This window comes from Anarhichas minor, unplaced genomic scaffold (assembly GCF_050575085.1).
Source record: "Anarhichas minor isolate MPS153535 unplaced genomic scaffold, ASM5057508v1 ptg000051l, whole genome shotgun sequence".
Lineage (NCBI taxonomy): Eukaryota > Metazoa > Chordata > Actinopteri > Perciformes > Anarhichadidae > Anarhichas > Anarhichas minor.
The window spans coordinates 1,385,337-1,607,318 of NW_027466497.1; the positions used below are offsets into that span (position 1 = coordinate 1,385,337).

Below are 221,982 nucleotides of genomic sequence, written 5' to 3' on the forward strand. Positions count from 1 at the left end.
GTCAGCATATTCCACAGACCCATCCCCCCTTCTCTGCCTTTCGAACCTTTCTTGTGGATGGAAAGACTAAGAGGAGGGAGGGGGGGAAAAAATGCTGTTCTTGAAATATGTGTCAGTTGGCCAAATAGGGCCCACATGCTTGTCTTCATGACGCAGGATGTGGCATACATAATCTACTCCCTCGTCATCTCGTTTTTTTTGTCTTTTTTTTCTTCCCCATCTCCCTCAGTAACTATCTTTCGCTCTTTTTCTTTATGGATCCCATTCCTTCTCTTTATTGTACTCTATTTTGTGCTTACCCCCGATGTCACGACAGGCAAATTAGACTTTAGTAATGTAATACTCTGTCTCGCTCCCGTCTTAAATCCCGAATGCGCTCGGTGTGTAGCGATGTTGTAACTTAAGTTGCCAGTTTGCTGCAGCTGTGGGAGTCTGACTTCAATAGCTTATTGCAGCAATAACGCAGACCAGCAAACTGAGGAGCTCTACACACTCTCACACACACACACACACACTATTTTATTCATGCTAAGCTGAAGCCTCCGTTACATTATCAGTCAACAAGAGGCAGTGTTAGGTATTAAGCCAATTTACTGGTACACGCCAGTGTACCGGGACTTTTAATGACTATCAAAACAGGGGCCCCTCGCACTAATTCAGTGTCGTGTGCTAGGCTGTATTCTGTGTGACTGCCCATCTATAAGCATGTGTGGCTATCTCTTTCCTCATTGATTGACTGATTTATATCGGCACTCATGCTTGAAATAGAATCCACTCCTCTGTCTGCAGTAAAAATGCAGGGACTGGCAGAGTGTGTCTTATCCTCTGCTGTGTGTGCGTGTGTGTGTGTCAGATTTTTTTATGTGCACGTGTAAAGGTTCACTGGCTGAAACTCTAAGGTGAATGCAAAAAAAAAAGAAGTCTTCTTTCTTTCTTGTTCTCTCTCTTTTTTTCCTCCCCCACCCCAAACAAGCTAAACCTAACCAACACTCACCCATTCCGTCTGTTCCCCTCTTTCAGTGCTCCCTTGCTCCCCCATCCCTCATCCTCTTACTGGAGCACAGGAGCATGCAGTGGAAATAACAGAGCCAATAAAGACACTGCCAGAATCCATCCACTCCCAGTGCCTCACATAGTTGCTGAGGGAGAGAAAGAGTGGTGGGGTTGTCGGAAAGGGGAATGAGGGGGAGGAAAAGAGAGTGGAGTCCACCTCTAACATGTCTACAGCTATGGATGTAGGAGGTGTGGGCTCCGGAGAAGATGAATGAGGGAAGGTGAAGAAGGAGGGCAGGACAGAATGAAGATGAAGAGACTTGGATAGCGGGACGATAATTATTGGAGGGAGCATGTGCGCACACATATGGAGCCCCCTTACCTGATGCCTCTTCCTTACCCAGGGGTACCAGTGCCGGTCCTGGAGTACCCCCTAGAGAGCTTCGCAACAGGTCCGATCCTTTCCAGTCCCACATCACTTGAGACTTTTACGTGCGTTAGCAACGGAAAGCTCAAGAGTCCTCAGCTGTAATCAGACTGGATTGCCTTTCTGCTCATATTTAATTAAAAGATTAAAAGGAAAGCTTAAATTGAGAAGACTTAATTCATGTTGAAAGTGGAACAGGTGAAAAGAAGGGCAGAGCAGAGTTGAACAGAAGGTAAGGCAAAACTTAAAGCGATGACGGACTAAAGCTGGTTAGAACAAGGCCTCGCATCTCGTAAATCATGGAAGATTTTCAGACCACCATACGATGCCTGTTGACTTATTAAGTCATTGATCGTCCTTTTCAGAGTTTGTCCCCCGACGTGAGCTGGAACTCAGCCAAAGCCACCAACCTCGCATAGTATGTGTGATTGTAATGGATTGCACCATCACATACATGCACACATATGTGCAATACACACACACATACGCACCAAGTCTGTAGAACTTGGACCAGTTTATCCAGGCCATATTCAGAAGCCTGGTGTTCCCAGTCAATTTGTTTACAAACAGCGCAGACTCACTTGATATGAGGCCAATTTCGTCTCAACCCAGCGTCTCCCCCAAGGCTCTGAATTTGTACGATAATATCTCAGTCGTCGATCCTCCACGGCAATCTTAGTTTTATTGTTTTTCGTTTCCCCTTTTTTTTTTTTTTTATGATGAAGCATTTATGATCATGTCTCGCAGGGTTGTCATCACATTTTAGTCCCACCAGGAGGATATGAATGGCTCATATGCATGTGAACTGGAGCATTTACATCAATTCTCAATGAAACTGTAGCCGCTGCGTGGCCTGATTTCCTTGTACGCAGAAAGGAGCTGTGAAGAATTGGAAGAGAAGACAAATCTGTTACCCGTATGTGCCCCTCAGGAGGCCTCTGAAACTGCATCCTTTCATGTATAATACAGACCTTCAAAATAATTGCCTCTTTCTTGTCAATCTCTTTTTTTTTCTCCCTCCCACACACGCACGCACAAACACAGTACCTTTTGAAGGAAAGGTCTAGTAATTATTATATGCAATTTTCTTCTACGTTGGCAAGTTTTGAAAAGAGCACTAAAACACAGACAACTCTGGCAGAGAGATTTACCTCTGCTTCTTAATCAATGCCATTTATCGATGCTGGCAAAGTTGATCAGGCGAATACAGCTACAAGTGGATTATGATCAAATAGTGTTTGTAAAGCAGCAAAGACAAAGTGTCCCTGAGACAGTGTTGGTGTGTGAGGGGGGACATCGTGTGCAATATATTTCTCCCACCATATCTCCATGGAGATGCACTCAAAGGGCATTTTCTCTTTTGAAGATGGAAAGATGATGCATCCTATCCTTTCATTCTACAAGATTGGACCTTTAATGTATTTAGACAAAGAAAGACAGTAAAAGTGTGAATCTTTCAAGAATACTGTCAGAAGTCCCCTTCAAGAGACCACATGATCACACCTGAGGCAACGAGGACAGCAGGATCACTCTTGCCTTGACAGAATTTGCCCCCCGCAGGTGCAATCACCCAAACAAGAGGCTATATATATATACTTTATACTTCTTTGATCTGTCTTTGGCCAATGTTTTGTGCTACCTGAATTTTCTTATTTCATTTACTTTTACTATTGAACACAATTTATTTTGAGGTATTTGATTTAATGTTAATACTTTTTTTGTTCTCTCTTTGCAGAGCTTGAACCACACACCAGCAGATTAATAGAGAGGTCCGCGATGAGACGAAAAGAAAACTGGTTCTATTTTTTTTCAACCTTGGACACCTTATTCAAGCTGCTTTAGCCCGGCTGCCTTTGTTGCTTCCTCTGCACGCTGCTTGCAAGCTTCCACCACTTGAAAATGATCAGTGTTCCCACTTCAACTTGCCCTGCAGCTCTTCATGTTGATCCCCTTTCATGATGAGGATCCATTGCAGATCCACTGCATCATGGATTCATTGGATCAGCTCTCTGAAGCAGCGGAAGCCATTTGTGAAGAGAGGGCCGTTTGCACCTGCTCTCGTCTGGCTGGTAGAAATTCAATTACTGCCAGCATTAGTGAATGACCAGTGCCCAAGCTTCTATATTACTTATATAATGTTTTCAAACCTGTTTTTGAACCTCCTTGTGTAGCTTGTCTCTTTCGGAACTGATGAACATTCTGAGCTGGCTGTATTTTAGCCACAGTGAAGTGGTGAGTTTGTCTCGGTCCTTCATCTCAACATTTCATGTGATCCAGTCGAAATGCCCCTCTCGTATGATTGCCTGGTAATGTGTGTGTCTGTTGTTGTTTTCCGACAGTGTTGTTTTCAGCTGCTCGGACTCTAGAGGAACACTAGTTTTAGTCTTGATTACTGGTCTCCCTCAAGTTCACACTGGGCATCGTAGAACAGTGGCAGAAACTCAACAAGAAAGTCGAGCCCATCTGGGGATTTCTTGCTGCTTCCTCTGCAAGCTGCTTGCAGCCAGCCTCCACCCCAGCTCCCCCGTTTCATGTTTTGTCCGACAAATCAATGTAATTTGTGTTGTCGTTGATGCCCGTTCTGTTCTGTATTCTATGGTGTTCATTGCTGCTGCTCTACCTGCCTTAGACTTTCCACATCTGCTCATGGAAGGGCAGTGAGGTCCCATAACCAAGCCATACTGCCAAATATCAGGCAAATGGGGGGAAAACAAATTTTTTCTTCGTATAAAGTGGCCCTGACTAATATCTGATTGTGAGCCACTTAGATACAACTACATTATTTTGGCTACAAACAATATGACTATTCAAATGCAATCAATATGCAATGCATCAGGGCTGGTTTTGAGCATATTTGTTGGAAATCCCTGCTCAGTATATGACAAACGCATTTTAAAAAACTGCCCCATTTATGTTGAAAGCCTCTATCCTCCACCTAGCTATTCCCTGTTAGGTGATAAAGGCTATCCATGCCATGAAAATCCCATTACAATCATAACCCACTTATGGCCAGCCGCTAAAGGATTGCACCCAAGAACCGTTCAACAGACCCCACTCTCAGGCTCGTTCTTTGATTGAGCAGACCTTTGGGGGGATGAAAACAAAGTGTGGCAACCCTGATTAAAGCTCTGGAGGTGGAAACACATTTTTGCTTTGAGGTAATCCTTACTTGTGCCTTCCTGCACAATATATATATATATATATATATATACCTGTATATGCCATTGTAGGAGATGCCATCCAGGAGGACATTTTGCCAGTCCTCGAGAACTACAAGATCATGTGGGCTTCAAGAAGTGTCCATATTTCCATATTTCAGCAACCAGTTCAGCTGCCAATCATGCTGAGAGAACACGATTATGCAGCTCTGCAAACTGTGTACATTTCTTTTATTTTTTAAAGTTGACACCTTTCATTGTGTTTGTGTTTCAGAAATACTTTCTGTGTTTTATTTTATACAAAACAAGTGAAGCAACTATGGTAATAGACAATGGCTTACAAAAACACAGAGCTGAGTCAATTAATGTTGTCAACAATTTTGCCAAATAAGGAGATTAATTTGTCTAGTTGGTCTTGTCTGTTCTCTCCTCTCTGACTGGTCCTCCAGCTACCTTTTGCCTTTGCTTTTGTTGGTCTGTGTATTCCCTAAGAAAATCTAGTGGTTCACCGTGTCTTTTTTTATTGGAAGATCGACTAGATGAGGCTTGACTGGATAAGGCTTGGTGGACTAAGGCAGCTGCAGATGGTGATACCAGGGGTTCTGGTGAAGCTCTAGAAGAGTGATCAGCTGTGGAGGGGGTCAGGTCTGGCTCTGAGGTTTGTTGGTTGTATACTATATTTGTTTCCAATGGCACGGTGCATGGCAGGAAGAATTTCCAGCTTGCAGCTGTTGCTTCTCCACCCTCTGTTCCCATTCCAGTTCATAAAAGAATGAGACTGTGTTGAAAAAAAAGGTAAGAATGAATAATGAGCGAACCCTTTTTCACACCAGCGTCGCTCAGAAACCCCCCCCAATTCACCAAGCATATCGAACAGAATATCGGTTTCCAGCGATCTGTTTTATCCTGTATCTCCTTTTGGGGTTCTCCCATTTCTCTTTGGCTTGCTCCCTCATCTCAGGACCGTTTAGCTTAATTTTATTGAAAAATATTCTGGCAAGAATCCACAGTATTCTACAGAAACGGCTCTTTCATTTTCTTCTGATATGCATAATGAAACATGTGCCACTAAGTCGGTTTAGCATAATCCATCATTACCATACTCGCACAAAGCCCTCAGCTGGGGAATGCCTCACACCTGAGAACAGGTGGTCCTATTGCTCACACAAGTTGATGAATCTTAATGTCTGCTCATATGTCTCTGTAGATATCTTAAAGGCTTTTTTTGTGAGTGAACAAATTATATTCATACATACATATAGGCTACATACATTTAAATACAGAAATGTTTGTAAATACCAGATTAATTGGGTATTATTCTTTTGCCACTTTTGTTAGCATCATTTTGAAATTATCTTTATAGCCTATACAACATATTTCTGTGTCATGATGTGGTTTCATTATAATTCTGGCCCACATGATTCAAGTTGTATTTTAAAACCGTAGTCTTTTTACACATTCTTAATAAATTTTGTTTTTGTGGTCGGCAACGATGTGGGTAATTAAATCAGTGAAGTCTGCATCCCAGTCTGATACCCCTTGTGGTCCTGATGAATTGTAGATTTGGACAGCCCTCCCAGACTTCCCAGGAAGTCCACAAGTGTGGTGGTATTATCCTCTGGGCACCGTGTACAATTTTCTCAGAAAAGGAAAACTATATTCATGTTCCTTAATTAAATTAGTTTTTTAAAAGTAAATTAAGATTAAAATCTGATAGCAATTGGTTTGGAGAAATTCAACAAATTCCAATTTAAACATACTGTCTAATGAGCAATCGATTCTTGCTGAATTTGCACTTAACATGATCTACTGGAAATTTCAAAGAGAAGAAATCAAACTACTAAGATGAAACCATTTCATTGCTATTCAGTTGAATTTAGTATTCAGCAGTGGGTACATGGTGGTGTAAAGTTGCACATAAAGTTATTACGGCCTTTGTTTTGCTTCCATGTTATTGTGCCACCAGCACATATGAAGGCACATGCATGCTCACAAACACACACTTATCCAGATTTCCCACAGGCAGTGACCAAAAAAACTTTGTTTTCACCAATATTAGTTCAAAGGGGTCGTATCCAGATGTCCATGCAGTTCAAGGGTTGCAGGATTGCTAGACAGCTGCTAAAGTCATTCATGGAGCCTGAACGTCTCGTTCCTGCGTCGTCCTTTCTTATTATGCTGTTTGAACTTTCTTTTTTTTTTCTGAGCTAGAGGTTGAAACTAATGAGAAAGTTAAAGATAATGGCTCGGTGGAGGATTTGACCTCTGATCATAGTGCAGAAATAAATATCTCGAAGATGTGAGCACTCCTCAGTACCTATTCAGCCACAACAGAGGGGGAGGCACATATAAATCAAATGCTCGAGTGATATTTATTCACCACCTGAACTATTTACTTACTGACAATAAAGGTGGAATTGATGTGGCTATTAAGACAAGTGTTTCTGAGTGATCAGGGGTTGGAACCGAGACCACTTTATGGATTGGATGCAATAAAGCCCAGCGATAAAACAATATGAAGCCTGTGGACCTGGCCGTCAATCAAAGATAAGTATGATAAACAAGTTCATTAATTTCAATGGAATAAATTCTTCTCAATAATGCACCAGCCATTACCGCAGTTATCCATATTTCTTGTCCTAATACAGTGCTTTAACCCCAGACGGAATGGAGGTTTTCCTCACCCTCCAGTAAGCCATGAATCAAACCGTGAAAGGTGAAGGATAGATGGAGGGGAGGATGAGGAGGTGGGGGTAGAGGGAATGAGCTGGCTAGAGAAATTAGAGAGATGCCCCAGGCTCATTTTCCAGCACTGTGGACAAGGTGATGTCACTACAAGTTTTACTGAGGGATCTCCCACAGAGAGGATGGGAGAGGGGAGGAGGGGGGGGGGGTGCAGGAAGGGATTTCGGGATGTAGAAGAGTTAAGAGACCGAGAGGGAAAAAAAGTAAGGAAGTAGGGAGAAACCAGAACGACACAGAGAAAGCAAAGGGAGAGTAGAGGAGGGAGAGAGGGATTTAGGACTTGGATTGTGCAGCAGTGGGAGAGAGAGAAAGGGGAGGGGGAAAAGTTGGACCCGGACGATCTTGCCCTAACTTTTGTCTTCTTTCCTTTCTCCGTGGAAGAAGCCTCAAGAAAATAAATCAACGGGACGGGAGGACAAGCTGGATTACATTTGAATTGCATTAGCGTCGCCCCACAAGATTTTTTTTCCTGGATACACGCACGCATTTATTTCCGGATTAATGTGGTCGCAAGTTTGTGGATTTATCAATAGTTAAAGGTATGGATTTTGTCCACTTTTTACGGGCGTGTTGGCGATGCTTGAAATGTGCAAAAGCGATGTCAGTTCTAAAGTCACGTCGCGGTTGAGGCAGTGAAGCAAGACTGCAGTTTGTAAAGTAACCGTTTAGTGGAAAACTTTTTGCAGTAGGTTCATATTGCAACAGGCGCTTATAATATTACGGCTAACATCCCACGGCAATATTATAGGCTGCGCATTACATGGCAGATGACAAAAACAACTGTAAAGTCTCAGCTGAGAGCTGTCCCTCTGATGGTGATGCTGAAGAAAAGTGTCATGATTTTAGTGGGGATCATTGAAGTTATATCTGCTGAGTAGGCCAGTACTTGCTCATGGTAGATTTGTTGTATTTCTTAATTGTTTCTTGCGAGAAACTTTTTAAACCACAACTATGGTGTAGCTGCTGGCAAAAGTGATGCTGATTTTCCCTTCATATCCTAAGCCAGGCCTTAATACAACACATTATTGTTACCGTGAATGTTTGTGGCTTGCGTCCAACCCCTGTGGCATGGAAAAGCCTGTGAGCTGAACCGTTTTTTTGGATCTGCGGCATGCATATTATTCAAGCTAAGTAATGTCTTCAGCATAGCACTGCACTGGTTTGAGACCAGTGTCCAAAATCTAATTTGCCTCTACCTGAGGGGGGGAAAAGGAACAGGCAAAGGAGGAAGCTTGAATGCCACAATCACATCTGTTTTCTTCATCACTCAGCCATCCCATGTGTGCTGGCTTTTGCATCCTGCGCACCCATCTTAAATGTTTTCTGAGTCCCCCCCCCCCCCCCCCCATGCAAAATGTGGAACAGCTCAGGGTTGCATGTATCTAATGCATGCCAGACAGCTGCCTCTTGAAACAAAGTAAGATTTATTTCTCTGATCCGAGGTTTCCATCTCTCCACTGTTACCTCTTGACCTTCGGTAAACAACAGATGCATTTTTGTTGAACATCGATTCAACCCTTGTATGCTGCAATATCTCCAGGAAAGCTCGCCCCCAGCAGTAACAGGTTCTATTACTCCTTTAGACCCTGGGGAATATAACCCTGTAAACATTACAAATTGTTGTCCTTGAATCCTACGAGACATTGTGTTGCTCACTTAACCTGCTGCGGGGTGAACAGGCCATGCAGTGTCTCTTTCATTTACTCCTTCCAATTCTAGCCCGCAGCTAATTGTATCGTCCACTTGACTCTTTGCTTATTCAAGTTTGCAGTGATGTGAACATTAAGCAGAAATGGTCAGCTTTCAGCCGGTCATTGGCCTTGCATGCATCAACACTCTTTTTTTCCACAATCTGCAACTGTGCTACAGATATTCAAGTGAAGGCCCTGAACATAACCCTGTATGTAAGGCTAGTAAAAACTTGCCTCAGTCTCCTTTGTGTGTCATCCAGCTTGAGATATTGCCTTTGCTAGTTTGCAAGTCGTTTAACACTTCCTGGTCTGTTGATGTCTGGAGTGTCTTTCAAAGCCTCAGGGCATCTTTCGTTACTTTTATTCACTCCAAGTTCCCCATTGTAACAGGCCTGCAATGCACTCTCAGGTTTGGGCTGCAATTTCAAGAGCCATGAGTGTACGTGTACATGCTGTTGTGTTCATCATGACATATCAGCATTACAGTAAAGGGAAGCTTCATGACATGACAGAATGACCCTAACGAAGGCCACAAGCTGAAACATGCTAGTCTAAACAATAAAGTTGAACAGTGTCGCTGGAGTTTGGGCCTCTTCACCCCATTAAAATACAGAAATGTATCGATTATTTTATCTGTCAAAAAGAATTCTAGGAGTACCTGATAAGATGGCAGGATATTGATTGAACATTCACCTGCCTTTTCTTTTGCCAAACAGCGTGGCTCTTGGGATGGCACTGTCAGTCTATCGAGCCACCACTGTTTGTCAACAGCTATTTGATATATTGCGATCACATTTTGTACAGACATTCGTGGTCCCCAGAGGATGAATCCTAATAACTTTGGTGATCCCGTAACATTTCCTATAGCGCCATCAGCAGGTCAAACTTCTGACTTATCCTGTGAAATATCGCAACAGCTACTAAAAACGACATGCATGGTTTCCAGATAATGAGCCTACTGACTTAAGAGATCCTCTGACTTTTCCTGCAAAACTCATCACATTCCCATCATAATTGGCTGTACTTAGTGTTAAGTTGTAATTGGCAATTAGCATGCTAACATGCTTACATAAAGATGGTGACTATGGTAAATATTCCAGTCAGCTTCTAGTGGACTTTCCTGCACATCCTCTGCTGAGAGATGACCTTCTCTGCAGGAGTCAGTCAGGGTCACAATAAAAAGGTCTGAGCAGGAGGTTATTTTCAATGCACAGCACCAAAACCACTCTTGACTGTGTGCGTTTGTGAGTGATGATATGATAGAGCAGGGAAGATTGGAAACAGATAAGCTGTTAGCGAGCTGTCCATCAATCTTCTTGGTACAGAATGCTGGGAGAGACAGCTGGAAAGACAGCGAACCCACACATTTTACATGACCGACACATTTATGCTGGGTTCTCCCATTAAAACAGATGGAAAGTAGTCTAAACAGTGGGCTACTGGCGCACTGCTATTTAATCATCAGTGTCGTGGTGGCTAATAAGCAATTCTCCTGTCAGGCCACAGAGAGGACATGTTTCATTTAACTCTGTCAGAGTGTGTTCCTCTAAACAGGCTTGTGTTGGGGCTGTTTTTCCATCTTTATGTGGTGGCAATGATGATGAAATGTGTGACAAGAAACATCACTTGGCATTGAGCACAACTGATCTCCTTTGTTATAGGACAATATCAGTACCGCTTTTTTCCGTGTATTGAAACCATAAAATGTACTGGAATCGGTATTTGTACTGGGAATAGTCAATAGGTCGGAACCTCGAACCGAAATGACCCCAAGAAATACTGAGCATGTCTGTTTCTTCAAGGGAGACACATTGTTGCCGTTGGAAAAAAAAGACAATGTCCAAGCTGAGATGATGAGGCGTGTGTTTTGATTGTCGATGTTGGTCACCAACTGACAACTGTCTGCCTGCGCTTTTCTTCAAGCTTTTAATGCTGGAAGACTTTCAAATTGTGTCATTGTTTTCCTTCCTGTATTGGCTTCATATTCAGTGACCCGATCACTCGCAGACCTGCTTTCCGGGCTAATGGCCAAGCCCAGTGGCCTAACCCCACATTGCCTTTATCTGCTGTAGCCAGCTGGGTGGCCCGTGAAGCTGCAGATGGAATGCAGGGAGAGAAGGAGAAAGCGAGACGTCCATAGCAATACATATTAGGAAGCCTATTAAATTATTTTGGATTATGGCCAGATAATAATAGCAATGAGCTGTAACTTTTCCCTCAGCCTATGTTCTCTGGACTGTGATGCATTATGTACTGTGTGAACTTTTTTTATTATTGCAATCATGTGGCATGAAGCCTATAATAATGGCTGCAGCTTTAAAGTGCTCACACTCAGCCATCTAAGGCATTGATTAACTTTCAACCCCAACTGCAGGGGAAGACTTCTTCCTTAGCAGTTTAGCTTGCAGCTACTTTTGCATAGAAAGTGTCCATGTTGTCAACAGTTGTGCACTCTGATAAATCGTGCCCCATTATTATACAGTGTCTTGCTAAGATCTTGCTCTTGTCATGAAATGGTAACCTGGAACCTGGAAAACAAGGGAAGCAACCACAACTCGAGTCAGCAGCCCCCAACATTGAATGCATAATTCACAATGTGGAGCATGTCAAGCTGTCCTTGTTATTTCAGTACATCATTTGAAACTCTGTCCTCCACCACATTGTCTGTTAGCAGCAAGCTGCCGGCAGTCAGGTCAGGCTATAGAGGTGTCCTCTGCCGGGCAGGAACGCCACATTGTGCACCCCCAAGGGAGCATGGGGGTCATTTCTCCCGGCAGATGGGACAGGTGTGTGTACAGACACACAGTCTGCTCGCCCACCTGCCTTGAGGGCCCTGCTGTACCTGTAAACACCGAAGAGTTATGGGGGCCTACACACATGCTGAGGGCAAGTCCAGGTCACCTGGGATGTGTGGAGCGGGCGATGTTGGTGTGTAAATCTGTGTGCATTCTTGAGTGCGTTTATGAAAAGGGCTTGCAGGAAGGAAGAGTGACTGTGGAGACCGAATATAATGATTGTCTAGACGTGGCACATATTTTAATCTGTGCATGAGTGTGTGTGTGTGTGTGTGTGCGTGTGTGTGTGTGTGTGTACGTACTTGTTGTTGGGCCACGTGGAAGCATCTGGTGCACCACAACCATGGCTCCAGTGGAATAGTCTCCAGATGTGTTTGTGTGTTTTGGCCCCACTGTGTGTTTGCCTGGGGACCAAACAGCCTGCATGCAAATATATTTTTTTAATTTCATGCATCCATTTTGCTTTGTTGTCTTGGTATTCGTTTGCAGCAGAATGTGTACATTCTTTTTGACTTTGAATTCTTTCCCAGATATGGTCACCTGTGTGTGTGTGTGTGTGTGTGTGTGTGTGCACTCTGTCAGACAAATTCACATGCGTGTGTGCTTGGCAGCTGCCCAGTCAAAGGCCAACCAGATGGACAGGATAATGACTATGATCATACTTTATAGAGTTACACTCCTTAATGAGGGACATTCTGGTTAATTCATATGCCACTAACAAAGGACACATCATGCCACATAATTAACACATCAACTGTGACTGACTCTTAAATATACATGAACGTCTATTTAGGAGTCAAGTATAATGTGCAGCTGTCAGCGAGTGAGCAGATTGGGTGGCATTCTGACAGAATGTACCAAGGATTTGACTTTTTTTTGACTTTCTCTTTTTCTGTTTGTTCATCCATCAGCTGGTGGCTGAGGTGAGGCGCTGTGAAACCATGTGGCTTCTCTGGTCCTGTCTGACTCTGTTGGCGCTCAGCTTTGGCTCATGTGACATGCTGACATCCGAGCAAGGTGAGTTTCCTCTGCTGGAGCTTTAAAACAATGTAAACTCCAGTAGTGGTTAAGCATGGTCAAAAATGTGAACTTGACGAAAGACTAAATCTTGCTTTAAAATAATGATTAGCTCGACGCACCCTCATTTGCTTTGTTTCAGAGAGATGGATGAGAAGATGGATACCACTCTCATATCTGTCCTTTAATGCCACAGCCAGCTGCCAGTTCACTCATCCTAGAATGAAAAATGCTAGTCTCTGTAACAATACTTGTCTACCAGTACCTTTAACAAGTGCTACATTAGCAATTTAGTGAGTTTAAGAGGCATTGAGACTCGACTGGTTGCCTGGTCAGTCTGGTGAGTCTCTGCTCCAAGAAATAGTCTGCAAAAATAAATCAAGTAAAACCACAACTTGTCATTTTTACACTTTGGTGTTTCTGGGGATTAAACAAATGAAATGTAACATGTTGGGTTGTGAGCTTTAGTGACACTAGGCTGGTTTTGTTACCGTCAAATCGAACCAAGGCTAGCTGTTTATCGCTAATCCAGGCTTTACACTAACCTAAACTAACAAGCTGCTAGCTGTAACCTTATAATTACCGTACACGTATAGCAGTATGAATCTTCTCATCTAACTCACGACAAGAAAACAGATAATGACTAAAAAAAGTCAGCTCATTGACTGCAGTTCGCTTTTGCTGCTGGATGCTGGCTATTTTAACTCATCTTCACTTCCTGCCAGCACGTCAGTTTGATCGAACCGCGTCCATCTGTGTCTCGGAGTGCGTGTGTGTGATGGGGCCGAAAGCTACAATCAAAGCGGACTGTAATTACAGCGCATGTGTGTTTCAAGCTAGTGGCTGTTAGTGGCAGGGTGGTCAGGCTGTGGCGAGGAGGCGTGTGTGTTTACCATGTGCGGTTGTGAGCTATCAATCATTCCAAGTTTCTGTAAGCAGAGGTTTTAAGATGTTGAGTGTCTGTATGTACATATATGGAATTGGGAGAATGTTGAAATGTCAGTATAATTGTCTGTTGGTGTGTTAGAGACTGTGTGCATGTGAAGAAACCAAGAGGTAGAGAGGTGAAGAACAATCTATTTTACTGTTTTGTTGTGTTCATTTATTGCCTTCCCAACTGTCGTACTCCCTCACCACGTTGTCAGTGTGTTGTCAGGGTCCAGCTCTGAGATATCACTTGGTGGGCCGAGCAATCCTCCATAGCTGGTGGAGCTCTGAAGTGTGCTTTGTGAAGGAGGGGGGGTCCCTCTTGGGAGACCCAGAGCTTTTCAGACGAGACCGAGTCAGCTTGCAGCTCCCCAGAGTCATCTCCCCCAGTGGCAGGAAGAAAGTGCTTTCTCAAGTGCAGCTATAACACTTTGTCACAGCCAGCACCACACGCACTCATATACACACATTTCTCTGACATTTCTCTGACTCCAAATCTCTACTTACTGGTAATTTGCTGACATTACAAGCAGGAAAGCAGGTTTGAGTAAAACTAGTGTTGAGGAGTCAAGCTGGATGATTGCTCTGCAGTGTATCAGCCAGAGAGACTAGTCCCCATAGTTAAATTAAATTGCTGAGATTCCCTCCATTTGGGAAAGTGTTGCTGATATGGGGCTTTGTGTGCACCACATACCCTACGCAGTCTGAAGTAATGGATTTGTGTATGGATTTGTTTTCACTCAGTTTCCCTCTGTCTGAGCTAAGTTGTATGTTTTCTGGTGCCAGTGAATTGTGGTATAGTTATAAGCTCATTTGCACAAAATTGGAAGTTAGAGAAGACGAGCAGCAGAAGCAGACGTATATCACAGAGTCTGGTTCCCCTAACCAGACTCTGTGATATATGTCTGCTATGCCTTATTGTTTGGGTTAGGATATAAATAATTAAAGTGAATATTCTAAACGGCGTGCTGTATTTGCTTCTCCACTGACAACTGGTTATATTATGTAGCCTCTTACTATTACTAAATACTGCTGCATCCCTTCATATAGATTCTAATATATATTTAAATGATATGAAAAGTGTGGTGTGAGAAATAATCGTGATGAGAAACTCTCAAATATCTTGAAGAATTTTTTGAACAGACATGGTCAGATGTCTTTGTCCCACGGGTGGTTTGGAGGTCTAACAATGAGTCAAGATTTTAGCAGAGTATATATGCTAAATATGCTTCGAGCTGCACATTATAAGTCTAGTTAAAAGTATATATTTATTCAACACCCTGATGCCATCGGCACATATAAGATAGTCACTGTACCCATACATCCTCACATCCTCTACTCCTGCATGTTTCAGCAGTCTGAGTTAGCAAACATATGTAATGTGAGTGTTGTAGTTGGACTTCAAACAATTCTATAATCCAATGTAAACCAATGAAATGGGGGAGAGAGGCTGTCAGATTTGAGAGGAAGGGCAGACGTGCGTGATTGCTTAAAAAAATGTAAAAGCTTTGTTAGTTGGATTTTTCTGGCCCAGGCTATCACAGGCAGTCCCAGAACTTCACTAAAGAACTTGAGCAAAACACTTAAACGTGTCACTGCTTCATGGATGAACTTGTTGTGTCTCTACTTTCTGCAGAAAAAAAAGTTCTTTGCAATAAAGTAACATTGAGTTACATCTCAAAACCGCAGAGTACATAAAAACGACTAACAGGTGACAAATGTGATCAGTCAAAAACAAGTGTAAAGTGTATGTGTATGTGTCGTATATGTCCTGTTCTCTGACGGTCTTATCAAGCCCCACTTACTCTCTAAATTATTGTTGTGAAAAGCTTGTCAATGTATGTCATGAGTCCAGTCTGTGTCTGTGTGAGCTTGTGAGAGTCTATTGAATGTGGGCCAGAGGCCTTCAAAGGGGAAAACGAGTGAGCTCATCCCTCTGAAGTGCAGCGTTTTAAGTCTTTCCACTCCTCTTGTGCTGTCGATTTATCTCTGGAAAAAACAGGAATGTTCTCTCTTGTCTGTCTCATTTGGCCGGGAAGACGAGTGAGAAACACACTCACCCTTTGTCTCAATCCCTCCTTTATTTATAATCCAGTCAGTTTGTCATTTTACCCACACTTTAAGCCTACATAGGCTGCATTGAATCATTGGGTTGAATCATCAACTACTACACCACCCAGAATGCCCTTCTCCTCCCATATGTTGCATGTGTTTAATAGTTGCGGGACTTGGATGAGTCTGACTTTCTGCTGATCAGCAGCCCAGTCCAATTATCTTGGAATGCCACGTTGTAAAGCACATTCAATAACTACCCATACCCTCTCTTATTGCAAACCACACATCAAACAGTCTGTGAGCAGCCTTTGTGACCTCTTCTCCCTAATGAAAGTGCTCTGCCAAGTGCTCGCTGCTGCGGAAACGGTATTAAAACCCAGGGGCAGTTGGTTTCAGTAGACCCCGGCCACAACAAGGCACTGTTTGATAAGGCCATACATATCTTGCAAGATGCAAAAGAAAAAAAAAAAAAAGGTCACACATCAGTTATTTTAGCTGGGAAATTGCAGTGGGGCAGCTAAAGTTGAGTTGTTCTTTGTCACAATGCATGCCCGAGTGGTAGAACTTCTGCCTGTGGACGAAGTAATGTGTTTATTGATGGATTACCATAATTAATTCATCAATGTTTGCCCTTGTCTGCCACCTTTTCACTTGTACACTCTCTAAATGAAGTGTAAGTCTCTACATCAAAATGCAGGATTTCACTTCCGTAAAGACCCAAAATGTCTTGAATTTGTATCTTTGGCAAGGTGGAAACGTGGGGGAACTCTCACAGCAGTGTACTGCATGACTGCCAGTGTGGTATCATTACCTGCTTTGGCAAGAATCAAACACAACCCATCAAAGAGGAAGTGAACCCAGCCAAGACCTTCCAATCTCTTTAAGGCTACATGCAGCTGCTTGCAGGATCCCGGAGTGGCACTCATACTTATGTACTAATTAGCTTGTCAACAAGCAAACGCTTTCCTTTGATCACAGCTTGAGAGGAAATGGGGTTCAAGTTCTGCAGTGTGTCCTCTGTCAAAACTGCCAAAGCGCCTGAGTACGCAACAGTCCACTAAAATATCATCCATCTGCTGAGTGATGTAGAAATAGCCTGTGTATCCCATGGAAGCGAGCAAAAATCTCTTCCAAGTAAAAAACAACGTTTAACTTGAATCACAGCTTTAAAAGCAGTAACAAATGACAAAGTTAGCAACTAGCTGGACCGAAACGGCTAAAACAAGATCAGATCAGGTGGCCGGAAACACAAAGACCAATCACTGCTAATGTTGGTTTGTGTCTTCTGGATCTGTAAATAGAAACAGTTTTCTAACACTTGGGGTGCACCTTAATTATGTAAAGCATGCTAAAATACAGCTCAGACTTATGAAAGTTGAGCCAGGTCTTACAATGTAGAGCAGTTGACAGACTGAGCCTGAAATGTCCTAAAATGACCACTGGTGAGACAACGCAGTCAAACAGCTAATATGAAATGTTCACCTTCCTTCTTCCTGCTCTCTGTTCGTCCTCCTCTCTCCACCTCTGCCTGTCTGTGTGTGTTGCTTGACTTTTCATTGTGCCTTCCCCCTTGCCTCTAGCCAGGATTACTCCTGACAAAGCCTTCCTCGTGATTTTGTTCGATGGAAATTGGGAATAAAAAAAGAGACTAAGTATAGCGACAAAAGGTAGATCTTACTTGATTGATTAAAAAAAAAAAACCTGTGATGGCAGATATGAAGATAAGCTCTTGATGTATGTGTGATTATGTTTTTTTTAAGGAAGGAGAGTCTTTGTGAGGCTGCAGAGTGTGCACATTTCAGGATGGACCCGTCAAATTATAAATACAGCAGTGTGTGTGTGTGTGAGTGAGAGAGAGCGAGAGAGCGCCAGAGTAAACGAAAAAAGCATGTACTGTCAGACAGTGTATCAGAGTAGACTGCTTGATGTTTCCTGTACTCTTCACTGTATCTGTCCCTTTGTTCAGAAGTCTCATTCAATTCATACAATTTCTTGAGTTTTCATCTCAAGTTTCTCTTAACGTATACTACAACACCACTGTTTGACATCTCTTATCCGCGACATGACTTGTACTTGCAGACAGCAACAAGAGAATGACACACACACACACACACACTGTGCAGGCACGCTGAAATGTGCTGTGCTTCCAAACTGTTTTTGTTTTGAAACCGAGATGAGCAGAAGCTGCAGGGTGTCGACCGCTGAACGTGATAGGAGGTGATGAAGCGCTGCTAGTGATTCAATTCTTTCTTGAGCCGGGCCTGCGTGAAATTAATTTTTTTAAAACTCTTAATTAAAGTCGGTTATGTTATTATTGAGGTAATTATATTAGGCTCCCCTCCTTTTGTTATGATGTGACTTCCAGTCTGGATAAAGTTTAATTGTGGTTGGAAACATAGACTGTGTGTTGCTGTTGCATGCTGCAAGGCAACTCACCATGCAGTGTGCACTCACTGTTTCATCAAAAAGATGTTCTCAACAACTCAAACCATAAATCCAGGAGACACATAATCTTTACTTATGTAGGTGAGCAAGGGAGCAATGAAGACCAATTTAATTGAGTCCCAAGTCAAGACCAGGGGGCAGTTGGGTGCAGATTCAAGACCAAGTCCAGAGAAAATCGAGTGCTGCTGAAGACCGGAATAGGCAATAGTGTGACTGTCTTTCCAATGCTAATCCTCAGCTCATTTTGGTGAATGCAGGCCAAATGCATAGTAAATAACTAGTTGTGACGAAGGTATTGAGCAAATGCATCAAAGTTATAGGTACATTACTGGGCCATAAAACCTAATCGTTTGCATTACTCGTTACTACTCATCCCTGTTGTAGACCTTGAATGAAGCCCAAAAAAAGAGCTGATGAACATGTGTGACATCGGGTGTTTTTAACTTATTTTACAATGGCAGTAGACGTTCTTTACCTTTCCGCCTGGGCCCCCTAGTGGCAAGGAGTCCCTAGACATGTGCCAAGAATGCAAAGATCCTGCTCTGCGTTTGCAGCTTTAAGTTAGAGCAAAATGTTTTCTGTTTAGAAAAGATGCAGCATTGTACCAGGGTAAATTAAAGATGTCTAGCCTTCAGCTTTAGCAGAAGGCACACAGTAATGATTTAGAATATCACTGACAGCAACACAGCTCAAAGAAAATAATTTCTGGTTAATGCAGGGTACCACCTGCTTCCATAATCTCTGCAGTCATAGTAAAAAAAAAACACTTTTTTGAAAAGCTGTGCCCTGTAGAACGTCTTGCTCGGGGCCTTGGTCCTTGGCCCCAAATAGATCAATTAGCTGTGGATCACAGTGATTCACAGGGTCCTTGTCTACCTGTAAAAGTACAGTTTTTCGACACATCTCACGTCTTCCCTCTATACTGAGGCAGGCCGCTCTGACAGGCACCACTTTTCTCTGTAACCTCCCCTGACAGGGTGAGAACATGTCCATCAAACGTAGGCTACTGCGACAGACAAGCTTGGTGCAAGACAACCTGTCAGATCGGGCTGTCTTCCTCTCGCCACAGCTTTGCCCTCATTTCATCGCACTCTTTGTGTTTCTGTACTCCTGACTCTCTTTCAACCCCACCAACTCCTCTCTTTCAGATCAATATTTCTATTTCTCACGTATGTTTGCCGTCGCTTCTTCGCTCTCACACAAAACTCTGTCCATTTCACAGCAGTAAGTGTGAAAGCTCACATTTAAAGTTACCTCTCCAAAGACTGATGTGTTCTTCTTGACATTTCATGAGTGCTTGAATAGTAGTACACGTCAGGGGTTTTCGCTGTTTACACACCTGATTTTTGACTTTTTTCCTACTTAACCCCCTGTGTTATCTATTTGTCTCCACAGATGATCAATGCCCATCCTTGCAAGTGGATGAGTGGAAGTTCCCTCAGGCGGCCAGGCACAATATCACAGGTGAAAAGACTTGCTGAAATATGCCAACAGACATGTTTTTCTCCAAGTTTTCTTCATGTGGGTGCTGATGAACATCATTTGCTGTCAGGTTTTAATCTGGTGAGGCGATTCTCGCTGCTCAAGAGTAAAGATGTCAAGAAGATCCGCAACCCTCGAGGACCGGTCATCCTACGCCTGGGCAAAGCTGCACTCCTACACCCCACTGAGTACGTTCACACTAACCCACTGCCGCCTTTTTCCGGCAACTTCTAGACAAACGCATCTCACACTGGCACATTGTGTAGAGCTTCAGGTGGTAGGATGTGAAATAAAGCACATCTTCTGCTGGATTTTCAGCTTTCTGCAGACCTATGTCAACATGTTCTCTCTTCTCATGCCATGTCTGAACAAAGAAATAAGCTGGAGAGACTGAATACCCTACGGCTTAGTAGCCTCTGAACTCTCACTCAACATGTCAGCGCTGTCCCATGGCTGTTGTGTAAAAAGCAGACAGTTGGCAAGCTATACAGCATGGGTCAATCTCTGATTGCATTTCCAGAAATACCACTTCTGTTCCCTCACCACTGACACTGTCTTGTAAAAGTGAACTCTTAACAGCCTTTTTGGTTTTCCGGTTGCGACCGCATATACTTTATTGTAACTAGTTTTCACAGGGAATGTCTGGCTTATTTGCTTGAGCGCAGACTATAGGAGTGATGCCTTAATTAGTAGGCATGGTGCAGTTGCCAGTAAAGATGGTACAAGGATATGAATTTAACAGCATCATTTTAGAGCCGGAGCTTGTTCTGAGCTTGTTTCTGGGCAAAGAGAGCAGCAGCCATAAAATCCAGCAGAGCACGGCTTCCCTGCACATTATTTCGCAGTATGACATGGTGTAATTATGCTTTCCTGGGTTTTCATTTTGTTATTACACAGTAGTTGGTTGTAGATTTTGTTTGGAGTTGTGTGACAAATGCTTATTAGGTTTATATGCTGGCTCTTTTTTTTACTTTCCAGTTCTTGCAAATACTGGGAAAAAAACCTGCAGGTTTTCCGACGACTGAGCTTCTTTTTACCCACCGATAAAGCAGTTTTTTTTTTCAGAACTTGCCAATTGGGTCAGCCCAGAGTATTTTATCACTCTGTCCAGCACTGTAAGCTCCACTTTCTTAAAAAAGCCCGAGAAATTTGTCTACAAAACTCTTTTTTTTGATATAGAGACATTTTGTGCTAAAAGTGTTACATATATTGTTTTGTCATAGGCTTAGAGAGTACTTGTCCTGAGGAAAAGAGTCGGGGGAACACTACAAAAATATCACTTCTCAGAAAATCATCATCTTTGGAGCCAAATCCAAGAAGTTTTTGTTTTGCCGCTAACCATACAAAGAGAGGGCATCCTCTATCTGGTTTGGATTCTGTGACGATGCAGCATTTGTTGAGCTGCGGATGCCATTGAGAACTCTGCTGTCAGTTTTATCATTGAAGAATGTTACCTGGGTGAGTTCATTTGAACTCGGACAGAGATTAATCAACGTTAGCACATCAGCCTTGCCTGCCAGCTGCCTTTCATTGTGCTTCTCTCTGTACATAGAACTCCATGTCTCCTATACATGTTCCTAAAAATGACTAAACATTAGAATTAGAGGAGATTCTTGATTCCTACCGTTTTGCCTACTTGCCTCACGGAAAGGTAGATGCTGATCATGTGAGTGTGTGCTAGTCTGCTTAAATCTCTGTGTGTACAGTACTTATGCAGTTGCACCATCACACATGAGATCCCCTCCCCCTCCACACACATCACTCTCCCCCCCACACCGCAACCCGCCCCCTTTTATTTGTCCAGTCCGAGAGTATATTGTATCGATTTCTGAAGCCGTATACCACATGGCTCCTATCCACCACAGGCTCCCCGTCACTCAGGCAGCTTTTAAATTCATTGCCGGTTAGGTTGACTGAAGTGCAAGACGTGTGTGTAGTAATTGGAAAGCAGCGTTTTGCTTCGTATCAGAGGCTAATCCATTCAGCTAATCCAAGCTAACACAGTTGAGTGACAGCCAGATGCAGCTACTTGTCTCTCCCCTCTCTCAGTTGTCTGCAGACAGTGAAATGGGCACCAGTCACAGCTGGTCACATGCATTTTAATTTCTGCAAAATATGATTTGATTGCTTTGGGCCCGTTTCTTTTATGCAGCTACAGTGTGGAGGAGAGATGGGAAGCGATTCTGTGATAATATGGCACGAGGCCACAATATTTATGACAGAATTAAAATGCATTTGATGAATTTAACATGTTTTGTCACATAGCAAAAGTGGTCAAATGTTTTATCAACAGAATTAAATGCAACCAAAGATGAGTGAAGAGGTGATGGTACTGGTGCTCTTAAACTATCTCTACAACCATAGAAGGATCAGAAATGAGCAAACATGAGAGAATTTAAAGAAAAGAAAGGAATAGTGATTTTATATTTTTAGAGAGCAAATGGCAGATTGGGAATATGAATCCATAAGGAGAGGCTCATGTACTTTTACAAAAATATTTTAGCTTACATCGGCACATCCACCAAAATCATCAACAAACATCCAATACATCCAAAACTGAGCTGCCCGTCTGCTCTCCCACTCCCGCACCAGAGATCATATCACCCCCGTCCTTCAAATCCTCCACTGGCTCCCCAGGCAGCAAAGAATCCAGTTCAAGATTCTCCTCATTATATAAAAAGCCCTTCACAACCTAGCCCCTTCATGTGCGTCTCCGTCACAAGTGTAGTCTGTTCTTTATTATCACCTCCTGCACCGACACACGCCCACCCGCAACCTCAGATCCGCCGACGCCGACGCCAACCTCCTTACCCCCCCCTACACTGTCCAAGCATCGGACATGGGGGGACAGAGCCAGCTCCATTGCTGCCCCCTCCCTCTGGAACTCCCTCCCCCAAAACCTCAGACATTCCCCGTCACTCGCCACGTTCAAAACTGCTCTTAAAACTCATTTTTTAAAATCTGCTTTTAACCTGTGATGCTAGTTATGTACGTTTTTGTTTTGTTTCTTATTTTTTATCTCTTGTTTATATTGTGATTGCTTTTATTGTTTCTGTTTTTAATATAAAGTGCTTTTGAGTACCTTTTTTAAAGCGCCACACAAAGAATTGACTATGATCATTAATATTATTATCAGTAGAAGAGGGACGATTGCTAGTCTGACTAATGTTGCATTTGTGGTACAGCAAGCCTGTGCAGACTCCATGCAGAAGCCATATAAAATGAGGATGTGATTTTGTACAGTTTACATCAACCTTTATTGAGCTGGGGAATGTTATGACCATAGTTTTCAGCAGCTCAACTGCATCTGTGCAGACGGGAGCACAGGAGCAAAATGTCATGCTATTTGCTTTAGGGATTACAATGACAGTCTGTCGTTCTACGAACCACTTTGGTCCAAACCGAAACATCTCAACAGATACAGTGTATTGGTTGGTTTTGCAGAAACATTTTTTACTGCCATTCATGGTCTGCAGAGGATAAATTCAAATGACTTTTCCTATAGCACTCCCAGCAGGCAGCCTTGTAACAAAATATCTTACAACTATCAAATGCACTAATGTGAATTTGTGTACGGATTAATGCCCAGTGGATTAATTCTAATGACTTGAGTAATCCCCTGTCTTTTTTGTACTTTGTATTTAGCAAATATTGCCATACAACATGCTAAACAAATATGGGGAATATTATAAACATTTATCCTGCCAAACATCAGCATGTTAAGATTGCCATGCTGACAAAGTTAGCTGATATTAGCATTTATGTTGCTTTGAGCAGCCTTACAGAGCTACTAGCATGGCTGTAGACAAATGGCCTTGTCACCTTATCCAGTTATTAATTAGTGAATCAAATTCTGCTTCGAGCCTTTAGAAGGTTTATGCCAGTGATGGTAATTGTGATATAAACCATTGAACTGCACCATCAGCAGTACAGACATTCCCATATCCCAAAATGTTTTTACAATAGCTGTGAAGTATGTGCTGCTGTCTGCACAGTTCTTTTTCTTCCTAAAGTTGTATACATATTTTTTATAATTCAAAAAATTAGAAGATAGCCATAGGGGGGAAAAAATACAACTTAAAACAGAATTTGGCCATTATAGCTTCTTTTACAGCTTCTTTTACAGCGTCGTCTCCAAGCTGTTTGGATTTCCTTTCAGTCAGGTGTGTATAAGACATTCAGAGAGAGAAACCCTTTCCACTGAATGCAGTTGATTCCAGCTCAGTTAGAACCCGGTACAAGGGTGCTTATACACCTCTCCAGGTGATATTCCCATCCAAAGATCTGCTTTTTTTTAACATTAGATTTCCATCTTCCCCTGTGTTTCTCTGGCTTGCACTCACTTTCCTCTACCGCTCTCTTTAAAAAAACAAAACAAAACAAGAGAAGCAGAAGTAACTTTCTTTCAGAGTTGGGAAAGGCAAGATCTGAATATGTCTGGCCCATACTGAGTGATTTATCTCCCCACTGCATGTTTGTGTATACTGTATGTGTGTGTGTGTGTTTGTGTTTTTTTTCCCAGAATTCTGAATGTAAAAGGCTATGGTGGAGTACTTTTAACTTAAAAGTCAATACTTTGTGAGTGGTTTTGTGCCCTGCAGCTCATGTCACTAATCGACAGCAAAACAATCTCTGCTCTCTACATCGTTTTCTTTCTTTCTTTGTCTTTCTGTCTCTCTCTCTCTTTCCATCGCTACCTACATATACTTTTCTGTTGAGAACTACTTTTGCAAAGTTGTGCCATATTGTTCTCGTAAGCCAATCAGAGCAGACTGGGTTTAAAGAAACGGAGCGTTTCAGACAGAGGCTGAATACAGGTAAATTCAGACATACAGTTTGACATAAGGTGACTTTTGATAAATAAAGCATGACATGCCCCCTTTAATATCAAACTCATGAATTTTCATATTTTATCTTCAAAATGTATTTATCCCACACCATATTTTTCTCCCCCTCTATGCCTCTCGTTTTGTTTGCATCTCTCTCTCTCTCTGTCTCTGTCTCTCTCTGTCTCTCTGTCTCTCTGTCTCTCTCTCTGTGTGTGTGTGTGTGAAGGTCTCCAGGTTGAATGTGTTTTTTTCCTACTCATCCTCTCTTTGTTTTGATGTCCTGTAGTTGGCTGTTTTCCCTTGGATCATCCCTTAGTCATAAATCACTGTCACCCCACTTCTAGGAGCGGGAAACCAGCTGTCAGCATCAACAAGTGTGTGTGTGTGTGTGTGCAAAGATAGAGAGAGAGCAAGTGAGGCTATTTCAAAGTCTTCACCATCTCAGTGAGCATGCATTTCACATGACTTGTTTGTGAACCCTTCATCTCTCAATACATCTACACACATCCATGCAGTAAATATTTGTGTGCTTAGATGCCCTTGACCAAGACTGAGGGATGAGGCTTGCTGGACTGCATCTGCTATGAAAATGAATGCTACGGGGGTTACAGTACACACAGCTTTGTATTGTACTGCTGGCTGCATTCACACATTCTATAGGGAGAAATGCAAAAAGAAAGAAAATTGGGAGGGAAAACTGCGTAGAGAAAGCTCACACAGGAAACGGATTACTTTGTCATTTTACTCAGACAGATATTTGACTGAAAAAGTTGTCCTAACCTAATTTGTCAAAATCTTAATTGCATGTTATGTTAGCTCCCTGGCCACCAACTGTGTTTATGTCAAGTGTGACAGATACTTAATCGTTCCAGAGTGAAATTAGTTTTCACAGCTTGCATACTCGCATGTCAAATGAAAAATGTACAAATATACACAATAAATACCTGGACACTGACACATACGCACATAGCCATTCATGCTCCTACACCTTACCCGTACCTCTATACACACACATACAGTACAGACACATTGATTACATTTTAAAGTAACATGCCTAGCATTGTTCATCGATGTTTTATTAAGGGCTGCTATGTCAGAAGCAACAAAGGCAGGCCCCCACAGGTCCTCCTAGCTGTAAGCAGAATAGATTGAAATCAAGAGTGATTTAAGGAGGCTGGTCCGGCGTCATTTGGCTGGTTAATGCCCACTGTGTTAAGACTCTATGCTTTCAGTTTGTAACACAGGCTCGATGTTATAATTTGCAATCTCCAAGCCAAGATAACCCTCATGACATCCTCAGGAGTTCCCCAGAAACCTTCCTGTAATTAGCATCACCGTATGGAGGAGTGACGTGTCCTTGTCCCTTCTGATCTTCTGTCTTCCAGGGAGGTGTTTCCTCATGGCCTTCCTGAGGAGTTCACCCTGATCTTCACTCTGGTGTTGAAGAAGGCCGCCCTGAGAGACACTATCTACCTCTTCCAGATATCTGATGAGCAGGGATACCCCCAGGTGCAGCTCACTCTTGTTTCCTGATTGCCGGTTTTATGCTTTCCTGCATCCTTTTGCCCCGCCTCTTTTCCTCCATCACTGTTCCTCCCCTCCCTTCCTTGATGTCTTACCTTTTCTTCATCACACCTTTTGTCTACTCATTCCTCCTGTCTCTCATCTCTCTTTTGCATAGTCATCCATTTTTCCCTTCGATTTCTTTTCTCTCTTGACACCTTTTCAATTCTCTCCCCCTTTCATTCCCCCCGTCTTTTGTCCTCTCTTTATTTTTCATCTGATCCCCTCCCCGTCTCTCCGTTGCTCTTCCCTCCATCATCATCTTCTGCTCTCCTATCTCATTCACCTTCATTGTTATTCATGGTTGTTCCATGATGAAGCACTGGAGTCCCTCAGAGTCCCCATAATCACCAAGAGTCTGAGGCCAGATTTAAATACTGGATGTGTATGATGGATGAAGGCCAAGTCGCCTCATTAGGAGTGATTGATTGGCTGTACTGCCTGCGTGTGTAATTAATATGTCTTTGCCTTTACCTCATCTCTTCGACTGTGTTCTACAGCTTTGTTAGGTGGTAGCAGCACGTACATATCACTCTTTGTTGAAACCAGTACCAGTCTTTACAGTTTATTTTTCTTGTGCATTATTATACTTAACACATAGTCTGGTGTTTAATTAGCACTTGTGTCGAAACCCAGCTCTCTGTAGACTTCAACGGCCTCGATGGCACCCTGTCCCTTCGCGCCAGGGGCGTAGAGCCCGCAGCTGACCTGGTGAGCTGTATTTTCACCGGGGAGGGGGTGGAGGCCCTGATGGACTTGCGCTGGCACAAGGTGGCCCTCAGCGTGCAACACGAAGCCGCCTCCCTCCAAGTGGATTGCAACTCCATTGAGACCAAACCGCTGGAGCCCCGTGGAGTTTTGCCCACCGACGGACACACTTTGCTGGGCATCCGGGCTTCAGATGCTGGGCCTGTGCAGGTATGGATCTATGAAGAAGTAGGGAAGGAAATACTGAAATGAGAGGAGAATACCTGTGTGCTTTTCATTAAATATGCAGTGCGTGACTGCCCTTGGCTATTGAAGAGCTCTTGATCTAGTTTGAGCTATGTAATGTAAATGTCATCTAAACTTAGTATTTGAAAGTGTGGTGACCTTTAGTCCTTATCTGTGTGAAGGACAAACTGTTACGTTTCTGTTTCAAAAGTGTTTTCAAAGAACCAAAATCCCTTATTCGGACCTGTACCATTGGAAATGGTTGGTAATGATGCTGCATAATATAATTCAATAAACCTTTGGTATTGACAATTTACTATAACAGGCATTTTTCAGAACCCCCCCCCCCCCCCCCCCCCCCCTCGTTTACAACAGGATGGACAAACTTTCTAATGAACAAACTACCCATAAAGGCCCTTTCTCTTCATGCATGTGTGTAGTCACTTTTGTGTGTATGTGTGTGCATTTTAGAACGTAGGCTATGCCCCTGAAGTGTGGTTTTCTTTGAGGCAATCTCATTCAGTACTGATTAAAAAAAAAGCGTGTGGACTACCTGGGAGAATGTGCCTGAAGTGAGCCAGGGACTATTAATGCTGATTAGATCCAGTAATCCAGGCACTTAGTTTGACGATCAATTAACCAGCCTAGTTAGAAAGCAGGCAGGGTAGTTTGCTAGCGCAGGGAGGAAGTCTTCAAACACACACACACACGAACGCACGCATGTAAACCTTCGGGTGAAGTGCTTTCCTAATACTTTATATAAATGATAATTTAATTGGCTCGCAGCCTTGCTCACTACCTAATTTAAACTTTATTTACATTATTAACCAAACAGAACAGAGGACTTATGGAGACCTACTTGTTAATGTATTCATCTCTTTCCCTCCCTCTCCTTCTTAGATGGACATTCAGCAGGTGATGCTGTATTGTGACCCCTCCCTCGCCGTTCAGGAGTCTTGCTGTGATATACCTGGAGCACGGGTGAGAGCGGCAACCGTCATTAACTGATAAACAATGATTCACAATTAGCAATGAATTTTGTGGAGCTGAGACTTTTCACACCTGCTCTACACTGAATTATCTCCTGCATTGTCCTAAATATAAAAAAAAAATGATGAACCTGTAATTTAATGGGTAAGTTAACATTTTTTGGGAAATGTTCTTTGCTTTCTGACAGTTAGATGAGACAATAGATGCCACAATTTTGTCTGAACACTAAATATCAAGCTTGAGCCAGCAGCTGCTTAGCCAAGCAGTTCCCCTTGTTTCCAGTTTTTGCTATGCTAAGCTAAGCAGTTGCTGGCTGTATAGCTTTGTATTTAATTTATATAAGACCAGTTTCCATCTGATGTTTCTCAACAAGTGGCTTGAACCTTTTATGCCATCTGAAAGGGGACTCGTTCTGATTTAGCTATTTTGCTAGAGGGTCACTGTGCAACAGCTTCAAGAATGCTACGTTTCCATTATCAGAATCAAATTAACTATAAACTCTGCTCTGGAGGCGTATTCTTGTTATTCAGCAGCATATCGTCTTCACAATGTTTTATGTTTAACTATTGTTTTTCCAACTGATTATAGGTGGACAGAAAGAAGAACCAAACTTACTATATTGGACTCAATCAATCACTTAGGCTTCCACAGATATAATTAAGCCTGTCTATTAGTAAACACAATATTCTCCAGAAGCTTTTTTTTAACATAGGGTATGTTGTATACAAATTGACTTGGGCTTAGCGTAAATCCATTGTGTGCAATTATGTCAGCTGCGGTTTGCCAATGTTGTTTGTACTCCTAAAGTGTGACTAAAAGGCTAATTGAAAGTATCACTTTCTTTCTCTTGCAGTCTCAGAAATACCATTTTCTAGACTGTATATTTATTTTTCTCTTTCTTTCTCTCGATGTGTAGTTTTGTGCAGTTATTGTTTTCAGGCTTCAGAGAAGTAGAAAACAGATTCATTGGACCTAAATACAACAGCATGTTTCTGTTAGACAGAGAAAAACAGAGCGAGTGATTCTTCACTTCAGGTATGGGGAGAAATAAAGCCCAGAACAGCCAGTTCTGGGCTTTATTTTTTAAGCTGACGGAATTTTTGTGCTCAGCCAACTTTTTTTTGTCAGAATTCTCCAGGGTTGTCTGTGCTTGCGTGTGTGTGCATCTGTGTCTTCTTCATTACCAAATACATTTTAGAGAGAGATACAAATACGGTGAGAAGTTCCCTCAGAAGTTTGAAACTGTAGAGTCTTCTAGAGGGACGACCGACTGCTGTAGAATTGTTGATTAGAGGAAACCTCTTCTGCTTTGCTCAAGGCATTTGTGCTGCAGGGCTCCCTGCAAGCAGCGTTTAAGTTTGAAATGAAAAGTGGAAGAGCACGTGTGCAGCTCTGCACTGAAGGCACTCACCCGCATGCTCACACACCCATGACGCCCTGAGCTTCGTGAAACACAAAGGGAAGACAGAACTGCTTGTTGTCAATAGCTCTGACATTGTGGTCTGACTGCTACAGTGCTTATGACATGATTACATGGTACAGAAATGAGACCTTTTAGCTCAATATCACTGTGTTAAAGATTGCCTGGTTCTGTTCATCAAACCATTAATTAGATGCCATTATTTGGATTGAGCCGCTAGCATGGCCATAGACTCTTAGTCTTGTTTTAGATACAGTCACAATTTGACAGTTTCCATTATTCCCTGAAGAAGAGAAAAATGTATATCTTGCAACATTTCAAATATTGGAATATACAATAAAGCATAAGGCTAAAAGAAAGATTTAACTCTTGTACTTCAGGTCAGATTGTTACATCCGGCCCAGAGTAGAATCACAATGTTCTTTTACCCTGTCTTGAAGTATGTCTGTTGTATATTCGCAGTGCCCACCAGACGTTCCCAAGAGCCGCCGCGCTGCAGAGAATGACCTGTCGGATAACACGTTTAACCAGGTAAATCAACAAATGCACACAGACATTTTACCAATGCAACACACATGTGGTCACACACAAACGCACCATACAAAAGTATACACACAATTACTCCATTATACAGTATCGTACACTGAAAATACTATTCGCATATTATATTTCAGTTGTTGTAAAATCAATGACAAGCACTTAAAACCATTAACAAATAGAGGGAAGATGTTTATGAATCTTCCATCATGAATTATCACAAAGCATGGCTCCCATCAGGCACAGACATAACACATAGAGTCACAGACAAGGACTTGGCCTCAAACAGCTTTGTTCTTGAGACAGTTTGAGTTGTCCTGAATAATAGCCAAATAGCTTAGTTGTTCTTCCTTGAAACTCTGCTGTGGAAAACATGTTTTCTACTCGGCTGCAGTCTTTAGTGCCTCTGAGTTTTATGTAACTTCAGTTCAGTTAAGTCCGCTGGTAGCAATCTTTCACGGTGTCGAATGCATGACGAATAGAGCCTTATGCAACGCATGGGTGGCGTTTCTCAACACATTTCCACGGTGTTCTTTATGGCTGCTTCAATGCTGCGTGATACATGAAGTTTGTCCAGTATAACTTAAAGGCAATTCCTTTTTGTGTTTCCACAGCCGCTTCTTTCATTATTCATATTAATGGGATCTATATCCAATTATCTATTCATTAGAGCCCGTTGTTTGTCTTGTGGAGAGCTGGTGTTAACTTAGAGCTCTGGCAGACTTGGGACGCAGTAATCAATCCCATAGGTGGCTTCAGCCAGACACGGTTACAGTAACTCAGGCATGCCATCGCTCTCTGTTTTTATTTCTCGCTCTCTCACCTGTCATTCTTTCTCTCCTTCTCCTCTGCTATTAGTTGCAGACTGACTGTTTTGATATGTGCATTATGATGTTTAGACTTATAGTCCAATATTCCGCACCTGGTAATGTTTCCAACATCTTCCTTACAGATGTGTAAATGCAGCCCAGACTCATTTCTGTCCTCGTTTTTATATCTGTGCCGTCTACTTTCTCTTTTGCCCTATATCTTACAACATGCTCATACATGCACAGACTATCTTGAGTGGTTTCTAGTTTTATCTATCTAGCAAATGGCCAATGTAACCCAAGATTCCAGTGTGCAGGCCAGATGTTACTGAGTCATAGCACTGCTTTCATTAAACTAAGCCTCACTGAGTGACAGCGTATTCAACTCTGCATACGTGGAATGTCAGGTGTTCTGTATATAGAAAGAGTAATGGACATTATTGGTATGAGCACAGGGTAAGCTGAGGTCAGCTTTTGGAAGAATGTATATGCCTTTGTTAACCAAGTAACATACAGATATATGAAAGTCTGTTTACACGTCTTGAGGACTACTCCTGAATATGTGAAAAAAGTTGTATTAACCCTTTGTCTCATAAATTGCCTCAAGTGATGTCACTGGAATCGGTGTTGGTTCGGTCTGAAGACTACTAAGTTCGAAAATGAAGCCCGCTTCTGATATCTGCTCGTGGTTGCTCAAGGCTACGTTAACTACTACTAGCATAACACACCCGTATCTCTAACCTAATTGCCTTTGGTCCCGTTGCATTGTGGGTAAAGTAGGCGCCGGGTTTTGACAAGGAAGACGAATATGTGGAATAAAACGTATATATCTGTGGTTCTGCTGCATTGGTATTGACTTTTTTGAAGTGTTCATAGTTATTCTGATAATTGTATAGGAGTGCAACGTTAAGTACTCTTTTAAAGCAACAGTTCAATATTTTTTAGAGTTAGATTGCAAGATCGATACCACCTGCAGTGATGTTAAACAACCTGCTTTTGCAATTAACAGTCAAATAAGGTTTGGTGCAGAGGTGTGTGTACCGTTGCCTGTGTCTGGTGTTTGGGTCACAGTAGTTGCTGCCTTCCTGAGGTGTGACAAATCACACTGACACTGTCCATTTCTCATCTTCCAGCACTGTAAATGTCTTTTTTTCTTTTTCTTGCTTTCAACCCAGCTCCCAACTGAAAGGTCATCTGATCCTCAGAGGAGCCACAGGCTTCTTTGTGTTTTATTCCCCCGGTCTCGGCGTGTTTCTACTTGACTTTTATCTTTTAGTCCAAAACCAGCTGTAAAATGTCTTCTCCCTTCTTCCCTTAGCTGAAACTCTTCCTTATGTCCACCCCTTCTAACTTGCCTTCTTGAACAAATTGTTTCCGTTGAGCTTTCCAGTCCTTCCTCCGTGTTTCTTGTCATCAACTTTTTTTTTTTTATCTGATTTGTAACTCTGTGCACAGCGGGGTCCATCTCTTCATTTGCCTCTGTACTCATGGGGTACTGTACTTCTTTTTCTCTCAGCTTATCCTCTTTCATGTCTTTTTTCACTCTGACTGTTAATGACCCGTGTATGAAACCAAGAGGGCCCTTATTTCTCCTTTCTTTGTTGTGTATCTGATGCAATGAATTGTAATGACAACCAGGTTTAAAGGGATGCACTCCACATGCAACAGGAAACAACAGTTTGCCTACACCAAAGATGTCATATGATGTTGATATTATGGAGACTTTCACGTTTCTGTGACTGCTCTTCAAAGCTATTGGATTTCATATTTGTCTGAATATGATTTGAGCGAGTTTTGGCCATGAAACTGTCAGCATTAGTGTCTAAACATAGACAGACACCACTTTTGGACCAATGTAAAGCCAGAAGTTGTAATGAGGTCATGTTCAGATATAATGTGAAAGGAAAAAGGCTTGACGTATTCTTTCTTTTTTTTCCCCCTTTCTTTCGTTCTTTCAATCACTTCTTCCTTTTCTATCTACCAACAGGAGATTTTTGCATCAAAGGATCTGGCAGAGAAAGTAAGCCTCACAACACACACACACAGACTTGATTTTATAGTATTGAATTCCTAATGCAACTTGTTTGACAGCACAGTGGTCCAAATCAAGACATTCGCCTCAAAGCAAGCCTCAAGCTCCTACAGTCCAAACACATGCATGTCCCGTTGAATTGGAGCCTCAAAAAGTATGTAGGGTCCAGGAAGCATATGGGTTGATAAACCTATTTTCTGCTGAAATGTAACTCCTTTATGTTGTTGTGTGTGGGGGAAAAATTGAATCGTATATATCTCTATTTCCTCCTTCCTCCCTCAAATGTATACAGCTTGCTGACTGACCGAGGACTGATTTACACTTCATTATGTGCCGAGCCTCAGTTGGGAGTTGCTGCTGCCTATTCATTTTATCATTCACCTACAATAGACATGTTCTGTTCACAAATAGAATACAAAACTCCAGACACTTCATTATGTTGCTCCTGTGTGTGCTTACTAATGCAGCTGGCCACCTCCCCTGACTTCCTCAATGTAGGTTATTACCTGGGTTGGAGAACTCAGCCTCACTTGCCACTGGGGCAAAGAAACAAGAGTGACTTTTCTTCTGCTCTGTGAATTTAATATGGTCAAATTACACAGTAGAGTTTTTTTCTAGGGTAAAAATAGGCACAGTAAAGGAATCAATTGATAATACAACCTGATAATATGTACTACAACACAAAAGCCCACAAATATAACCTAGCAGGCCCGTGTATTAATGTGATAATGGTAATAAACGGTCTAAATAAGTGGTAGATTTGGCTTCTGCTGCACAATCCTAAAGCTCAGTCAGAAGCCAATTTCCATCTCACTGTTCATGTCTTGCTGCTTCAGCTATTCCTCTATAGCTTGTTCCAGCTACGTAAGTGGCTTCATGGTTATGTGAGTCAAAAGGCTCACCAGGAATCTATTAACTCAAAGGGCTTTTCCAAATATAAAAAGTCATCATTTATTTTCTGTCTTTTGCCATTAGATTACGAGCCAGAGTAAGTAATGCTTTTGAGAAAGCGACCCTGAAACCCGAATAAAATAGTTTGCACATATATTGAAACATACCGTACATCCCAGGCAAGTAGTAATATATGTTTGTGCTGTAATTCGTTTTCTATTAGAGTGCTGGGTGTTGCCCTTGATCTGTCAAGTCCTGGCAGCTAGAGAGACAAATGGGAAGAAAAAATGAGCCCATTGGGATGTTTAATACCAAAAAAAAACAAGACTCAATGACAATGATTTTGGCATGCATGATGTAGAATTACCACCTGTGTATTGGGATGTTGGATGTTAAAAAGTGAGCCTATTTATATGGATGTACTACTTACTACGGGACTACTGACTAGGATATTTGTGCCAAAACGAAACTTTGTACCCGGGTGCCAATTTTAAAGACTGAAACACTTAAGGGTCCACCAGTCAATGTTGATATATTAGCAATGGATAAAATGGCTCTGTGTTGCATGATAAAGGTTGTTTGTGGTGCGTGAGGTGATTCAGTTGCAAAACTTCTGGAAAGAGGCACCAACAGCCAGGGGGGGGGGGGGGGGGGAGGTCAGATGATGACTGATGGTCCTGCACATAGCCTGATTAAAAGAGAGGACAACCCTATGGATATACCAACTTAATGTGCAGTGAGCACGGTGTGTATGATCTTCAGAGATCCACACTTCTGCTCTTTTAATTGAGAGTAGTAAAGACGGAATAATGTGCTTGGCTACAAGGATTATGTTAATGCCATCTCATAATGCACAGCGAAAGTGTTCTGCCCTTTTGCAGCAATCTGACTTTTCCATTTCAAAGCTGAATGTAGATAATAAACAATAAAGGCAAGGCTGCTGAGGCTTTAAGTGGAACTATATCAGGACTTGACTAAGCCCACAGCCAGACAAGAGCTCGGAAAGAGTGACTCGTCATTGCAGCCGGTCGAGCCAGCCATTGATGGATTTGTAGCTCGTAGGAGGGATGGTGGTGGGGGGGGGGGAGGGAAGAGAAAAGGGAGAATTACACATTGTCTCTGTGCTGTTACTATCACCCTGTCGTCATCTCGGCGAGCTCATAGTCACTGCTTCAATATATGCAAACCGTCTGGGGTTTGAAAGCATGACTCCCAGAAACACTGGGCTGGATTCAGCTTTAATTACTCGCTTCTGCCAAAAGAAAAATGCTTTGGTTATTTATAATGGTTATCCTTATTCGGTATGTGTTTGAGTGTGTGTGCGCGCCCTCCTGTGAGGAGCAGCTGGTCTCCTCACTCCTGGGGGATCAGATATTCCTATTGATCTCCGTCTCCCATGGGAGCTGGCTGTGTGTTTTCTGAGTGTATGTCTATGTGTTTGTGAGTGTGCGTGCCCGCTCACCCTAAACTCCCATCCTTTTTCTTTTTTAGCTGTGTACTGTAGCAGCTCAAGGGGTTCAGCACAATTTTGTTTTGTGTAACAGTGTCACCAGCTGGCGACTACACAAACTACAACCCATTTTACTTCCTTCACAAACTTTTACTCAGCCACGCAACACGTTCGGGGAATATCCAACACAGTATAATAATGATCTCTCTCTGTGTCTAGCTGTCTGTAGTGTGCTGGTTGTTTACTCCTGAATAGGGAAGAAAATGTAAGGATCACTGATCTTTACTTTCACGTCTTTCCAATCGAAAGTAGACCACTGCAGAGTGTGTAACTCTGTGTGTGTGTGTGTGTGTGTGTGTGTGTGTGTTGCAGATAGCTGCTGGCTTTAAAGGGGAAAAAGGCAATAGGGTGAGTATGAAAGACAAAATGCATACAGACACACAACTCTGCGTGTGTGTGTGTGTAGTCAGACTAATATCAGCGGAATGTGTGATGTCATCACATGTGCTCAGACATGCCTAGTAATGAGCACTGATTCCTATCCACACACACACACACACACACACACACAGACACACATACACTTTGATGTCCCTGTAGTCTAATATAATGCTGGCTTGGGACCAATCCACCACCGAGCTGATGTGCACTCTCCACTCGCTGATTCTGTTCCCACGAGCAATCGTTCTTCTTTTCTGCCTCCCTCTCCATCTTAGGGTGATGGCTGTTCTGGCTCCCATTCAGGTCCAGTAAGTAACTTTTCCACTGCCTCTCACTATCGCACCGTGCCTCCTTTTGCAGATAAGCATTGTTTTATTTTTTTGGCATGCGGCACAGTATGAACAAAAAGTGATCTGCGATAATACATGCCAACTAAGTGTCTCTGTCCTCAGTGCACAGCGGGACCCAAGGGCCAGAAGGGAGAGATGGGCGAGCTGGTGAGTGCCAATCTTCTGCCACAGGTTACACGCATCCCACTGTCTTCAGACCTCGCCAACCCTTCAGCTGTTTATTCAAAAATTCTGATTATCAAGCATCAGGTCCCAAAATCAATAATGCAGTGGGAATTAGTGTGTGCCGAGACTTTGGGTGTCCATGAATTTGTTCATGCAGGTCTCTGTGAGTGTGTTCATGTATATGTGTCTAAGTATCAGTTTGATGTGTCTGATTCAAGTATATACATCTGTATGTACCTGCATGCCCATGTTTCTCTGGGTGTGTGTGTGTGTGTGTGTGTGTGGGGTCCTGCTGGTAGTCGATACGGGTTGCTGACTGGTCACTGTGTTGATTGCTATGCACCAGTGTGTGAGTGTGTGTGTGTGAGTGATGTGTCTTTAGAGTATGGTCATTGATCTGGGCCTTGTTTCTATTCCTCCTCTCCACAGGCACTGCCTGCCAACTGGGACGAAGCAGCAGGGTACAAGGTGAGAAACCTTCAGTGATGAATAATGAAGATTCGACCTCTCGATGTTCATCTAATTCATATCTAGCCCCTTATTATTTAAAGTTGTCTCTTTTGTATGTTTCTCACCTCTTTCTTTTTTGACTCTGTCTCTGTGTAGGGAGAAAAGGGTCATAAGGGAGATATTGGTGGTCAGGGTCTCCCAGGCACTCCAGGGAAGAATGTAGGTCTTTCATTTTTTTTTTGTATGTATTTTGTCTTTAGTTTCTGATTGATAATTGATAATGACAATCAATGAAGCCATGCTATTTGCTTTGAGGTGAAGTCAAACAGTAATTTGGAAATTATTTTAATTTGCATGAATGCTAAAGAGAGCATGCACTCATAAACACACTAATACAGCTACTCTCACACATACACACACACACATGCACTTACAAGGCCCACTATTATCAGACTAAGAGCGGATATTCAGTAAACTTATATGGTATTACTCTTTAAGCTAAGACTCCCATTGATATCCGCTCTCTCCCCTCCACTCTCCCATGGCGTTAAGTCGGCCTGTTAATGCCTGTTAGATTAGGCTAGAGCAACAAAGCTTGCACAATCAATGCTGCCTCATTGAGTGTGCTGTTCAGGCTGTACCTATTCAGGAAGACTTAAACCTTTTAATCTTCCCTGTTCAGCGCAGTGATCCTGTAGACGCATGAAAAGTTTTGAAGAACAAATTACAACGTGTGTGTGTGTGTGCTCTTGAGATATTCTGCTGGTTTTCGGCATCAGACACACACACACACACATTTAGCTGTTCGCCACGCTAAGTGCTTGTTGTGGACAGGTGGATCTGGTTGAGGATAGATTTTATTAAGCCTGCCAGCCATCTGACATTGTGAATATGAATGTGCTTGTTGATATTGCGTATGCACCGCTGAAGACAATGCATCAAGTCATGAAAACATTATATTTCTGGAGAGCTTGCTTTATTATTCTGGGCTATCACTGATGATGTCACTGACCATAATGACGCTGTCACTTCCCTCTCTGTCTGTCACCCATTTCCCAGGGTCGAGGAGGGTCCATCTGTGTAGTCGGCCCCAAGGGACAGAAGGTCTGCCTGCATTAAGTCCGGGAGCTTATACCATCAATCTATATGTCACATGCATTCAGTTCAGTGGATTTAATTGAGCTGTGTGCATCTTGTTTTTTCCCAGGGCACCCCAGGTTTGGTGGGTCCCGAGGGGTTGGCTGGGGAGCCAGGGAAGACCGGATTTCCAGGCCCACCGGGAGTGGGAAAGCCAGGCCTGCCAGTAAGTGTGTTTTTCGCTGCGACTAGCAGCTCTATAGCTCGGTCGGTCGGTCGGTCGGTCGGTCTACAAGAATATCCCCAGGAGGCAGGAATCTGCCATCGGGGGTCAAGTGGTTGTGTGTGTGTGAACTTATGAACTACACGTTCATAAGTTCATAAGTTCATGCACGTTTGTGGTCGCAGCTATTGCAAATCCACACTTGCTTTTTATTTAAAGAACTTAGAGGAGGAAATAAAGAAACATACAGTATATGCACCTATTGGATGGTGTAACCCATTATCTTATTATCCTTACACTCGTCTTAGTTTGACTTTTATTCGTTTATTATTAGCATTCATTGACCATGACAGAAGTCTAAAAGCTTCTTAAAAACAGCTTTTTTTTACTTTTACTTCCTGTCAGGGCCCTCCTGGTGAATCGGCTCATGCAAAGGGAGACAAGGTAGGTTCACCATTCGGCACATGACAAATGATATTGTAAAAGCCCCCCATAATCCATTTAATTTATTCGCCACTGATCTAGACAAACATATTAACATTTTCACTCCATTTTATTTTTTCACTTTTGGCTTAGACTTAAAATGTATGGATAGTTTTCAGTTTACGTGTAACAATAATCTGTTAACAGGGAGATACAGGACCTCAGGGAGACGACGGATTGCCAGGAGATCCAGTGAGAGTCTCTTTTAAACATTGATTGATATTCAGCAATGTCTGCCTGAGCTTCCAATATACAGTATTCTAACTGAGCTGATACATCAGTGTTTGACTGGGAATCTGCTGTTTTCATAGGGACCAAGAGGACCAACAGGGTTTAAAGGAGACAAGGTATCTTTAAACATTGCCTTTAATCTCTTAATCTACATGCCTGTGTGCTCTCTTATCCACGTATTGTGATTTTGACTCATGTTCATTCATCAGGGTGACTCATGCGAAGTGTGCCCCGTGCTGCCTGCAGACATGGGTAACACAGTGGCTCTGCAAGGGAAGTCAGGCCCTAAAGGAGAGCCTGGACTACCGGGGACAGGAGAGAGAGGACTGCCTGTAAGTACAAAAGTTTGAACGTGTACTGTAATGTCAAACTGTTATGTATTCTGAACTTGCCCTGAGTGTTCAGTTTAGCATTTTTATGATCTTGCTCGGTGTTTTATTAGAGAGTCGTAGACACGGTCTGAGCTGTGGCTGACGATTGAACCTTGAGCACTTTTATTTTATTTTCCTTATCACTCTGAGGGAAGGTATGGCGTTTATTTGTAGCTCGGGGTTATATTTGCCCTTGTAATTCTCCCAGCAGCTCAAGGAAAGAAAGCGTGATATGCTGTCAAAAGTCTATTCTTCCAGGCAAAGGTCATTTTGTTAATGCAATCTAAGCACATCTTTTCCTTTTTTCTTCTTTCCGGTGAGGGTGGACACAACATACTGTGCATTGTGTTTCTCTTTCTGTTCATTCTGCATCTTCCCACTTACCCCAGCAGGTGAAATGGGGAATGATTTGTGTGTGTGGGGGGGTAGTAATATAAATCTAGAGCCTTATGAGATTCTCTGTGCAACGATTTCCAATAATGCCAGCATCCATCTGTCATACCTGGTTAGGGCAGAGAGAGAGAGAGAGAGAGAGAGAGAGAGAGAGAGAGAGAGAGAGAGAGAGAGAGAGAGAGAGAGAGAGAGAGAGAGAGAGAGAGAGAGAGAGAGAGAGAGAGAGAGAGAGAGAGAGAGAGAGAGAGAGAGAGAGAGAGAGAGAGAGAGAGAGAGAGAGAGAGAGAGAGAGAGAGAGAGACTCACTGCATCAAAGTTGAACTTACAATACGTTTGGCTCATCCCTGCTCCTCTTTTTGTCCCTGTTTTTACCAGGGGCTTCTGGGTACGGATGGCAAGGCAGGACAGAAGGTATAGACCTCCCCCCCTCATTCATTTACAGCTAATGGTTCATTCATATTCTGTGGAAGCGTGACCTATACACACACTCATCTGCATGCCTACACATTTAGATATGCTAACATCAGCAGTGCAGACGGCTCCCTCCTAAAGCAGATGCAAGCACACTAGCTGAACTAAACTCCACATAGAGACACCAAAGTTCACTCACAGACATTCAGTGCTGCTGCAAATGGCCACCTTAGTAAGTCTACACCCCAACATGTGCATGGATGCCAACCCGCTCCAATCCACGCACCCACACCTACCCACTCACACATTATTGATATACTCCAACATCTGCTTAATGGCACCACTGTATGCTTCCAATGCCATGTTCGAGACACGGCATCTCAAAGCAAACACATTCATCATAGTGAGCTCTGACTACTTTGCCTTCTTGAATGTCTATTTTTGTATGTTTTGGCAGGGCGAACCAGGATCAGGGGGCTTCAAAGGAGAAAAGGTCAGGTTTTATTCGGCTTGATGTGAAACAATTTCTTCTTTAGATAACTTTATTCAGCTGTCGGCTAGATAAAGTGCCCTAATTAATGAACCTTCACAGTGTATGTCTTGCTAAAGCTGTACATATAATTTTTCATGTAGCATTCGTTGCACCTGTCTTGGACCACCAGAACATTTCTAACCATGTTAATACAGTTTGTTTTTATTTAAATGAGACCTGATGTGGATAATTATACGGAGACAGCCTCTGATCCTCCTCCAATCTGCCCACATGCTTTAGGGAGAGTCGTGTTCTGTGTGCCCAACTCTCGGAGAGTTACCCCCGAACCTCGTCCCCGGTGTCCTGACCCAAACCCTGCAGCAGAAGGGAGAGAGAGGAGAGCCTGGGATTGGACAAAGAGGAGAACAAGTAAGTCAGTTTGAGGTAGAATTAATGTTATTCTAGTAAACTCATAAAAACAACCAAGACACAAAAATTAAAATAATGTGTCTTGTTACTGAAAGGAAACAATGAAATAAACTGTACAACACATGGTAGAAGAAAACTGATTGGGTAATGATTTTTGTGATTTAGTTACTGCCGGTGTGTTTGCTTGCATGTGTGAGCAGTTATAAGCGCCTTCATTAAAGTGATGTATCGTTCAATTTTGTCTGCTCCATAGGGAGAGCCTGGAAATGTAGGATCACCTGGCCTTGGAGGAGAAAAGGTAAGTGATGTAACATGAAAAGAAACAGCACTGAGAGTCGGTGACCTCAATAGTAGACTAGGCTTACATAAGGGGAACTCACTCAGTGGGATGCTGAATGGGGCTCATAATAGACTTCACGAGGAAGATAATCACAGCGGTGTGCTAATTGTAGGGCCTGAAACTGTCAGCCAAAGGGATTTTACTCAGCAGGGAACTTATTAGTGAAAGCTAAAACCCAAAATATTTTGACATAGCTGCCTGTAGGGTGCACCTTCCTACGAAATGTGAATTACCAATTTAAAAGTCCCATCCATTTTTATCAATTGGGGAAATTCAGACACTGTAGTGATTTTCTATTTATTTTTTTCACATGTCTGCAGGGTAGCGCAGGCAGCAAAGGAGCTGATGGTAAGACGGTAAGTTCGGATTCAGTTCTTCGAATCAGAATGTCTTGCATCACATTCTGATTCAGGGATGTTAAATGAATTGTTTTTTCTATGTGACAGGGAAAGCATGGACCAAGAGGACCCGGTGGCAAGGATGGACAGAGAGGCTCAAAGGTAAGAGGGCAGTGACAAGCTTTTACTGTGAAGCAGGGTCTTTGATGGATTTTTAGCTTCAAATGTTGGTAGACTAAAAAGCGTAGAATTGTCATTAGTTTATTTATTCTCGGGGACGATGCACATCACTCAACATCATCGTAGCTGTGCCGGTGTTAGCCAAAAGGCTAAATCTCTACCTTAGCCAGATGTTAAATCAGGCATTTAAACACAAAACATCAATAAATAGAACCAGAAAAAAAGCTTGTATATTAATATATAGTATTTCTGTTTTGTCAATAACTACTTCAGTACTTAATCACCTAATTATATGCCAGATTTCTAGATGCTAAAAGCTAATTATGCACTCTTGAACTGGAAGGAGAGATGGATTATTGAAAATGTTTCCACGTGTCACTTTTGCGACTTGTGCACAAGCCTCTCACAATTACATTTAGAAACCCATTTGTATGTGCACATTTGTCAGTTTATCTCATTCTGTTGCATTTTAATATTATGTTTATCTTTTGACAGGGAGAGTCAGGGCTGCCAGGTCTTGGTCTCCCTGGCCTCAAGGGTGAGAAGGTAAGTGTCGACGTATGTATTGCGTTTTGCACTCTTTAGCTTTATTGTCATGCAAACTAACCCTCCGGACTCCCTGCCCTTTGACAGGGCGAGTGTGGTCAATGCCAGCCGGCCGAGGTGGGTAGTGGACCAGCGGGCATCAAAATGCCTGATGGATCAAGAGTGGGCGAACCAGGCCTTCCAGGTCCACCCGGACCTCCAGGACTCGGAGCTGATGGCAAACAGGTACGACTGCTCTGTAAGAACAATCTGGATAGCACAACACAAAGAGAAACACACAGAATGAAGAGTCGGATGAGAAAAGGCCAGGGCCTCTCAAGACTTTCCTGGTCCCTCCTTCAATAGTCAGTTGAGTGATGCTCTCTCCGCTCCTAAAGCCGAGAACAAAAAAAGGGCACTCTTTATTCCCTGCTGCATATATTATTGTATATATTACTGTATATATTGCTACCATTTGTTTTATTTTGCTTTATGTTATTGCATATTATGTTATTTTGCGTTTTATTGTGTATTATGTTCATGGCTGTGTATTTGCTCTTTTACAAACTGAATGAAACAAAGCAGCTTGACCGAATGAACATAGAACAGTGTTGCAGTGTGGATCTAAAACATTATTTGATAGAATCCTTTAACAGTTAAATTCAGCTGTAGAAGTCTTGCAGACACCACCACAGACAGAATGATCTGTTTTTAATCTGACTTAATGACAGACATTTGGTCATATCAATTCCACAAAACCAGCTTCTTGTTATCCTACCCCCCCCCCCCCCCCCCCCCCCCCCCAGTGCGAATCAACCAAGAACCTTATTGTACAAATAGGATATGCAGGGATTCTCCTCTTACCGCAGAATTGTTATTTAGTGAAATTAATCTCTGTCTGCTTCTCTCATACCTCCCAAATTACATGGCATGTGCCTCTGCGGTTAGCTTTATTTCAACAATTATTTTCATCTGAATGGATAAAGGCTTGCACGCTGCTTTCAGATGACAGCACTTTTGCATGTGTATCATATATCTGCGTGCATTTAAACATCACCTTCATTTTGCTTACGCAGGGCTCAACAGGTCTTGCTGGTGCAAAAGGAGAAAAGGTAAGTTTCTTACATATATAAAAACAAAAGTATGTAATGGTTTACTTGCTAGCACATTACTTCCACAACTCTTGATCAGTGGGATATTATGTGACTTATGTGTAATAAAAAAAAAAAACACAATAAAACAAGGTCCCACTTGTAAAAAACGTTTCTCGATAGCACCACTACTGTAGTGGTCAAAAACTCTACATGGTATCTTTAATGTAATCATTGTGAGAGCTATAGAGTTGACTGTTGGGCCCTCTTATATAATCATATTTCAATATAACTAGGGTGAAGAAGGCGATCGAGGACTTACAGGACTCGACGGAGCTTCTGGAGCCCCAGGACTGCCTGGAGAGCCTGGTCGGGACGGACTAATGGGCTTGATGGGAGCGAAGGTACAGAGTACCTGAACTCTTAAATCAGATCAACTTTGCTACACCTTAGTTGCATCTGGTGACTGATTTTATAACTAACATAGCATCAATTGTAAATGACTTAGAGTATAAAAAGTAGCAGCCATGTTTTCTGCATAGCATACGATGGAGATCCACAGGTATTTGGGTCTGTTTGACTTTGAATGAATTTAGCTTTAGTCTCTCCATCCTTGGAGACATCAAATAACAAGTGATATCTTCGATACCACTTTCACACTTTTGGACCAATGATGTTTTTTAATTGGGGTAAATGAACATTGATTGTCTGAATGGAGGACCTATCCTTTTTCAATTTCAGTTTTATTTTCCCAAAAGGTTCCTGGATCATGATTTGTTGTGTTTTCTCAGGGCGACGCTTGTACCAGCTGTCCTTCTACAGGCACTGCAGTGGGTGATGGTGTAGCTGTGCAAGGCCCCAAAGGAGAGAGAGGAGACCCTGGTCCCACAAGGGAAGGGAAGCCTGGCAGAAATGTTAGGGACTTGTTTATTCATTTATTCATAATATAGATATTATGTATTTTATATATACATATTCTTGTGTGGGTGTACTTCTGGCTTTCTGTGCTAGAACAATTGTTGATTATAATCTTACATGTTTTCTCTTTAGGGAAAACCAGGTTTACCAGGTGTGCAGGGGCCTTCTGGTCCCAAAGGAAGCAAGGTGTGAATGTCTATTTATTGTATTATCATGTTTATAAATACATGCGGAGGATTGTGTCTAATCATGTATCACATTATTCTAATCTGTGTTGTCTTGTGGCCCCTGTAGGGAGAAGTTGGAGTTGCAGGAGTTGGACTTCCAGGACTACAAGTAAGCCTGATGTGTTCACATCTGGAGTTTTATGTCGACAGCTGATGAAGCTCTGTCATACAAAGTACACTCACAGCTCCAAGGTGGATATGGTCCTGCTGTGATCTCAGTAATGGACACCATATCCAAGATAGTGGTGCTTTCTTGTCTCTTAGAACTAAAAATACATTCATGAGGTTGTAAAAACTATCTAAAGATAACCCTAGGCTGTTCTCTCTGAAATCATTTGATTCATTGTGGAATCTTTAATCCTTTTTTGACTTTGGGAAGCTGGTCCTTCCCTACTACTTACATAGTACTACTTTTGTAACTTACTAGTTACATAAGTTAACTTATGACCCTCAGACCACCTGAACCTCCTGCCTTTTTTATGTTTTATCTTTTTGATTTTTGTCATAGGGTGAAGAGGGACCAAGAGGGCTCCCAGGACTTGTAGTAAGCTAATCTCATATTTCTCAAGTCCAACTTTTCTACACTACATTTCATATTTTGGTTTAATATGTGTGTGTTTTGTACAGGGACCTCCTGGAGCCAGAGGATTAACTGGACCCGTTGGCCCTGCAGCGAACAAGGTAGTATAAAATAGAGAGGTGGAAGCCCAACTTATTGTTGCAATATGCAATCAAATACCTCATTTTCTTCGAGACAATGAAACCATGAGATACTGAGTTTTCTCTTTATAGGGCTCCAAAGGAGAAGCTGGGCCTCCAGGACCACGTGGGCCTGAGGGCATTGGAATAACAGGCCCCCCGGTACGACATTAATACACCTTTTGCATATTCATATGGGCATATCATGCTGTTATATTGTCAAACACTGTTTCCTATTTACTTTTTCACCCAGGGTAGAGATGCAATCCCTGGATCTAACGGATTGCCGGGGGCTGACGGCAGACCTGTAAGTTCTCTTATTCCTTTAATGTCCGTTTTTCATTTGCATGTTTTTGTACATATGCATCAACAATTAGAAGAGATGTTTTTATTTATTTGTATCTTAGTAGAAAACCTGAGTTTTTTGCATCAGTGTTGGCGTCTGTTCAGAGTGTTTTTTTTAATTTTCTTTGAGCTTCTTTGGGAATTGTCCTTGATTTAGGCATCATTTGTAACCAAGGATGTCTGCCTCGATCCATAACAGAGGCAATGTCTGCTTCCATCTCATCCTCTGTCCCCTGATCTACACTCAGCTCACAGCCCCGTGAGCCTTCTTCTGGAACAACAAAGCAAGAGTAACTAAGTGCTTGTGTGCGTGTCTGTCTGTGTGTGTGCTGTCCCCTTCTCTTGCAGGGATTTGATGGAGCTACGGGGGACAAGGTAAGTCTACCGTTTTGTTTGGATGAAGGGATCTGGAGGGGTTTGAATATAAGGGGGTAGAACAGATGGTAATCACAAGAGATGGTTCCCCTCATCTCACACAAACACACACACACACACACATACATGCTCTCACACACACGTGCACACACCTGCCTCGAGCCACAGATAGAGTAGCAGCGAAGGTGACGAGTGTACTGTTGCTGGCAGACAAGAGGAGTTTTCGGGGCCTTAAGAGAGAAAGTGTGTGAGACTATTAATTACCGCATTCATCAGAGCCACCAGTCCAGACTGGGAGAGATGAAGAAGCGGTGGAGGCAATGCTTAAGGGTCGGGAGGGTTGTGACATGTGGGACAAAATCGAGAAAAACTAAGAGAAAGAAAAATAGTTACAATTTTGCAGAGGACTCTGAATCTTTATTTAGTGTATTTAGTCTTGGGCTATGCTGGAGAGCTGATGTGCAGTAAAAAACAGACTTGGATGTTAAAGGAAAGTCGTGAGAGCAGATGTGTAATTGGGTCTATCATTGGCTCTTCATTTTGCAGATGTTAGGTGAACTGCACCTTTCTTTGCTTTATAATACCATACATTTATTGTATTCTTACACTACATGAAGGTTTGTAGTGTAATGTAAAGCAAAAGTACGTACATAGCATTTCGCCCCCTGCAGTTTTCAATGTCTTTGTGATGCAAGATTAAGGAAAACTGCACAGAAGAGTCCTGGAAGCTCAAAGGGTTTTGACTTTTTCTTACACTGACTGGAGTTTAATTGTTGAATGAGGACTCTGTTGGGGAGCATGTGCTTAAGAGTTTCACTTTAGCTATTTTATGGGTATTTTTTTCATGTATATTTCAGGGTGAACCAGGAGAGTGCAACTGCATACTACCTGTGCACACAGGCATAGGCGGACCTGTGAGTACACACACCCACACACACACACACACACACACACACACACACTGAAATAAACAAATAGAGATGTACAATTACTTTAATCTAGAGACGTGTTGCCTTTGTTGTGGTTGTTGTTGAGTTTGAATACACATTGATTTTATTATGACTCCATAGTATTGACTTTTCCATATTGAGAAAAACGTACGTTCAAGATCAGTTATTTTCCCTCTGCATCATTCTACACTTTGACATTTGTTGTATTATTCTAAACTTCACACTGTGCACTTTCTGTACATTTTGCAAGCACCAGTGCTGCTGTGATTTTGACTACTTTTTCCTTCCAGGGAGCTCCAGGAACTCCAATAAACACATGGCAGCCCGGGCCTCAGGTCTGATCTGTCAACCAGCAGTCCTGTCTGATAACTTGGGCTTTGTTTGCAAGCTTGTGTTCTTACCTTGCAAAGTTTGTTCACACAATTCTTCATTTGTTGTTGAATATGAATGTGTGTATCATTTGTGGCCATGTCTTTGTGCTCTAGGGCCCACCAGGACCTCCTGGCCCTCCTGGCCAACCTGGGCCTGAAGGTGTTATTGGAACAGAAGGACTACAGGTAAGATAAATGGACAGTAGGATGGTAAGGGCGTCCCTCTCCCCTAAAGTCAGTGCAGTGCTCCATCAGCGTGCAGTAATCTACAAGCTACTTATGATTTCAGCTTGGGCTTCTGGGTTACTTACGAAAGGCAATGCTTTGACATGCTTTGCAACTTGATGGGACAATAAAGTTAATAATATGCATGTAGGAAATGGAGCAACATTAAATACTGAATGTGTGTAATAGCTTGGTTTAAAAAAACGGCTTTGATAATCCAAATTAAAAAAGGATAAATGCACTAACCTGTCCAGTGCTTAAAGCTTTAACCCATGTGGGAAGCAACTGAGCAAGCTTTGGGAATATCCGTCAAGACATGAACAATTATTTGAAGGTCTTAAATATAAATGTAAAAAAAATTTAAAGAACCAGTTTGACTAATTTCTAGAGTTTGTAACTTGAGCAGACCTTCAAATAAGGTGTTACTATAATCTGTCTTGCGACATTTAAAGGTGTAGGAAAGACATAAAAAGTGGTGATGGAAGTGGTCATGTCTTTGACAAGGGTACATTTGTAACAATGGCTGAATGCAAAATAGTGCTACGTTTCGTAAGACATGTTGAAGAAAGGAACAGGTTTGATCATTTTGACCATGACCCCTTTGACTCTGCCTTGACTATTGGTGGAGGTGGGAGTGGCCAGCCTTCGATTGGCAACAAACCAGTTCAACCTCAGTTCCTTCTTTCAGGGTATCCCTGGAAACGACGGGATACAGGGGAAACCGGGTTTGCCTGGATTAATCGTAAGTAAAATTAGAGAAATAGGAGGAGAGGTGGCTCTTATCTACTTATTTAAGATCTGGGGCCTTATGTATAAATTATGCAAATGCCCCCATAAAAATGAATGTGTCAGGAGGTGGTATTTATATATATATTTTTTTTAAAAGGTCCCATTCTTCCATATATTTGATCTGACAACTTTTTTTAAATATACAAATTATTCAGTTGAGGAAACTAAGTAAGTAATACAAGGTTATTATTTGTTACATTTAGGACAACTTTGACTCCATAATGTAAAAATACTGTAGTTCAGGTCATAACAATTATAACTGGGGTATGTGTTTGACACCTTTTATTTTTTACAAGGATTTTATTGTATCATTATTGAAGGGGAATACTGTTAAATCATAAACATTGAGCGTGTGCTGCTGTTGCACTGTTAAAGGATGCTCCATATGCCAGAGTAAGGACAGAGCAAAGATGGGTTGATGTCGCACAACATTACAAAGGGGGTATGTTGATATCTGTTCATGGATAACTATGGGAATGGACATAAGGTTCCTGCATATATCATATTGTCTGAGATTTATTACATGAAACATGCAGGCATTTAGCAAACACTACATACGCATATTCTGAGTTTTAGCCTTTTGTGCATCTGGCCTCAGATCAGTTTGAGACTTCAGAAGGTTTCGCGTGTTCTTGTGGTACACAGCCAGTTTACTTGAAGTAAGTGCAAGGACAACATCAAAGTAGAGAAACGAGGTAAAGTTTTGTGAAGTTATCTGTGGACACGGTGTCAGTTTTGTTTCTTTCAAGTCTGCTGATGGCTTAATTTCACTAAAGAAACATCAATGCTGATCTCACGCCAGCACTCGAGGGGAACTTCGGCCTTCATCACAGGAATTAAAGTAATGTTGTAATGGAGGAAAGGGAGGTGCTTGAAAATCAGTAAACCACTCTGGAAAGTATTTAAGACTGATTGTAGAGAAACTTCGTGTTGTTTGCATTACAAGCAACACCTGTTGAAATGACTACAGACCATATACAAACACTTAGTGTGGCCTTAATCTTGGTAGACAAACCCCTCGATGTCTCTTTCTCGTCTGCTCTGCAGGTATTATGTTACACTAAGTAGCAGCATAATTCTCAGAAAGCCTCAAAAACTGCTTCGTCTCTGAAACATAACAGTATGTTGCTCGGAAAAATCACAAAGTAAGCAATTTGCAGATCCCTTTTCAGTGTGTCAGACGTGAACATTGCACAGTGACATATAATTATAGAGAACCTTCTGTTTGAGCAGGTCTGTTTCTGCACAAAGCCTTGTGCCCCGTAAAAACAACCAATAGCTCGCGGCATAGAATAGCTTTTCTAGCTAATAGCTCCAGTTTGAACAATGTAAAATGGGTTTGTAATGACTTTGAAACCCCGGCCAGGTGGTATTGACAGGCCCTCTCGGTGGAAAAGGTCCCACTGCTATGATAGGGAGCAGACCGCCTTCCACTGCGAATGTGATTGGGCTTGTGGAGTGAGCAGTTCTATTTCAGAACTCACAAATAGGCGGTGTAACTCCATTGTGGCATTTGTCTTTCATGTTCTCTTGCACATTTTCAGCATGTGTGTTTGTACATATGTGTCAGTACAATATGTGTGGCCACAGCCACTGATGTGGGTCCGTCCTGCTTTCTTGGTGCAACGTTCTACTCTTTACATTTAAAACCTTTCTGTTGCAGACTTGAGGTCTCGATAGACTTTAATTACAGCTTCCCAGAACATTAGTTGAAATGGGTACTGATGTTTTATTTTTCTTGTGTATATCTGCTATGGTTTTGTATATCAGTTCATATTTGTCATATATCTGTCTCTTTATAACTATCAAGTACAGCATGTAGTGTAAACACTGCTGAATTCCAAGGTTTCATGGAGGTAACTCCTTTTTTTGGGGCCATCAAATCATACAAAACCTTTTGTTGAAAACTCAGCCCTGTACATAGAGCCATAAACAGAGAGTTTGCATCATGTGTGGTGTAGAAAATGAATTTGTTTTTTTACAGAAAGCATTGTAGGGCAAAAGAGAAGTACGGCAGTTCTGAACTGAATAAGACTCTTGGATGAAGGGTTAAATATTTTCAATTCTGTAATCTCACTTATTTTCCATTGTGCTGAATGAGATGGTCCTACACAGACATGTTGTTTGGAAAGGTTGTGATGCTTTGTACCGTTTTAAAAAAAAAATAAATTTATTTCCACTTTGGTGAAGCATCTTGTGTGTAATTTTGACGGATCTGAATGCCCAAACTTATCGTGGTTAGAATTAGCATGCAGCGTTTAACTGGCACCAAAGGAGTGTTTTTATCATGTTGAGCCATGAACAACTCAAAAACTATCTTTGTGTAAATGACAGAGGGGTATTCAATGAGTTGCATCAAATTGGGAAGAGGCGTCGTTTCATACGTTATTGTAACGCTGTCCTCGAACTGTATTCGGAGAGAAACATTAGTGAACTATCGAATGTGGAAGAAAACAGCTGATTTTGATCATTAGGGTTTCCCCCTAACTATTGTATATGATGACATAAAGTACATTTTAATTATATTTTTGTTTCCCTGCCCCTTCTCTAGAGGCACATTGGACCACACCAGCTGCCTCAAGACTCTGCTGTAGGACAGGGTGATGTAAGTTCATGTGTAACACTGCGTTTTGGAGAATGGGGTTTTATTGTTTCCTTTTCTTTCATATCTTTGCTTTGCCGTTTGTTTTTGCATGAAAACTCTTGATTAGTGTGTTTATATACAGTATATACTGTGTGTGTGTGTGTGTGTGTGTGTGTGTGTGTGTGTGTGTGTGTGTGTGTGTGTGTGTGTGTGTGTGTGTGTGTGTGTGTGTGTGTGTGTGTGTGTGTGTGTGTGTGTGTGTGTGTGTGTGTGTGTGTGTGTGTGTGTGTGTGTGTGTGTGTGTGTGTTTTTTACAACACAGGAGGGCTGTAAAGAAGGGGACTGCTTCAAAGGATTCCCAGGGGTGCAAGGCACAGCTGGTGCCAAGGGAGAAAAAGGAGACCAGGGCAAGCCCGGTGTAACCCCCTTGGACAGCTGTGACAAGGTAAGACTTGGAGGGACCAGGAGTATTTTTGTTGATCCGGAATCATATGAAATGCCACTTAAAGGTTTTCTCTCACTGTTTGTTGTTGTGCTTTGATGCAAAATGGCAATCCCTCATTTTGTATTTGAGTTTTCATGGCTTGATGTGAGTAGCTATCCTACCGGCATATCGTGTCAGCAGTGAGGTATTACTCCAATAACTTGTCTGCTTCCAGTGTTTGGAGAGACTGCAGAGAGAGCAGGCGACACAACCAGCGGTCAGTTGAAATCATTTTTATATTCTAAGGACATGCACAAATCATTTTACACGTACGAAATGCCACAGAGAGACGTGAGACGTAATGTATGTCTTTGTCTCATAGGATGACCGAGCGGGAATGCCTGGAGTTCCAGGAACGCCCGGATCCCCAGGAATAAGAGGAGAGCCAGTGAGTCTGTCATGCACATAGTCTGTCTTCGTCTAGGTGAAAATGACTCTACAGAGTTTTATTTTGTTACCTTTACTACAGGGTATATCAGGAGAAAGAGGCCACGCTGGAACACCAGGAAACATGGTGAGATTCAGCAGCACATCTTTCTCTTATTGAACCATTCCAGACAGCTCAACTCTGACTCCTACGGAGCTCATTCATAGTATAGTTATTTAACACACATCATTGAGACTAGAAAGCTTTACAGGTGGACTCTTATTCTGAAATTAGATGTATCTATATATGCAGACTTTTTAAGTTTCTCAGTACTTTGATGACAACTTTTTCCAACTTACCACTCTGGAAACGTTATTGTCAACTAAAACTGTTTGAAAACTATGATATGTATTCTAATCCCCTCCGTTCAGTACTTCTGTGGAGGAAGAGATTTGATTTTTTAAACTTATTTTATTTTAGTACAGCACCGATGGGTTGTCTCAAAGTTAAAGATTTGAAGTGACTTGAGAGTAGCTTGTGTTTGCCACTTTCCATGATTTCTTACAGCCTGCTACTGGTCTCAGTTAAATGATGTACAATGAGGCCCAACACACCAACCTCTTAAACACTGATTTACACACGAGCTGTCTTGCTGTGTTTCCAGTCATCGTTAATTGTCAGGAACAAGTGCAAACCTGCTTGAAGATGTGTTAAGTATATTTTATTTCCATTGCTAAGTTATTCTTGTCTCAGGTGTTCATTTCAATGTTTTCTGTCCACAGGGACCTCCCGGGTTCCAAGGTCCTCAGGGATCATCTGGTCCACCTGTAAGTTTATTAATGCCCACTTCCAACTTTTTTTTTTTTCCCCTCTGACTCTCTTTTAATCAGTGATGAAAGAAGGACTCGCATCATTTAATTACGTAAATGTATGTAAATCCTACATCCTACATTAGTAGTTCAATGGACTTACAGCATCAAAGGGAAAGTACAAGTTGTACAAAATAAATCCAAACCAAGGATATATGACATTATTTAATTAATACCGATGTTTTAATCATAAAGCAGAAATCCCTCTCTCGTAAGTGCAAAGAACTCCTAAAAGAAGATTGGAAACCACTAGTTTAATGATCAACAATGACTTGTATTTTAGAAGATCTTACATATTATTTTGATTATTTAATTTCTTGTAATGTAGAATCTTAATCTGAAAGGTAAATAGTAACTCTAGCTCCCAAATAAATGTAGTGGAGTAAACATTTCCCCCTGACATGTAGTGAAGTAGAAGTATAATGTAGCATTTGATATCAATAGTAATGTACACCCAAAAAAAGCAACAGCACTTTGAGTAATTGTACTTCGGTACTTTCCACTTGGGATTCTAAGAGATGTTAAATGGATGAGCTGTGCGACCGCTGCGTGGAATCCATTTGCCTACATAGTAGCACTTTTATCTGTTTATAAGTGTGAGGTATAGAAGTATAACCCTGCTGATGAATCTATTACTCATGTTCGGTGGTGAGGAAGTTACTCACAATGATGAGCTACTAATTAGTTTCTCCTCGGTCTAACCAATCACTAATTACTCTCTCTAAATTACAACCCTCAGCAGTCACTCTCATAACTAATACTTCACGGTGACACTCTTACCATTTCTGGCAGTTTTATTCACGTCTTCTAAAGGAGTAACTCGTATTAACACACAGTTGGCTTAACAGCAGACATTCTTTCATTCACTCATCAAAGAAAAAGACTTCTCTCTTTTTCTTCTTTTCTTCCAGCACTCGTGTGTCTTCCGCTTACAGCGGCTGTTGCTAAGCAACAGATCACACTCGCACGTGCATATTAATGTTTATCTCAAAACGACGTTCAATATTCACGTAGAATTGAAGTGTTTTGCGTTACAGAAGTAAAGTCTGTCTGTGGTTTGATCACAATATGTTGTTGGTGTGTAACACATTAACCCCATAATGCTGCAAATGTTCTTTGTTTGTTAGATGAAGGAATACATGACTTGATGAATTCTGCAGCTTTGAATGAATTTGGAAGAACACAGTTAAGGGAGGAAGGGATAAATAGGGGAGGGAAGCAACATTGAGCAGGCAATGTTCAGGCTCCGGATATCACCGTCACAGACCTGCATCACCATCCTGAAGCCTGATGGAGGTGTAGAGCAGAGGACACAATCAAATGTAGTCAGTCCCAATAGGAGAGGCCAGTTAGCCGGTTTGTCTCTTTGATATTGACTTGCCTTGTCACCAGGGGAGCATACGTATCACATCATCTCCTTCGTTTTCTAATTATTCCTCACTCTCATCATTCTCAGGGTCAGAACGGCGAGGCAGGGTCACCTGGCCTCCCAGGAACTAAGGGCGAGCAGGTACGTATCTCTGCCAATCACTTTCCCTACAATCGTAGCAGAGAAATAATTCATTTCTAGGTTTGATTGAGTGCATGATCTTGACCTCAGGGCCCTTCGGGGACGTCCGGCTATCCAGGAGCCATGGGACCGCCTGGACTTCCTGTAAGTTACTCTCACCTTCCTCATTATGAAGGAAGTATGAGAGGTTGACGGCAGCCTGAAGCTTTAGTAGATGGATAAGTGGCTACATTAATTAACTGCCCATTTATATTCGTCAGGGACTGAAGAGCGAACGTGGGAGCCCAGGAAGCAGTGGTCAGAAAGGGGAATCGGTAAGCCATCCCACTATCAATGTGTTATGCTACACAATGCATCTGCAGTTAATATTGCATATTACCAGCTAACATGTCCTCCCCCTCTGCAGGGTGCTCCTGGTAACCCTGGGTACCAAGGACAGGCTGGCTCCCCGGTTAGCGTTTCATCCTACAATTTTTTGCCAGCAATATTTAAAGCCTGGCTTCCTCATTTATCATCACAAACTTTAATAACTGAGAATAATTTCAGCCAATCTGTGTCTGTAGGGCATTAAAGGAGACACGGGACCAGCTGGGCCTGTTGGTGCCAAAGCGGATCAGGTGTGTATAACATATACATAAAAATAATAGAAAATTGTGACCTTTTAGAACCAAAATCCATATTCTTATGTTACTCTTTTTTTATTTCAAGGGTTTCCAAGGACAGCCAGGTTTCCCGGGACCACCAGTATGTGAATGTTTTGACTCCTCAATGGAACATCTTTGCCTTTTGGAGTAGTTGTAGTGACTTTCTTTGTTCCTGTGTGTATTCTTAGGGTGCACCAGGTATTGCCGGGAAAACTGGAAGGGAAGGGGTCTCTGGGCTGAAAGGTGAAAAAGTGAGTACAAATCACACATTGAGCTGATTTCTCTGCATCCACAATGATCATGATGATTGGTGTACTAAATATCGCTGCTTTCAAAGGGCAATGATGGAACTCAAGGATCTCAGGGACCAACCGGGCCCTCAGGCTCACCAGGCTCCCCTGGGCTGATGGTATATATGCATGTTGTATTATTGTATATTATCCACGTTTGACCAATTCCAACATATTCATGAACTGTATAATATTTAGTATTTCATCTTTTACACCCTCTGTCTGTGTTTGCAATGAAAGGGTCCCCCCGGCATTGAGGGGTTGGATGGAAAAGATGGAAAACCAGGGCTGCGGGTAAGTTACACACAAGCAGTATAGTCAGACACACACTGAGGTCATGCTATGGTTGGTATAGTTGAATACATGCAACAGTTGACCTTCTGCACTGACTGTTGTTTTCATTGCCAGGGAGAGGCAGGCCCTCCAGGCCCAGCGGGACCACGAGGAATCCCAGTAAGTATCGCCTCTAACATCTAGATGACCTCTTTTGATTCTCCATCTATCCAGTGCAGTAAGCAACGTGGATTAGGTGTGAGAAGTGTACTGTGTTAAGCACATTACAGAGTAATGATTGTTGTACTTTGTGTTTAGTGCCAGATGTTAGCATGCTAACATCTTAAACTAAGATCTGTTTGCATTTAGCTCAAAGTCTAAACACAACCTCACGGAACCGTTAGCATTACTCTAATTTGTGTTACAACTTAAGCAATTCCGTCGTTATTTTCTCACACACAGCAACTTGTTTTGGTAGAAACAACCTGGGAGAGGCATGCTTTTTATACAATTCATTAGAAGTGCATTGCCATGGCTCACCTTGGCAAACTAGTATGCATATCTAAACCTTCTTCTCATCTAAAGCTCTTAAGAGATGGATTGCCAACGATGGATGAATTTATTCTGCTCTCGAGATTGTGACTTTTAAATGAATGCAACGTTTCAAGACGTGTGTGATCATCCTAATTATTGACTTTTGTATAGTTTCACCAATGGCTCCCCTCATCTCATTAGTATGGATTTTGACTCCTGACTCATGTATGTGCAATCATTACCGAGTCTTGTTATTGTCGAAGATTGTCGCTAGTGATGTGACCGCATTTGAAACTTCTAAGCTTCCCGTCTTATTCTAAGATCTTCTAACATCTTTGAGGGACAAACTTTCCCTCTAACACGCTGTCAGTGAATAAAGGAGTAGCTGCCTATCGACCTCCCTTCGCTTTCTTTTTTATTTCTCACTCACCCTCTGTATCTCAGGTTGTGTTCGACCCAAGAGCAGGTGTTCGGGATTTCAAAGACCCGCCTGCCTGTTCTTTGGCAGCCTTGGCTTTGTGAATTTTGATACTGTACTAATCGCATTCTCTCTGATGTCTCTCCTCAGGGATTCAAAGGGAAAAGTGGCCATACTGGCTTCCCTGGACAGAAGGTTGGTCAACAACCCATTGCTTTATCATCACACTATGTCTATCCGTTTGTCTGATTACCATTGTGACACTCCTGCTGCTTGTGCATTAGGCCTTTAAGTTGTTATCAAACTGATAATAACTTTCATGACACAACTCTGCGTGTTATTATTTTGCTACCTGATTGTTTTTTTAGTCTAGTAGAAGAGAATTCCACTCATGCTTCCTCCGCATTACCTTTGCATTACTTTGTCATTCCTTCAGGGTGAAGCTGGACCTTCAGGTCCAGGTGGACCACCAGGCCGAGTGGGACACGAGGTCAGTATTTTCGCTTTCTTTCTGGATTTTGAGAAAGACGAAAGCGCAAATCAATCATCTGTGCATACAAGCACAATGCAGGAGTAGATAGATCAGAGTCAGTGTAACGCTGGAGATTTATAAAGGTCAATCTGTGATCTTTCCAGGGTGACCCTGGCACCCCAGGAGCTATGGGGCGACCTGGACCCTCCGGCCACGTTGTAAGTTCACCGCCCTTTATGCTGTACATGCATGTTTGGTTGATATTGTAATATGTTAGTGTGTTAATCTTCAATAACGTAGTTTACTATTCTCATTAGGGTTCTACAGGTCCAGCTGGACCACCAGGACCTCCGGGTCCATCAGGAGTGGTATGCAAAATGCTGTGAAACATATGACCTTTTAATTAGGGCGGAAATGTGTTGTTTTATAAGCTATGCTGTATATATTGTTTGTGTGCTAAAGTGCAAACAATAGAAGAGAATCTGAATTCTCCATTTTCCCTTTGTAGGGTGTAAAAGGAGACAAGGGCCAAGCTGGTGAGAGGGGTCTTCCAGGGATGGGAGGAATCCCAGGACCACCTGGGCACCCTGGCTCCATGGTTAATACCTCTCAACTTGTGTCTACGTCCAAATTTGTCGCCCAGAAATGTAATCAAATATCATTGTAGCTGCTCTCATGCCAATATAACTTTCTTAACTCTTTTTTTTCTCTGCTATGACTTTGGCTTTTAGGGAGAACCAGGCAGCGATGGTGCAGCTGGTAAAGATGTGAGTAAGGTTTTGGTGTGGTGTTTGTCCCCATTAAAATGTAATGTGGAGAGATTAATGTGGTGATATGCAGTTTTCATTGCTTTTATGGATCTTTGTCTGTTTTTGAAAGGGAGCGGGCGGCCTACCAGGGGACAACGGGCAGTCAGGTCAAAAGGTAAGAGCTGACTCGGAGTGGTACAGTTCCAGTAAATTATGCGAGTGTGTGTGTATGTGTGTGTGTGTGTGTTCAAACAGAGCAAAAACCATCCATTGCCCCTGTAGACCATCTAAATGCAGAGAGATGGTCCCTTTTTCTTGTTACCTTTAGCTCATGGCAACTTAGGCCAGAGCACTATGGTGCAGAACACGCTCGCTCTCGCCATTTCTACCGACTCAGCACCCGCATTTAACACAGTCATCAGTTCACTAACCCTCCGACCCTCCCACTGACACCTTCCTTCCTGCTTACCTCACTTCACCCCTCTCCAAACCGGCAGCCGGCCGTCTGCGTCTGCTAGCCCTCTCTAGCTGTAGAGTGTGTTGGATCTCTCCTTGGACACAGGCTTACAGTACTGTAGGTGGATGCAGTGATAAAGTTATTCTCTGCCTCTGGGATAATGCTATTAAGCCTGAGGGGAGATGCTGGATGAGGCTATTTGTCAAGCTGACAGGATGCATTGTCATGGTTTTAGCTGCACAGAAGAGAACAGGGGAGAAATCCAAGAACGGACTCCTCTATTCTTCTTCCTCCTCTCTATTTCAAGAGCCGCTTGTCTGTCGGTGATGTGTAAACATTAGACGTCCATTATGGGCTGCTTTGTCCTTGATAAATCACTGTCGCTAATGTAGAAGGGCTGTTTTTTGAGAGCATTTAAACAACCTGAATGGTGGAAAGTGATATAGACATATCCAAAAGCTCTGTCAGACGGCTTGCTTCTTCTCTGTAATAGGGGTTAAAATCATCTTCATATCTTTCTCATATTTAGAAAAGTAAGTTTACTTTTTTATTTTAAAGCTTTTTAACTTTGAAGAAGAACAGGACATTTAAAGAAGAACATAATAGTTGACCATTTGCTTTGTGGCTTCGATTATGATGAGTAGGATGCCATCTTTTTTTTTTAATGTGAACCTAATGCCTGAAGACGGTTAGCTTAGCTTAGTGCAAAAAGTAGCAACAGTGTGAAACAGCTGGATAGCTAGTTAGCTAAAAAAAAGAAATTTGAGAAAGTAAGAAAATGATAGTCGACCATTGACTTTGATTCTTTGCGTTACTTTTTTTGACGTACTACACTATTACTATATTTTGACATACTATGCTATGACTTTTCTGACATACTATATTGTGACTTTAATTTCAACATGCTACACTATGACCTACTTTTTTTTTACTTTTTTCGACGTGCTATTCTATTGCTTATTTTTAAACTTTTTTCGACTGACTATACTATGACTTTTTTCACATTTTTCGACATGCTATACTATGACTTTTATTTTGACATACTATACTATGACTTTTATTTCGACGTACTATATTATGACTTTTATTTCAACATGCTATACTATAAATTTTATTTCATCATACTATACTATGACTTTTCTTACATTGTTTCGGCACACTATAGTATGACTTTTATTTCGACATGCTATACTATGAATTTTATTTTGACATACTACACTATTGCTTATTTTTCAACTTTAATTTCAACATGCTACACTATGACTTTTTTGGACATACTATACTTTTATACTATACTTGTATACTTTTTTTTACTTTTTTCGACATACTATACTATGACTTTTTTTACTTTTTTCGACGTGCTATTCTATTGCTTATTTTTAAACTTTTTTTGGACATACTATACTATGACTTTTTTCACATTTTTTGACATGCTATACTATGACTTATTTCCAACTTTCTTCGACCTACTATACTTTGACTTTTTTTCAATTGTTTCGATATACTATACTATGGCTTATATTTCAACTTTTTTCAACGTACTATGACTTTTTTTCGACATACTATATTATGACTTTTATTTCAACATGCTATACTATGACTTTTTTACATTTTTCGACGTACTATATTATGACTTTTATTTCAACATGCTATACTATAAATTTTATTTCATCATACTATACTATGACTTTTCTTACATTGTTTCGGCACACTATAGTATGACTTTTATTTCGACATGCTATACTATGAATTTTATTTTGACATACTACACTATTGCTTATTTTTCAACTTTAATTTCAACATGCTACACGATGACTTTTTTGGACATACTATACTATGACTTTTTTTACTTTTTTCGACGTGCTATTCTATTGCTTATTTTTTAACTTTTTTTGGACATACTATACTATGACTTTTTTCACATTTTTTGACATGCTATACTATGACTTTTTTTCAATTTTTTCGATATACTATATTTCAACTGTTTTCAACGTACTATGACTTTTTTTCGACATACTATATTATGACTTTTATTTCAACTTGCTATACTATAAATTTTATTTCGACATACTATACTATGACTTTTCTTAAATTTTTTCGGCACACTATAGTATGACTTTTCTTAAATTTTTTCATCACACTATACTATGACTTTTTTGACATACTATACTATGACTTTTATGAGTGGGGAGAAAAACGCCATCGTTTAAAGAAAAAAAAAAAGAAAACACGTTTTGAGTTCGCTTAAAGTTATGTTGTTATTTTACTATGATATTTTTTTCCACTGTATAAGCTACATGACTGACATTGTTGTGTATCTACTAACTACGTGTGTGTGTGTGTGTGTGTGTGTGTCAGGGTGAACCAGGGGCAGCAGGTCAGCGTGGTTCTCCAGGTGAAAGAGGTAGACCGGGGCTCCCCGGCGGTGGAGGTTACCACTCCAAGGATGCACAGCCAATGATTGGCCCAGCCGGACCCAGAGGAGAGAGAGGAAGCCCAGGTTTAGAGGGCTCTCCGGGGGGCCCTGGACCTGCAGGCTCACCAGGAAATGAAGTGAGATACAGTTCAATTACACTTACCTAATTGTAAACTTATTATAAAAAAAAAATTGTAAACGTTAAATCGACTCCAAATCATGCGATCTAGTGGCCAGAGGCGCTCACTAGCTCCATTCGCTCTTGTAAATGATTCATTTTAAATGATCTTCCTTGATTCATGTTTGCCCTTTTGCTTTTCTCTTTATTTCACTATTCTTAAACAGGCGGTTGTAAATTATGATGAAGTCAAGAACTTCATCCGCCAGCAGGTCATCAAGATCTTTGATGGTGAGGGCATGTGCATTCTTGCAATGTTTACAGTGTAAAATATCTCTCTTCCAAAGAGCTATTGCCACTAATCATTGTTTGTTGTTGCATTTTTCCCCCTCCCCAGAGAGAATGGCCTACTACATGTCGCGCATGCAGATGCCAGTAGAGGTAGCATCCCCAGGTCGGCCTGGGGCCCCAGGGAAAGACGGATCTTCGGGTATTCCTGGGAACCCAGGTGCACCTGGACTCCCGGGACAGATTGGCAGACAAGGACGGTCAGGAGGCCAAGGACCCCCTGGTGAGCCATCAGATACCAAAAAAAATCTTTCAAGCATCATGCCAGTGATAGAAGTGTCATTATTAACTAGCAGAAAAACGGTTTATCTGTCATGTGGTCTTCTTTCTGTAGGACCACATGGACCACGTGGAGAAACAGGAGATAAGGGGGTTGGAGAGATGGGAGATGTAGGACCTCCAGGAGCATCAGGTAATTTACCCCACTGGTCCACGGATCAGTGAGTATTAGAATGGCAGCCATACTGTGTTTCGGCCTAACGTAAAGCTGTAGATAATAGTTAACATTTGGCACATTTCACTGTAACTGAAATTACAGTTCAAATGTTAGACGATCTAAACTTAAAAAAGAAGAAAAAAACACCAAAACTGTTGTCAATGCACAGACGATCCCTTCTCCAGTCCCATCTTATTGAGGCGCTTAACAATCTTCCACTAGATATTCAAGCTGACGCTAAACCCCTCTGTCAGAATTTTCTAACGTCACATAAATGATGCTAATTACAAAAGTTTGCGTTTGTTGCTCCACAGTAAATTACCAGCGTAATGAAAGTAATGTTGCATCATTCTTAGACCGTCTTAATTAAAACTACCAGGCTAATTCATACGACCCAAATCAACAACTGAGAATCCTTAATCATCATCTAATAGCTTTGGCTGAATTTGCAAATTTGCATCTGCAGTCACTTAACATGGCACGGTGTATTTATTTTGGGTTGACAAGTGATTTCAGTTTAAAAAAAGCAACCGTGCTCACATCAAATGACCAAAATAGGGTTTTAATGTTTGTGTAATAACTGCCCCATGTTCCCTTAGTACAGACATGGTAGTTAGCGCTTCATCTTTTACAGATTCTTTGGGTTATTTTGTACATATTTTCTTGTTTCTGCATTGTACTGGTACAATGTTAAATGGCAACACACTATTGCAGATGGAATAAAATAAACCTGAATAGTTGGTCATTACAATCTCTCTTCCTCCCCTTCTTTCAGGTGTCCCAGGCCCCCAAGGCTATGGTAAGATGGGACCCCCGGGTCCTGTTGGCCAGCAGGGTGTTCCTGGGATCTCAGGCTCTCCTGGGCAGCCTGGTTCAAAGGGACACGATGGCCGGTGTAATCCGGGAGACTGTATGAGCCGTCAAGTAGAGTACAGCCCCAAGGGCCCGCCTATCAAGGGCCCCTGGTAGAGGTGATAGAGTAGAAGGGCAGAGGGACTGAAGCAAAGAGACTTCGGAGAAGCCAAAGTTATTAAATCTGACGACCAGATGAAATGCAGCTTTGTTGTTGAATTGTACAGATTTTGACTGAAGTAAGCAAAAAAAACCCTAACATCTTTCTAAGAGCCCTGCTGGAAAGAGGCCTGCAAAGAAATGCGAGCAGCACATTTTTTTTGCATCATTGTCTTTTTGCCATATTGCCAATCCATTGCAATATTAGTCTTATTTTGGTCTTGCTTCTTTATTCTCACTGTTTCACTCCTTTTGTACACTTTCAAGCAACCGAGGGGAGGTGACAAGAATCACAATTTGTATTTTTTTTATTTTTTTTTTGTCTTTGTAGGATTCCAGTTATTTTAGCACTTTGCTTGCACCTCTCATCTCTTTGTTCCCTTCTCACACAATCACATTCAGAGTGCATCCCAAACTTTATGTCTTAGTGCTTGTGGTGTGTAAGAGGTTATCCCCAAGAAATGTATTCCAGTTCTGTAGAAACAGATGTCAAGAACTCACGTCCATGCCCTCTTTTTGATGAATTGACTGTTTTGTATATATTTATATTTATATATTGTGGCTTTTTCTACTTTTTTAAACAGATTTGATACAAGACATACGCATGGCTCGCCACCTATTTCTGATGGGTATTAAGCAACAAAAAAGCCAAAGGGATATTTTTTTATCTACGGTCTGTAAGCTTTTAAAATCAAATAATCTGTTCAGTTAAAGACACAAGTATTTATAAAAGAAGTGTTTTCACAAACAAACACAACTGTTTCTCTAATTGTGTTGCTAAAGTTCATTTTTGCCAGACAGCCACTTAAAGCATCTCATTTCTTTCTGTATTCCAAAGTAGCTGTAAGCTTCTGTCTGCTTCAACGGGAACTTAATTAGGAAAATATGAGCAATATTTGAGCCCATTTACCACAGGTACTGTAATGCAACACGCTGAGCACGGCCAGCCACGCAAGGATAAAGAAAATATTCTAAAAAGCATCACTAATGGATTTCGTAGAATTACGTGTTACTGTATTTTTGGGGTTGTTACATTTCTTACGAACTATTTTTTTATATCTGGAAGTCTGTGGACTATATCGCTACCGTCTCAATCAGCATTTTAAACTATGACCATGGTCAGACTTTTGTTTCTCAAACTAACCCATGGGAAATGTTAAAGTTAAAACTGAATTAAATTACTTTTGAAAGATGCATCATGTTGTCATTGTCAACCAGTGTTGTATCAAACACTAATGAAATACTGTCAAGACAATCGGATCCGGAGCATAGACCGGGACCTAAAGTAAAGTTGAAGTTGCAATTATCTTCTTCTCTTGTGTCTCTTTTTGTAGTTGATTTATATCTCCTTGTAGTTCTTTTACATGCCTTTGTATGTTGTTTTGCCTCATTTTAAGTAAACTACAAAATGAAAACAGAGGCTTCAGGGGGCCCTGGGACACATCGACATGCGAGTAGCGGAGCCGGGGATCAAACCGCCAATCCTCTGATCGAAGGACGGCCCTGCTCTCCACTTAGCCAGAGTCGCCCCGCAGCAGTTCTTGTGGAGAGACGTGGACGCATTGCATGGGACTTTATTAACATGCATAAATTAATATTAAAGATTTCAAATAAGACAAGAAAAGGAGCTGAAACTAAAGAGCCTTGTTTTCTATCCCGCACATGATACAGAAGAGCGTTGGATTTGATAAAAAGTGTATCTTTATTGGTTTGGGTTGACCCGAGAGGCCAAAAAAAGAACCCTAACAGATGATTATATTAAGAACAATAAATATCTGACACCCTGTGGAAAATGGACAGTGGCATAGGAAGCACATTTGGGCCGATTCGTCTTGAGGAAACAATAGTTATTTCTGTTGGAATGTTTTATTACTCGCTGAAATCAGTAACACAGGACTTTCGTTGGTGCATATCATAACCCATTCTTTCTCCTCTACATAATAATCAAAACACACATTTACAAAGATTTACAGCACTGCATTGTGGGAGATGGGAGTGCCCATCGGGATATGCTGTTGCCAGGCAACAAGCGGACGAGATCAAGCTAGTCGTTCGTTTCTAAAAATGAGACTTGGGGGAAAGGGGGGAGTGGTGTCGGGGGGGGGGGGGGGGTACATTTACATGTGGTAAATCAAGGATTTCACGACTACGTTTTTACAGTACGGTACAGTACGGAGTGTCACTTTCAATCATTTATTTGGTCATTTTTGTACACTTTTAAGACATCGGGTGTGACGTCTCAAGAGAGGCAGGGGCATTTCAACTTCAACACACATCTCAAACTAAATATTGCATAATGTAAAACCACTTAACGCGACAACGGTGTGATGGACATTTACCTTTTCACCGTGCTCGGTTCTCAGCTCGTCGGCGGTGAGACAACAGGGAGACGCAATATATAAATCTGTTCCTCTTTCACTGCTAGAACAGGGCTGGGGTATTTTGATGGGGACCGACACTGACATCATCCAAAAACACTACAGAATTCAGAAGGATGTGGGTGGGTGAGAGCTGCTGTTGTCATGGTGATGTGGGGGGGATTAAGATCAGAGTATGTCCCACCAGTCAAAACTTCAGGTCGTCACGTTTCAGAAGGGGGGCGCTACATATCCAGTCGCTATTATTGTCCCCTAACCCTTCGTTCTCGGTGGTGTCTCTCTGCTGATGGAGAGGCAGGTCTCTACATATTGGGTCCTTTGATTGATCCCGCCTCCTGTAGTCTTGGGGATGTGTATGCTGACGCAGCTAAACACATTGCCGCCTCGCAGAAGCCGAGGAGACCTGTCGAACCCGCCCTACCGGGATAACCTGCCTCTCCGGCTGATCCCTGAGGTCCTCTCTCGCCGTGCCTGCCGTTCCGAGCCACACCATCAACACCCGCGGGACCTGTAGGAGGTGAGGGTTCAACATTGGATTTTAACATGAATCCCAGGCTTCGAGATGACTAACAGCACTGAAGTTTTATGTTGAGAGCATCTCTCCTGACCCCACTCTCGCATTACACATGTGTTCTGTCTGTATGCATATATTTAAATTGTGTGCACAGGGGAGAGCGAGTGTGTTTTCCACTGTTTGAAGTAGCGTGCATTGTTGCAATCCTATTATATTCTCATTCAAGAGCATCTCTTGTGACTGGAGTTAATGACGCTTTTAAAATGCATCCGAGCAGCCTCCCCTGTGGCAAAAGCTGTAATGCCTTCAATTTCATATTGCACCCTTACTCATCTGAACCTTCAGTATTACATGCTGCTTTACATTCCATGTCTGTATAGGCTTCAGCTCTTACCTTGTATTCCTGGGGGTCCTGGTGCTCCTGGGTGGGGTTTACCAGGACCTCCTCTGTCTCCCTTTGCCCCTCTCTTTCCTGGGGAACACAAAAAAAAAAAGGGTGGTGTCAAATGTAGCCCAAAAAGCTATTCTTTCAACTGTGTAGTCGTCATATATTTCCACCTTTAAGTCCTGTGTTTCCAATCTGTCCGACTCCTCCAATCATGCCGGGAATGCCACGGGCACCAGGTAAGCCATGTGGCCCCTGAGGGCCAGCTGACCCCGAGGGTCCAGGGGGCCCGGGAGGTCCCATTACACCTGCTCCACCAAGCACAGCCCTCTTGGCGCTCACTGCCACAGCAGCTAGCCTCTCTGTATTACGGAAGAGAGACAGCATCATCACTTTTGATTAACTTACCTTTGATAATGGGCAACTGATTGCTCAGGAGATAAAAGTTGCTTCGGGGAATGGGCTAATCTAATCTCCACTATGGACATCAAAAAGGTGAATATTCAGGTCTGGACGCTCACCCTGCAACATCTTCAACACCACTTCAATAATATGCTGGTCAGATGCATCGCGTCCCTGGAGAACAGAAGAGGAGACTGAGCAAAGAGGAGGCAACTAACCAAGCGCATGAGTCAATATCAGTCCGTGCACATTGGACTCACTGATGATCCCTGAATGCCTGGCATGCCAGGTACTCCTCGCTCCCCATTGAGTCCCCTAGGACCGGGCAGTCCTAGTGGTCCCAGGTCTCCGGGTTTACCAGGGTCTCCAGCGGGTCCATTGTGTCCGGAGTCACCCCTGATTCCTTGCTGCGAAGAGAGGAGCATTACGGAGGGGTGAATGAAAATTGATGGTGTTAAAAGGAAAAAGGAAAACAACAAAAAATAAAGTAGGGAAGAACTGAAGAACAGGAGTGATCAGATTTCCACATAGCACAAGCTCACCTGTCCTTTAGGGCCGGGTTCACCAGACAAACCCTGTCACAGCAAACAGAGACTTTGTCAATTTCACATTCATCACTTGCATCTATCATTTCCGCCTCAGAGACACTCATTGAGCAATAATTCAAGGATGAATATTGTAAATAAAAGGCTGCTTCACAGAGCCAACGTGCATCATTGCCTCACTGTCATGTAAATAGCTCATTTGCCATCTTGACTATAACGGGGATTTGTATGCAAATTCAAAAGCAGACTACCTCTCCGTCTTAACTCTATGACTTTTTCTGCTATGTATCACTTTGCTTTGATGCCTTCGGAGCCAAATGTTTAAACCTTCTCGTCTAAAGCCAGCAAGTTTTAGTATTTTGTGTATTCAGAGACTTTTGTGGGTCTTTATAACAAACAGTTTTTAAACTGGTTGTGCGGTAATGTTTTTTTTTTACCTTATCCCCTTTCTCGCCAGCCAATCCCTCAACACCGGGGTCACCCTACAAGCCACGGAGAGAAAAAAGATTAAGAGGGGACAGAGAGCAGGATGAGTGCAGAACATATTTGTCAGCATTGTGGCTGAAATACAACGTTTCTGACAATCGTTTCTGTAAAAAAAACTGCAACTCACATCGTCTCCCTTTGACCCAACTTTTCCTTGGAAGCCCTGGAAAGAAAGATATTTTGAGTACATATAAATGTGTATAATGTCTAGATTGTAATATCCTCCAAAGAAAACAAGAACTAAATGTTGATTCAAGCCAGTGGCACCACAGATCACAAAGAAAGATGTTGTATCCTCTCTGAAACATGGAAGATGAGGATGCTCAGATTATCATTTATATTGCTTATTTATATTGCTTGCCTCATTCAGTGATTTACTCTGGATTGGTATGACTTTAATTCATGGGTAAACACTGCCCCCAATGGACAAGTCAGGGTAACTGAAAACATGTTCATCATTGCCTACATTCAAGCACATTTCATAAGGATTTAAAGTACAATCAATTTGTTGCACACACACACACACACACACACACACACACGCACACATACCTTGTCTCCCGTGGTTCCGCTAAGACCCTGGGCACCTGGAACACCGATTGGTCCTCTCTCTCCTTTGTTTCCCTGTTAAGATACGTTATAATTCATATGAGCTGCAGATGAGCTGCACATGACCTAAAAACAAATTCATAGAAGCAACTCACAGGTTTGCCGACAACTCCCTGTGGCCCAACTGCTCCTCGCTGGCCTCTGTCACCCTGTAACAGTCGGGGAAAGGTCAGAATTCCTTCATAGTTGCAGTTTAAATGCTTTCATGTGCTAATTCTGGATTTGTACCTTGGGTCCAGGAACTCCTTCCATACCAGCCTCACCAGGAAGACCAGGCTCACCCTAGGAGCATGCAGTTAAAGTGCAATTATTCCCCCTACTGCACAATATAATACATCTTTCTAAATGTTTTGTGTGTATATTTATGTGTTACCAGAAATCCGGGAGAACCAGACATGCCAACGTGACCCCTAGGTCCAGGCTCGCCCTAACAAGGAATAAATAATAAGAGAAAGGTATATATATATATATATATATATAAAAAAAAAAATGAAAACCAGGAAAATTCTTTTAAAAAGTAGTAAAAGTCAATTAAACATACGACATGAAATGGCCTACCTTAGATCCAAGTCCACCTTTTGACCCTGGGCTGCCAGGCAATCCCTGCAGACACAATTAACAAGACTGAAAATCGCTTAAAGGAAAAAAACAAGTTACATCTGCAGCTTGTTCTTTGACAGCATGGTGTACGGTTTATTTCATATTTTGAAATACAGACAATGAACCTGAAAATGCAACTAGTAATGCATGTGGATATATAAAGTATGTGCGTGCTGGTAGTGGGTGGTAATAATGCTGATGGCTTATATAATAACTATGAAAATAGGCCGAGCTGCAGTGTCAGCTACTGGCATACACCTTGCAGCAGGTTCCCTTGCAGTGATTCTGTGTGTGTGTGTGTGTGTGTGTGTGATGGTATATCACAGTGTGGCATAAAGAAGGGTAAGTTATGGTGTTTTAAGTTTGCAGCAGGGTTGATGTCGCTGCAATGACCATACAGCAAAGTGTGCATCTCATGCTTCATTACCCCTTAGTCAGAATGACGCACACAAGCGCAACCACACGCGCGCGCGCACGTGTGTGGCAGGCACGCACACGCACACACGCACACACACACACACACTCACACACACACACACACACACACACACACACACACAGTATACCCACTGGTCTGATTGTGATAAATCACTCGCGGTGGGAGGGAGAATGCTATTTCAAGGTGGTTTAAATTCTAAAACAGTGTGGGTCACAGGTTCACTGTTGTTTGGATGAGTGCCCAGAAAACAAAACATACCAAAATTTACTGGCTGCTTCACACTGGTTTTTTTCCCTGTCTGGTTTCTGGCCTTGTTGAATGGCGGAGGGGAACAGATTGACCCCCCCTACGTGTTCTGAGTGACAATAAGCCTTTAGAAACAGACTTATTTGCATGTGCAACACTGACGGACCACTCACCGCTGTTCCCTGAGGACCAGGAGGACCAGGCATCCCAGCCTGGCCAGGGCTGCCCTGATAACAAAAAAAAAAAACAGAACAGAAGAAGAATAAATTGTCAGATTTTACTCGGATTTAAGTTTCTCATCATTACCGCAGCTGGTAACAACTTACCTTGATCCCTGGAATACCAGGTGTGCCATCTTTCCCATCAATACCCGGCAGACCCTGAAAAAGCCGGCAGATGAGTCAGTGGACTTCATGTGGCACACTCTCTGAACACCGCCCGCAACTGTGTATGTAGCGCATAAACAAAAATTGTGTGTTCACTCACATTCTCTCCCTTTTTGCCAACCGCACCCTGTGGGCCCTGGATACCTCGGCTGCCCTGCAGAAGATAACCAAACCAGCGTCAGTGTATTTGCAATGCACATCAGGATCACTGTCACCCCTTTCGAGTTCTGCGGAATGTATCATCTTTTTTTTTTGTCCTGCTTTGACAATAAACTTCAAGGGAAAACACAAGGAGAGTCACCTACTTTGTCTCCCTTGTCTCCTGCCTCTCCGGGTGGTCCCTGAGGCCCCTCCTCACCCTATAAACAACGGAGAGACTTTGAGTAGCTTAGGTGTAGTGTGGGTACCCGTTTCAATATGAGTAGTCACGTCTATTTGTGTGTGCTAGCATGTGTGTGTTCTTACAGGAGGCCCAGGTATTCCTACAGGTCCGTTGATGCCCTTGTAACCACGAGGCCCCTACGGGAAAAAAAAAAAAAAAGTGCCATCAATCACTTCAGATCAGGGAGGATGCTAAGTCATGGTAGTCTACTATTCATTGTGATAAAGGGGTAATTAGTGCTTAACTCACTTCACTAATGGGAGCTACACAGAAAGCCAGCCACTCTTTCTTTGGCACTAAGCCGGGGCGCTAACTTGGCTAACGCGGCTAATGTTAACAGTAAGACGGATGGCTACAGCGGATCATTAACTACAGATGGAGGCACCGTAGACCCAGACAACCTCAACTCATTAGAGGAGGGGAGAGATTTGTGTTAGCATCATTTCCATATGTCCCCATTGCTGGTAACGGATGATGCTTGTATAGTGGGGGCAGGTCTGGCAGTGCCTCCTTGGTGCTCCTCTCAGAATGAGGGCAGCTTTGCACCCAAAGAGAAAGAGGACAAAGAAAGTTGGATGTGACTGTGAAAAAAAAGGAAAAGAAAAAGGTGGAACTCACTGCTTCCGCTTTAGGACCCATCATTCCTGGATAACCTCTCAGACCCATCGGACCCTGAGAAGGAAGCAAAGAAAAACAGGGTGGGACAGAGACCAGATATAGAGCAAATGCTACAGTACTATGTTCTGCAACATAAGCCTGTTGTTCTAACTTTGACTAAAGTGACTAAAGAGTAGAATTGTCCGCATACCGGAGGTCCTGGGATGCCCTGTTCCCCAGAGATGCCCACTTCTCCCTTGGGACCCTGTTGGAGGAAAGGAAAAAGAACAGGCTGATTAGTTATTCTCTGAATTTTTATTTTGACTTCATGTCCACAGAGTTTGACCCAAGGAACTCTGAGCCGGACAGAAAAAAAACTGTTGAAAGTAGTCTATCGTGGCTGCTGGTTGCTTCTGATGTCTAAACTGCTCTTTGATGGTTGTATAATGTTGCTGGTCAAGCTTGTTACAAATCTAGCTCAAGTTAATTAGCCAGATAAAGCTAGCTGGTGAAAAAACTGTCAAACACCCCCCAGAAGCTAGTCAAATAACCATCATCGGGACTATGGGACCAAAACCCGTTCAAACTGGCTTATCTGTGTTATTAATGGAATTGGACATTTGGAGAAAAACACTCATTTGGTTTCTTCCCAAGAGTTAGATGAGAAGATCTGTCATGTCCGTTTCTTTAATTGCCAGAGACTGGTGGGGATTAGCTGAGATTAGCAGAAATAACTGAAAGAAGATAAAAAAAAAAAATACCAACACCTCTAAAGCTTCTTAATTAACTCTAAAAAAGAACAAGGTGTGGTTTTCTGTAACTATTTCTAAGCCAGGCAAACAACGAACTAAGACTCCAGAAAGTCCGTGCAGCCGGCCGCTGTGTTACAGCAACAACTAGTGGTCCTTATATTCCTGTTTGTGTACAAATTCAACAAATTAGTTAATTCAGCCATTTTCCTTTAAAAGTAGATTCAGAGATCCTGAAGAAAGATTGGACTTAAACAGTCTTGTGTGAATCAGTCAGAGACACTTTATCTGTTTCCCCATTTACTGAGCCAGGCCTTAAACAGCTCGCATACTCTGAGGCGATAAATCGCTGAATTTGACAAAACACAAATTGGATTATGATCTTAAGAACAAAAAAAAAACAATGATGATTTTTTGAGCTGATCGTATTGGTCTACCAGCATCAGTGATCTAATTTACTACCCTCACCAGCTTCATGTCATGTCTGTCCAGTAACAAAGCTCGGGTCACGAGCCACTTTTAACTAGTCTAGTTTATTTTTTAACAGTCTAAAAATACATGTGATACTGGTCTTTCTATCATAAAGCATATTTATCATAGATGATATCTGGGTTTTAGCTTAAACAGCTTGTGGGAACGTAGACAGCTCGTGCTTGCTGTCTTGCTAAAAAGAAGAAAAAAAAGAGCAGCACCACAGGTCAACCTTGAGTAAAAAGCAGGTCTTCTAAAATACCGGTCTGACTTGCAGGAGCAGTAACTGGGTGGGTTGAGTGTTTTCGAGCGTCTAAGGCACCTTGTGTGAGAAGATCAGAGGCTATTCCTGGGGCCTGGCTGGCCTCTCCCTCGGAGCCCACTGTGCGCTCATTAGCTGTGCTTAATTCAGCAAGGTGAGAGGGCTGTGCGAGCCCCGACTCTCTCATCTTCCCCTTCATGTACCTGGCTCTTCACCACTCCTTTCATCTAGCGCGCTGCATGCTGACTGTAGGGCCCGGGCCAGGCCTGACTAATTGCAGCCAGATTAGTGCCAGTCCTGTGCCTCTGGGGGGGGGGGGGGGGGCTTCATTAAAGCTAATCCTCACCTCTGCTGGTCCTGAATGGTGGGCGAGTGTGTGACATGTGCATGTATGCGTGTTTGAGTGCACGTGTGAATCCGTTCTACAAGAGATTGTGCAGCTCACCGATTTTCCTATGCTACCCGGCTCTCCGAGAACACCACCACGTCCTTTGTGTCCCTAAAAGGGCAACAATCAGTCAGTAGGGTGTCATACAATGTTGTTATATAACATAATCAAAACTATGCTTATTCCTTCAGGGGGACTGTCAACTTCTCACCTTGATTCCCTGCAGTCCCTGGGGGCCTTTAGGTCCTGCTGGACAGTTAAGTGGACACTGTTGTCGGGAGACGGAAACACATGGATTATGAAAAGTGAAGTTGTGTCAACAAACAGATTTGTAATAACGTGGATGTCTTTAGATCTTACCTGGAAGTCTGCACTTCCCTCTTCTACACCAATGAACTTCCCTGGAGGACCCTAGATGGACAGACAGGTGGACAGAGAGGTAAGATGGATGAAGAAAGTCACCTGGTCACAGTTGAGCTCTTCTCTTTCTCCCTCCATCTTTCCTTCTCTCTGTTTATAGATTGAGTTGGGAAGTATCTGCACAGGGGCTGATGCATTCCTGCTACAATCAGATGAGACACTGATCTAATGGGGGTTTATTTACGCTACGATAGCACTAAAGCCAAACAAATGCACTCCCCTGGGTTTGGCACACAGGGGACTACATACACCACGGGAAAAAAAAGACTTGAAAAGTGTACCGCACGAAACTGTTTGTGGTATTTTATCACTTGCTGTCTGTTGGAACCTGGAACCGAGCAGCAGGGAGCTCTGGCTGTGTTATCATACAGTACATTCTAAAAGCATGTTAATTGCTGCAGAACAGAGCTCACTTCAACATAGGTTTGGCAGAAGTGATCCCATTCAATGATATAAGTAAACTGCAATTAGATTGGTGTAACTATATGCTTGATTGAGCCCATTGAGCCCCTGGTAGCTCATTTGTCTCTCAGCTGTTGTCACCAAATCTCACTGAATGAAAAACTCTTCAGATGTGCCGTGATTTACTGTGACATCTTTTGTGTGGATGAGGTTTGAGTTTATCCAAGCGGCGCAGTTTTATTCACTGTTAATGCATCAGCCAATAAAAGCATATTGCAGACATATTAGCATGTCTGCCAATACAACAAGAAGTTACAGCAAAGATATGCCAAAACATTATGTTTTGAGTAAGTAGTTTGAACACCAGAGGGAAATTACAAGTTTATTTGTAGTACTGAAAGATGAGCACACTAAAACCCAAATTAAGGGATCGTTATCAAATATTTTTGACATTATTTTTGTTTGTGTTATATATTTATGTCAAAAAAAAAAAGAATTTGGGCTATATGGTTTTCAAATCTTATGAAGTCTCAAATATTAATATCAGTGCTGTTATGACTGTTGATGTTACCCAGTTATTTTATACCCGAACAGTGAGCTGGGAGGAAATTATGTGGAGGATGAGCTGAGAAAAGCATGTACAGCATCTTGCAATCTCAGAAGATTGAGCGAGGACACTAATCGGAAGACCGGCTGTTTGATCCCCGGCACCACAAGACTGCACGTCAACGTGTTCTTGGGAAAAATACTGTGGACCACGGCATATCTTTGGTGTAGAGCTTGTGTCAGGGTGGACAAAATAACGGGGATACCTGCACAGTGTAACACGACACAGGGGGTAGTTCTAGTTGTTCTTTAGCTCGTGTTCAATGTACTGCAAAGAGAATGATCCTTCATCCATCCATACTACAACTAGGTACTTAAAAGCTCTCCAACCTCTTGATCGCAGGTTTTCCCAAGGCATGTCACCACTAACATCATCTTTTTTTCCATTAAAAATCAGAGCGATATATACCCTGGACAACCGGTCCTTGGCGGATACTTACTGGCTTGCCAGGAGGTCCAGGAAGTCCTGAAGGTCCAAGTGATCCCACGATACCCTAAATGAAGCAGAGGGAAAGAAGCTGTGATTAAGAAGGTAAGGGTAAAGTAAGACCTGCCTTTGAGATATTTGCAAGTCATGAAGGCGGAATAATAAACTGAAGATGGTGTCCTACCTTTGTACCAGATGGTCCAATTTCACCTGGCAGACCAATTGGCCCTGGAGCGCCCTAGATAGAGAGACACAGAGAGAGCAAGAAATAACAATGCATAGATGTCCCAGCAGCCAACTATGTATTCCCACACCTCAAAGCCATTAAATGATAAGGCATAGCTGTGTTATACGATGCAAGCTACTTACAGCCAGTCCTGGAAGGCCGGGTCCCTGCGTGGACAGAAGGGACGAGGGGTTAAACTACTGTATGACAAGTGAAACCAATCCGTCAAAGCATCAATTAACATTTGTGAAAGCCAATTAATAATGGCAGCAGTAATTCAATAATGCTAGTGTACAGCGTAAACAGTGCTCAAGCAGAGCAAAGACGCAGAACGCAATCAGTTTATGTTTGCTCCGTCTTTGCTTGGAATTAATTATAAAACAAAGTAATTAAATCAGTAAGCCTTCTTGGAGGAAGAACAGCCCACAGGGCAGGATCTCCAGTCTGTGCAGCATGAGGCAGCTGGGTGTACGAGACAGGACGCCCGTTAATGCTAAACAAGGGATTTAACTAATAGTGTTGCATTCAAGCGTGACATTGAATGACTCTGGACTGAATATGAAAGATGCTGTCTGATAGATGGACACTGAGCACCACCTAGTGGTGTTACAGGTGATGTGCTGGTACATCGATTGGCCTTGCATTTGCACGACAGCGGTTGCATTTAGTGATAATGTGTGCTTAAAATGCGAATCCTTGATGGCATCTTTCTTCTTTATTAAGGAATGTGTAGAAAATACGGCTCATGTCATCTGTAGAAGGCGTCACATCTGGGTAAGCTAAATCCAAAAGGGGGGCACAGCTGGTCAGGCATTCAGGCATGGAGAGAAAAGGACTCGGGAGGTTGCCTTATGAGACCAGCTGGGTTACAATATGTTTGTTAGGGAAATGACGAGGCATTAAACAATGTCGAATTATGCCCGTCATAACTCATCTTCATAAGTACCATGACAACCTTGTGCGATAAAAAGTGATCTAATTAGTCATAATGTACCTTTCAGGTATATAAATAGGCAAGTATATTTACCAAATTACTACACTTAGCTCCCTGCTGGTCATTTTATGCCATTACTACTTCTGTACTTTACATTAAAAAGCAACAACATATAAGCTAATATAATGAACCCAAAAAAGGCAAACGTATCAAATATTTTGCAGAAGAGTAACAATTAGAAAAATATCCCAAAAATAAAATACAATTTTGTCCAGCAGAATGATGTAATAAAAACAAAAGTAGAATCTTGTGAGCTAGCCTGACCCCCAAGTTGGGACCTACTGGACCAAACTAAACTGTATGTAAAGTACTTAAAACTAGCCTCACCCCGGCCAGTAAAATGCTACTTCTGCGTGGACACATCGGTAACAATCTAATAATGTAACATAATTACATTAAAAACATAGCACTCAAATAGTACTTTTACTGAGTATTTCTTCCACTACTGTGTGTACAGCATAAGACATTCATTCAAAATGTTGGATTTTTACTCATCGTACTTTATATTAGCAAAACAATGATAGACAAAAAAATAGTTCTTACAGGAGGTCCAGGTTCGCCACTTGGCCCAGGTCCACCCTGCAGGCAACAGAACACAACAATGTAACTGTAGTAGTGACATCTTACACAACTTGATGACCTGATGCTCAGTTACTTATTCTCTTGTAAGCACGCTCAACATCACTATGACAAGATGTTGGGAACATGACCCAGAGACTTCTTTCTTGTAAAAGTGACCCTTGTTAAATATGGAAGCTTAGGGTTTCCACATAACAGCATTATAATGGTGCACTTGTTCTACTAATCTTTTTTCAGGTGGAGGTTTAGATACTTGCCTTAGGCCCAGCGCTCCCCATAGGACCTCGATCACCCTTTGCTCCAATCAAACCCTGGAGACAGACAGAGAGACTTGTTAGCAGGCCGATATGCTAGACATGGCTATGGAGGTCAAAAAAGGAAAAAAAAGAAACACGGAAGAGGTTGAAATGTTAATTATTCAGTTACCACGGGGCTTTCCACAGGTTGTATGGGACTTGAATTCACATTACAATTCAGCTAATCATACATTTGATCGAAGCTGACACTGTTCTTAGGTAATTAGGAAAACAACCAGAGATTGAGATTCCAGGGCGGATTACCGGCTAAATCTCTGAGGAATGCATGTGTGTGTGTGTGTGTGTGTGTGTGTGCTTCTGTTAGCATGTGACCAAAGGCATCGGCACTCAACCAACCAAGAGTGAAGCTGCAACGGAAGCTGCACCACAATTGAAGTAATATGAGGTAAGTCAGTTAGTGCCCCAAAGTTAAAAAATCACTTCAAACTCATCTGATTTTCTTAACCTCCACTTCCTCATTGCTAGAGATTGAATAGTTATTGATTTAGGGATAATGGGTTTCACATAAAGTGCATTAACCTCGTCATCTAGAACGTCTAATAATCTGTCCGCAAAACTATTAATTCAGTCCTCAAAAGCACATTTCTATGACTGAAATGGTAAAATACGCTTTAAAAACGTAATCCCTGTGTGACTTTGTTTAATTATAAACCTTGAAGTGGAAAAAGGGAGCAGTGAGATTAGAAATGCTTTAGATATGCCATTCAATTAAAAACAACAGGATGATGACTTTTGATTTGAAGTTATCACATTTTTAATGCCAACCTTACTGACTTTATAGTGACATAAAGGTACCCTGTGGACTTTTGTATTGTGGACAGTTTGGTTTACAGTGCATATTTGTCATCAAAATCTATTGTGTGCATAAGGTGTAATATTTCAAAAACATTTTCTACTTCATAAAGCATCTGCAAAAGTGGACTTTTGATTGTTTTGACAAACTTTAATGCTTCCGAGTACTAAATGTGCAGTGGTTGAAATCATCAGCTCACAGAGCAACAAAAAAAAACGACTCTCCAGTCAGAACAAATGTTTATCCCCAAACTCATGCTGCATAATAGTATATGCGTCGTCATGCACGTCATGGTGCAACAAGTGAGACAAACAACACAAGGAACAGCTCACCAAAGAATGTCTCGACAGCGCCTGTAGAAGTACTACAGGGTACCTTTAAACGTTGCATCTCATTATCTTTTTGCATTGTTGTGTTTCATAGCTGTTCTTGTCATATTATTCATAATAACCTACGCTGATCCATCACACAACATCCCCTCAATTTGAGAAAAAAAAAGTGTCACTATTTTTTTTTCTTACAGATTCGATTTTTACTATAGCAATAGATCGTGGCTCCAAACGTCCTTAGAGACATTTTAATATTAAAAATGAAGACATTTGGCAATGTTGCTAGATCTTGCTATTCCTGTGGGAATGTTTTCACCTTTGTTTCCTCAAGGTTTTTTTTTATCTTTTCCTTATTAGGCGTTATTAAGCTGATTTAACATTAAGCCTCTCAGAATGTTTCTTTAGGTAAACGGCTTAATATAATTATTTTTGCATTTTCTTGCAGTCTTACTCTCTTCCTTTCTCTCAAACACACAGCAAATACCGACGTCAAGTCAGTTCACTTACGTCAATGCCGTTCTCTCCCGCTGCTCCATCAAGACCGGGCTCTCCTGGCTCTCCCTTTAGTCCCTACAATGAAAAACAAAAAAGCGATATTGTCACGGAGAATATAGATATAAAGATAAATGAAATGCTAAAGGTTTTGTATTACACAATCTAACAGTCCAGTACAAACTTACTGGTGAACCAGGGGGCCCAGGTGGTCCATTGTCTCCCTGCAGAGAAACAGAGTGGAGATGTTGATTTGGTATTTGTTTGTTTAACAGTGGGAGTATGGAATATAGGGTATACTCATTCACAATACTCATTGATTTTGCCCATATCTGGCTCTATCTATCACCACAATGTCCTTCATCACTGATAAATATGACAGTAGACGGGTGAGATACGGGCAGTTTGTGTCCTGCTCCACTGGCCCTGCAGCCTCCATTTCCCACATATTTATACAAGCTGTGTGTAGTTAACCCTGAGAATATCTCAAATGTATCACATTACTGTGACACAGACTCAGGATTGAGGCAAGGGGTCCCTTCTCAAAGGCAACCTCTCTCTGCTGGGAACAGAGCTCTTTTGTGCCAATGTGTTTTCATTCTGTAGTGCTCCCTGCTGGTAAGACTCCAGTACTGCGGAGCGGCACAGTGTTGGTATTTCTCCAGCACAATGATGGTCTTTGTGACAAAATCTGCTGGGCAAACCTGTGTGGATACTCACATCAATGCCGTCTGACCCAGGCATGCCAGAGGGGCCTGGTGGGCCGGCCTGGCCCAGAGGTCCAGGTGGACCCCTCTGAAACACAGGCAGAAAGAACGTTTAAGACCGACAAGACATGACAAACAACAGATACTATCATAGTACTGTGCAATTTATTATACGTCATAATGAGTATTATGGTCACACAATAAAGGTGTAATACCAAAAGGTACAATTACATCAAAACATGCTAAAAATATTACACAAATAAGCGATAAAACACTATTAGCTAACTTGTCATATGAGGCAGGATGGAATTACATCAAATCGGTCAATTCAAGGCTACTGCATGCATTGTGTTGTATGAAAGCATCCCACTAAAAAAAAACACCAAAAAGGAACCAAAACAAGGAAAAAACAAAGGAATGAGGAGGAATGTGGAAGGAGGGGTCATGAGACTGAGACAGTTTACCCCCCACAACCCCCACAACCCAAAATATCATCTCAGAGGATCAGTCAGTCCATCAGATGTTAAAAAAACATTTTAAATCCAACTTTGAATTCTTCAAATGTGGAAGATGAATAATCCCAAAGAGTGAACGACGTCAGACGTCCAGTAGATAACATGTAGGTGTCCGTTTGAAGCGGGGCTTTGATGCTCAGTGGATACAGTTGGTGTGTGTGTGTGTTGTAGGCTGTGTGTGTTTGTTTGTGGCAATTGCTCACTGATTGAAAAAAAGAAGAAGAAGCAATTCAACATTTTCCTCCATTCTTGATTATTTTAAGCCAAAAAAAAAAGAACCCAGGTAACGGCAAACCCTTTTCCTTTAATAGTTCCCCTCTGTTACATCTTCAAGAGGTATAAGAGTCCACACCTGCTAAGGAAAAACAATCCACAGAGGATCCATAGAGTCCAGTACCACTTTGTCTCCACAGCAGAAAACCCATTATAGCTCTTTCTTCTACATGCATGCTATGAAGCCAGGTGATCATCACAAATAGACCTGTGTTGGTTCAACTCTGAGCATTTTGATCACTTCAACTCGCACCAAGACAAAACACAACTTGTAAAATCACCTCCAGACATCCAGCGCTCGCTGGCCCTTTCCAGGGGCCCAAAATACCCCCCTGAACCCCAGAATAAAAAGGAGCTAAGCCTGAGCACAGCAGGTCTTAAACTCCCCGGTCCACTCACCACTTGGGCCAGAGCCAGGCACAAGGTCTGCAGTATTACCCAGGTCTTCAGCAAGGCCGAGAGAGCAGCCATGGTCCCTCTCCCCTGTCTGTCTCTCCTCGGTTCACCAAATCCTCTCTTCTCTCGCCTCTTTCCGCTCCCTTACTCCTCTCCAGGCCGGCACAGAGCGCAACTGGTGGAGCAGAGCTGTCTGAGAGGCAGGGGTGGTGGGGGGGGGTGGTGGGGGCTCAGCCTCCAGAAAAATAAAATCCACTCAGGAGGAAGGAGAGAGCTGAGGGTGGAGAGGGATGAGGACGAGGGAAGAGGACAGAGAAAGAGGTGTAATCCTGCCCCACAGCCGGCCTCTGAAAGCAGAAGAAAAACACTCTATGCACCCATCAACAGTGTGGGACACACACACACACACACACACACACACAACGCACCTATACATAGTTACACACACACACACACAGTATCTCAAAACATCTCAGGTTTTCACATTAGATTTGGGGGATGAGGAAACTGAATATGCGCTCTACGGGCAGCTTCTGCGATTGGTAGATTTATCAATAATTAGCATATTTGGTACCAAGTTCTGAAGCCCAATTGGGCTGAGCAGCCATCAAGCTCCTCCCAAAGCTGTGGGAGTGGACCAACGAATGCAACCTAAAACAGCTAAACACAGGCCTTTGGACAAGCGTCTGCCTTCGCTTCAGTCTCTCTCTCTCTCTCTCTCTCTCTGCGAATGTGTCTCGGCGTTGTTGTTTTTGTTTTTCTCGCCCCGAGGCCATCATTTGCATAGTGGTGTAAATATCTCCAAACATTTCCTATGTGAATGTTGCACTGCACATATGAGAGGAGACGGGGAAGCTACTTGGAGGATACAGCACATGCTGTACATGAAAGGGATTTAATTAGGGGTGAGGAGGAGGGGGCAGTATTCACTTTGTCCACAAATGAGTCGAGTAAGGATAGCAAATAATATACCGAATCAGCAACTCCCTCTCTATGTTTTCAAGTCATTCACTGACATCTAGTGGTGGTTTTACGAAGAGCAGGTTAGTTCCCACTGTAATCCAAAGTGGCCTTCTGAGGGTGAATAAACAAGGAAATTTAAAAAAACGTACAGTGACCCCTATTGTGCAGACATTATATTACACCAAACACAGCAATTCCCTCTGTGTCCACTAGATGGCAGCAGATACACGTTAACAAGCAGAGCAGCTTAGTTGCTATGGAGGCATTCACTGCTACAACTGGGGATAATATACGTTTGTTCTCCTCGGGGATGATGAAGACCATACTGAGGATGCTGAGAAGAGATGCATTTATTAGCAAATTGAGATTTATTGCACACAACAGGGAATCTCCACAGACCCCATTAAATACATTAGGAAACCGGCTCAGTGGTGGCTTATGTATTGTATTTGCTTTGCACAATATCTTCGCACTGCATTTATCACACTAACTCAAAATTGGTTCGCCCCTTTTTTCCATAGTTTGCCTAAAATGATATTTTTGAATGTATGGGGTGGTTTATTAAATACAATAATTCAAATTAAACAAGGAGTATTGTGTATATTTTTGCTCACTCATTTAACAACAACCTCAAAATCAGTTTTCTTAGCCAACAGTCACTGTACACACAAATAAACCGGTTGTTTTTCTCTTGTTTGAGAGTAAAGAAATGCAAAAGTATTTGACAAAATGACAGACATACTGGAAAAAAGATATAATGTAATTCAGGACAACAGCACAACAAAGGATGTCTTGAGAAATTAGGTAAACCAATTTGTCCCTTTAAACAAATAAATACATACAAAGACGGACAACTCTTGTATTGAGATGCTTTATATTCAAAAGTTTTCCAGTTTTTGTCCATTAATTGCGTGTTTCTTCTGTGCATTTATGAAATCAGGTAGACAAGATTATTGTGGGTAGCAGTATCCAAAAAGAATGTGCAGAATCTACATTTTGCAGAACCCAGAAGAAGACACTGGTAATGATCTTCTAATTCGTCGTGCTCTAGTGAACTTTGCCTCAATGCCACTTTTACAAGGACGTTTCAAAAGTGACAATGTCAGCAAAGTTCTGCAAGTCCAAATGAGGCAATAGCATTTTCTTGTAATCCTTATGAGTCACTTTCTTCAAGCAGTTGAAAATTGCAACATCAAGAAAACCCCATTAACCATTTCATGCCCTCTGTAACTGATTTTAAGAAATATTTAAAAAAAAGTGATTGATATATTGGATTGCAAAGCTTTACTGTAACTGTATGACATTATCTAAATGACTCTCAAATGTCAGCTTTTACATTACTATGCTTAGTATGTACTGTGTGTGTGTGTGTGTGTGTGTGTGTGTGTGTGTGTAGTGCCACTCTAATGCCTGAGAGTGGTATCAATCTTTTCACTTCTTGAACTAAGGCTTTTAACAATTCTATCCGATCATCTTCAGTGAGCATGAGCTAGTGAACAGATTGTCTTCCAGGCGACTGTCTGATGCACATCTACATGGGCCCGGCTCACTAATGCTGCTCTGCTGTTGAAAACAACGCGACGGCGAAACGGCGAAATTTGAATTTCAGGAAATTGAGAGATCAAATGCATGGAAATGCGACGCATCTGTATTCAGAAAAACCTGCTGTGCTGATCTTCTCACTGGTGAGAACTGAAAATCTCATCCTCCAGTTGTTCTATTTCTCATTATAGACGATTCCCCGGACTCCTCAAACTACGGAAAACAGACAAGGAAAACATTGGCCTCGCCCGTTTTTCTCAGTCCCTCTCAATCTGTTTCTGCCTCTTTCTCCCTGCTCATTCTCAGGAGGAAATTACTTAACTGTTACTTTTCTAAATGAAAGCAATCACATCTTGATCCACGAGTTGATAGCATACTTATCGCAGCTTATTGAGAGACGCATGAGGCAACACGACACCCCCAAATTCAACCAATAAATGACCATCGCACGTCCTCCTCCTCATATATACACGGCCAAATATTATCTGGCCTCCAGACAAATGCGCAAACCAGAGCAAAGCAAGCACTACACGCACGCGTGCTCATGCATTTAAGTAGCCCCTAATTGAAATATTATGAGTGACCAGGGAGGTTTCTGTTCTGGTATTCAGCTCTTTGCTCCCACTTTTCCTGAGAAAGATCCGTTTCTCACACACTGGCTTGTCTATTCCTTCTCTAATAAGACACCTGAGAGAAGGGGAGAATGGAAGTCATCATTTAAAGTCTGATGCAAAGGAAGGGACACACAAACACGCACACCATACAATGATGACAGACAGGGTAAATATTATTCTTGAGTGCAGGTGTGAGGAGTAGCGGCGAAGTGATAACAGAGGAGGCCATTAACAGTCCGGCAGGGTTTGAGGCCGACCCCGAGGCCCGCTCCGTGTCAAGCCTTCCACGGAGAAGGCATAGTTTACGGTCGGAGCAGAGGGAGGAGAGGTACACACTGACAGACTGATGATATACAGGCAGAGGATATTAGTCCGTCTGGTATGAAACACATTCATTAGGGTGTTTCGTGGTTATTCTCTCGATGTGAAAATCGCTCCAGTCAGCCGGAGGATAAAGCTCCTTTGACATGTAAAACTATTGGGGAATTCGGCAGATGAAGACATTTTCGAGGTGCGATTTGCTTGTCCATCATGAAGCTAACGGCGCAGTTCATTTGAGGGTGTGTGTGTGTGTGTGTGTGTGTGTGACAGGGATAAGTGTTCACACATGCCTTCAGACTTTCTTTCCGCTTTGTTCAATGACTTCAACCCTAAAATACACCAGTTTAAAAAAAAATCCATTGTGCAAAACCACTTTAAAACGCACCAATCTTAAAGTGCATTTTCAAAGTCAGTGAGCGTCAGATCCGGCTTCTCACCACGCCGGCGACAAGGCTTGAACCCGATGTAGTGGCGAGACCCAGCTGTACGGTGAGAACTGGCCCAGAGTCACAAGCTGACAAAGCGATGACTGCTGCGGGGATAGAAAAACGCACCGTTTAGCAGCCACTGACCCCAGTCTAAGCAAGGTGAGGTGTTTCTAAGCAACAAAGCATGGTAACACATCGCACGTCGGACCAAGGCCCACAGCTGTGCTTCACCACCATCAAAGCTAAAGGGATGAGGGGGGGGGGAAGAGGCAGCAGATTGTTACTATTGCTGTAATGTGTTTGCACTGGCAAACACACAAGGATATTTCATACTCTGACATTATTATGGTAGCTAGATACACTATCATAGTTGTTTCCCAGCCTCCCCTAAATTTGATTTAACTTTTCGGGCGATGAAATGCTGTTTTCAGCAAACATTACTGGTGAAATATATTGGCCTGTGGAGGTGGTCTGGCATGGATCTATGTTGTCTTAAAATCCTATTTGAGCGTATAGTGTGAGATTTCCAAAGTTCAAACATCATAAATAACACAGTAAATCCAGGGTATCACAATATGCGTGTTGCAGATGTAAAGTGGAAACAGGCAGATTTACTCCAAGTTGTGTTTTCATGCTTTAAAGGGATTTTGCTGCCACATGTTACACATTTAGAACTGGTGCACTCTTATTTGTCCCTTAAAGGAGTAGTTTGACTTGTTGGGAAATAGGGTGCATGTATTCGCTCTATTAGCAAGAGTCTGGTGAGGAGACCGACACCACTGTCATGCCTGTATGCTAAAGCTAGAGCCGGCAGGCGGTTAGCTTAGCTTAAAGAGGAGATAGCATGCTCATTTTCAGGTTCACATTTGTATTTTGGGTTTCTACAAGAACACGTTAACATGCTTTAATGTTCAAAAACACATTATTTTTCTCATTCTGTCCGTCTGAATTTACCCTCTGTCTGAAATACTCAGCGCTGTTGCCTTCCAAAAAGTGACTGGCTTGTCTTATTTCAGTTTGTGGGTTGGTAGGCACTCTGGATACCCAAATGTATTTGCACTGGCACTCCAAAAAGTCAGGTTTTCATGATATGTCTGAAGCTATCCTGAATTTGATCAAAGGTAACAAATTCCACCTACCGACACCGCTAAAGCTAACTCGTTAACATACTGTGGAGGTGTTGAAAGGTGTTTGGACAGAGCAAAGCTAGCTATTTCCTCCTGCCTCCAGTCATTTTGCTAAGCTAAGCTAAGCTAAGCTAACCAGCTCTAGCTTCATATCATATTAAAAGACAGTTGTATTGATCTTCTCTAGCTTTCGCCACTAATGCTGTATGTTTGTATTCCCACACTGAATTTTTCCAATGAGCTAAATCTAGCCAGAGGGTCGCCAAGTCTGCAACACTAAATCCCTTCAGGTTTCCCATAAAAGCCACTCCCTCAAAATCATTGTTATGAGCGTAAATAACGAACATGGCTATTGTTAGTAGTCAGAGCTGTCAAGGTAGCAGCTTGTGGAAACTCTAGGGACCTGCAATGAATGCAAAATAAATCAAAATAAATCCACAATGGAGTGCTGTCCAATATTATTTCAAAAAGCCCTAAACCCCGCCAAGACAGCTGAACATCGGTCATGAAGAATCCAGCTCTGTGCCCCGTGGATGATCCCAAAATATTACTGAAAAGGGATACACCGGGATTCAGCTGTGTCTGCTCAGTTTCCAGTGTGTGTCTGTGGGACAGAAAGGGGGTAAATTCCATGCTGGAACAAAGACGGTCTGTCTTTCTTTAAAGTTAGGATGACTTTTTATGTGTTATCTTTATTGTCAGTGACATTCTTCAACGCTACTTCAATCCAGTAATTAATTATTTAGTGTTTGTATGATTATGAATGTGATGTTATTGTGGTGAAGCGGTCCCGTGACATAACAGGAGGCAGGACAATTCCATGCAGGTTTCTCTGCAATCAACCCCATTTCCTGCATTTAGGTGTTAAGGAGGTCTTCGTACAGTAACCTGACACGAGTGCACATTACAATTGTTAAGACAGTTCTTTGTCCCTTTCTCAAACACAAAAAATCTCAGACACAGACGTTAGAATTAGAAGGAAAAAAAAAAAAATGATGTAAAGTGAAGGCAAAATATCTTAGCTTTAAAATGATTTCGAAACACTTTTGCATCTAAAATTTTACATGCCAGACTTTTTTTATAAATATTACTTAAAGCTGCACTAATTGTTTTATGTGAACAATGGCTCAAATGACTTAATGTGAAAGGTGTCCATGTACTGACAAATCATCCACATTTTTTTCACTTATGATTCAGTCTCACCGCCCTCATCCACCTCGTTTCCAGCTGTTTTCAGGAAAAAAAGCTTTGACAAACCCACTTTACGCTACCTGCCCGGCACCAAACAGCAGACAGATAGTCACAGTCTGAGCGATAACGGGATTAAAAAAAAGCATATTTGCACATTCTGTGGAATGGAGAGAAAGGAGGAGGAAAAGAAATAAAACAGCTCTATCTGCCGTAGATCTGTGGAAATAAGAAACGCATTTGATTTGAAATGGAAACTCAGCTGAAACTAAGCTCTCTATTTTAATCCATGCATTATTTCTGTCTCACATAACATGCCTTGAAGATCATTTACCAGTAAAATAGATGATAAACGTGAGACTCAATTTCTAAATTAGTTATGCAATTCAAAGTTGTTAAATAGCAACGACGTATCGTAATTACTGTATAACATCTGGATGGCATGCGCAAATGGATTGTTAACAATGACACATTGAAACTGTTAAAGAGAACTGTGATTAAATTGAATGCCTGCTGTGACATTCCAACATCAGCTCTGAACTGGATTAAGCAAAGAATAAAGCAGAGCATGATTTATTTTTCACAAACTCTTATTCACATTCTAGCATTTAATCCTCTCTTTTTGTTATTTACGTTCTTAAGAACGAATTATCCAAGACGGTCCAGGTAAACGCTCAAACGCACCCGTGAACAATTCTACACAACAGAAACGTAAAGCTGCCTGACAGATATTACCCAATATATATAACATTAAAGCTGCACTCCAATATTTTAATATCGACTGTGAATCAAACGACTATGTGTAATGTGACAAATTATTTGTGGCGACAAACCCACATAGAATTTCCTCTCAGCTCCGTGAAGCGTTTTAGCATATTTCAGCTCATTGTTTTGATTTAACTGACGGAGATTTTGATGTTTTGCTTCAGTCCGACTGTCCTCCTATACCTCGTTTACAGACACTTTCAGTGGAAAACACCCACTGTACACTTCCAGTCCAGCACCAAACGGCAGACGGTCAAAGTTAGCAGCTAGTTGGTAAACATAGTGGAACATTAAACTACTTAAAAGACGGATCCTTTTCCTTAGGAGTTGGTGGAATATGAAATTCCCTGTGATCTGTCTGCTGAGAACACACAGTTTGCTGCAGCAGAACTCGAGATTAGCCGTGGACAGACACAGAGGTGCACGCTCACTCACTCGCATGATCCTCAATTACCATTGAGAGTTCAAATAAACCGAAGGTCTACATGTGTGTAGACATGCTAGACGAGCCTGCCAATGGCGGGACAGAAGGTTCTGGTTTAGTCATCTGGACTCGCTACACCTACTCTGGTGCGTTCGGTCCAACTTATAAATGAGAAATAATTGACTTTGCAACGTATGATTTAAAGCACTTCTGACAAATAGGGCACAGTTTGAAACTATCACTCTCAATAATAAAAGATTGTGCATCAAACTTAAAAGCACCTATCTGCACACACTCTTACACACTCTTACACACGGTTAAACACACATAAATTCAACTTCAGACTTTCACCGATTTACAAATTCCATGCTGACATTGTCTGACATTTAACTCCTAAGTAGAACGCATTAAAATAATTTATAAGCAGAAAACATTACAACTGGATAATAACCAACAATCCCAAAATAACACACACACACACACACAAGCACATCCAGGCTACTGAGTAACACCAGATGCTTCACGACCGGCTTTATTTCAGGCAAATTCAAGTTCTGATGCCGGCTTTTCTTGCGCTGCATGGTGATGAGCGCCAGCAATAGGTTATTTCAGGCAAGGCCTAACTACTCACTCCACATGACCACACCATGTTGTACAGTAATAAAAACAACAAGAGCTAGTGTTTCATTTTGAGAACCCTGCATCTCCTGTTGTCCAGGTTTCTATGAAACAAACCAGCTGTAACATTCCCATCATCTCCTCCTCTCTCTGTCCAGACTCCACTGTGGATTCTCCTCACCCCGTCCCTCAGGCCGATCTTGTACGATAAGAAACGCCACACTCCTATAGCTTTGTGTCCTCTCATACCCCAACCAAATTCATCCTTTCTTTGGACCCTGTGAACTCTCCCCCATTTGTACTTGTCTTCATTTGCGTTATCTCTGACCGTTCCCTCTTTTCTGTCCCCCTGTCCAGCGTCATCAATCTCTTTATCTTCCACTCTTTCATTCCTTGCCGTTCCTCCCTCTCTTCCCAATAACAAGCAACCTTCAGCGCTCTCGCAGTGGTGTATTTATCACTGACATTTTGGTGAGAGTTGCCATACCTCTATGTCTCATACTGCATGGTTGATTGAAGCCCTCTGTGGCCAGTGATCCATATCGCTGACAACATTTTGACTTTAACGCCTCCATCGGAGTTGATACTTCCTCCATGAAAAGACCCAGGTGGTCTGGTATACAGGACTCTGAATAGCGGCGGACTGTGGTAAATAACATGATCCTGTAAAAAAAAAAAAGAAAGACAGTATCTAAACGTCACGCTGAGCTGCATGATAGATGTGACATGGTTCACAATCTGTATAACAAAGTAAGGTTCTCTAAACTGAAAGAAGTGTGAAAAGAAGCTGGAACAAAGTCAAACAAACCGAATTGTGTGAGATGTACTTTTCTTTAAACTTCAAACAATTTCATGTGTCGTTGATCTTACAAAAAGGACAATTGGTCATAGAACAAAATAGACTTCTATGATGAATGTCGTTATAAAAGCGTGTTATGCAAATCAATATTCAATCAGCTCTGATAAGCCACAAAAGGTTTAATAACATGTTTGATGGGGGGGACCAGCGACAATGTCGTGATATGTGTGATTATAAGGCGCTTGTATATAATGCACATTTGCGTGTGTGTAATTGTGTTTCTCACCCGGGTAAACGCTTGTACTCGTAGGACATTTTGACCTCACTGCAGTTTCTCTCTCGTCTTGACCTTCCAGCAAATGCAAACCGACTCCTCAACAACACGGGACCTAGAATTGAATTCAGGAGGCAGTGTTTTGAAATTGGTGTTTCAGTTCATACAAGTCTAAACAGGCCACTGTTGTGTTTTAATATTGTTTGGATCCCACCTGATGTCAAGGGCACTTTTCCACAGCTACCTTCTGTGGCAAGGGACCGTGCAATGAGTAAATGAGAACGAGAAAAAAGAAACAAGCACAGAACCACACACAGCCTTTTTCGTTTTTTTTGTTCCTCAGTCAGAGCAGCAGCGAGTGGTTATCAGCATTGGAGAGATCTCAAGCCCTCCCTCATCACCATCAATCTGTCTAAATGACTCCTCTTTCTGCCACGTCTCTCCGCTGCTGCTGTTGCTCTCCCATTTTATACACACATTCTATCTTCTCCAAGTCATACCGACAACTCTCTTCCTAGCTCTCGCCCTCTGTTTAATTCCTTCGTTTACTTATCGGCGTGTGCTTTCTTCACCTTTTCTTTCCACTCTTTCTCTCAACTTGTGTTGCTACAGCTCTCTCGTTGATGTGCGTGTCTCCCTTCCCCCCCTTACCCCCCCTTGATGAAACTGCTTCATGACTAAGCGAGCACCGGTGTGATGGATAGCCCGATGGGAACGGATGAAGCATTAAAATCATAATTCACAGGGACATAATGTTCCGAAGACTCAAGATCCACTCAAAAATGATCCTGTGTGCTTGCTTGTGTCAGATCACCAGTGGTTGTGCACACATCCATGAATGGAGTACACGTGTATTTGTGCAGTTTTTGGTTCAGCGTGCCATTAAAACTTTACAAATCAAGGATCATCATTCTCTGTTAGTTTCCCTGTAAACCACAGGCTGTAAGATGTAGCACTGCCACATAGGCGAGGCAGGATGTCGCGTTACATTAAGATACATATACAAGTAAGTGTGATATACTTACTAGCTCGGGAAATAGCCCCCGATAGTCTCAGATAAAGATGAAATGTGCCCCCCAGTTGTATCTGTGACCAAAGAAAACTTCAAACATCTTCACAATTAATTTTGTTGTTCCACATCATAAAATACTGCAAGGGCAAAATCCAATTATGATGAATGAAAAAAAAAAAAAAAAACTAAAGTTAAAATGTCAAGTTAGGCTAAAAGTTAGGCTAACTTGCTAATAATAAATCAGCATTGAAAAGGGCATATTAATAAAGTATTACAACATTTCTATCTGGTACAGTATGTTGTTTGCCACCCAGTACACGTGTACACACACACACACACACACACACACACACACACACACACACACACACACACACACACACACACACACACACACACACACACACACACACACACACACACACACACACACACACACACCCCCGGGGTGAAAAGTTGCAAAGTAGAAAACTGCACCCAGGTGCTAATGTCAGGAAAAGGAAGTGGACTACTAAGTGTGTGAGGGGTCGGAGGTCACGGTGCACGTGTTTCAAATGAAACCCAACATAAGACATGCAAAGCCATATTCAGTGTCTACTAGGCCGTTAACATGTTTCTCTGGTTCTCTCTCAAACACGCACGGACGTTAATAGCCCCATCATTTTCCAAAAACAGTGACACATGTGCCCACACGGCACGACAACAGCATCACCACACTGTGGCCAGGACGGTCAGTAAAAGCAAACAGATTAAAGCCTGGATACCTGTAAGTCTATATTTTTCATTAGCTCGGAAGGTAGCAGCGGGTTGGTCACCGGGGGGCGGACTTCCTGATCCCCAGCACACAACTAAGGCGATGCAAAAGCAGCTGGGGAAAAGCAGCTGCTTCCAATATGCGTTTCATCCATAAAATTGCATTACCTAATCTCAGTGCACACCAAGAGCGGTGCCTCCTAATCACACACACACCTCACACACACACACACACACACTGCAGTTTGAAAAATCACGTACGAAGCACATCAAAGCCTTTATAGTTCAATCACGTGTGAAGGGACTACAAACTTTCTAACCAGGGGGGGGGGGGGGGGGGGTTGGGGTTGGAAACAGACATGTTGAAGGAGCAAACGTGACATGAACTGGGATTGCACAAAGCAGACGATTTTCCTGACGGCTCACAGTTTAGCCTCTGCTGTGACAAAACCATTTATAGCTCCTCCGTTGCCATCATCACACACTTACCAAGCATCACAACCAATTCTGTTGAAATTCTACACAAGTCACCATTGGGCAGGAAGCAAAAACATGCCACATGACGGTGTTCATCTGCCCATTTCTCGAAATGAACTACGCCCAGGCTTTCGAAGCAGTTCTCGTGGTGTTTTACAAGAGACAGCTTGCTATGAATAATGCTCTCTGTATGTGTGTAGCAGGCCGCTCTCACACAGCAGCAGACTGTATGTGTCAGGGACGGACAGGGTTAAAGCGAGGGAGAGCCGCAGGAGAGAGTGATGTCAGGACGGGTTTTTCGTTGTTTTTTTTCATTCAAGAGAAGTGGATCAAATGGGGAACGGATGAGAAAGGTCGATGGGAGGCAGACGGGGATCTGGACCTGCTTTGCTTAATGTTACCGTTTTTATGAGGGCTGTTAAACTGTCTATGTAGAGCGGTTGGCAGGCCTGAACGTACACCGATTGCTACATTCTCACGACTCTCTACCCGTCTAAACTTTTAACATTCCACTGAATGCCGGAGCATGACTGAGATACCGTTATTTCTTAAAGTACTAATTTTTCAACGCCATTATTTTCTACATACATTCTTTTTTTTAAATTTAAGTAAGGGTGGGTTTTATGTTTTTTTTTTTTCTTGCCAGTGTAGGAATTTCCTCAGCCTGGTAGCTTTCATATGTGGGTCAGGGGAGGGTAGAACTATCCTTTATCGAGAACCAGGAACACCAACCGTTCTATTTGTGTAGTCTCCATGGAAATGAATGCGTCTCATTGTGTACACAATCAAAAGGGTCCACACGGGTGAATCGGTCTCCATGGCATTCGAGTTCAAATCCTCTCAAATGCCATGGAGTCTAGTCTCCAGCTCTCGCTGCCGAGCTTTGTTTATTCTGGACCTGTTAAGTGTGTGATTATGTCATCTTCAAGCGTCTTTGCCCGAGTGATTTGACCCACAAGGAGTTTGATTCAGCTTCACTGCATGTCTTTAACGAACATGGGACTATAGCGGGACTTGTCTCACTCTTTCGGTTTTGTCAGATGCGGTTCATTCAAGTTCATGTTATTGCCAGTTCAAATTATCGGAGCTAAACTTTGTTTTCTCTTCAGAACAGCTCCCCTGGGCTCACTGTTGCCTGGATGCCTTGTTCTCCCAGAACCAGCACGAGGGGAGGCAGTAAAGCTACGCTAGCATCATCATCATTGTTATCATAATCATTATTAACCCACTGGACAGAGGAACAGGCCAGTATGCGCTGGGCATTACTCACATTTACCAGTCTGAAAAGAAGAAAAACCAGATCTTAAACAGATGGTCATTTGTCAGTGACAGGCTGAGCAGATGAGAGTGGATGAGGATGTTAAGTATTTCAGACAGGCCTTGAAAGGAGGAACTTTTAAGGGGAATGTGGGGCAGTTCTGTTCTCTCTCTGGTGTTTCCACCCTGCCCAGGAGGAAGGTTTAGATTGCGGCGCGGAGTGACGGGTCCCAATGCGGGGAGGCTACAGAGGATTTCAGCACAGTGAAAACTTTCAGCAAGTTTAGCATCAAAAGACAAAATAAGATATTGCATCAAACTTGTGTTTTTCCCACTTTTCTTGATCCTATTTGAAAGAAAACCATAGGTCTGGTGGTTTTTTCACACTGTTGTTTCTGTCACTTGCATCGCTCTTTTCTCAGAGGACAGGGTTGGGTGACAAGCGGTGCCGAAAAGGAAGAAACCCAGTCGCTATACCCGGACCAAAGGGAGGGGGCAGGGGCTGAATGTCACCTCCGAATCAAGCAAACGGATTGATTCAGGGCCTTCGGGGAGCAGTGGGAAATACCTCGGCCTGACAGGAGACACTAAAATAAACAACAAGTGTTCCTCTGGGAGAGCGCTCAACTGTGGCGCACTATGAATTATGGGCCCCCGGCAATTTCTTTTTACATCTTACTTTGTTTTATATGGCAGAAAGGGTTTTTATCTTTGAAACATGCAATTCAATAAACAAAGCACTTAACCTTATATACGAGATGTTTCCTTCAAATTTCCTGGGACAAACTGGAAAAAAACGTGCAGATGACTGACGTGAAGATGTTTTTTTTTTTTTTTATTGTAACATTTATCAAATGAAGGATATTTCCGTGTGTCTGGCAATTTATATGTTATACTCTGCTAATCATTAAGTATGTAACAGTCACATCTGTTCGATAATGTTTTTTGTTTTTATTCAGTTCCTTCACCATCAAGACTTGACGACCCTAATAATGTAGTAACAAACAAAACGACAGCAAGGCTAATGGCTCCGTCAGGCTATGTCTACTTTATATATACACATATATAAACATACATATATACAGTATATACACATATATAAACATACATAAATACAGTATATACACTTATATGAATTAATCAAACTGCTCTCTACACTCAGCAATGAGTACTTTTCACTTCCGCTCATATCCAGTAGCATAACTGAAAGCAAACTGTGTTCAGTATTAAATATGTGACCTCATGTTGTGATTTAACACTGGACACAGTCTGTTGATGAAGTGCATTTCCTGACACACAAACAGACCTGAGGCAGTCTGATTGTGGAAGCCATCTCCATGAATAATCATATCGATACTTCGCCCTCCAACGTGACTCGCTTAGATTGCCATTTGGTTTTATTTCCGCTCGGCCCCCGACCTCTGCCAAGAAGATCTAATCCCGTCGTCCCCTTTTGGTTCGTCTTTATACGAAAAACTACGTGCGACACAATGTGAATGTGCTGTTTGTTTTTACTCTGCAGAAAAGGGGGCCACAAGGGGAACAACATTCAGAGTTCTCCCTGTGGGTATTACTGTGTCAGTGATACCCACAGATCATTACTCTGGTGTGTCCCGTTACCCAAAACACCTCAGACAAGTCTCACATGCAAATGTGTTTTACACATTAAAACAGCAGCATGTCTGTGTTCATGCATAAATCATCTCAGCGGGAACATTTTTTGGTTATTACGTTGCGTTGCTCATATCGAAGTTTCCAGATTTTCGCAACAGTTGAGCTGCACTGGACATGAAGTGACATCCGATTATTATCCATGGCCGGAATAGATCCTGAAGGGAATTCAACGTGCTGTGAACAGTAGTTGGAAGTCAGATAATTGAATCAACATCCAAGTCAATTTGATGTCTGACCAATGTCTGCAGAGACACACTGCGCAGAATTAAACAAAGGCTGACATGAAACACTTTGTTTTTTCTTCAAACACCGACAGCTCTGCTTGTGAAATCAGCGCCATAATCTATGCAATGAAATTCATTTCCGAATGACAATCGATCAACCGTGCCGTGTTTTGCTGTATATACAGTGCATGCATGGCTGTGAATTGATGCATATCGCTATAGATCCAAGCCACTGGAGTGATGGGGCCCACACACTGGGCTCTGAAGCTGCCGGGTCATTACGCGTCCACACAGCAGTAGCAGTGAGGAATGCTCATCAGAGAGAAGGGCGAAGACGCTACAGTGCATGAAAGATGAAGACTTTCATACTGTACACTTGTCTACTCATGCAATGGGAAATATGGGAAAACGTACACAAAGTTGTAAAATTTAAAAAAACTGAACAAATGAAAAAAAAAGTCTAACGGTTTCTTTTATTCCTCTTTGGAAGTATTGATCACAGGAAGCAAACAAACGGCCTTCATGTCGGATGTGTGACAGGGCAACTTCCTCTCTTGCCATCCTTTTTTCAAATTTTGCTTGTGTAATTCAGAGGTACTTGATCAATGTAAGAGGAGGGCATTGAAAAGAAGCAGGTAGTGAAAGGGAGTTTGGTAAGATTATACTTAAGTGGACAATCTGTGTTGCAGTGTGGATTGAATCCTTTTATGGCACAGCGGGAGAGAAGGCCGGGAGGGCATTTATGATGCATCAGAAAATAATAGCCATATGAACGAAACCATAGAGGGGTGTAGACGGAGGAAATGGAAAGTGATGGAGAGGCATGTTTGGCTGACAAGAGAACAGATTAAACAGGAAAACAAAACAGTGGACGCTAAACTGTAGGCCAATGTCTACTTTTGATAAGTATCCTAACAAAGGGCAATATAGTTCCATAAACACTTAGAAGGCAATGAACCGACCTCCTACCATTGTAGAGATCATCAAGCTGGATCACCAGCACCTATATAAAGAGAAAAGAAAGTATATCAACAACAGAAACCCAAGCTAAGCGTGCTTTACAATGCTATTAAGCACTGAACGGACCATACCAAGTGACCACTTTAACGAAATATACAAAACGGAGAGCTGGACACAGACAAACCAGAATCAACAACAAGAGGTAGAGACAGAGCAACACAGGGGGCTACACTGCAGCCAACACAACAACATAAAACTCACCTTCAAAATCTGTACCCTTGGTTTTTGTTTTATTTTGTCATCCCTTTCCTTTCACGGTTCTCAACGTTACCATTAAATTGCATTGTTAAACTACGTGCTAGACTACATTTTATAACTTGCATAACTAACTTTCTTTACAACAACCTTTTTCGTTTTTATTGTCTGCATACTATGTAGCCTGGTAATGCAGTTTTATAGTGCAACTTATTCAAGTTTATAATGTTTAGTGTAGAGTATATAGTGCTGTATACGGTTCACAGCGTAGCAGTGAGAATGGAGCTGAATTCTAAATGGTGACACATGGAAAAAAAGTAATAATACATTCTACTACAGATCATTTGAAATCCTTTTTATTTACATTCTGAATTATTGTATTCATTAATTTATTGTACTTTTGTAAAATACATTGTATTGTCTGTCGCAGCACCATACTATCGGTCACCGTGGTCATGCCAATAAAGCAAACTTACATTCCAGAGAGGGAAGACGAGATATTGACGGAGAAAAAAAAAGAAAGAGACAGTTGGAAGGGAGGGAGCAAAAGGTTCCCAGCTCTCGCTCTTGTGGTGAGCAGTGTGCATGTTTGGAGCTTCCTCTTCTAACCTCCGCAAAAACAGGAGTACCGTAAGAGGGAGGGAGAGAGTGAAAGAGGGAAGGGTGGTTGAGTAATTGTGTGCTAAGGAGTTGTGTGTGTGTGTTTGAAGAGGTACGCCCCACTCTCGTTACTAAGAGCTTACCACTTCAGCCAACATCCTGAAGCGGGCCGCTCTCCACTACGACCCCTCCTCTACCCTTTTTCCTCCAGACCAACGCTTTGGACTCGAGCTGCTTGAGAGAAGGCAGTGAGGAAGGACACTTTTCAGGAGAGAGATAAATGGTGAGTGAGACGTCTGCTGTTGGTTTCCTGGACTGCATTGTTGGAGTTACAATAGAAGGCAATCCCCCTTTCCTGTGTGTGTGTGTGTGTGTGTGTGTGTTTTCTGTCCGCCCTAACTGGGACAGAAACAGGAGCACGAGTTGGACTTAGAAGACAGGAGGAGGACAGAGACAGTCTTGAGGGACTTTTTTAACATAAAGACGGAAAAAAGACACAGGAGATACAGAGTACCAAAAGGAGGCAACTCACCTGACTCGCTTCTCTGCTCTGCCAGAGGGAGCGACCTCCGTCTTCCCCTCTCCTCCCTCCCCTTCCCCTCTCCCCTGACATGGGCCCCCTGCTGTCCCTGACCCTTGCCTACCTGGCTCACCTGCTGGCCACCGCGACCGGCTCAGAGCGCCAACAGCACCGAGTGCAGCACGGCCACTGCAGCTACACCTTCATCCTGCCCGAGGTGGAGCACTGCCATCCCTTGAAGGACTTCCAGGTGACCAACACCCTCCAGAGGGACTCCCCGCCCGACGCTGAGCCCGACGCGAGCCAATTGAAGGCCCAAACAGAGAGGCCCTCCTGGCAGGAGAGGAAGCTGGTAAATCTGGAGAGTGCCATGGAGAATAACACCCAGTGGCTGCAGAAGGTAAGGTCTCTGCCCTGTTGACTTTCTCCTCCGTCATCTTCTTACTTCACCTCTGAAGTACACACTCTCTTCTTCTTGTTCTTTTCACATGACACACATTTTAGCAGGCAGACCTTCAAACCAAATGCTGAAAAAAACAAAAAACAAAAAAAAGGACGGGATGTCCACGGAATGCACCGCTTGATAACATCTGTTGACGAGCTTTCGTTTATTGATAAGTTCAATGCTCAGCTGGAAATGTCCTGGATGCTCGCTGTATGCATACCTGGCACCATGTCAACGCCTGGTGCATGAGTGTGTGTGTGTGTGTGTGTGTGTTTGACACCACTGGGAAGCCAGAACTCCCCGTTGCATACGAGAGGAGAAAGACACATGACCCGTGTTTCGGCTCATTTTCAGCACAAGTTAGCTGACAATCTTTGTGTACCAAACTCAGCTGACATATACATGTATATTATAGAAATATGTTCCTCAGTTTATCTGCTGTAGACACATTTCAGCATGGCCGTTGGCCTTTGCGGTTCCATTTGGCTCGGATTATGACCGACTTAAAATGAAATGATGCGATTAAAAGTGGCCTCACAATAGTGTTTTCATTGCTAAGGTCATCCGGGGCACAGAAACAGTGTTGGGCCATTGTCTATGACAGACTGACTGACACGCCATCCCTCCTCTCCACCCGTCTCTCCATTCTCGTCTGCGTCACTCAGAATATTTATGGTATACACTAATCCTCAGGCCGATTATAGGTGTTTGTGTCGAGTGTTTCGATTGGCGGGCTGAGAGCAAACATGTTGACTGTGTTTCAGGATTTGGAAATGAAGTATTAAGAATGTCACAGCTCTCCCTCCCCTCCCCCCCATAAGGTTGACTGCCTTTCCTTTCCCGACTCCTTTTTACGCTCGACACCCCGTTCCTCTCCTTCCGTCTCCTCCACTTCTATCTGGACCGCTCCGGGATGATGAATGTGTCCCATATCACACCTTGACTTGCCGACCACCAGATCAAGCTCTTCCATCTGTCTTGCTCACGCTCTCTCGACACACACACACACACACACACACACACACACACACACGAATCCCACGTGCACACGAATCCCACGTGCACACTCTGTCTTGATGTCTATGAACAGGACAACTAGCTTCCATGGGAAGCATCCCAAGAGGCCAAACGAGTATGTGCATGTGTGCTTTGAGAGGCAGTGTGGAGATAGTGCCAGAGTGCACACACTTTCCCCCCATGTGTACAGTATATTATTCACGCATACAGTCTGCAAAACATCACATATCGCACTGATCTTGGTCGTATTCTTTGCAGCATATTGCCTGCCGTCTCTCACTCCGTCTCCACCAGAGCTGCGATACGAGAGGCCGTGGAGTAGATGCAGTTTTGAATCCCTCCATCCATAGGAAAAGGTCTGCTGACGCATATCGTTGCCAAACTTCCTCGTGGAGTGAACACAAAGATCCAGCCTTTCAACAAGTCACCTCCACCCGGCCACAGTGATGCATAGACGATCGCACTGTAGGTGGGATTTCCTCATAAACACGGCGAGACCCGAGAGAGCCTCTTTCAGAAATGCACGAGGATATACTGACCTCTGACCTCCAGATGGCAAAGCCTTTTCAGCACCTTGTGGAGCTCATTAAGCCTTATCTGCATAGGTTTGGGGAAAAATTTGCGGAAGAGCTTGAAACGTGGCGACTGTGTGTCGGTTTGTTTGTGAAACTTTGTGCGATCTCACTGAAGGCTCCCCTGGGATAATATGACCCTTACTGTGAGCCTTCAACCCAAAAACCCCTCGAAGGAAAACACACCAGCAGGCACAGACTCTAGGAACACACACACACACACACACACACACACACACACACACACACACACACACACACACACACACACACACACACACACACACACACACACACACACACACACACACACACACACACACACACACACACACACACACACACACACACACACACACACACACCATGTTCCGCTGAGGAATCTCCAAGTGGACGAGCAACAGGACTGTATCAACGTTCCAGATTCCTTCTTTGGTGTTTCCAAGAAGAAACTAGTGTTTGTTTTCTATTGTTCTAACCCCCAACACAGCCCCCCCCCCCCTAGTCCCTTTAACATTCTGCTGCCCTGAGGGATTGACAAAAAGGATGTAAGCGTGCTTTTGTTAGTGCTTCTAAGAGGCTGTGTGGATTATACTAATGCAGAAATATTGCATAGAGATCAAGGTGGCTGGGCTACCCTCAGGTGACCCAGTAATGTTTTGTAAAGTAACAGTTTTAATATGAATAAAATCAGCTATATTGCAGCCAGCTGCAACATTAAATAACATTGTACATGTTACTATCCGTCTCTCCCTGTCCACACTTTCAAAATCAGGGGCGACCAACTAGGAGGCTCTAATCCTCTCTCCGTCCCCACCCTCCTCCCTCTGCTTTTTAAAATATACAGCTATAGAGTGCCACGTACATACATGCGCATTAAGCATCACGCGTATGGTGTTTTATTAGTCTCAACCTGCACATAACAGGCGCATGCACGCGATACGACTCGGGAAAGAAACAAAGGGGGAGGGCAGGATGCCCTTTTGCACGGAGAGTAGACTGTTACTGTTGTGATAATGTTGGAATATTTCAGATTTTTCACTGAATTTTAGCAAGTTTTGTTATAATCTTAATGTAATATTGATGCCTCTATCTGTAAAGTAAATGAGACCATCAGCAAGCAGATGGTCTGGTTATTCTTAACGCTTGTTTTCCGTTCCTCCTGGGCGGAGACATCAGCCACTCTGATGACCATCATCATCACCTGAAATGTTTAACTTCACACAAAAAATGATCCAATATGCGACCGGGGCCTTGATTGAAAAAATGACATTTAGACAACAGTTTACAGCCATGTTAAAGCCTGAATGTACTACAGAACACAGTCTACGTCCAGTGTATAACATACAGTATGCTCACATGCTGATGTTTAGCAGTTATACCTTTTACCATGTAGACCATCTTAGTTTCTCGGACTAGCATGCAACATCAGCAAATCTAAATGATGGCGCAAGAGGAAAAGTTTCCTGGGTATAACCAAAGTCATTGTGACGCATCATCTGGGAACCATGACATCCGGAGAAAGTATGATCCCAATGCATCTGTAGCTGTTGAGCTGTTTTACTGGTGGCACAAGATCAAAAACGTCATTAGAGTTCCTGTGGAGATCTTGAATGCCTGCACAGGATTTCATGGCAGCGGAACCGTCCACTTTTTGTTCAGACTAAAGCTGTGGCTAGACCAACATCACCGTCCTTTGATGAAACAAAAAAAAATAATAATCAGGAACATCTGTTTCCAAGAGCAATATCCTGGTTCCTCTGGATAATCTACACAACACCCTGTCAACCATTTTCAAAAGGACAAATTTGTTCAACAGCAACTTTCAATTAAAGTGAGATTTTGTGGGCGTGCCCGTATAGTATCAGGGAGCTGGATTTTGGAAAGAGATTCTTTATCTTTTAAATTTTTGTAAATGTCATTATGAAACGCTGTGGGCACCAAAACCAAAATTAAGTTTCTGTATATTGTATTGGAGTTGAGGCAGACATCCAAATAAAAACCAAAGGCCAAGAACACATTTACCTCTGGTGAAAAGGGGATTTATATATCGATAAAGTCGACATTTTAATGAAACATAATCATTCCTCTTCCTCACAATCATAGCCTACTTATCATCATTTCCTCAAACACCATGCATACTATACGTTCGGCCTCTACTCTGTAATAGTAACTGAGAACTAATGTGTCTATTGGCTCGTGTCACTTGATATTATGGTATCAAGTGACACAACTGCCATGATTTCGTCAGCACTGATCCCGACCTCTTAGACACAATAAGAATAAGAAGTATCTGGCGGCCGAGAGCGGCATGTGACAGAGCTGCAATTAATGCATGTGACTGTAATATGAACCCGTTGGACAGGCGACTGATAGCAGCTTCAATAAATAGGCTGATTATGGTGATCAGGGATCTTTGGTTCTTCCTTTGGAGTTGGCTATAATCCGCTCGCTTTGTAATCTCTTCATAACCTTCGTTACGGGGGGGGGGGGGGGGGGGGGGGGTTCTGCTGTCTCAGTTGTCCTTAAGTAGCAAAATGTGAGAAATGTATTTATAGAGCACGACGGAGGAAGAGGGACAGTTTGAATCAAAGAGGGAGATAGTGAGAGAGATCAAGAGGAAGTAAGAGAGATGCAACAACACCGATACAGATATATATATATATATATATATATATATATATATATATATACACCGGGCCGATACTGACTCAAATAGCTGGATTACAGAGTGGAATTTTGGTTCTTGTTTAAGTTTTTGTTAATTTGTTAAAAAGTTAGAAAAGCAATGTTTTAGTGAAGCCCCAAACTATTTAATTGCAGATTCATCTATTTGCCCACTTAGATCAGTATTTTAAAACTACATAAAATATAGAAAAAGCCCTCTCCTGTGCCAATGCATTATCATAACCCCATTGCTGTCTGAAATACACATTTATATTGAGTCTAATTTGAATTCTCTTTTTTTGCGAATAACCACTCATTAGCCGGATACTTCTGAACGCTTTCTCCTCAGGGACTTCATTTTCCAGTCGTGTGGTTTAAACGAGTAAAGTCTGATCTGTTATCCCCACAAAAGTCAGAATGTTAATATTAATGTTCTCCGGGTCAATATTCTACTTTGCGTTACTGCAATGCACAGGCCATTGCCCGTTAAACGTCAAACTAATTCCCATCGTTCACGGGCATCGAAGGCCGAATTTGTCTCCCAGATTCCGTTTGCTGAAACCGACATTAATAAGAAAATCTATTTATTGGAGCAAGAAGGATTTTTACTCCCTCTGCAACACATGATGGGTTTCACCAAGTGCTTCTTTATCTGACCTTGTGATTTATTAGAGTGTAGGCGACTATCCCTGAAGTCCTGCACGTGAATAGAACGCCAGCCTGTTGGTCAGTGCTGCTCTTTTTGAAATGCCATTTAAACTCCTGCAGAGTGCTAAATTGTATTAATGTGCCGGTTAGTATTTGCCTGAGGTAGACCTGAGGCTAGAAAGATGGTGGCAAGACACTGTCGGTGCCATAGGGGTGCTGTAATCTATGACTCCATCACAGTACCTGAAAAAGACAGATGACTGTAGGGTTGCTACTTTCTCACTGCATCAAGCTGTCAGCGAATGTATTACCTTCTAAAATATGATTATCGCCACGATGAAACCAAGGAATCTGACATGCAGTATAATACACCCTCAGAGTCGGCTTGTTCCCCCCCGTACAGCTGGAGAACTTCATCCAGGAGAATGTGCGCTCTGGGATGGAGGAAATGAAAAGGACTGCGGTGCACACCCAGACAGCTGCCATGCTACAAATGGGAACCAACCTCCTCAGCCAATCAGCGGAGCAGACCCGCAAACTGACAGACGTTGAGACCCAGGTGAGCCCACCGGGAAGCGTTTGAGTGATGCCATGGCCAAATCCAAATGAACAAATGAACAACTTTGTGTGTGTGTGTGTGGGGGGGGGGGTCACACCCATGCAAAAACAAATGATGTTACTTGCGAAACACTCGGCGAATAGCTAAATGAAATGTAAATCAGATGTAACCCACCGAGAAGCCGTGCCCAAAGGTGGCGGCAACCGCTTTTTTAAAGCAGCTGGTATTCGGTTCCACGGGCTCTGATTGACACAATGAATAGAGCTCGGCGTCTGACAACAAGCCAATTAAAACACAAAGCTCAGCAGCACAACACAGATGTGTCTTCAGTCATGCCACAGAGCTGTTATTACAGATTGGGCTGTTTTTGGTCAGCTTGCTTTCTTTTGCTCTTATCAGAGTCGATGTGAAACTGCAACCTGTACAAATATCGGAGCTGCTTTGGTTACTTTTGTTTCATTTGCAACTTCAAAAACATGTCACAGGTGCAAGTGAGGTAATTCTTGCTCAAGTTCTCATTGTAAGATCAGAGAGTGAAGCATTACGGGCATCGTCATGTTCTGCGCGACATTGTTTATCCCCCAGGGTGCTTTACAGCCCCCCCCCCCCCCCAGTCAATCAGCCTGTCATCTCTCTCATCCATGCTTCAACACTGCACATACTGTGATAGAGTTTTTATTCTGTTGTCATCAATCTATAGGTGTTAAACCAGACGAGTCGCCTGGAGATACAGCTGCTCGAGTACTCGCTCTTCACTAACCGGCTGGAGAAACATATCCTCCTGCAGACTCAAGAGATCTCACGCCTCGCCGACAAAAACAGGTGAAAACACACGCTTCAAAAGTCATTCTTTAGGCACTGCAAGACTTCTAGGTTTTTTTTTATTACCGTGTACAGGAACTTCATTTTCAGATCCATTATGGACCCCAAGTGGTAATTTACGAGGCACTTATTTTCTCGATTTGAACATCACAAAGTTATTTTTGCTCTACACTTTCCAGAAAATCCCCCCCATCAGTCAAGATCTGTGCTAACCTCAATGTCAAATAGCTTTTAAATGGATTTTCTGTTATATTAACATAATGTGCATTGTGTAAGTGTGTGTGTGTGTGTGTGTGTTTGCCAGTGAATAGGCTGTGCGTGCTAGGAGGGGTTTCCCATTCTTCTCTCTTGAAACACAATGTGAACTTAGGGCCAGCAGAGGTTAGGGACGGGGTGAAAGGGAGCCGGTGTTTTCTCTCTTTGTATATCCGACTGTTTATCCTTCCATCCATCTGTACAAAGTGCGACTGGTGGAACACAGTGCCCCGGCTCCAAACACCTGTTACACATCTGGCCCTGCTCATGCCCCCTTTTGGCCCTCGTCCTTCAATGCAAATAAATGTACACCTCTTCACAAGTAAACACCGTGAGGCGGCACACCGAATTAGAAAAGGTCAACGCAGATTTGCTGCCAAGCAGCTGTGGAATAAAAAGGGGGGCCCGTAGTAGATTCTGGGGGGCTACTGCCGCTGATCCTTGAGGGGACAGGGGACAGTTTTTTGAACTACTGCCAACTAAAATGAGCTGAAAGACATGTTTGTTTTCACAAGCATTACATGTAAAATACTATTGGCAGGAAGCGCAGCATTTTGCGGATAGAGGGCGAAGAGCGGTCTAATAGCAAATATGTATTTCAATAATAATAAATAGCACAATGTCATAAGCATAACAGTTTAATTGCCCAGGATGCAATGTGATCCGAAAATAACATGTTTGTTTTGTCAAACCCTCTTACTGTATAAACACCGCTGTGCCGGTCTACCGCTGCACTTTGCCTGCTCCTCAGAGTAAAGCACACATAGAGGAGAACAAATTGTGAGCTTGCTTCGCCACTGGAGTCCGTCCCCCCCCCCCCATCCCTACAAGGCAAATACGAAATTGAAGTGAATTGAAACCGATTTGGATTGATCCGGCTTTCATTTGAGGCCACATGCAGAGTTGCTTGCCTAAAGTGAGAGATCGAGGATGCACGTTCAGCGCAGCAGTTGTGCGTGTGCACGGGGCTGAAAAGTAGCTTGTTCAATCTGGGTGGCTGGATTGTTTCAATAAATAACTGCTGCACAGTCGTTAGTCAAAGCCATAAAGATCAGGCTGCAGGGATTTATGATCTTCATTTGGAAGTGGGGGGTGTGGCACTTGCACAGACACACACACACACACACACACAGTCAGATTGTTGCCTGATGGCTGTGATCGAGAGGCTTAGCATGCTGGTCCATCTGCTGCTGCAGTACAGGTGTTTATATGATGTTAGCCCAACGAGCCTGTCGCGCCGACGTCCATTAGTCATCATCATGTAAATGTGCAAGTTTGCGCAACCTCCGCTGAGATAGGTAAATGTCGAACAGCTGCACTTCTGCCACCCATCAGATTCAAGAGGCATCTTACACACTTGATATAGTATTATGTCTTCCGGTTTTCACTTTTGTCTTTTTAGGAAAATACCACACACACACACAGTCACACACACACACACAGGGATTTAATGCTTTTTTTTTTTGGTCTTCGATAGTTTTCTGGAACAGAGGCTCTTAGCGCTGGAGGCCCGGTATGGGAAGGAGCTGCAGGGCTTGCAGAGCGAGAAGCGGCAGCTTCAGCAGCTTGTGGAGAGGCAGAGTCGACTGGTCGGTCAGCTGCAGGGTGAACTGGTCAGCTCCACGCTCAACAGCACCTTGCTACAGAGGCAGCAGGCCGTGCTCACGGACACCGTGCAGCAGCTGCTGGCTACGGTCAACCACTGCAACGGTGAGGCTGAGGCATTTTGCTGCTCGTGCAAAATACACATTCGCATGATGAAAACAGAGATTAAGAAATAATACTCAATATGAAATAGAGCACAGAGCTCTCACTTGCTAGTATTTAGCATACAATTCCTGCAAAAAAAAAAAAAAAAAAAAAAAAAAGACTAAAGCATCAATAAACACCAGAATTTAATTTAGGCAAAAGATGAGATCTACAGCACTTAAATTAATGAGCATGAGATTTATGATTTAGTTAAATACTAAATGAAAAATATCACCTCCAATAGCTTGTATTTCAAATCCCAGACACGCTGCGTGCATGCATGCGCTGCAGATATTGCAGGCTATAAGCCAGGGCCAAGGTTGCCATATCTGTGAATAAATTGTCTGCATCATGTTTTTCGCAGAAATCGTCAAAGCGCCCAAGGAGGAGCCGCTTAGTTTCAGGGACTGTGCGGAGATCCTGCGATCCGGAGCGACGGAGAGTGGAATATACGGCATACGCCTCCCTAACTCTACGCACACCGTCAAGGTAGTGAGGCTCTAAAGGTCGTTGGCCTTTTCTTGCAAATATCACCAAACTGACTGTGACACGGGACTTTTTTTTTTTTTTTTTGTTTAGACATTTTACCCATTTGTCTGTCAGTATTTAACACTGGGATCATTTATTCTCTGCCCAGCCTGCGTAACGTCAAGCTCGTACACGCTACATAATGACATTCTGACGGGCTTGCTAATGCTTTTCGGAAACACTGGAAAGAAAAACTAGTCCGCCGTAATGGTAATGTGTAGAGGGGGGGCTTTGGGTAAAGAGGTGGATGGAAATGCCATGCTGGGTTACAGAGGGCTGAAATAATAAGCAACAGGAGCGTTATGCCCCACGGGCTTCATGGTGAGCGAGGGTGCACTGCTGAATGCAAAGTCAGAAAAGCTTACGAGGAACCTCCGCTGACCTGAAGTAGCTAGCCCTTGCAAACTCAACCGTGGCCCCCACCAGCAGCAGGCTATCCCTTCTTTGAATACAATCTAGCATTCTTGGCTGGTTCCTTCACACTCAGAGTTACCACAGAAAAATATAGACAGCAGTGAAACTGTTTTTTTGTGTGTGTGTGTGTGTGTGTGTGTGTGTGTGTGTGTGTGTGTGTGTGTGTGTTATTCATTACTTTCAGTCTACTTTGCTGGTTTGGCACCATCTCCGACTGCCTGCGTTTTCCCCCTGTTCTTCCTCTTCATTTCCTGTGGGCAAGGCAGCCAGGTGTTGGGCACTGGTGCCATGTGTTTCCTGCCAACTAGGGCCAATGTGCATTTCCACCGATGCAAGTTAGTGCTCCCCCAAATCCTCGCTGCTTTCAATCTCTGCCATCTAATTCCAATGCGGCTGGCAATCTGGGTGGCTGCTCGAAAAAAAAAAGTGGGGCAGATACAAATTGCCCTGTTTTCAAAGCAGAGAGCGGGCTCACTCAGCTGAGCAAGTGACAAAAAGCATACACGTATTTGTGGAACGCGTCCATCTATGTATCTTTTAGTCACCGGGGCTGTGAATAATGATGGTGTTTACAAACCAAATAATGAATAGTTTGGATCGGCCTCTTTTTTAATTTTTTTATTTCATAACTCTGTTGTGCATGCTTTTGAGAGCTAGATTATGCTAAGGGCTCATCACATTAAACATATTAGGGCTCTTCTCTAAGCACACATTGTGATTCAACAACTGTGTCCCCTGAAAGCCGGAGCCACAGCATAATATGAAAGAAAACAAAAAGCTAAATACTGCTTAAATTGTCTGGATTTTTGCATTTTATTCTAATGGGTTTGTCCCTAACTGACTCCTTGGCTAATAATAATTGAATGGAGTATTAAATATGGATCTGGTCTGAATCAGAATAACGACCACATTTGGGAAAAGGCTTAACTTAATCTATTTCAAGATCCTGTTTTTTGTATTCAGTGTGATGCCTTTAAGGCCAGAACATTAGCTTAATGTGCCAGAGAATAAGCGTCTACTCTGCTTCCAGAGGTAAAGGACCCGAGTGCCTTTTGACCCCGATTTAGCTTTCCTATTCTGGGCAAGTGCTGGAAACTTTCATTACATTTCTGGCTGGAAAATAGCCACTTGAGTTGTCGACATAGAGAGACCCCCCTTTGGGATGCCGTCCGCGTAACCAGCATCCGCACCGCCCGACTCTCGAGACGGGTCAGGGTGGTTTGTGTGGTGGACAACATTCAAGCAACCAGCCAAGTGAACCCATTTTGCCTCATCGGTAATTGACCACATTGCAGGTTGTAGAGGTTGTTATTGAGTCAGAAGTGTCACTGACAATAGGCCAAAAGATTCGATCCTGGTACAGGTCATTTCATATCTCCAAAATGATATCGCGATACAGCATGTTTTAAGGTACTTCAATAAATGAGTAGTCTATATGAATCCATATGCTAAGCATATGTATGTATGTATACACTTGCTCAACTAAAAAGGACCCAATGTTACCACCCATGGAAAAAAAAAAAAAAATCACAGTCATGTCATCACGACACAAGAGGAGCTGGAATATGTCCAGTCAAACACCTCACATACGTAAAAACAAGTCCCTAAACAAGTGTACGTTTCCAATTCTGTCACTAGATGAACGAGTGCAACCCAGTCCTTTGTGGTCTCCCAAACATATATATTGTTATACATAATGGCAAAATGTGAAGCCAAGTAAGAAAGAAAACAATGTATGGAGCCAGAAGCAAAGATGTCTCCTCCTCAACCCTCACTTTCCTCCCCAGCTGGGACACATCATTACGAAAGGTGTCATCCTCAGTAATGAAGAGAACTCTGCAGTCCTCCTCCGATTTTCTCTCCTCCCTGCTCACTGTTTTGGTTTTTCACCCCCCCCAAAAAAATGTGTTGGTTCAGTTTCATCAACCTTTGTTTCGTATAGCAGCAGGAAGTTGTTTGCTAGTGAAAAGGCTCTGCTATACCTACTACACAATCAACTGTAAGCTGGTTACCGCAGCGGGGCATTTGGCCGGGTATTTCCCACAGCAGCTGTGGAGATCAAGGGAGGCTGAATATTGGACTCACACTTGCCAACGGGGCTCGAAAAAACACAACTCCGAAATACTGCTGTGTATCTGGTGAAAGCGTAAAATGATTGTGGCGAAAACAGAATGGTGGTTGCTATAAGGTGATGATATGGCAATGCGGTGTCTACTTGTGGCAAAAACAATCAATTATTGCTGCTTTAAAGTTAAGAATAGCTTCCTGGTTTGATCAGCAAATTAAAAATGCAATCATGTTGTTATCCAGCCACAGGAAATAAAAGCGGCTTGTATTTCGCCTTCACTTCCACAGGTGTTCTGCGACATGACGACTAGGGGCGGCGGGTGGACCGTGCTGCAGCATCGGAGAAACGGCTCGGTGAACTTCCACCGTGGGTGGACGGACTACAAATTGGTGAGTTCTGTGGGGTTAAAGTGCACCCTTATCAGCATAGGCGGTGCGGATCGGTGTTGCGGGACTGGACAGGAGGTTCCAATAACCCTCCATGGGTGACTTGGCACTGAGAGGCGTGGGATACCGGCTAGCCTGTGATCCCAGGTGACCTGCGGTTTGTTGTGTTTGGCCGGCCCTCGTGTGCTCCACCAACCCCCATGTTATTGCACCTGCTCTCTTTCCCTCTCCCCGTCATACTCCCACACACCCATACATACTTACACACACACACACACACACACACACACACACACGTCATGCACTTCAATGACACAGAGCACTACGGTTTGTACCCATCCTTAATCCCAATGGCGTGCGTAAGGGAATGCTTGTGCAGCGATGAAAGTAACAACATTTCAAGCTCCGGAAAACTGGATCTAATAAAAATTGTACACGAGAGACTATGAAGTTGTCAAGCATGTTTTAACACCTTTGGCTTTTTTGTTTTCTTTGCATTAAGATGATGCTTTTTTTTTTTTTATGAACCTCATCACAAAGATTTCTCAAATCGAATCAATGTTCCGTTGGCGCGATAGAGGAAAAACAACATATGCTTGCCGGGCCTTTCCGAGCGTGTTAAGTGACACACAGAACAAGTGAGAGAGGCTAGTTTGGGATTGAGCGGAGTAGCAATTTTGTCTCCGACCCACGCCAACAAATCAGTTGCTGCAGCTCCGACTGAAAATAGAATGGAGAGAAGACCGTGACTGCAAACAGAAGGAGAGAGACATAAAAAAAAATAAAATAAATAGCTCAACAAAACTCTTTCAAGAACAATATTTTTACAAGTGGATGATAAATATTTGGTTCCAGTTGGGGGCGTGGGAGCACAGGGGCCCTGTAGATGGCATAATAATAACGTGTGTACTAAAATGCTTCACTGAGCCTCCGCCCACAAACTCCATATCTTCACAAACTGTGGGCAGTGCTGATCAAGTGTTGCACCCGGGCCTTGCTGGATGCACCGAGGCTCTGAGTATTTATTCACTCTCACTGAAGACTGAGGATCCAGAGGTAAACAAGGAGAAGACGTTCTTCTGTTAGACTGGACAACGCATGCGTAATATAGGGCTCAGGGATATGGCAGAACTCTTCTATCCTACAGGTCATTTCATATCACGATAACTTTATATCACAATATAGAATTATATATATAGTGTTCTGTTAATATATAAATGATCTATATCAAATAACCTCATGCTAAACCCTATTTTTTATACTTCTGTGTAAATTCAATACTTGACAGTTTTGAGTATTATCTAATTTTATAAAGAACTTGCCAAATTAACAACTGTTTCAAGTGAAATTATAGAAGAAAATAAAAATAAATACAGGCCGAGCCAATATTTCATTTCCTTCATCCGGTTAACATCTAACATTGACTCGTGGTGCAGAGTCTCTTGTACCCGTTACTTTATATTCCAAACCCATACTGTATAATGTACAAATAGTTCATAAATGAATGTAAAGCTGCCAAAACTCTGAATATAACTCATACAAATCATATTCATTGAATTCTTCTTTGGATGATGGCAGTGGAGAATGCTCAAATCAAACAACACTCAGAATCTCCCACAGGCATAACCGACTGGGGTCCCAATCAATAAACACCGCTGTGAAAACCGTACACCTGTCGGTTGCAGTAAATTAAACAATAAATGAAATTAGACCTATTACAGTGTTCGTATAACTCATTAAATGATTAACTCCCATTAGGTTCGGTATGCAAACAAAGGTACATCTCAAAGCTGACTTTTCTGTACCTTTCCACCCCTTAATATGTCCCCAAAGCCTGTTTATAATTAACTTCAAGTGTCGGTTGCACAGATAGAACATTTGTAGGGTATTACGGTAAAATTAAAGTCTCAGCTGACTGGCCCATTGCTTTAGGAGTGGAGTATTTGTCTAAGTCCATCACAATGATACGACTTCTTAAGTTCAGGGTCCTTTTCATAAGAACCACAGAAACACTTGGCAGGTCCCTGGTAAAGAAAACAACCGCCTTGTTGGAATAGTTTCTTGTTCCATCGTTTCTCCGTCTGTGTGTCTAATCCAGGGCTTTGGAGAGCCGTCTGGGGAACACTGGCTGGGTAATGAAATCATCCACAAGCTGACCAGCTCCCAAGAATACAGTCTGCATGTCCAGCTGAAAGACAGAGAGGGGAACGAAGCGTTCTCACACTACGACCGCTTCTACATCGAGGGAGAGGACAACAGCTACAGGTACCGGCGTCACACATCACGTTCATTCACTACTGCAGGCTTTAATCCTGCATAAGAAACAACGATGTGATCAAAACGGACTATTTTGCTTATTAAATCATCCTATTATCCCAAAGTGTTGGGCATATCTCAATATATGACGGAATGATGAACTAAAACACTTCATGTACACTCGGGTCTCCAATTAAATGATTTCACTTTGTCAGAAATCAGACACGAACGGGAGTATAATGACGAGTGCTTTATTGAAGTGTTTTATGAAGAGGCCTTCTAATGTGAAATGCACAATTGCGATGCAGTAACACCCGTTATATCGCCGCCTTCCCTCTGGGTGTAATGCTCTTTAATATCACGACAGATTAGAAACAGTTGTCGACAGTTCAAGCTCACTTCGATTTCGTCCTTCTCTAAGCACGGAGGTTAAGGATGTCATTCAAAAAATGGTGATGAGCTCGGCGGAAGGCACGCAGCCACTGTTGTCTGGCTCCATTTTTCTTCTCACTGTGGCTACCACTGGCCCTGAAAATCCCCAAGGGGGGGGGGGGGGGGCTACCTCCACTGGAGTATAAACCCCCCCGCCAGGAACTGACAACTCAAACCAAGCTCCTCGGTAACCTTGCAATCACTAATAAGATTATGCGTGGGTGTGCTGAAGCCGTGCTATAAAACAGCAATGAATTAGGTTTGCTAGATTTCATATAAACAGGTATTTACCCGTGTTTTGTGAACGTTTATGCAGATTGACGCTCTGAGAGATGACAAATCATAATCATATGTGGGTGTGTGCTTTTCCAAAGGACCCCTAATAGTGCAGAAAATTGCATTCGCCCGAGTTTGTTCGACATAATTAGCGCGATGAACCTGAATGTTTCACGGTTGTGCCGCAGGCTACACACTGCGCGAGGTGAAGCACCTGAATGAATGTAATCACCTCTGAAGCTTGGCTACCTCTGAGATCATGTTCCGTTGTAACTAGTTCAATATGGACCAGCTTTTACTAGCATGCTGGAGATGCTGGCTTCATCCGCGGGTTGAAATTAAAACTCCCCAGCCAGAGCTGTGGCGCTGCACAGCCTGCCAGCCAAAGCAATCCTCCTCCTCTGCCGCATCCAGTGTGCTCCCTAAAGCCACATGGAGGTCTCACAACATTATTCATACGTTAATAATCAGCATGGAAGACCACTTTCCACTGAGGAGGAAACCAAATGGCATCCCTTTTAATGGAACAGTATACTTGTCATTAAAGGATACAATAACACTATGAAAAGGATTCGTCTGCGGTGTCGATGGACTAGCGGAACTAATACATCTGGAAGTCATGGCTAATGCAAAAGTTGTGCAGAGTAAGAAGAGATGGCTCCAATAGGATATCATGTAGCCTGTGGTTCGCCATCTTGTCTAATTTGATAATTTTTAATTTTCTCCACATTTCTCCAACATAACTATCCCTCATATATTATTCCAGCCCCCCCCCCCCCCCCCCCCTCCCCTCCTCTTGCTGCACTTCTTGATGTGTTGCCCTGCCTTTGTGAACTTACAAATTCAAGAGGAGATTCCTTCATTTAGTCATCACAGACAGCGTTGGCCCCCGGGCTCCGGAGTGGGGTCACATAACTCAGGGGGAGAGTCCGGTACTAACTAGACAGAATGGCAGGGCAGGGGAGAGGCCAGTCAGCAGGGCTGACCTCCTCGTCCACCCCCTTCAGACCCGCACTCACACACAGTCTCTCACACACAGTCTCACACACACACACACACACACACCATTGCTGAGGACGCTGTATATACTGTATTTAATTGAGCGAATCAATTCAACTTGTGCAGAGATCCCGTTCAGACTGTTTGGGTTGTTTTCAAAAAGCGCCGCATGGAGGAAAAATAATGAGCAGTTATTTTATGTTAGTTTTTGTCTTGATGCTTGGCAACAATGGGAACCTTGGGGGGGGGGGGGGGGGGGGGGTTGGTACCTTATGTTAAAAAGTATTGTACACATATTAAACAGGCTATGGTTTCCTACAGTGGTTTACAGGTGGTTATAACTGGTTATTCTCTGATTACTTTTCATTTATCTTTATTATCTGTGATCGTGAAATAATGAATACATTCTTTTTGTAATATTGCACAAGGCTCAGCTCGACAGCAGAGAGCATTGGGTGTTGCCCTACTTTAGATGATTTCAGAAAAAGAAAGGCTTTTCGGGCTGTGACAGCTCACTGCCATGTGAAGCTGCCAACAAGCAGAGTTGCCCAACACGGCGTTAAATAATGAAAGTTGCCCGTGGGCTGAGCTTCCCCCCCCCCCCCCTGCTGAAATCCTTTGCTCTTTCGCCGCTCTCCCAAAACTGCAGCCTTCACGCCGAGGGCTTCAGTGGCACAGCTGGACGGACCAGCAGCCTCTCCCACACCGGCACCCAATTCAGCACCAAGGACAGAGACAACGACCGCTGCACCTGCAAGTGTGCCCAGCTCGCCTCTGGAGGTACGCAGCTTCCAACCCCCCCCCAATCCGTCCGTCCTTGTACCGCATCTTGTTAAACATTTCTATCCACCCCCTCCTTGTAAATGTCCAAAAAAAGTGCATTTAATTTTCCCGCTCTGCACCAATATAAAGTTACTGCTGACTTACAGCTGTGCATTTGGGTGTTACATTTCATGGGCTTGAATTTAATTAATTCTGACTTTTTTCCCTTAAACTCGGGCACACTCCCGCTTCCAGGTTGGTGGTTTGAGGCTTGCGGTCCGTCCAACCTGAACGGCATATATTACCCGAGCTCCTCCAGCGTGGTCCGCTACAACGGCATCAAGTGGTACTACTGGAAGGGTCCGAATCTGATGGGCACCATGACGAGCATGATGGTGCGCCCGGCGAACTTCTGACGGGCACGACGCGTTGGCGGTGCCAGATTATCGAGTCAATGTCGCACTCTGATGAATAAAATGAACAATATCCAGAAAAATGGTAGATTTTGAGGGGAGGAAATTTGTTTTAGCTTCTGGACATCTCGGAGTGGGGCTTTAGCAATGGCCTGGGGACACGTGTGGACCCTCGGAGACTGGTTGAAGGGAATTCCTGAGTGAGAATTTCAACCGACAATATCTATTCGCAGACGGTGTCCAGACTGTATTTCAGGACCGCTCAGCTGACAGAGGAAGAGGGTATGAACGTTGCTACAGAAGACAAAAAAAAAACTGATCACATCAGATTATGTTATGACCAGTTACTCAATTCAAATGCAACTGCTTAATGGATAAACCTTTAGAGGCACTATCTCAATACCTACCTTTTTTATATTAAACTGTGAAAACTTGCTGTGTGTTTGTCTGCTTGCTGTTAATAAATGTGACCAAACTGCAATCATTTTCAGACACAGCCTTGAGAAAACACTAACTGCTTTTTTAACTTGGATCTTGGTATTTAGATTCTCTTATGCAATACCTTGATTGTAACTTTATTCCAGTAGCATTTTCAGACTGTAACATGCCAGGACTTATAGTCCCAGTCCATACACAATATAGGGTAAGATAACCTACAGTGGCTTCAGTGGTTTACCACTGTTAATAAAACACCATAAAGAACAGCAACAATAACAGGCTTTGCCCTTTGCGGCATCTTCCACGGGGCTTTTCAGAATGAAATATCCGCAATTCTTCACGGGCACAGCGCTCGTAAATCTTTATTTGTGAGAGATTCCGTTCATAAAAGCGCATCATACACTTTCACTGGCGTGATTTACTTTCAAAAGTGAAACATTTTGTAATACACCCCGGGAGAAAGTCGTAAATTCACTGTTTATTTTGTTGAAACAATAAATCCGTACAAGTCTTCGGTGCCTATAATCCACGGTGCCAGGTGCTTGTTACCGTCTGAGCTACATAAACTCCAACAAGCCCCACATGCTGGACTCAGGAAGTCAGATGGGAACTGCCGACCATTGATCTGATGAATCATCCAATAGCAGCGGTCCCTGTGGTCCCTATTAGAACGCGGATGGCTTTCACCTTCGACTAACTATGACCTGGATATGGCGGTGTAGGCTGGGGACATGAGCCGTGTGCCAACTGGAAGATAACACGCACGTTGGCCGGCCTAGTCTGCAACATCTGCTAATTGTTGCGCTTCGTTCAATAAAAGGACAGACAGAACACTTACAAGATCTCATCTTCCCCGACTGATGCAACTCCCAGGAGTCACGTCTGACCGCTGCCAATGTAACACAACTGCAGAAATGAAGCTTAATGAAATGTAAGCCAGGTCTGTGTTTTCAAATGTCCTGCTTATTCTAATCAATGCCAGAGATACGCTGAACAAAAAAGGATAATTCTTTCTTTTTTTTTTTCACGAATAAATAGCTGAAATAAATAGCTTTTCTGTGTGAGACTTTTTTAGGAATAACACCACTGTTACCGTGCCTGACCATAGCTTATTAAATATGTGCGCGTGTGTGCGTGTATAAAAAATATGATGCAATCTTGCTAGAATCTGCGAGGAAACAAATATCATCATAAGTGGATCCAGTACGAGCAGCTTTTGCTATGAAACCCACAGGTTGAGACAACTTGAGCCGTGTGCCAAACTGTACAAGCAGTAAAGCCCCCCCCCACACACACACACACACACACTGACATGCTCTGCTTGCATGCGGCAACCCCATTGCTAAACAAGTTTATTACGACCTCCAGGGGCTGGACAGGCGATAGATCACAGCGGGGGAGGCCGGGGGTGAATCCATCAAAGCGACTTTAATAAAGACCACTTGATTTGGCCCGCCGGCTCAACAGATGAAACGGTTGTGTTCAGGCCCAGTGAAGCAGACCAGAGTCTGGGCTACTTGTCCTCGTCCGTGTTTATTAGATGGGTTATTGTTATTATGGGCAGGAAGACAAGGAGAGTAACTTGAGAACCGTGTTATGGTAGTATCGATATTTGTGACAGGCTGTTATTGTATTATGCTCGTTCTCACAGTGGTGAACTTTATACAAATAAGGTAAGACTGAAATCTTCGTTTTTATGTAGCACTTGTGTGAAACAACGGGATTATCCTGGCTGAATAAAGGTTCAATAAAAACACATTTAAAATGACTCTTATATTGGACTTGTATCTTAATTAGCTCCTCACTCACAGTGTTAACAGTTCTACAATCTATGACTTAATTTAAGCTCTTCTAGAACAGGTCTATCAAAACAAATCCATGTCGCCCTGAAAGAATTCTCTTCAGGTTTTTGAAGATGTGAAATAAGGGTGTTTAGATCCATTTTTTTCACCCAGTTTCATATGCAGACGTGTTGTTACCTTTGGTCAAAGCCAAGCTAGCTGGCTCTTACACCCTCTTCTCAGTGTTTATGCTACGCTACAATAGACGAGCGAGGTGTAAACCTTCTCATTAACTGGGTGGAATTTAAATCCAATATTGTGAAAGTGGGGAATTAGGCTTCAGAACATCCAAACTAAAGCCTTTTTTAAAACCAATAATATGTTTTCAGTGATCAACATAAGCCGTTTTGTTGCCCTTTTCCTGCATGCTGTATTAACAGTATTTCCTTCTGTCAATAAAGCAGCTCAATTCCACTGAGAAGATGAAAAGTGTTTGTGGTGTGATGGACTGGCAGAGGCGGGGGGGGGGGGGGGAGGGCATGCATGTATCCTCAGACTTGTTGACCCGCTATGTACAGTCTATTAACGGATGTGAACGCAGTGTAAGCCGGGCGCTTTCTGCTCCGCGGATGCTTTAAAAACTCGCTTGAGGATTTATCACACGACCCAGCTAGACAGAACAAAAATGTACAGTCTACAAGAACTATAGAAAGGAGAAAATGGGGAGGCAGAGCCAAGGGCTCATAAGTCCTCGTCTCTCCAGCGTCTTTGATTCATAAGGGGCATGATGGCCGGGCCAGGGCAGGGGTCAGGTATGGCATTTCTTGGCAGGAGGAGGAAGAGGGAGGGCCTGGGAACTGATTTACAATAGCCGTCCCTGCTTTGTGGTTCACTGTGTCAGCATGCGGGCCCATTTAACAGTGGTCATCGAAAAAGCAACACCATCCCTATATCTGCCCGCAATGCATCAGCTCCTGTGTCTCTGGAGTTTTTCTTTATGGAAGGAGAAAAAGGCAAAGCAGCAGTTGCCCCCCCGTTCATGTTCGAAGAGATCACAGAGAGGAGGCAGAGATGCTACCTCAGGCCACTTGGGGGCACTTGTGGCACAATGAATCTCTTCTACTCTGTTCGAGAGGTGCTGATCCGGCTGCCGCTCGCTCTCCCGTCTCTCCCTCCACCACAGGATTATATAACGACGCATTCATTAACACATCCTCTACCATGTGTGCTCCCATCCCAGCAGATGGTTAACTGAAGGCTACAAAGGACATTTGTGTGTGTGTGTGTGTGTGTGTGTGTGCGTGTGTGTGGGTGTGGGGGGGGGGGGGGGGGGGGGATGACTACTTCAAGAACATCACATTAGAATGTCATAAGGGAAAGCACTTTAAATGCAATCTGTGACGGCTGAAAATACATGTTGGATTAAAGGCGTTTCACTTTGATGCTGCTCTAAAAACAAATTATAATAATAAAAAAGTGCAAAACTTTGCTGTCAAGAAACTACCACACATAATGAGGTATACAGCTGAATAACTTGGGTTGTCTTGTTGAGCTCCTATAGAGAGCGGGATTCCAAATAAAACCGAGTCCAGCGGAACTGTCCGGCATCTCTGTTGTCACATCAGCTTGCAGGCTTCTCCCCTCCCTCTGTGTCTTTTCTCTCTCTTCAACTCTATCCTTCCCCAAAACATGCTCTCACTTCACGCCTCCCCCTTTGTATGCAAACAGCATGCCCTCCCCAACTGAGGGGAGTGTAAATAAGACATAAAGCGGGCAGGCAGAGTTGAGAGGCTCAGTTGCTGTTCAACTAAATGTTGGAAATGGGCAAGATGGGAGATTTAAGTCCCTTTGAATATGAAAACAAAACAGAAAAATAAAAAAGCTTCCTGACAACAGCAGCCATTCTTGGGACAAAAATGCAATCGCAGACGAAAGAGGTCAGCGGAGAGAGTGGCGAGATGTGCTCATGCCAGCTGACAGGCTGCAAATGTAAACAGTGATGTGCACGGGGACGTCTCAGAACGCTCTACTTGCACATGGACACGGCTCTACTCCCCCTCAACTAAGAACTACAAGATAAAGCCACAATGTCCATGTGATCTCCAGTGACTGGAAGTGGGGAAAATAAGAAAAATGTCCCCTTGTTCAGCAAAATCCCGTCACGAAGCACCGACTGAGCATCTGCTGAACCCCACAGTGTGCTCACAGATCGTTGCTGAGCACGTTCAGCCATTTATCACCGCAGCAGTCTCGTCTTTTTCAAATGGATTGGGCACATTATTGCAGCCGGTGGCACAGTAGAATGTGAAATATCAGGAAAAGTGGGATGCTATGAAGTCAGCGTGGGCCCACAATCCCTGTGGAAAGTTCACAGCATCTAGTTGAGCGAGTGCATCGAGGAATTCAACACTGTTTAAAAGACAAAAAAGCATCCAGCAGTCCTCTAGGAAACGTCTACTGATATCATACAGTTTTTAAAATATCAATCAATCTCAAACAAAGACCAAAAGCAACAATAAATGCACTAAAACGTATAACAAGTCTTGTCTGTGTAGCCAAAGCTTGATATATTTGAATCATCTGTGCCATAGAGAGCCAAAATAACTATTTAAACACATCAGTGACTGGGGGGGGGGAGGGGGGCATCCACCCGGACCCCCGTAGAGGGTCCAAGGTCCTAATTTTCTGTGACAGTTGTAGCTCAGCCTAGCGGACCTCACTGGTCCAAAATCTTGGACCCAATCTAAAATGTAACCCCAGAACATGCATTCACATTCAAGGCTGTGATGGATGCAAGCAGTCTCATGTTGATTTATGTTTGTAAAATAGGGTGCAAATCTCAATTTTAGAAGTTTAAGTGACGGTATGGTGCACGTCTTAGCCTAGATGATTGATGATTTTTTTTTTTTGGAGAACGTGTTTAATCTGGTTTTTAGTGACGTCCCGTCGAGGTGGGGGACTGAACGCGGATGTTGTTCAACTGATACTTAATGGAAAGGCTCACTAGTACAATATTTGGTGCTCATGTTTTTCTCAGCATTCAGTCATCCTTCTTATTATTCCTTCTGAAATATCCATAAAAGGTGTCGGTGCGCTCTTGACCCTTGAGTGTGTGTGTGTGATTAGTTAATCAAGGCAGCGAGTTCCTCAGAACAATATGCCTCTGTATTATTTAAATTAATGTGGTTTGTAATAATTCCGTGTAATATGAGTTTTGTTACGGCAGACTCAAATATGATAATTGTTCCTTTTGTTCTTCAGTTGAAGCTGTTCACATCTGACTTTTGATACAGAGCCAGTCCCTCGAACATGAATGACTACATCTCACAAATGGGTCTATTTCTGTCTCTCTCTGTTCAGTACCTGGCCGGGCCAAGCAGAACAAGTTTCTCTCCTCATAAACCCAAATGCCAAGAGCTCTGCAATTACTGCTGTAATTGGCTTAAATTGGCCATTAGTACTCCGCTTGAGTCAGAGTCCAAAACACACATCCACAGACAGATGCGAATTCAATCAAACAACCCCGGTCCCTCACTAACGCACTTTTTCTTTTTACTTTACAGAGATTAAAACGGAGGTTTTCTGTTCTTTTGATTCGTGGAAAAACACCTGTGGGACTAAGTTTCAAAAGTTTGGGAGGTAATGTTACTTCAGTGGTTAGAAAAAGCTTTCAGCAAACGTCTAAATGAATTAATGGGCTTAACAGTGATCACGGAGGTATGTGTGAAGATAATATGGTGACGGGGATGAATGATTGAGACACAATGCACATTAATGAGAGAAACTTTTAAAAATATATTAGCAATTTTGAATTGTTATTCAGCACTGTCGTCTTCAGGATAATTGTTTTCTTTTGTTCTTTTCATGCACGCTGCCAATTCATCACAACATCATTTCGTTGATTGTGGTCGGACATAACAGGCTTCTAAGTTTACAACTGCCAATCAGAATTGAACAGCGGCTAATCATCACTCGCGACAACTAAGGCACGACTTTGGCTCGGATTTCATCGTGTCCAGTTTCCATGATCACAACGTAACGCTGCACTGATGAAACCATGCTCAAGGGTTGTTAAGATGCATCTACGCTCAGCACGCTAAATTGGTTCTTCGGAATCTCATTTTCCCCCCTGCATGTTCCAGGAAATGTCAAGTGGTGCTGACTGAGATGTTGTTCTTGGTTGATCAATCGACCCTCACCGGTGAGAGACTTAGTGAACCAATCCAAACAAACAATGCTTTATTCTGTAGATAATGTCTCTTACCTTAGGCGATATGTCATATCTACCATATCATATCACCCGTGGCTGGCTCCAGACAACCATGCGTATTAATGGGCCGACAGTTTATATACCCGTTTGTGTGTGGGAATTTTGCCCAGATTTCATATGCACGTTTTGGATGTTTACACATTTAGTTGCAGTTCTGGTCCTACAGGTCCAGGCCAATCTGTGCCAGAAAACAGCGTTTACAACTGGAACTGTGGACGTGCTTGTATGAGCACCATCTACAGGAGAGGGAAGTTACTAGCTTTTGCAATCTCGACTTGTGCCACCTGAATTTAATAAGTGCAAAACATTTTTTGCTGTATGTTATATATCTCCATTTTTAAATTCCATGAAACCAGACAGTACAAAGTGAACATTTTCTAGGGACTTATTAGGTCCTTTTGGAAGGCACAGGCTAATGAATACAAGCTTTATCAGCCTGAACCTCATGAAGGTTGTCATTAACTCACATTTTAGCTGCGGTTTCAGTCCTGCACATATAATCACAGCAACTCTAAAAACATACAGAATACATTTTTTTTTATAGGAGTGTTTGCTTGACACCAATTATCAAAGTGAATTCTGTTGTGGAACAAAAAATCCTTTTGGGAAAACAATCTGTCAAAGTAAAATACATTCTTACACATCACATGAACAGTTTTGTGTACCTCCAGAACCCATCCCAGCTGCTCTGGTAAACTTCCTGCCCCAGTACTGATTGGATTGCCCAAGAACGTCTGTCCATTCCACTAACCTACATAATGTAATTGTTCTTGTTAGAAGGGAAAACTCATCCTTAAAAAACATAAACACACATTTCCATAATAATGTGCAGTTCATGTTAATTCTTGAACTTGACAAAAGTCTCTAAGGAAGCTGGGAAGCTGAGAGACAGGACTGCAGTATATGATGTACAAATTCTGTGTAAATGTGCAAATGACTAAAAGCAATCAATGACGTTTTAAGGTGGATTTTCCTGACAATGCAAATTATGTTAAATTCAGTTAGCAGTCGTGGGGGCGGCTGAGGCTCAGAGGTAGAGCGAGTCGTCCTCTAATCGGAAGATCAGAAGTCCGACACCTGGATCCTCCCGTCCGCATGTCGAAGTTTCCTTGGGGCAAGTCACTGAACCCTAAATTGATAAACCGGAGGATGTGTGGGGTGTTTGAAAGTGTGTTAATGTGCATTAGATCAGATCCTGATGGGCAAGTTGTACTTTGCACGGCAGTCTCTGCATGAATCTGTGTTTGAATGGGTGAATGATGACATATAGCGTACAGCTCTTTGAATGCTTGGACGACTGGAAAGGAGCTATATCATGCATTAATATATATCCATTCATCTGTGAAGCCACATGAGCAAGAATATGCCTCACTTCATCTATCTCCCTTTTTTCTCCCCTTGTTTCTCCATCTTCTTGGTTTTTAAATCTCCCTCTATCATGCATGCCCCTTCAGTTCCTACCATTCTCTTTCTCTGCCACACAAACAGAAACGCTCCCATCCGCACGGACATCACGATTCACTCCACACTTGCGACTTTTGGCAGAGCTTTGTAATGGCTTTGATCAATTATTGATCAAGGGAATCTTCGAATAGTTCAAAGAGTGTGAGGAGCGTGTGGAGGCCACCGTTTCCCCACTTCCTCCCAAGATCCAAGCAGAGAGAAGCCACTGCCGGAGCAACGAGACAATAGCCACGGCCGCCGCGGAGGCACCGAAACGCACAAACTGGTTTCACGATGAACACAACATATCTGCATGTCTGACATTACCGGAAGCTCTGCCAAGTCATGTTCATCCAAGCTGAGGTAACGCGTCATCTACTGCGATCCTAAATGTCTTCGGAGCTGAGATCTAAAATGTCAGGGCCTCAGGGTTCAACCGCCTTTTGATAGGCAACTTTTGCTTGAGAAATCTGTCCGGGCTGTGCCACCGCCACTTGACAGCTTTATTTTCTAGCCCCCATGAAAAGGACATGTCAGGTTGTCATGTACAGTCATTGTTTTCTAGTGTGTGCATGGATGCTGATACGATGCCTAAGGCGGATGACAAAAAAAGTGAAAACCTTTTGGTTCTTTACTTTTTTTTTTGTTTACCCTTTCATCTGCCATGTCTCCTCTTAGGTAGGATTTAATCTTTCTTTTAAATATCTGTCGACTCCCTCAAACGACTACAAAAGGTACCACAAAGCGCTACTGTACAAAAGGAACAGATTTGTGGGTATTGGCTGGGTTAGGTTGCGTGCATTTGTGATGCAGTGGTGCCGAGCGTTCGTCTCCTCTGTAGTGCCTTGTGTGTGTGTGTGTGTGTGTGTGTGAGAATTTGTGCAATCCCAGTGTGTATTCGCTCCCGCTTTCCTGTACTTTCTTGCTAACGCTAACCCTGCAGAAAGGATTCCTCTACATTCCTCTGGCTTCTCCCCGAATGCCCAGCCTCAGGGACCCCCGAGAAGGAGGAGAGGATGGAGAAGAAGAAAAGAAAAGAAAAAAAACACCACTGAAAAGTAGAATACCAAGCGATGTCCAGAAGCTGTTTACTCTGTCTGCAGGCTGCATGCTGTGTTTGAGCAAATGTGAATGCGTATTTGTGTGTGTGGAGGATTCTACGGGTACCAGGTGTGCTATCGCAAACTGAGCAAGAGACAATACTTGTCGGCGAGAGGACTAGCGAGAGAGAGAGAAAAAAGGAGAGAGGGGGCGAGAGTTGGCAGAGGGAAGTGAATGAAAAATTCATACGGCTGCAGGTCCCAGAAGCCCTTCTGTCTTTGCCAAGAGTCCTCAGCTTCAAACTCCTGGGCAGGGGGCAGTGGGACCATGCCAAAGACATGGAGACACACACACACACACACACAAGAAACAAAAAGGGAATAACAGAGCCAGCGGAGGTGTTATCTCCGAGTACGCTGAAAGGAGAGTCAGCAGCACAACAGCATCCCTTAACAACAACAACAACAGGGTGCTCGTGACAGCATCCTAATAGTCTGTGTCCTGTTGTGGCGGTAGGACGTTACAACCAAAACAAATAGTCACCCCTGTAAGTGAGGAAGGTGATGCAATGGGTTTGGCTCCTAAAACAAATTGGGTGTGCTGAAATAAAAAGTTGTTTTTCCACGATTTCACCCATAGCCTCTTTAACGCCCACTGAAGCAATGTAGAGAAGAGATTTGATGCAAATTAGGCTAAATGAGAAGCTAACTGCTGAGAAAATCCCAATGCAGGCATGCTAAATAAATCAGAAGATAGGGATCTTTGTTATTATAAAGAAAAAAATCTAGATGCACAGCCGTGACATCACCTTGAGCGGATGAAGAGAGTAAAAAAAGGAGAGAGAAAGAAGAAGAGGAAGAAGAAGCCTCTTCTTCTTTGCTCACTACTGCAGCGTTGCCATAGTCACTGCTGCATCTTTAGAGAGAGTTAGAGGAGGTAGAGCAGAGGAACGTTTACTCTCTAGCTCTACCTCTCTCTGACTGTGTGAAAGTGGATCAACACACACAAGTCATTTTTCCAAACTACTCACTTTGACTTGTCTATGTGCTCGGATCAAGCCCTCGGGGGAGGCGGGGTCTTGAAGAAGTCTGGCTTTTCTCCAAGGGCACATGAAAATGAGCCGAGAGGCAAAGACAAATATGCCGTGTTTGACATGGATTGACTTATCGCCTCAGAGACGATCAACAGTAAATCCAATCAGGCTTGTCAACAATATTTGTGGAGTCTAATTCTGCCGCACTATGCTGTGCGTCCATTTCTGGAAAGAAGTCAATACTTTCGGATCCTCGTTCAATGTCATGAATTTATATTTCCTATTCCTAGTCTTTTATAAAAAGGTGCTGTCCTTTAAATATAACCTTGGTTTCAAAGCTTTTTGGTGTCTACCATTATTTTTGTCAATGAATATGAAACCTTGGCAAATCTATGAAACCATTATACTGCATACCTTGAACCTATAAATACTATAAGCGTATAAATGGCTTCTTGAGCCACATTCATATCACCATTCACATGGCATTGCCCTCATTTTGATGCAGAATGAATACAAACCCCGGTTCTGAAAGAGCTGATACTGAATCTTTAAGAGCCGGGCCTTTTATTGTTTGATTGCTTCCGCGACACAAAAAAAATATTGTTTGCAACAATTGCATTCAGCTTTCTTTACAGTTACTGCAGATCGCGTAGAACAATTGACTTTAGAGGTTTCATTCAGAATATAGTATTTACTTGTGTTCTGTTTTACTATTGATGGCATTTATGTGAATGGTGCAACCAGTGAACATGACGTATACTGTTCTTTAATCAAATGGAATAAGGCTACAATGAAGTGAAGTATTAGGACGTGCTTCTGCATGTAGTTCAGATAGTGGGGCTCACGATAACACAAATTGTTCAGTACATGGCAAGATATTCTAAGATGTGTCTGGTCTCTTTTGGAAAGGACTGTTAATGGCATAAATCTGCTGAAAACAAAGCAGTTTGTTGCTTTATATTGGTTTATTTTCTTAGTCATATACTGTATAACTTCATCATAATAATTTTGCTTTAACCAATATAGTATAAAATCTAAAATACTCTTAAGGTGAGAAAAAAAAACAAGACTTGTGATCAGTGCACTTGTCTCGACTTGTCCTGCAATCAGCACTGACTGTCACACCTGAGGCGTCTTAGGGTTGGAGGTGTGTTGGTATTTGTATTCGTGAGGGTATCATGGCTGTGTGAAAGGAACACAAACCCACTTCACACAGGGTTGATCCCCCCCCCCCAACCCCCATTTCACAAGTGGTTCTGAAGTCATGAAGTCCTTTCATCACCCAGAGAGCGGACATCCATCTGTAAAAGGACTATTGGTTTATCCTCACGGTCAGGATGGTCGTTTCTCTGTCAGAGTGGAATCAGGCCCCGGAGAGCCGTTGGGGCCGTTTACCAACATTGTAAGACATATGGCACATAAATATATAACTACTCACATGTGCACACACACACACACACACACACACACACATGCACAAACACCCGAGCCATTTACCAACATGACACAAACACAAGAGTGATGAGAACAGACCCAGATGTCAAGAAAAAAACCACACATAAGCGGAGGAACTGTGCGGGTATGCGTATGTGGTTGCGTATTTCCATGTGCGTGAGCTCTTCCCCGAGCGCCCACATCTCTCTCTCTCTCTCTCTCTCTCTCTCTCTCTGTGTGTGACATGATGAGCATGTGACGGGAGCAGAGGAGCACTGAACTGAGTCATAGTCTCCAGGGGGCAAGTGTGATGATCAAGAGGACCTTTGGGAGAGCAACTGGAGCTTTACCCAAACAGTCCTCCTCCGTTCATTCCCAGAGTTCGTCTCCCTTTGCCGCTCACTAACCTGGCCCCATCAATTCACTGGCCCGGTCCCCGTGGACCCATAGCGCCGATGGTCCTCGAAGAGCGAAAGTTATCGAAGACTATTAGTCTGGTGGGACTGGCGGAAGATGTGTGTGATCTCAGAATGTGAGACAAAGCCTTTTTAATTCTCTTTTTTCCCCTCTTTCCTATACCGCGACCCTCAAAGAATATATGGCTTCTTTTATATCCTGACCCCTCCAGACCGCCGTGTCCACAGTCGATGCCTAAAGCCTGAAGCATGGCCGGCAGGCACCAAGACAGCAGCTGTGCATGACACATGTTCACCAAAAACTCCTCTTCGCTTCATTTCACTCCTCCTCACCCTTCATTTCACTGCTCCTCTTCCAACCCACCCTTTTCCTTTCTCCTTTGCCCCCCCATCACCCCACTCTATTCGGAACAGGTGATCCTCCCAGAGGGCCGGTTTTAAACCCTTCACTTGCTCGCCGTGCTGTGCTTCCTCCTCCAGCTCTCTCAAGCCCCACTGAAACCCCGGTGTGAGTGACAACCAGAGACATCTGTCCCAAGAGCCGGCAGCACAAACCGAAGAGGATGCGTCACAGAAAGGTCCAAACTCGGCGAAAGACGGGGAAAAGAAGCCAAGGGGAAGCTGCTGAGGAAGACTTTTCAAATCGGATTCATCAAACAAGTTTGACAGCATTGTACAGCATTATACCTAGTATAAAAACTATACAGCATTGGGAATAATTGTAGATTTTTAGACCAATCTACTGCGGAACTCCTGTTGACCTCTTGAGGGGACTATAAAACTAGCTTTAGGCTAATACTACCGAGAGTATAAATCTAGCTTTAGGCTAATACTACCGAAAGTATAAAACTAGCTTTAGGCTAATACTACCGAAAGTATAAAACTAGCTTTAGGCTAATACTACTGAAAGTATAAAACTAGCTTTAGGCTAACACTACCGAGAGTATAAATCTAGCTTTAGGCTAACACTACCGAAAGTATAAAACTAGCTTTAGGCTAACACTACCGAGAGTATAAAACTAGCTTTAGGCTAACACTACCGAGAGTATAAAACTAGCTTTAGGCTAACACTACCGAGAGTATAAATCTAGCTTTAGGCTAACACTACCGAGAGTATAAATCTAGCTTTAGGCTAACACTACCGAGAGTATAAATCTAGCTTTAGGCTAACACTACTGAAAGTATAAAACTAGCTTTAGGCTAATACTACCGAGAGTATAAAACTAGCTTTAGGCTAACACTACTGAAAGTATAAAACTAGCTTTAGGCTAATACTACTGAAAGTATAAAACTAGCTTTCGGCTAATACTACTGAAAGTCAGTTTCTAACAGGTTAAATAAGCAAAATTGTAAGTAATTGTGGATGAATAAACCATGTGTGTAATAAAGCCAATGCATGCATTCCTCTGCTTTCATTTGTTTTTATGTTCCATCTTGAATCCTTAATGTTAATGTTTCTGTGTAAATGTAATATGCCAGGCTGAAAACACTTGCTCTCTTCTTTGTTTACCTTTTTTTCTGCAATTGTGCTTCCCCTGGTAACCCTGTGTTTTAACGTCACAGCACAATGGATTGTGGGTAATTCCCTCCAGCACTTACTGAAAGTGTGCACAGAAGGGCTCAAAATGCCTGCGAGAGAGCCCCTCAAGCCCCCGGGCCTAACACCGGCAACTTACTCCGCCACATGAGCAGAAAATGTGTTCGAATACAGAGAGTGTGGTTGCGGTCGTCGGAATCGAAAGCAGTCAAAACTAGTGGCTCCAGAAAAACAGAGAAGCAAAAAGGTCAGACATCGCTTGAAGAGGATTAGCTTGAGGCACTGGATAGGATAGAAAGAGAAAGCGGTGGAGCGACATTACAAACGCAGTTACAATCCACCTATGCAAACACATAGTCCCGCTACGGACCGTCGAGAGGACATTCAGAGTTATGTTCCAGGTATGTTTTCTTGGGGTGAAAAGCCAAATAGTCAGCCAAACTGCATCTCATTATAGATACCATCATTATACCAACAACACCAACACAAGCTGGAATCGGAACTAAGTACAGTCGCCCTGTTTTCTACAACAACAGAAGTTGCAGTTAACCTTCCACAACTGTTTTATGCTGTTATGGATTATGCATTCTGATTCCTTCATATATTATACATTTGTGTTGGGCCAAGCAAAGCCTTCAGTATATATGATGACATTTCATTTTTCTTATTTCATGGTCAATGATTTAAACTCTTTGTACTCCTACTGCTAGTAAAATAAGCAGTTATAAACCTGTAAAAAAGCATGCATATATATATATATATATATATATATATAAAAACCACCAGAATCTTATAAAATACTGTAATACAATTTTGTGGTCAATCACACAGAACAACATAACACTTGAGCTGCACAGTAGTATAGGAAAGTTGGCTGAAACACAGTATTGGAGAGCTCCATCACCATCAGGTGTGCAGAAACGAAATCCATCAGGTCTAAATTTAGCGTCAATACCTCTCAACACTGGGCCCTGACGACAGCAGTTTGTTCCATTACCATTCCAGTGGGTTTATCTAGAATAGAACTTTTCCAGCTCATTATGCCCACTTTAGGCTCCCATAAGGTCATTAATCCCAATCACAGTGTTCATTTTCACACACGCCAAACCAGCATTCCAAACTTGGCATAACTTTTTACCCTTCTGCAAACGCTCGAACGCACGCACATATCGCGACAGTCTCCATCTACTTACTCATTCTGTTTGCGTAACACCGTCTGCGATGGCATAGTAACATAAAATACTGTGAGGGGGGAATCATAAGATGATAATGATCAGAGAAAATCCATATACGGGCTTATGGACTTGACATGTATCTGAGATGGCACATTTCAGCACTCTTCAATACCACGAGTTAGATTTGTGAAGCAGCTTGCTCGTGTATAAATGATTTGCCCTCATCCAGAATATTTGTCATGCTGGAGAGCTTTTCAGCATCGGCGCCCGATGCTTTATAGAGATTACTGCTGTTTTGAGAATATATTCGAAAATATCTGCTGAGGTGCCTCTTGGCACAGAAAACTCACATAGTAAGGAAACAAAACGAATTCAGATAAGTGTTTTTTTTATAGTTTGTTATTCATTCAATTGTCCAGTTATTGATGCTGAAACAATAAGATGCTATAGTAATAGAGGATAAGGGATAGAGAACTGGGCTGATTGGCATTGCTCAACATATTCTAGGCAACAAGAAGGTATGCATGTGCATGATTGTGGGCCTGAGATGTCAATTTGTATGTGCATACGAGAACACCTTCTCTCCAGTCTCTGCATTTGTACGTGGAGACCTATGATCAATGCCGGGGTGCTGAGCAGCAATGGGGAATCAGTTGCCAAGTTGCAGAGATGCTAATGAGCAAGAGCAACAGGATGGGGGATCAGAACACAAAAATCAGAAGAGAAAAAAAAAAAAAAAAAAAAGGAAGATGATCAATGAGCGTGATTTAGCCTGAAGGTCTATTAGACATGCTGGAGTACAGTGCTAGGGGATTCATCCTTCTTCTTCAGGGGGCGTTCAGGACGTTACGCTTGGTTGTTAGATGGAAGAAGTCGTACCGAGCACAGTGAAAGATGTATAGTCCCGGAGAACAAAAAGAACATATCAACTTATTTGTTATACAGTAGCATGCAAGCCTGTAGCGAACCCCACTCTCATCCCGTGTCTCACATATACACACTGATGCCGAATACTCATTCCTAGTATTCTCACACATGGCTGTGAGGGAATAGCCCTGCATTGGATGGAGAGCAGACGCGTAATAGAAAAACTCGTTTGAAGGGAATTTAAGAGCCAAGGACCACATTAAGCTGAGCCGCCGGCCTGAATGAAAGATCATGTCGAACTTGTCACACAGTGACTGTGTGTGCGTGTGTGTGTGTGTGCGTTTGTGTCGAGCGTGAGAGAAAGACGGGATAAAAACAGTATCAATATGAAATGAAAAAGATGAAAACGATGTGAAAATTGAATAGAGAAGGCTGAGTGTGCAAAAAAGAGTAACGTATTCAAAACATTCCCCGGACTCTCCGGGCCATGAAACGTTTCTGGGTTGGTCTCCATCCTTTATTCAATCGATTTCACAGTCCGGGACTCTTAACAGACAAACTGCTTTCCCGCATTTTTAACAGTTATTGATTCTTCTGGATACACAGCATTGTGTATTCAGTCTAGAACTAAAAAACATACATGGTGAGTGTTTTAATAGCTCACTTAACTTTAACTTGGTCAACTAGATAAGTAACAGAGACAACTTGTGAGAGTTGAAATGATAACGTGCAGCACTAGATTAAATCTTTCATGCGTCACACAGTTCAAGAATCCCGTTTTTTTTGGTGTGACCGTCAGGGGAACACTGCCTTTAATTCCACAGAGGGCACTAACCTCCTTTTCCCCCTTGTGCTCTCTGCCTCAGACTGAATGTCCTACAGGCATTGAGTTTTGCCCCTTTTCCTTTCATTTTGTCGAGGGGGAACACCTGTGGGATTCACCCTTGGGAGAAAAAAATAAAAACTTTCTCGTTCTTCATTTCCTTTGTCCCTCCTTTCCACCCCTATTTAGCCAAGGTCAAGGACATTTGTATGTCCCCCTTATCGCAGTTACTGCCGCCGGCTGTGGTCTTGCGTCTCAAGCCGAAATTGTAATGCAGAAATTGAATATGGACATCCTGGGAAGGTCCATCACTGCATTTATCCTGCCTCATACATCTGCACTTCCTACTGTTTCTGAAATGTCAGAGCAGGGCGAATCTGAATAAAACATCAGCTGTCTCTCACTCTGGAAGAATTCTATCTTGGATTGAACTCTATAAAGTGAAATTCTCATGACGCATCAACTTGAAGAGTGACTGACCCTTCCAAAGACTTTTGAGATGTGTTCAATAACAAGAACGCCCTCGGTGGAGTGCAACAATATGACTAAGAGATGCATTTTGCAGAACACAAACCATCTCCGCTGTTTGCTAAAGCATATTTTGAGCTGCGATATCTTTTTGAAGAGGTTGTACTTCACCTCTCTGAATATTGCCATATGATAAGTTTTCATCCAAGTTTTATTTCTCATGTTTTACACTTTGCTTTTGAAAGTTATGTTATTAAAAAGCAATAACTTAGTAAGTAAGTTATAGTAATGTAGTCAGGAAAAATATAATGCAGACTTGAAAGTGTACTTTTACTGTATTTGCAGTTTCTCTACTGTTTGGTAGAGGCTCATTATTATTTAAAAAAAAAATGATTTTGTTGTTAGTGCCCGAAGGAACAACCAAATACAACAATATTGTAAGCTGTATTTTTTTGCTGAGGGGGACCATTGAAGGGTTACATCTGCAGATATTTCAAATCAAACCGAATTGTGATATGCTCTTCTCCGCTACCCTCATTTTAAATAATCGATTAGTTAGAGCCCACAGATGTAACAAGTGTTTTTTTTTTTTTTTCCATGCCTCTCTCAATAGCTGCTGCTCAAACTACAATTAGGTCGTACAATGTCTGACCCGCATGACTTGGAATGAGCTTAAACAATCAATTCCAGTAGTGAGTTCCAATTGAGTTTTAATCAAGATTTCTACTTTGTTCCGTCTTCTCTCACGGATGCCTAGCCTGCAGATTTCACAGGTCAAGGGACCATTCAGAAAGCTTTAATTAGCTTTCTCAAGCTAATGAGTTCTCAGGCATCATACAAATTGCTCTGTCAAACCCTGACTTTGAGCCAGCTTGGATTGTTTGGGTGTGAGCTCAACAGAATGAGGGACTTTTAATCATGTTCAAATTCATTACCCCCTAAATGAGTAATGTTTCATTCCTCTCAGTCAGTTTGCCCCTTATTCGTAGTTAAAGCCGGCGCGATGGCCGTGACAGACATCGCCGACCTGTTTAGTGCGACTTCCATCATCATTACACTGAATAGATCCATCCCTGGCACATTTTCAGGAAAAAAAAAATGTAATAACAAGTCGAGGCTGATGGACTGACAGCAGGAAAAGAAGGCGACACAGAGGAAAGGTAATTTCGGACTTGGGAGTAAATACGAGCATCGAATGTCTTCATGATGACAGCGAGGCAGGGAAGAAGCTCAGACAAAAATATGAGCTTTTGGTTTAAAGATGAAATATCGCAGACTGACCCCATTTCCTATTCCCCAGATCAAATTCGGCTCCGCCGAAATGAGGATGGGTATTGCCTAAACCGACGACCTGACGAACCTGAAGTGTCTCTTTGGAACCAGTTTCCCCGGGAATTGAATTTAACGGTAAATGAGGAGGAGATTTATGCGGCTGTGCGTGGGGGGAAAAAGAATATAACAAGGCTGCAGCGGCAGTCGCTTTACACTTTGTCACATTTCACAAAGAAGGCATTAAGGCTTTGACCCACTTAGAGCAGGCCCGGAATAATGCTGCTGGGTCTCTAATGCCGTCATAATGGTTGTTGTCATCATCCTTTATTCTCACCGTCATTGTCATCATATTCATGGAGATTATTTGACTGTTTATGCATGTTTTTTTGACTCCCATGTAATGCCGCATCATGCCGTTTGATATGTTCGTGGCTTGGGTTGTGGAGGAGTCGTACACTGAAAGGACCGGCCGTTATGTACCTCACTCCGTCTCTCACTAGCTTGCGATGTGAGACTGATAAGAGCTTTGGAGCGCAGCCACTCGCTGTCAGGTCCCAGCTAATGGAATCAACATGGTTGACGGATAAACCCGCTGAAAATAAGTTGTCAGAGAGCCGCGGACCCTTCATCAAACCTCCCTGCCACGCGTGGCACTGCCTTGACCCGTCCCGACGCTGTATCGGGAGGGTGTTTCATCTTCGGTACGCTGGAATTAGGTTTCAACTTTTTTATTTATTAATGTACACTTTTTGTGTTCTCGCTGACATGAAGAATTGGGGCGAGGGTTGTTCCTCGGGTCAGAAAGATGCACTGAGGGATGGGTTTACCCTTTAGAATCACGGCTTTAGTTCTATAGAGCACAACATACAGCGCATGATTTCTTAAGGGAATAGTTTGACATTTTTGAGAAATATGCTAATTCAATTTCCTGCAATGAGTTAGAGAAGAAGATTGATACCACTCTCATGTCTGCACGCTAAATATGCAGCTACAGCCTTCAGCTGAACAGCCTGGCGGCACCTACAAAGCTCACTGTTGTATCTGGTGTATGTTTCATCCATCCCAAAACCACCTGGTAAGGCATGTGTGCTTTACTGTTCCACGGTCAGTCCAGAGAGTTGCCGCACAGCTGTCCCAGTCTTACGCTTTGGTTTAATTACGAATAAATTAAACGGGATATTAAATGTTAATTAGCTTTTAGAGGTTCTGGTAGTTGTGATACTTTTGGACAGAGTCAGGCTAGCCGTTTATTCTAAGCTAAGCTAACCACTGCAGGCAGTAGCTTTATATTTTAGCATGCAGACATGATCATCTAACTCTCGGGACGAAAGCAACTCGGCACTCAAAATGTGGAACTACTCCTTAACATAAGCAGCGGGATGCATTAAGCCGGAAGGTTTCTCAATGAGGGATGTTAACAATTAACCGTTAACAGGCAATAAGTAAATGTTCTGATTAATGCTAAAAGCTAAAGGGTTAAATGAAATATTAAAAACAAAACAAGCAACACTCGCCAACGTTATCCCGGCTGGCAATCCTCTGACAGGCCGACGCACAGCTGAAAAACCCCTCGCAGCTAAACTAACCGAGGAGCTGGAGACTTGCTGGGAAAGTGTGCTGCATGTGTCCATGACAGTCCACCGAACACTGTGGCTGCTATCGTTCCTCGACGGGGGAGCTGGGGACTCACGCTGCAGCTGTACCACAACCACAGCAGCCCTGCATGCGAGGCACTAATCCTGTCAGCTAACAAGTAATGATTGGTTAACAGGGGTCGGCTGTAGGGGAGACCTGTAACAACCTTATTCTAAGTCCTTACTGTAAACACAGATACCCATTCAAGGAGGGGAAGTGAAGAAGCGAGCGCTGGAGATTCAAGCTAATTTAAAACAAGGTTAAATATAGAGGTACGAATGGACCAGTGAGGCCGAGGTAAACCTGCCAACTAATGAAATACCGAGAGCATAAACAAGGCCTTGTGTTTTCCCAGTTAAATAATCCTCAGACTGTCATGTGGACCTTCCATCAGGTACTGCAAAATTCCACAGACCCCCTCTGGGCAGCAGAGATGGAGGGAAAGGGAGAACCTTGAAGAGCTTGAGGAACACAATGGCGTGCTTAGCTCTCTCTCCCTGCAATGTGCCAAAAGCTTCACTTACTTCATGCCCTAAAGTGTCCTAATGTTTTGTGCAAGAGTTTGCCCGCATGCTGACTGAATCAATACTGTATGCGAGTAAAAGGATACTCTCAGCAGGACTGCATTCACCATGGACTTATTATACGAACAATACATCTCCAAGTTGTCCCCAAGAGATGGGATTGAACACAAGGAAACCTGCTATCCCCGGTATTCGTTTCATGTAGGTCTGCCTACAAGAAAAGTCCTTCTGGATACATTTTATTTCTTTTTTTTTTTTAAATCTCTTTTTTTCCCGCACATCTACAGCGCAGTATACGCTAGAGTTTTTCCTCATATGACGTAACCCTCACCCGGTTGCCAAAATCCATGAAAGCAGTGGTGCTCGGTGCCAGCTCGCTGCTATATTTTCTTACTCGGAATCAATGGATCTGGGCTAATCTGTCAAACCGAGGGGGCCGCTCTAGACTCCCTCAATCCGCTATTCATTTTGAGAAAAAAGGTCGACTGGTTTTTCCAAACATTGATTTGATTAACAAGAGACATGCGGTGTAAACAAGCGGAGGAACTAGGTCAAGGATATCACACAGACGCTGCAATCCCGGATCCTTCAAACAGTACCCGAGAGCTCCACCAGGAGCCACTGTAGATCCACCTGTGCCGGTAGAGAGAGGCAGACGAAGGAGAGGGGGGCATGAGGGGAGGTAGAAAGAGCTCAATGTATTAGATCAGCTACCCCACTGGTTTTGTATACCGACAGCTGTGCTCTATAACCCACTTGACAAGATTAAAAGTCCAAACATATAAACAAATAGACAATCTGCATTCTGGCTTGCCGAGGCTCAGTCAAAGAGCTCGTCTCTCCTCCCTCAGTCGTCTCTTCTGCACCTTGGCGAACCGCAGATGAGACAGTGGGGGGAAAAGAGTGTCGGTGCATAATTTAGGGCTGCTTATGAGATTACACAATGTGACCCACTTCAATGTTGCGTTGACTAAAAAGACGAAAGGTTCTAATAATATTCCGGCGGTGGAAAAATACATCTTGAATAGTCTGCCGTGCATGTATAAGATATGATCCATAACCACTCCGGGGGGATTTGGCTTGTGGGTGCCGGTGGATGGCTGTGCCATTGTTTGCAGACAGAAAAGAGGAAAAAGTAAGGCGAGACAGAGAGAAATGACTGATGACAGACCCACAATGCTCAGCAGTACATCTCTCCGCACACAGTCAGTCCTCCTCCGAGCTAAGGCAGCCATCCATCCGTCCTCTTGCTCGCTGGCGCTTTGTGTTTTTTTTTTTTAGTTTAGTTTGTTTGTTCTGACATGTTAATGGGACGGCTGATGGACTGGCAGTCCGATCCAGCTAGAGGGGCAGGGGGGGCTGCCGGGTCTCTGACAGCGAGGGGGGGGGGGGGGGGGAGGCCAGCACGCTTGTAGCTCACCTGCTTTCTCCTCTCTTCCTCTCACTTCCTGCTCTCTCTCTCTCATCTTTCCCTCCTAATTTCTGCTTTTGTCTTTTGTCTCATTTGCTTCCACAGTGCGTTTGTGGGCACATCCGTCTCGGCTCATTTCCTCTCTCATGTTTAGAGCTCTTCTGAAACATTTCCCCCGATGATCGACCGACGGCTGCAAGGGAAATAGGGATGACAAATTAGATGAACTTTGATGCAATACCGAAAGTAGTACCTCGCACAGGAAAAAAAAAAAAAGCTTGAATAACACCTTCTGCAAAAGGAAAAAAAGGCTAAAGGCAACAAAAGCATTATGAAAGTCACAGGACTAATCTCTAGAAGAGTTTCTAATGCCTGCAGACGGCAGAGAGGAATAATGTTTTGAAAGTAAGTTCACCGAAAGAAAACACAAACCACACATAGAAGCAGACGCACACATGCATCTGCATAAGCGTAAACCCTAACTGTTGACTTTAAAGATGGATATGTAACGATTACAATTTTGCATGCTTTAAATTTCCATTTTGAAAAGAAGTCTCCGCGTGCTTTTCCATCTCTTTATTCCAGAGAACTGCCCGGATATGTGTACGTATTAATAGCTAAGCAGGCAGGGCGGTGTGCTGCATGCCACAACAAGCCCAGACCACATTAGGCTGCTGAGACGGGGGGGGGGGGGGGTGGAGGAGGTGGATAACTCACTGTGAGCCACAGCAGCACAGCCACGCACCACTGATGGCGCCGAGGAGTGCAACAACACTCCACGAGTCCCGTCGTCCGACGCCTTCATCTGCAGCGCTTTACAGTGAGCTTTTTTTTTTTGGCACTTCGGGCAAGTAGCCGGGATGTTTCACTCGCCCGATGGCCAAACGTACTTGTCCAAAATGTAAAATGTAAAAAAAATATACCAGTAGTGTTGCTGTCGGACCAGATTAAAGAAATAAAAATTGAAAGCAGACAAATGCGTATTGAAAACATCTCCATTCCGAATCGATTGGGTCAACTGATTGGCTCTTTTGATCGACACTTATAGAGACCAGCGATCAAACTATTTAGAACACATATCAGCTGATCGGTGGCCAAGCGATAAAGCCCCAGTAACCTAAACTTCAGCAAAGCCAAAAGAAAACAAATTTAAGACATTTATGACACAAAACATTAAAACTGGCTGGATGTAGTGCTTACAAATGCATCATTAATGCTCATTAAGTAATAGGAGCACTGCAGTAAAAGGAAAGTGCCTCTTATATTTCACTTAAAAGAAATGTTTTTGCTAAAAAATAAACCAGTTAGTTGCCTGTTAATGGGTGACAAGCTATTAAAAGCAACATTAACCGAAACTGACATCCTTAATGAGTGTATATTAATACTCTATTACAATATCCCTATTTAGAGGCTCTAACATGTGCATCATGAATAAGTGCGTATGTTTGGATATCCAGTGATAAATTTACCCAGAGTAAAAGCAACTCTGGTCATCGTGAGGTAGGCGTACGGTGATAATATATATATATATATATAGATATTTGAATCAATGGTGCATTAGCAATAAACAGTACACCCCTAACAGATGAGGATTTGCAGCTCTCAGTCGTTGGGAAGAACCAAAAAAATAGTACAGTCAAGACAATAGCGTCGGCTCTCTCCAGATAATGCCAGATAAGCAATAAACAATCTGAGCGGGACAGTGAAAGCAGACGGGGGACATCGAGAGGACCAAAAGAGACGGGAAGACCGAGAGAAAAATAAAAGCGTGTTGTTTTCTGTGAATCCTTAATTATCTCCCCGTTTATTTACTCTTCATCCATCCCTTCAAAGCTGTAGGGCCTTTAACACCCTTAATCAACCTCTCTCCCCAGCAGGGCCTGTAGCAGGCATCTTCACTCGCCTACGTAATTGACTCTTTGTGTTCGAGAGGCAATAAAAGTTTATGACTATTAAACATAACATCAAGCGGGCTGTCTTTTTTTTTTTACCAAACTATTAGCGGAAGGGGAAGGCACGTTGTGAACCGATAATTAATTGCTTACTCTGGGGATGCCTAATTACCAATTGTTGGTGTTATTAGCTGATTAGCCGGTGGAGTTGACAGCCCTGAAAGGCTCGTCAGTCAACGGAAGACAAGACGGGGCATCCATTGGTGCTTGGAGGTGCTGACATAATTGGTCTTTATTTTTTTTGAAGTGCGCAGCTTGCACAGTCTGATGGCAAGCAGGAAGTGACAGAGCTCCTGGGTGAATCCCAAGAGCTCCTCATATATTTAATAGTGGCGGACTGGCAGAAAAAACAAAAAATAGACTAACGGGAGAATTGACTGCTTGTTTAAGCTCCGACAGCATGACTCGCATGTCGGATTCTTCTGAGAATTATGCAGTACGTATAGCGAGTGGCGAGTTCCCCCACGTGTTCCAGCCCTCCAGGACAGTCTATAATCGACACCGTCTCGTCCAGGTGACACCACGGGGTCAGAACATATAGAAACAAAGAAAAAAAGAGACACTTTCTTCTCCTCTGTATAATTGGGTGTATTTTTAGGGTTTGGCTTGAAATTGATATGGGAGACAGGGGCGCTGCTCAGTGATCCATCCTTCGGTGCCAACCTTGGTGGCCACGGTGACAAATTTAGACATAGAGTGTTCTCTTCCACCAAATTAGATCAGACCAATGGGCCATGAAAAACTTGTCACTGTGTCCCTGGAAACAAGTGAAAGCCAAACTGCTAAAGAAATTAACTTCCCAAGTTGTGATAGCTGCCGAGCTACCCAGACATGCATAAAAGATATCGCATTAATTAATAATGGCATTTAACTGCAGGTTTTGTTTTTGAGCTATTACAAGTAAATAAAAAAAAACAAGGTTATTACATGAGTAGTGTGAAGACGCTTTAGGTGTAGGGACACAGGGGACATTGTCTGACCACCACACAGTGTAGCATGGCTCAATCAAATGTTCAAATCCCAGCAGCCACATACAAGCACATCATGAGCAGGATAAGCAGTTGTTCACAATATATGTATTGTTGGGAATACCACCTGTTCACTGTTCCTCTTTAACAGTAAAATATGCCATTTTGCAAAATTTGCCATTTCGAAAAATTCGCCATTTCCGTCTCTGTGAAGTAACTTAGAAACAAACCTAACATGGATTAAGCAGATTGGTTACGCTCGTTTATTTATCTCTGTAAGTCCTTTAGGACATGCTTGAGATAAAGTAAGAAAATAATGCACTTCACAAATCCATAGACAACAGATCTACTATTTTTTTACGACTACAGTACATGGCTAGACAGGCACGATGGCATCGGTGAAGGAAGACAAACCCCGAGTAGATACTCAAGGAAAGAGGGCTGGCAACAAAGCAATAACAGAGGAAGAGGATAGAGACAGTTAATAATCACGGTAAGAGACATTATTCTTCCCTTTTTCTCCGCACAGGATGCAATTCCAGAGCAGATTATTTCTCCAAGTGCTCTACAAAACGTAGTGTCGAGGCTTAAGAGAACTTGTTGAATTATTGAAAGGTAGAACGGGAAGTTCAGTCTGTGCTACTCTGATGGGTCAGAATGCATAGAGGGACAGGGCGAAGGGATAGAAACCGTCCTGGTATGCGCACAGACGTGAATAGACTTTAGTTTGGCAGAAAGAAGCCGGTGAGTCACCCTATTTCTAAATGCAGGGATGGAGTGAGAGCAGGAATTACTTTTGACAAGAGGGATTGGGATCCGAACGATGCTGCCTTCTATCAGTTAGTTAAACCCAGCCAAACCCCATCATTTCAGAGCTGGTAATTTGGCTCAGTGGCAGCCGTGTTTGATCAAAGTTTGGCATAGCTCACAGCAGACTTTTTACCATCTACTGTATGTCAAGACCGGAGCTAGCTCAAGGAAAAAGTTTAGACCAATCATTTATACAGCTGGGAATTCAGTGTCCTCAAGACAAATTGGAAAACTGCCTGAAGTGCATGCACAAAGACGGGGTAATCCCCCTGTGTTCTCTACCGTGGTGGCCTCTGTGGCTGAGATGTACATGTCGCACATCACGGGTTAGCATCCCCAAAACAACACGGTCTTTGCATGTTCATCACAGTCTACGGTACATGCACAGTGACAGAGAAGTCCTCTTTTGTTCTCTACCGTGGGGTCCTCTGCGGCTGAGACGTACATGTCACACATCGTAGGTTTTGATCCCCAGAACATCGTCTTCGCATGTTCATCACTTAAAGATCGTAGTACGAGTGCAGCATCGCACGGGTAGGCAGGTTTTCAATGTTGCCACTCAAATTGAAAAGGTGCATAAAAAAAAACTACCGGATTGGAACTCACGTGGTGACTTTCATCCTCAACCAAAAATGTCTGGTCAGAATCACCAATTCTGGTTTCTGCGTACGTGAAGTCTGAAGAGGAAAGGAGAAAAAGATTGTGCTTAACACAGGAGATGATGGCTGCCTGCAACACTAGTGTCGCTGTATGGTAAGTAGGTTAAGTGCCTGAGAAGATGGAAGATTGTGGATTTTTGTTTTGCATTTGCTCAGTGTCTTTTGAAGGTTGTGGTAATCTTACAGATGCAAAAGTATGCAAATGATCCGGGATAAGGAATTCAGTGAAAACTTCAGGGGGGCTGCCTGAATCCTCAGATTCTTTTCTTCCACACAAGACATGGTCACACAATTAGTGGAGGTGAAGCACTGCAGGTTTAAAGTGTTTGACGATCAAGGCGTATCAGACTAGAAAACTTGTTTTCATGAAGGTAACACGGCTTGCCCTCAGGCAGGGTTAAAGACTTCAAATAGGGGTTGCAGTTTGCTAAATATTGTCTGCTGAGAGCAGAGAGAGAGAGAGAGAGAGAGAGAGAGAGAGAAAGGTGATAAGAATTGAATTAAAACAATAACTTTGGATTTTGGTAGACCTGATGGCCATAAACCAGCATAGCAGGTCTACCTTTGCGGGCCAAAGACCGAGGGGCCATGTCTCTTCTTAACAACAGAGCGCCGTCTCGTTCAATTACCGTTAACTTACAATCAATAAGATGACCTACAACACATGAGTGGAACTTGGCTGCCTTCACTGATGCCTCCATTTCGGAGAAAAAGGAAAATCTTCTTCCACTATAGATTTTTTTTTTTTGCCTTGTCCTTAGGCTGGTCAATTGTATCAATAACTCCCAACAACAACCCCAACGGAGGAGAATAAGGTGAAGTGAATCCTCTGTGAGTTCAGTCCCCTTTCGTTCTTGACGTTCTGCCAGGCAGGTTGTAATTTCTTTTTTCTGTTCTCCTTTTTTTCCCGTTTCACAGCCTTCCTGCAATTTTGTAACAGTCAGAGCCTGGCAGCATGGCAGTTTTACTGCACTCCCTCACGGCGTATCACGACAAGATGGAATCACTGCTAAAGGTTGGCAGTCAGTGAAACACGGCCTGTATGTTAATGACAGCACGGGGGGAGGGGGGGGGCACTATATCCAGGCAGAGCTGGTGCCAAGCCTCCATGCCAGTGTGAGTTACAGAAGCAGCAGTTTGCTGAGAGCAGTGGGAGGTCTCCGTGTAATCACTTCACTTTGTATTCAGCAGACAGCAAAGTCACAAAAAATAACTTCTTTTTTTTTTTTTTAGCTGAGAGTTGATGCATCTGAAAGGAACAGGAAGTGGGTGGGGTTAGTGTTAAAGGTTAGAGACAGTGAATGTCTCTATATATATATATATACACACACACATCTATGAGCGTATATGTACGGCACCCATCAATCACAGTGGTGAGGCAAAGCCGACATTCCAATTATTATTTAAATGCCTCTGTGAGAGTTTGATACGTACCCTTTTTTGTGCGTATCAAAAGTTGGAAGTTGTGCTAAAGAGCAGGATTAATAAAATCTAACCCATAATCAAGTACTGTAGGGGTGACATATCACAAAGGACAGACTTCCCTGCCGTGCAACATTAGCATCACTCGCTACTAATCCCTCCATCCTTGCTTTAGTGAAGTTTAAAAGGGAACCCCTAAAGCAGCCAGCTTCCATTCATCTTCAATAATATCCCCTTTGTGGCCCCTTCAGGATGCTTTGTAATCGCTAAGCCTCTAAAGTCACAGGGTGCGGCGTGGACAAAAGGTTTGTCGGAGCCGACAAAAGACTAAAGACATGAACAGGATGAGCAGGGAGGATGAGGTTCGCCGCAAATGATTGGAATAGAACAGAAATGCAAAAATGGACGGTCTGTTCTGTCAGTTCAAGAGCTGGGACTGGAGCTGGTTCCCCCAGCGGGAATATCAAGAGGGACAGGGACCTTTATTCTTCTAGATATTTGATGACGCAAGTCATGTGGGGTGATACTGGCAGGCCTGTGCGCACGCTCAAAACAGTGAAACCTTTGGTTTTTTTGCCTGCCGAGCAACAAAATGGCCGATAGCTATTGATCAGGCTGTGTAAGTCCGTCTGTATCGTAGCTGATTCGTCAAACAGCAACGGCGAGGGCTCCGTGTGACGAAGCAAGTTCAACACAGTCAGTCTGGCCGCACCGCCGTCTAATCCGCAAAATATCGAAATTAAATGAAAGTGTGTTTTTCAAGAGCGGGCATTGATGCAAGGAAAAATAACTCCCGAGTACGTCAGAGGTGATGAAATGAATCGAGGGACATTAGCAGAGCACAGAGCTGCTCGTGACACACAGAGGAATGCTGTGGATGGCTGGCATTGGTGGCGGAAATGGTGACGGATCTGCATGCCAAACGATTGATCGCTACCCCCTTTTGCTCAGTCGAACACGACCCTTCATTTATATGACAAACAGCTGAATTATAACCCGAGCTCTTGTCTTTCGCTTGCCGTCTCGTTTGGCTGTGCAGTCGCCTTATCCGTCATCCCTCTACCCTTGTGTTTGTACCTATTTGTATAGCTTAAAAGTCACCACACCATCACTCTGTCTTGAAAAAGCGATCAGAGGGGGGAACCATATGCAAAAAAAAAAAAACTTGCCGTCTAATTGGCTTCATGTAGCGTTAGCAGAAAACCTCAGATCCTTTTGTGTTAGCCTGTGGGAACAACAAAAGGCGCGTTATATGCGTGTCCAGATTGTTTGGCGTCGCAGCATGACTTTGTGAGAGGGGGTGGAATTTATATTGATATGTGGCTGCCCCATGCTAGTTACACCACACACACACACACACACACACACAGACTCGTACACAAACCTAAGTCCATGTCCTGCTGAGCGTAATGTGTAGCCCCAAGCACAGTCATAAAGAAGATTACAATAACTAGCACGGCGTCAATTAGACACGACGACTAAACTAGACCTCTGTGAAGGTGAGAATACGGATAAATGCCAGGTGTAATTACCCTGCCAAAGGGTTGGTGAAGAATGTGATCAACCCGTGTCCCTGTGCATCTGTGAGTGTTGCTGCCAAATGTGGCCACATTTTTCTTTTTTGTTCATTTGCGTGACCTTTAATAGAGCAGAGTATGTGTATCAAATTACAGATACGTTTCCACGGCTTTCAAAAGTGCAGGAAAAAAAATAAAAAATGGGTCCCAAAATTCTCAACAAGCGCAGCTAATGAATCACGACACACACACACACATACACAGAGAGAGACAACACAAAGGAATAGAAGGGCTGGGAGAAAAAGTCACAAGAAACGCATAGAAAAGTTCAAGCCATGTGTCAAGACGTGGGCGAACAGAGATACAGAGAAGAAGAAGCAAAGGACACAAATATTAGGGTTGTAGGAGTTCCTGAGTATAATTTCAAAACTGTGAAAAAGTGATACTTGTGACACCTTAGGTCAAGGCGGTCTGGCCTAAAATGTATACAAAGACACAATCTTGAAGCAAAGACAGTTGTTTTTCCTGTGACGTCAATAGAAATGCTTCTGGATGGGTACATCAATGGTATGACAACTGCATGGAATCATTTGAACCATCCCAAAGTCATTGTTAACTGTAAAAATAACAATGATTCAAAATGTTCAAAAGGTTCATATTTAACTACTAAATCTTGGGAATAGTAGTTTTGTTTATGTATTTTAAGCAGCTTGGAGCTAGAGCTAGCAAGTTGCACAGGTCATAATTCCCTTCTAGGGGGAATAAAAAGGGAAAGTGAGGGAGAAAGATCAAGAGGAAGTGAGAGTTGGAAAGAAGGAGGGAGAGCAATATGGAGGAGTGAAACAGGTAAAAGAGTAGCCGATGTCACTCTGACCACCACAGGAGGGAAATGGGTGAGGTAGGACACTACGGGGGAGCACGACACGAGCCACATACTCACTCAGACCCACTCGTGGGTGATTGACAGTGCCACTGGTACCCATGAAAACACTTCTAAGGAGCTACTAACCCCCCGATGGGCAGCATGGCAGAGGAGCTCCCTCTGGGTGAGTGATTGTAGGGGTTAAGGTGAGATCAGGCTCACACAGTAAAATATGAGCGGAGTTCAACCATACCAGCGGACCACTGTGCTCCTTTGAAACAGAGATGAAAACCTTGACCCCCTGCCGGAGCACGTATACCACTTAACTCTCATTCTACGAAGACGAGAGCAGCCTTGATTTACCTAAAATCAAATAATATTTAATCTCGCATAGCCGTGTACTCTTGCTGGGCAGAAAGAAGTTGCCGCTGCCAGGGGGGCACGACTCAAACTTGGAGCCAATCAATATGTTGCCCGTGGCTCAGCAATATCTAGTTATCTGACAAGAATGTCCATCACTTAAGCAGACGTGTGGGTACGCGATGTCAGAGTCTCATCCTGCAAACCAGTCAGGGCTTTTTTTGTTTCCATGACACACACCCCACCCCCCTTTCGTGGATCGGAGAAAAACACGGCATGATTTCGCTGTCGGCACAATGTTCATTTTGGACATTGCTCAACGTCACGCTGAGGCCTGTCATCTTTTACAGCAGCGCGCCGCGGCCACACAATTGGCCACAAAAGACCGTCTTGCATCTAGGAAAGAGGAAAGAAAAATGTTATGAAAAAGAAATACCTTCACAAATGGATGTGAATGAAGAAAAATGTGAGTGTGTTCTTCGGAAAACATCTTCGAAATTGATGCAGTCATCAACATAAACAGGATGTGCGTATATTTTTCCATTTTAGGGAATCTGAAGATGATGATTGCATATTAGTGCAGCACGTGCTAAGAGCGTATTTATGCAGCACTTACCAGAGTCAAACTCAAATAGCAGGGTTGTGCGTGTTTAGCTGCGGTGCCAATCATATTTTATCACAGTTATACCGACTGAGGGAAAATATTTTGCTTTCCTAAAACTGTCCATGTTTCGCAACTCCACCGCGCTTTACACATGAACTTCAGTTTACTCCTTAGGAGGAGTACTACTCAGTCTGTAAAGATATTAAGGACAGTCAGGACAAACATGACCCTGACGATGTCATCAGGGTCCCGGCCGTGGAAACCCAGAGTTACTAAATGGGGCCCGGTTTAGAAAAGATATGGGCGTTTACCAAACAGGGGTGTTGAGTTGTGGATCCAGCACTTTTGGAATTTGACTATATTGGCGACTAAGAACCAGGATAGCTCAGGCTATGAATTTCAATGCAACACCCACAAAACCCCAAACTTTGTTGAGGCGCACTACTAAATATTTACAGTACTCTCTTATTGGCTGACGGCCATCTTAACAGCAACTTACAGGAAGTATGTCTTACTATCCACTTATTTACAACAGTTGAGAATATCAAAAGTTATGAAGGTAACAAACCTACAAATAGTCTTCTATGCATCTACAGGTAATAAATATGAAGAAATGTTTAGGTATTCTTAATGTGGGGATGTTCGAGGGCAAATAAGACCCAGTGAGGATTGGAGAGCAGTTGGAGAGTTGGCTGAAACTGATGCCTACCTTCACATCCTTTTATATTCTGCCTGTGTTATTGCAACGGGCTGGACATACTGCAGCCGGGTCATCTGGGATGTTTGAAGAAATCCCATGATACTTTCGCTGGGGAAATGATGAGGAGAGGCAACAAATGATAGGAGGGACAGTTGCCCATCTGTTGGCTGATGCGATATTGATCCCAGGCTCCCATCAGAGTGAAAATGGAAGGTTTCTGTGGGTGGAGTCACACAGAATAAACGCATTGACACGAAACACAAATACACATCCGGCACGTTTTCTGCCTCCCGATTCAGTACACTCTGTAGACAAATGTAATGAGTTATTCTCTGCTGTATTATCTTAAATGAATAATGCTCTATTTCAGTCCATTTTGAACCGAACAACATCCAACACCTCAGTGTCCAAGTGCTCGGGAAAGCGTCGCGACTAAAAAAAAAAAAAAAACTCCTGAGAACTTCAAAAAGGTTACTAATGACGCAGAACGTGGCCGTGAACCGTGGACAGTTTTATGATATGTTATGAGATGGCTGAACAAGATGACAAGATGCGTCGGGAGCGCTGAGGGCAAATTAGACAGGAGATTAATTACGTGGAATACGTGGCCATACCGCAACGCACTATAAATGTCCTCATCTCTCCGGCCTGTCTGCAGCAAACAGATGAGTTCATAAACAGACAGCGGAGGACGGTCTGTGTCCTCAGGCAGAGAAGTGTGTGTGTGTGTGTGTGTGTGTAAGAAAGACAAAGACAGATATAGACAGAGAGACAATGTGTCTGGGAGTGAGTGGTACCCACATGCATACGTGATGATGGGATGAGTATCCCAGTGATGAAATAAATAAATGAGTGATCAGTCTTTTCCACCTCATAAGGTTGGCTGATGTGTATATGTGTATATTTGTGTACTTGTTTGCATGTGTGTGAATCCTTCTCACATGGTACAGTGGTTTCCTCTCACACTGTTGTGTAACCAGCCTATTGTGACTTTAATTATGTCTACTTGTCCTCTTACGCTATTTAAGAACCATGCACTGGCATCATAGTTCTTAGACAGCATCGTTTTTAAACCAGGCCATTGCCATAGTGTGAAACTGAATGTACAGAATTTAGAAACAGTGTCACCATTACATCGTTTGTCCACCAGAGAGCTCTCAGAGTTTTTACGCCAAAAATGTTTGCTCAGTTTGTATCTTTGGCACAATAAAGGAAAGAAAGTAGAAGAAAAGATACCATCAGCCAGTATATCTTTATAAGTTGCAAATCAACTTGTCCCAGTAAGATTATGTTTCTTGACCTCCCCATTATAACCTGAAGAAAATGCTCCTTCTATAGAAAGAGAAAGCAAACATCCGCTGCGGTGACTGTGACCCACGACGTAAAAGTTAACGAATCATAGAAGAGAGACTGCACGCACACCCATCCCATAAGTACTCAATGACAAATCTTTGGGTTTTTTGTGTGTGCGTTGGGCATTTGTGTTGGTGTGACTTGTCTGCATGTCGCTGCACCAGCCTCTGGCTCCCATGGAAGATCCCCCCTCCGTGTCTTCCTCTCTGTCCTCGGTTCAGGTGGAATAATGGAGCGTGGAGTAGTATGCCATTCCAGTCATTCAATTACACAGCCTGGAAATGATTACCGCACCATTCGTAAACACACAAGCCAGCACACAGTCGTCCCCACGCCCCCCTCGATCTCTCTCCCTCTTTTTCCTCCTATTGTTGTAATGGAACTCTGTAAATAGGGCCATTTCGAGTTGAACAAGCTTCAGGATGAATTACACTATAGGCTCCGTGAGTCAAGGCAGCAGCGTAATGGATTTTCCTTATTCCATTTTGTCCCCGCCTCACGCCAACGTTATGTATTCTGCCAGCCAATGCATGTAGTGTATGAAGTGGCTATAGTTGAGGTGCAGGAACGAAGGATTAGATAAAAAAAAAAGAGAAAAGAAACGAGGTCTATTGCGTTGAAGGCTAATAAACTCAGTGTTTCTGTTGGGTAGAGGAGAGATAACTTTGTCCTTGGCTCGCTCATAACCTCATCAGAATCGCTCAATGAATCACGGAGCGCCATAACTCATCGCGGGGGCAGCTGTGATACAGTTAAGAAACACCCTTGGTGGAGAGAAGGGAGCTGCATCTTGGGTTGGAATTGAGTCAAGAAAACATGTTGGGAGGCACATATAACACACAAGCACGCACCTGCATTTGTTCCCGTTATAGTTTTTTTTAGATCAATAAGCCGATGAGATTTTTCTCCGTACAGTAGTCGACAAGCGATTCTTCTCTTCTGCTGTTTTCTATAGAGTCTGTCTGTCTGTGGAATGAAAAGGTAATTAAAAAAAAAAATCACAAACAGCAGTGACGAGGCTATTTCTATTAAATATAGTGAACGGATTTTAAAATTTGATCATTCTGTTCTGCGGGAGAAAAGGAGAGGAAAGTCAAAAACATAACATGCATATTTTGTCATTTATCCGAATCTGATCGCTTACATCATATATATAGTTAATATCGTTTTTTTTAGAGATTATCAGCGTGTTTTCTGCAGATCTGCTCTTGACAGGATCTGAACGATGTGTCCTCTGCGAGCAGCCAATGAACATGGGCGCCAAAAGGATGCGGGCAGTGCTTTTTAAAAATCCTGAGGCTTCACGACACTTCCGCGTCGTTTGAGAAGTTCCGATACTTGCTGGTTATTTTGTTGGATACATTTGAAGGGTATCGGGTCTCGATACCCGGCCCTACGGGTAATGTTCCTTGTTTAGACTTTCCAGCTTCACTTGTCTCAGACAAACTCAGTAGGGGCTGAGCTCCTAGTTGTGGATGAGAACTGTGCAGCAAACAGACTTACATTGTGAATTAACAGGATTAAGTGGTTTAAGAGGCTTGTCAGGTAAACCTGAACCCGCCTGCCTAAAGACTGAGGCTGACTCTGAGCTACTTTCAGCCACTTTGAAGTCTCTAACTATCTCATCCATGACTGGCATATCGGAGAGCCCCGTTCAGCACAGCCAAACTGGTTCAACACTGTGATTGGACATGAACCTATATATCCAGCACATGCAATTCTTTTCTTGTTTGCAGCTATATGCAATTCACTATTATCTGTGTGCACGGCTGCTCCGTAGATTATTATGTCGACGTTCTCATTTCTCTGTAGCGGGAAAACAAGTTTACCTTCATAATGTGACCAACGAGACATTAGTACCATCCCATTAATGAAACACACATGATCACCGAAACGTTTAAAGAATTGTAGTGAAGTGTAAGAAGTGTAGAAATAGTGTAACCTAGAAATCTCTTGTGTGTGTCTTTGACTTCATAAGCATGAGCTGTGGGTTTCTAGAGGCAAAGGGGACCACATGCTGCTAAATGAAATCCAAAACGTTATGGATCTAGTGTCGCATTGTTTAAAGGGAAGCGGCCCATTTTCCTCAGTTTTACTGAAAGTAGTTGGAATCTCCCAGAGTGGTGATATGTACACACACTGCTGTCAACAGCCCATCAGCCGAATTAAAATGACCCTATTATAAACACAGTTTAGGACACGTGGAACACTGATGTACAAAGATTATTATTAAGTCAATGTCACTGTGAAATATGCAAATAATTATGTATTGACCTTTCAAATCCCCTGCATATGTACCCATTCAAATCAATGCTAAAGTCAATATTGCATTGTTGTAAAATAAAAAGAAAACACTCTAGGACAAATATCATTAACGCCCGTTGTAGTTGCGGTCTCGCAGTCTGGTTTTCAAATATTCTGGAAATCTCTTGAGAAAGTGTGCAAACAACAATGTTTCTCTTCCACCCTACAACAAGATAAAGTACATCTCTTTCCAAAATGTTCCATCTTAACGATCTAAAAAGCCACAGTTATAACTTGCTCTGAGAACAGAGGGAGAGAGAGGACTGGACTGGGGCTGTTTGGTGACAGGGGTACAGTCGCCTTGCGGTGGGCGGTATCACCGCAGAGCTCCTCAAAGCTTGCAGAGCGACACATTTGCTCCGTCTCCACTTGGATCTTCCTCTATATTATTAATACCTCACCCAGGAGAGGGAGTTGCCTTCAGCGGGTATCAAAGGCCTGTGCAGACGCAGCACTTCCTCCGTTATTAACAAAGCGACTCTCGGAGATCGAGACTTCACATCACGTACGGAGTGCCAAGAACAGAGCCTGGATCAAACACTTTGATAAGGAAGGAAAGTCTGTCTCCACTAAATGTCTGTGGGTCGAAATCTTTTTTACTTTTCTTTCCCCCCCTCCAATATCCTCCTTTTAGATGTAGTTGTATGATGTCCATTTCTCTTCGGTGGCCCATTTTGTGCACATCAGGTGACGTTCATGATAATAATGATCAGGATGATGATTCGTACAAGTGTGTGTAGGTGTGTGTGTGTACTACAGGTGACCCCAAATAGTCGCTCTATGGAGCCTGATTCAACAGCCAATCTCACAGTGGAATCGCCGCCTCTACGTTTCCCAGTTAACTATATGATGACATAGCCGCAGCGACGTCGTCGCTCACGCGCAATGCACCGCGGTGCATTCGCCACTGTTCAGAGATCAGCTTCCTCGGTCAATAAAGCGCGCACTGGGGAATGTACTCCTCCTTCAGTATGACTACATTTACCATCAGCAGTGATTGGACATGTGCATAAAACGTGGCACGTTTTCCCATAAGTTGAACACGGAGAGCATTCTAAATGTCACCTCTTTAAATAGCCACACGTTTTGAGCAAATGGATTTTCTGTGACGCTGAAACAGGTCGGAGGAGTTAAGGAACCATCACAGTTTAAAATAGAAATAGGCTGCTAAAGCATGACATACTGTGCTGATGGAAAAATTGCAGTCCAGTCCGGAGATTCATAAGGCACTCTGGTCCCTGGCTGCTGACTACCAACCTCCGACAAGTTATACGAAGATTCAGAGGTAACCTAAGTGATGACCTTACACAAATATCGCAACATTAAAATTTCATAATAAATTTCCTGCGACGACAGCTATTTACATCTCGTGGGAGAGGGCTCATTATCCCAGTCTCTGTAATGCCGGAGGAGTCTACATTACGAGAAATGGTCACACTTTATCAGAGTATGTGGCTTTAAATGGTTCTGGGAGTGTTTCTGATTCAAACTTAAATGTTTCTCACAGGATTTTGCGAGGCGATGGTAGGGGGGACGCTCCCCCAGAAGAAAATGTTGTACATTTTAAAGTTAAATGCATCAATCTAGTGTACTTTAAGAGCACACTTCTGAGAGAGGATCTATAGGGAACGATGTGCTCTTGTTAACAATGATGTGCTCTCGCAGTGGTGAAAGGTTACGGAGCACATTTGAGCTACTCAAGTATTGCACGGAAGTAAAACTTTGAGGTACTTTACTCGAGTATTTCAAATTGTATGTAACTTTATACTTTATTCAAGTCAACAACATCTCAGAGGGAAATATTGTACTTTTTACTTCACTATATTTGATATTAGTTACTAGATAGACTACATTGCAGATTGTTAATAGAAAAATATTAAAACGTAATAGTGACTATAAGCTCCGCCTTTACTCGCTGCACCACTAAAGTGCTAAACACATTTATACATCAATCATTATAATCCAATGATTTAGGCCTACCGTACATATTTTCTTTGAAAATGGTCCAATTTGCAAGCCAGCTTCTTCGGTTCATTATGAATCTGTGGCGGCACAAAATAGACTTTGGCGGGCCGCCACAGTCTAGGTAATGAATGTGAAACACTGGACTGAAAGCGCTGGAAATGGACGCAGTGTCATAGTGAACCAGTATTCTACTAGCAAAGAAAGGCAGAGATAGGCACCACCCTCTGAACTTTATGAGATCGCACATCTGCGATGTTTTCTACGGGCTGAACAATGTTTCCCTTCTCACGCCCGTAAACTATTTAACATCAGGCGTTCCCATCAGCAGTCAAAGCCATAATGCCTCCTTTGAGAGCATCCTTGTAGCTTAAGAGAGTATCCATCACCAAAAAAAATGGTGAAGCAGCATTTCCTGCCTACTGTGACTCAGCGCTGATTGGCCCTTTAAGGACAGTATGGAATTAAAATATGAATAAAAAAGCTATCTGAAGGTGACATAAACAGTGTGAAGTGGGAGATAAACCTCGCCCCATGCTCGCATGACAGCTGAGGGGTGCTCGAAGCCAGCAGAGCCATTCACAACATTAATGCTCATTAAGGCTCTATAGTTACCCAATTAAAATGAATGATTGCTTGAGGAAATACTGGGAAGATCTATGTACTCCACTCAGCGCTCAGTGAATAGTCTCCGTTTCCTGCACTCCCTTTCTCTTACCAAATTTAATTTGAAGCAATAAGTGAGCTAAATGCGAGAATATCATTTCCACAGGTTCTTGCAGAGCAGGGACCCGGGTGGTGCTGCGGTCGATCGACAGGGCACAAACAATGCCGATGACACTTTGGATTTCTCGGCCTGAGAAGTTTCTTCAGAGCTCTATTAGAAGTTAAAAGTTGGGACCACTATCGGGAACTCTATAAATTGCAGCGTTGGGGGATCCGTGCCTCCGGGCATCTGTGACTTTGACCATGAGTTTCTCAACAACCCTCCAAATCTTAAAAGTGACACCCGACTGTTGGCCAACGTCGATGGTCGGCTGTAACAGCGCCATAAAAATGGTCACCTTGACTAGTTTTTCCAGACACTTTTTCTTCTACTGCTACCATCTGGCCCGATCTATGTAATTTTGATTGCCTGAGGAGTGGGGGAGATTTGAAACTAGTCCAGTGAATGTGATTTCCCTTGGACCTGCTGTCTCACGAGGTGCAGATCGTTTTACAGCCGAAAAAACGTCTTAAAAAGACAAAAGGGTCTGTATTCTGAGTGTGTTCTCAGAGGCCCAGACCGAGATCTGACCTCCAGAAAACAAGAATTGTGCAACTGAGATTAACAATGGTGGGGAGTCGGGGGTTGGGGGTGAAAGAAAAATCATCTAACAATCAAGATTATTACCTTCTAATACTCTGAAATCGATTCAGAACTTCCAAAATATATATATATTTACCTTTTCTCTAGAAAATAGACTAGATATTGCATTTGAATATCAAAATGAATATTCGATGGTGAAAGAAAAAAAACTTCCGCAGCCGTCTGCCTCGCGTTCACTGAATGCACCGCCTGACTGGAGTCACGAGACGTCGCTTTCACTAACTGAAGAGGAAATGTAACATTAGGTCAAGCTGAACGCTGAATAATTCAACAACAACCGTCACAACGGCGGAGAACTCGGCTGCAGAGAGAGTGACACCGGGTCGTAACATTGCATCATGGGAACTCGAGAACGTGACCACTTTAAATATTTGTGAGTTGTAGACAGTTACAGGAAACGTGTTTTGTATTGGGATATTTACTGCCAACAACAAATAAAGAACTTTCAGGTAATATTTTTTTTTTTATTGAAATAAGAAGGTATCGTATAGATAACTCCATTGCTCCATAGCTCTCATTCAGCAGCTGCCAGACGATCAGCTGTCGACTAATGTTTCTCTAAAAAGAAGGAATGACATATTATGGCGGGCCAAATGAGTCATAATTAATTCTCTCAACTACATACATTCTCTTTTCAAATACGCTTATTTTTCAACAGTGTGTCAGATACTTAGGTAAAATGTGTTTTGGTCTTTGTTTGAAACATCCTGAAAGCGGTTTTCTGACAACCATTTTCTTTATTTCAAACTTTATTTTCTTTGTAAGTATTACTTATTGGTGACCCTTATCAGTAAAAATGTATGATTGTGTATGTAAAATATATGTATATGAGAATAGAAATGTATGATTCTGTGCTTTATAAGTCGCCTATATGTGCATGAGAGTAAAACGTACGATTGTGCGAGTAACAAATGTGTGATATCTAGTGTGTGTGTTTTGGCTTACAGGGCTCCTTATATATATATATATATATATATACTGTGATACTTCCTAGTGTTCTCTCAATCACTGTAGCGAGACGTGTTTACTTCTTACTTGTATTTTAAATGTCAGTTGATGACAGAATAACTACACATTGAGAGGTACGATTTATATTCCTCCCGGTGCCTCCTGGAGCCTCAATCAGGAGAATCGCTGCGGGCCGGTCAGCTATCAGAGTCCAGGATGACACTTCAGACAACCGAACCGTATTGATGCTCAGATGACATTATTGATTACTTCAGATTTTCAACATGTTATCATCGTCGAAGCACGTTTTTTTTAATGGGCCAAAAAGGCACTGCTGAGGAAATACAACCTAGTAGAGCCAAGGTTTATTTCTACAGTATATACGGCTGGCAATGTAGTATATCATTTGTCCACAACAAATTTGATGATGTGTATCTGACGGCGACTCACCAAAGGGAAGCCAGGAGACAACCGCGCAATAATTCAACAGTTGAGTGGTTGGTTGGTCTACAGTGTTCATCCACTGTGTCCGGACAAGACGTGGTACTTTTCTGCCAACACACGAACGGAATTTCTGTGTTAGTTGAAGTAGGTTCATGCTGGATGGGTAACTTTTTCATTTTTTAAATAAATAAAGCATAGTTTCTCTCTGTTTTGGGAGGCTCAGGCTGCCACAATAATGTTTAATAGTTTTCCCTATCGATTCGTTTGAACGTTATTCTCTGGAGTGATTGTTTGGTCTTGGAAGTGTCAGAACACTGTGAAAAATTGATCGAACCCTCGTGCAATTCCAGCTCTCCCGTAGCTTTGATGTCAAGACCGGGCATCAAGCAGGGATGTTTCATTTCAGCATTCCTGTTCCTTCTGGCAACTGACTGGATGTGGATGGAAACATTGAAGGGGTGGGAAAAAAAGGATTCAGTGGACAATGTGGGGGCAGCTAGATGACCTTGACTTTGCAGATGGCATAGCTCTGTTTTAAAACACAGAAACAAACGGGGAAAAAACGACCGACTCTCGCAAGCTGCGCCAAGACAAGTGATAGACAAAACTAGCAGCCCTGTCCTAAAGCACAGCACATCCCTAGAGGAGGTAGGTAAGCATTCACATATAAGTGACAGATGCAGACATAAAAAGCAGGATCAATTAGTCTAGAGTGGTGAGGAAGACCGGGAGCTCAAATCACATTTCAATCAACACCAACATCAATACGCATCTTTAACTCCGACATGAAGCGTGTGATGCTCAGAGATAAACAACTAAACAAACAAACAGGCTGCAAACAATCATTGAAACCTGCCTGAGGAGAATACTAAACATCTGGCGGAGAGACAAAGCGAGCAACGACCGAGCCGGGATGCCATTGACTTACAAATTAGAATGAGAAGGTAGGAGTTGGATTGGACACACCCACAGAAAACCGGCCACAAACATCCCCTGACGAGCCCTTTAATGGAACCCCCCCAATGAAGAAAGAAAAGAGGTCGCCCCAGGAACAGCTGAGCAGGAAGGTACAAACGTCCGGGAGTGGGCTCAACTTGGGAGATCTCAAAGAACCGGCCAACCCCGGAGTGCTTTGGAGGACATTTGTCAATGAACTAGAGGGGCAAAGGGAATCAAAGAGGGCTTGTGGTCGGTTGGTTTATTGGTTGATCGCTGGCGTTGCTTACATAAAGGACAAAAGTGCTTCTCAAGCCATTCAGTCCTGACAATTGTGCTCCTATAATGCATAAAGCTTTTATGTTTACCTATAATTAATTTAAGGCTTACCAGGTAGAGTGCAGCTGACTTAGTTAATTTAGAGAACAGGCAGATTTCGACCATCAATTGGCTGAAGAGTAAAAGTAGAGTTTCAGTCGACCAAGATTCTCTGTGGTCGACTACGGACCCAACAATGTAATGCCTCGATGGAAGCAATTACCACCACACACGCACACACACACACACATGCAGGCAGCTGGGTGTAACCTTGGGTTGAGAGGTAGAGAGAGGAAGAATACCCCTTGCCACCTTAAGGACAACCGTATTAGTCACAGGAAGACTGGGGGAGTCATGCACTGCCAAGTGTTATTTCACTCCCCCTATCAGTGGCCTCATCTCTCCGTATCTCACTTCCACCTCCGTCTCTCTCACTTTTCTAGGGGAACTCGTTATCTCTTCGCAGCGAGGTCTTTGGTCTCGCAGAGGCCAAGGAAAGGATCATTGGTTCTGGTTGCGAGTGTGTGTGTGTGTGTGTGTGTGTGTGTGTCTGTGTGTCATACAAGCACTCGAAAGAGAAGGGTGAGATGCCATAATAAAAGCATTAGTGGAGAGGTAAGGGTGCAGGGCTGAAATAGGATGAAACACAATCTCAAGGGAGCCAGAGAGGGACCAGAGGACTTTGTGTGAGAACTTTTCTTTTTTTTTTCCACTGGAGCTTCTTGCTGATCTCTTTTTAATCCTTGCCTCCTTCCATGCCCTCTCCTTCTTCCTAATTGCATGCCATTTGTCCCACTGACATCTGACGTCTATGGCGTGATCTCAAAACGGTCACGAGAGTATTACTTGATCTAGAAATGAAAAACAACATTTACTAATGTCTACAACAATGCGTGCGTGTACCTTCCGTATTCACAAATGCCGGTTCCAATCTACACACAAATACCAAGAAATGTGAACAAATGTAAAACAGTTTTAGATATGAACACATCACAACCTGAATAAATGTCAACATTTTACATAAAGATGTTCAACTTCAACCTCAGATCTGATCATTTCTCCCTTCAAACAGCTTCCTGTGTATATAAATGTCTAAAAATATCCGGGACAATCTTTTGCATAACAGATCACTGTGTGCGCAGATACCTCCTGATACGCACAGATGAGGTTACATTTGCGTGTGGAGTTTTTAAGATTACTTTCATCGTGTCCAGCTCATTTATAGGTCTTGTAATACGCGTCTCGTGACCATTTTGAAATCCGCTTCACTCCGTAGAGCTGTGCTTCGGTTGATTCAACTCAAATTCCACTTCCTTTTTCCTGCCCTTGCATCTCTTAGAACGGAATCACACGGAGGCGAGCTAAATACGTTGAGTGCCAAAGAAAGAACAAATAGGCAGGAGATTATATTCCCATTAAAATCTTGGCTGCTCTCATTGTTATTGACGTGGCGGAGCTCCTTGCTGCTGTGAGGGCAAACAGTAGCACACACACACACACACACAGACAGTTTTACGCATGGTGTTGGTTTCAGTTGTGGCTGTCTGCTCTATTTAAACAACACATCCACCCACACTCTAAGAAGTGATGTGTTCGAAATGACGTGTGCTCAGGGACAACACGCTTTGTGTCAATTTCAATAGAGCAAATGTGTCAACCATTTTTACACACACCAGCTGTGTTACTGTGTTATTACTGCACTTGGGTCGATCATATATAACACAGATGAACACATATAAGTCTTTACCTTTGCGTGTCACTTATGTGTACTGGAAGTACCAGGTGACTGTAAGGAATATTTTCGTTCAATAACAATGAAACAATGAATTCATTAGCCTAATATTTAACATTTCAAGCACATTTTTTGCAGACTAAATAATTTGTCATATAATATATTAGGGGTGGGGGAAAAAAATCGATACAGCATAGTATCGCGATATTTTGCGTGGCGATATTGTATCGATACATGGACGCCAAGTATCGATCTTTTATAACATAAACTATAAAAAAGAAAAGAAAAGAAAAAAAATCAAAACAATTGCTTTTTCAGTCCACTAGATGGTGCTGAGTTGTTTTCTGGTGAGGTCAGGAAAGGTCCCGGGTCAGCGTGATTGGTAGGAAGTTGGTCAAAACAAACAGAGACATCTGGCCTCACAACAGGGTTAAATCTGCCAACAGTAGCCAGGCTCATGGGGAGAGTGCAGCGCATAACTGTCTCTCTGCCCTTGACGTCCACGCATCGCAAGTTATACTGAGTTATATAACACTTATATCCTACTTATATAAGTTATAGTTCATATACTGAGTCCACACGTTTGCATTTAGTTAAGTTGGACTATGTAGTAATACAAACGGTTCAGTTTGTCAGGTTCATGCAACATTTATGACATTGTTGGTCAGTCTGTCAGCTTGACAATCCTATTTTGCTGCAATAAAAATGATTGAAGTGAGATGAACAGACTGAAAACTTTATCTTATTAGATAAAACATGTTGACACAGTTTTCCTTTGGGGACATAATTTGAAGTTGAAAAAAGTAATAAATCGCAATATATCGCAGTATCGTGATAATATCGCAGTATCGTGATAATATCGTATCCCAAGTATCGTGATAATATCGTATCGCGGGATCTCTGGTGATTCCCACCCCTATAATATATACAACAAGCCATTTTGAAATGGAATTACTGAACAGGACATCAACAAAACATCAGTAGAACCCCGCCTACATAACGGTGTATAGCCAACGGCAATAACTCACCGCTAGTGTTGGACCGCCCTGCTGTGACGCGTCCATCTTCTGCAGTATTGACTGTTGCAACTTGTAACATTTGAAATAGCTCAGCTGCGATTGGTCAACAAAGTCTTCTGTACCCGCTTACGTCTCAGGAGGATGCACATTTTATATTTTTGTTTATTTGGAAAACAATTATTTAAATTCCAATCGATAAATTCAATTGCCAACGAAACTCAACCCACGCATGTGTGTAGGCTGAACCATTGTCATACTACACGTGTGTGTGTTAAAAGGACACAGAATGTGTTTTAAGTGCCTTTGGCACAGAAGACGTGTTGATAAAAGTGACAGAGTGTACCGAGTAGTTCTGGTGCTGGCTGTGTCGGGGTCTCTTGACAGCCCCGCTATCCCCTCGTGGTTCTATGAAATGATATCAAAGCTTTGAAGCTCCCTTTTGGATCACACAGAGCCAAGCTGTCTTACAGAGGCAGCTGTGTGTACACATGCATACTGAGGACAGTGTGATGTACATACGCTAACTGAGACAGTGTGATGTAAGTAAATACACCCAGCGGGCACGGGCAGGCACACACACACACACACACACACACACACACACACACACACACACACACACACACACACACACACACACACACACACACACACACACACACACACACACACACACACACACACACACACACACACACACACACACACACACACACACACACACACACACACACACACACACACACACACACACACACACATTTGTTACCAAGCTGGGCCTTTAAAAGAAATCCAATCTGCTCAGAAACGATGTTAAACTTTAGAGAAATCCAACCGAACCTCATGATACCAAAGTTATCCGGATGGTTTTTTTTTATTGTTTGCAAAATAAAAAATGGTCATCTGCTGCCGCGGTCCCATTGTAACTTTTATAATCCCGATTAATATAGAATCAACATCTGTTGGTTATTATGGACGTGTCAGCATTCTCGGTACGCAGTGACACTGGGAGGTTTATCATGCGGATGTTTTTTTAATTGTCTGAAAAACAGCAATCTGGAACTAAAAATGGAATGTATGCTTTTTGTAGTTTGTTGTTTATCCTCTAAATATGCAAATATTCAAATGGTTTAGCCACAAAGCAAAATAGATCGCTATAACTCAATAAATCATTAGTTCTGCAATGTGGACCAGAATGCAAATTCAGAACGGAAAGAAACAGATTTCATCAAATCATAATTTCATTATGTCGTTGTGATTTAAAACAAGGACATACAAAGATCATCATTAGATCTACAGAGTATCTGATGTTTAATATCACAACCTGACCGGTTAAACCAGCAGTACAACTCTTACTCCTGAGTGCATGGCCTAGCAGTGAGTTAGCTTTTGATAGTTATTAAAAGACAGCTGACAGTTGCTAAGAAAAGGCTCTCACCTTTCCCGTTTTTCTTACTCTCGGCTGCACAAGCATTTGTGAGTGGGTTTTGGCTTTGCTGTGCCGTGTGTACTTGTGCGTCTCCTGATAGCTTGAAATATTGATCGGAAGAGTCCCACACCACGGCACCGGGGAGTGTCCAGCCAGGCAGCGAGGTCTGCCAGACAGCCTCTCAGAGTGAAAAACAGTGTGCATATCGCACTCGTATCCCTCTCTCATTTAGATGGTCCTCAAAGGCCCCATCAGCACCGCTTTTTTATCTCTCCGTTATCACACCCGACCGGCCTCAGACTCATTTGTGACAGGGACACCACACAGTCTTACTGGCTTGCTTGTTTGTCTACACAGTCTTTATGTCTGCCAGGAAAAAAAGCTGCACATCTGGGCCTTTCACCATAACTCATGTCGTTGGACGATATATTGTTTCAAATACTTGAGTTAAACCATATTATCGTAATGGCGGTTAATAGGCGATCGAACTAAACGCATATTTTTTTTTATTTACTTTCTTTAGCTATCCGTTCCCTTACATTGTCAGTAGTGTTAAAATTGGTCGAATTATGTTTTGAGTTGAGTATCCTTTTTATTTCCCAAAGATACTGCGATATAAAATGTTGGTCATTTGCCCACCCCTTACAAACAAGCATGTAAACAGACAGTATTGAGGTCAGCAAACATGATTGAGGATCATGTCCATATATTGTATGATAGCCCTATATAGTAAACAGGCTTATGCACAGCTGCAGCTATTTGGTACTTTAAAACAGCAGACGGGAGATGGATGACAGAAGTCATATATATGTTTTCTGCTATGTATAAAAAGGTACAAGCCAAGATGAATAAGCCATTGCCCATACTGTTAGCCCACTGACTAGGGCCCTATGATTTCCCCAATGCGGACAACATGGATGTGATTTAAAACTACTCTATATTCTTACTTTGTATTCTTTGTGGTGTCTTCACTAAAATAAAAGAGCACTTGGCTGTTTTGTTGTAGTAAAACATAGAGCAGCACTGGAATGCATAATGCTGTCAGAAGCCACGTCTTACAGACTCATGTTTGATTAAATGTGACAACGCAGACTGTGTCTCCATTTGTAAAACGTCAGCGTCTCTCTCCAGCATATCGCATCTTTTCCCAAACTCTTTACTTTCGACTCGATTGCTGCTCGTTAAGACAGTCAAGACAATCAGACTGCAGAGAATCTTGGGACACTGAAAGAGGAATAAAAAAAAATAAAAAAAAGGGCTAATCCACATCCACTCATTTTCTCTCTAAAATGTTCATTTTTACCCGAGCTTACTGGAGCTTGAACACATCATAATGCGTCGCTGAAATTAATCTGGGCGGCGTGAATGACAATGGGATACGATATATGACAAGTGTCTGATTGAGTACGTTGTTTCAGACGCTTTAAGGCCGGTCGTCCACCGCTTATTTTGGACTTTGGGGTCGTGACAAATGGTGTGCTTTATGTCTTCTTCACTCACGCTGAAGAACTTCCGCACAAATGGCATGTTTTGTTCATTCTACTGACTCATCTTACATTCCTCCTAACTATAAAACATTACAGAAACACATGATCTCATGTCCACTTGTATTAACTGAGCATACACGGGTACAGGAGAGCACTTACTCTCTTCGCCTCCTATACTTTGACCAGACTTCAAAAGCAGAGAAAGTGCCCACCTGCCTGGGTGTGTAACACTGGCTTCCAGCCTGGCGGTGCTCGCGGAGAGATAACCAGCCGTAGCTCTAAACACCCCCAGACAGACCCTTATCCCTCCAGCTTAATGTCCTTGTGGCTGAGGGTAATGCAGAGAGATGGATGGCCCCGATCTATCCCTCCACGCCGGGGTCCCTGGCTGTGAGATTGCATGCCTGATACTATCCTCCATCTCTCTGTGCGTGACAACCGAACTCCGACCCCCCCCCTCCTCACCTTCTTCCACCAAACCTCCCAGATCGATACAGCTCACTGATGTGCCGTCCATCAAATCCATGGGCTAAGCAATACACCACCTACCCGTGAGGAGTGATGGCTGCGAGACAGTGCATGAAATGGGGGTAACACACACACGTGCTCACCAGTTCCTGAAACGGATCACTCAATCTGGTGCCAAACGATGGGAATTTTTCCTGGCTGTTGTGCCATCGTTCTCCCCTCGCTCTCCCTCTACTCAGATCCTTGACATGTCATGATCAAACGGGGGCTTTTAGAGTTCAGCAGTTGACCTGGACTCCAGGAGGCCGCCATTCATACCCCCCCCTCCCCTCCTCCGACTTGCATTCTTTTAGCACTTCATCCCTGCATCACCCCTCCATCACCTTACATCCTTTCCTTCATCAACAAATCCCGCCATTCCTCTTCCCCTCCGGACGGATAGTTTCCGTATCATTCACCTTTATGTGAGCAAACCCCTTCCTTCCCAACCCACCCCCCCCTCTGTGCTCTGCGAGGCACGATAACTGACTGGCTGAGAGGGTAATGGCGAAACGGAAGCGTGGCCCCCAAGCATGAAATGAAAACATGGGTGATCCACGAAGAGAAATCTGTCTTGCAACAGATGTCAAGTGAAAGAGGAGAACCTTGATTCTTCGCCACATAATCCTCAAATCGCTCCACTTTACCAGATAGCAGTAGAGAAGACACTGGATTCCAATAGGTGGCAGACAAATGAGCATGAACATTGTAGAGACGAAAACAACAATGAGATCATCAAAGTGCAGCGATCATAAAAGGTCAGCCGCTACAGTACAAACGTACTCGGTGTGACTTCCGAATATAGACATAACAGCAAAACGTTCATACACACCCACGTTCTAATAATGAATTTAAAAAACAAGGCACAACGTATTGCAAATGCATGAGTACACACATGCATACGCATGCAGACCAAGCCTTAATAACTTTCTCATCCGCTTCCTTGTGTTTCCCACTCCTCCGTGTCATTATACAAAATCCACGGCCCACGACTCAAAACAGGATTTCATTCATGTGCAAATTTCGGTTAAAGTTCACTCCTCCCGGGAATACAAACAACGCGATTCCAAATGCATGCCGTTGTTGATGGAGGTAGATGAACGCCTGCAAGAAGGCAATGGCTCCCTTTGGTTCCACAGAGTATCCTCGATAGTCACAATCAAGAAAAAAAACAATATGATAATTTAACCCCAACTTTTACCTCAAAGTTTGCTTGCAGACAAAAAAAACTATTAAAAAAGGCATCTGTATTTACTGCTGGGTACATTTTATAATGAACAGGATTTTACGAGTCATTGTGAGATCCCGCAATTAACGATATACGATCCGCACGCAGGAGGCCTCGTTTAAAAGCCAGCTCTGCATACGGCCGAGGAAACCAGCGGTGGTTACGGGCCTCGAGCCGACTGTGGGTGGCCAAAGGTATAAAAGGAGGGGGGGGGGGGGGGGGGGGGGTAACTGGTGCACCGGTGTGAATGCAGGGCCCTGCGTGAGCAATAAAAGAGATATTTACTGTAAATCTTCAGCAGCTAGGGGAGCAATAAACATCACAAACACAATCAGCTGCTGCTTTAGTGCTGCCTACGCATCTGTTCTTCTCCTGGGGAGAAGGAGGGAGCGAAGGAGGAGAGACGGGGGAAATGAGTTGGGGCAATCTATGGCATTGTAGATGCACTATAGATAGTGTCTACACAGTGAGTGAGGGATGACAAAGGAGTTTTTTCTTTTGTTTTTTTTTCTTTATTTGGCAAACCTCTGCGGATTTTGCCCACGGCAGGATGCTGAATCCTGAAGTTAAGGGTGCCTTGACATGAAGGCAAACCCTCACGAATAGCTCAGAATAACATTGGCTTGTCGATCAATTGTAAATAAAGCACCTGATCTTAAAAGGTAATGCATTAGATTCACCTTCTCCTTTGGGGATTTAATTTTTCCTACATTCCCTTCTCAAACAGCGTTTCCTGTCCTGTGATTATGGTTAATGATGGACTGGGACGTAAAAGCATGCCTGGAGTTTGACTCAAAATTGCCCAATACTGTAAGGTGGTCACGATAGCCCTGGAAATTCAACACAGGTAATTGAGCAAAACAGGTTCGGAAGCATTTAATCAAAACAATATAGGAGGAGCAATAATGAGTGTGTGCATATTTTTGATATGTTGATACAGTGCACATATCTCTCATGCATCTTCCTTACACACGTTTACAGAGGATGTATTAAGATCAAGTAGCAGGTACAAACCATATAAATCCACATTCACATCACAGCATATCAATGCATGTAATCAAATACATTACTGACCCACAAATCCTCGTATTTATTGAGATACTGGAATATAGCACATGTGCATTATGTATCTTCAAGTCACTTTTCAAAGCTCATTCAGTATAAAAGTAGCCTACAACTTAAAAACCAAACCAAAAAAAAAGCATGGATTAAAAACATCGAACAAGCAACTTCCGCAGCCCAGAGCCTGCATGTGTGCACAGCCACGAGGGGCCGTTCTGCACGAGAGACAGAGAAAGAAACGCCACAGAGCAAGTGGAGAGGCGAAGGAAATGCGTTGCTTCACTTACTAGTATTTGAAGACCATCATCCGTCATCACGGTGGCAAGATACTCAATAACAGTCAAATAATTCCAATGAAATTGAGGTCTTCCTCCACATAGAACTGCATACTGTAAAAACTCCTTTCTCCACGCGCTTATGTCCTCTTCACGCTCTCTCCTCTGACGTTAACCCGGTGGAGGCCCAGCTTCAAGTGCTAACTGTTAGCTAACGTTAATATACTGTTAGAAATACTAGAGCTAAATATGGTTTCACTGGCAAAAGTGTGGTGACTTCTATTTACATTTTACACGTGTGTTGTTTTATTCGCAGAGGCCTGAAATGACCCACGTTAAGGTGTGGCAACGTCACCTGGGCTCATTAGAACGGGCTGAGCGAGGCGCAAGTCTTCTTCTTCTTCTATGGTTTTAATATATAAAGGACTGCGTAACTAAGTTCAAGGTGCATGGCGCCACCTACTGTACCGGAGTGTGTAACATTGTTAGAAGGAAAGGAAATGATTATAGAAATTGTGTTCTGGATATTGAATATTTAGTTAAGGGCTTTTGAACTTGTAGCTACTTGTTTGTCCCCTGTCTCCAACAGTCCTTTGATGCTCCACTCGCTTCCTAAACCACCCTACCCTTCAGTCTTTCTCTTTCTACTTTATCAGAACACGTTCAACAGTTTTCTTACATTTCATGTCTCACATTTATCTCACAGTCTCTTTTTTATGTTGTAAAAAGCAATAAGTGATATCTTCTTTTCTACATTTACCTCTATACTTCTCAATGTGATAGACTGTCGAATTTTGTTATAATATCTAGTCTTGTAGTGTTGTTATTTTAGATTTCCTGAAAATTGCTTGAAAAATAGGGGGAGCCTGGATTCAATTGGAGTAAACACCTTCCGTTCATTTTGATTATTAAAAAAACTTGGTAAAATCAGAATAATATCAGAATATATTTTATTTGTATTTTAAAAATTGCTTACCTTGAAGGACATGATCAGCAGATCATATTTGTTTTCTCCATATGCTGAGCAAAATAACCTCCTTTCTATGTGATGTAGTGAGCAACGCCTTTTACAGCAGAAAAAAAAGTTTTTTTTAGTGATAACCAAAACCAAAAAGCATTAACTTTAATGTTCCTCCTAAGATTTTCTATTGACTTTTAACTTTCCGTAGGTGGTGCTGTTTTGGTCGCTTATCACCTGTTCCAATCCAGAGTTTACCAATTTGTTCCAAACATTAAGCAAAACATTAAATCGCTTCCTGTGCGCCTCAGATTTAACCCATGAGAGAGTACATGCAGATGTTTAGCACAGAAAACACTACAACAACTACAGACACTCATAAGAAGGGCGCGTTCAGTCGGTCATGTCATGTGGCTCTGATGCCAGGGCAGAGAAAACTGATGTAGGGAGAGCTTGATGAAGGTGAGAGCGTGCCATCTGTGCAGCTCTCGCAATTTCTCACCTCGATGATGCGCGACACATTTACACGACTCCCTCTCTCTGCTTCCAACCTTCTCTCAGTCTTCTCTCAAGCTGGCCACCATCCATCTGCAACTGCACCAGTCTGCTTCACACTATCTTTTATGCATGCTCTGCAAATCAGTCTGTGTGTAATTTCCCCGCATACTTACACGCATTCCCACTCGCTCAATGCTGAGCAAAACACCTGGAAGAACAACAGTATAGTTGCCAAATTGAGTGGAGGGTCACCGACATCAAACGGCAGTTCCCTACAATGACCGGTCTGCGGAAATCTCTTTTACAATTTACAGTGGATGGAGAGAAAATGGGCACGAGGCGGAGATGGGAAGAGAGTGACCTCGGCGCCGAATCAGTGCCCCAAAATCGCTGATAAACATCCCTCATGGCAAAGACGAGGTCAACATCCAGGGACGGGCAGTGAGATTTTATCTGCAGAGCAAACCTGTCATGGAAAGAGCTGAGAATTTCCTGTGCACAGGTACATTGACCAGAGGCGGTGGAACATGAGGAGACGTTCGGAAATGGGCTCAGAGAGACAGAGTTAGAGTAGGAGAGAGAAAAGGAAGCAATACAAGGAGAATCTAATGAGAGAGACAGAGATTTCTCCCCCAATAAGAGAGCACGGACAGTCTTCCAAACCATTGGGTATCAGAGATAAGAATTAAAGCTTCCTGAGGTGACATACTCGAAGATCTTCTACTGCCCTCAGTAGTTATTGTTCAACATCCCCAATCATCCAACATAAATCACATGTGCACTTAGAATTGTCTAAAGTCTAAAAAAAAGTTAGAACTCAGAACTGGTATATATGACGAAAGCTACCGTTTTCAGTCTTGCAGGTGTTTTACAATGTAACAAAAAGAAATGCTGACTTGTGTCGTGATAGGTTACTGTTCTGCTTTGGCTTTCTTTATCCATTTTTTGCCAAAGACTGAAACTGTGACTTCTACAGCTGCCCTGCAAAGCAAATACTGTAATTCGAAAATGCATCTATTTAAATATCACATATAATATACTAGCAGGAATATAAAGTGATCATAAAGTTTGTCTTTTACTGGACACTATTCTGACAAGTAAATAGTCATGGCTTGTGGACTTTATGTATTTTTTCTTCTTTTTAGTTTTTCTGCATCACAGCTTGTTACGTTGGGTCTCTGCCCCTGTGAAGTTCCTCAGCCTAAAGCACCCAATTATTGCCAGGGACTGTCAGTGGACATACATATGCAGTGAAGTTCAAATGAAACAAATGTGGCGCAACAGAACAAAAGCAATCTCTTTTCCTGTGACTCCTTTCATACGTTTGCGATTATAAGGATCACCAAGACATAGAGATATAATATACACTGTGATGTGGCTTGGTTCTTGTCCGCACAGCTCTAGCAAGAGATGAGGCTGATTTACAACAGAAAATGTGTTTGACTTTGAAGTAGTTATACCAGCAGTACAACGACCAAGGGTGGCTTCTGATCACAGCATGCCTTCATGTTATCAAGTTGTTCCTTTACTAAGTCCCAAATGAGAAAATAAAATATGGTGCCATCATTACAAGAGCTTTGGGATGAAATATAATCCATTTACCCATCAAAACTGTCATAAATGTCTCACCTAGGCAAACGTGGAGTCAGTAAATCATCGGTCTCTGATGGGTCATACCAAATAAAACTTCAAAATGTTTTCAAATGTACATAAATCCATTCCCTAACAGCTTTTAGATAATGCAATGCTGTGGCCAGTGGTTACAAAACAGCCGAGATTCAACAACCCCCGCAAGCTGGCCTCCCTGCATGTATCCCCTATACCTTCAAGGTTATTGCCGCGCCATTTGTTGCGCGTTAGATAATTGACTCTTAGATGAGGAATAACCATGATTTATGGCGAGAGAGAATACATATTCCTCCATATCTCAGTGGTGATTTATGGTGTGATAGAGCCCAAGTGATGGCCATTTTATCTGATTGTACGTCACGCAAAGTAGTCGATCAAGTCCGCGCAATCAGTCACACCTCGTCCCGGGCCCGAGATGACAAGGATGAGAGTCAGGGGCTTCTCTCTCTGGATTTCTTTGGTCTACTTAAAACTCTTTAAGGCAAGTTATTATATGCAGAGCTGGGTAAACCACGGTCAACTAAATCACACCCACCCCACACACACGCTGGATTTATGATGACGGATAAACCCGAGCCTTATAGGACTGGCATTCGTCATATGCAGGAATGGTCTGCGGCGAGGCTCCACATTTTAAACATATTTAGCCTTTTCATGTGGCTTATTTCATTTCTTGCTCGCTAATGTAGCTCACTGGTAACTTTAAATGTTCAAACTGATTTTATAAGCGGGCCTCTTTATCATTAGTCATCATGAAGGCGGACTATTTCTCAGCGGTTACGTCATTTCTTTGAGTGGCTAATTCGGTCCCCGCTGCAGTAAACCCAATATCGAGCATCCTCTTGCTGAGAAACTCAATATTTAATTTGACCAGAAGTAACTGACAAGGAAAAAAACCTGAACTTCCTCTTGACCTTTAGGATGCAGATCCTTAATACTTCAGATGCCGTTTGCGAGTGTGTGGAGCGTGTGTGCTGGGCATGTGTGTCTGTGTGCGACTGTGGCGCCATCAATTATTAATTTTCAATATCTAATTCCGGATCATATCCTCTCATATTCTGGGGAGTGCTCTCCTCATGTCGGGAAAGAAATGGAACTCTAGGTACAATAGATGCCAGAGTCCTTGTAGAAATGATTTGGTTCAGATACCTACTGTCCTCTCAGATTTAGCACTAGATATTTGTAAAACCCTTTAATACACCTCATACTAGCTTTAATCTAACCAACAGTATTCACATCCTCCACTGATACAATGTAATAGCACTGCCTGTGGCTGTACCTCTCTCCAATTATTTGTCATATTAACCTTATTCTTGCCCCCAGCTTTCACTGCCTCTGTCCATGCCCTTATCACATTGTTTTCTTCTTTCTTTCCTCCACCACCAATTGTCAGGTTTATATACTTCCCACACAGAGACCTCTACAATTCCATTTCTACAAATATGATGTATAATGCATAACTCTGTTAAAAAACATATTCTTAAGGTGATTTCACTGCTCATTTTCATGCCAAACTGCTACCCTCCTTACTGATGAAAATCATTGAATAAATATTTTAGGTTACTTTTAAAAAGCAGATGCATCCGCTCTACCAAGGGGTGACTACGGTATGTGGTGGGTGATTGGAGGAGTCACAGTGGGGGAGCTCCGAGTGCTTACCAAGCATTCCCTTTACCATTGGTGGATGTATAACAGAAGAGCGATGTGATGAAAGTGGACCAAGTGTATTAATTGGATTTGTGCAAATGGTGGGACATAGATTACTGCTTTACCCAACATCCCCAAACAGTGTATCAGGCTTCAGGTTGGGTTCAGACCAATTTGTTGCCTCGGGCTCAGGCCTGCAATGCACTGCAGGAAAAGACAGCGTGTTGTATAAGCCTGCCAAACAAAAGGTCAATAATGGATGAAATAAAGCAAAAACCTGCTAAAGGGTAGCTTCTAAAAACCCCCCAATGACTCTGAGAATTCTTCTTCATCATGGGAACATTATCGCCTCTTGTAGGACATTACCATGTCTGTATTGTTCTGGATTTTAAAACTTTGAACAGCAAAGCACAGATGGTAAAGAAGTTCTGAATTGCCATATTGGAAATAATCGTTTATTATTATGAGACGCCCTACTGCCATGTGCTGATAGTTGGCTGCAGTTTGTGTTATCAGGGCCGGTTAGGTCTTAAAACTTACAACTCCACTGATTTAGCGATACACTTTTATGACATTGTCAGACTGAAGACATACAGTATAAAAAAAAGACTATCACAAGTCTTTTTTGTTCCACACATGTTTCTTCCTTGCCCAAATGAATAGTTTGTCCAAAGGTGACAAAGTCCACCTGCCAACATTTCAAAAGCTAACACCGTAAGCTATACTACTGGGAGCAGTTACTGCCTGGAGTCTCCACTGGTTGCCTGGAAACTGCTCCCAGCAAAGAAATGATGCAACACCCGATAAAAAGCCGGTAAAGTTGACGTTTTTACACTTTGGATTATGTACAGAGTTAATCTTTGTTACCCTTTAGACAGAGCCAGGCTAGTTGTTTCTCCTTGTTTCCAGTCTTTCTGTTAGCGAGGATAACCGGCTACTGACTGTAGCCTTATATTCAAACGACAGATATGAGAGTGGTATTGATCTTCTCATCTAACTGTGTGTATACACATATATTACAGAATATCAAACTGTTCCTTTAAAGAAGCAGGTACAGGCTGGGTTCAAGTCTCACTTTTAATGCCCATGCAGATCATGTAAAATGAACTAACCTGATGACTAAATGTAAAACATGGCTCCATTATTCATTGTACATCAAAGATAATGTTTCTGAAATGTAGTGTTAAAAAGTTGAGCTAACATTTTCTTTTACATCATCTTGTGTACTTTCTTTTTTTTTTTTTTACTGAATTTCCTATTTGTACATGTAGCTATATAAGTCATTTCTGCAATCTCTACTATTGCACTTAAAAGTGATCTATGAAACCCATGTTTGCAAGATTAAAGACTGCTGATGTCTGCAAAGCATTGAGGATGCCAGATGTACAAAGAGGGGGCATATTGATAGTGGTATTGCATACTAGCACAAAAAAAACATCTGTGGTATTTCATTAAATACAAAGCTTACTTTGGAGGAAGTCAGCCATTTGTACATCGTGTAGCGAGTACACTAAATCTAACCTCGACACAGGAATGCTGTTGTTTGCTTTGTCGCTTAGAAAAGGGAGTATTCTTTTTTTTTTTAAGCCACACTGAAGCCACCAACGACCATGTAAGACCAGCCAATACCTCCACATTTAACCATGAAATGAAGGCTCAACAGGCGGCAACAGTTCATTGCAGGTCATGGATGCCCATGCTCTGCCTCTCCACTCCTTCTCTCTTACTTTTCCACTCTGGCTCCTCATTGAGAGGCATCACATAAATGTTTAACTCAGCCAAGTAAATCCTGCAGCAAGAAACGTCAAAACTAGACAGTATCCACACAGTTTTTAAACCTGAGCGACGCATACACCCCTGTATATTGCATCAATATACACAAAGCACATACATAAAATACAGTATACACCCTATGCATACTCTATCAGCACAGGCATGAAGATGTGCACTGTGCAAAACACATAACAACATCCCATCCTCCCCTTCTCGCTCACTCTGATTGACAATATTCCAGTCCAACCCCCTGTAGATATCATTTGTTGGTTCGTGCGCCCACGCTGTCAAGTTCCAATGTTTGCCTGAAACAAGAAATGAGATGGGAGTCAACAGCAGAAAAAAATAAATAAACTCTGTGTACTCTTTCTGCCAACCCAGGCCTTGGCAACACACCTCTGCTCTAAGATGGCAGCGCCAACCCTGTGGTGCTGCAGAGTTCCCTGTTTGAGGACTGATCAGACCCTCTCTCCATGTTGTGTTGTGTGACAGGACACCCACTACTTTGAGGTTAGGTCAGTTTTTCCACTTACGTAGGAGGGGAGTGAAGGGAATAATAGTTTTGATTAATTTTGTATCTAGGTTTTGCAAAAAACACAGGACTGAAACAGCTTTGTTAAGAGTCACAAATGACACCCTTATGCAGGCCGATAGGGAGGAACACTCCATCTCAGTCTTGCTTGACGTCAGCACTGCCTTTAATACCATAGATCATAACATTCTCATAAGTTGATTAAATAGTTGTTTGTGGTTTGTGTCATATTTGTCAAATACGTTTCTTGGTCTCCATGGGTAACTGTGTTTCCTCATCTGCTATGCTGTTATATGGGATGCCTCAGGTGTCAAACCTCGCCACTATTCTATTCTCTCTGTTGATGTTTCCCTTGCGCCAGAAAATCTGTCGCTTTGTAAAGCAATAGACAGTCAGGACTGGATGTGACGCAACTTTCTTGAACTTAATTCTGACTAAAATTAGCTTCTCATTATTGACCCTGAAGAGACTGCAAACGGCTCTCTTGCCCACTAAGTCAAACCTAACTCTGTCAATCTTGCCGTTATAATGAATCCTCAATTGAAATTCAAACACCATGTCAAAAATTGGCTCAACCCTGTCAACTGCAAAATCAGACCACAGATACAGGGCAGTCCGTACGTGTGTGTGTGTGTGTGTGTGTGTGTGTGTGTGTTTGAGTGTGTACCTCCACTGCATACGCACATACAAATCTCGGTTTCAGTGGAAACACAGTTTGAAATGCTCAACTCAGGCCTAGCAGCCATGCCTTAGGGCTCCACACAAAAAGCAGCAATTCTTGCCCTTTTGAAACGTTGTCCTGTTGACTGCACCACCACGATACTGCTCGGTCACCTCTTTCACTTGGCCTTCCATGAGAGTTATGAGAGGAGACTTGACAATATCCATCTCTTCATGCGCTAGTGAGGCCACACACAGACACCATGGCTTCCCCTGTAAAAGAAAAGAAAAAAAAGGCTTAACTGTACAACTTGCCTTTTAGATTCAGCTTTATTCTAATACAATCTTTTCGAGCATTCTTTCCATTTAATCACTAAATGACTAATGTCCACACATTCACAGCTGGCTGGGCCATGTGTTCAGTATGAGGCAAACTATACTCATTAGTAATGTTGCGCTTAATGGCTTGCTGTGAATGTCCTTGCTTGTGCTCAGCTTGCTTAAGTGCTTGTCTTTCATTTTTTTTATACTGCACGCACTTGTTTGGGATGCACAGAGGGGTCCGTCAGTACAATCTATTGATTTGCATCACTGCTCAAAAACGTCTTTTCATGTATATTATTCTATGGTTCTACAGTTAAAAGTAAAAAAGTAATCTCTGGCCATGATATATTCATGAACAAAACTGTGGCTAAGACTTAGTAATGTATGCGTCATCAATGCAACAGCCTTGCTTGTCCTTTTAGCAAGTGCGAGGCAGGATGTGAAATGTAGCTAATGTTTGCAAGGAATTATAAGTGCATTTAAAAAAACAACAACATTTATGCTATATTCCAGTTTACGTGCTAGTATATTGCAGGCATTTGTATGCACATAACATTGTTTAAATTTTAACGTGCTGAACTTTTCCAAGCTCTGATTTAGGGTAACAACTCTGATCAAGTCAGTCTAACAAAGAAATAAACAATGCAGGTACAACAGTGCAGACAGAGGTCCTTAAAGAGGTTCGACAAATGGACATGGGAATGCCGACACTGACAATGAGGGAGAGCTTCTGCAGAGGCACAGTCTGGGTTTAAGGTCAGTAGCAACAAATGGTGATTATGAAACATCTTTTGTTCAGAGTACAGACACACACAGCCACCTGAAACCCACCACAGTAGGGGGTTGCACCATTCACACAGAAACTAAACTGACAATCAATCTAATAATAACATAACAAACAGTGTAGAAATCACACCAGCTGTTTTAGTGACGCGCATAATGAAAAAGAGTTATTTGCTGCAACAAACACGTTTCTGTTCGAGTGCTAGGCAATCATCCAAGTTCATTAGATAAGACAGACAAATGATAATGACTGACTCAGGTCATACTTATTGTACCAACTAGCCTACAAATCAATAACGCAAAGGTGTTTGTATAAATCTGTGTAGTTCTGTTCCAGCCGTGTGTGCATTTGACCTTTCCTTCTCACCTTATTTATTGATTTATTTGCAATTTCTTCCAGTTAGTAGACCTGCATCACCCTGCCAGAAGCATCAGACAGAACCACACTGAGTCTCAGTGGAGGTGGGCAAGTGCCGTTTCAGTTTTCACAGTTTACTGTATTTTTGTTGGAAACAACAAGAAAATACTGTACTTTATTGAATTCTATACTCCCTATGTCAAGCTGCCACATGGTTGGGTTTATCAAAGTAAGTTCAGGAAATTGATGGCCCCTAATGGAAGGCTTTCATCTTGTTTGAGCAGAAATCCCCATGTGTTGATGAGACTTATACTTGGAGGAGAGAACAAAGTGTAATTAAAATAAATAAAGAAATAGACTATAATACCTAACGCCAGACCACTAGATATTCTGTTTGGGCATAAAACTAAACCTCCACAGATTCACAAGTTTGTTTCATGAATGTAATTACTTTACCTCCAGACTTATATTGACTTTAACGCACTTAGAAAAAGCACGTTCCTCAAGCAAAACCCCCTTCCCCTTTCTTCATTGTAATTCTAGACTGCACCTCAGTCTTCTTGTCAGCAGTGTGCTACTGGAAGCCAATCCTCGGGCTCTCAGCACAAGCAAGGCTTACTCAGTGTGATGAGACTTGTTTTTCATGTTACCCAGTAAACAAAATCAAACATTTATGAGGGTTTTATGCAAGGCATCAGAGGGACCCCTGTCTGTGGCTAGATTGAGGACATAATTTGCCTCTCCTTACCCGATCCGACCCCCTCCGGCTCTGGGCACTGGGTTACCAGAGATGCTGTCTTGTTAGCTCGCTGCGAGAGAAGTCAGCAGGTCACCATGGCTGACAACATACCTTTGAACCCTCTCTCTCTCTCTTTCTCTCTCGCTCTTTTCTTTTTTTTCAATCCCTGCATCTACGGCCACATGAATCTTTATTTTTCATCATCTCATTTCTCCTTTTATCTTTCCTCTGTGGCTGCAATGGCCGTTAATCAAAAGGTAGATGCATTTATGACCGTGCTATTAAGGTCTATCTTCCAACATCGAACATGCTAGTCACAAAGCAGTAATGTTCCAGTGGAATGATCTGCCCAACAGTCATAAACCACATAATTTATCTACTTAACTCCAAAACTGCTATCAGCCACCTCACTCAAATTGGTGGAGGAGACTTTCTGTCTTTTTTGGCACAGCTCCTTTGAGTCCAACCAACTCCAATCCACCCTTCTCTGTTGGGCCAAAGTTGATACAGAGCCATCAATTCCATTAAGTACTGGCCTGATACACGAAACCAAAGCTCCCCTTTAGAACAGGTCTCTGAACCCGATAAGAGCTGGCAAGGAAATAGACTGAGTTGTAATTCATGATATGTCACCGTCTCTAAGTTTGTCTGCCTACCTTCTCCCCATAGATAAGTCCAGACAGTTCTACTTTGTGATTTAATTACAGACTGTGATAAGTCTGAGATAAAGTCATCTTGTACAAGGAGATTTAGTTCTCGAACTTAAAGCAAAAAATAGGAGGTCGAACAAATATTGAATGTCCCTATTGATTTTTGTTTGTTGTATTAATAATTGTAATAAAAATACTGTCATTCCCTTCATGATTTTCTTGGTTTATCATCCAATTACCTGATAGAGAATGTGGCTTAGTTCCTCACATTGTCCCACCGAGCCAAGTGTGTGTCTTCATTAGTGTCTGTTTTTGTGAAAAGGAGCATGTCCAGCGCATTCTAAGATTCCAAAGAGCCTCTTTGCCAATGTGCAGATGCCCTCCCGCCAGCACACTGCTGTATAATCAGGCGTGACCTTGTTTTGTATGTATGAGTTCAAAATATGTTTTACATTGCAGCAGATGTGCAACGCCTAATGATGCTGTCAGGCAAAGGCACGCAGCAGGTTGGCTAGCTCAGTTTTTCATGTTACATGTGTGATTGGAATAAAGAAAATGGATTCAGAAAATGCCCGAGGAAAACTTTAGAAGCTGACAACAACAATGCCTTGTGAAGAAAGAGTCTGCAGCTAGCCACTCTCTGAGGCTTATGCACAACAGTGCTTTCAGCTAAATACTAATGCCAGCATGGTCTGAATGACAATGCTAACATATTGTTCAGAATAACATGCTCACCATCTTTGTGTAGCGCGTTAGCATGCTAACGTGTGTTAATTCCCAGTAAATGTGCACTGTGTAAGAAATGGACAATATTTTAGTTTAAAACATTTATCAATTATCGACAGATTGTAAGGAAGAAACTATTTTGATATCATGACAAAGATGTCTGTGTATTGTGTTGCAGAGACACATCGACTGCATTTTGGTAAATCAAATAATGATTCATTTCTTACAGTGCGAACTTCCAACTTATATGCTTGTATTTTATAACTGTCTTGTCTGTTTTAGCTTGTCTTCATTTTATATTCTCTTGGCTTTTTAATGGCTCTTTAATGTGTATGTCTGTTTGTAGTGTGTCTCTTTTACTCTTTAACTGTTGATGTTTTGTGTTTAGCACTTTGAATTGCCTTGTTGCTGAAATGTGCTGTATTAATAAAATTGTCTTGCCTTGCCTTGCTGAATTGAGCATGCTAGCTAGCCCCAGCCCATCCTGTCTTGTAACATCACTTGTACACATGGGTATGTGGTTGCTGGAGGGATCTCCCCCAGGGACATTTTTGTGATAAACAAGCTCTATTTTGATTCTTTTTCATGCACTCTGGCACCTTATTTATGTCTTAATCATTAAAAAATGTAACTGTGTACCACAATACTGTTGTTTACTTTACAGATTTATGATTAGTGTTGTAAAGATATTAATAGTTGTTCGTCATTAAGTATTGAGTTGAAACACAATACTTCACAACTGTATGGACCCAGAGGCAGAGGGGGAGGAAGAGAGTGGAGGGGAGAGGAGGAGGGGAACAGTTTCTCCTCATTTCTTTGACGCATGAGGCCAGACATTACATATCGCACCTTTAAACATAAATATAAGAAAATGTAATTCATCATCCAGGGGACATGATTTAATGGCGATTTGTTAAAATAGCGGTCAAGACAATTCAATCAAAACCACAAATGTCAACCTCATGGAGAAATCAGATGATCATCAATGTCATCAGGGAACCACGAATGCTTTTGGACAATTTTGTGGCAATCCAGTTGAAGTAATCTATCTAGTGGATGTTGAGGAATTTCATTGGATAAGTGAAAACTTCAATCTGCTGCTGGCAGTAGAGGTAGTATCATGGGAACGCCACAAAGTCATTACAATTAATCATCTCGGCACTATGAATATCTCTACATGATTTCATAGCGATCCATTAAATTGCTGTTCAGATATTTCACTAAAAATCAAGAATGTCAACCTCATGGCGGTGCCAATAAAGAAGTCATGGGATCATCATTGTCAGTAGGATTTATCCTCTGGGGACCACGCAAGTCTGTTCTAATTTGAATGGCAACCCATCCAATAGTTGTTCATGTATTACAATCTGAACCAAAGTGGTGGGCCAACCAACTGACACCACCACAAGTGTAGCTACAAATCAGTACACTGCTGAAACACCAAACAAGAGAGAAAACATAGAACAAAAAGCACTAAAAGCCACATCAACAGTAAACTCACTAGCTGTCTTTGGCGATAAAACCTGTTTCTTAAGTGATCCTCGTTTTATAAAGGTGGATAAAGGACTCAATTAAATCAGGGTAGACTGTAGACTGGATTTCTTCTGCTGAAACAAGAACATTCTCCTCGTAGAGCCCTGCAGAAGAAAATTTAAGCCTCAAATTCCCTAAATTGTTCTTATTAAATTCCACTCCTGCCTACTTTCACTGTAAAACACCTTTCTTTGCAATATTTGACAGTTATTTTATCCTCTAAAGGGTTTCTAAGCAGTCACACAGCAACAATAAATGCCAAGGAATAACATGATTAGGGATGATATAAGATTTCAAGTATATATATATACACAAACTAAAATGATTTTTTCTGTGTTCTTGAATATGTTCATCCAAAAGAACATTTTCCTATTTACAGAAATTGGTGAAGAAGATCAGAAAGACACAATATCAAAGTACTCCAGGAGGCTGATCATATTCAAACAAGTACATGAGATTGTAAGAGTCTGACTAACAGAACTGTATTTTGCCCCCCCCCCCCCCCCCCTTCCACAAATAAAAAGCTATCACATTTTTCTTATGTAAAGGCTACAGTCCAAAGAAATGGTAATCGTCTGCATGAATACACACAGGGAGATGAAAAAATTTCGAGTGGAAACGCTGTGTTTGTGTGATATTATCTTTCAAGGTTTGCTGTCAGTCTCTAGCTGCATTCAGAGAAAAAGAAGAAAAATAAACCTTGGAGCTAGATGTGGAACACAGTGTTCCCAGCGCACACCACAGAAGTGTATTTGATATTCTAGTTGTTTGAGTCTTGTGTACAGATTGGTCTGTTGGACAGACAAAATGTGCGAAATGCAGTCTTTACATTGAGATAATGTCAGGCTTTTATAACTTAACTCACACGCTAGAGCTATCCCTTCAACGTTTTACTCTGAGTACGGTTTACGTGTTATTTACTGATTTTCACAGAACGATATTTGCTCAGATCTGTTCTGATTATGTTCTGGTAAGTAAATACAAAAAAAAAGCAAATACTGTCACAAGTGTCTGCTTCCAGTGGCTCACTGAATGAGTAATTACGTCTGTAAAATATATTTATAGTTGGATGAGAATGGAGAGAAAATAAACAGTGTCCAAGTTCTCCGAGTGTTTTCCCTCAACAGCATCATCTTGCATTTTGAGTTTCGGGTCAGGCATTCTTTCCCAGCCCCCTTTTTGCAGGTGGTGATTAAATCTGGCATTAAAAACTGGCAAACAGATTTTTAATTATGGCCCACTAAATTAAGATACTGAGATTCAGTCCCGTATCTCTGGCTGATCTATTCCTCTCTCCCTCACGCACTACCATGTCTCTCTCCCTCTCTCTCTCTCTCTCTCTCTCTCTCTCTCTCTCTCTCTCTCTACTTATGCCCCATGGCTCTGATTGTATTACTCATTCAGAGAGATCATCCGTCATTTCCAGTCACCGTACAACATGGGCGCATATCATAACAGCCCAGGAACGAGAAAGGGAGGGACAGAGATGGAGTGTAGGGGAAATTGGACATGTTCGAGAAAGAGCAGAAAATGTATCCGTATCTGAGGATTCTGGCAAAGAAGGAGTCATTTTTATACTCTGAACCACGTGACACGGCTTCACTAATAGTCCATGAACACAAATTCCTCATAACTTTTTGAGTTTGAAATGTGACACAAGGCACAATCCCATGGTGGATAGTGTGTGTGAAGAAATATGCGAACATCCTTTGTGCCTCATTCAGCCCCACAGGCTGGATATAATTACTGGGTATCATACTGCTCTCGACATGTCTGGGATGCAATTGGATCCACACAGACATGAGGATTGTGCTGAGAAAATATCGCTCTCCGTGTCCATCTGTCTCTGAACATGTGTGCGGTCGTTTGTATACCAAGTCTGGACATGCACATACATAATGACATGCGATCGAAGGCATTTGTATGCATTTGCCTTGGATTTAGGAGACTGTCCTCCCGAGAGTAGCTTCAGCAGAAGTACGCTTTTTTTGTGTAATTTTATAGGCCACGGACAAACAACGTATTTTGTTTGCTGGGCTTGCTGGGATTGATGGTTGACAGTACCTGTTTTGCCAGATGCTTACTGCCTCTTGCATAAACATCAAGGCCTTTTGTTGGTGGCCATGAGGAGACTCAAGGATCAGGTCAGGTGGTCAATTATTTGTTCACAATTAGAAGATGTTATTTACCATTCAAATACACTAAGTAGTGAGAGTTGATTGGAGATACGTCAGGTTTTCATTAAGCTAATGCTCTCTTATTTTACATGTCACTTTGTCCAAATGTAGCTCGTGTTTTGTTCACTTGGAACAGTCTACTTCATTTCTATAGGGATATGTTCATACATGGCAGTAACACAAACAACAACAAATCTATCCAAATAAAATATAGGGTATTGAACACTTCAGTTTTGATTTACTGTCTCACCCAGTATGTTTACATTGCCTTACTTTTGATATGGATTGAGCTGTATTTTTTTCCTGTCAGATTAAGTCATTATTTGTATTATTAGTAGGACTGCGTTTATAAAACCGCTTTGAAATTTCTCATTAAAATAAGCTGTATGGCATTGTACTCCTTTTTCTATTATGGCTGTTCTATCAAATATGATCATGCTTCATTTTACAAGGATAAAACAAAGTAAAATGTATCCATTTAGTATCCATATTTAGCTAATATTCAACGTCCTGTACTCTTCAGTATAAGAAACGACAATAATTAAGTAATTATTTAAAAAATATATATTTTTTTGTAGCAGAGAGTGTCTGCTTTCATTTTCTGACTAGATAATTGTAAAGTCGGACCAACACCACAAAGACAGAAAAAACAAATGTTGTTTTAAACAGGCAGAGCGAGGACAGCCTGCCACAGGGTTTGGGTCATCAGTGTGGTCGTTAAGCAGGCTGTAATGGGCCATGAGAGGCTGTTCTGCTCTGGCGCGGGGCCGGCTGACCTGCGGATCACTCCAACATTATCAGCTGACGGATCGCACCATTATGCCCTTGATGGAGGGGAACTCTGGATGTGTCTGGAGGAGACCGAAAACGGTCGCAGTATGCTGCGACTCTGCAGACACACCACAAGCAGGTGTGGGAGTAGGGCACACTCATGTACATATGCAGGAACACACATTCACATGAATTATGTAGGCATCCTCATAATGTAGGTTTTAAGTATATATTCATATTCATAAGTCTCCATTTTGAATGTTGACATCTTGAGAGAAAAATACTTTTCAGCCTTTTTGGCTTTTTAAGTTTTTTTTTTTTTTTAGAAATGGTGGTATCTGGCACCAGTCTCCAGCCATGCTGTTTGTGGTGCACCTGTGGTCTTCGGTGAATTCCCTTCCCTTTATTTTTTTCTGTTATTGTATTTCATACAGGAAAGCTAAAGGTCACAGTTATCTGCATGCGGCATGGAAAATTGAACGTGAGGGATCGCGGAAGAGAACGAAACAACGATGCTGAGTGAGAGGATGACAGAAATGCATTCACTACAAACACTAATCACAGTAAATGTCAACCCAGCCACTCACTCCTGCCACTCTTTCCTTATTTATTTAATTTCCTCCCACGGACTTGTCAGTCCGGGTGACTTCCTGACAAAATGGAATGTTTCTTTTGTCTCGATGCCTAATGAGGCAGTTTTCATGAGAGGCCTAGGAATGAAATAAAAAAGAAATTCATAGCTACAAGATTGTCTTGTGAAGACAAATAAATAAGCAACCCTGACCTGTGGCAGTATTGTATTCCAGAACTTTACGTCTGCTCATTATTTCTTTACCCTATCCACTCTGTCTTAGGTTTCTGCTGAAAAATCGTGTCGCAGGACAGAGCATAGAAAGATTTTTCATGTTTAATATGAATCAAATGAATGCAGAACACTTTCTTCAATGATATCTGTATAGGACAACCAACAAGTGATGTTTGTTTGTAGCTTGAAAAACTCCCCCTGCATCCCTTGAAGTTATCTCGCGTCCATTGGTCCAGGTTTTTGATGGCCAAGCGTGTAGCCAGCAGACACTCATTAATCTTAGAGTGACTTCCCTGGTGGGAGTTGGGGAATTGCAGCCCGTTATGTCTCTCTCCACATCTACTGAGTGCTTAGTCCCGCTGCCAGCAGTGGTCCTAAGAAGCAAGAGAGGAGGCCGGTCTCGATGGAGAGGGATGTGGGCCGCACAAGCCCACAGCAGCTCTCGGACAACACTCACAAACCACGACAGTTGGCCAAACAAACTGTGCTGAGAGTGAAATTCACTCAGCTCGCTTGGTGGAGTTCACTGATTTGCAAAGCCTGTGTGAGCGACTGCACATTTGGTGGGGAGGTGGTGTGTGCGGGGGGGGGGGGGGTATCTTTTTAATCAAAAGATGGTTGATTTAACAGTTAGGGGTTATTTCTTCTCATTTCAACCCTCCCTCATGCATGCAATCTGCTTCATCTGTTGTCCTTTTTGTCTCTCATTAGGCTTTTATAGAGCACACACTAAATGGTTTATCTGCCAGCCAACCAATCCGAGCGGGAGGTCTGGACATGCCACTAATTGTGGTTAGTTGGCCAATTCTTCAGCTTGTTGCCAACAGATATTGCGTTACAATGGTAGAACTCCCAAACGCCACAAGAAACATCTCCAACTGGGACCTTCAAACACAACACAAGCAAACAAATTAAATAAATATGCACGGTCCACAATACCACCCATAAATTAAAACATTTTTTGTTAGCTACTTGTGCATGAAAAAAAATATTTCAAGGTATAAATTTACATTTTACTCAGCATTTTTAAAAGCCTACAATCTGCCTCTTAAAATTAAATTAGCTTAAAACTTAATGTAATAAACTGTCTGCATTAATGTAAATTGGAGACTAAAACCCATCATGCATACTTTTTTATTATTCAGTTACGGTGATTGATTTGTATGTCAGCAGTAGAGACAGTTAGAGGTGAAACGGTCTTTTTCCACTGCAGTCCCACCATGTCCTTCTATTCTGACCTTTTGTCCAATCCATCAATTACCTCCCTGTTTTTAAACTCATTTAGAAAAAAATAGAAAGGTGATACTGCAGCTGAGTGCAGGCACGTACAAACACACACTGTTGCATGCAGGTACTGTACATGCACGCATTCTTACACACAATGATTAATGATCAGGCTTGAGTGGGTTCACTCCTCTACAGGCTCCCTGTTGAAGTCAAGACTGATTTACCCCGCGTGACTAGAGTACTTTAATGCACGTGTGGGAACACACTCCCACATTCAAGACGGTACTTGCTGGGATGCATGTCTGCAAAAAAATAACTAAAAACGGCTGAATTGTACTCAAAATGTTCCACTTAAACATGGTTGAATAACTTGAACTCTGATTTTAACAATATTTGACATGAGTGAGCAACAAGTTACATTTAAAAAGATTATCTGACAGACCAAATTTGGAACAAAATCATAATCATTCTTATATTCTTCTCTAAAATTGTAATATTTAGTACTAAAATAATGCACCATTGCGCAGAAATAGGATTTGTCGTATGCATGGGTTAGCAAACATCTTTTACCTGCCAGTAGTTAGTGACAACTGTTGACAACAAACATTCGTATGAAAGAACCCTCCGGGACAAGGGAAGTCTGGCACAAAATCGTTTGTCCAGATGTCCTGTGTGATAATACGGCAGCATCTTCGACCCTCACTCTGCAGAACGCCTACATGGCCCAGTCCCAAAGCACAGAATGTAATGCATTGCACACAGGTCAAAATGGTTGAAAACTGTGTAGAATGTGAATCCAGAGACTGATAGAGGCCAATGGCCAGCTACATATAAGAGCATGGTCTCAGGAATCCAGCAAACCAAGGTCAGTTACCTCCAGGAGAGCATCCCTTTTGAAATCATCCCAACATTCACCGTCATAAGCTCACTATTATTGAGTAAACTGTTTTCCCAACAAGGACATTCAGCTAAAGAAATGAACGTTCCCCGGTGATGCGTCGCTTTGACCCCTGGCGATGAGGGTGAGCGTGATTTGTGTACAATGCGCAGGGCCATCGCTCACAGACATCGCTTACTGTAAGACAGACATGACAGTGAATAGCGAAATGAAGACCACTTATTGTCTATGTAAATACAGATATAGGGGAAATCTGTGGCAGTTTGCTACGGCACACCCACAGTCTATAAGCAACCCTTTGGAAAGTCTCGCTGAGAAAGCCATTAACTGAGCTATGATGCTTGTCACCCTGCATTTGATCAATACTTGGATTTTAAAGCCTCTTTTAAAATGTCACATCTACTTAATATCACATTATTCACCAGATAGAGTCCAGGCCTTTAAGGTTTTTCATGCCTTCTCTAAAGCCGAGGAAATTCTCTCTCTCTCTCGTGAAAATCTGCGGGCAAATGTCACCTGAATGGTAATTTGTATATTGAGCATCAAGGACTTCATGCCGTTTCTAATGTCCCTTTCAAATGCTCTGTGAATGGAAGGAAATATGGGCTTTTTTTTTGGGGGGGGGGGGGGGGGGGGGGGTTTGTTTCAGGAAAATTACATTTCAGCCTGGTTAATAAAAAAATATTTTCGTGTGTAACATTACATAGAAATATAAAGACCCTTCAGTCATTCGCCTGAAAGTTAATGACTGAAGGTCATTGCTTCAAAACATGCAAACAAACAGTGTACAGTCTAATAAAAAAAAGCCAACAACCATGGCATCGAGCCCTCATTTGCTGCTGTTAATTTATCCTCCTCCAAGTACATGAAACCAGACGGCCTCACACTAGGGGGCTCACATGCGTTGCCATACAGCAGAGCTCCTCATTGTTCAAGCACGGGGACGGGGGTGGAGGTGTTAGAAATCTCCTGCTATCACACAGACGACTGTCCAATGTATTATTGATTATGCTTTATTGTGCCGAAAACGTCCTCCTTTATAGCCGCGGACAGAAAATCTACTGAGTAGATGGAATTCAACATCTGAATTCATAAGCAAACACTGCATCACGTCTCATGGCACCAGAGTACAAATTGAGGACAGAGTGAACTCGAGACGCAGGAGTGTTCGGAAATTTAAATGCATTTAGAAGGAAGGATGGGGACAGGAGGGCAAAAAAGAAAAAAAAGGGGAGGAGGATTTTTTTAGAGAGACATTTGAGTGTGTTTGAGAGAGAGAGAGATGGAGAGAGAGAGAGTATAAGTGACTGCGTGCGTCTGCGTGTGTAAACTCCTGTTTCCTGATGTCCAAGTCTTGTAAAGTTTGTGTTTTCGTGTGCACGCTCTATCACACCGTCGAGTCAATCCTACCTGGTAGCAGTGCATGTTTAAGCCTTTGCAAACTGAGCAGCTGGTCTCCCCTGTGGGAGTCATTAGCAGTGAAGCTCATCCTTTTGTCACACACTCCAGTGTCTGTCCCTCACCTCTCAGCCCAACCTTGGGGCCCATCCTGTTCCCCCTTGCCCACAACTGGCTTTACTTTCCTCTTCTCTCCGACTTCAAGGCTCCTCTGGCTGGCTGCTCCCATAGAAACCGAGCCAGATGAATGGAAAGAAGAGGGAGAGAGGGTGAAGAAGCAAGAAAGAGACAGGGTGGATGAAAAGGGAACACAGATAGGGAATGTGCAGAGGGAGAGAATGAGGTCGGTCAGCTCCCTACAACCTATTATCAGAGTCCTGGAGGACGCACCCACCTATCCTTGTAAAGTTAGAGACAAAGAGAGCTCACTCTCACTTTCTTCCTCTGCAGCGGCTCCCATGTTATTTCTTCAAATCCCTCGCCTCCCTCGTCCATCCAGCCGGCCAGCCCGACCGCCTGCTTGCCTGCCTTTGCTTGCTGCCTCTCTGCAGTCATGCCACAGGGAGAGTCAGTTATGTGAAAGCCTCCTCTTCTCCCCTAATCTCAGCGTGGCAGAGAGGCTGGAGCTGGCTTTGCTTTAGATACACAGACCCCCACTCACTTGCCTCTGCCCAGAGAAATATACCACCGACAGTATGCCAACTCACGCTCCACAGCAGCCCAACAAGCCCCAACGCTTGTCCCCCTTTATGGCTCCGCTCGGACCCTGCTCAACCTTGCATGTGAAAATCGAAATTGTTTGTCCGGCCTCCCTTTTGAAAATGTACTGGAGTGCTCAGAGGCAGATTGAAGAGAAGATAGGGAGTAAGCAGGTGGCTGGATGAGAATGTGTGCTGTTTCAGGAATTCAATAGCTCTCCAGTGGAGATGTCCCCAACTTCATTTATATCAGACAAAAAATTAAATGGAATTGATCCCTGGGGTAGAAAGTGGAAGAGGAAAAAAAAGCTTTCCGGTCAGGCAGCGGACTTGGAAACGCTGTTGTCATGGCCCTGAATTGAGGGAAATTAACTTGATTTCTCGGCTTGCATGGCTGTCACATACTGTACCTACTGTACTCACTTGGGATGGTTTAGGATTCTTCCCATGAGGAGGACCGAGGCAATCCCTCACCGGATGCGAATGGTGACAGCGCAGATTGGGAATGAACTCCCTTTATGGATTTTTGCTCCAAATAAAGTGGCTCATTCCCGCTGAATGGCCATGACCCCAACACAATTAAACCTGGCAATTTGTCACTTTCAAGGGCATCCACTGGGAGTTTGCCGAAATTGTCCAACTCGTCATCATCCTTCACTCCCTGATCGGTAATGGAAGAGAGGGGAGATGATAGACATGATTTAACCTATGCATTATCTCTCTCTCTGTTTCTTCATCCCCTTCTTTTTTTCCCCTTCCACCAGTCCTTTGCCTTTTTTACTTAAAAGTCTCTCTTCCTCTTACTTAGCTATCATAACTACACATGTAATTAAGGAGTCTTAAGGCCAACAGTCACAGCTGTTACTTAAGAATCACTGTATGTCCTCCTTCACTAGCCTGTTAATCACTACTGCGACAACTGAATCTGGAAGCAAAGACGAGAGCCCTCCCAACTAGATGAATGAAGATGCCATTGATTTCCTGTGAAGGCACAGTGCCAAGCCCGATGCACAGGCACACAGGGTAGATCAGGTGTTAATGAATATCAATGCTAATCTAATGTTGGAGGAGAAGAAAAGAGGGAAAGAAAGGCAAGCTAAAGGTAGAATGTGGATGAGTTTTAAAAAGGTACTTGAGGTGTTTAAATACTGTAAACCTTTTTGAAAATTACAGTTGATACATTAAAAAATGTGCAAATTTCACGGTAGTATAGTGAAGTAAACATTGTTAACAACAAATTAACACACTGTTTCTTTCACAGTCCTAACAATAACCAATCGTTTCCCTTGGCATCCTTTACTCAGACACAGGGGAGCTTTTACTTTATCCGGGCCATTCTTGTTTGGCTTATATCCCTCTCCATTGGAGCGATTATCAGGGCAACAGGGTGAAGCCTGTCGTCTCAACACACATCTTGTCACAGCAGACTGTTCTCCCCTTGCTCTGCAACAATTGTTAATTCTCTCCTACTTTACACCATTGATCTCCTGCCTCCCAGTCCATACATCCAGGTCTTTGTGGAGCTGTTAAGCTGCTCCGCTGCTGGACTTTCTGCCCTCTTGTTTCCAGCGCGACATTGATCCAGAATTCCCCATGAGCTGCCTCTGGGTGAAAAAAGAAGAAGAAATGAAGCTACGGTGAAGTAGTTGGTACGACTATTGGAACAACTTTAATGAAGAAAACTAGTGTTATTTACAGCTATTGTGCATGTATTTCTATCCACATACAGTTCACAATTCCTCTGATGATTTTGCAATGCATGCCTTTAACGTGGTATTTGTAAATGAAAATAGTTTCATGATTACTTGCAAGCAGTCTTCTTCTTCACTGTCTGTGCACCCTTCTGCCACTAACTATTGATCAGCGGAAGAGCTGAAATGATTGGCATTGAGTGCGTCTTCATGCACATGCAAACAAAATCACACTCGTAAAACAACATTGCTCCAAAGAGCAACTAGTATTCAAAAGCTCCACAGGATTTTCTCCCACCTTTTGAAATCGCTTCAATAATATGAATGTGATTCGCCTTACTCTTTAGTTATTTGAAATGTGGTTGAAAGCTTTTTTAAGCCATTGGTCCATGTGTTAATAATTTTTGTAAAGCTGCTGCTTTCAAGTTCAAAAATGGACCTTCAAGCTCAATTCTCTATCCTTGATATAACTATTTTAGCCCAATAACTACAACATCTACATTGCCGAGACTAATTAATGAGTGAATTAACAAACTATACTACTAGATCAGATAATAAAGGACATAAGTGCTTCTTTACGGGAGTCAGCAACTCTGGAGAGTCATCCTGCCCCACCCATCCCTTTTCAACCTGCTTATGTAGCGTAGGGCTGCTGTGGCAACAAGGCGAGTAGAGCAACCCAGACATCCGTCTGCACAGCGGTGTCCTCCAGTTCATCCTGGGAGACAGCCAAGCACTTCCAGGTTAGCTGCAGGATGTTCTCTCTCCAGCGTGTAATGGACTGCCCTGGGGTCCCCTCCTACTCAGTTGCATCCACAGCACATCCAAAAGGGAAACGGCAGGGGGCCATACCGGATACCTCATTGGGCTTGTCTCAGTGTTGAAGTGCAGTGGCTCAATGACGATTAGGGGTGGTTTGATCACATCATAGACTGAGCTAAGACCCTAAAATAAGCCTCTCTCCTAGTGGAACATTTGACAAGAAGTGTTGTTTTTTTTCTAGGTGCCTGGAAAAAGGAATACTACTGCTGACAGAAGGTAGCTGAACATGTTTTTACATTTTTTTTACATGTACACCTATATGGAAAAGTTAATGAAGCATTATGGACGATTTCACTTAATATTTACTGTTAATGAATTTATTTAGGGTAAATGCTTCATCCGAACCTCTCTGCACGGCTGGAGGATGAGTAAACATTACAAGAAAAACATTCAGCATGGTGAGCAGTTTTAAGTAGCGTCTTAAAGGCACAACTTGTAGTGCACACTAACACAACAGTAGCACCGTAGTACGAAAACTAAAACAAGACTAAAAGTCTTCAGCCAAGCTAGCAGCTAGCAGGTCATTCCTATGTTCCCAGGGTCCTATGTTCCCCAGTTCTACATACGTATATGCTCTCCCAGGATCCTAACTTCTCAGACCTTTTGATAAGTTTACTTAATGTGTGTCAAAAGAATATTGAACTCGGGAACATAGGACCCTGTGAACATCGATACGCTCCCTACGTAGGCACAGCAGTGCTTTGACCTAAATGCTAATGGTAGCATGTGAACCATGACTATGCTAACATGCCGATGTCTAGCAGGTATCGTGTTTACCATGCTCACAATCCTACTTAGAATAGCTCATATATAAGTCAAGGGATCAGCAGAGTCATCAGAATCTATCCTCTGAGAACCAAGAATGCCTGAACAACATTTCACAGCAATCCATCACATTTAAGTATGGACCAAGGTGGCAGATTGACCCACCGACGGACATTGCCTTAACTACTGCAACCTACTATCACAGTTAGATTAATTGACTGAACCCCTCACATACAAGATGAAGGTGAGCTGCCTATCATACCGCTGGAAAATGTTCCGTCGTGAAACACAGCAATTCATCCATGAGACCAATCTAACAAAATGCTATCAGTATCAAAGGCTGAACTGACATCTTACATAATCAAAATGCAACACACACATCTGCTGCTAAAAGAAGGTTGTTGGTCGCTTTGTGGAGGGCAGACTCTGTGCTATAAGAGCTCTAAGACCAGATTAAAATTCCTCAAATATATACTTTGACTCATAACAGACTGTAATTAGGTTGATACAGCTTTTAAAATCTGGGGTAAAAAAATGTCAGTTTGGAGATCAGCCCAGACTCTGCGAGAGACACGAGGTCAGGCCTTGTCGCGCTGATTAAAGGACGGGGTTAACAAGTGAGTCTGTTATTCTGAAAGGCTCCACAGGGTTGTTGGTTCACGGAGATGGGAGTTGAGAAAAATAAGCTGCTGTTGCATCCTTACATGCTGCTTTCTGATACATCAGCCTTAAATCCTTCATTGTACTGTCGGACATTCATCTCATCGATGGAAAGATTGTCTGCACTTTATCTCTACAGCCTGAATGTTATAGCGTTCACCCATGACAGGGTCATTTCTTGTTTACTATGTTATAAAAGGGCAGTAAGCACAGGAATTTATAGAGTATTGTAATTAGGACAGTAACAGTTTGTGCTCCATGTAAGTTGAAGCCTCATTTCTCATTAAAGCAGACAAACTTCGGCTTTAAGAACTTAACCTGTGAGCTCAAGGATGGCAAACTACAGGCGACAGTTGAGTCCATCCTCAGAGCTTTCTTTTGCAAAGATTCAAACCCTCCATCCATCTGTCGGTCTCTCCGACAAATTTCTCTCCTTACTCCCGTGGAAAGAGTTTGTGGGGAAAAAAAAGCCCGCCGGATTTGACTCATCCAAAAGCTCTGCAGCTGAGGGAGTCAATAATTATATTTCTCTGCTCTTAGCACGCCCAGACGCCCCCCCACACCCACCGTCCACATGCCTGCATTATCCTAAGCCAAAGCATCCGAGGTGTGTAACGTAAGCCTCTGCAGTGCACCTCATGTTTCATAAAGAAGTAAGGGCCACTAAAAATACCCGTGGTGTGTGGAGCGATAGCCCAGCATTAGAAGAGGCATCTACAATGAGCAACCAGCAAAGCACAGTCTCCTTTAATTCCAACCACAGACATAAAAAACAACAACCAGAAAGCAGGATCCTATAGACCCAGCCGTAGATGCTGCTTATTATAGACAACAGATTGAAAATCTAGATGCGTTGTCAATATTTATTACAATTTAAGTTGCATTGACAAACTCACAGAAAATATGTGTCACATTTCCAAAGTGCATGTTTCTGAAGAAATCCAAGGAGATTAGTTGTAAGAGCGAGTCCATTTAGATCATTTAGACTTGATAACACTGGTTTCCTGCGGTAATCTGAAAATGGAAATGGAGTTTGATTTCGGCATGTTTTTTCTTTTCTAAACCACAGAGCTCTAGACGTTATCTTAACCGAAGATTGATCCTTGACTACGTCAGCTGTTAAACTCATTATCACCTCGCATTACAAGTAAAGCCAGCTCTAATGCGAGCTTATCCAAGTCGTGGTGAATAATATCTTATGCAGCTTTTAAATCTTCCATAGCTCTGTGTGGGATCCCAACTTTAAAGCAAATGAAGGAGAGTTGTCAACACGTTTCCTGCTGTTTCAATGCATTTGAGATCCTGTTTCTAAATAAATGTTGATCCTCTGAGGGAGGTCTTTTTGTGCACTGCTGTTTTTATATCCATGCATATGGACGATCAGGAATACAGCTGAACATACACTCACTTCCAAACTAATTGGGGTGCCATAACTCTTGGGGCAGCAGCTTTTGTTCTCCCATAACTTCAAGTTGCATGTACTGTATGTAGCTGGTTAGAGGGAAACTGTGAGCGAAAGGGAGGCAGATCCGGAGTGTTTTGGCTTTGAGTGATTGTTTGTCTCCCTACCATCTGTTTCCCTTCACACTATCCAGTGTTCATTCTGTTCTCCACAGAAAATACATCTTTTACATGCTCAGACAGATGAATGAGACAAGAGACTGAAAGATGCAGCTAAAGACCGTGCTTTACTTTTCGGAGTCTCGGGAGAGCTTAAAATTGAGAAGCATTTATTTACATCAGGTAAAACAAGTTTTTTTCTCTAACTCCTCGTAGCCTTGTTAGCCCTTATGTAGGCAAATTCAACCCTACATTGAAAACTCATCAGAACTCTCAGACAGTGGCTTGACCCTCAGAGCTATCTGCAGAAATAATTTATTCAGTGTCAAACACAGAGTGCTGATGTAGTTGAAGAACTTTTATTCAATAAAAAATGTCCTCTCTGCAAAAAAATCCGTCTAATTTCTAGGTTGCATGATGTCAAACACTGGTTTAAATATAGAATGTGAATTATTATTGCTTCTTCTTGTTCTTTGCCCTGTTGCACTTTGTTTTCTTATACCTTTTATTTTTTTGTCTTTTACATTTATTATTCCCTGTTCCTTTCTTCTTCTGCTTCGTCACTCTCTATCCCGCCGCCCATGTCCCCTTCCAGTTTCTTCCACATCTTCCTCCTTGATTTGCTTTTCTTTCTCTTCTTCTACCATTTGCTTTTCCACTTCCTCTCCTTCTTCAACTTTGACTTCCAAATCTTGTTCATCCTCTTCGTTCACCTATTTTTCTTTCTATTTACTTCCTCTATTTCCTTTTCCACTTCTTCTTCTTATTTATCACTTTCTCCTTTCTTATTCACTTCCAACAATTATTATTAGTTTCTTATTTCTACACTTCCACTTCCTCTTTTTTTCATTTTCACTTGCCTTTCATATTCCATTTACTCTTCCACTTCCAATTCTTCTTCTTTCACTTTGACTTTTTATTTTTTATTCTGCGCATCCACCTATTTTTTTATTCACTCTTACTTCAACTCTCTTCTTCAATTTCCTTTCCCACTTTTTATTCACTTATACTTCTTCATTCACTTTCTCTTCAATACTTCATCATTACTATTATATTGAATACAATCTATTTATCAAGTTCTGGTCTTATAAATCTATACCTACAGTATTTTTTCTTTAAAAAAATCACATACAATATAATTATAATAGAACATATTTTTCATTCCATCACTCTAAATCCCACTCTCTGAACTACTGCATTCTTGTGATAATAAGATTTGTTTCCCTTCACACTTGGCTCTTCCCATTCTCTTTGTAAAGGTGCCGAGTGATTACGAATTATATAGTTCCGCTTGGCACAAACAAGGTATGCTTGAACCATTTCCAGCTCCTTCAGATCTTCTCCGTCACCATTTGGATTTCTATCAAGCCAAAGTGGGTGTCGAGTCATTGCTTGCCCTTCCGGGATATGGATAGAATAAGTTTCATGTGGCTTTACTCACCCAGCCTGCCCCACTAGTACCGCATTTCATCTCTCAGTGTGATTAAACGGAAGACATTCACACACGATTTGTTAATTCATCAAAACTGTACCTTGTGGGATACCGAGGTTGTATTAATCAGATTTTGGGCAAATTCATGTTGGCTTGCATAAAGCACAAAAAGCCATGCACTATAGTTTAGTGTGCCGGTGAAGGGGCCTCGCCAGAGACTCATTGCATTAATAAATTGCCCTGGTCACGAGGTCTGAAGTGAGAGAAAACAAGAGAGAGAGAGAGACTATGTGTCTATTGGTGGAGATGGCAAGTTATACAGTGAATACAGATGATGAACTTAAAATACCAACCAAAGATCCATGAATGCTTTTTTTTTTTTTGAAGAAAAAGCAATTTGAGATCAAATAAATGGAGTCAGAGATATGAAACCTGCAGATTTATGAACTTTTCTGACAGCCCTGTCCTCTTTGAAGATATTGGCTGCTAGAGTGAATTGTAATCAGCTGCCGAAAAGCAGCACCTTGCTTGTAAGGAATACATGCTTAAGGAGTATGAAATGACCTCAAGGGAAGAGGAGGTCGGGCTTTCGGCCATCTTGTTTCCCCCTCCTTTGTCGTGTAATTTGTCTCGTAACTACAAGGTTTTGGAACAGTCATTAGAAGGTAAATCCCCTTGGCTCAACTTGCCACAGTAAAGCACTGGCATCCAGGGCTTGATAAATGGACACTCAACACTGGTTATTATGATGAATGGGAATTTCACACTAGTAACAGCTCGGTATGGGAGAAAAAAACAAAACCAAAAGAAATTCCTCCCGAATGTGCTGACGATGGCAAATTGGAAACGGATGCCAATAGGATCAGTTGACATTCACCTTATTGGATTTTATTGGATTGTTGGACTTGATTGAAGTTTCGGCCAGCGTGTAGGGAGGCGCTTAGACAAAACATGATCCATTTCCAAAAAAAAAAAAAAAGTTAGAAAAAGGAGTCCAATACTTCTAAGGCCCGTTGGAAAAAGAAAGTCAATAAACAGATCGGCCGTTACCATGGTGATTAGTGAGGGTCCTTGGCTGTTTAGCCGTCAGTACAGATTGCCGGGCCTCGTGCTGCAGACACGGAGGCAGCCAGCCAATACATTACAGTAACCATATTATCATTAGAGAAGTACATGAAGGGAGACAGAGCGTAAGAGAGGGAGAGAGAGGTGACGCTATAAGCTACATCGGGTGTCTGATCAATGGGGTATATCAAGCAGCAGAGAGAAAGAGAGCGAGGGGACGATCTAGATGGAGAGATGCAGAGGCGAGGGAGGTACAGTATAGGGCAATTTAATCACAACCATCTCAGCTGGATAATAAGAGAGCGAGGGAATATAAATAGTGAGTGAGAGACTAATGGAACTCATTTTAGGAGAGTATTTAACCTATTTCAGAGAGAATCCAGGGTAATCAATTAGATGTGCTTTTAGCCCAGGCCTTAGCTTTAATTACTCTTCCAATGTGATTATTCTCTGACATGCTACCGCTGTCCTAAAAATAGATATTAGCTGCATTAAAACGGTGGCTCTCATAGGTCGCAACCAGAGAGAACAACCCAGGGAAAAAGGCAATGGTGGCATTGCCTTATAATAGTTCAGTATTGTATGCAAGATAACAGGTATGTTTATGCATGGCAGTGGCACTAATAGGCCATCACTCATTTTCGTTTCCACATTTATGTTTAAAATAAAAACATCAATGTGAATAGCTTGTATGCATGATTATCATGCAATTGACAGACAACGTTGATATTGGCATTGGTATCAGCTGACAAGGTGTGTTTATAAATGGCAGTGGCACGGCCACCCTACTCCCTGTACCTTGCACATGTTTAAAATAAAAACATGAATATATGAACCTGTGTATTATTTGAATAGCTTAGTATTGAATGCACAATAACAAGGTATGTTTATACATGGCACTAGGCCCAGTTTAATATAAAACACAATTTTATACAATATATATAGTCGGGGTCCCTGCTCCATCTCTCTATCAGTTTGGGGATCCTTGGCCTGAAAAACGTTGAAGACCCCTGATCTAAGGGATTGAGAACCGTCATAAGTACGTCTACATCTCTATTATATAATTTCAATGTTGTTCACATTCTTGTGTTGAGTGGCAGGCCTGACATGACAGCTGACCTGTGGGTGCTGTGACAGCCTAAAATCCTCTCCTCTCAGACACAGTGCCAGCAGCCAGTTAAAACCTTGGCCTCCAGTTGTTTAGTCAATATGTGCTCACAGTCCCCAGGACACTAAGGAGGTCTGTTACAGCCACAGCGCCAGTCTAGCAGTAGGCCTGTTTGTTTGAGAGTCAACACTAATCCACTGCTCTCAATATCTCTCAGAAGGGGAGAGGGGAAGAGATGGCTAGAGGGACAACTCCTGAAAATAGGCAATTCTGCACTCACATATAGTCCCAGTGAGACTGTGTGTTCACAGAAACATGTGTACCCACATACAAGAAATGTGCTCACTTAAGTGCACAGACCCAAACACAAACATGGCAACAACACATAATGTAGGTATTAGAAAAAACATCATGTCCCGATGTCCAATTTGATGGACGAAATAAGAAAACAGAACAGGAGCTTTGATGTTTGAGCTGTTAGCCTTGTAAAGCTCCTTGTCATCTGTCAAATCTGATAAATGCAAGCACAAAAGTTTTGCTGCGGGCTCGATTTTCCTGCATTTTGCATCCTTCATGCATACCCAGCAGGGAGAATTTCCCATTCTGTCACAGAGGACATGAATGGACGTGAGTGTCCACAGAAATAGAGGCAATGTTGCTGTCATTCAGTGAAAGAAGTGGAGTTCGGAGGCATCTTCTTGAGTGGCAATTTGGAAAAATAAAAACAGATTCAAGGGAATGGAATGTGAATGTATCCATGTTGATATTCACATGCTAATTTAGAAGGCTTCTTTTCAAACTGCTCTACAAGCATGTATTAATACCATACACACTTTACTTCCTTCAATTTTCCTTTCAGCAGCTACTGTACACACTTCAAATGCACCGCACTATTTATCCCAGAGAAGGATGCATTATAATAAGCAAATGTGACAGTATTGTTTTAGATTTACTATTTAACAAAAGATCACTTGAATCCTGCCGAATAAAGTGATTAAGCACCATTCCCTCTGTGAGAATGAGTTAAAGCACCCTCTATCTATTGAGCCTTTCTGCTTTTACGAGTGTTGTATGTCCCCTTTTTTTACCGTACTTCTTTTCACCTTTCAATCTCTCCAGCTTTGGGTCGACCAACTTCTCACTAAGACTCCTCGTAAAACTGATTCAAGAGAACAACCATATAGCTGCAGACTCACAGCTCTCCAGACATATCCCACTGAACGAGCACTCTGTGACTCAGAGATGGCTCGACAGATGGATTATATCCCTGTTGTCGGTGCTTTGCTGCCGGCCATAGGGCAGAAGTGTTTGATAAAGGCATGTCAAAACAGCTGTAGAGTTCTTGAACTAAGAAGCCCACTCTGGGGGAGGGCCAAGTTCATGTCGGTTCCGGCACTGTCTCATGCATGGTAAAGGATTGTGCGTTCTCTGAAGGTGTTAAGCGAAAAGAGGGGAGAAGAACCACAGTCTCGCATGCAATGGATGTTTTGTTTTGACACTTAGAAAGCACAATTCTGGAGCCATAGAAAAACATGCTGACTAACTGTTCTCTGGCGACCTTGCATCCAGTTTCAGTGTATTTGTGTATGTTGGGGGGGGGGGGGGGGTAAAGAAAGGTGGGGGCTTCTATAGACGCCGAGCAGCTTAAGTTTAATTGCTTGTGGTGGCAGTCAAAGTCAATATGCTGGTCAATGGCCCGTGCATCCCGCAGGTTCATTTCCCCATAATTACTCTACATGCGCCCAGCCAATGCATAAGTCTCTCATCATTAAAATAATAAGAATGGGTTGGGCAAGGAGGAGGGCAGGAAGAATGGAGGAACAAATGCAAAAGAAATGAATGAATCAATACTGCAGACAAGAGGAAAAGATGGCCTGGCAAAGCAGAGGCACAGAATTAAGTGTTTCTCCCATACACACATGAACACATGCAGATAATCAAAAACATGCACGTACACACAGTCACACACACATTGAGCAAACTTTTTGAGTGAGCTTTTGAAATGAAAAAAAAAAGAGGGAGAAAATACAATAAGGGTGTTCTTCAATGTCAGCTGTTATAGTGGCTGTATTTCATTTTTTTTAAATCAACACGGAAAAATTCAAATGCACCACAGCAAACAATATTATGTTGACTTTGAACTTTAATACATCTGACAGCACATTGTGAATCGCACGGTCTCGATGAACACTGCAGTATCAACAACAAGTCACCAAATGTACTTTAATTCAACCACAAGCTCTTTCTTTAGTGATAATGATGAAATAAGATTTGTCTTTTCCATTCAGCCCGCCTAATTCAATTCATATTTTCAGTAAAAAAAAAAGAAAACGACATAATTTAATAAGCATTACCAAAGCAGCGGCTTAGCTCATTGCAGTTCCCCTGGATCTGCTGGATTTCAGCATAATGCGGAATATATATCAGATCTGCAAATCTGTGTGCATGAGGTGGCGCGCATCCGCCAATGGCGGCGCCATGTGTTCTACAGTTGCTGAGTGTAATCCTCGGCCTTTACCAGCTGCCCGCAGGTCTTTCAGAAACGTCTCACTCGAATTAAAAACAGGTGGACACAGTTTGATTAGCTTGTTAAAACACACCTGCTACTGAAGGCCGAGGCATAACACACACACACACACACACTTTACACACAGTCACACAGGCGCAAAAAAAATTACTGAGGCATGTGAAGGACAGATAATTATTATAGGAGGAAATATGAGTTGCTTTAAAAGGTTTTTACAGTGAAAAAACTCCCATGAATGAGAATTATATATATATATATATATAATTATATAATGAAATAGACAGTACACAGTGGACTCTACGGGTTCATGTCTTTTATATTGTATAGTAAAATTGTTGGTGCTCATTTTATGTTAGTTTTTTGTTTGGAAATGAGCTGCTCATATGCTTGTTTTAGTTCCGTTGTATTGCCTTTATCTCCATTTATAAGAGGAATTCACTCCCTAAATATGAACATAACAAACTGTTAACTCCAGTGATAAATAAAGGGAAGAGATGACACAATATACTCAAAATAAGGCATATTTTCTGTTTATAGCGATACAATAAACGTGAAAGCTGACATAAAAACTGTATTGCCACTCTGATTAAAGTGACAGTATCAAAAATTGAGAAATTCAGGTTCAAGTTTTTTTGGTTATGTGTGTGTGACAGGTATAGTGTCTCTACCATGGATATTGTATGAGATCAGCCTTTAAGTTGTATTCTTGCTATCATCAACATTCAAAGACAGTTTTGTATGTACATGTATTGGTCTGTAAAGTAGAACTCACTAACTCACCCCATTCTATTTCATAGGTTCCTCACATCGTCTGTAGTGGTGTTTTAAACGGTAAGTCAGGAGATGTGAATTTAGAAATTGTGCAGACTTTTGTTATCAAATGGATTGTAATCTGAACCACAGACACCAATCCTTATAATAATGGTATTACAATTCATTGATTGAACTAATAGATGGTCTAATGATTCAGCAAGTATCTCACCGCTTAATGGTGTGCTGTGATGTTCCCAGCTGCAGAGAGATTCTCTGCAAAAGCGCTTTATGGTATGCCAGCAGGTTAACAGCTATTTGAAAGCCCATTGAGTCATTGTTACATATAAACGTTCTCAAACATGACGCGTTTTATTCCTGTGTCGGCATTTACTTCAGTGACCAGCATGTAAATGCCTCTGTGTGTGTGTGTGTGTATGGGGCCAGCCGAGCTTATACAGTATTGCAGAGTAATTCCCCACCATTACCAATGGGACAAGGGCAATTGAACCCTGGCACTTCATGTTTTAAATGCTCATTTATGCATCAAATGTACCTTTGAAAGATAATAAGACGCCATAATAGATTTTTATGAAAATGCATTACATGGGAGGGAAGCTAGTGCATGTGAACGCTGTTCCCTTCCCCTCATCTCACCCTTCAACAAATCCCTTTCCAGCAGATCTGCTCTGGGTCCATAACACGTCTCCATATGAATATTTAATGTATAACTCATGTAATGCAAATTCTACTTTGTTTTATTTTCCCTCTGCCCAGTCCATTATTTTGTCAAGTGCTGCAACAGATCTCGTTGAGCGCTGAGACACACTGTTGAGCGTCCAAAGGCTTTGCACACACACACACACACACACACACACACACACACACACACACACACTGCCATTACCGCGGAGACATGACTTAAGTGTTCAAATACACAAGGGAGCAGATATAGATTTCATGCATGGTTTAGCATTGTTTGAATTGGTTGGATGTTAATGCAGACCACATGTATTAATTATCATGGAAATGCTTTTTGGGTTGTGGGAAATGAGATAGAGACTTCTTAGTCATTCAGGTCAGAGGATATCTACAGGGAGAAAAATCATTAAGGTTGTGTTGCCCAGTGCAAGGTCACATGGCCATTATGTGAGAGTAATGAGGGTCACATTAAGGAAGTAGTTCAACATCATACAGTATGGATAAAGTCTTTCTTATAGACAGTTAAATTAAAAGATCATTACCACTCTCATGTCTTTCCTATAAAGGAACAGTGTGTAGCATTTGGGGGGGGATCTATTGACAGAAATATAACATAATGTTTCCTTTAGTGTACAATCAACTGAAAAAAAGGAATTGCTGTCTTTTTATTGCCTTAGAATGAGTTGTTTGTATCTACATGATATCTACAATGGTTCTTCTTTGCGAAGCCAGCCACCATGTTGCTACGGTAGCCCAGAGCAGACAAACCAAACACTGGCTCTAGATAGGGCCATTTGCGTGTTCACGACGACCATTGCAGCTCGCCTGACACATGGATTGATGTTTCAGTTGGTTGCAATATGCAAACTCACCGCTAGATGTCGCCACATCCTACACACTGCACCTTACCGCATCTCATTTGTGTACTGGCCTTTAAACCTGAACGTGTGCACATACAAATAGACAAAACACAAGCAAATTAAGGAAATAATTCCATGAATTTAAAAACATGTGCAGCATTTAGAAAAAACAAAATGGGAGAAAACATCTACGAAAGAAAAAAATTGCAAATACTCAAGTCGAACAATCTGTATTTTGTTGAGCTCTCAGTCCACTGTACGTTTGTATAATTGTTTCACAAACATGTTTAAAAAAAAAAAAATCTTGCGGAGTCATGTGCTGGAACAATTATTCTTGACTCTAGAAATGAATGTGACTTGCCAAGTTACGTCAACTCCCCGTCAAACCACAACTTTCTGGTGTGTCATGGAGGGAACATCTGCTCTATTGTCCCAAGGACAAGAATACACTTAACAGTAACAAAGAACGAAATGGGCAAACTAATTTGAACGTGTTTGTGTTCTTTCTTTCAAACTAACTCGATAAACAAAGAACACATTACATTTTTCTAATGCTAACTTATTGTTATGCTAATTAGGACACTTATTAGCATTATTTGCTATTTAAATATGTAATTCACCTTTTTAATAGCTGATTTATTCAAGTAGATTTGTATCAAGTTCTACTTTGCCAAACGCCATATACTCACTTTCATGGCCCCCACCTTTTAATGACTTTTTGATTAATACCTGCTCTCTCTTCATGTTACATTACACAACCTAACAACCTTCATACAATTATTTCCAGTAAATCAAATTAGACATGCAAATCAAACTATATGCATACTTTGCTCCCAATATTCATCACATTACCAGATACACATCCAGCATTCACAGAGAGAAACTTTATTTTGCTAATTTTAAACCCACAACCAGATGAGATTTGTTTAGCTTTGTTTTTTATTAAATAAACAGCCTTTTATTAGATCAGACTTTAATGCTTCAAATGAGGGATACATCTGCCAAAAAGCACATGGCAACATAATATGTGTAACTCTAAGAAAAACTACTTTAGTATTTCTTGTATGCATTTTGTATATATATATTATAGTTGCAGTCATGAGGGAACTGATTAATCAATGCCACTGACCAATCAATATCTAGTGTTTAATTAAGGACACTGTTGTTCTCATATTGACATAACTGCCATTGCTCTGTGTGTTTTCTCAGCTTCTACAGTCTAGTTCTCCATTTCATTATCTGCATTGCAGAATTTGTAAACTGTGAGCAGGTGAATGCAAACCACAGAGGACACACATTCATGGTACGCCATGATGAGCTTTGAAATAGCAGATGGGCAAAAATGGTGGACTCAAGTCTGTCCAGGCCTCCAACCCAGCCCTCTACCTCTGTGCCAGCCTTGGCCAGGCTGATAGTGCCAAAGAGCTTGCCCCTCTCTCCCCCTTGAGGGGTGTCTCTGTGTGGGGTGGAAAGAGCTTGGAACAGTAATCTATGGAGCATTGGTAGCAAAGGTCAGCATGAGTGGTTAGTGCCCTGAAGCAAGTCAGTGCTGTATCAAACCTCTGCCTGCCTTGGCAGGAGAAAGATAAATGTGAAAGGAGGAGGGGGAGGTGAGACAAGAGAGGGGAAAAAACGAATTTTGTTCCCATTAGATGTTCAATCAAGACTTAGCATCTAAAGTCATTCTAGCAGCTCTGCCAGGCTGTACATGGGCACAGTGGTACTTTAAGCTAAATGCTAATGTGAGCGTGCCAACATGCTAAAGATTCTTTCTAATAGCCAGCAGGGGGACGATTCCTCTGGTTGCAAAAAAAATAATATAGACGTCGATGAGAAAAGGACCCTGCTTCTCACTTGATTTATTACCTGAGGAAACATAGTAAACATCAGTTTATGCTCTCAGGCATCGATACAGCATGATGTTCATTTAGTAAATTAAAAACAAACGACATAGCAGGGTATGCTTAAGGACCTTGTGATTGACAGGTTGCTACCACGGTGTTGTGACTACGTCCACTTCTTATATACAGTCTATGGCTACGACATTAGCACTAATAATAATCTATCCAGAATACAGTATGGGATTTTCACTTCCACCTCTATAGAAGTGCATTTGCTGAAGGAAGCCATGTAGTGTCCCTCTCCCTCACGCTTTCTTAGTCACCATTATCGCTTTCTGACCCGGCAGGACTTCTGTAAGTCATATTACTGTTAGAGAAGTAATGTGAGTACTGAGGCCAAAGTGCTGACAATCGCTTTATAGAAACATTTACCTGAATATTAGTATGCATGTTTCTGCACCCTCCATTTCCTGCTCGCTGCTGGCACCGGGGAGCAAATCAGCAGGCCACATAGTCTGCTGCTGCATATATATATATATCTGCAACAAGGTGTGTGTACAGCATGTGTGGATGTGTGTGTGTGTGTGTGTGTGTGTGTGTGTGTGTGTGTGTGTGTGTGTGTGTGTGTGTGACAAGGTTGGGAGTGGGTTGATGTGGAAAGGAGCGGTTCTATGTCTGAAATTGGATCTATGCTAGTTAGCTATTCACATCACAGCACTTTGCAGAGCTGGAATAAATGAGATTTGAAAATCCCTTTACAAAGTCATATTGTTTCTTGTCTGTCTCTCTGCTCATAATAATGAGCATCTTTTGTGGTTTTTACAGGTCTGTTTTCATGTTGGTGGAGATTCAGCAACACACTTCTTGAAGTTCCCTTCAGCTGCCCCGAACGCTGACTTTAACGAAAAGAAAAAAAAATTATATTAAAAACATTTGTGCTCCATTCCAATTATTCGTAAAGCGAGTACAAAAAAAGATGAATGCTATTTGAAGTATTTGAAGTCATTAGTGTAATGATTTAATTATTTATGAATGCCTGGGCATAACTTAGCATGGGGAAAAGCTTTCAAGATATTATTGAAATGAAATGCAAATGCCTTTTCCTCTCAGTGCATGGAACGCCTGGAAAATAGGTTTCAGTCAGCTCTTTTTGTCTCTATGATGGGAAGAGAATCTAAGATTTGTGTACATCCTCATTGTCCTATTTTTGTCTCTTCAATTTTGACTTCTCCTCCCCCTTCTCTCCCGAGCCTGTCAGCTCTTTTTCCTCCAACTTTACTTACCCCCCTACTGCTGTGAGTATGTCTCTGTAGCCTACATGCTGTGTTTGTATATTCCAGATTAAACAAATACGAGACAAATACAATAACCAGAACCTCAGCACAGTGTCAGCGTCTGAGTGATTACATACATGTAAATGCAAAGAGAAGGAGCGACTCTATTATGTCCTCTTGAGTTCCGCCGTCTCCAGCAGAGCCTTGTGACATGGACAGACAAGCTGTTCTCGTGCATTTCTTTGTCATCATTCATACTTTTGTTCCCGAGATGATGGTGAACTTGCCAGTCAGCCTGTACACATGCTGATTCCTGGGTTTTCTGCCCGCTCACGATCAAACAGGAGGCATAATCCTCTGTGTGTTTTGCTCTCGGCTCAATCATCTAGAAATTTGGACTGGAACATGCAAAGCATAGTTTCTGCAGGGTAGAACAACAGCATTAGAACTCTGCATAGCCCCCCGTATCTCAGCCTTAACACTGTGTGTACTTTTCTACATGATATTTCTGACTTCTTTACCCACCCCCCCCCCACACATATTTTAGCCTATTCTGTATGACAACTCTCTTCCCCCTTCTAATGACAGCATAACTTACTCACTAATGTGCATTGATTGCCCCAAACACCACAGCAAGTCAACCATAGCCATCAAATCCATTCATGACACGGGTTGGTGATGGAGCGATGGGTGAGGTAAAATGTGATTTGTGTGGAGGTCACGCACATTATGCACATTAGATAATGACAAACGGCTTAGTTTTGAGCATTTCCTCTCCCTTGTTGCTGACTCCTGATGGGAAAATCCAATCTCTTGAACACACTTGCATTTAAAGCTAAAAGGCAACAACACAACTTGTTTAAACCAAGTCATCTTTATGCGGCTTACAGACACAGCGTGATGACAATTTACAAGTGTATTATTTAGCAGTTTGTCCAAAGGTAAAAATAAATAATGCGTGAAAACACAAATTGTGCAGAACTCTCTATAAACGCGTCATTATAAAAGCCTTTATAGTCAGTGGTGGAAGAAGTATTCAGGACATTATGCAGTAAGGCATGCTTTATTGTTTGCGTTTTCAAACAGTACGGCTCACTTTTACAAGAGAAAGGCCTTGAGGAGGACTAACCGAGGAGTTTGTTTTTATGTTAGCATACCGTTTTATCTTTTTAATAATGACTTTCATTACTTTTGAAATGCAACTGCACTATCAGCTCAAAACAGTCCCAAACAGCTCTTTTGCTTGTCATTGTCTGTCTGTGAATATGGCTGTTTCCTGTCTGTTTTTAGGTACGCCCTAAATAAAATGTACTTCAAGAAATCCTAGATGGACTGCATGAAGACGTGATAAGCTTTACAGAGACATCACTACTCTAATTAACAATGTATTCATATTTCAAAGAAAGATCCTCACATCCGTATCAGTTTCTCAACTCTTCAGCTTCGTAGTGCTTCGTAGTGGACTGTGTCAGCATCCAAGACATCCACAAATTAGACACGGAAATCTACTAGGAGCATTTGATTATAAGGGGGAGTGAAAGGTCAGGCCATTCATCACCCACCATACCTGGTCGTTACAGCAACACCAATGGAAACTGTGACAAATGAACCCTTCTCACATTAATAGACTTGGCATTCTGGTATTCTGAACGCACACTCCAGCGCGACTTGGAGTCAACAAGCCACATTCATTCACTGTAGAGAGCTGGAACACTCGTGATTTCTTCAGCCAAGACCAATTGCAATTAACAAGCACCTACTTAGAATAAGAGATATGTAATGGATGAGGACGTGGGAGGAAATGGATGAATGAGAGAACGAGCATTGTGTCATTACGCAACCATATGAAAGAGGCTTTGTGGAAGGAGAGCATGGGAGGAATTCATACTCTGTCCCCGTGCGTCTGTGCTCTAATCCACTGTAGCTTTGTGTTTCCTTTTTGTCTTTCTTGATTCGCATCTCTGTGCCATTATATGCGTGTTACCGTGTTTGCCGTGTAAATTTGGATTTGTGTGGGCATCAAATTGGTATGTTCTATTGCTTTTCAAGTTAGAGAATCGCAGATCCTATTTCACCAAAATTTATTCGAAAAATTAACTATTTTTGGCAACAGCGGGGAGTGGTAACAATAAGGGGATGGAGCAAAGCGGTCCCTCCGGGGACCTTGCATTTTCCTAAACTCTCCCCCTGTGTTTTCTCGTTGACAGTGCTCTTTGCTCTCTGGCTGAGCCCCAAACACAAGAGCGAGCCCCCAGTGGCAGTAATTACTGCACCACTCAAGTGACATGACAAATGAACAAATGTCACAATACCACGGCTTGCTCGCTCCCTCTTTGCTTCAACAGTCTTGCATACACACCCATTAGGGCCCTGAAATCCTCTTTGTCGCTCCTTATCCACACACACACACACACACACACAAATAATGAAAGTTTTACTGCAGGAAGGCAATCGAACAGAGCAGGTGAAGGCTGTGACAGGTGTACACACCTCTTTTGCGGGACAGAGAGAAATAAAAGGAGAGGGAGGATGAGAGACTGTTGGATAGCCTGTCAGGAAGCAGGCAGCCATGTCCCTAGCAGCAGGGTCGTATGCCGAATGCTAATTACATTGATAAATGGTGTTGGCTGCGCGTCCCGCTACCGGCGATTTAAAGCCTTGGTGACCCTAACTATCATCATACGTGAAGGACAAAGCGTGCAGGCTGCAGTGAGAAAGAGAGATCGGAGGAGGAAGAAGCTCTCTGCAGAAAAAAGGAAGATTTGATGCTTGTTGACATTACCCGCATGCATTATCACCATTTCATGGCGCCCACAAAGCTAATTGAATCTGCACCTCCTCCCTGCACTGAATCCTCTTTACTGCTGGCAGGGCTACCTTCATTACCCTCTTTTTCTTAACAGAACACTTCACATTCGACATATGACTCACTCAAAGAAACACACACAGACACACACACACACAGGCACACAGAGAAGACAGATCGCGTTTGCACAGCTTCATTTCCACTGTGGCTCACACTGACAAGAGCAACATAATGCATGTTGTGTGTTCTAGAACCATAGAGGCGGTTAAGAAGGAAGGTGGGGATGAAATTCAAGCTTTTTGCTGACATCATGTAAGGCTTGAGACAAAAAAGGTGTGTGATTTTTGTGTCAGTGATGACATGTGCAAGGGTGGGGCCGATTGAGAGAAGATAAGAAAAAGAACAATATTCATGCGTGCTTGTGCGCGTGTTTGCACCTTTCTCCATGCCCGTGCTTGGCTTTCCGTATGGCAGAGGAAGAGAGGGCTACCTTGTGATTGATTCTCCCTCTGTTTCCCATTGTGCGCAGCATCAAAGGGAGACACGGTGATCTTGAATACAATTAAGAAGGCTCAGCCCTGACACTTCTGTAATCAAATAGACTGGGGGAGAAGAAATGAGTACGTCAACTCGGGCTGCTGCATCTGCACTTTCATCTATTGCTCTTTTCCCACCCTGTCAGTTTTCTGTCGATGTGAGGGATGTGTTTACAAAAACGGGGTCGATGACAGGTATAACTTATCAGGCCTGAGTCATCTAGCATCTTATCTGTGCAATACCTATAGAAAATGCAGGGTTAAAAGTCAAATCTTTTTTTTATATTATATTACTTGTTGGTTCCTAAGCTTCTGTATATGAGGTCGTGGTTTACAAAGTGGGTGCCTTGAGGACCGGCCAGCAATGCAGTCAGATTGTTTTGTTCATTTTTAATAACAGTTCACTTTATTAGAAAAGAATACATTTACATGAACTCAATTTTCAAATAATATTTTCAAATTAATTTATCAAAAATAAACATTATCATCAATGTATTAAAAAACCCTGTTAAGTCAAACTGTCAGAGTCGGTCACTGTCAACTGGGCTCAAAGGAACACTGCTACATCTCAGCCCTCAACACAGTCTAAGATTACCCAAATAATTAACATTTGATTGTACTGACCACGAGGCTCACATGTTTTTTAGCTGTTTCACACCTGAATGCATGAGGGAAAAACTAAAGGCAACAGTTTTGGACCATTGGAGTGTCGATCGCTTGCTTGGAGGTTTAAGGGGTCAGAGTTGAATTTAGTTTCTTGGCCATATTTTTATAAAATACAGGAAGATGAGAAGATGTTTGAAGTTCAGCGTTTTTGTGGCAACTGCAGAAAGACAAAAGACAGTACAAACTATGTTTGAGAGACATTATCATTTCATGTGAACTCTTAACTGTATTTTCTTTTGAGGGGGGGGGGGGGGGGCATTTAGAATGCAACAGAGATGCTGTGATCCACTGTTAGACAAATTGCTCAAGTCTTCGCTGCAGGGGCCGTCGCTACATTCGAGCCATTCTGACATCTGTTCAAATACAAACCCGTTTACAGAGCACATCACAAGCTTATTAAACAATGAGCTGCTCAGCATGCTTGCATTTTACTGCAAGAGATGAGTAGAATATTACTGAGAGGAAATTAAGCTACATTAGCAGTTATATCAGGAGAAGACTCAATAACCTCTCTTGGCTGCGCACGACTAACATTTACAAATGAAAAGTATGGTATTCTGAATGAAGTACAGGCTGAGGAATTATTTCGGAGCTGGTTATGAAACTATTTGCCATGATTAGAAAATGTAATTGACAGTAACGCTTTCACACAAGGAGTGTTGAAAGGTTTAGTGTGGGCGAGATGTTCAAATGAGAAAAATAAGTTTTTTTTATCCTTTTACTTTTGAGGTCTCAGAGTAAAGAAGGCGCAAATATTTTCTCACCAAACCAAGGCGAACAAACTCATTCATAAGTCAGATACCCAAACGAAGAGTTATTCAAAACCCAATTATCGGTAAGTACTCTGAAGTTACTCTGTTCTCATATCTAAGGCCACTGAAACGTTTTCTGTATAGCGTTCAGAACGCTGCCTTGGGGCTGCATCAGTGACGGGATCCTTTGTTAATTACCTGGGTTTGTCATCATTTAGCTTATCCGAAATATCTTACACGGACATGTTTCACCAATAGAGATTAAGAGTGAACAACCGAGGAGCCAAATCCAATGTTGCTTTACAAAAACAAAATGGATATCACAGCCCAACCCATTATGGATTGCTTAAGGTGCTGCAGGGGTTATTTTAAAGCCAGTCTCTTGTATAGGAACAGTCAATATGGATCATTCTGGATTACATGATTGACAACCAGTAACAAGTGTCTGTCTAGGTAGTGTGTGTATCTATATTATAAGCAGGAAAAAGTAAGTCACTGGCACGCTATAATATTCAACCATGAAGCAATCCTTTCCTAAACTTAACAAAACAATCTAACTGCATACATTTAGCCATACCTTATGGTATCTTGCAAACAAACAAAAAAATAATAATTTTAGGGATTTTCAGTGTTGTCCAATATGTATGCTGTGCTTGGTATTTGGGTTTGTGTTGCTCATAATATTACAGATTCTAAATCCTGTTAGATAACAGACAGACACCCACGAAAAAGACCCAAATTAACTTCCGCACATATTGGTTTCACTAAAGCCAAACAATTGTTCGGCAACCTCTCGTTGTGTGTAGATAGCAGGTGAGTGAAGTGAGTCTTCACAAAAACAAATAGGCACTATACCAATTACCGCGTCTCTACGATGGCAACCAATTAGTCAGATTATTTATGTTAAAGTGCTGTTATTCAGCTACAGATCAATATGCAACAGTGATCGGCGAGTTATGTCAAAACTGTAAGCAATTACTCATTACACATGAGTCACTATTAATTACATTGGTTTACTAATGACTCAGCAGCAAAAATAACACCATGAATTACTCGTAACTTCACTTTCATTACGCAGCTGTCAGCTTTGTAAAGGTGCATACAAAACAACACCGACTCCTCCACACACACACGAGTCCTGTTTTATCGAACGTGTGGAGAAATAGAAAACAACACATTGTGATTTAAAAGCAGGAAGCCCTGCAATTTGGAGTGATTCACTGACCGTCTAGCCAGTTTAGCCTCAGTGACGGCACACAGCTCTCCAGAAGTCCTGCACCTCTATCGTGCAGTTACACACTCTCCAACTAAGCCAGCCAAGAACACCACATGTCAAAGTACCAGAGTATTATTGGGATTAGTAACCAAGCTAATGCTTCAAAATCACCCCCAAGATGATGTCTTTGCCGTGACTTTTTTCTAACCACCTTTCCATTGGTTAGAACTAGAGTGATAATGATTGATGATTATGAGACAGCTGGGCCACTCTGGCAAAAGGGTAGGACACTTAAAACAATAACAATTAATGCATTTAATTAATACAACAAATCGCTACAACTAAATCATGCACAATAAATCTCAACATAGTAATGGTTTAGGAGCACTATTATCTTGATTACTGGCGATTTTCAAAGGTTAACAGATGTCTTTTGGTCTGATTCTCTGTGCTTGCTCTGTGCATTGATGGACTGTGTAAGTGAGTGCAGACTGTGCAAAGTGTCCACAGTTAGCTGCTCACATTATTAGTTAAATAGACAGAAGGAATTATGCACAGAATTGTGTTGGCAGCATTATGCATATTAAAGTGAGACTCTGCTTGGGGTTTATGCTGCAGCTACACAATTTCTAAGACACCGGGCTCTAGTGTTAACAGAGGAAATACTTTTTAGCTGCTCTGCTCTAAAAGGTAAAATGAGGTCTCTGGATGTATCCTTTCCTTTGTAACTAAGCTTTGTAAGAGCTTGCTGGAGCTCCCACAGATTAAACATTTTCAAACGGCATACAAGAAGAAGACGAACTGCATCTATTTCAATTGTACTTTACTGATTTTGTGGCTAATTGAATGCAATATATTATAATGATCTCTGTCCTTTTATAATTCATTTCAAGCCATTCAGTTAGACATGTGATACAGTTCTGCTCAGTGTCCCCGTGCTCTTCCTTTGGCTCGTCATCGTCTTCTCATCTTTGCTTTTCCTCAGCCAACGAGACAAGTTCAGCAAGGGGAAGCCTGTTGCCAGGCAACAGCCCAGAGTGTATGATTAAAACTTTGATTTCCAATCTATCACCTGAGAGACTGATGTGGCTTTCCCCCCCCCCCCCCCCCCTCTGATGCTCTGCAGAGCAGCTGGGATGGCCCCTCGCACAGCAGCTCCACACTTGCCAAATGGATCTTTACTGTGAAATGAAACATTTGGTTCATATGGAGTCAGGCTTCCTCATCTTTGAACAACTTGCCATCGAGCTACACCTTCAGAATGTCATCTTGTGCCGTGGCTCAAACTTGTGCTCGCATAACCAGGGTTCATTTGGGGATTTTTGGAGGAATTTGTTTCCTCCTCCTGCCTCCTGATTCTGCCGCTTTGGTCTTTTGTCTATTGTGCCATGACTCCAGATAAAAGTAACTCCAGTTAGGGTATAAGACAGATAAAAGGATGAACAAAAACCTCATTCATGTCTGCTTTGTTGAAGGACAACGGACACACAGATGGAGGTGTTACAACCAGGTTTCATCATTATGACTGATTCTAATCTGTCTGAGATGCTCTCATGTTCTGGGTGACTATTTGATAGAGGAATGGAGGAGGAAGAAATATAGCATAGGTGTGTGTGTGTGTGTGTGTGTGTGTGTGTGTGTGTGTGTGAGAGAGCCTTTTCAGGCTCCCAGATGATGAGCAGTGACAAGGGACCTTAACAGTTTGGCCCCTGGCCATATAGCGATACATAAATGACATATTTACCCCTGGCAAGGCATCTCTGTATAAAACATGTCAGGTGTGTGTGTGTGTGTGTGTGCGTGTGTGTGTGTGTGTGTGTGTTTGTGTACAACATCCTCCTGTTCAATATCTATGTGTGTGTGCTAGCAATCCGAGATTCATCTAAACGCTCCCCTCTGGCATCCATAGCATCCCAATAGGTAGGAAATCAAATCTAGGGGCCGAAGATGATAAGATGGCGGCACAGAGAGGCAGAGATGAGACGGATGTGAGATGAGATGTTGAGCTAAGAGGAGAAGAAAAGGAGGGAAAATGTGACAGGCATTTTGTGGCTTCAGGAGACAGGATGAAAAAATATACAGGCCTGAGATTGGAGTGAAGGAAGACACACAAAGGGACTTGACAGTGGCCACCACATTAAAAAAAGAAGATGGGAAAAGGGAAGTGGAGGTGAGGAGATGTGCAGGAGTTTTGACAAAAAAACAAGCGTGTCAGTGCGACAGACAGCTGAACCACAGTGGACAGAGGCATTCCATAGATTCAGGTTGAATATCGTATGTGTTCTTTCCTGATCAACAGGTGGCAGTTCAAAAGCCAGACACTGCAAAGCAAACAGCTATTGTCAGTTTTTCAACAGGCTGACATTCAGCGAGGTAAACTGAAGCTAACCTGCACATGGAATATTTTGAGCTTACACCAAACTGTGCTGCTCAGCAACGGACTGCTTCATCGACAACTGAATAACCTTCAACCGGCATTCAGGAAGTACACACATACAGATATCGGTATTTCAGTTTAAAGTCGACACTTCCATTATGAAAGATCAGTGGTGAGGTCTGGTGTGGACCCACACAGAGCAGAGCACTTTATCAGTGCCGAGCAGCAGGTCTAGTGGGAGCTACTAACAATGGTAAAAGGAGAGATAAATAGAATCCCATCATGACCTATGACCAGGACTACAAAATCAACATGGACCACGAGTAGCATCCTAGTGAGACTCCCTTATGTGGCCGGTGTTAGACTTTTCAAGTGTTTTATGACACCATGGGCGACTACTGTAGGGAAAACTACATTGGTGAAATGAGAAGGACCCTGGGTCAGACCCCCACCCATTAAGACTGCCCGTTATGACATGACCGAAGTTTGTCACGGATGTGATTGCACCTGAGCCAGCTCCATTTTCTCAAGAAAATTCTGTGAGATGTGGTTGAAATTTTCATTGTGTTCTATTCAGTGGTGTAAAGTAGTTATGATGGACCCCGGGGCATGCTATTATTACGAGCTATTATTACATGCTAGTTATGCATACACACGCGCGCCATCAAGATAATATAGATTTTTACCAACAATTTGTATGGATTTTACAGACAAAGGAGCTACTTAGGCTATTATATTGGGAATTGCCATCTCTACAGGGACCCCACATCATTTGAGTCAGTGCAACCCATTGCCTGCTGTGTCTATATTTACAACGATGGTTCCATTGGCTTTATTTTAGTTGTTACAGCTTTACTTGAAGCCCTTTGGCTTGTTGCATTGCGTTCCTAACCTGTCGTTTCTGGTTTTCTGAGGGATCTGTTCTGTGTCAGGCTGATATCCGGTCGGATGATCCAGCGTAGTTTTCACACGGCAGATCCTGGTCTTCGCTTAGCACCTCTCAGTTTGTTGCATCTGTCATCTGCGGAGGAAGAGATGCACAGAGCAGTTGGAGAACGGAGACGAGACAAGGCCTTGGGCACAGCTGTGGTTCCCCACGCAGTGAGGCCGCTCCAGAGAGCAGGACAGGGAAACCCTCTGCGCCACAGGAAGCCGGAAGGTGTGAAGAGAGGCAAATGAATGGCGGCGATCCGTGTTTTTATTACGTGTTTTGACTCCCGGCATCTATCTGTGTTCTGTTCTGGGGGATATACATGCGCCTACAACAGTAAGTAGTCTACAGACACAGGTGGAAAAAAAACACTTATACATTGGCGCGTTCACTTATGTTATAACACATTTATTACTCTAACTCAATCAATTGTGTGCTGATTGAAAGATTCTTTGGTATAAATGGAACACCACCTTAAGGCTAAAACCACTGGAACGCTTTGTGTTCATAGCTCAGCGACAGTGTGTGTGTTGTTACTATAGAAGCAAAGCAGCCTGGTTCACGAAGCAGAATTTCTTATATCTGTAACTTTGCGGAATACAACTTTGAACCTTTTCAAATCTGAAACATAGTCTGAAGTAAAAAAAAAAAAGAGCTGTCTGGGGTTTTCCTCAGTGTGATTATCCGCATAACTCAGTGACACTGACATAGACTGCAGACGTACCCCATGAGGCCAAACCAAGCCGGGTTTTTGTTTACAGCCTGTAAAGAAAAAGCTGTGAAACCATTAGATGGATGAAAAGTGCATTGCTGAGCATTTGACCTTTATTTGCAATCAACCTGTATTCTTGCCAAGAATGATTTACTTTGTCAATAATCCCACATCCAGCTAAACAACACGTATAATAGCAACCATGACTTTATTTTGAGAGCTTGATGACAGCATTTGGTAAATCATGTATTGAGCCTATTATAGAATGTTTTGATAACTTAATTTCCGTATCAGTAATCTTACTTTATAATTCTCTCTTTTCACTCAATTTTGATAGATCGTATAAAGTCTTTTTGTGGCTGGTTGTAAAGTCAGCAACCACGTCATCGTCCTTTGGGTAATGACTTTCGATCAGGTAGCTGATTGCAAAAGTGCTTTAAGTTTTTTATAGATGGGAGTTGCTGCTGCATCTGGAAACGTCTTTCCTCAAGCCCGTGTGTCTCATTTTAAGCACATTAGGCTGCAGTCATTGGCCACTAGCTTTAATTACAATATAACAGAAGGGTGTCATGTCGCCTGTCTACTATACAGTACAATAAAAGCCTTGGAAAGCAACGCTGTTGGCTCATCAGGTTTAAGTGTTTCTTTTTGGTGCTGTGAAGAATATAGACTGAAAAGACTGATGACTTGCAATAATTTCACAAGGAAAATAAATTACTGTATGGATAAATTTTATGCCACGACAATTAAACTGTGACTTTTACAAGTGTCGTTAAGATTATTTCTCGACTCTATACGTAATGGTTCTAATATGGCTTAGTTTGTATTCCTTGAGGCTTTCTCTTTTGAGGTTTAACACAAAAAAATTATAATTAGCAAATGTAGCAAGTAACAACATATTTCAAGGAATAGTAATCATGTTGGCCACAACAGACAGACAGTAAGCTAGATACATGGAACAAAGTCAAATAGAGGGTTTTACCAACCTGTCTTCTAGGATCTCAGAGACTTGGCTTTCACGTTTGGTCAATCCCTGCTTGTGAAGGAAATCCACACATCGTGAGGCCTTTGCTCAGCACTAATGCAACCGCAGCGATGCTGTAGAAGAAGATTCACAAGTAAGCCAGTAAGTAGTGGGCAAGTGTTGAGCCATGTATAGAAAGACACATTTTCAATACCCTTTCTGCACACCTACAATACCGTTTAGAAAGAAAAAAAATGAAATGTAGCTTTATTTTAAAGCATCAATGGGAAGAAGTGATGGGGTGTTCACTCACAGTTGTGTGGGATTTGAGTGGGTGTGTTGCTGCTGCTGCTTCATCCACTATGGGGCTGACTTGTGGCAGAGTGTGATTGAAGTGGAATGACTGATAGTTTGATTTTACAAATACCTGGGGACCTGAACAAAGCACCATATCCAGCGGGCGTCACACCCTCTGGGATTGGTGGTGTGCGTTCATTCGACCAGTCCCCACGAAAGCAGCTGGCTGGGAGCTTTTTCATTACACAGTGTGAAGTTGATTGCATTTTCCCCGGTAGTCTCTGAAGTGTCTAAATGGAGCCACTATATAGGCTCCTCATCGCCTCACAGCCATCACTAGGCGCTGCTACAAGCTGCCATAAAGCCTGTACATTTTGGCGGGGAAGCCAAGAAAATGATGCGTTTCAAAATTTGGAACAAATCATCATCGGATCTACTCGTCATCTTGAACAAATGTTTTTAACTTCAAATCTTTCTGCCCAAGTGTCATGTAATCACAATAGAAACTAGCATCCCTTAGCATTCTGTAGACTGGACACAATCAACATCTATACCCTGGTGCCAGGAGAGCAAGGAAAGAGACACGTAATCACAGTTTTAAGGCAGTGGAGAAATCAAACGTCTAGCTCTATTGATGTGGGTTTGGCCTTCTGAGAGGAGTGTAAACACTTTAAACTGTCACTCTTACTGTACGTAATGGGAAATAAGCTAATCAGATGTAATATGCATCAAAGTGCATACTCAGAAAGAGTATGCACTTCCAACATTATGAATCTATAGAGAACGTCTGATCTCACTCTGTGCCACTTCAACATCGAAGTCTTGGAAATAGAGGAAGCCTTGAAGAGTGTGTGTTCACTTTGCTTTACAGATTCATGTACGAGCACACTGTGTACACTACTGAAAAAAAATATATATTGTTCGATAAAAAAATGCATAGACAAACATTGAGAATGGATAGAAGAGCAATTTAATATTACTGTATGGTCATTGGGTTGAAATAAGATATTTTATATATCTGCAAATATGCAGGAAAAACAAATCAATATCGTCTCCCTGAAATCATTTATGAATGCGTGCAAAGTATTTAATACGATTTATTCATTCAATGATTATTTAAGCAATCATGTGGAGAATTAAAGTAACCAACACTAACCTGAGGGAAAAACATCCAAATCAATATTATCCATGATTTGTTGAAGACAGAATAACTAAGGCCAATAAGATGCTGCACAGGGTCATAAAAGAGCTTTTGCAATACCAGAGGCAAACTTGTTTTTGTACATGCAAAGTGCAAACTGATTTCTTTTGCTACCTTTTTTACTGCTCCCTGCTGCTCGTCTTTCACTATGAACTGAAATAAGCCTTACAGGGATTCTGGCAAAATATCTTGGATCAGTTGAATTGAATTAGCGATGTTTTAAATATCCCCTAATCTCCATAAATAAGTACATGTTTTATGGATGCCTTATTCATAATTCATCTTCCTTCCAACTCCAAGCAGGGAGGGAGTACAAGTGCTAAGCTAATTCTCATCACGCATTAACAACGGTGCTCATCTGATCACGCTATTGACCCCACACACAAAGCTGATTACTTCCCCCGGACGCTGTCTCATTTCCACTAAGTCGTGTATTGTGTTAAAAACATGAGAAGTGAAATGGAGCAGACATGATATTGTCACAGGATCAAATATTGAGAGGGAAACAAAAGCAGGTGCCATGAAATTGTCAGATATTCCGGGTGCAAGGTATACTGCACATTAACATGATGCTTTGAGTTTGGAATTGTGGGAGCAAAATATTGTTTTCACTGTTAACACATGACAAAAATGACAGCAGGCTTGAGAAATGCTAATAAGAAAGAGAAAATTATTCTGTCACCATTATTTAAAAAAAATAATAATTCAATGTTATAATCCTCTGATTGCTCCTAAGCACCACCTGGAATATGAGAGCCACTTCAATCAGGTGTGTTACTAACAAGCACGTTTACTGTGGAGATGTGCTGCTCAATATTATGAGAATAAGCTAATACGAACTAGAATTACCGCCTCAAGATTGTATGCCTCCGACTACCATGTTGCAGTTTGCATCCATGCTTGTCTAAAATGTCATCACTTTATCATTTTATCCAAATAGACATTTGTTTGAAATCATCGCAATTTAGTCCAGGAGGATATTTGTGCCAAATTTTGAAGACATTTCCTCCAGGCATTACTGAGCTATTGCATACACACGAATGAATAGATGGAGCGACAACCCGAAAACACAACGCCTCCGGGCCACGGGTGTTGCCAGCGGGGCAGTTGATATTGCATGTTGCAGTGCTGAAAAGCAGACCTGTGCAGGACTCTACCGGGTACATGTCCCTATAAACGAAAACCTACATGGCTGAGGTAACAACTGGGAGAAGCAAGAGTCCAGTTAAAGGCATTTGCTGCCAACGCTAGTCTTAGTGGCCCTTTGCTGAGCGCAGTGTTGAGCACACATGTTGCCGTTCGTGAATAAGTATTGTGATGTGTGGCACTGTCTGCAGCTTTGAACACGGTGGTTTGATATCTCTTTCAGTGTGAGAAAGTCTTAGATGACTTGAAGCATGTATGTGATTGACCGAGCTAGCAGGGGAGGTGGGTCACACACACACACACACACACACACACACACACACTTACCGACACACACGCGCTACAGGCACAAAGCGCAAAAGAGAGAAAGACTGAGTTACTTGTAAAAAGTTTTACACAGCTGTGTTGATTTTTGTTTTCCAAAATTCATGAGGAATTCCGGTGGGATCATCAGTTGGTTGTGTATGGATTTAACCAAATCTATGACTCTTGAATCAGTTTTCCAATAGCTAAACCTTCACATCCCAAGAGATCTGGGCCACTGTGTGTATCTGGATTTGGATATCGGTATAGATCCTTGAATTCTTAACTTTATACTGTTTGGTTATTTTTCTAAAAGACATCTGCAGTTATTACCTAGCATCTAAAAAAAAAAAAATGTCTCAGTTTTCTGAAAAATTCAATTTCAATTTTCCCCAACACGGAAAGATTCTAAGATTATCAAAGCAGAGACAAGGATTTTCCACCCTGACAGGCTTCAGGCTTTGGATAAACCTGTGAACGCAGCATGTCAGTGTTACGTGATATGCTAAGCAAGGAATGGCATGCGTGTCTAGATGTGTACCAGATAGATAGATAGTGTACCAGACATCTGACTGTCATAGATAATCAGATGTATGTTATCACTGAAACAAACTAACTACACTCGTTATACCTGAAGGAAATAGCTTATATCCTCCTGATGCAAAAGAAAAAAATGTTCCTAAACCGCGATTAAGATCAGCCACTTGAGATCGGCGCTATTAAAATGAGGGGGCAGGGCCTTTTGAAACTGAAGCCGTTAGTGGAGCTATTTCTCAACCCGGCAGTGAAGTGGGGCGTAGCGGTTTGTGCGTTGCCTCCCTGTCAGAGTGCTTATTACCTGACTGAATGAACAGGCCCTCGCCATGTCAGGAATGTGACAAAAGAACAAGACCTGCTGGATCGGGGCATTGTGTGAGAACATTGAACCCATTTCAAAGTTTCCTGATGGTTTGCAAAACATTTAAATTATGTACAAAAAAAAAAGCAAAACGTGCGGTGACTTGATGCTTTCAGCCATGTGCTGAAATGTGAATGCTGTGGTGCAGATATGGAGGAGGAGTTTGTAAATGACTGAAACAAGAATTTTCCTTATATTTATATTTCCAAGCAAAGCTTTCATTATTCATTTATGTCTTATCATGTGTTCAATTCAGAACTGGCTACTCACCTCTTCTCCTCCCAACACATTGCAGACTTCTTTCTTTTATTTGATCTGACATCAGAGGTGTTTGCAGGACAGCTTCGTCATCGGCTAATTTTCGTTTCAGTCCTGACCGAGCCTGACTCTCAGTCTGGGTGCCGCTTGAAGTATGTGCGCGTTGGCCGTGGTGCTCAGAGGGGACGCTCCTCTGATCAGGTCGAACGTGGAGAGTGTGGGTCGAATCATGAATGCTGCTGCAGGTGGATGGACCTGATTTTCTGTTTATTTCAAATATAGCTACAGTAGAAGATCTCTCCTCACCTCTCCTCCTCCTCCTCCTCCTCCTCCTTTTACAAACTTTACAAACATCTTTCTCTCTGTAACTGACCTGAGATCAGAGGTTATTTTTCTATGCAGCACATCTTCATCAACAGCTGCTTTTCATTTTAGTCCTGACCGAGCCCGGCTCTCGGTCTGGGTGCTGATAGAAATATGTGCGCAATGGCGGTGTTGCTCAGAGGGGACGCTCTTCCGCTCGGGTCGAAAAAGTAGAGAGTGTTTTGAATCATGGTTGCCGCAGGTGGATGGATATAAGCGGCCTTTTCTGACCCACTTGCTCTCATGGTCTGACTTCTCGCGGTACCACGAGCCATCTTTCTTTTTACCCTCGATAAGACGCAACTCTGGGTCTGGTTGCTGCTGCTTGAGGTGGATGGACATGCATGGTTTCTCCGGGACCTCCTTATGTCATCATCGTGAAGATGCCCTACGTCTTCAACATCAACCTTTCTCTTAACCCCTGGCTTGATGCAACTTTGCGTGTGGCTGATTGTAGAGGAATGTGTCAGACTCAGGGGAGTCCTCACAGCTGTGCTAGCCTGGATGTGATTGCTAGAATCCTGGCTGTTGCTGGATGGACCTGCACAGTTTCCACTGTGATTTAATAAGTAGGAGGTTAACTGGTGGAAAAGATTTGTTACAAAAACAGACAACAGAGTTATCCAACAATTTCTAAATTCTTAGAATTCTTGCAATCCAGACCTGACCCTTTTGGACAGATGAGAGGTTTCGCTCATCGTCTCATCTTCATCATCAACCTTTCTTTTCATCCCTGCCTTGTCTGAACTCGTGGTCTGGGTACCAGAGCAGGGATGAGGGTTGATGCAGTGGGGCTGGCTCAGACCGCTCCTCTCAGCAGAAGAAGGAGGAAGGTTCTGCTGGACGGGGCGGGCGGTCCCAGAGGACGGTTGCTGCAGAGACCCACACAGAGCTTTCCCCCCTGTCAGAGGTCGGGGTCTGGTTCTGACAGAGGTACATTAACTCAAAACAGTTCCTAACACTGCAAGAAATAAATCATTGCATCAGTACATTTCATCAACCAGGTGTTTACACAAACACATTGAGATAAAGTAAGACAGATGAGATGAATCATTCTGCACGCATCAATACAAGTGCAAGTGTTATTGATGTTCATTCATGGAGAACAATAACTCATAATATGTTAAAAATAATGAAATCGCAGCATTGACTTACTGGGAGCTGAAATCGTACATGCTGAACATGTGGTGCATGCCTCCTGGAGATTTTTGCGTGTATTTCATCAATGCTTTAGAAATAAGTTAATGTTCAAGGTTTTTTTTTGGCGAATGATCAAAAAGAAAACCTACATGCAGGAGGTCAGAGAGAGAGCTGAACTTCATCCTCCTGGTCTCCATCGGCTGAATCCCCCGAGTTATTGTTAGCAATGACATTTCAAAAACATGCTGTCCACTACCTGACCAGCTCCAAGACGGAGTGTTTCAGACAGACGGTTAATACAGGTTTATTCAGGCAGACATTGTGAGAAAAAATAATGTGATTTTTGATCATTAAAGCATTTAAACCTGTTCTAGTAGAAACTCCAAATACAAGAATGAAACTGAAAATGAGAAAGACGTGTCCCCTTTAAGACGTGATCTTTTCACACTGACCGATACTAGCATTCAGATAGCACACTGGTGTGCATCAGCTTATGAAACCCAACATCTCTACTTCCTCCTGTTTTTGATTAAAACTGAACGCTTGAAACAACACAATGCTTCAACTTCAATGTTATGCATTTTGAACATCAGAAGAACTGTTGCAGAATAAGCTTTCTATGTCCGTGCATAGTAAATGACATGAACAAGTAAACATCTGTTCAAGTTTGGTCATAACACGTTCAGTGTGCAATAATCAAACTGAAATCATCTCACTCAGTGCCCTCATCTACAGCTTCCTTACCCACTGAATCAACATTAATTACCCTGATAATCACACAAATGTGCTAATGACTCAATTCGAGAGTCACACATGGAAAGCCCGCTCCTTTTAAGTTTTAAGACTGAGACAAAGGAAGAATCAAAAACAGAGGAAGAGATAAAGGACTGATTCTTAGTCTGCTTCCACATCTGTGCATCTCCTCCTGATGAGCTTTGGCTGTTATTATCCCATCATGCCACAGAGCCCCGACAGTTCCCTATTAGTTATTGTCCTATTGTCATGAGCCAAGGATGGTGGTAATTGGAGATTCACTGTTGATTGTTATCATGGAGCTCAGATGTTCCTTTTCACTCATTCATTATTCCATATAATGAGATGTTTTCTCACATTCAAAGACTCACATTATCACTCTGTTCTTTCCTCTGCTGTGTTTCTTTATTAATCCACTGCGTTATTAGGAACAAAGAAGTGTTGAGGAGATTATTTTTACCAACACGTTTGCAGCTTCCGCCGGAGGATGATTGAAAACACAGAGGTGTAGAATAGAGTTGGATCAGTTGACGAAACCAATTGAATACGAGAAAGGATTTCTCAAATTTAAGTTGATTATAGTGCTCCTCTATATTCTTATAGGCTCATGACAACTACACAAATCCCAGTGAGGACTGAGCACTCTGATATTTCCCTTTTAATAATTACACTGAGTTAGCCTTCCCATGGTGCGCTGACTGCAGGAAGTAAGCCAGCCCCCCCCCCCCCCCCCCCGCTGACAAATTCAACTGACAGAGCAAATATATACTCCCTCTCATCAGTCAATCCCTTGATCCTTGGTCCAATGTCTTCTGGGACAGCAGAGGGTGGATTTTGCCTGATATTATCCAAGGCCCAGGCCAGCGCGGGATTTGTGAGGGTAAACCTCTTGCTTTGATGTCTCCTCGAATATCCCGGCTTGACACAGTAAAACAAGGGGTAGCAGGAAATTGAGTGGACTAATTCAAAAGAGATGGCCCATCAACAAAATACAGGGAACCTAATTAAAAACAACGGTGAAAATAGGAAAACTGCTTTACAAAGATATATTTGTTATAATATTTCCTCAAGTCTGTGTTATGCTCATTACAAAAACTGGAATGTGTGTAGTGCAGGTAAATATCCATATCCAAAACATACTGTACAGGGATTATCGGTAAAGTTAACAAAGACATTTGTTTGTTTAAACACCTCATCAGCTTGCTAAAGGTGTGATGGCTCAAACTGTCATTTCTCACACAGCCTCTTCCCTGAGAGGTATTCAATAAGATACTTCATATGTTACTAAGTTGAAATGGGAACAGGAATTGTACACTCCTCTTTTTCAGAATGGCATAATACGCTCCTCTTATTTAAAAAAAGCAACAAAGGGAACATGGCTGCCGAACACCTGGGCCATTTGAGGAAGCTGGCATCGCAGGCAAGACGGCAGAGTGTATGGCTGTCAGTGGGATGTGTCAGACTCTGCGCAGTGATAAAAGTGACAAAGCTAATTGTTGCCTCGCATCTCCAGGCTCAAAGAAACTCCCGAGACCTCTGAAAAGCTTTTCTCTCCCGTTCCTTTTTCCTCAGAATTTCTCTCATTGATACTAAAAAGGCCTGAGGGAGACATTTGGGTGGCACAGTAAGAGAAAAGCAGTAAAACCGATGTTGACATTATACCAGCTGGTATAATATGTGTGACTCAAAATTAGCACGCCGTCGCATGGACTCGTGAGAGCAATGATACAGTAACTGCAAACCGATCAGAGAACGTACCGACATTCACAGAAGCAACGGTGCACGAGAGAATTGTCAGTGAGCCAGAGCAACAAGCAACGTAAGAAGCAATTTAATTCCCCAACCCAGACACAGAAGAGTGAATCCTCACCACGGCGCTCCATTCGATCTTACAAATGACCTAAAATGAGGATAAACCACTATACAGTGCATTTGAGCAGAGTCAGATTTTAATCTGATGAGGAGGAAATCATAGAGAGCGGCTTTGAGTTCATAAGAAGGCAGCGTGTATGATTTATCTGCCTGGAAATTAAATCAATGACTTCTTTTTGATCTGCATCGTCAGTCGGCGATAAAGTAGAGCAGCCGTTAAGTTAATACCCCACATTGACTCGGGACACAAACACTGAGGGCATGCACATTCTTTAAAGTCCAGTCTTGAGGACGAAGGGCTAACTGGCTGCTGTGAGGGAACACTCTTGCAGGTCAGGGCAACTTGACAAGGTTTGATTAATCGCCGTGGGAAACCTGGTGGAGAACAGGATTGACTAATGACCCGTGTATGGCTGTTGATTCAATCAATCAAGAAAAGGCTCTAACCATGCCAATATTTGGGTGGAACACAGTCTCACACACACAGACACACGCACACACACACACACACACACACACACACACACACACTCACTTATTCAAATCAGCATGAGTAGCCATTAAAACATTTTGTTTGATATGAAGTGCTCTACTGGAACCACAGAGACGTCCCACCACAGGTTGCCTGCGTCCTTAACTTAAAAGCGATTAAATGTACCTGAAATGCAAAAATGAGCGTTGAAGGTTTTGTGAAAAAAAGTTTTTTGTTTTATAAGACAACATCAACCTCTGTATAAAAGAAAAGATGAGGGCGTTTTATCCGCAGTCTATTAGTACGTCTAAAAGCTTCAAGGCATTTCCCGATGCCATTACCAACTTTACTGCAGCGAGAATGAGAACTAAGTGCAGTTCTGGAGGCGAGCTTTTATGTCCTTACTGTCACAATATACAAAACATTAAGTGATGAAACACAGAGAAGCCCAAACAGTCTTATGGCTATATATTGAGATCAACAATGCATTATTTAGCAAGTTAACTGCTGAGATTTGGGGCTGTTAAAAATCTCATTTTCTGCCTCCTGCTGTTTTGGAAGCTTAACATTTTCAGAAGAACAATGACAAACACCGTGCCAGTTAGAGCCTGGTCTCTTTACATGTCTTCACACTAAAAGCAACAGACAGTTATGTAGTTTGCTTATAAATTACCTTTATTTACCTTTTTACTAATGTTTCGGTCTAATCTTTTTTCTAGTAGCATACATAGCGTATGCCTTAGTTTTGTTACACTTCTACATCTACATGCTCATTAATACTTTGACTATACCGAGATGAAGGCAATATCAGATTGCTGCACCTGCTGTGTAAACACTTTAACCAGATTAGCTCATTCAATTTAAGGCTGACAGTGGAGTAATATTATCCAATCAAGACTTCCATAACTGATCAATATTTAAATTGAGTGTGGCAGGTAATGTAATGTTGTGTGCATGCATCCCATAAAGGGCCAGGTCACAGGTCACTGAGTGAACAGGGTGCACAGCAGTGTTTCTATATATAAACTGCAGTGTTGCGAGCAGCGGTAGAGATATATGCCATTTCATTAACCCTAAAAACAAACACCAACAAAGTCATACCTTTTTCGTTAAATATATTCTAGGCCACCTAAAACTGTAATGTTTGGCGCTTATGCTACACCTTATGATGCTACAGTGACTTCCTGTTTACACAGTTGATTACTTTTAATTGGATTATAAATGACTTACGTCTACCCGCTAAAAAATGTTTTTATGGTGCAACCCG

General features: G+C 42.4%; 3 protein-coding genes across 3 annotated transcripts; 2 read left to right on the forward strand and 1 right to left on the reverse strand.

Moving 5' to 3' along the window:
• The first annotated feature begins 12,750 nt into the window (after positions 1–12,750).
• Positions 12,751–63,532, forward strand: col16a1 (collagen, type XVI, alpha 1). The gene is made up of 70 exons (XM_076075367.1): positions 12,751–12,826; positions 19,649–19,717; positions 19,806–19,923; positions 25,950–26,073; positions 26,764–27,045; positions 27,961–28,041; positions 29,933–30,001; positions 32,804–32,836; positions 35,419–35,454; positions 35,562–35,597; positions 35,906–35,938; positions 36,083–36,127; positions 36,575–36,613; positions 36,752–36,814; positions 37,655–37,699; positions 37,803–37,898; positions 38,301–38,339; positions 38,526–38,570; positions 38,690–38,725; positions 38,819–38,941; positions 39,749–39,784; positions 40,242–40,277; positions 40,557–40,685; positions 40,939–40,983; positions 41,346–41,381; positions 41,472–41,525; positions 42,039–42,089; positions 42,177–42,314; positions 43,145–43,180; positions 43,456–43,563; positions 43,951–44,073; positions 44,210–44,263; positions 44,372–44,413; positions 44,813–44,848; positions 44,932–44,985; positions 45,097–45,165; positions 45,257–45,310; positions 45,697–45,723; positions 46,581–46,637; positions 46,964–47,008; positions 47,159–47,230; positions 47,958–48,011; positions 50,610–50,663; positions 50,965–51,087; positions 51,302–51,343; positions 51,449–51,514; positions 51,596–51,640; positions 52,276–52,320; positions 53,819–53,872; positions 53,963–54,016; positions 54,133–54,186; positions 54,279–54,323; positions 54,436–54,489; positions 54,581–54,616; positions 54,705–54,767; positions 54,854–54,925; positions 55,047–55,100; positions 55,215–55,259; positions 56,182–56,226; positions 56,468–56,521; positions 56,668–56,721; positions 56,821–56,871; positions 57,012–57,101; positions 57,235–57,270; positions 57,383–57,427; positions 60,068–60,262; positions 60,471–60,534; positions 60,641–60,814; positions 60,926–61,003; positions 61,803–63,532. Exons 1-70 carry the CDS (start codon positions 12,751–12,753, stop codon positions 61,994–61,996), a joined length of 4,830 nt encoding a protein of 1,609 aa, XP_075931482.1. The 3' UTR covers positions 61,997–63,532.
• A 671-nt stretch (positions 63,533–64,203) lies between these two features.
• On the reverse strand, positions 64,204–79,437 carry col9a2 (procollagen, type IX, alpha 2). Its single transcript, XM_076075257.1, has 32 exons — positions 79,357–79,437; positions 78,183–78,257; positions 77,651–77,686; positions 77,478–77,540; positions 75,789–75,842; positions 75,496–75,531; positions 74,102–74,125; positions 73,917–73,970; positions 73,746–73,799; positions 72,238–72,288; positions 72,089–72,145; positions 71,935–71,988; positions 70,219–70,272; positions 70,029–70,082; positions 69,494–69,547; positions 69,334–69,387; positions 69,129–69,182; positions 68,969–69,022; positions 68,816–68,869; positions 67,916–67,960; positions 67,731–67,784; positions 67,586–67,639; positions 67,453–67,506; positions 67,301–67,372; positions 66,876–66,911; positions 66,700–66,744; positions 66,260–66,292; positions 65,978–66,124; positions 65,837–65,891; positions 65,489–65,677; positions 65,325–65,402; positions 64,204–64,924 (listed from the first exon to the last, which is right to left on the reverse strand). Exons 1-32 carry the CDS (start codon positions 79,426–79,428, stop codon positions 64,719–64,721), a joined length of 2,076 nt encoding a protein of 691 aa, XP_075931372.1. The 5' UTR covers positions 79,429–79,437; the 3' UTR covers positions 64,204–64,718.
• Positions 79,438–95,918: 16,481 nt separating this feature from the next.
• Positions 95,919–113,850, forward strand: angpt2b (angiopoietin 2b). The gene is made up of 9 exons (XM_076075308.1): positions 95,919–96,548; positions 101,901–102,056; positions 102,757–102,878; positions 104,611–104,843; positions 105,247–105,371; positions 108,180–108,281; positions 110,377–110,543; positions 112,891–113,021; positions 113,259–113,850. The coding sequence occupies exons 1-9, from the start codon at positions 96,240–96,242 to the stop codon at positions 113,417–113,419; spliced, it is 1,506 nt and encodes a 501-aa protein (XP_075931423.1). The 5' UTR covers positions 95,919–96,239; the 3' UTR covers positions 113,420–113,850.
• The last annotated feature ends 108,132 nt before the right edge of the window (positions 113,851–221,982 follow it).

Excerpts from the sequence above, each read along its gene's own strand:
- col16a1 (XM_076075367.1), top strand. The coding sequence starts at position 12,751 with ATGTGGCTTCTCTGGTCCTGTCTGACTCTGTTGGCGCTCAGCTTTGGC. Across the intron at positions 51,344-51,448 it reads AGCAGGCGACACAACCAGCG|GATGACCGAGCGGGAATGCC; the intron begins GTCAGTTGAAAT and ends TTTGTCTCATAG. Across the intron at positions 55,101-55,214 it reads ATGGAAAACCAGGGCTGCGG|GGAGAGGCAGGCCCTCCAGG; the intron begins GTAAGTTACACA and ends TTTCATTGCCAG.
- col9a2 (XM_076075257.1), bottom strand. The coding sequence starts at position 79,428 with ATGGCTGCTCTCTCGGCCTTGCTGAAGACCTGGGTAATACTGCAGACC. Across the intron at positions 70,083-70,218 it reads AGGGCATCCCAGGACCTCCG|GGTCCGATGGGTCTGAGAGG; the intron begins GTATGCGGACAA and ends CTTCCTTCTCAG. Across the intron at positions 66,125-66,259 it reads AACCCGGCCCTAAAGGACAG|CAAGGAATCAGGGGTGACTC; the intron begins GTGAGCTTGTGC and ends CTCTCTTCGCAG.
- angpt2b (XM_076075308.1), top strand. The coding sequence starts at position 96,240 with ATGGGCCCCCTGCTGTCCCTGACCCTTGCCTACCTGGCTCACCTGCTG. Across the intron at positions 96,549-101,900 it reads ACACCCAGTGGCTGCAGAAG|CTGGAGAACTTCATCCAGGA; the intron begins GTAAGGTCTCTG and ends CCCCCCGTACAG. Across the intron at positions 102,879-104,610 it reads CGCCTCGCCGACAAAAACAG|TTTTCTGGAACAGAGGCTCT; the intron begins GTGAAAACACAC and ends GGTCTTCGATAG.